The following is a 268,192-nucleotide window of genomic DNA, read 5'->3' on the forward strand; positions in this document are numbered from 1 at the left end:
CGAGACAACGGAGATCATGAGCGACACCAGAGCGGTGGGTCTGTGGAACGCTTTTGCCCACCCAAGGGTCCTTTAACGTGCGATGAAAGCTCATCACACGGCACCCCGTATTTAACGTCCCTCGCGGAAGACGGCGTGTCTAAGCAACTTGTACCCTGCCACCAAGTTGCTGGCGTCCTCGGCCGGGATCGAACCCGCGATCTCGGGATCAGAAGGCGGACACGCTACCGACTGAGCCAACGAGGCCGGTAACTGTTTAATTGACATTACATCTGAGTACATAAGAGCATAGATTGAGAAGTTACCGGTCAAAAAGAACTCGTTACAAGTTAAGTTACCGTGTGCAAAATGTAACTAAGTTAATAACGAAGTTCTTCAGCCTCAAATGTAACTCGCAATTACTGAGTTACTTAAAAAAAGGAACGAGTTACTTCCAAGTTACTTCGGACACAAAATAGCATTACGCAGGTGCAGCGCGCGTGAGCAGTTGAGTTAGACCTTGAGTTGCCTGCGGAGGAGTACAACACGGTTAGATTGTTTTCGTTTATGTCCAGCAATAGACCTCTCCCTGTTTGTAAACAAATGACGTCATAGTGTTCGGCAGTGCCACAAATTTGGTAGAATTGAACTACGCTCGAAGCTAGAGGTGAACAAGGTCCCGCCCGAAAGCCACGGTCTTGAGGGGATTACGATATGGTCCCTTAAAGGGACGCGACCCTTGGTCCTGCTTTTCTTTCAATGGGAGGTGCCCGTTCGTGGAACTGAGCCCTCTCCTTCCGATTTGTTTCGGTTTCAGTCTGTCTAACAGTGTCATGATGACGTTCCTCTGATAGAGGTCTATTCGAACGCTTTGCATCTTACTCCCTGTGGGCGCACAATGGTTCAGCTTCATTTCTATATGGCAGCGGTTCTTACTTCCTGTCACTGATTGAATATCACGTTTAATGGCAAAAAAATGCCATGAAGGAACCGGAGAGAAAGCAAGAAAATATGTGGACATGAACGAAAAGCGAGTTAAAACTAATTTGGAACTTAACTTAAGTTACTTTGGCAAAGTTACCTGAAAAAGGAACGAGTTCCTCTGAAAGTTACCACGGCACAAAAGTACCGAGTTAAGTTACAAATTACCAAAAAAAAAGGAACTTAGTTACAGTAACGAGTTACCTCGAACTCTGCATAAGAGCATATAATTTCCATTACCGGAGTCTGTGCGCGACTGCATGGCGCGTTGAGCGCGTGTGTTGCGCAATAGCACACAGTTGCCAAGGGCGATCCTTCATCTGCTGATATCAGCCGAACACGACATCTGTGAATAGAGATTGTATTCTAAGGTTGGAAATAAGCCTATGTGATTGGATGGAGACAAAAGCCTCAGTTCACACGAGGAACCGTCGGTCGATATTTTAAGTATACTCGAACGTTTTATGTTTATGTCTATTGTTGGTTTGCTTAAGTTGGAGTTGTTATACATTTATTGTTATGCCATATATATAGTAGAGGAGGCATCCAGCACTTTGCGTTTAATTGTCTTTTGGTTGTCTCGGGCTCTCGGTTTTTTGCTCAATAAAGTTTAACTTCACCAATATTGGAATTCCAGAGCTGCACGCGTAAAGCTCGAAAACGCCGGAATAGAGGAACAAAGTCCCTTCCACGAAGGTCTGTATATGTATATGCGGACGTATACATGTATACCCGTATGTATCGTATGGCAATCATTCTCGATTGCACGCCTTGACAACGCCTGTCACTGTCAACAAACTAAAAGGGTCCAATAATACGTCAGTATACAATGTTAAAACAGAGGGGGTACGTCGACAGGACACAGGCTTGCGTTGTTGGCCATACGCGAGTGGGCATTGTCACGACTCAACTCAAAGAAAGCCAATGAAGGGGTGAAGGTGATGTATGTACAGGGTGGGACCGAAAAGGGATGGAAGGTACTACGCTGGAGGGGTCTTTGCGCAAGGTCCGTTTCTTGGAGAAAACACACGAGGTTAGGAGTTTTTGTAGATCGTTCTGCAGAAAAACCTATCACTCTGCCGCGTACTAATGGAACAAGCTGGGGTATATGGAAATTTTGCAGGAGGACAGACGAAGACATCAGGGTGCACAATGTAAAACACCGAGACTACACTGTTAAAACAGAATTTCACCACATAGCACGCTCCTAACCAACCATCATATACCGAATGATATCATTCTGTGTCATGATTTGTTCAAAACAGGCGGGAGGCGCCTATCTGGGACAGATTATCTTGTCCCAGATAGGCGCCTCCCCCCTGTTTTGAACAAGCCATGACACAGAATGATATCGTTCGGTATGATGGTTGGTTAGGAGCGTGCTATGTGGTGAAGTTCTGTTTTAACAGTGTAGGGAATACGAAGGAACTGTCCCCATACACTCTAAAAACAGAACTTCACCGCATAGCACGCTGTGCTCCAACCATTGCCACGAATGATAGGGTTATCGCTTCTGATACGAAGAGAGAGGGGGCGTACGCCTTTTTGTGGCAATTTTTATATATCCAAATTGCCACAAAAAGGCGTACGCCTCCCCCCTCCTCTCTCTTCGAATCAGAAGCGATAACCCTATCATTCGTGGCAACGGTTGGCACACGGCGTGCTATGCGGTGAAGTGCTGTTTCTAGAGTGTATAACAACCCTGTTGTCGTCGTCCGTCCTGCTACGAAATTACGAAGCTTCACCGCATAGCATGCGCTGCGCCAACCATTGTCATGTACACTCTTAAAAATGAACTTCACCACATAGCACGCTCCTAGCCAACCATCATCCCGAATGACATCGTTCTCTCCCCTGATTTGTTCAAAACGGGAGGCGTACGCCTTTTTGTGACAATTAACATTTCTGCATAAGTGTCACAAAAAGGCGTACTCCTCCCGTTTTCAACAAATCAGGGGAGAGAACGATGTCACTCGGGCTGATGGTTGGCTAGGAGCGTGCTCTGTGGTGAAGTTCATTTTTAAGAGTGTACACTGTTAAAACAGAACTTCACCGCATAGCACGCTCCTAGCCAACCGTCATTCCGAATGATATCATTCTGTGCATTGATTTGTTGAAAATGAGAGGAGGCGCCTATCTGGGACAGATTATCTTGTCCCAGATAGGCGCCTCCCCCCTGTTTTGAACAAATCTTGACGCAGAATGATATCATTCGGTATGATGGTTGGTCAGGAGCGTGCTATGTGGTGAAGTTCTGTTTTAACAGTGTAGGATGTTCACTAGTCCTGGAGCGATGCAAGGTATACACTCTAAAAACAGAACAGAAGGTCAATCATTGCACAGAATGATCATTCCCGATTTGATTGCCGTCCTTCGACGGGCAATCATCATCCCGCTTTTCTACTCTATAGAGTAGAAAAGCTTCACCACATAGCACGCTGAAGGCCAACCATTGTACAGACTACAGAGTGATACCTCTATATCACTCTTGATTTGTGGAATGTGCGGGGCGTACGCCTTTTTGTGACAATTAACATTTCTGCATAAGTGTCACACAAAAAAGGCGTATACGCTTTCCGTTCTGAACAAATCAGGGGGGTAAACGATGTCATCCGGGATGGTGATTGGCTAAAAGCGTGCTATGCGTAGAGTGTATAGAGACTATCTTGCATATAGTTGCGAGTTGGTGAAGGGAGACCCTGTGCGTAACTTATATGAAGAAGCCTTTCATGAAAACAAAGGGTCGGTGACTTTGCATGACCATTGTCCCAGAGTGCTGTTCAATTAGCTGTTTACGGCCATTTGCCGCATGACGTCGGCGTCGTCCGGAACTGGTACAAGGAAGGGCTGCAGCTTTGGTGTGCTGATGATGCCAACTGGTCCCCTCTTTAGTTGCCTCTGATGCCGGCACACACACATAGGATGATGACGAGGTGGGCCATTCACTGCACATTGGGAACGGATGAATGGAGGGAGCACTTTCAGAGGGCCGTCACCAGACCAGTGGAGCACTTAAGTACTTCGCAAGACGACGAAGACCTTGTATCTGGTGGGCAGCGTTCGACCATGGTCCGAGGATCTTCGCCAAGTTGAACGGTCACTTGTCAATACGTTGCATAGCAACTTCCACCAGTGCACGCTCGTAGTGATATTGCCCACAAGCCAGGATGACGTGGCGGAGGTCGCCGTGCACTCCACAAGTGGCAGAGGGAAGACGATGTGGAGCCGAGACGGTGTTGAAAGACAGGTGTAAAGGCAACATTGAGCCTCATGCAGTGGAAGAGTGCAGTGATGCCGACATGAGACGGAATCTATGCTGGAAAGGAAGCTCTCCTCCTATGTGATTTTATGCTGGGAGCACACCATCTTCTGAGTTGTGCTGCCGCACATAAGGTTCATCACGTTACACAGGGCACTTATCGAGTCTGTAAGTAAAACCGCCTTAACTATTCCTCTCACTTGGACCTGTATAGCACTACACTCTTAGAAATAAACTTCATCGCATAGCACGCTCCTAGCCAACCATCATCTCGGATGATATCGTTATCTGCCCCGATTTGTTGAAAACGGAACGGGTACGCCTTTTTTGTGACAATTATGAACAGCATAAGTGTCACAGAAAAGGCGTACGCCTCCCGTTTTCAACAAATCAGGGCAGATAACGATATCATTCGAGATGATGGTTGGCTAGGTGCGTGCTATGCGGTGAAGTTCATTGTTAAGAGTGTTCACTCTTAAAAATGAGCTTCACCACGTAGCACGCTCCTATCCAACCATCACCTCGAGTGATACGTTATCTGCCTTGATTTGTTGAAAAGTGGAGGCGTATATATGCCTTTTTTGTGACACTTATGCTGTTCATAATTGTCACAAAAAAGGCGTACGCCCCCCTCGCTCATCGAATCAGAAGTGGTAACCCTATCATTCGTGGCAATGGTTGGCGGACAACGTACTATGCGATGAAGTTCTGTTTTTAGAGTGACGTTGCAGGTATAGAACTTTGCAACCTTTTTGGCACAACATATGCGACAACTATTTCCTCCTAAAAGGTGTAACTGCTGCCATGGGCGTTCCCAGGATTGTTTCCAGTGGGGGGGGGAGGGGGGCAAGTGTGCAAACCCCCACCCCGCCCTACGACATATTTTTCTGTAGGCGTACGTTGCGCACTCTGTGGGTGTTCAGAGGTTCCTATACCATGACATCTGAGAACAATCGTTACGACCTATCACTAAAGAGCGCACTATTTTCACAAGCGACCTTAGAGTTCCAGGGGGGCAGCCCCCCCCCCCCCCTTGCCCCCGTCTCGGTACGCCCATTACTGCTCCATCACTCTTTTTTTTTTCTAAGAGTGACAAATGTAGAGGAGGTATACTGTTCCTCTACATGTGTCCTATAACCGGCGATGATGAAATGTCCCAGCGGGCAGACGGACGTGGCCTCACGCTAGGACGGTGCCGGTAGAACTGGCTGGCAAGCGCAGGCTACAGCTGCAGTGCACTGTAGACGGACTGCAGCACTGTCTGTAAAACAGAGTTCAGCAGTGGAACGGGATATCGGGAATCGTGCTGACCATGCCTTGACAGGCCATGTTCATTGATGGAATTTAGTTAGCGCTTTAGGCACGGTCGTCAATTATGAGCCACCTGTGAAAATCGAAGTATGCGGGTGGTAGATGGCGGATATCAGGTTTTCTGTCGCCATTGTGGCCACCAGGGTCTGGACTCTTTCTTTTTCCGTAAGCCTGGGACGTGGTAACGGACGCCATGGCGGCGTATCTAGACTATAGGGTGCCGAGGTCCGCACCCAATGAGCTGGTGGCGAACAGACCAGCCAGACGGCCTATATGTGTGTGTCCTTTGTTTGAGGTTGGTGAAGAGGGAGCGCTTGCTTCTATAGACGTTGCAACGCGTTATCCAAGAACCGGAGTCCTCTGGGCCCCGAGTGGATACTGACGGGCCGCACAAACCTATCTGTTAAAACATAACTCGACCGCATAGCGTGCTCATATATAGCCAACCACCATTCCGAATGATATCATTGCGTATCCCGATTTGTTCAAAACAGGGGGAGGCGCACTTATCTGGGACATGCATAATGTGTCCCATATAGGCGCCCCTTGCATTTTCATTCGCAGACGCAAAAGAACCACCCCTTTTCGTCTAATCATTCGGAAACGGTGTGCTTGCTACAAAAGTCAATTCAAAAGTCATGTCAGCACATGGCTCAAGATAGCCTTTAGTTTCAAATATCCCGTTTAACTGATTCCCGCATCGGGTGTTGCTTTCACGGGAACTATACAGAGTTTGGAAGATCTAAAAGGAAGAAACCATCGAAGGAACTCTCTCATGTTTTGCCACATATACACAAAACGCATCTCGAGAAAACAACTGCAAAGTTTGGAGTTCCTGTCGTGTTCCTCAAAACCCATCCGCAGTACAAACTATACAGGAAGCCTTTTGTAGATTATGTAATAAACGAAGTATAATCTAACGAAGTCCCTCGTTCGCAACGTGGTATTTTGGACAATCATGCTGCTGTGTACTTTATGACCTCAGCAATTTAGCAGTTCATGTCAGTGAGTGCGGCTGCGAGAGATATGATTAGTGTGTCTGAAATCTCTTTGGTGGAGCCGCTGGACCGGTGGAGCCTGTGTACTCGATTCTCGTTTCAGGTGAACTCCGTCCATCCCACCCTTTTTGCTTTGCCGAGAAACGCTCACTTGCGCATCTTGCAAGGCCCTGCATGCAGGCCCATTGTTTCTAGGTTTTGTTGTGGATTGGGATGCTCGCTCCAACGACAACCTGAAAACAGGCCCATGACAGCTCTCGCTTCTCGCAGTCTCGCCTTCAAGTCGCCAGAAACAACCTTCTGTCCACCTAAAGCTCGGCTCGACATTCCTACATTTTCCGGGTCTGTTACAAACAACAATCTCCTCCTGGCGGGATAAACCTCCAATAGGCAGCTGAAGCTCGAAACGTTATCAAAGCCGCGGATTTGTTGGAGTGCATGTCTTCCGTCCCATCGCGAGGGATGACGCTCCGACATGACGGGTATACGCACTGCAGCCCCAATGATTTCTTTATCGCAGACGTCTTGTGCATCTAGACCCCATGTTCTACTCGTATAGAGGACTAATTACCATTATTAAGTATTGGAACCAGATAAAAGTGATAAGGAGAGCGTTCCTCGTCGACCATTAAAATTTATTGACGGTATCAGCACAGACACGATGACGCGACACGCGATGACATGATGATGATGTACAGCAAGAATTTGCCCCATTGACTGAGTTTTGCCAATTAAGCGGGTATGTTCGGCGCTCTTTGGCTTTACACGAGGCTATGAGTGCAGTTAGGTCAACTGTACTTTCCCACTTTTCATAAAAGTCGAGCGGGAGAGATGGCCCTGAGAGGGATCGATGGGTTCAGCAATGTCCGAAGCCTGGTGCACTTGAAAGCTAAACCGCAGTATGGTCCAGGGAGAACTCGTAGTGGAGTGTTCAGCAGGTTGAGGGGTTCTTCATCTCTACATGGAACGACGAACGCACACCAGCAGTCCCTTTTTCTTCTGTCCACCACAGTACGTCTAATAGGTCCAAGATCAGACTTGTTTCCTCAACGAAAGGCTCAACTTCAGAAGGCTGTAGTGCCCACATCGTGTGCTTAGGAATATAGGACAACGATGTGACGCAAGACAGAAAGCAGCGAGCAACAGAGTTCGAAGCAAGCGATATCGCTTGCTTCTAGCTCTGCCGCGACTTCGCTCTGCCGAGGAGCTTCGAGCGGCCAGCCGCGCGCACAGTGCACTCTTGCTGGATCCGGAGAGCGGGACTAGCTCCCGTGGCTTAGCTACGGTCATGGTGTTCCACGCCGAGACTGGGAAGTGACCCGGGTTCAAATCCGGGTCTCGGCGTTTTCCCTGGGTTTTCTTCAGACGCTTTATGACAAATACTGGCACAGTTACTTGTGAAGTTGGCTCAGGCTGCATGATCCCTCCGAGCAACATACCGGGCAGTCCCACTCGGAAATAGCACGCACCACCGGAATCGGCCACACAATTTAAAGCTTTAGGACATTCTCTGAAGTGACGGACCGATGAGTTCCTCATTGGAGAGGTCGCCCACCGGGATGAACGTGGTGCACCGTAAAACGGCGACACTCTTATTTGCACGACAGAGTCCGTTCTCAGGGGAACCTCGAGGAATCCGTTGGTAAGCTCAAGATATCGCCGCGTGAGTATAATCTCTCTCTCCTTTTATTTTAATGGTATATGCATGCTTCTCTGAACAATGGATTCTAGTGCAGCAGATATCCAAAGTTCCTCCGCGTGTCTGGGTGGTCTACACCGATTCACGGACTCCTGTGCAATGTGTGGCAACCATGGGGATGCGTGGGTCGCTAGCCTCCATCGTAGTAGACATTCTCCACCAAGTTCAGCGCCTACATGATGAAGGTCATCATATATCCCTTCAGTGTTCATCATATATTCCTGGTCACTGCGGTCTAAGAGGCAATAAGGAGGCTGACACAGTAGCAGCGTCTGCCCATGAGTCCCCGACAGCCGTGCCCATTGTGCTGTCGAGAGGTGACAGAAGGACGCTACTAACTGCGTGGTTTCAATCCTTGGCTCTGCAGCAATGGCGCCGGGACATCGCGGCTCAATCTCTCATGTATTCGGTAGACCCAAAGACTATTACGCCATTTTACCTCCCTCCCGCGTAGACTCCGTCTCAATGTGGCCGTCACCCTACAATTCAAATGCATGATCAGATGCTGTGACACAAGCCACTGTTCCACCTGCAGTGTCGTGGCGACCACCCAGCACACTCTACTGCACGCAAAGGCGGATACTGTGTGATGAGCTCGCCCGTATGAGCAAGAGGCCACTCAATTTGCTACACTTATTGACCCCTATTAAGATCCTGTGCTCCATCGTCGGGTTCTTCACCTGTTCATGGACTTCCTGTCGTCCACTGGATTGCTCCACACACTTTAGTTCTTTCTCGTATTTTCATCCTTCCTTCATCATCTTCACATAATGTTCCACGTGCAGTGGGGTAGGGTACCGCACCACCGCGGTGAAACACCCCATCTCATCGTCATCATTTATTGTTGTTGTTGTGCAGTCTAGTGAATATGGAAGACGGCGGACTGGCCGCTGCTTTCCCACACGGTGACACAGCCGCGAGGACTTTAAACAGGAGGGGATATGGAACTCATTTAGGAACTCCATAACACACTCCCGAATAATCTCTCCTAATTTGTTGAAAACGGGAGGAGGACGCCTTTTTGTGGCACTTATATGCAGCGGTGTAAATTGTCACAAAAGCGCTTTCCAAAAATCAGGAGTCATTCCCTCACTTTCAAAAAACGGTGACACTTCAGTGACACACGAAATTGGTGCGACATTGTTGGGCGAGTCCAAACTGGGATTTGACGAGTATCACACAGCGAACACAACAATTGGAAACGTGTTTATGGTTGTCAGCGAGGTGGTTCAAGCTCTGATTGCGCATGCCCGAGAGGGCCCGTGACACATTATATGGTTTGATATTTTCGCTGCTTCAACACTTCTAATCTCTACGCTTTCTCATTCGGCCACCAACAACTGGCAAGTTTTGGCCAGTTCAGGTGAGAATCGATAAAAGAGATAGGGCGCGGACCAACCGGTGCATGATGATGAAGGAAAGAACAACCGAGAGACAAGAGTTCAAGTCAAGAGACAAGCACAAGAGTTCTCAGTCTCAGGTGAGAAGGCGTTCGTGGTTTCTCGCATCCGGTGCTATCTGCTAAAGATGGCATATTTAACTCACTTTCAAGAATACCCAGACGTTGGTGTTGCTTCAACACGTCGAGGAATATGTATGTATGATTCATGCGATTGCCTGTCATATATCCCATGTGCCATGCAGGAGGGTGTATCATGTGTGGGCATCCTCTGGTGAGGCACGGACGTATCGGTAAGTTCTTTCGTTTTTTGTTTTTTTCGGTACGACCAATGCGATAAAATCGCGTAAACACAGGCAAGCTGGGTATCATATACACTTGAGGCAAGTGTGTCGTGTTGTTTGTTTGTCTCTGCCCCGCTGAAGAACGCGAGCACGCTTTCGGCAAACCACTTTGCTTTCGCGAAAGCATCAGAAAACACCGAACTTTATGCGAGGTAAATTGTTGCTAAGCAGACAATCACATCCGCGCAGGACGCGTATTATTCCGCGTCATGAGCATCCTTCACGTCTATACATTCTAATCTGTGCGCCATAATTCTTTGACATCCGGAATGACAAGGTACAGCGACAAAGAAAAACGAAAAGGTGTTGGAGTATCTCCCGAGGATGGAGTCCTTGCAGCCAGCGTGTGCGCAAACACATATATTTTCTTATTTCATTGCTACGTTCCTTTCGATTACGTTCAGCGTTCCGTTTGACAATTTGCGGTTCAGCCGGTTGACAATTTGAGCGTTCAAAAAGGAAGAAGAGCTCCAGAAACTTGAACTAATCGGTTTTTGAAGGCACACTACGTTGTTAGGAGTAAAAATAAGTAGGACTGCGAGACTACAACCTATTGTTGCCTTATATTATTTTCGGCGACTTGCAGACGACAGGAATTTGTAGGCAACATGAATTAGGCGACAGGCCCCGCTATTTCTGAGAAATAGCGAGCTCGCGCAAAACGCAAAACCAAGTTTGCGTTCTGCACGTGCGCAGTGGGGATAACGTTATTCCTTGCGTACGGAAAGCTCTTGAGCCCGCTATTCTAAAACACCCTATTTATTACGGACATCTTATTTATTGTATAACAAAGGGGAAATGCCCTTCTGATGCATGCCATATGTTTCTTTTTTGTCCTGGTCATATTTGCTTACCGCTCTTATATCTAATCTTCAGAAATGATGTCGTCAAATACGTATACTGGCGCTCAGGAAGTGCCCAGGAGGGTATTGATATATCTTTCTCCAATTTCTTTAATCGAATTTGATAAAGTTCTTGAACATGTTGCTCGCTATTTGGATTGTTCATCATAGTTATTTCAGACCACATTCTTCTAGGTAGGGCCTTCTCTATTATTGTCTTTAAAAAAATCAATCTATCTATTACTTTCAGATCGTCAAGGAGACTCTCAGACATACGTCAGTTCAGTCAGAGCAGAGGATAATGCCTCCCCATCAAGAAATACTTTGCAAGATCGGAGTACTCATCGGCACGCGCGTTCATGCCTTTCTCCAGCTGTCCTGGAAGACGAATTGTCACGCGAGAAGACACCGTACGTTTCTGGTATATTTTACAGCGTCCCAAGAGAGTCTTGAATGCTGAACTCATCATATACCGCTTATCTCGCATTGTGTCCGTTCTGAAATAAAATGGGCTTTTCTTTTCACGTATAACCATCTGAGCGTGCCTTCCACATACATCAGGGGTGTCAGTCGCAAGTACGTACACCCGAATACAAATGGAAATTACAGGATCCGTAAACATTCCAAGGGGCAGCCATTGACAAGTCGTACAGGACAGCTTGCCTCGGCTGATTCTTGTTATCTTCGTTGCCCGACTGTACGTGCATGGCAGACTATGGGAAGCAGTTGCATCACCACCACCACCTTCTCGTTGTCTTCTGCGCGTGTTGATCATCGAAGCCTCAGTCACGGGAATTTGTGACACTATATAACGCAGTGTACTGAATCCAGACCCTCAAGTATATACGAACTGACAGTTCCATTTTCTAACCATTTGTTATTCGCTCGAGGAGCTACAAGCGCGCGAAAATAAACGTGTTTCGAAGTTGATGCTGCGTATTTCACTGCGTGTCTTTACAGTTTTCGTATTGGGAGCCGTATGTGTATTGTGAGCCGAGATTATCTCTTTCCTTCGCACACTCATTCGCCGACCGACAAATCCTTATACGATTAAAATTGTCACGCGGATGTCTTCCGTGTACAAGGTCGATTTGTGCACTCAATTACTGCGTGAACGTTGTTGCCTTTAGCATCAAAATGAAGACGGTTCGAATGACGTTCACATAAAATCCCACGTGGGAGTAATAGTAGGTCCGGAAGCACGACAACGACACGATAAGAGGCGCTTCAAAGGCGGCTTAGCGGTGTTCGGAAGCGTCAACAGCATCCGATAAAACGGAGACACTCTTTCCTTCGACCACCCGTGCTGCATAATGTCTGGTTAGACGAGGTATTACGTCGCTTTCAGTTTGGCGACGTGCACCGAAATGTCAGTACACGGAAGGCGACATGTCAACCTTGTCACCAAAGTTACTGCTCAATACAATCCTCACGAGCGATGGGCTCGGTACACACCGCAAAAGGAGAAATTGAAAGATTGTACGATTTACGGATGTGGGGGTCATCTTTGGTGAAATAAGACTTCTTGGTAAGAACGGGCAGCCGAGCGCGAGTGATTGTGGCATAGCAGACGACAGTTGTGTCAGGCACGCATTGTTGTTGCGGTCTCCGTGAGAACTGGACCCGTTTTGAACGTTCATGGCCACTAAACATACACGACAACAATTTTGAAAGTCCGTCGTCTATATACACTCGCTCTATATGATATCAACTGGCTGAGCGTTTTACCAACCACAGCCTGTTTTTAACGTAGCGTACGATTTTTACTAACCCGACTAAACTTGAGCTTTAACGGCCTCCATACGGTTTTTGACACAAGTCAGAGATGCCGCATCGAGGAAACCGAAAACTTGACGAGCTGCAACAAATAGTGCGAACACGTGCGACAATGAATCGCTCCACAGCCGTACCTCGAAAGTATATAGGGTACCCGGGGTACTATTTCGAAGCACCTAATCCGAGGACGTCCGTTGCACCACCACACAATACGGACGAGAGATAAAACTTAATTTTCGTCCTTACCTTGAGTCCACTTGGATGGCGGATGACTCACGTTATCCAATGGATGTCCGCAACTAAAACAATCGGCGGCACTCAGACAACCAATGAGCCTCTATGGAGACGCCCACCTGAGTGCAACGCCATCTGTTGCGTTATCCATACTCGTCGGGAGGAGTTCATTCGGGAGAGGGATGCTTCTCTCCCTGCAAGATGCATGGGAAAGAGTTTTATACGCTCACTGGAAAAACATCGTAAGTGTTCGTCTTGCCTAAGTGGATACAATACCCGTTCAAACACTGGCTGAGTTCTTGTCTGTCGACTCGCGAAGTCGGCCCCATACTGTACGCCGCACATAGCAAGAGTTTCTTCGCGATGCGAACGTGAAATAACGTATTGGGCTGTGCTGAAGGCGAGTAGAAGACGTTGTTTTGGATGAAGGTTTTTGTCTGTGTTCATTTTGTTGTAGTGACTCCCATATTTCACGCCGTCAAAGAACTCGAGGAGTCGATTAGCAGTAACGTTATCTCGAGACAACATCCGCTACGAGGGATTGCCACTCCAAGGTCATGTTAACGACGCTGGGATCAAATCCCCTGTCCCCAGCAGGCTGTCCAGACCCCCCGAAGTCAGTAAAGGATGCGCATACCTCCTATCAGGAAAGCACACTTCAAATGAACTTCGACAGAAGGGTGCAGACTAAATGGTGCATAACGTAAAAGGAACGAAAATCGAGGGGCGACAAAGTTATCGGACACAGTAAAATCTTAACCGGAACAAGCAAGCCTAAAAACCCAAAAACTTCCGATAGGCTAGCCTACTAACGCAGTAACGCTCACATAAACTTCTTCGTGAAGAATACGTCATTTGTTGAACGAGTGAAAGTATTTGCTGAATTTCTCGCAGCACCAAACCTCTGTACACTGATGGAAAACGCCGTATTTTCCGCTCTATAACGCGCACCTTGAAATTTAGCGGAACTTAAAAAATGTTCAGTGCATAACGCCCATCATGTTGTAATTCGGACATAATTGTTCTGTCAATATTAGTCGAGTTTCTTTCTCTCTTTTATTTATTTATATATATATATATATATATATATATATATATTTTCGTTTCCATCAAGGATGGCTGCAGCCCTGGATAAAAAGCTGCTGTAGTGTAGCTTGACTTTGACTTCGTTTTGACTTCGCTTTCTTGCATGACAGCATCTGATAAGGAGCCAGGATTGGTGCGATCCATCAAAGATCAGTCACTCTCTCCTTATCTCTTCTCTTTTTCACTAATCAGGCAACACATTTATGACGTAAAATACCGCTAGACTTGATGCCGAAACACCTGCAGTGAAACACCTCATCTCATCGTCATTCATGTACCTAGTTGTTGTTGTCGTTGACTTGTGGCCCTAGATTAATTACGTATTTCATTATTTCGTAGGATTTGGGCTCCAGCATTCTTGTCAGTGCATAGATCATGGTCTATGCTGACAAGAAGATTGCAGGACAAATCCTACGAAATACCACCAACAGGCCCAACATGACTGTTTACAAAGTGTCACGTTGAGCATATTAGTATCCGATTATCAAAAATAAGGAGCCCTTCCCCGCGTATTGCGCAAAACATTTTTTTGGGTTTTGGGGACGCACAGTGACGATCCGATATTTGACTCCCGTCGTCTTTTTTCCTGTGCCTAGACTGAGGCGTTTTCAGTATGGAGCCCTCGGCAAGCTCCCCTGCCTGCATTCCCCCATGCCGCGCAACCTTGTTCAATATTTACCTGAGCCTGATTCGTCGTGCTGGCGTTATCGACAGTAGGTACAAAGGGTTTGACAGTGTTGAGATGTAAAAAGTTGCTTTGTCACCTATTATCCGCAATCAAATTGCCGCACTTCGCCACACTTAGCGCCTACTGACGCCTCGAGCGCCATCTTCCTTTCACGAAACGAAAATGTTGCTGAATGCGACGGCTTCCGCGTAAGGGCGCTGTCACACGTTTCGCGTAGAGGCACTACATAGAGAGGGTATGGCTCATTTTACGGAGTGGGGGCAATGAGAACAATTCACTGTTTTTATGCTTCGGTACTCAGCAGTTTAGATTTGTCACTGATAGGAAAATATTAGCAATACCAGTAAAAGCTCTGAGGGAGTTTGAAACCATTCCGCAAGCAGCCCTATATCGAAAGGCTGGCAATGTAAGCGAGGTCAAAATAAAGAGAGATTTTTGCCCAGAGTTTCAGATGAGCACCACCAGAATCGCAATGACAGTTTTCTTTTTCCCTTCTCTCTCTATCTCCTAGCGTCAGATACGAAAATATCAAGTTTTAGAATAGGGGCGAAATTCTAGCGTACCCAATAAACGGGTAGTACAACAGACGCAAACGAAGGTAACCCGAGAGACAAAAACTCAAAATGCAATCACCTTGCGCTTGTATCACCGGCATCTGGTAGCCACAGTGTATACGAAATTCATTCAGTTTGAAAAATACGACTTTCGTGGTCAAATTTATGTTACATGAAAACGATTGTGTGTCTCTTTTTTTCTTTTCTGTAGCGCAACGACTTGTGCCGCGCGAGGATGACGCATCTTCAGTTTGGGGCGAGTTTTCTTTGCCCACTTTCGAAAAATAGCGTAGCTCCCAAAACAGGTATTGGATTCTGGCACATGCGCAGTGTCGACCCTGACTTGATTGGGAGTTCAAAGCGCTTGGGTACCATATTATCAGGCTCTCCCGCGTAGCACAAAAGGTTGCTGGAACGTTGCCTCGACGTACACTGTGTTTGAAACGTTTCATACAAAGAAACAACGTACCTGCAACGTTTCTCAGAGAATGTTATGCGGACAACAAAGCGTAACGTCACCTAGGTGTTGCATCTGAATCGTTGCTGTAACATTTCCCCTGGCTATGCTCCGCATGTTCGTGCAAGGACACAACGTACATGCAACGTTTTTCAGATAACGTTATGCCATCATCATAGCATAATGTAACCTGCCCTAGTAGCACATATTGTAGCCTCGATGTTGGCGCAACGTTGTCCAACATGGAGCAACATTTGTCAACGTTGCTATAAGATTACAACTTTGTCGTAACATTATGTAAATATATATAGCAGAGCAACGTTGGAGGAACGCTGCGCTTCTACGTTTCCTGAACGTTGTTTATTGACTTTCCAGAAACCTAACCCGCAGAGTGAACACGCGTCTGTGTAACAGTTACCGTGTAGTGCTATGCTGGCCACACAGTAGATTCATTGTTTTCGCCAGCACTGCCTGCACCTCCTGAACTAGTTCAAGGAGTGCAACCCTCTTCCGTTCGTTTTGTCATAGACCTCGCGTGTGTTTAAGAACTGGTACAGCACGAATGCAGCACTTTTCTTTAGAAAAGAATGGACCTAGTGTCGCAGAGGTAAGGACGCATGCCTGTGGTGCACAAGTGACATTTTACTGGGCCGAGAAAATGACGAATTCCTCGCGATGAGAAATTGTGTTCCATAGTCAGGCTATGAACGAAGGTATCAATGAACATCTCTGCCGAAGGACAGGACGCCACGTTTGTTTGATTTGTGTTGAAACAGAGGTGAACTGTTCTTTTTGCAGTCTTCTTTTTCTATCCACATGGTCCCTCCTGACGTTGGCCCGAGGTGTTTTCTTAACAATAACTTAGAAAAAAAAAAAAAAAAAAGATCACGCGAAGCGTGTTCTCCCTGCCAAGCACGAACGTATTGCAGTGAAGCGCACTCTCAAGAGCGACGTTTCACGGGCATATCTGGCTTTTGTTATACCGTAGGTGTACTTGAAACGCAGGACGAAAACCGAAATGAGAGGGGTGGAAAGAATCAGTATGGGAAGGTTAGAGCATCGTAAAAACCTGTAAATGTCCGCATGACAGCGCCACGAGGACAAGTGTCGGATACGCGCGTTCACATCAGCTGATTTGAAGTGTGCCTTGGAGAAAAAGGGCTCACCGAAGTTAGTATTAATATGAAAATAAAATAATATTAACAATAAACAATAATAAGAAAGTATCTTTAAGAATAAACCAATATGAAATGGCGCGACGCCTTGGGCTCGCCATGCCTGGGGTGAATGAAGCACTGAAGGCTACACCTCCCCTCTCTCTTTTTTTTTTCTTTCTTATTATTATTATTATTTTTTTCTGGATCGCCTAGTACATCACGTGACTTTCTTCAGCTTGCTTCACAACCAAATACCTGTTTTGGAAATCTTTATTTTCCACGCGTCAACAAGCTGTTCACGGAGCGTTCGAACATGGCTCCAATGTCCATAAGGAAAGCATATCTGTACACTAGATGGAGTGGCTGTACCCACTGAGTCCGGTTCAACATCGATGAGATTCAACGCCTCCAACGCTGCGGACGTGCACAAACGATGTTACTCTTCGGCGTTGGAAGCACGTGTTATATACATAGCAGGGGAGGTATCCCTGCATCGGAACGTCGTCTGAAAATCACTCTGAAGACTGCGTAATGTTTGCGCAGGAAGGACTCCACGAGAGTCCACCCGAGAGAGCTTCAGGAACATAAAGGACAAGTGCTGTTGCCGACAAGAGTAAAGACATTGACAAATCTCTGCAAATTTGCCTGACTAATCTCAACATCATCGGTATTTTCTACATCTTTTTATTTATTTATTTTTCCAGCCGAGTTCTTCACCTTCTGTTCGTATACTTAGGATACTAATTTTTGGGCTTAAAGGAGTACAGAAGGCCATCCAAAAAAATTTCAGATTAAGACATCTGATGAAAGTGTGTGTGTCATTATACCGAATAGCGCGAAAGGTTTTGATGTGTGCAATTTGTTTCCCAGAAAAAAACTCACATAAACGTAGCTCCGCGCCTTCACCCTTAACTCGCCACTCCAGCTATAACGAGGATGAGGAGGTATGATGGCACGTCACCGATGACGGCATAAGGAGACGCGTTCTGGTTTGCCGGTCAGTCGGGGTCAGCGCATTGTCCGTTTGCCGCCGTAAACCTGTTTTGCCAGTTCTCCCGGAGAATTGGGGATAGAAGGAGCGGCCGAAGCATTACCGAGCAAGCAGAAAGGCTTTATCAGAACCCCGAACAGCCGAGTAGCAGACGACAGCGGAGTAGCAGACAACATTTCTCTAGGCCAATCAGCGAGCGTTCTCCTTATAGCGTCAGCGCGAGGTTCCAGGCAGATCACAGGCTGGTACTGCTCTTCACCACCGTTGCGCACGGTCGCTTTTTGCGGCGTATTTTAAATTCAATTTCTGCGAAAATTATGACTCTGTGGTGTAAATTACTTCGCATGGTGCATCTTACTGGCAAACTTAACAGTTTTATAGGAAGAAAACTGGGTGTTAAAAATGACTTCTGTGCTACTTTAAATGCGGGGAAATATTTCTCGTTTTTGGGACGGTCGCATCCGGAACCGATACCACTATGTTCGCCCACACTTGGCGAATTTTTTTCGTCCGAAAAGAAAGATATTAAATAAAGGAATTTTAAAGATGATCGCTGCTTCCGCAGCTGCAGAGACTCCGGCGACGTGACGTCACTCCTTAACCGGGGGAGTGAGAGGGCGGCACACAGAGGAGAAAGATGCCGTCCAGATGCCCATACGGCCAAGGCATTCCTTTTCTCAAGGTCGTGCTTGATTGGTGGTGTTGGGAATGACGTTTCCGCCTTTTTTTTTCCAGAGAGGGGATTCCGGCACAGTCTCAACATCCGGCGTCCGCTCTTGTCACGTATTCCATACGCCACTCTTTCGCGTCGGATTTTCGATACTGCGGTCAGTGGTCCACGAGGAATAAGATGTCACTGGAGTTTTGAAATGCACTGGAACGGATGCGACTGTCCCGTTAAGTGTAGTGAGATTCAATTCTGGGAGAGTTGTACACGGAACGTTTCAGGTGCTCGTAAGCTGCAGAAGGGGCCTTTGGTGCGCTGAATCTGTAAGGATATTTTTGTGAAAGAATCGAGCTTAATCCCACGTCGGTGTAAGCAGACTCGGAGGAGCAGACATTAGACGATATCGTAATTTACCCAAAAGAGTAGCCTACTTACCCAATTAACTGACAAGAAAGTGCTAGCTCTCATCCTCGGCAACGGGGTCATTTTTCGCGTTAACACCATTCGGTTCCCGTCAACTCCCTTTACAACCTTCCACACAAATCTTGTGGTGCGCTTCGGTATATGAGCTGTACACTGAGGAACTCAGCGATGAGCCCATAATTCTAAAACTGACTAGCCGCAGAACACACACATAATGAAATCTTGGCACCGGGTTCCTTAAGTACGACGAGAGGATCGTCGAGTCATGCGTTATAATCCCCAGCGCGAGACGCACTGGGCGAAATTTACGACCAATGACAAGACGACGCGGGTCTAGTAAACCTATACTGCGCGTACTTCGTTGATGGAGTCAGCTGGATGACTGAAGAATTGTTTTGCAGCTTTTCTCGAAGGAAACACAAAAGTATCTTGCAATGACGGTACACGCACTTTTCTGTGTGCGCAGACTGTGAGCGTATAGTAGTACTTGTTCACGAATTATTCAGCCGGGGGATCTTCGTGAAACACACGGTGTACGCACAAGCGGACACTCTGTCGAAGATAGTAAGCAACTAATCACTATTAGCTAAAATCCACTAACTTCTTCATTAAGTTTTTCGAGGAAATGTGGAGCAGCAGAATCGGAGCCAGTAAATTACCTTATTTATTTAAAAAAATATCGAAACGTACTTTGATGCATCCATCGCCAAATTTTGCTGCCCAAAAAACCGACACCAAAAGAAGTGTCTCGAGCACTGGGGGGAACAACGCCTACTCCGCGCACGAGGACCACGTGCTTTCTAGCGATGGAGCTGATCTGCTGGAGGTCATGACATTTCCTGCACTCCTCATGCGCTTGGTTTCTTAACCAAGTAAAAATGGGTAACGAACTAAAAAGAAAACACCCTGTATAGCGACCTTCTGCGACCACAATAAACTTAATTATGACGCGAGAAAGAGTGACGGGATATTGCGATCGCATGCGCTGCGCTACCTTGACCAGTTGTACCGACAGAGAAGATACGAATTGGGCTCCAGAGGGACGCATGTTGTCCAAGTCGTTCGAGTGCGCTCATGCGCACTCGTGGCTTTTCCTGTCATAATGGCGCAAGCCAAAGGGTTGTGGCATCGCGACAAGCGTGCCATGTACTACTCGGTAACTTAGCATGCTGGATTGCTCAGCTCTGGGCCGAGGACGGTAGCGTTCTGTTCCAGCACCATGCCTAGGATATTTCCGGAATTATCCGCAGTCCTATCTTGCGGCTGACTCACCCTATACGTGTATACCCTATACTCTTGCAGTGTTTTTGACACGTTTCCGGCAAGCTAATCCGACGACGAAATTGGTCTCGGTTTTCGCCCAGTGCGCCTGCGGATGCACGCCGGCTTGGAAGACTGTGACATTGCTGCTCTCAGAGTTCTGTACATAGAGTGCGTGTCAACCACTGCAGTCATCCCTCGGAGAGTCCAGGGGAGGACAAGGCACTCGGTGGAGGAATGACCAGCAGAGGGAGGGATGACTGCAGTTGCCGGGTGTCAATGGGTTGGTCTTGGATGTTAACTACCAACTGTCGCTTCTGCGGCGCTTCGCTACAGCTGAGTTCTGCGGCTTCTGTGCCGGGAACCCTCAGAGACCCGTCTCATAGCGGTTCTTTGGGATGTTGAGGTTGATTCCGCCAGCTTCCGATTCTGAGTCCCCGTTGTCCGGTTTGTTGTAGTAGACGGGATAACCGCCCTCGTCGTCGTCGTCGTCGTCTTGGTTTTCGCTCGGCAGAGCTAGTGGTACCTGAGAGTCCGTGTGTTTCGGACTGTGAGTTTCCATGCGATGGATCTGGAGTTTGGGACCCCAGTCGAGGGTCGGTTGCGCCAGGGTCTTGATTCTCTGGAATATAACAGACGTCTTCAATCGTATGTTTTCCCGTTCGGTGTTACATACCGCAGTCCTTTTAATGTTGGCACAGCGCCCAACTGGCGCAAGGTCGGGACGATCAATTGTGAAGGAAAGCAGACGAGGCCATCGAACCGACGCGAGAAGGCACCGGTTTGGGATCTGCTTCATATCTTGTTACGCATCTTTTTTTATTATTATTATAATAACGTACACTTCGCGTCCACCAAGTCCAGTGCACACGTCGACATTCTAGCTCCGATTAAAAATCCAATCCATAGCAAAAAAACAAAAAAAAGGTATATAGTATACCTATCTACAGCGAGAAATGATAGGTTCCCGCTTGGTTGGAGTACATTCAAAATATTTCCCCAAAGATCTTCGCGTGAACACGTTTCGAACCGTCGCCATACCCAGAAGTTGGGCACGTGCTTCCTAATCCATCTATCACCGCGACCTTTACCACGGTGCTTCTCGGAGCATGGAAGGGCATCAAATTCAAATTCCCTGGGGGCTTCCAGAGTGAGACATACCGTCATTATGGGTCCCTTGGCATGGTACACCTTGAAGATTGCAACAGCCGGTATGGCACTAGCAGAAGCGAAAGACAGCAGGAAACCCAGACCAGTCGCCCAAGACGGGTACACGTAAGAACCGTACTCTGTCGATGGCATGGCGATAAACGAGAACACCAGTATGAACTGCAAGATGATCCAGTTAGAGCACCAGAGGACGACACGCTGGACGACTTACAATAATCAGTAACGGGACCAGGTATTTCCAGACAAACCTCCAGTACATATGAGGGAACGGGTAGTGGTTGAGCATCACTTTCATATCATCCATAAAGCGGTCGATGCCTGTCGAAAAAAAAAAAAATCTGGAGCGATCTGCAGTCAGGGTGGTGAAGGGGGATCTTACCGTAGACCCAGGCTATGACGATGATTTCCGTCAATCCGATCATAAGTGCCGAGAAACTGGCGCAGTAGTTGTCCATCAGCTGCAGGATGTACATCCCACCCTGCAGAAAGAAGTGAATTGAGATCACTTTGCTGGCCCTGCCGTTTCGCAGCCAACGTTACATTTGTGCAGATGACGAGACCAGCGAGGAAAAGGACGATGCAGCAGCCGAGCAGCACCAGCGGCTTTCGGTGACGAAGTTTATCGGGCCACGTGTCTACGATGGTCGTCACGACGGTCTCGATGAGGGTAAACTGCGGAGAAACTAACGTTTCAATGATTTATCATCGCGAGGTTGTTGTTGTTGTTGTTTTGAGCCTTCGTGTTTGTGTTTGTTTACGTGTCTTGCCCATCGCTCAGGCTTGCCTATCATGGAATCGTCTTCTTTCAATCTCTCGCGCATGTCATGATGTAGCCCTCAAGTGCTAATAGTAATTACAGTATCTAATTGGCGTTGGCACTTTTCCCTACTTCAGCAGCACGGCCGGCACTATACCGTGTGGCATGAAACGTGACGTCCCATTAACTACCGCCTTGTGCGGCAGCTCATTTCGTGCGCTGTCAGAAGGAAGACAGAGGTTGGTTGCGTTTACGATTGCGCTCACGTGCTGCGTACGCTTACGGCGGATCGTTGTCATGGAAGCGGAGAGACTCTCTCCGCGAGGCCACTTCGCCGACGCACTGCAAGCAGTCGAGCCAACTTCAACTTTGTCGACGCAGGCAAAAGCCATCTTATCAATCGAATCCGTCAAATGCGAGTCCGACGGAGCTGGGCGTAACGACGCGCAGCGCACCGCCGCGTATCGCGAGCCATCGTTATACTCACTGTTATGTTTGTACTACTGTAATGCGGTTGGTACCCCCAAACGTGGGCAATTAAATGAATAAGAAAGTCGCGCGTCTTTCCAGCTGTTTTCCTTCTTTTGTTTGTCTCTATAGTCCATCCGTCGTGTATTGTATATAGGCACGGATGCTCAATGGGCGACGCCATGTTGGGAAATGCGAGTCCACCGGAGCCCACACCGTGCACAGCTCGCTGGCCACCGCCAGATGTAGAGCATTGCTCTATTCCTCCGACAGCGGCTTACGTAGTCGCGCGTTGCTGCCGCGCCGCGCTCCGTCGGACCCTAAACCAGCCTTTACACAAGCGACGCGCTGCTTCGAGCAGAGAGTTCAGTGGAGGAACTTAATAGCCAGAACGCAAAAATGTGAACGGACCGATGTGTGGGAAAACGTCAGCCCGTTCTGTGAAGAAACGAGCGTAAACGCAAACCTGCACGCAAGTGTGAACGTAGTAATGTGAACCAGCCTTTAGCCTGAGCACGTGGCCCCGCAAGAGTACCTGCGCTGCGTTGGATGCTGGGCTTGAACCGCTTGAACTATAGGTGAGAGCCTCTAGGGGGTTTGTCACATTAAGGTGGCACTACGCCCGCCAAGAACGTAAGAGCCCCATCTGCGACCGTCACAAGCGGCAGTCGATTTTCCATGTGTGTCACGATGTCTGCTGCCAAGGTCACTAGTGCCAGAATGAACTGGAGACACGCCTGGTTGTTCACGCATGCGCGTACATCGAACTCCTCTCCTCAACTGCTTTACTTTTACTTTTTAGCTGCCGAGCTCCTGCACAATAAGGACTACCTGTGTCCCGAGAGTTGAAAGAGGGGCGTGTTGGTATGGGTCCATGTTCCAAAAAAGGGGAGAGCACAAAAACAGCAGACGACACGGACAAGCTCAATGAGCTTGTCGTCCGCTGTTTCTTTCTTTCTTTCTTTTTTTTTTTTTTTTGTGCCCTCCCCTTTTTGGAATATGACCTCTGTTCCGCGCACCGTTCACTCTTTACTCCACTCTTGGAAGGGGTGTATACTGGAGAATGAAGGGGGATGACGTCACCAACGCTCTTGGCATGTGACCCGTGACGTAGACCGGAGCAGCTCAAGCATGTATAAAATAGCGCGTGAGCTGAGGAAGAAAGGCACGTTTTTGTATACGTGATTGCGCAGTGACAATACATGGCACAGGAAAATATTTTGCATGGCGACACCTTATCTTGACGAATGAGACATAAGGCCTGCGCGGTGGGTCCGTCAATGACTGCGACGATCGCCACCCTTTATAGAGGCCTGACCACCCTGGCCCCATTACACCGTCACGCGCACCAACGGCACTTGATGCCATCAAGGCTATTACGTAGGTGTCCACCCAATAAGACACACCCGACACCCCGCAGTTTAGTGTGCCAGCGTGACGTCCCCTACCTAGTAAAGTTTGTGTAAGTCAGTGCTAGTCTGCTACCTGAGTTCCCATCCCCAAAGTCATGAGCATGAAGAAGAAGAGGAAAGCCCAGAGCGGTGGTAGCGGTAAATGGGTGACGGCCTCCGGATACGCGACGAAAGCCAGACCGGCTCCCTGGGCAGCCACTTCGGACACGGGCACACCCAACTTGTGGGCCATGAAGCCGACGATGCTGAAAATGACGAAGCCAGCAAAGAAGCTTGTGCCGCAATTGCCGAAGCAGATAAACAGCGTGTCCCTGCGTAGAAGATAAACGGAAGACAACATGAAACTAAAGCTACGGAGTCCTCCAAAGTCAGGCTGTGAGGAAACTATAAAATAGCGCACTTAGTTTTACCACAGTCTGTTTCAAATGGCTAATTCGGGTGGTCATTTCATGGCAACGCAGCATAGCGCACGGAAATTACTAGGTCGGCGCCCGAGCTGGATCACGTGACCGGACTCACAGGAACCTAGCGGTTTTAGTCACTTAGATCTCGCTAGTTGTCATCGCGGTCGCCCGTCTTCGGGTCCCGTCGTCTGCTAAACCACGTGAACTTCGACGTGCGGGCCAATGAAGGCACTCCCCACCGTTGCAGTGCGGATGTGACGACACCGGATATAGTTGGGCAACCCGCTGCTCGGTGGTTACAAGAGCCGGCGAAGAAAGTGCTAGCTGGCAAATTTCGGGCGCTCGGAAAGGGCCACGCGAACATGCGAGATTGCTTCGCTTTTTTATCGAGCGAACACGACTGCTCGGGATCTGGCAAAAAATGTTGCTACAAAATGACCACCCGAATTCGCCAAAAGAGTCACCGAAGGCAGTCACGGCTCTCTTAATGCATCGGTTACTTGTGAGGCCACCTAGCGTTCGCCATAACAACGTACTGAAATTAACACCGGCAGAGACAGACAGGCCAGAAATAGGACAGGGTTTTGAAATATCAGGATAGTGAATGATATCGGACTAGAGAGCCGACCAAATTACAAACATCCATGATTGTTTCATGAAACTTATCGTCGACGCTAAATGCAAGGCGCCGTATATTCGCCGAACTGACTTACCTGTAGCAGTTGTTATGAAACCTATTGTAACTCGCAAGAGTGATGAGGCCTCCCCAGCACGGTGACAACGAAAAGAAGATCTGCATTGCAGCGTCTCCCCACACCTGCGCAGGCCAGGTGACACCTCCTTCACAAATCACAATGTAGGGCAAGGACAGTACAAAGGAAAGACAAGGTGGCCAATAATGGAGGTCACATGACTGCAGATAAGGGCACCTACCCTGGCTTCTCGCAACCGTTCCCACTGGGGAGTCAGGTAGAACATAATACCATCGTAGGAGCCTTCAAGAGTGCAGCTTCGAATCAGCAGAATGACGAGGACCACGTAAGGGAATAGAGCAGTGAAGTATACCACCTAGGAGACCAGGGAGACAAGTGGCACATAATCATATGTTACACTGTGGCTATGATACACTCGTACAATAGATGGCTAAAAAGTGATAAAGGTGGACATGAATCGCTAGCGACACTGCACTGCCTATAAAGAGATATCGGTTCCTTCTCCCTATTTTTTTTTCGACAACATCAACATCAGATATCTGTTCCAGTGGCACCTTATTCGTGAATATCGAAATTAATAACAAGACACACGCTCATATGCTAGCTGTGGGACAGCCGATGGGAGGCACTCACCTTTCCCATGGTCTTGACACCCCTGGAGAGGCAAAGGAAGACGACTACCCAACACACCAGTAAACAGACTACCAGTTGCCAACGAAGGCCTCCCAAGTCGTGCAATCCATCTGTCAAGTCCAGGACGTAGTTACTGCAGTAAACACGAAACAAATGGATTCGCAGAACAAGACAAATCTCCCGAGATGACCTACTGGAAGAATTCGTCGCTGGCCATTTTGGTGTTGTCTGTAGAGTTGGCCACCTGCTCCCAGACAGAAGGATCCACTTGGTCCTTAAAGACGCACGTACCATTTGCGAGATGCACTCCGCCGTGTGTCGTGCAGTTCTTGGTGTCAAACCTGCGACATGCTGATGGACGAAGGGACGTCAGTGTCATAGAACGCCATTTCTTGCGCTAACTGCTGGACGGATGTAAGAATGCATACCGTTCGTATTCCACCAGTTGTCGCAGGAGCTCCATGGTAGCTGCGTGGCCAGCGAAGAAACAAGATAGAAGAGAGACCACGCCAATATCATGTTGTAGTACACACCCACAAGTGTTGTCATGAGGAACATAGCGTAGCCAATTCCTGTCAACACCACAAAAGAGCTGTCAACCTCCGGTAGCAGCTTGACCGCAATACATGCTGTAGACGAGTACTCTACACTGAGGCTGGAGCCAAACATCGCACACGGGGAAGTTCAGCTAACGCCTTGTACAGATTAAAAGAATGCCTTTCGCTACGTCTGTAGCTACGAGGCCCATGTGGCTGATAGCGGTTATTTCTACGGTTGCGGACGCCGATTGGACTAACTTGGATTGCGTCACAATCGATTTGCGATCACGCCTTCCTTAATCCACATATGGTAATGTTAACCTAATGTGACAAAAGCGCTTAATTGTGCTAGAAAAGAGAGATCCTATCGAATTAAGTCTACCAAGAGGCATCCATATAGAGTTTGACGAGGGTTACCTTGAAAAAGCGGAGATATTTTCCAAATTGTGATGGGTCCTTCGCTGGCATACTGACCGAAGGACAGCTCCATCAAGAAGAGTGGGAGACCCACAAAGAAAAGCATGATAGAGTAAGGGATGAGGAAAGCTCCTCCTCCATTCCTATAGCACAGGTAGGGAAACCTCCATATATTGCCCAAGCCCACAGCATAACTGAGACAGGACAGTAGAAACTCCACACCGGACGTCCAATTGCCCCGTTCCTTGTTCTCGTCCACATCTTTACTGGCTGTGATGATCACTTCGGGCACTTCCCTCGGCGAAGGCATTGCGACTGAATGGTTCTCCTGAAACGACGACGACAACATCGTGGTTACCTGTACGGTCCTTTGTCTTGTCTTGTGACAACTCACACGAGAGACACTCCACAGAGCCTATAAGGTAAACAAAGCGATCGACACATCGTCCGGAAAAAGACGTCCTCATCAAAAGGCCTTCCGTGAAAAACCACTAATAGAAAGAGTGCTTCCTTGAGGAGGCATTTAGGTCGCTGGTAAAGTCTCGACGAACTTGACTTTCTTTCTCAAGAACCTGTTATTATGGCGGCGTCCATTAACTCATTTGAGAGGTTAATCGTCGCGATTAACACGCTCGTTATTGATAGGGATTTCGCGCCGCGCAGCAACTGTAGCTATGAGCAACTGGACAGATTAGAGAGATGGATAAAGGATAGTAGGAAGGACAGGGTGGTTAGTATGCATCCTGGGCAAACTTCAGGGAGAACTGCGTCCGCCGATATACGTGGTGTGCAGGGGCGGCGTCCTGAATTCAAGGGGGACCCCCAGATCCCAACCGGCGCTCCCTTCCATCCCCCACCGTCACCGCGAATTCATGCCCAGGTCCCAAAAATGCGAGGCAGTCTGAATGACAACAAGTGACTTTATTGTTTTCGTGCCGCCCACTCCCACGTCTCGGGTCGGAGGAATCTGGTCACACGATCAACCAATCACCAGCATCAGAAGAAGATCATGCACGTCACATAATCATCGAGATTTCATTGGCGTCTGTTTGAGAGGACAACTATAGCCTTGACACTATACATTAGCGTACCCGGATGTCCTTTGCGGTCGTAATACTAGTAGAGCCTGATAACGTGGCTCCCGGAGGACCCTGTCTACCGCACCCAATCAACAGATAAGATGCACGCTGCCATTGGTTCGGTAGGAACGGTATAGCTTCATGGTGACGTAAGACAGCAAAGTTGGGGTAGCTTTGACGTTCTGTGAGCTCGACAACGGCGAGTTCTTTCATCACTAAGTTGGTGTCGTCGGTAGGCATTCATGACTGGAGGGCTGCCACACACACGGAAAATCGGAGAGACGCTCAAGCTCAGCCCACACAAGATGAGCTGAGCCTGTGCCTAAATCTGTTTTTTCGTGCGCGTATTTAATGACTTTATGGTGATGTTATCAACGGTATACTGACACTCTCGCTGCTATCAACGGTCTATTGGACCAGCGCTACCTGTGTTTAACCCGAAAATTTTCTACGAGTGCCGATGGCTTCGTAATAATAATGAGTAGTCGAGGGGTGTGAGATGACATACAAGCCAAAGAGCATGTAGACTAACTTTATCTGCGAGTCAGTCACGAGATGTCGTCCTGGCAAATGTCCCAATCACTGACGCACTTGGAAGACAGAACCAACCCAAGGTCGCAAGGTGTCACAACCCAAAGTTTCCGATCTAACTTCCGTGGTGTACATCTCAGGAAGTGCGTATATCATCGCTTCCTCCATAGAGTTCTTTTTTACTACACTATCACCGTGTGTGTGGGTGAAAGGGACTGGCAAAACCGGTGCCTCGCAGCGGGTGTGCTCTACATTCGTCCACCTTACAGAATTCAACTGGTCGTCGTTCAGGAAAAAATGCTTTCTACTAGAATCCAACATTTCACTTTTCTGTCGTCTGCGAGTGGTGGCGACGCCGGGTGTGGTTTCGAGAGATTATGTGAGAGAAACCTCGTACTGTTCAAGTAAACTGAATACGTGTCGGCTGAAAGCGTGACTGCTGGTTTTAAAAAAAAGAAAATCCTTTTTTTCTTCGTTTGTTTTCTGTCTGTCCGCGAAGAGTAAGAAAGAGGAAGTTCCTCAGAAGATGTTTACGATAGAGCAGACGGTACCGTCGTCTGCCACGAAACGAGGTTCGAATTGGCTTGTCTTTTGCGATTGTCACTTATATAGGATGGAGAGGACCTGTTCTCAGGCCAGTGGCGGATCCAGGGGGCGGGAGGGGGGGGGGGGGTCGCCCCCACAAAACGTCAGTTTATACATTAAATTGCCCTTTCTCCCCTCCCCCACTGCGCGCTCCGACAGAGAAACCACCTTCCCAAACAAAAAAAATCTGGATTCGCTCCTGTCTGATGCCGAAACACACGGCATACGAGGCATACATGTTTCCAGCAGCGCGGCAGCGAAATACCTGTCGCTCACTTAACCGGGTGGGATATATACAATGTATAACGTCACGCGGTTCTGTAATCGCAACACACTGAATGGCATTGCGTCGTCTGCTTCGTGGGACACCTCTTCGTTTCCGAACTGTTCGTTTGTTTGCCCGTTTAGTTTCCAACAGAGGAATGGCAGTGCTGCAAACGATAACTTATTCACTCTACGCATCTGGCGCAGTTTGTTTTCACTTGGCAGACGAATTGACCGGCATCATGCAGAGAACATACTTCGAAGCTTCAATTGGAATTCGTGGAAACTCGTGAATTCTTAGATGACCTGGAACTGTGGCAAGTTAATTCGCTATTCCGTAGTTGTCTCACGGTCTCAGCAGTTGTTATCAAGATATCGACGGCGCCACATTACCATAGTGTTTCTCCAGGCTGTTGTCTGTTGAACAACGTATGGTATAGTATATATGCCCTGTCAAAAGAAGCAACTCATCTATATATCTAAGGTTTTCCTTTTCTGTTCGTTTCAAGTGCGTAATGCTGGGGTGAATAACGCTATATATTTATCAGCTGGCAGTGAAAGGATGTTCCTTGTTCGGAACAAATGAAACTGTCTTTGTGGTAAATCACGGAAATTCAAGCTGTTCCGGAAACGACGGACTGGCGCTTTTCTTTTCGTCCGATATAATAAATACTAGATAGTAATCTATAGATGGAATTTTATTAGCGGTCTATTTCGCATCGTCAGCCGCACAACAAGGATATTGGGAGAACACCCTCGTTGATAAGGAGACAAATATTGCGGAACAATTTAGCAGGAAAGACTAATACATAATTTTGATGACGACGCGCGGGGCAAGATATGTTCGTGTCCCGCACGTGGTGTAAATCTGCCCGATCACAGCCGCCTTCCAATAACACAAAAAGTAAATGGAGTTTAACTATGACTTTTACTCTCTTCCTATACTGTTTTCTGCTCCTCACAGGTGGGCAACGTCACGATTAACGGAATGTACGCCTTGGGCAGACTTCTAAAGGAACGGTGACAGAGTCTGAGGAAAGTCCACTAAAGAATAATCATGGCCAGCCTAATCGCCATATGTAATTTCTGCATTCAATTTAGAACGTATTCACGTGCAACGATCTTGACAGTGATGCCACGTTGCGCCCCCTCTCTTATTTTACATTTTTACACTGAAATCAGAATAACCTGTTTCGGATGGTACGCCTTTATCTGTGTAAACATACAACGCTGAGCCATCTGAATATGCGCATGCAACGGCTCTAGTTTATGCCTATATGTTTGTGTTGGCGAAAGTGGGTTATTCACCGAGGGACATTGTGAAAGGCAAACACTGGTAAGATGGGTCCCGTTCCTATAACTCGGCAAGCTTTATCTTGTATGGAAAAACGAAGGTCCACATTGACACTGACCATAAAACTGTTTATGGAACTGACCATAACACTTATTCCTCCAAAGATAAGGGTGCGGACAACTTTCCGTGCAACCAGGGTGCAATTTCACGTAACGGAAAGCTTTCGTTGCATTTGTTTATGCTGTGTTAGCGCCGCGAAGAAACTGTGGCTATGTGTGGACGTGGACGGATGTAGAGAGGACAGCAGGAAGGAGTGGGGGGGGGGCATTGTGCGTCTTGGACCAACTTCAGAGGGAACTGTGCCGTCTGGAAAGTCTGGCGGAAAACCTGAGACAGCACAACCGGTGGTATAGGATTGAAAACTTCGTAGCACACACACACACACATAGAGACACGATGATGAGATGGGGCTGATGCCGGCCAGTAGGCTGGGTGCTGCCCCAGTGCCACTTGTACGTGATGAGAGATGATGATGGAGATGATAAGGGGTCCGGTAATCAAAGCAGGGTGGAGAGGCCTGTTGATGACAGGAAGTCCCAAAGGTGACGCAGACATTGGCGTGTATGAGCGGGACTGGACCATGGGCCCAGCACCTTGCCTATGGTAAATGGGCGATGATCGATCGCATGCAGTTCGTGCTGCAAGATCTCACGCTCCCGCTGGTAGTCCGGACTTCGTAGCATTCTCTCGGGATGTCACGGTGTTTTATACGCATTTAGAGGGGTGTCCTAGTTGGTAGAGATACAAGTCACTGGCTCTATATACAAGCTCTGACGTCAAAGGAGAGAGCCATTCCTATTGGTTGTCGTTAGCGTCAGTGTTTGTTTCCATTTGTTCCAATTTTTCGGGGAAAAAACAACCGAAAAGAAACGTTTTTTTGTCGAGCGATTCAAAATTTCCGGAAATTTTTCATCTCTAGGCCGACTACGGGAAGCAGTCCAATTTCCTCTCTTTCACCTCCAGCCAAAGCTTCGCCATCTGCAGCAAGCCTGCAGCGTATGCCCAGAAGAGAAGACACAAACTCTCTCGGGAGCTTTCGGGACACAAACTGTGTGAGCTACGGCTCCCCCAATGACAACATCACACACATAGTCACGCAATGCCACAAGTTGCCAGGGCGTAATAGAAAAAGTCACCTATCCAAGGCCCTCGGCTTCACAGAGGAAACTCCGCTAGTAGCAATGAATGTGAAGACGAACTAGCCCAAACAACAACAACAACAACAACAAAAAAGATCTGACCACAGTTCCTCGCAATGCCCCAATTACTGTAACAACGAGCCCGAAACAACGGCGACGGGGAAAATGGAAACGCCGCCTGCTGGAATGGAAAAGGCGCAGAAAGTGAGACACCAACGAACACTATTTACATGAGAGAAACTGATGTTCTGAGGCTGGAACAACATAGAAGGGACAGATACATCTTTCATCTTTCACTATTTACATGTTATGTAATGTCTTATGGGCGCTATGCCTGTTCCTTCTTTCTGTACATATTTATCTTAGTCCCAGAGGTTATGTCAACGCCTCTACGGAGAAGTTGAGCTGAGCCCACCCAGTTACAAAAGGGAGAGGACCTGACTGCTACTACTTATAACTTACGCCATTAAATATTTCCTTCGAGCAGTGCGAATTACTTGACAAGAATGTGGCGACAATCGTTCCTTAGTTCCTCGCGTGTGGCGACGTCATGTCAGCGGAGGGACTTTTTAGTGGCTGCCAGCCTGCCGAGAGGCAAGATGGGCGGCGCAAAATACAACCGCAAAAAGGCCTCACAATTGGACAGAAGACATGACGTCACAGCCGAGGAAGGGAAGCAGCTTTTCTGAGCCAACCATTGCCACGAATGATATGGTTATCGCTTCAGGGATTCGAAGAGAGAGGGAGGCGCACGTCTTTTTGTGGCAATCCGTGGTATACGATAACTGACCCAGGATTTTTCTGAGAGGGGAGAGGGGGTCCTGCCTTGGACAGCATGCTATTACACTACCAACCTCAATTGAAACTCTATGTAACGACTGAAATTAAGGGAGGGGGGTTCAGAACATTCGTACCCCCCTACGCCCCCTTCTCTCTTGGAATCGGAAGCGATATCCCATTCTTCGTGGCAATAGTTGGCGTGCTATGCGTCAAGTTCGGTTGTTAGAGTGCAGGATTGCGCCCGCACTTTTTTCGACGAATATACAGGGTGCTTTTTTTTTTTTTTTTTCTTATCCGTTACAGATTTCCTTACGAAAAAAGGTGCCGTTTTTGCAGTTGAGTTCTACGGCCAGGCTGACATCCTGTCGAGGAAACTATGTAACTACAAGATGACTACTCGCCTATAAAACTCACTAATTAACTCTTTAGTTAGGGCATTTCGGGCAAAAGCGGGAGATCAGAATGAGAGACCACCATAGTTGAAAGCCATTCCACGTTTAAAAAATCCTGAACCACGAACGCGTTTGAAGATATCCACCCCCGAATTTTGCTATGCAAATGAGCCGAAACCGAAACCGCGGCGACCTGGAACGCACGGGGTACAGCCCTCATGCCACGTCAGAGGGCCACGTGATTTGGAGCGATGGAGATGATTGGAGTAGGTGCCGACGTGCCGGTCAGATAAACATAAGCCTCCGTCGGCGAAGTTGATGCGCTTCTCATGCGCGCCTTTTCGGCTCATTTACATATCAAAAATTCGGGGGTGGATATCTTAACGCGGTTGCGTGTTTCAGGTTTTTCTAAACGTGGAACGGCTTTCAACTAGGATACCCTCTCATTCTGCTACCCCGCTTTTGCCCGGTATCCCCTAATTAAACAGTTAATTAATGAATTTTAAGTAATTAATCATCTTATAGTTGCATACTTTTTTTCGAGAGGATGTCAGCCTGGCCGTAGAATTCAACTGCGGGGACGACATCTATGCTCCTCTCCTGTTTTTTTAAAATAAAAATTATGTAACGGATAAACAAAATCTGTATATATTTCTTATTTCTTTAACTTTTTTTAGAACAAATATTATTATTATTCCGCAAGTCATTGTGCATTGTGCGGGTCCTCGTGCATGGTGTATGTATGTCTACGAATGAATAATAATAGTAATAATACCAGGGCTTGTAAGCCTCCATTCTATACTCCTCCGATTTCTTACATGATCCTATAAGGCTGTACAAGTTCCAAAACTGAGTCTAGAAAATTATTCTGCCGTGCAGATAACGGCCGGTGGACAAACTCCATGGTATAAACAAGCCTGGGCGAACACGAAAGCACTTTCGTGTCGTGTTGTCTCTTCGTGTTCCCTCAAGATCAGGGGCTAGCTCAAGCTATGAAGTGAATTTGTATTCTTAAAGCGTGCAGATAGGGTCTTGAATCGGACGAAGTGGATTGTGAAGGACCGTATGAAATTCTTCTGTCTTGAAAGCTGAGCCCAGAGGGTTGTAATAATAGGTCCTCTACAGTATCTTCGTGTGGATCAACGTAGCTTTGATTGCACATTTAAGCTATCGCTCAATCTATGGTGACGATGACGCTTGGCCAATTCCCGAACATTTTATGTCCGGATTACCGAACGCAAGCCTCGAATTTCCGAACTGTTCGGGTGAAATCCGGACAGGTGGCAACCCTAGTCGTACGTGACAATGCCGGAACGCAGCAGCAAGGATCTGCTTCGTAACAATGCTTATAAATCGCGCGTGTCCGCGCCACTGTTGTATGTACTGTTGTTTGCCGTGGGTGACCATCTCGTAGCAGAACCAGAGAGCCGTGTCGTCTGCCGCGTAATACGGTTTATAATCGTGAGGGAGGCCATGAATGGAGGGTGTGTTCCGCCGACACCCCCCGTCTCGAAGGCCGGCTAGACGGGGGATCGATCAAAATGTGCGCATGCGCTAAAGCAGATGGTGGAAAATTCCGCGGCGCCGGAAAGCCGGCTCTGACGTCGTGCGTCTCCACCGGCGTCAAAGCAAAGGTTGGCGATGCTGACAATCCGTCCGTTCCTTAAAGTACTGCAATGCGAGTCAGGGTCATCGCCGCATACCTCTCGTATCCGCAGCCGGAACCAGTCAGAGAGAGAGACAGACGTGCTTCGAATCTCCTCGCTGATTGGCTGCTATAGATAAGGGAACGTGTTACACCTGCGCCATATATCCATCAATACGTCCAAGCTGATGTCCAGAAAATCACTCTTGCGAGGAAGTGGAAATTTGGAAAATTTATCCAACCAAAAAGAAACCAATGTCCGACTAATTCCGTAGCTTGTCCGAGTACACTATCTCTGGTACGCAATGGACGAATCCTGTTTGGACATCCGCCCGATTGGTTGATAGGAGATCGTCCAGTTATCAATGACACGTAAAGGAACGTGCACGTCAGCGATCCTCGTTAGAGGATTGGTTTTAAGAAAGTTATCCTTATCGAGCGCGCAGAATGATCGATGATTTGAAGTCAGGGCTGAATGGTATCATATAGCGGTGGTTGAAAGACCCCTCGTAACGGTCATAATCGTATCAAACATGTTGAGCTCGACAACAAACCCCACGTGATGCCCTCCATTCTAAAAATGGCCGTCTGCGGCCAAAATAGTTTGCGCCCCTTGGAAGTAATTTTGGCGATGGCGCCTCGAGTTGTGCGTCATGTCACACGCAGATGCCCCGCTTTTTTGTTGTGGATCTTAATTCTTCCCTTTACTCCGCTATGACTGGAGAAACTCATTGATACATGCTTTCTCTAACTGAAGTTATTGCAGAGGAAAGTTGCTCGAAACACTGCCCCTCAGCGAGTCTTTAATTCGATGCTCCTATTGTAACGTTCCAACAGGAACTTTTCGTGAATCCTCGCCATCCGATAACCGCGGGTTGTGGTAGATAAGCCATATTCCTTGGAAGTGGATGACATCGCGTTGCTGATTGATGTGACAGCTTCCCTTATGGTATCACGTTCGCAGAGCGCTTCCAATCTCCCCATCCTTACTGAACATTTCTTTAAAAATCTGCGCAAATCTTGGCTCCGGTGAACCGGCTGTTCCGACTGTTAACCGCATCGTCTAAAACTGAGGAAAAAAAAAGGGACATAATCTTGAAGCGCCAAACAACTAAATAGCAGATGCAATTGCTTTCGACAAGAAGAAAAAATCAAAAATAAAAAATGCGCAACGTGGGGTCTGCTTTGGCCTAACGTGGACGTCCCACCACACTGTGGCGCTGTATACATTGTATGTACACATGACGACACGTGACCGACACGTGTGCGCCAAGAAGAAATACGCCATCGAAAACTCACCTTGCGAAAACGCATATTTCGGACGGGTGAATAGTCCATATCCCGAGCACTTTTTTTCTCTCCAGAGCTCCCTCTTTCTTTTCCCGTTTTTTTTTCGTCTCTAACGAGGGAGCTCTATATACAGCCAGACACACTGCAAAGCATCCGGTGACCAACTGGGATGCGTTCGTTTCCCAACAGCTCACCCGCCGCAAAAACTCGACGTCAGCGCCACGTTGCGCGCGCTGTGGCGCAATAGTCCCGCCGTATTTGAAAAGGACGCAAGGTCGACCTTCGACCGACGTATCAATTACTAACATCTTAATTGCTCCGACAGTCTTTTTTACGGGCTGCAATTTGCACGTGCCACCTTCGCCCACAGCAATCATATACGTCGCCGAGCTGGCTGAGGTCATTTATATTTACCGAGAAAAAGTAGCCAGAAAAAGAAAGAAAAACTCCCGCTTTTACGAGTCTTTGACATCGAGGCCTCCTCTCTCATTTTCATGCTCTTGTTTGTCTGTGTCTGCGGATGTTGAACGCAGGGGCAAGTGAAAATGGAAACCCCAAACAATTAAAAAGAGAAAGGGCATAGGTGAGCACTGTGTACTATGTCCTCATCCCTCGCATCTTGCTCTAGAGGTGTAACCTGCATCCTCTGCTCATGATTTAGAATTCATTTGCTTTCCCCCTGTTGCGTATTCTACGACCTTTTGAGGTGTAAAATGGCCTATGTCACGCACACCATTACACGAGCTTCACATTCCACTACAGACTTATATCACCCCTTCGGCTGAACACTTTCCAGTATCCGACTTCTCGCACTAACTTTCGTTTCCACCCTGTCCTTTCTTCCGGTGGTCAAAGATACGGAGCCTCCTATACCTTTACACATACGCTTTAATCCCAACCCAACGTCAACGTCACTGGTACATAGATTTTCCCCGTTTGTCGCTAACACTTCCCCGCTAAGATCTTCCAGGTAATTGTTTTTCACGCGTATTTTGACATCCTGCACGCGACGGCCTGCCGCTATATTGGCCAACTTCTCCTAAAGCCCGTATACAAACAAACAAGTGTTTGTTTGTTTGTGTATCTGGACCGTTCTACAGGGCTTGTCCACTCAGTCCTGTTTTTTGTATGTATCTTGTATTGAAAAAAAAAAAAAAAACTCTCGACATCCTAAGCGTCAGTTCTAGCTAGCTGCTCTATAGCCGTTTTCACCAACTCGAGTTAAGACCTAAAAGGAGGTCAGACTTCCCTAAACTTGGTTTTAACCGTTCACCCTGTTTCAGCAATGTGGGGTCAAACAGGGTCACATAGAGCCGTTGGTAACACGGGGTTGACAATTAGCGCCAAGTTGAAATTTAAATTCGAGTTAAATAAAAGAAAACACTACTCTATCCGAAGAAAACTCGAGGTAGCTTGCCGTTGTTGGCTTAAAAATGAACTTTACCACATAGCACGCTCCTAGCCAACCATCATCCCGAATGACAACGTTCTCGCACTAGATTTGTTGAAAACGGGAGGCGGAGCCTATTTTGCGTTCATTATGCACGGCACAGAATGGGCTCCGCCTCCCGTTTTCAACAAATCAGGGACGAGAACGTTGTCATTCGGCATGATGGTTGGCTAGGAGCTTGCTACGTGGTGAAACTCATTTTGAAGAGTGTAGGCTACGAGGCAGACTAACCTTACTTGTAACATCACGGCATCATTATTCAACGCATGGCGGCGCTACGTTTCATTCATAATAATTACCGTACAGGACGCAGTCTGTCTCAGAGCTATTAAACAAATCTGGTCTTTCACTCCTGGCAGGTAGAAGGAAAGAGCATATAGGCTAAAGTTTTTACGTATGTTACATAATCGAAGGTCCGTCTTAGATCTCGAGGACTACATTACGCAGCGACAGAGTCGTCCTGTGCGGCAGTATCGTTCGCACGAGCCAACACCTTTTCAGTAGAAAACAGATGCGTTTAAACGATCTTTTTTCTCCAGAATCGGTTATGGAATGAAACGCGTTGTCGGATAATTATTTCCAGCATAATTTTTCAGCTTAAGTTTGTATCTTGCACGCACAAGTACCTGTATATTATGTATTGTGCCCTTTTTAGAAATATATCAGTAGCCTATTATTGTGTCCGAACCGATAATTATAGCTAAATATTCATTTATTGTCACTGATATGACTCCCGTTATTTGTGTGCTCATGTTCTCTAGTTCATTATTAGATCGCGTTTTTATTTTTATATTTATTTCTCGCGACATTTATGTTCACTCCTGCTTGTGGGCACATCGAGCCTGCAGTATCGATAAAAAAAATTTAAAAAGTTTAGGGAAGTCTAATCTCGGCTTAACCGGTAACCAGCGTTGGTGAAACCGGGCCCAGCGTCAGTTCTAGAAAGGCCGGAAACGACATCATCCTGAGAACCCCACTGGAAGTGCGTTGTGGTCAACCAAGTGACGGCATGGGAGGCTCAGTGGAAAGTTTTTCGTCCCACTTCCGGACTCCTCTGCGGAGAACATGATCTCGTGTGACAGGACTGACGGACGCGAGGGTATTCTCCGTTACACATGATCCTGTTGGGTGTCGTGCAGTAAAGAGAGAGACGGTCACATGACAGCTGGACGACACTCCTACGTGAAAAGGTACACGGCTAATGCCTTCGCTGCTTATTAATTGTTGGCCAAGTTACATAAAAAAGTAGTTAGCTCGCTAAAACAGTAATTGAGTTCTTTTTTTTTTTAAATCAGTTACGGTTTTAAATGTAATTCATTACAGCTACAGGAGCCAAGAAAATGTAGCTTAGCGTCTTCACCGTTGCCTTTAAGAGAAGAAAAGCAGCCCTAAAAAAAAAAAGTTTCGCTTAAGTACTACTTTCACAGTTGAAGGCCCTCCAACAGTAGCGCTTTCTAGGCATAACATTCTTTTTAAGCAACGACAAAACGGCATCTGCAAACTGGCATTACGTGCAGCAATACTTTCACCAAAAGTGGTTACATGTAAGACTGCCTGTATTACAGTTTGTGGTGCTGCCACAGTTGTTGTACTACTTTGTTTACGCTCTCCGTGAATTTGAAAACACAGAGAAACAGGAGGAAACTAGCAGAAAGATAAGTCAGAATCCTTTGTTGTATACTTGGATGATATGATACAAAGGCCACATAAAGACTAAATGGCACTCGAAATATGGTGGATAGTCCACACATATTCGTAAACGTACAGACGAGCGAAAGGCATATCACAGAAAGACGACGATGCCTGTGCTGTTTATTTACGCTGGGTTTACGGGAAGTCCCCCCGAGTGCAACAACTGGAACCTATACTGAACACTGAGAGTCAAAGAGTGTCAATGTCATGGTCACCAGCCACGGAAAAAGGGGCACTCAAAACGTCTAAATTTAAAATTCTCTCGACTCCCGGGACCTGCCGTATGGGACAAGGCACTCGGGGGCGGCTGCCCCTCTCGCCCTGCAATCTGCCCCCGTCGCTCTGTCTGTATGATGGGTCGTGAGCTCCTTCCTAGGGAAGAAACGATCGATAGTTTTCCCTAGGGTGACGGAGAAGGTGGTACTATTTTGGGCTTCCTCGTCACAACCGGCTCTCAAGCGTCGCAGGTACGTATAATATATTCTCTGAAAACCTCGTGATGGCTGTCGGTTACATGGCGCTCACGTGAGTGAGTGAGTGAGGCTATCGCTTTACGTCCAATGTTCGTCTGCTCCATTTCGCGCACCGTCCTCGTAATGTGAGATGCGACCGGAAGTGGCTTCTCAAATTCTCGCAGACGACCGAATTTTATCCCAGCGAGGATTCCGGCGGCGCCTGCGATGGAGATCTGCTTCCTTTACGATGCGGAAAGTTTCGAGAGGGATAACCACGGGAAGAATTGCACCGAGAGAAAAACGCGGGAGCTCATGGTTTGGAAACTAGTGTTGAGTATGGGGTTGAGGAAGAATTGCACATTGCGTGAATTATCGAAGAATGCACAACTGTGGCGAGGGTGTCGGGAAAGTAACGCGGCGCATGAATTTTGCTACATGCTCAGTGTTTTCCGACGTCGTTTAGGAGCAGCACTTGAGCAAAAGAATACGTCTGAGATCGCTAGATTGTCATTGAAATGCGATTGCATTTATGAGCTCATCGCGGGCACTCTCCCACTACACTCTAAAAACTGAACTTCACCGCATAGTATTCTCTTCGCCAACCGCTGCCACGAATGATAGGGTTATCGCTTTCTGATTCGAGGAGAGAGAAAGGCATACGCCTTTTTGTGTCAATTATCGTATATCCAAATTGCCACAAAAAGGCGTTCGCCCCTCTCTCTTCGAATCAGAAGCGATAACCCTATATCATTCGTGGCAATGGTTGGCGCAGAGCGTGATATGCGGTGAAGTTCAGTTTTTAATGTGTGTGGACAGCAGAGGCCTGCGGAGACAGAAGTACCCGACGTACTTGGCATCTTGTCTTGGCAAATACCTTCCTTATCCATATGGCCCTGATGGAGACAGAATCTATAGCACGTCCCGTGCGGGTTGTGGAAATTTTATCGCCGCCGCCTAGATGGTAGACAATTCCATGATGAAGTCCGCGAACCAGTTGTTCTGGGACCTCTCTCATATCCTTGTAGTCCACTTCTACGACGCATAGATGGGGTAACTTGGCCAATCATCCTGGCGATTACCGCGGACTACCAGTCATACTACTAGTCATACGTCGTAATGCTTATTCGCAGATGTCATAGTTAGGAACCTTTGAACACCCACACAGTGCGCAACGTCCGTCTCCAGAAAAGAAGATGTAGTAGGAGGTGGGGGTTTGCACTTTGTCCCCCTCCCCTTGGAACAAACCCTGGGAACGCCCATGATCTTCCCCAAACATCATACCCCATCTCTACGACGCATACGTCACGTGTACGGCAGCGGCTACGAGGTGTTCTACCTTGTCTACTTTGAGAGTGACTATCTTGATTGCTAAGGTAGTTTCGCCATTTCTCGAGTAGATCGCGTAACTGGGGACGGGAGAGGGGAAAACTAATGGTCACGACTATCGCAAGGGGGTTCCGTGCGTCCTGGGCCGACTTCACAGGGTACCGTGCCGACATTTGTCTCGAAGCTTCTGAGAAAAGCCCAGGAAAAGCTTCTGTAGCAGCACCGCCATCGGTTGCTCGCAGCACTGCGCGCGACCCGAGCTTTCGTTTTCGGTTCATCGCCATTAACCGTCATTAAAACCCATCAACCTCAGTAGAGCCTGGTCGCCTCCTTTTCTCGCTCTACAACTGGTGACCCGAACAAGCGTTCCATCGTTCCACCATCATGAACGGTGACCACCACTCCACCGCTTGAAGCTTCCGTGGCACCGCTCCGCCTTTCTCCATCTCAGACCCTTAGCTGTGGTTCGCGCAGGCGGAGGTTCTCTTCAACGGACGTCACATCACATCTCAGGCATCAAGGTTTGGCTACGACATCGCAAACCTTCCTCCCGAGGCTGCGGCGGAAGTCTGCGATCTAATCATCCATCCTCATGCCGAGTTGCCCTATGACACCTTAAGGGACGAGTTGATTCGCCGTACGTCTGCTTCTGAGAAGCGTCGTTTGCAGCTGCTTCTCAACAGTGAAGAGCTCGGCGATTGGCGGCGGACACAGCTACTACGCCGCATGCGCGACCTCGCTGGCAACTCTAATACGGACAATTCAATACTACGCGAACTTTTCTTACAACGTTTACCCCACAATGTACGCACGATCTTGGCAGCCAGCGAAAACTCCCGCGTGGATGACTTGGCGAAGATGGCGGACAGAATTCCGGATTTCACTGGCCTCCCACCGCCAGGTGCCGTTGCCGCTCCCCTCCACCTGTGGACGTTGGCAACGTTGCGTTGGCCAACAAGTCGAGCATATCAACTTACGGCCAACGCTCCGTCGCCCTTGACCTTGGCCTGCGCGGAGTATTTCGTTGGGTTTTTACCATCGCCGACTTCCTCCACCATTTCGACTTCTTGTGGACATTCGGCGCCAGCGCCTCGTCGACATAGCCTCCGCGCATAGCCCCCAGCGCATATAGCCTAGTCCCACCATACGGCTACCGCTGTGCACTGCTTTCTCCGACATTGTCAAGGAGTTCTCCGCTGTCCTGCACCAATCGTACGCCTCTTGCCCGCCTCGCCACAGCGTCACACACCACATCGTGACACGGGGCCCGCCTGTCTACGCTCGCCCGAGACGGCTGGCCCCCGAACGCCTTGTCATTGTGAAGAGGGAATTTGAGCACATGCTCGAACTGGGGATCATTCGACCTTCATCCAGCCCATGGTCTTCCGCTCTCCACATGGTGTCCAAAACACCTGGTGAATGGCGCTCATGTGGGGACTATCGTGCACTCAACATCGTCGCGGTACCGGGCAGATACCTGCTTCCCTATATCCGGTACTTCACGGCGAACCTTGACGGAGCGACCGTCTTCTCTAAGATAGACCTTATCAAAGCCTATCACCAGATTCCCGTGCATCCCCATGTCATCCCGAAGACGGCTATAACCACTCCTTTTGGCCTCTTCGAATACGTGCGGATGCCATTTGGTCAGCGTAATGCCGCGCAGATATTCCAACGATTTATCAACGAAGTGCTCCGCGGCCTGGACTTCACATTCGCATACATGGATGACATCCTCGTCGCAAGTCCATCTCCGGAAGCTCATCGCGCCCATCTGCGAGACTTGTTCTCGCGCCTTGAGGGACTACAGAGTCTCCGTCAATGCCGCGAAGTGCGAGTTTGGCGTTACCACCCTTACCTTCCTGGGACACACACCATCACCCCGGAAGGCATCCGGCCACTCGCATCTAAGGTCCAGGCCATCCGAGACTTTCCTACCCCTACCTCTCGCAAAGGGCTCCGTTCGTTCCTCGGCCTCGTGACCTTCTACCGACGTTTTGTGCCTCGGTATGCTGCCTTGCTCCAACCTCTCTACGCCGTTCTCGGCGCTGACCATCCCAAAGAGGTTCGTGCTGCCCCTCTGGAGTGGACACCAGCAGCAGAACGCGCGTTCGCAGAGGTCAAGCAGGCCTTGGCAGATGCTGTGTTGCTATCCTCGTCCTGACGCCGACACTGCGTTGTTCGTCGACGTCTCTATAGTGCTGCTGTCGGCGCCATCTTGCAGCAGCGTCAGGATGGCCACTGGAAACCTCTCGGTTTCTTTTCCCAACGCCTCTCGCCAGCAGAAACACTCTTCAGCACCTTCGGGCGTGAGCTCCTCGCAGCCTACCTGGCATGCAGACACTACCGCCATTTTCTCGAGGGCCGCCCGTTTGTGCTGTATACAGACCACAAGCCTCTCATGTTCGGCCTGCGATCGACGTTCGGCAACCACTCGCCTCGTGAAACCCGCCACATGTGCTACATCTTGGAATTCACGACAGATGTACGCCACGTCGCCGGCGAAGACAATGCCGCTCTCGACGCGCTCTCGCGGCCAGACGTTAATGCTCTCCATCCGCCCCCGGCGGTTGATTTGGACGGCATCGCCCAAGCGCAACAGGCTGATCAAGAGCTCGCCGATCTTCGTTCATCCCCCGCCTCATCCACCACTTTTCGCGAAACTTCGCACCTCACTCCTCGGTTCGACGGCGAGACTATGGTGCGACACATCTACTGGCACCCCGGGTCCTTTCGTTCCGCTGGACTTTCGCCGGCCTGTTTTCAACGCCCTCCACTCGCTGTCCCACCCTGGCGTGTGCGGAACGCAGAAGATCGTCGCTGAGCGCTACATATGGCCTCGAATGAATGCCGACGTCCGTGCCTGGGCGCGCGCCTGCCTTGCCTGCCGGCGGTCCAAAATCAACCGCTACACCATCTCGCCTCCATCGCGGTTCCTTCCGCCAGACGCTCGTTTCGACGAGGTACACATCGACCTGGTCAGCCCGCTTCCTCCGGCCAAGGGCTACCGCTACCTCCTCTCTTGCATCGACCGGTTTACCCGCTGGCCGGAGGTAACGCCGATTCCTGACATCACGGCAGAAACAGTGGCCCACGCATTCTTCTTCTCCTGGGTTTCACGATTCGGCGTCCCATCCACTGTCACCACGGACAGAGGACGCCAGTTTGAATGGGCCCTCTTCCGTCACTTGTGCTTCGCTCTCGGAACCCATCACATCCGAATCACGGCCCACCATCCGCCTGCCAACGGCCTGGTCGAGCGTCTTCATTGGCAGCTCAAGGCTTCCCTTCGCGCCACTGACCACAGCGACACAACATGGCCCGAGCGTCTTCCCTTCGTCCTGCTTGGCCTTCGCGCCGCGATCCGCCAGGACGGCTGCAGCGCGCCCCACAATGGTCTACGGCTGCAAGGAGCGTTCTTCACCCCCTCGGCCCCGCTCTCTCCCCGACCCCTCCTCGTACGTCGACCGTCTCCGCCAGCTCTTCCAGGACTTCAAGCCCACACCTACCCGCTCCGGTCCCGCAACAGGCGTGTTCGTGAGCCCCGCCCTTCCTCAATTCTTATACTGTGGTCAACGACAGGCTCAAGCCCGCATTGCTGGAGTCGGCACCGCCTGTATCACCCGCTCCGCCCTCCCTCCCTCCGCACTCAACTCCTGTCTCCGGCCTTTCTACCCCTTCACGTCGGGTACATTGGGCCCCGCCGCCTCGGGTCCACCTCCTGCCTTCCTTGACTCCAGCGCCCGAGCTTCACACTGCCCTCTTCGCCGGTTTTGTCATCCGCCACGGAGGGAGCCCTGTAGCAGCAGCGTCATCTTCATCACCAGCACCGCCATCCGTTGCGCGCATACTTTCGTTTTCGGTTCATCGCCATTAACCGTCATTAAAGCCATCAACCTCAGTAGAGCCTGGTCGCCCCTTTTCTCGCTCTACACTTCCATACAGCATAGCTGTCGCCCGGATTCGAACCCTGGCCACCTCCCAGTCTCGGCGTGTAACGCCATCATAGCTATATGGGAGCTCTCACGACCGTTTTGTAGCCGCGATTGAACACGTGATCTCCAAACAGCAGCCAATGAGTGCAGGGCTTACGCTGTGACATACTCAGCCTCAAGAAAACTTACCGGGGCGTCCATGCACTTTTCGCCTCCGGAGGGACAAGTGGGAAAAGTGCCCCCCCTCCCCCCATTACTCTTGCTTCCCGAAAGGTCTCTCATTTGCGACCGTTTAGGCGGGCCCAGGGGGGGGGGTGCCCCTCCCCCAGTAGACGCCGGCCCTCCCCGAAGGGATCGTTCATAAATGCTACTGCATTTAATGCGTGCATCTGTCTGCAAGCGAACGGTACAGCGTCACATGCACCTCAGTTTAGCGTGGAGTCCCTCGACAAAATCCAGGCCCGTACTCGCCATATCGTATTTATCCGATAAAGCTCCCCGTTTGCAGCTTGGCTTGGCACGGTGCTCCTCGGAAAGAAGTCGTCGTTCCCCATCTGAGATTTTCCGTCCGATAGCAGCTACATATTACATCACAACCACATTCGTTGGGACAGTGGGGTAGCTTCCTTTAGTAAAAGTACCCAACCTCTCATTGCCTCACCAGGTACCGTTCAAAAGTTTGCCGGGACACTACGATCCAATCTGCGCGTACTTATAGCCGTCCACCGGGGTCTTCTTGCATCTTAGTGGTCCTCAGTGTCTAGTATCACATACATTCACCCCACATGCACTACATGTCATTGTAGGGTTAAACACGGCAAAAACCCAGAAATGTAAGAACGCTAAAAATGGTAACTGGAAGGCTTCCAGTGTAGTTGATGAAGTGCATCCGTGCCAAATGGGCAATGAAAGCTTCCTCCAGAGTCAGATGACCGTCTTTGCTCATGGTTTGCCTTCAAGGAAGTCCATCAAGTGATGGAAGAAGAGGTGAACAGTCGTTTCCGGGCAGTCGACATGGCGGGTCGGACATTCGAACGTCTTCAGCAGTTCTGGCAACAGAACGAACTGTGCGACGTGCACGTTCGTGTAGGGGAGCGCGCTTGGCGCTGTCATCGGCTGGTGCTGGCTAGTTGTTCACCCTACTTCCACGCCATGTTCACAGCACCACTCATCGAGAGCCAACAACACGTAAGTCCATGATTTCAAAAAGTCTTCTCTCCACGGAGGTTCGAGTAGGTGAGCGTCCTTTGGATATATTTTCTCCTGGACGCCACCATACTGAAAGCGCAGCCCGTCTCGCCGGGGGAACATGTTGAAAACCTTGAAAACAGTTGACCGCACAAGCGAGAGAGAAGGAAAGCACACGGGCCGTGTGCTTTCCTCCTCCCTGGTTTGTGCTGGCTCCAAAAGCGCTGGGTGTGAGGCTGGCTGGAAAACGTTGTATAGAAACCTTAGTGAAAAGAAACGAAAGCTGGGCGGGGAAAACGAATTTATGATGACGTCGTATCCATGTTCAAATGGCACATTCGTCCAGCCGGCCGTTGGGTAAAATAAGGAGCGCATTTGACATGCATCCAGACGCAAGCCGTCTTTTCTCTACGGACTCACTTCGGATTTGTCAAGTGAGAACGGAACGAAGGTCACGTGCTAACGAGAACCAATAGGAATGCATTCCAATGTCGGAGCTCGACGTCCAAGTTTCCTCAAGGGCTTCAATCTCGGCTTCGCGCAGAAAAACTGCTTTGCCGCACATAATGCAATGGACCACGTCACTGGCCTAGCCAGAAGGGGGAGGGGTTCAAACCCCCGAAGTGGTACTCTGGTAGTGCATTTCGGAGAAGGAAACGAGATGAAATCCTCCTCTCCCACGTAAAGTCCCCATAGAACCCCTCCCGAAATATTTTCCTGGCCACGCCGCTGAACCACGTATATGAAGCTTTTTCGAAACAATACGGTGTGCTACGGTTAATTGCTTCAACAACACAAGATCCAGCGTATATATTGGCCTCTGCTTGAAATGAAGGTTCTTTTGTGCAGGAAGTGACCATTGGAGACATCGAGGAACATGCCATGGATCAAGTGATTCGATTCGCTTATACGGGCTCCGTTGACCTCTCGGTGGAGAACGTGCAGGCTCTGCTTCACGCTGCTTCCGTGCTTCAATTGGACACCCTGGCTGCGGCCACATCGGACTTCGTGCGAAGCCACTTGCTGCCCACAAATGCCTTAGCCGTTGCCCAGTTCTCAGAGTTGCATGGACTCTACGATTTGTCGGCGGACGCCGATAAGTTTGTGCGAAGGAACTTTCTTCAAGTGGCAAGCACGCAGGAGTTCTTGGCTGTAGATGCTGAACACCTGTCGAGGTTGTTGGACGCTCCCGACCTGAATGTCGTCTCAGAAGCTCAGGTGGGAACTTGTTTTCGTTATTCACAATAGGTTCAACCCATTATTTGGGCAGTATTCACGCTACTAGATTATATTCCGTGCTATCTCCCTCGTGACTAGGCAGTTGAAATTTGAAAGGCAAAAGCTGGCTGTGTACAGCTCCCATCAAAACATTTGCGCAAGCACGTCTCTAGTGCACAGACTGCACAAAAATCCTAATTGAACGAGGCGACACGTTGTAGCGAGCAAATAGTCACCTCTAGCTGGGGGAAGGCTGCACCTAACAACACTTTATCTCGGCCACTATAGACAGAGAGATGTTTCAGAGAATAGGGTGCTAACGACACGGTTCCTGGTGTTGCGCTTAATTTGTACTCGGCAGATCACCATAACGATGCTGAATTATCCTTTATACCAGTGGCGTAGCCAGGGGTGAGGGTTCACCTCCCCCCGAACTCGGTTGTGCATTTAGGGAAGGGAAAACTGGGGTGAAATCCTCTTCCCCGTGTAAAGTTCCCAAAGAACTCGTCCCAAAATACTTTTCTGGCTGTACGCGACAGCATTTGTAAAACGAATGTGGGCGACGTTTAGATCAATGCTGCCTGAGCTAAGAGCATTCAGGTGTGACGTTTATTATTATTATTCATCGTTTGGAAGCCGCCGACACTCTCTCAGGAAAATCATAAAAGTATACCCCTTCAACAAAACAGGTGTACGAAGCAGTGATGCGGTGGCTCAAGGCAGATCAGGTGACCCGATTGGCTCACTTGGCCTCGGTACTGGAACGCGTCCGTCTGACCCAACTGCCTCCTGCCCTTCTGCGGCGCCTTACACAGGCAGAAGAGAGTGTGCGAAATTCGCTTCGCTGCAGGGACCTACTAGACGAAGCACGTGACCAGCAGCTCTGGAAGGCTGCCCTACTGTCAGGACCAGCTCCCGCCAAGGGACCACGCACCAGGCCGCGATACAGCTACGCAGGTCTCAAACAGCTTTGAAATTGGTGTGCAAGGCCAGTGATCAATGAGGAGTGAACATATACACGGGCATGCTTGTGGCCAATTTACTGCTTCGTGTTGCAGGTGTGTTGTTTTGCGTGGGTGGCCGCGATCCAAGTGGAGATCCCTCGTCTTCCATCGAAGTGTACAATATTCTGGAGGACAGATGGTTCAAGGTTGCAGACATGATTACCAGGCGGAGGCACGTCGGTGCCGTGTCTGCAGGAGGTACTCTTTAGTGCCGCATATTATAGGCGTTACAAGTAGCCTTTTTAAACAGGAAAGGTGTACGCTGTCGGAGGCAGTGACGACAAGCACCACTTAGCCAGCGCAGAGGTGTACGACCCGACTGGCAACTTGTGGAAACCCTTGGCTTCCATGAGCATTCCCAGGTGAGCCCGTTATGTAAAGGCCGTCAGTACACCCATAGACGTTTCAATTTCGATGCAAATTTATTTCATCCTCACGTTGTCAGTCACATCTGCACAAAATGGAATATATTCGACGAAGAAAATTTTCAAAATGTGCCGATTTGCTTGTTGACACAAAAGAAGGAAACTTGGAGGAAGGGGGGGATCTGTAGGGTTTATTCGCACGACATCACCCCCTAGCTTTGAAAAGATGAGAACACTATCACAATGGAGACACGGCTAACTTTGATTTCGTTCGCTGCACTGTTTAGAAGACGTCGAAAATGACTCGGATGTTGCAAAAATAACATTCACGTGCTAGAAATGAAGGCTGAACGTTGAAAATGGACCCTTCCGAATTGTATAAACCCTTCCTTTCCATCGTACTTGGGCCAGGTTCGGTTTGCTGGGAGTGCAGACGAGTCATTTGACATTTTCCCGGATAGTAGTAGATCCCAAGGCGGCTCAGATCGAAGACAGGAGGATGCCGATTCCGAGTGGACGTATCGGGTCCCTGTCTCTAACCTCCGTCTGGACTACGTGTGCACCAACAACCGCTGCCTGGGTCGTCAATCATGTTCTACGATTCATACGCAGGAGAGGTTTGGGCCTCTGCCAGCTAGGAGGTCCCCTGTACGCCGTGGGAGGCATGGACGACGTCACCTTCTTCAACACCGTCGAACGATACGACATCAGCTCGGACACGTGGGCTGTGGTCGCACCCACTAGATCCCCGAGAGGAGGGGTGGCCGTCGCTGCGCTCAAGGTACCACTGTGGCCCAGTTCCTGTTCCCTAAATTACGAAAAGTTTCCAAAAAATATTTACGGAACAACCGCGTTGCAATGTCAGCGACTGACTAATGTCCTGTGCAGGGCTGTATCTACGCCGTCGGAGGGAACGTCGGTCAGATCACGCTCAACACGTGTGAGAAGTACGACCCGCACCTCAACAAGTGGACCTACGTCGCTTCTATGTCGCAACGTCGTGCTGGCGCTGGCGCTGCAGTCCTAGATGGATATATTTTTGTTGTCGGTAAAGTCACATCACTCCACTCGTTGCTTCGAGAATGCCGTTTTCCGTGGGATTTCTGGCAGCAGGGTTTCTACCCGAAAGTAATATTTCGCTCCGTTCTGGCACATAAAAGACTCAGCCTTTTTGTTTCCGTAGCAGAATTTCGTTCCAGGTTTAGTGCGAGCTATTTTCGATACCGGTTCCGGTGTGTGCCCCGCAGTTCATGCAGATTCGATTACGTTGAATTCGATTAAGTTGCGTGCTTGACTTAAAATGATCTACAACTAAAAAATATAAATAAAAATTTAGATTCGTGTCGCCCTCCCTCAATTTTCAGGGTTTCGAGTATGTATGACAGTATATATTTTGTTTCAAAAACTCTATACGAGACACACGCGTATAACCATGATCCTTGCTCCTCACCACACTTGTCCACTCCACCTGCACATACAGGGTGTCCCAGAAAACGTGTCATTGAATTATAATAAAAAAACTACGGCAACACCTAGAATCATGCGGTCAACAGCATTTGTTCTTATTAGGTTTTTGCCACCTCCTAATGTGAATGTCATGTACTCCAAGTTTAATTATGTAAACATTTGCGAACTGAACTCGGAAATTTGCCAAGTAAATGTCACTTTTTTACCCCACCAATATGAAGACCGTGCCGAATTCACTCAAATTCATGATAATTGACAGTGATATTCACGAGCTATCCCATCGGAAAAAATAGCCGAAAATCATGCTTTTCGGGGCACCGCACCATAAACGCGCGATGACTTCTTGAGCGCAATCGCTCTCAGTGCGACGAAAGGAGGTTCCGAAGCCAGCCCACAGAGTGATAGTAGAAAAAGTAACAGTTCCTAAAATTGGGAGAGGGAAAGCATTATCCCAGCGAAAGTCGGACGTGATAAGCCGTGCCTGTTTTATCTTTTTCTGCGATGTCGGGGAGGGCTGGGTTTCCAAACTCCTTTCGTCGGACTGACAAAGATTGCGCTGAAAAATTCATCGTGAGCTATTCTGTGCGACCTCCGTAGAGCATGATGTTCGGCTATTTTTTCCGATGGGATAGCTCCTGAATATCCCTGTCAATTATCATTAATTTGACTAAATTAGACACGTTCTTCACATTGGTGGGTAAAAAAGTGTCCTTTACCAGGCAAATTTCCGACTTAAGCTCGCAAAAATTTACATAATTAAACTTGCATTACACGACATTCACATGAGGAGGTGGCAAAAACCCTGTAAGAACAAATGCATTGAACGCATGACCCTAGGTGGTGTAGATTTTTTTATTATAATTCAATGACACGTTTTCTGGGACACCCTGTATACGCCTTACGTGTATTTTTCGCGGTCGCAGCAGCTTTCTGCTTGTTTTTCTCGTTATGCTGACTTGTGTGTGGTGTGTCTGGATAAGGTTAACCTACCACAAGTGCTAGTCACCAAAAATGTGACATGCACCAGCATCAATTCATTCTGGTAATGAAAACGAACATATTTTCGTTTCCCGCGTAATTAGGGTGGTTAACGCGTCTCACTTCTGTTAACAAACCATGGTTGGCAGCTCCAACAGAAGGCGGCCTCAGCCCTCAGATACAATTTATCTCATCACTGCAGCGACCACAAGTACGCCGTACCGTAAAAAGATACTAAGTTGAACGCTGCTCGTTGTCAACGATTAAAGGGACTGTGAAATTTCCTGGATACCCCATAAAATTTTGCAGTTCTTCGCGTGTAACTTGGCTTAAATTCTCTCATAAGAAAACACGCGCCGAACATAAACGTGGCGTTCGGGAATGTCTCTTCTGTCAGACAACAACGAGCAAAAAATGATGAGTTTCGGAAAAAAGCCCACTTTCATGATGTAGTGCTCTGAAACACACCGTGTGTTCACACGAGCGACATCCTCACGGAATATTCTAGTGGAAGAAAAAGCAAAAGCACTGCTTACAGAGACGAAGTTCCGCCGCGTGTCATGTGAGCATTCACACGGTGCGGAATATCGGGAGTGGCGAACTGCGCATTTAGCAGACGACATTTGGCAGACGACACCGTCAGTGTGTTTTTCTGTCGTCTGCTACGGAATATCTTATGGCTGTGTAGCAGGATATTCCCCACGGTTAGCAGTGTATACGTGAAGACACGACATTAAACACTCGCGCTCACGTGACAGCAGAAAGCTATGACGCTTTTCTCATCTTCCGCTTCTGGGGGAATGTCGCTCGTGTGAATACACGGACAATGTAGCCAACGAGACACACTTTCAGGTGGCTTTGACAGCAACCAGCCCCTCAACTCAGCAGAGCGATACGATCCAGAGTTGGACCACTGGGTTGCCATCAGGCCAATGAACATGTGCAGGGGTGGTGTCGGTGTGGCCACACTTGCCGGTTGCCTCTACGCCGTTGGGGGCCACAATGGAAGTCAGTACCTAGATTCGGTCGAGGTGTACTCTCCCGATACTGATAGGTACGATGTTGTTCTCAATTGAACCTTTTATCTCACATCGCTAAAAATAGAGAGCCTGAGCAAAAAGGCAAAAAGCAACTTTAGAGATACTTTATTGAAAAAAAATCTGTTGAAAGGTTACCAAAATTTCTCACGTTGCCCCGTGGCAGCGGCGTACCGTGGGTTCCCAGTGCCCGGGGCTAAACGGTATCCCAAACAGGAATGCACCATCATCCAGTAGGAAGAGCTTCACTTTGAAAATATGCACACAGTATACAGCCGAAGCACACAGGATGCAATTTTACACCGGCGTGCCTCGCTTCGAACCTCGCTTCAACCACCTCCGTCTTGGAGGCGCCCAGAAGATCGTTCCAATACTGCCCAATGTTAAAAAATGTATACTTTTTCGAGCGATAAACAGTTGCACCGTTTTTATTTCCAACTTTTTTTTCTCTCTGTCGATAATTTGCGCCCCAAAAGTCTTGCTCCCTGGGCGACCGTCCCTACGACCCCCTTCACGCTACGCCACTGCCCCATGGGGAAGGCAAAGTAGAAGATATTGAGGGGAAAGTGTGTACACTCTAGAGCAGTGCACGGGCCGTATTTTTAGGCCCAGCCTTCCTTTGATTTACCCGCCCGGGCAGGGCCCGACGGCTGCGTACCTAGCCCGGGCCCGGCCCAAGCCCGAAGGATTCTAAGTTTCTCGGCCCAAGCCCGGCCCGAGAAATTTATAGGCTACCCGGCCAGGTCCAGCCCGGACCACTGTATCAGGCTGTAAAATTTGACCGTGGCTAACTAAGAGAGGGGTAACACAGCCTCGAGTCCGACCTAGGCCCGGCAATGTACGAGCAGGCCCGGGCCCATAATGGTCAAACGCAAGTCCAGCCCAGGCCCGCAAAAAGAAAGTTTCCTAGGAAACCTTTTATGCCTCTTGCCACTCCATACATCATTCACGAAAATTCTCACGACTGTTTCCTGGATGTATTTTTTATTCGCGCAGTAGAGGAATTGTATGTATTCTTATGTTGGGAATAGCTGTACGTGTCATCTACAGCAATGCCATTAATCGATTCCAACTTTTTGCACGACACGTGCGTTGCAGGTGGGAATCCTGCGCCAGCATCGCAACGGGCAGAGCAGGACCCGGCGTAACCCACTGCACCAGCACAGCGGTAGAGCTCATTCTCCCTGGCTGAGGATGTTTTTCCACCTTGAAAGAATGACACTAACGGCAGCATGAAGCTACAATGCAATGCCTAAGCAAAGCGAAAGCGAGACACCTGGAAGCCTCGCTTCCTGTGTCTCGAGGTGTTTTCACGCGAAAGCATGTCCGAGTCGGGCATATTTGGTTGTCCAACGCGACATAGACGCGAATTCATCGTTATACAACCACGTCTTTAGTGCTGTGACTATGAAAGTGAGTTGGCTTCCCACTCCTAGCTGCAGTCGGCAATGAAGGTGTCATTGCGATGGCCTTGTGTCCACGTAGTGAGAAAGAGAGGATGCGTAAAGTAGGCCTTATCTAGTGCAGATGACGTTGTGTTGTATCTTGCAAAGCGTACACCAATCACGGGACTTATTCCCCTGTGGCCGAAGATGGCAGCACGGTCACTTCTGCCATGGAAGTAGGGGAAACGTCGGAAGATTGAGATCGTGAGTGGTTAACTAAGCTGTTACTCAATACTTGCATCGATAGATGGCAGCACAGGAGGAGTTTGCAGGTATATATTGAGTTATAGTTTCCTCCCAAATTTGCGCGTAACCGGGGCTATTTATTTATTTTCTGCCGTAACGGTTACGTAACTCTGCTTTTTTTAAAGGTACACGTTCGAGACACTCGCTGAAATACTTATCGAGCGACTTGCTGAGGAAATTGTAAATATGTTGTAGTTAAACCAAACGCGAGGTTTCGTAGCAGACCCACCATGTGCACATTTCACGGCTAGGACTGAATGCTACACCTTAAGGCACGGATTCGTCCTTTAAACATTGCTGCCCTCGAAAGCATCAAACTTTTATTTTCTTGTACGTGCTACATCGGGTAATGCGATAACATTAGTACACTCAGCTTGTATAGAAGTAGGAATACTCAGCCCTTATTATTATACGTCGTGAGATGCATTTTTAAGAGTTCTTCGCTTCATGCTGGAACACTCTGGCCGTTGCACGTATTTAACTTTCGAAAACTGTCCCGTTGCATTGCAACTGCTATCTGAGATCGATAAGGGGAGCTGAAACTCGAGGGTGTCAGTCGACGTGCCTTTGCAGCGTTCAAGAACGTCACACAGGATCTCGGTCGATCTCTACATGACAGCACTTGCCCACCAATGTGCTTCGCTCTTCAATGCTCACCTTCTCATTTACAATTTCTAGGGCTTCATGCTCTGTGCCTCTAAAGTCTTTCATTTCTTATCCATTTGGCCACACAGTCACACCAGTACCGATAAACTTGTCTCCACTTCGGCGAACCTGGGTTTGTTGGTCAGAGGCACACTTCATAACTGCCCTTCACGACTTACGCTTTCCTCCCGCACGGCGGGCACGAGTGCATGCAACCAGTAACTGCGTTTGTTTTGCGTTAGTTTACGTTTCCTGCCCCTGCCGTGCTCGCCGGTGGCTTATCGCAGTGACCGCTGCGCAAAATCGGAAGTAAGTCGCACTTGCAAGTGCTTGCGACGGTTTAACTGTGCACGTACATGTCACGCGGATGCAACTGCACTGATGAAGGTCACATGTTGTGACCTATGTCAGGCATTTACCCGGGGAAACAAGCAGAAACTTTCGACTTGCTCAGCAAGCCTGGATCGGCCACAGCGAGGTAGCGTCCATATCCAACTAGTGGTAGCCAAAAAGAAAAAATTGAAGCCTCTGCTTTGACTGTTTCACGCCGAGGTTGTCTGTAGCGTAGATGGCATTGCCAAGAACAGTCAACGTAAATGACTTTCGTGGATAAATCGGACCCGAAAATGGCTAATTTGGATTGGGGAGTAAATATCGGGTGTCTCTTAAAAAAGAAAAAAATGGGGCCCCAAGTGTACTTATGGTGGTTGAAGTCTGCTTATTATTACCATCCTTAAATAACCGTGATGGGAATCTTAGTTACTCAAGAGAGTGCTGCCAGCTGAGCAGAGCTTATGAATATCAGAGTTGTAACATCGTGCAACATCTCCTAGGAATGCCCGCACGGACATATGTTAACACGCGAGAGTTCCTTTTTGGCGGATAGTCCCGACGACACAAACCTAATCACTTGCAGGCTCTCTTGTGCTGGCAACAATGAGGTGCAAATATAGACACTCCAATTTTCTGAAGAGCCAAAAAGAACGTTTACTCAGAAAAATGGTGAAACGAGAAATGTGCCAAATTCCTAACCTTCAGTTCCACTTTTTATATTCCATACAATCTGGAGGTTTAACGGGAGTTGTCTTAGAAGACACTTCTTTCCAGTTGGTGCTGAGTACAGTTCCTCCAGATTCCATCTGGAAAAAATTGAAGTCATGAGTAGTGTCTGTGTGCTGTTCACTTTTGATACGCTATGTAGAAAATAAATATAAGAAGACAACAAAGTGTCTGAAATTGTTCATGGGGTAACCAGCCCTTTGTCATCATCATCTTTCCTCAGAATCTCAGCATTAATGACACTGGGATGGATAGTGCATTTTCTTGTGCACCGAATACAATAAAAATATAAAGATGTACGCGTACCACGTGATAACAAATGTGTCCTGGGCACGAACTATTACTGTACGGACACACGCAAAACTCCCAGCACCAACTTTATTGAGAGATGATGAATGGGGAGTTTCACTCCCAGCACCAAAGTAGTTAGCTCACTCAGGGATTTTGTGCTAGTTGGCACTATTCATCATCGCCTGATTTTCCAAAAATGATGAATGGCATAGCAGCAGACTAACGACTGCAGTCATGATGATGATGATGATAATGCGCACGTAATTTCTTCTCCCCCGATAACGTGAAGTAGTGCCCCTACTGGCCACTATTGAAATTAATCGTTAACCCGGCCCTCCCGTATATTCAACTTGTCAGTATTCCGCAGCAAGCTTTAAATGCATCACCTTGCCCCGTCACTAACTCCCGGTTTTCGTGTGACATAACATCCGGTGAATGCCAACCGAAAATGGTGCAGGTTATGACGCTGAACATTCGCAAAGTCAAATGCGCAAATAAATGAATAAAAATTGGGACAAAAATCAATTTTTCCAAACAATACGGCATTCCATACACGAGTGGATGGTGGTAAGTATTTCACGAGTCAGTTACTTTCAACAGCCTCATTCACAAGCTTCATTTAACCTGACCCGGGTCCCGTCTCCATTTGTGAACGTTCGCTACTCCTACAGTAAAATCACACCTGCACGAGCTCATGCAGGTTTCGCATATTTGGGTCATAAATTTGAGGCAGCACTCACAAAAGATTTGTTCATCGCCCTCTTGACATCGTCCGATCCTTCTGCGTAAATTTTCTGGAACAGGGCATTGAGGGCGGCGTCCCCTTCCTCTACGGAGTCCTCTTCCTGTTTACAGATACGATCCCAGTTCTTTGAGCCCGCAGCAGATGCTCCTTGGGACACTGCACCAACCACACTAGTCTTTGACTGTTCCCCTCAAGCGTTGGCTAACCCGTCTGACTCACCCGTTGCCATCCGTGCACACGGCACCGTGGAGCTCTTGGGGTCTTCTTCGAGGGTTGACCACCAGATGCACTCCTCTTTCTTGGCCTGGATCTCAACCTGAATGTTGGAGTTTGTGGCATTTTTACGAATTTATTTATTTATTTATTTATTTATTTATTTATTTTGGTACCCTCAGGGCATAAGCTTTACAGAGGGGAGTGGGACAAGAAACTAAAGAAGAAACGACAGGCACATACAAGGCAATTTCAATCATAACATAAAAATGCAAAAAAAGAAAAAGAAAACACGCAGACAAGGTGGCCTAGCAAAACTAATCACTGGCAGAGTAATGAATTGCTACTGATTTCTTGAAGAGTGTAATGTCAGTTATTGATGTTAATGATGATGGCAGTTGGTTCCACTGAAGCGATGTTCTAGGTATGAAGGACTCAGAAAACGTTGTAGTTGCACAGCGATGAATACCCACTTTCTGGCTATTATCGACGCGACGCGATATGTAATGAGGTGGGAGAATGAGCGATTCCTTCAACGAAGGGTTGTGGTGATAGATTTTATGAAAGAGGTATGACGTTATGAAAGAGGTACGAATGACACAAACGTGGGGTTGATGCTGTCTTATAGGGCAGAGGAGGGGGTGATTGTGTCTCAAGTTTAAAAGAGCAGTAAAAAATGGTTTCATTCATCAAGCAGTCTATCAGAAGCAAGGTGACAAAAATGCCTTCAGCAAGCAGCCCCTTATGGGTCCCACTCAAAATTCATCCTCCCATCATTCATTCACTTACGGGCCCTCTGGTGGCCTGTCATGGGCACTACAGGTAATCCTCCTTGCACAAAAGTGGACATTATTTATTGCACAAACAGCCAAAAACTACAAATTTATGATTTTCGCTGCACTTATAAGAACCCTCTGGATGCAGAAAAACACCATAATACAACGGTGCAGGTTCTGGGACAGAAACCAAACCGAAAACCGCTTGGAACCTAATTTTTTTTTTTTTTCAGGAACCAAATCCGTACCGTAACCGGAAATGTTTGTAGTTTATTAACCAAAGCCATAAACTGAACCATGAGACATGCTTTTGCTTTCCGGTTCGTTGCAACCTGTTCAAGTCTGGAAGCGAGGCGACCAGCGAAAATTACCCGCCCGGACCTCGAGATGGGAGAAGCTCCACGTGGCAGGACTGACATGGACAAGCTCTTATGTAACAAATATATCGTAAAAAATTGTAGAGTATGTACGGTTCATATGTGGCTGCACGTCTGATACAGTCCCAAACCAAGCATCGTGACCCACTGCCATCGGCCATGAACAACTGCTCCGATGAAAATTGGTTTCCATTAGCACGATGTAGGGCAAATTCATAATCATCAATCAAGCTCGCTCGCTTTGAGCATTTTCCTACTAGTATATTGAAAGGCTTTTGTCATACCTGGCCCTTATGCTGCGTAACGCATAAAAGAAATCAATCAATACCCGTTATTAGTGTACGCTGGGATACATACTTCCAAAATATATCCCAGAAGTTCCTGCAGTGTGTACAACAGTTTTTGAGAATAACACAACGTGATCGCATGTTCCCGTGCTGACTGTTCAGCGACCATTCAGTCTGAGGTACAGGTCCTTTGACTGAAACGGATACTCGTTCCGCTATATTGGTTGCTGGTAACCATAAATAATAAAAAGGGAAGATCTTTTGGGAAAAAACCCTTTGCAAAATCTGGGAGCTGAATCGTATATTTGTTTCTGTTTCGGTCCCTGTGCAAGATCATTCAAAATGTGCTTCCACTTGGGTTAATTACGCAATTTTTTCTCTATGGAAATAATAGAAATGTACATCTCTGGGTTCAGTCTGCGATTTATGTCACAGTGGTACTCATAGTGCCAACACATATTGATTATGTTTGTGCAAAGTAACAAATTAATTGCTCGTTGCTTTAGAAAAGTTGCGATACCCACTGCAGCGATAAATCGCTCGACCCAAGTGTTTGAGAACTCACTTTTGTGGCTAGGCATTTATACGTGGTCTCCTCCGGAACGATAGAATGTGCCAGCCTGAGTGACAATTGGTAAGGCCCTCCAGATGGAAGCTGCACAGTCATGTCTACCTGGGCAAATATCATGGCCGTCACTAAAAGTTTCCGCCGATAGACGCGGAGTTACACTCACGGTCCGGCTCGTATACTCAGCGTGGACATCCTGTGGTTTCAGGTTCTTCAGCAGGATGGCAATAATAACTCGGCTTTCCGTCTGGTACCAGTCGTGCCTGGATAAGGAACATCTCGGAATATTACGGAGGGCCTCGTGCAAAAACACCATAGTCCATATGCTAGTCTCATAGTCACTACATAGACACCCTGTCCTGTACAAGCGAGTTTATGCCTTAACACTTCTCTACCAGCACTGGACAGCTGTTTCAGCTGGGACCTCATCCATAGTGCAGTACATAAACGACGGACACAGCATCAGAAGGAATGTGATGTCTTCCCATCGGCTTCTCTGCCTCTCCAGTACACTTACACGCAGAAAGTACAAACAGATGATGAGATGATGAAAAAACAAAGAGATGATGTCCAGAGAACAACAGTTGTCTCACGAAGCAAAGCATCAAATTGTCATATTGATCATTATGGCTACGAATAACGTGAGCTTATATATCAGTTCTTGCACAGGTGAGTGTATTTAGCATTGGTGATGAGATATCTTGTGCCCTGGTAGGTTCACAACTCTCCACCCACTCCAAATTGTATTCAAAATATGACTGCAAAACATTCGTGCGTCAATAATTCAGGAATTTCACTGACATCCACAGCCAGGACCTGATCCACCCACCTTATCTTGGACACGGCTTTAGCGGCAGACACAATTTTCTCAAGTTCAGCGTCACACTTGCGGGTCCACTCATCAAATAGGGATCTGTCACCGCCAGCCGAGATACCATCGAGGAATGCCGCCCTTGCCTCGCTGAAATCAGCCAGTTCAAAAGCAGCTTCCCTGGAGGTAGGAAAATGTGCTCATTTTTTGTCAGGATAACAGTTTGGATGAGAGGGGATTGCCAACCCTTTCCGGAGGAATCCTTTGGCACTTCGGCAACCTCGTTCCAAAGCAGCATCCACATCTGCTATTGTTGCTGGAAATCGACAAGTGTAGCAATCTATTATGTACAGTCTGTCTGGATGGATGCTTCAACAGCACTCGTACTGATGCCACAAAAGCAGCGCTTGGGGGGGTATTTGCATGCATTTGACGAGATATTGAGTAATCTCACAAATTTTGAGGGGGTTTCCTCCAATTCTTTTTTTTTGGGGGGGGAGGGGGGATGTAGAGAGGGCCTGGGTGAATCACTGCGCTAAAGTTTGTTCAAGTTACCTTCATGGTTGTTCAACTTGGCATTTGCATGGGACCTCTTCAAGTACGCTTCTCCATTATCCGGATCATGCTCCAATGCCTTCGTGTAGTACTGGAAAGCAACGTCGAACTCTGAACGCCCGGAAAACTTTTGCCGTGCTAATAAAAGCGGAATACTCACGTGGAGTGCTTCAGCGTAATTTTCGTCGACAAAGGCACTGTTTCCTCTACTGTAAAGGCAATGTGTACGACGTTAGCGTGCGAGCCACGAAATAGACGCAATTTGTTCTCCCAACCTCATATTGTCTTCAAGACTCTCAGCCATTTTGTCAATTTGTGGTTGCGGATGATCTGCTTGCTCTACAAATGTACCACAAGGTAGCACGCTATTACCACCTTTCAACGTATTTCGAGAAGTTTCCTATTAATCACGGAGAACACAAGCCGCCTACATAAGCTGACAACGCCATATGGCCATACTACGGCTAGCGCTTGGCTTGGTCTCGGCTACTTCCTTTCTACTCAGTGATGCCGCTTCCTGTTGTCTGCACATGGCTGGCCGCTGGCCTTGCTCATGAGTGAGTCGTGAATGATTGAGGACGCTGTAATGAGGAGGATGTAATGGGCGCCAAAGGAGTAATTTTCTGGATCGATTGCCTAATCTATGGACCGAAGTTGCCCAGTGATAAGAAAAAAAGAAAGCATAATGGAAGTAAAAAAAAAAAAATAGAAGAAAGATAGTTTCACGAAATGGAAGAATTCGGCAACACACCACGTATGTATTTTGCTTTAAAGTGCACCATCATCTAATTAGAAGTACTTTTCGGCCCATTTCTGCCAGCGCCGGCCACTTGCACAAGCAGTTCTTGAACCCTGCGCATCGCGCTTGTCGTCTGCTCCGGTGCACACATTTGAGATGGGAGCGCGAAAAACTGGTGAGACCTCCAAGAGGGGAGGGGGGGACACGAAACCCTTCACGACCGTTCGTCACACTGGAGACTGGACTCCTCCATATACCGTCCTGATGGATTGGGGAGCCCACGCCTCAACGAAGTCGAACTTATAAGCTGTGGTGTCTGAGACCGTGAGACGAGGCCTGATAGTGCAAGGACAGCATATCCCGGTGGGGGGGGGGGGGGGGGGGGGGGGGGACGTGAGTGCAGTGGCAGATCTAGCATCCTAGCCGCTTTCACTTCAGCAACAGCTCGAAACTGCACAGGATTGTATCCCAGAAAACCAAAAGCCTTTGGGCTTTTGGCTTCGATAAAGCAGATCTTCTTGCAGGTCGGTCACACTACCAGGTGCCACAGTACTTTAGTTGGAAGTATACCCAGGAACAGGGGTGGATGCTTTCAACTATAGGGCTGGTCGGCTCTTTCTATATGGGCCTTTATGCCGAGTAAACCGTTGCCTTCGGGTGATGGGCTAGTCGAGGGTCACTCTCAACAATATCCCATCTCAACCATTGTACCTGTCGCTATAGCCAAGTCAATTCACATTTGTGGCCTTTCTGGCCGGTATATTTTTTGGGGAGTTGCAGGGGGTGCTGGAAAAATCACTGCTCCTGGCAAGGCACAGAGCTCGCATCCCCTGGTGGAGAAAATTGGAAGACGTCATGAATGCTACGAAGTGATACACTACGTGCAACGCCGAAACGAAGACACACCAAGAGGTTTCCATCAGACCACGGTGCATCAGACACAGTACAGCTTCTACCTTCTCCACCCGCAGATGTCCACGGCCTCAGAAAGACAGGGACCGACACCAACGGCAGCCCTCAAGACCAGGGAACGGTAACGGTAATGGTAACGGAAACATAAAGGGTATATTACCAAAATTGGAGATGGTAACGGAAACGCATACCACGGTCCTCCGTTGCCGGAAACAGAAACGGAAACGAAAATGATCGTCCGGTACTGAATTCGGGTAATGGCTATCCCTGTTGTGCGATGACATGAGTGATTTTTCGTTTAATTTTCGTAATTTTGTTGTCTCCATTCCCTGTTATAATGCTCTGAGTACTACACGGGAGCACGGAAAGCATGCTATTGGATCTCGAGGGTGCATCCATCGCTTACTCGTCCCAGTCCTCGTAACTCATGACGTCCGTCAACAACACATGCGACCTAACACAACGGACTCCGTGACATATAACACGAGGACGCAAGAACTTTTTTTTTCTTCTTTTTAGACCTCACCGGAGCTATGGCAGTATTGTTTACTAATGAGAGCGTCAGCCTATGTATGAAGGTATGCGACACTGGTCTGATCACGCCCATCTTGATTTGCTGGTTGTTGCGGTTTAAGCACGACACTTTGCGGGATGGAGACATGTCTCTAGAGATTTTTTTTTTTTTTTTTTCTGCAAGATGTACGCGTTCCACTGATGCGAAATGACTTGTGTACGCGTGACACCGAAGCAGAACTTGGGCAAAACGGTGTGGCTGTGCAAAACTGTGAACGGGTTGTAACAGCCATTCTATTTCCGGAAACAGTAACGGAAACGAAATTAAAAGGCTGGGATCAGAAACGGACAACGTAAACGAAAACACGTCCGTTACCCTCCCACTAGCACACAGATTCTAATGGTAACGTTTCACTGTGCACACCAAGCAGCCAAAAGTGCTGTCAGGAATACTGGAGGTGACATATCAGACTCCCTATTGTTGACGGTGCGTGAGTGCTACTCAAGTTCGCCCATGCTCAGTTCACCCAATTTGATGACAATTTGAGCTTGCTCATGCCCAGTTCAGTCGCCGCACTGAGCATGAATCAGCGTTCTCATGAGTGAGTTTTGCTCATGCTCATATCTCCTCGTTTGCTCACTCATCTCCTGCTCAGCTCCCCGTTTGCTCACTTTACGCTCATGAGTGAATTTTTCTCACGCTCATTTCCTCGTTTGCTCATTCGTGCTCACGAGTGAAGTTTGCGCATGATCGTATTTTCGTTTGCTCTTTCGCTCAGCTCCCCGTTTGCTCACTCACTCCCTGACCAGCTTTCTTTTTGATAACTCACGCTCACTCATCTCTTGCTCAGCTCTGCGTTTGCTCACTCATGCTCAGATCATTCGCCGCATATTGAGCATCAGTCAGCATGCTCATGAGTGAGTTTTGCCGAGGTATAGACGACCTGCGTCCCTACGTCATCGATTACGTTTCGCCGCCGCGCAAAGCATGCTGGTGGGCACCTATCAACCTTATCAGCCTTTTCGGCCTATCAGCAGACGCGTTTTTCCCGCTTCCTGCCCACCACAGCAAAATATAGCCTCGAACCCGTCTTCTCGTGACGTCACATGTTTCTAAACAGATAGTCCGATGCACGCATCAGAAAAGATTGGAAATTTATCGCTAGAAGATAGATTGAGTTTAGAAAAAGGAGAAATAGGGAACTAGAAACAAACAAAGGAAGAATCAATCCGAGAATAGGGTAGGTAAGATACAAGAGAAATAAACTTGGTTTCCAGTTCCTTTTTGTGTACCTTGCATATACTAGAGTTTTCGTCGATTTTAAAATGCTAATACCGTTTGCAGTACCGTTTCTAACCATTTTCATTGGCTTCAGGTTTCAGGTGCCCTCTTCTCTTTTTACATTTTATGCAATTTTATTAGCGAATTCGGGTGGTCATTTCGTAGCAAAACTGCTGAGCGCTCGGAAATTGCTAGGTCGGCGACCGAGCTGCATCACGTGACCGTTGCCACCCGAACATGATTGCTAGGAATCTAGCGGTTTTAGGTACTTGGATCACGCTAGGGGCGTCGCGGTCGCAAATCTTAGAGTTTTGTCGTCTGCTAAACCACGTGATTTCAACATGTGGGCCAATGAGAGCACTCGCCGCCGTTGCAGTGCGGATGTGACGACACCGGATACAGTTGAGCAATCTGCTGCTCGATCGTTTTGAGACCGTGCAAAAAAAGTGCTAGCTAGCAAATTCCGAGCGCTCGGAAAGCGCCACGCGAACATGCGAGATTTGCTTCATTTTGACCAAGCGAACATGACTGCTCGAGATCTGGCAAAAAAAGTTGCTCCGAAATGACCACCCGAATTTGCCATATGCCTGTAGCCCTTTTGCAACTCCATGCTTCCATGATGAGGAGCAAGCTCCCTTGTTTTGGAAGCGACCGCCGAGCGCTAGTTTCGCATCTGCTGCACTGTCTAACCTATTTCAGCTAGTGCACTCAAATCAATAATGTCAGCGATAAAAAATGATAAAGAGAAAGAGATTCGAAAGAAAAATGGGATTGGTACTTCATCGCTTAATATTCCTTTCACTTCCTTCCGATAGATGGGGTCCCATCCAGTCTGTCTGCTGCAATCCAATCCTGCCAAACCTCCGGCGACCTGATTCCAAACCCCAAAGAAATATGAGCCGTAGATGACAACTTGGCTGGTGTCCTGTTGTCGGGGTATTCGAAGAGCTATCAAGTGAGTTGGGATATTCCGGCAGAAGACGCCGAGAAATCGGTTCATCATTACCACTACAACTGAACATGAATCTATACATGAATCTCGCTTTCACTACGCGGCACGTGAAAATGAAACTGTTTTTCCCCAGCATAAACTACTTACAACAACCTTATCAATATGACTTCCGATGCTAAGTTTACATACATAAATGAAGCACGTAGAAACACACAAAGAGATCTAATGGAACGCTAGGGTAGTGCGCATGATACGTTCTCCTAATTTGATGATGGCCAATTCAGCTCTCAGGGTTTGCCAACGATGGAACGACCTTTAGCCACCGTTTTGTACGTGTCTCTGTAATTACATGTTATCTACACAAATGTATCGTTGCTTCCTTCTTGCGAATGATTCTCGCATTTTTTTTTTCTTTTACAAATCAATCAATCAATCTTGCACGCACAGTCTCAAACACGATTATATAAACATATTCCTGTCGCGAAAATATCGCCAATATTATTTATACTAGGCCCTCACTGACCCGAATAAATACATAATTTAAGCGTGGCTTTTTTTACGGTAACCTATAGGGACGATGCTGCTCAGGGGCGGATCCAGACCCGGCGGTTTGGGGGTGTTCTTTTCTGGGGGGGGGGGGGGGGGGGGGGGGGCTTCGGAGCGCGTAGTGGGGGAGGGGAGAGAAGGAAATCCAATGCGTAAACCAAAAAGTGTCGCGTATATAAATATGTGACGAAGGACACAACAGACGGGAGAGTCACTCGGAGAATACGTGTTTATTCTGTTGCACTCAACAAGCCACTTCCCCTCCGTTCTTGGGCTTCCCAGTCCCCCTTCGCGGTTATAGACGGCGTGCAGGAGGGGCCAGGGGCGGATTTAAGGGGCTGTCATGGGGGGGGGGCGGTCTTAAGGAAATTTCATACTCTGCGGCGCAGCATCGTCCAGGAGATAAAGTTTTTACATAGGAAACACGACCGTATGGGGGGGTCGCCCCCCCCCCCCCTCTTAAATTTGCCCCTGGGAGGGGCCACCCAGCACATTTGGACGGGAGCCTCAGGCGTTACATAAACGATCCGCCACTGGTGCTATACTATTCACAGCTGAACCCAGCTACTTGAGATAGTTCGCAGGAACAAGTGACAAAATGTTAAATATACCCTGCTCATCTTCTCTCACACGTTCGTGCGTAAAAAAAAATCGATACAATGTCGATGGCATCTATAACACTGACAAATGTGAAAAAAAAAAAATCGATACAATGTCGGTGGCATCTATAACACTGACAAATGTGAAAATGATGCACACGAAAATGCCTCGCAGACGACAGTTAGCGAAAAACACCAGCATATTGCGCACAACATCGACAGAAAACCAGGAAGTGAACAAGTAGACGAGATGGACAGCGACGCAAAAAAGTAGCTGACGTCACGTTAAGTGCGTGCTCGTGTACTGCTACTCGGGCGCCTCGAGTTTCGCGCTCCCGGCGCAGCTGAGTACTAAAGGTACTAAAACATTCGCGCTCCGAAGCAGCTTCAATTGACATTGACAGTGTATAGTGGCATGCTATCCAATACAGGACCCCCCTCAGAAAAATAATGAATCCGGCTCTGAATGTTACCTCTTCAACCTGGAGCAAGAGTCGTTATTCAGATACTGAGCCGATCACGTTTCGAGTCCTGTCGAGTTCTCTGTCTCTGCAAAACTGCATTGCTGCCAGTTTGTCTCTTCTATAGCGTCATTTCTTTTACGATAACGTCTGCGTGACACTGTTTTAGTACGCGGAGCGCAACTTTCTGTTTCGATGGCGAAAAAAGTCACGTGACCACACCCGACCGAGCCGCTTATGTGCGACGCAAAAAAAAGAAAAAAAAAAGAAAAGAAATGTTTACTATATCGCCTACTTCTTTCCTTCGCAATATGGTGGGTCGAGGGACGGAACAGCACCATACGTTTGCCTCGCCTATGAAACGCCAGAAAAAAAGCCTACGATGGAAGCGAGAGGTTGTGCGACGAAAAAAAAAAAAATATATATATATATATATAAAAGCCTGTTCGTCTGTCTGACTCGAATGACCGCGACAGAACGACCCCAAAAATCCCCACACAAAATCTCCCTCTCTACACCTATACTGATTTGGCAACATCCGCAGCGGAGCAACGCGAGTGTTGCGCTAGTTCGTGCCAGTCACGTGATCTAGCCTTCCTACTACTACGCTCTTCCTTCTGTAGCACCACTCGAAAGCAGTCTCCTTTCTCTCCCCCCTACACCGTCCAAAGACGAAACTTTCCAAGGGCCAAGGTCTGTCGTACGCCCAGGTCGTCCCGCGTTACAAAAAAAGATGTCATTTGTGGCGGATATCGGTCGTGGCGGACTTTGGTGCGGAGCATTTGTGGCGACCGTTGCAGCGACTTACTGTGTGGCACGTGTCCAAAGCATCACGTGTCCTCGTCTTTATGAGGGAAGGCCGCGACCGGTCGTCACAGTCGTCACACATCCCCATGAGCAGCACAAGACGCGTCGTAAGCCATCGGCGCCTGGCGCATTCGGCTATGCAGCTTCTGCTTCGCAGCGGAGGCAAGCCCACCGAGCTCGTCTGGGACAGTGTGAGGAACAAACCGTTGTTGTAAGCACATTTTGGGGATCACGAATGACGAGTTTTAATGGCGAGGGTAACGTTCTATTTACAGGATGGGAGCATCGGCCACCAAGATTCAGAACGAAGACCGCGCGGACGGTGACGTGGACCTGGGTGTCGGTACCTGGAGCAGGAATGCGTTGCTGGAGAGATGTCGTCGTGAAGTCGGATCCCTTCTGGCACCTCAGCTTCGTCGTTCTTTCATGGGGACGCCAACGCGTGGGCCGGATTCTATACGGGTCCTGCAGTGGAATCTTCTCTCGCAAGGTCTTCTGCATACTTTTCTACAAAACCTCATTCAAATTCAACCTAGTCCTCATTATCGCCACTTTGACCCATTTCTTTATCTCGAGCGGACATCAAAGGCTGTGTATTATCTTTAGTGGTCCTGAGATTGGAATTTGAGCGTCCTCTGACTAGAGTTCTTTAGTAGGACTCGAGCTCAGTTGGACGGTGCTTGTAACGGAGGGTGACATTAGGAATTTTTAGATCATTGTGCGCTATCCCCTTACGTACGCAAAGGCGATAGCGTACGATGCTCTAAAACTCTCTATTATCTCCAATAAAAGCAGTTTCGAGAAAGCGCGCTTTGGTTATCCTTAGCAGTGAGCGCCAGTAACAGTGATAGTCACTGCGCTTTTTGGAACAACGCTGCTTGAAATAGGTGTACGCGCAATTGAGTATATATGCAATAATTGCATCCGTATGCAATGAAAATATTACGTGACGACGCTACTGCTGAGCATAGAAACTATTTAGGAGTATTGTTTTACCCAATAGCAGCAATTAACTGTCTAGCAACGCAACATTTGGAAGACGGCATTTTGAATTGGCGCTCACAATTCCAGCAGCATCTTGGCAATGTCGGCATCAGACACTGCTAATGGATAATAACGCGATTTGAAAACGATTTTCATCGTCAAATGAAGATGTGAAACGGATCCGCGGACATAACCACTAGTTATCTTAGGGAATACGACTTTTACGAGCCGCAGCACTATAAAACCCATCTTTCTTGTTTTCGCTATAGGCGAGGTGTGACACCCGTATCAGGGGGCCATTGTCCCGCTCATTGATAATATCACATTTGTATCTTTACTTGGAAAATCCTCGCTGAAATGGTGCTTGAGAACAACCTTAAAACAAAGGTTTCTCAGTTTGTGAGAACACAAATAACCCGATCTCGCTTCGCTGAACAGTCTTGGGGGAAGGCTAACAAGCAACGTTGCTCGCAGCCCTGGCCGAGAAAGCCGACCGGTTTGTGTGCTGCCCCGATGCCGCCCTCAACTGGTACTGCCGTCGCTGGCGCATCCTAGAAGACATCGTCTTGTACGAGCCGGACATCATGTGCCTCCAAGAGGTGGACCACTACAACTTCCTCCGGTCCACTCTGGGTCGTATCGGCTTCGCCGGCGTCTTCTTTCCCAAGCCAGACTCCCCGTGCTGCTACGTGAAGGACAACAACGGGCCCGATGGCTGCGCCTTCTTCTACGACCAAGACAAGTTCGAACTGATCAGCTGCGAGAAACGCGTCTTGCAGGTCTTCACCTGCCCCTCAAATCAGGTGACATTACTGTGCATTCTCCGCCGAAAGTCGGACGGCGCCCAGCTGTGCGTTGTCACCACGCACCTCAAAGCACGCCAGGGAATGTTGCTGACGAGCCTACGACACGAGCAAGGAAAAGATCTGATGAAATTCGTTCGAACGCATCGCGGGGGACGCCCCACGATCATAACGGGCGACCTGAACGCGGAGCCCTGGGAACCGGTTTACAAGACTCTCCTCGGCCAGAAGGATCTCGGCCTAGAGAGCAGTTACGCCGTGGACGAGCAAGAACCGCCTTATACCACCTGGAAGATCCGCGAGGAAGGTGAAGTGAAGCACACGATCGACTATATCTTCTTCAGCCGTCGAGATTTCACGTTAGAAGCCCGTCTTCAGTTGCCATCCGAAGGGGACATCGGACCGGGACGTGTCCCTTCGCTGGCATACCCCTCCGACCATTTCTCCTTAGTGGTCGATCTTCGGTTACCTCTTCAACAAAATTTCCCATCGTAACGATGGCTGAAACATGTATTTGTAAATAATAATAATGACATTGTACATAGAGAATAAATGGATCACCAGATGCCAGCCCAGTCGGTCGTCTGAGCATGGACGTCCTTCGTTGCCACGCTGCGTATTGGGCCTCTGGAACAGGAAAAAAGAAACGTTATTTCTTGGGCAAATGGGACGTGCATTTCCCTGGTCATACCGATAACAATTTCATTCAACGCTGCTTTACTTTCTGGTTTAGTCCTGTTCTGGAAACCAAATAGTGTTCTCGCAGTTGTTTGAGATTTCTTGTTCCCTATTCCTCTTATCGCAAGACTTCAAACGTTCCATAGCTTGCCTACAATGCTTAATCCTTTGAGCTTTTTGAATCGTAGTACCCTAGAACGATACAACTAACCTTGTGTAGCTGATCCGCCTCCAGACACACCGCTATCGTAAAGTGCTACATATCGCTTGATCAGATCTGCTTTCTATCGATTTATCGGCAACACAATGCTAAGAAAACGCGAGGTTTTTTCAAAGTCTAGTGGGCAGAGTACATCCGTTCCTTGTGCAAGTCATAAATGCTTAGAGGTGGTGAGTTGTATCCCCCTCTCAAGTGGGCCCATCTGTCCTCATAGCTGTGATTCGTGGTGACAAAAAGGCCTTCTGTTGTGGGATCAAGGGTAACGTATGCCGAATCAATCATCTCAAAGTAGCAGTCGATGAAAAGTGGTCGTCCTCTGAATATGCCGGTACTAGATGCACTTTTCCTTGGGAGGAATGTCCGAGGGTGTATGCCACAGTGAAGAAAGATGGGAAAGGCTTAGGAGCATTTCGGAGGGAGAGACATATAATCTCGAGAACTGTCTCTCAAGTACCCGATTGCACACATCCTTTTCAGGCGCCCAGAAGCGCAGACAATCTGCCTGACTGATAAGGAAGGAGGCAATCTGCACGCGACTCGTTACGTACAACAAATGACTCATCCTATCCGCGATAACAGCTACAATGGTGCTATCAGACAGAGCCACCACGCATTTGACCTTCGTTCATACATGGGGTCTGTTCTCAAGTCCAGGGGGAGGGAGAAATACGTCTGGGCTCGTACATCGTACGCTATCGCCTTTGCGTACGCAAAGGATAGCGTTGATGGTTCTGCGCACGCCCATAACAGAAAGAGAGCTTCGCGCAGCGCGCAGAACACGAGCGCTATCTGATACGTACGCTATCTCGCCTTTGCGTTCGATGTACTAAAACTCTCTAATGACGTCACAACTACCGTTCCACGGTGGAAGGATCTTCCATTCCCGAACTCTTAAACACGAACTTCACCTCATAGTACACTTCTAGCCAACTACTATTCCGAATGATATCGCTCTGTCATCTGATTTGTCGAAAACAGGAGGAGGCGTCTAACTTGGACATGTGTCCAAGATAGGGGCCTCCTCCCATTTTCCGGAAACAGAACGATATCGTTCGGAATGGCTAGAATGTTCTGCGTAATTATGAAGGAAGACTTACAGCCGTCTATCTGGCCACCTGCGTAGAAAAGCGTTCAGACTGACGACATTATTGCGATGTGGTACAGAAGTGTAGTTTGTGCGGAAAAGTCGATTCCGAGGCGAAATGCGGCCGCGAGTTGGCTTCAGACCCTCCTTCTTGTTCCCGCTTCCAGTTGGATCCTTCATTCTGCCAGATATGTAGTTGAACATTGTGAGGACGTGCTCGAGAAACTCAAAGATGGTAATGGCAGAGACTCCAATGTAGAGGCCCAGGCAGCCGCCAAGATCGGCAAATAGTTGGGGCAGCTGAAAATAATTAGGCCCAGGTGGAAAATAAGTTTAGCCTTCAATCGAAATGGTTGTGCTTGACAGGATGTGTACGATTAGCATTCTGGAAAATCGTTTAACCTGAGTTCAGGAAGCAAGTTTTTAGTTTAATACGCAACGAATTGTAATAAACAGATGGATTTCATCGTTCTAGCAGTGGACAAGGAACATGCAAGTGAATGGTGTGGTGTGGCGATGGTAACTTACCGGATACGCGGGAAGGTCTTTTGCCGAGAGATAGTTCATTTCTTGGATGTAGATGTGCACGCGTATGAAATTCTTCCTGAAGAAAAATACGCGAGTGAGCTAGGCGTCTCCCTTCGTGGAACAAAGTGTGCCCTGCCTGAAATATCTAATTTCCTCCTGAAACTCCTGGTCGCTAGAAGCATTGATGACATCCTGCCAGCGGATGCCCGCCTCCTCGATTCTCTTGTTGAGGATGGGCCATCGCTTGACAGACCATGACTGCTGCTTTAAGTTGGGCCACTCAGACTGGGACGTCGTCAGATCGTAACGTACCTCCCTACGACCAGCAGACAACATTTCATATAGACATGTTGTCATCATGTCACATCACATGTTGCCTTAGTGTTGGCATCAATGGAGAAGACCAGTCACAACGACTGCTTCACATTTCACATGGACTGCACTATACAACTATAGCGGAGTACCAACCTCTGAATAAGGACTCAAAGTATGGAAAGGGCTATGTATGTGCTAATCATCGCAAAGCCAATACCACAGAAAACTGCCAAGTTCTACTGGAGACTGGAGGAGGGGACAAGACTGATCCCCCACTCCTCAGGAAAACACGCGCACACACACAACGAAACCTACACCTATATGGTCATAAGAACCTTCCCCGTAACGATTATGCTGTACGGTAAGTTTTCCGTCTTTCGGGGCAATAAATACGCCCGCTGCAATTATTTTTTGAAAGAGCCATAACTGCAGAATACATACACACATTCCGGCAAGCAGAGGGCCCTGCAGTGCTGGCCACCGCTGGAAGACGTGTAACTTCGGAGGTATCTCGTTCTGCAACGGGCTGCGACGGTTCAACGGCAAGTATGAGAGTTTACCGCAATGTGGATGTGAATACTGACCTTGCGTTACGTTGCAAGCGTCACAGGAAGCCCTGTCACGCGTCGACAGTTCATCGAGACAGCCACAGATGTTCAGAAGAGCGGCCTCCCGGCACAAAGTTTGGCAGTACTGAAAAGTTACTATGTAAGGTACAATGTGATGGACTACGTGGTTCACAGGAGAGCCCCTGAGAGGTTTGTCTTTCCGTCGCCGATTACATGAGTCTACAGTCGCTGTCAGATAAGCGGAACGCGCGCCGCATAGAGTTGGCCTGGGGCTTCCCTGTGTGGCACTAAAAGGGGTTCAAAAACTACTCGTATCAAAATTTGCTCTCCCGTGTGATTGTCAACTACGGGAAAAATCTGGTCGGAATATTCGGCTCGACCTAGTAAAAGGACTTACATCGAATGTGTAAAGTGACCGTTGGATCAAATCTGATAGCCCCATCTGTATTAGGTAGCCCGTCAACCTGCTGTCGTTGAAACTTTTGCTGCATCCTCGGTAAGGTTCAGGAAGGCGTTGGATTTTTCTCTGAAGAAAGAAGATGCGTGTGTAAAGTTGTTGGTCACATGTGGGTCATGCATTTTACCAAGCGGACACTGATGTACGTCTTTGTGCCAGGTGAGACGATGATTCCACCCCTCTCGAGTGTAGGGGCTGTACCAACAGGATGGATAAGCAGCCGAGCGCCGAACTCGGGACTCAAAATGTCCAGGTATTCACTACGCTCTATGTTGAGGGTCAGGCGAAGACCTGCACGTTAATTCATGTGGCTCTTCACGGGAAACTGACCCGTCGAAGGAAAATCCATTCGGGTTTCGCTTCTTCGACGTGGTGCTTAAAAACACGTAGATTAATACGTTTTCTACAATATGCTTAGGATGGAAATTCGTCAGGGAACCAGTTCTAAACCACAACAGGAATGGACACCCCGCCTCACATGAACAGTGTTCCATCTTTAAAGTGCAGACAACATGCCGCTTCTGATTTGAGGCGAAAGGAGATGCTTCTGGAGCGAGTTATGCCCTAATTTAGGGAGAGTTGTTCTTACCCAGAGTTGGGCCCGTCTTGCGTACTTTCTGCATAGATTCGTTGGCCAGCCGAATGGTTTGACAGAGGCCGTATCTCGGTGATGGGAAAGGGTCCACGCGAAGGATCGTGTGCCTGGGTGGGACACATTCATCCCGTTAGACGCACCGCAAAATACGTGGTATAAGTGGTGGAATATTGGAAATGTCAATGAATGCAATAGAGCTAGCTTAGGATTTGGGGGGCGGGAATGTTAGTGCGAGACAGGATAATGCCCGAATTAGCGAAGCTCCTTGGGACTGACTTGGTTTTCCAGCGTAAAAGCGTAAACTGTCTTACGTTTCATCAAAACAGTTCCTGGCATTATAAGTGCACTGCGTGACCAACTCGTCCCCCTGGTGGCCAAACTTGATAAGATGTTCCTTGGTGGCGATGAAGTTCATCCAGGTATCACTGAGGTCCATCGTCCTACTCTTCTTGAGAAATTCGTCCAGGGTTCGGTAGCATACATAGTCCTCGCCGTCTTCCTCGGCCATGGGACCACCAGCATGTTCTGCTATGTCCTTGAGGTAGTCCTCGAAGTAGGACTTCTTCATGATGTTTAAGTTGCAGACGGTGATGGACGGGAAGTGGAGTTCCTCGGCGTGGACTTCCTCCGTTGCAGTGACAACGGGATACGAGAAGTAGTTGCTGGTTAGAAAGCTGATGTGGTAGAGGAAGCCCCCCAGAGCGATCACTACGATCACCGTCCATAGTAGCTGGCGAAGACCTCGGGTAGTAGCGATCCTGGAAAAGCCGTGTGCGGTGCAGCGTTCTGCGAACCCGCGGTTCAGTTGGCCCAGGCCTATCAGCCGCATGATCTTCAATGGAACAGGGACGCTTGCTCAGAGTACTTAATCAACCTGATCTATCGCATGCGCGTATTCTGTTTGCATAAGAGTCATAAATGGTCCCCGTCGCGATGACCCGATGAGTTAACGGTGGAATAGCGTGATGGCCTCGTCATCGGCGATCTCGAATAGGATTCGCATGAAAGGGAAAGCCTAATGAGCATTCAGCGATGATGTTTGTAAGAAATACGTCTTTCTATATCTATAATCTTTCGGTCAAGGATTACCAGAGGTCAAAACAGGTGTGCAGGTCATTGGAAACGAAAAGAATTGTGATATATATATATCTGCGCTCATTTCAACGGTATCTTGATTTCGGTCACTGACTATCCAGCCTCATCTCCTCAAGACGAATTCCCTGTTTCTTGGAAATAAGACGCACTTGTCAAACAACTGACGCGTAGAGGTGAGCGCGTCACCTCGCACCCACTAAACTAACCACCCCAACTTACTCCTTTCCCTCTATTTTCATTGAGAAAAACACCCATAGAAATGAATATCATTTGACAGAGCACCTTCATCTTTTACTTATAAATAGCTGACAAGCTCGTCATGGAACATGCAGCGAAACGGACTGCGTGGAAATCCCTCTGTATCGTTTTCAACTCAACTCTATCCGGTAACACGCGAGCTGAACGCATAACAGAACTTGAACGCATCATACTCTCAGAACTAACCGTCATCATATAGTCTGTGATTCGTTTTGGTGTTTGCGAGTAGGAGCTCTGCGGGTTGCGGGTGCACCCGCATCACACACCGCGGGTACGAATTTACGTATTACCACTCAGCTGTACTTAAGGGGTCCATATTGGTTAGCGCAAACACGTCACCATTCACGTGACGGTAAGAACGAGCCAATGGCCACTTGGTTTGTTATGAAATCCGACGTTGGTGAACATGATGCGTAACGTGAGTCTTTATTGTAGAATACGTTATAAAAATAATGAATCTCGTATGGAAACAACAACCTAGATAGTTGGCACGATAAAAGGAGAAGCAGTCCGTCCAGGCATTGAGTATCATTCACACAAAGTCACTTGAGCACTTGCACGGGAATGTATGCCACTTTGGCTGTCGTCTTCTGCAAGGGAAAAAAAAAATACGCGCGTCAATCTTATCTGGACCGATACAATCGTATGAGAAGCGTGAAATGCTTCTTTAATACGAGTAGAATCCGTCCTGAAAGCAGTGTTCACGTAGCGGCTTCGTTTGCGTCTGTCAAGCGAGAAGCAAAGCTGCTGTCAGTAGTGGAGCCAGAAGCGTTTCGTCACTTTAGGGAACTTTAAATGAGGGGAAGGATTTCACATCCAATGCCCTTTTCCAAATGCCCCACCAAAGGTTCTAGGGCTGCTATCGTCCGCTTTTCAAACAAAGGGTGAACTCGTTGAACGCCATCTACACTAGACTTGCTCGATGCCTCCCATCTACTGTGTCATTTGCGTTTATGAACCGCCGCGGATTCACGTACAGTGCCTAGCTATGGCTATCGCTACTATCGGCGACTCAATTCCACAGCAATGGTCCCTGAAGGCGTGGTTCAGACGCGAGGGACACGTCACATCTTGCAGGCCGTACTTTAGACGTACTACACGGCGTAGGTCACGTTTCTGTGGCCCAGAAAAGGAAATCCGTGTGGGAATTGCTAAGACGCAGCCTTTCAACGGACAGAAAAGCGACGTTCTCTTTCGTAAATATATCGGCATTACGGGAAGCGAAAGCAGACGATTTTAAGGTGATCTACTTACAGATGCCTTGGGAGGCTGGCTACCGCGGCTTCTACGGCGGAAAAGTACTTTACGGTTGGGCGGCGGACTATACTTGGCGCCGGTACTTACCGGTCGTTTTGTGTACCGTATCGCGTACACGAGCGTCCCCAATAGGATAATGGCACCGAGGATGATGCTTCCGAAAGAAGCCGCCGTCACATATTGTGGCAGCTCTTCAGTGACAAGACGAAGCTGGGCCGTCGTGTCCTCGTCGGCGGAGGCCAACTGAAATTGTTCAAACTATAGCAACCGAGGCTCAACTATTCTCCAAGTGGACTTACGGTCTCAAACCAGAACATGGGATAGAACATGGGATCGGTAATATTATCAAATTGTCTGCAAAAGAAAAAAATCAGTGAGGCTAATAACAGTCAGAAGCACTGAGTTCTGGTACTCACGTGACCCCTTCTATTCTTTCCAGCCATAAGTTGACTTGAAATCGCGCGGCTACGTGTACTGGAATGCCCAATTTCTGAAAGGGATGGGTCACTGATTAGGCTAAGCACCCGTGTCCTTTTACTGGCCTCATTCTTTTTCTTTTCTTTTTATACGTTATTTATCCCTCGATGGCCAATCACTGTTTGGATAACCTCCGCCCTTAACTGTTTTCTATATAGTTACTCTTTTCCAGACCCGATAATGAAGCCCTCCAACAGTGGCTGTTCTGTACCACATTAAAATGTCCAGCTTCCTGTCGTTATCGGAACAATCCTTATGAATTCAATTGAAATGGCAATGTGAAAGATAAGGGAAACTAACGGGTTCTATGTCCATGTGAAAGATATGTTTCTGAGGGTCGGGCCTAAGTCCATCCATGGCAGCCTCGTAGGAAGGATCCGCGTACAGGAAATGCGGATAGGATATGACCAAAGGCGCTCCTGCACAGGGAGCACAACCACTCCTGTATGTAAAGCGGCAAGACTTTCAGCGGTCGGCCGTGGACTGCGTGTCCACGTACTCACCGTGTTGGCACGCAGAGACGTTCAGAACACCGCTAGGAAAGCACGAGTCGCCGCAGAAACAGCGGTTCTCGGGTAGGGAGTAGTTGAACAACTGGTTGTCTGCCCAATAGCGTCGGAGTCGGACGCCATGAGACAACACCTCTGTCAGATACCTCAGTCGGATCGACCTGCAGAATTCGGCGAGGAACAGTTCCACGGTTTCCGCGTCTTCCAGGGATTCTGGTGGCCACATATCGCCGGCTGCGCATCAGTCAGTCCAAACAGTTACTCTTTTCTCTGGGCTAACTTTCGGCCCCCAAACGTGTACCGTGAAATTCGTGAAGCGAAAATGGAGTCTTTTTCGTACTGTTCGTAACGGAACGCATGAATACAGGTTAAAGGCTAAAGGCATAAAGGTCCGGCTAGACGGCGCTGCGCTTTCAATATGGCGGCGTCCACGAGAAAACGGTGTTACAACTCACCACCGCTTCTTTAACAGTAAATGTAATGTAAATTTTAGCCTCATAATAGCGTCTCCGATAAACTCCAATAGAGCGCTAGGGCTTCGATCGCGCTTGTGCACACAATGTACGCAAATGTCTCATGGACGGCCTTCCATTTGGAAATGGAAGAAAGACATGACCTGACGTTATACCCCTTCACTTCACAACACTCATCATAACAGCTCATCGTGTCAACTGCAAATTCACAGGTGGCTTCACGATGCTGTTTCCGATGGTCACTTACTCGTTCCGCTGAGGGTGTTACAGTGTCCATGAAACGCTGTCATATTGCTGAAAATGAAACCGTGTTGATGAACATTAACGACGAAGCAGGCCGCTCACCTCATGCCATTAAAGTTGTCCACGAATCCATAGTCTTCCATTCCTTTGAGTCCCGAAAAAATGGAGTACTGGCCGTCATCGGAGCCGTTTTTCTGCACGAGGTAAAGAACGCTCAAAAACAGGTTGCGTATGTATGTAGTTCAAGGTGTTTTGGCGCAAGGGCTACTTAGGCCAAAGAGCGACGAGTCACTGATGAAGAAATTCAAATGGGTTGCGTGGCAGGAAATCTAGCGACGAGCAAAAGACCACATACGCCATACATCCAGCCGAATTTGTCCGCTGGAACATCCATGTCCATCTCTATGGCGGTCTCGATAAGAGGATCCTCGTAGCCTTCGAACAGAAGTTCTCGTACCAGCCTCTTGACAAAGAAAGTGCTGTCGGTGTCTTCGATGATCGAGGATATGGCATACTTGAAGAAGGATGTCTCCTCCTGGTACTTTGTCGCGTACGCAGCTGACTGGAGACCAAAAGGTGTCATATATTTTCTCCACGATGAGCGGCAAGTAATGAGCCTTCGCTGACGATGACTTACCACCATGGGTACATTGAGAGTGACGATGGCATCATCGAAGGAACCATGCGTTCTGTCTGGCTGAAAGTAGTACCTCTTCAACTGGCGGTAGGACAAGGTACCATTCTCGTGCCAGCTCACGTTCACTTTTTCTCGTGTTTCCCTGCGTTGCATGGGTGAGGACACTCCATAACTCGGCGACAATTTAAATTATTTTATGCGGTAAATTAACCACGGTTAAAAACTCGATACAATGAACGCATATGTTTGGTAGAATTGGCAACCAAGTGTAGGTTGCCTTCGTCAACGACAGAGACTCTAACCCATTTCAGGTTCTGTCCCCTATAGAGAAACGATATTTTCCGCTATCATACATTGTGATTTCGATGGAGAAAGGAATGACACATTACGCTTGGATACACAAGTCGTGACGTCGGCGAGTCACGTGCTGGAAACGCTCATTTTACGGAAAATGGCGAAGCGAGTTGGGACCTACCGGAATGTAAAAGGTCCAATCTCTTCGAGACGTGGTTTCTCTGTGCCCTGAAGAATTCCCTCTGGATTTGTCACATTGAAGAGGTAATAGGAAACGTAGATTGGGATGGGGACTTGCTCCCAACTGCTGAACACTTGGTTGCCTGGTTCTAACACCAGCCTCTGGGAACGGAGATTCATGTAAGCGCTTTACTGGTCAAGCTCATTTTTTACTGGACCTGCGAAACAGCTCGAAACAGAAAAAAATCACAAATTGCACTTGTGTTCTACTGGCCCTTGTGCTCTTTCGTAGCGTCATCGGTGACCGTCGTCACTAATTGGAGGACTATAAAATCAGGTCACCCTTTCCAAATAAAAGTGACCACTCGCACCATGTACTGAGTGAAAAAGGCGGTTAAACCGTAGAGTAGACATTAAAGATGAGGCGCTCGAAAAACAAAACCATTGTCCTTCTGATTTGAACAGACCGGTCTTTGTGGAAATTATGGATACAAACGAAACTAGCGTAGCTTTCGGCTGCATAGTTGAACTACACCGTGTGACGTCACACAAGGAAAGAACTAAGCTCGGAAGCAGGAGCACCGAGCAGCATTTTCTTGGAGCTATATGGAGGTTTTCGCAGGGACTGTGCCAACTGCATCTGTTGCGGTTAGTCACTAAATAAGCTTTAGTTGCGATCTATCTCGATCGTGTTCGACTCGTGAAATTCACCGAGACCCTGCATGAAAGACCCATTCTGCTACCGACGAAGAGGCTTCAGAAGGATTTCCATGAGAAGTCTGCCCTCGCAATTGCTCCAATGGGCGCCACTTGACCCACAAGAGGAACAACAGAGGGAACCAACTAGGAGCGCTGAGAGTTCCTTGAGTCTGAGGAAGCACAATAATAAGAGGTGCACGTTGCACTCAAGGACCTTCTCAGAAACTGGAGTGGTCCATGAATCCCATTCAGAAGGGCTGGTATTGAAAATGACGAAAACGTTCTTTACTCTGTGCATAAACAAGTGCCCTCTAACAGCAGAGTTGGCAGCTCCCAAAAAGGATTACGGGACTACAACTTACTCTTCTTTTGCACCCTGTTCCTAAGTTCCAACGAATTACGTGGAAACACTAGTTAACGTTAACCTCCTATAATATGATACCCTCCAACTTAACAGACTGATTGTTCACACGTTGGCTTTTTTTTTTCCTTCTTTTTTTAGAGTGCATCGGGCTACCCATATTCCACGACGGGAATTATCGCCGTTTTGTACGCAGTAAGTTTCGATTCACACGTACACACGGAGAGCGTGAAGCGTTCTACATTTTTTCAGCGCTTCCAGTGTGTCTTCTCTGTCTGTCCAGTTTTTTGCGCTGTTTTTTCCCATTCGTGATGTACCAACTTGACCACACTACTGCCTTAACTAAGTTCTTCTGAACTTTTTTTCTGTTCTGAATATACCACGAAAGATATGGCTACATGGCCACGAAAGATATGTCTCGAAAGGTCGGAACAATATTGGATGTCCGTCAATTGACATCATTCGTTCACTTTCAAGGCGATAGAACGTCACTCGCATGTCTTCTAGCACATACGAGCATACATCTCAATTCTGAGCAACTCGCTCCGATAAGTAACGGGGAAGATATGCTACTCCGAAGTTCGGCTGACGCTCAGTGTGGCCGGTCAAAAGACCATGCATGTATTCCGATTGGATTCCAGAAATGTCACGAGCTCGTTTACTAGCAGCAAATATCGTGTTTTTATCTTTAGAAGATTGGAATCTTCGCGCGGCTTAACGTGACGAGGGATAAACATCCTCTTCCACAAGGATAACAGCGTCTCTGAAATATCGGATCAAGTTTTTATCCACTGAGTGTGGTATACACGCTGACCCAAGCAGCACAATGCACTGGAAGTCGAGTGCAATAGGGGTGTACGGTATGTGTCTTATCAATGTTCTTTAGTTTCAAGAGTCTGTTCAAGGCCTTCCACCAACCCGTCCACCCCTATTGCACTCGACTTTCAGTACATTGTGCTGCTTGGGGAGGATATGATACGTGATTCTCGTAAAATCCAAACAATCCTCGTAAAAAAAGTTGCTTTTGCTTTATAATCTCATTCGGTATCTTATATGGCAATGAGAAGTACAAAGAAACAAAGGTGATGTTTGGAAGCAATCATTGGAAGATTGGAACCTGGGCGCGATTTAACACGATGAGGGATACCGTGTATTCACACGAGCGACATTCCTCCAGAGACGGAAGATGCGAAAAGCGTCATAGCTTTCTGCTGTCGCGTGAGCGCAAACGCTCAACATCGTGTCTTCACGTACACTGCTAACCGTGGGGAATATCCTGCTACACAGCAACAAGATGATGCATAATGTAAAAAACCCCGAGACTAGGGAACACGAAGGGACAGACACAAACACGAACCCTTCGTGTTCCCTAGTCTCGGGGTTTTTTACATTATGCATCATCTTCACCAGCTCGCTTGCTTCCTAGCCATTTTTTCATTAGCAACAAGATATTCTGTAGCAGACGACAGGAAAACACGCTGACGGTGTCGTCTGCTAAATGCGCAGTACGCCACTCCCGATATTCCGCACCGTGTGAATGCTCAACATAACACAGGACGGAACTCTGGCCCTGTGAGCAGTGTTTTCACTCTTTCTTCCACTAGAATATTCCGTGAGGATGTCGTTCGTGTGAATACGTACACGAATAACATCCTCCGTGAATAAATATCGGATCTACTAAGTGTCATACGCGGAAGAACTTTTTTTTTCTTATGTAAGTACATAGATCATTGGCAATTGTCTCTCTCTGTCTTGTATCGCTGAAAGAGCTCGCCGTTGTCGGCCTCACAGAGGTGGCCAATGTCACGACTATAACGCTCTAGGGGAATGTGCGTCCTGGGTCGACTTCAAAGGGAACTGTGCCGACATATTTATCTCTCTGTCTCTCATTGAGTAAGAACGGCCAACAGGTATAAGCCATCTTGTTTTTCTTGCCAGTGCGCGTAAATTAGTGAAATAAATAATTATTATTATCCTCTTTCACGGATAACACCGTCTTCGAAATGTACGCATAAAATCGTTCCAAATTACCCGGGAATTTACCTTTTCATTTCTCTAAAACGGTCATGTGCCCCCTACAAGGACTTTAGATATCATTACGCAGGACGATTAATGAGTGCCTCTTTAAGCGAGAGATTTTCACAAGGTGATCGAGATGTCGTTGGCTAAATGGCACGCAACTTTTTATTTCTTATTTAATGCTGTGCACAGCAATGCTTGGACAAAGCTTTCAACGCCAGCCAAACATACGAAGCGCTTCCAGGGAAAAGTTTTCCTCGTATGTTCAGTTGTGTGCTCGCGCATAGATACGTGCTTCTACGAAGGTCGAATCGGTGTACGATGTCGAAACCGCATTATTTTTACGCTTGTAGATTGCAACAATTTTGAGCCCTCGGGTTTTCTTTAACGTAGGATGGCGTCATACCGTGTGCACTTCGTCCAGGCACACAGGGTGTGGATGCTTAACTATAAAATCTTCCAAAGGCGTACAGCACTGTGCACACTTAACAGTAACACGACCTCCGTACAATCGGTGGTCCCAGTAGAAAGTGCGCAAGGGTTCGCCACAATGCGAGTAGTCAATATGTAAGTCGAAACCTGACCTTCATGTTTGCAACTCGCATTGTCGGGAACCATTGCGCACTTTCTACTGCGGCCACCGATTGTATGGAGGTCGTGTTACTGTTAAGTGTGCACACTGCTGTACCTGACAAATTTGGAAACCATCGCGGCTATTGAACGGGTCTCTAATTACGTTTATAGTTACGTGCAGGGGCGGTTTAGGGGGGGGGGGGGGGTCCGGATGTCCTCACTCCCGCCCCTTAATTTCAGTCGTTCCATTGAGTATCAATTGACCTTGGTAGTATAATATAGAACGCTTTCCAAGGCAGGAACCCCATCAGAAGCTCCTGGATCCGCCCCTTGGTTACGTGCGTTCTTAGAAATAATGTTAGCAGCCGTCGTGGTACGGTTGTCTGAAATCAACACCCTGTGGCTTATCACATCTCAAACCTTGAGGAGTTGCAAGGTCACTAAGTACGAGTAAGGAACACACGCGGTACGTGGTCCACCTTTAAATACATTATTGGAACAAAATGTTCGAATGGCATGAATGAAATCAGGGGTGCAGAACTACTGGCAGGCGATTTCAGACAACCGTGTCACGAGCAGTACATGACTGTATAAGGAACAACCGCCCCCAATGCGGGTTATGTTAGTATTTACCAGGGATGGGCAGTATTTAAACACATCGTACGTATTTAAAATACTATGTATGTATACTAGTACAGTGCTGGAGAAAAGTTTATGAAACACGCTCCGGCGCATTCCTTCCTCGGAGTGATCACGCTAGCAGAGAATGGAACAGCACGGACTTGCAAACATGTGACTGGGTTACTTTTACTTAAGAACATGTCTAAGTCAATACGGTCCCATCCGCTGGTAGCGTGTTACTCTGAGTATAAGGAATGCGCAGGAGCGTGTTCCAGCATTGTACGTGTATTTATATATTGTAGTTCGAGACGATCTAGAAGATGTATTTATATTTAAATACCACATGGATGGGCATAAATACATTTTTTGAGTATTTAAATACAAATACGAAATACTTCGACGAAAGGGGTATTTAAATACTCTTCATAAATACTTTACAGCGTGAGTATTTAAATACAAAATATAAATACAGTATTTAAATACCGTAACTACTACCATAAATACTGCGAGGAAAATGTCATCTGGAATTACAGAAATAACGAATGATCATAACAAATCAGCAACGAACAATAGCGTTTATTTGTTAGATTATCGTGGCGATTTTAATCTTCGAAGTCTCTCGAAGACTGCATCTTTTAAGCATCTTCTGTTCGGCCGAACAATCAGATTCGCAAAGGAGAACAGCATCTACGCAGGTGCCGATGAACGAGTGCTTGTATTAAATTTGACGAATATGCTTCGTACAACGAGGTAATTGGGTATTCGCGACCGTTGGCCAACAACAGTGAAAAACTTGCCATTTAAAATGGTTTCGCGCATGCGCATGCTAGTACAAACCCGGCATAACTGCACCCCAAACTCTCCCATCTTCCCGAAAGGTCAAATGCAGGGAAACTATAAGTCAGTATATAACTCTATTTAGGAGTATTTATAAACTATTAACCAGAATAAATACCCGGAAATTGGTATTTAAACTATAAATACATTTTTCGTGTCTGTATTTAAATACAAAATATAAATACGTGTGCTTATATTTTAAATAGTATTTTAATTACCATGTATTTAAATACTGCCCACCCCTGAAATACCGTTTCTGGGTATTCGTTTTTGTTTACTTAAATACTTCGTAGACACACCAAATTCGCACGTTTCCAAATTTCGCAGCTGCATTTACTGTCGCGAGTGAGACCTTGCTTAGAGGCTAGAAGTTATTCATTTAGTTTGAAGCATTTGTACACTATTCGAAGTTTCTTTCGGGAATACGTGGACATTGCGCACTTGTGTCAGCATTGTAGTGTCAACAGCGTGACTCATTTTTACCAATACCTCACTGAGTACCAAATATGAACTTTTTGAGGAAAGAAGGAAAACATCAAGTACAAGGATCTTACGTCAAAGAAAAGAGCTGACAAAAGACACCGTTGCTCGGTCAATAGACAGCAATACAGTTTTGGATGGAGCTTTCTGCACTGCCGTTGTGCAAGAGCACTGTCAATGGATTGTATGCAAGTTTCCAATATACGATGGTTGGGAGGCGACCTGGGTTCGAATCGTGGCATGAATCCCTGGATGTTTTCTCTTCTTCAGATTTTTTGAGATGTCGTCGACATAGCCTTCCCTGTGAAGTCAGCCCAGGACTTAAAATACCTCTGTGGTGGCGCTGGTGCATGGGAGCGCGGAAAAAGGACGAAGAGTAGCGGCGGCGGTTCCTTGCAGGTGCAGCTCGAGAGAGGGACTGGAAAAAGGAACTGGACGGAACTTGTGGCTCGAACCACAGACTTGCAGACACCGGCCCTTGGTGGACTTGAACCTCCACTGCACTTCCCGGTCTATCCCAGCTGCCGCCTCACTGTCACGTCGTACGAGGGTTCTCCATCAGTTCGGCCATTCAACCCACCCGGTTCCAGTTACCCTGGGCGGTACCCGACCGGGTCCGGCGACATCCCTGGCAGCCCATATCCCCGACGGAGTAAAATCACGTTCAAAACCCTCTTTTGTGTCTCGTTGTTTCCCACTATGCTCCCCACACCAGGTGTAGGCCAGCTCACCGTGAGGTGAACGGGCTCATTCACCACAACCTCACCCAGCAGCATCCTGCTGCGTGGCTGGCAGACAGATCGCCCGGTAATCACGTACGAAAGAGAGCGCGGAAAAATTCTTCGAGTGACCCAACCCACAGGATGAGGGTTCAATTCTCAGAGCGGTCCGTCCCACTCATCCTTCGAAATGAGGCGGATCATGAAAGAAACGACAGTCGTGAGAAAGACCACAAACGAGGACTAACGCCGTTCTGCCAGCACCGTGCCAGCAGAATATTCTAATAAAATCATTTCATCATTAAAATCACTATGATGATGAAATGATGTTGCTTTGCAACTGTCTGCTTGAATGCTCATATAAAATGTTATTCAGTCTTCGTTGATCCTAATCATTCGCTCATTTGAGGTATTTAAATACTGTATTTATATTTGGTATTTAAATACTGCACTTACAAAGTATTTATGCCGGACATATAAATACACATTCAAACAAAGCACTTTATGTGACATAGTAGCAGTCAATTATGTGAGTCAATTATAACGGATAGTGCCTTTTATTCGATTGAAGTAATTTATATATAAATACGTAACAAATTATTTAAGCCCATCCCTGGTACATACTAACGCCCACATGTATATAAATTAATGTTTTAGCAACGACCAGCAATGTCCAGAAATCGACCGGTGTGTGTGTGTGTGTGTGGGGGGGGGGGGGTACTGAGCTTCTAGGGGATCTATGTAAATGGTTACATGCATGTGGGTACTGTGCAATCTCATAAATTTCAGGGAGGGGGGGGGGGGGGTTGCAAAAAACCAAGGGTGTGGGTATAGAGACATTCCTGGCACCGATCGTGGAATGCATACATGATGATATAAGCAACAAGCACCACGATGTGGCCAACGTGTGCTATGTTAGCATCTACTTACGTGCACATTTATATATACAAAATAACGTTCACAACGATAGTGGAGGAAAGAGCACAAAGGGTGTCATTGCAAGTTTTCGCAGCTCCTCGCTCTCTTGAGGCGGCTATTTTGGACAGCCTATAGTGCAGCATTCACTCTAGGGCCATAAATACCTCGCCAAGAGACAACCGAGCCGAAAAACAAAGCGGACTCGCGTCGTTGCTCCGCGAACATCATTTCGCCAAAAAGCACGCGCTTCCAAGAAAGGCACGTGACCTCCCAGCTGAGTGTCGGGCGTGCCATTAGGGGACGGTACTCACAGCTTTCACCTGACTCTTGAGGACGGACGGAAAAACGGTGTAGGAGGCGAGGCCGGACAGGGCGATCAACAATCCCAAAGTGACCACGAGTCCCACCTTCAGGATTGCCCCATTCACCCCACAGCATGGTTGTCTGCTGCAGGCCATTGTCGGCGGCGCTTAGCCCTCCATCGCCCGCCGGCGGCATGCGAAGGTACACTCATGAACGCCTTCCTATTGGTCCCGAGATGGCCACGTGACGTGATGAATCACGTGCCACGCTTTGTTGTCATCCTTGAGATGTCTTCGCAGGAAATGGACTTCGGCTTGCGCGCCTTCCGTACGCTGGCTGGCTACAGGGCGGCTCCCAAAAGCAGCGCTTACTTTTCTTCGGAGTTTTTTCGGACTAAGCGTGGATGTTTTTGAGTATAAGTTGGAGACAGCGTTGTTCTATCAAAGTTGCTCCGCGTTTGTCTGTACTGCAAAGCAGAACACGCAAGAAACATATAACAAATAGTATTTCTGTCGTCGCTCGATGAGTTGTGATCTGTTGGTGTTTTGTTGTGATGTCTACCAGTGGACACGAGCGGGTTCTTTTTTGCTTGCCAAACATTCTGCCCCCCAAACTGCATAAAACAAATTATGCAAATCAGTACAGAAGCTACAGCGTCACACAGTAGGCGACTGCATGCCGGATCTTCCTGTGGCTCAACTTGACTAGTATAGGATTTAGCAGTGGCATGTGTTGGATTTCGTCGGCTAAATGTAGGGTAGGTTGGAAAGTTGGAAATATCGTGGTCTTGGACAGTTTTTACTCATAAAATCGACGTGCTCGTCAACTGCGATCACGCTGAACGAGAAACCGATGGAGACTCCGCTTTTCCCATCCCTTCAACCCAAAATTGCGGATCCTCATTGGTTCTGCGTCGATAGACCGTGCGACGATGAGGCAGAGCTGACTCAGCTCGAGAAAGAACATCAGAATGCTGTAAGTATAAACTTTACCGTTTGGGCGAAGACTGAGGTATGCCGTACATTTCAGCTAACGAGCATATCGCAGAAGCACAGCGAGCTTGTCCCCATCGGTAAAACAGCTGCCGAGGTAAGTACAATAACTGATGAGCCAGTATACCTCGGTATACATAGATGTATAAAGTTACAGGAGGAAGACGAAGAGGACGAGGAGGAAGACGACAACGACGACGAGGAGAGCGACAGCAATGAAGATGAAGATGACGAGTTGGATGCAGACGACATGAACTATGATCAGGATTCTCCGGTACGACCCATTGCCAGTGAATTCTACTTAAAGTAATGTACCTGACGTCACTATAGCTCTTGAAGTACAGTACAAAGTGCTAGGAATTGTACTTCAAAGTACTTGAGTGCATTTCAACTGAGTTAGGGCAGTAATCTAGGAAAGTTGGTACATTTTGAAGAGTGAAAACTTGCAATATATGCATAATGTAAAACCCCGAGACTAGGGAACACGAAAGGACAGACACAACCCGAAGTCTCAAACACAGCTGAAAATGTTACTTCACATACAAGACTTAATATACAACCAGAGGAAAGGGAACAACCCGTTGAGGACAAAAAGGGTCAGTTCGGGGGAACAAGAAGTCTGCTCAAGGCCGGACCAAGGATTACGGATGGGTTGCTGACACAACTCCCACAAGAGGTTATGCATAGGGTCTCTCTCAAAAGTCTTCTGTGGGGGTCCACTTCAGAAGCCTTTACAATTGTTTCATCCCATAGAAGGAAGCTGTTGTGCGGGCAGACACGGGAGCACTAGTAGGGTTTAGGGTTAGGGCGGCGCTTTTTTCGGACTTGGCTGGTGTGCAGGCGTACGGAGAGAAGATCTCAAAGCAGAAAACTTGTAAGAGAAGGCCAAATTGCATAGGGCGATCCACTGAGCAAACTCCACGGTTTGGCCCCAGAAGCAGTGCCCATAAGGTATCTGCCGATGAAACAAGGAACTTAAACTGCTCACTCACAACAGTTCTTCCTTTGCCAAGGTAGGTACAAATGGACGAAACCAAACGTCTTTTTCGGAGCTGGAGGCCCAGGAAGCAGAATTCAGCTTGGGTGGTAGCAATGCAATGTCCAAGTTTACAAAGCGTGAACAAGGCCTGGAGACGTAGAGTATGAAGACTAGAGGACGATCCCTAGTTTCGGGGTTTTACATTATGCATCATCTCGCTCGCTTCCTGGCCATTTTTTTCATTGCAATATATGTCCATGCAATCGAGGAATGTAGAAACTTTGTCAAGTGCGGTCAACACAAGTGATAAAAACACTGAAAATACTGTAGATTACTGTACAAGCTTTCTTGCAGTACTCTGCAAAAAATGGGACTAAGGAAGATTGCGTGTTGCAAATGTATTATTTTATGCGTTGTCACTTTATTGGAAGTATTTTTTCGCAAACTCTAGTTCTGAAGCCCAGCTAGTTAGTGCTTGCCGATGAATATGAACTGTAAGATTGCTTATTTTCCTTTCACAGCTGCTCAGGCAACCAGTTGTGCTTGTAAAGACTTTTTATTTCCAGATTTATTCGTACGTGCATCACTTACTTAGAAGTATAGTAGCAAAAATGGAGGACAGCTATCCATTTTCTTGTTCAAATATACTGCTTCCAGACACAAAACTTGCTCGATATTTTCCATTTTTTGTCTTTGCATTTGAATACCCAATACGAAACTACAAAGTACATAATTGGAAATGTACTTAAAGTAGTACTCGAGTGCCTGGTAGTACCGCCCATTGCGCACGGGATATTTCTAATTCAATAACGTTGACGGCAGCAGGATGCCAGTAGGTTAGTTTCATTTCTTTTGCTACGATTGGCATAACTGAGCACATAAATAACCCTCTAGGCAAGCGCAAATTGAACACTAACTGAAGTACCCTCTCTCGTAGACTTTCTACTCAATTACGGGGCTCTGCTAAAAAGTCACGTTTGCCTTTACAGATGTTCCACTGAAGATGGAAATCTAGCAACATTTATTAGCCGACAGTGTTGGCAGTGTCAATGCAACATGAACTGGCCCATGGACTGAGCATGTCCCAAGTGGCAGTCCAGAGACGCTCCTCTTCTGCATTTTGCTCTTCTGCGACAGTGTGGACTTGGCCGTATTCGACGTACGCCCCCTTGGCTCCTTCCAGTTGTTGGCCGAGAGCAGCGTGCACAACAGCAGCTGCACCTTCGTCTGCCGCCTGCATCAGCGTGCAGTGTTGGAATGACATTAGCTCAAACAAATTAATTCAGAGTTACGTATTTTAAGATGTTTTGTTCGATTGCACTGAATCCCTGTTTTACACAATGTTCACGCGGGATTATATCATTTCGCAAGCTTCTTGCTCGCAGTCATTTTGTAAGTATAAGTTTCGTTGTCACTTTCGAGCCTTTGTAAATAATAAAGCACTGCCGTCGGAGCACACCAGCACTGGATAGCGGTTTCGGCCTTAGTGCGCAATTGTAAGCAACGTTTGACTGGGCGGCGTCAGGAGGACACGTACAATGCGATGTCCTCCCGTAAGGGTATGAGGCCCACCACTGAGATCCCTGTGCAAAGCCAGTAAAGTATGGAGGGAAAGAAACCGTGCCTTTAGGGTTGCCTCCCTCGAAAAGCGCTCATTAAGAGGCACTTTCTCTTCTTTAACCATTTTTGGTGCAACAGGAAGATGCTGGTTGGACCATTTAAGAACGCTTCCCTAAAAGCCCTGTCCAGGTTGAAAGAACATGAACTACTGTTCCGATGTAGTTTCATTTTTGAGAGCTACAAAAAATGAAATTGTTATGCCAATGAAAGAATTGCTGAAGAGCAAGCGAGCTGGTGATTAGAATTAATATGAACTCTCTTCGCTTGAACTGACTCAGTAGGTGACAAAGACTTCTGTTTTCTTACTGTTGTTCTTCAAAATGGGGGAAGAAATCGTAATGGGTGCACAGTGGCGCAGGAAGTTCAACATTTTGGCTTTTTTGTAGCAGAATGTAGCAGGACCTCGCGTGAGCGCAAAACTGCGCAAGTGGCGCAGCAATCAGGGCCGGTGCTAGGGGTGTGCAGGGCCTAAGGCAGTCGCCTTACTCCCCCCCATCGCCGGCCCTGCAGCAATCACGTTCCTGTACATTGGCAAAAATATAATCACGAGCGTACCCCTTCGAAGTTCCCGTGCAACTCTACAATAACGATGGGTCAGAACGAAACAGGACCAGGAAAATGTGTTCACCTTGAAGAGAAGTCCCGAGGCCAGGGGTGCCCACCAGACGTGCCGGTACAGTGAGCTGTCCACAACACCAGGGTGGACGCATAAGACTGTCATCTTGTCACGCAGTCGCCTACCAAGTGCTGCAGTCCACAGTACTTGCGCACGCTTCGACTGGCAGTAACCATGGAAGCGAGAATAAGCCTGCCTGCAGGAATCTGTTTCATTCATTTACGTATGCGTACAACAACCGTGGGGCAAAAATTATGACGAGATTAAAGGACACCGAGTTGTGCACCACTAAGCTTGCACCCCGTGAATAGCCCGAAAGGGAAGACACGCCAACAGCATCATATGGAAGATTATTCCGCTGTGAGATACAAAACTGAAGGAAAAGAAAAAGCGAGGAAAATAATATCGTACATATCCTGCCTCGGCACAACTAATTCGATCGTGTGGATATGACGGCATCTTTTGGTAAAACACCAGAGAACACCAGAGTTGTTCACCTGCCGTGAAGATCTGCAAAGTTGATGCTGGTCGCCTTGTGTGCGCACGAAGTGACGTTGACAATGCGGGAACGGAGCCTCGGCATCAGGAGGCAGGTGAGCAGACAGTGTCCCAGGTAATTTACGCTCATGTGCATCTCAAAGCCATCTTCTGTGTCCTGCTGGGGCACAAACATGACACCCGCTGAAATTAATGTGTAGCTCGGTCTTTTGTCCTTACCTACCGTTGCAGATGAGTACGTCAATATCAGCTCCGCAGTCAAGTATTCGTTGAGAAAAGTCCCGAACAGACGTCATTGACCTTAGGTCCAGGTGAAACCAAGTTACTGAAACAAGATTAGTGTCCAAGCTTCGCAACCGGTAAAAGAGCGGGTATTCACCTTTCGAGCTGGAGAACTCCGTCGAAAGCTCCGCGAATTTGTGCTGATCTGGGGTTGGCGAACCTGCAACGATACTGTGACTAGAGTAACATGCTCGTCTCATACTTGGAACACAGTGTTAAGGAGATGACAACTGTCAATCGAACTAAAGCAGGTTTTGTCACAGATCAGACAGCCTGACCGGTGAATGAGAGAAGGCACAGTTGAGTTCCATCTTCTGGTAAAACAAATAAGAAACAATTTGTCAAAAAAATGTGGCCCATTTATGTTAACTCCTCCCGTGGCATTAACATTGTACAAACTGATCAATCTGCTTCCATAAGTCCTTCTGGCACATGTGTGTGTAGGCAATAATAACCACTCTTATTACTAGCGTAATTATTTTTTGTGCACTACATTTGAGCAGCACGCCATAACCGTTTGCTTTCAAAACTTGCGTCAAAATTAACTGTTGGACATACAGTGTCGTTTTCTCATTGTCTCTGAATGATAGAAGGCTATCACACTGTAGTGATACTTACCGATGACGACATTTACTCCGAGGGCCAGTAGCTGCCTTGTGGTCTCGAACCCTATTCCGTGTATTCCACCTGTTATGACTGCCATTTTTCCAGAGGCCTGATAGTCTAAAGTGAACAGGGATATGAAAATGGGATATCACACTATCATGTCATGGTAACACGAGAGTATCGGCTGAAACACGGAAGAATGAGGTCAAGACCTTAGCCAGCCCTCGCATTTGTGGAGCTGAATATTTGGACTAGAGTTGGTCAATATCACTGGGAAAAATGTAAAATAGGATGTGGGATTTTTTACTCGACATCTAAGAGTGCTACTTCGTTCACCCAAGCAAGCCTCTAAAATACGTAAACCATTGTCTGTGGTGCAGACTACCAACAAAATTGTGGATATCTGCAAGAGTGTAGCTGTAAGCTTTGACATGGAGTGCTCGAGATAAGTCTTAAAAGGCCATCTGTGGTCACTCGGAATGAGGCACAGGCATCAAATGCACTTCCAGAACGCCTGTCATCTGCTAGTGCCGTGCAAGGAAAGAAAAGCCAAGAGCATGTCGAGAAGTGATGCGTGAAGGCAGACAAAAAATTGTCGTATGGAAACATGATCCTTTCCTCGATAAGCTGGCGTCTGGATGAATTTGTGCAACTGACTGCTGAATACCAATGACAGATAACGACGCAATTTGGCTAATATAAATGCATTAACATCAGAAGGCTCGTGTCAAAGGAAAAGAGAAACGAGAAGGAAGGGGACACTATCACAGGAGCAGCTTGAACGAAAACAACGAAGACCGCTGGAAACAACACGCGAGTTATGTTATCTTTAGACTCAGACTTTAGATTCTCACAGGCTGAGATGGATCCCGATGTGCCCATCCAAATCAAGGGCTTCTTCTCCTACAGCACTGGAGCCAAACGTCCTGGAAAACGAAAGGCCGGAGTTGCCATCTACGCTAAGGATGGCATCAGTGTTACACCTAGAGAGATTCGCAGCAATGCTCACGAATACAGCGAGTCCTGTGCCACAGGTCTCAACGTCCTTACTGTGTACCTCCAGCCAGGGATTACACACAGCCAAGAGGCAACCACTGTAAACCGCATGATGGACTGCGTTGTGCTTACTCGGGGGTCGTTATTGTAAAAGAATTCAACCAAGACGATGTGAAAGACTTCCAGTTCACCTTAGACGCGTATTCTCTGTGCTTTGTCTGTTCTGCCATCCCCAAAGGTTCCATCTCCACTGACCGAGGAACGTGTGTGGACCATGTCTATGAAACGCTGCCTCCGGGTCGCTATTTCGGGTAGCACAAGCCTTCAAAGAAGTTTAGGAAGAACCATTCGTGGTTCCCTCGAAAATGTGTCAGCATAACCCTTTCAAAATGCCTTACGGTAACTCCTTTAAGTTAAATGCTAACACGAACCCTGAAATGACGCATTTCCGAAGGATCGACCAATGGATGTTCCTAGACTTTTTTTCATTTTTTTTTTTCAGGTATGTAGGTATTATGGTTTAAATTGTCTGGCAGGCCTAAACCGCACCAAATGACACCAGCACAAGCGCACGTGCGAAGGCTAAACATAGAAGTAGCATGCAAGCGAGCTGGTATCTACCTGACGTTAGCAACATGTCCCTCAGCTTTGTGGCGGAACCGCGGAGAGGTGCAGTACCCCCTCTTAAAAAAACAAAAGCACTGGCTTAAAGGGACAGTTCACATCCATTCCAGTCGATTTCAAAACTATAGCAGTTATAGCAGCAAAGCTATGTATAGGAGCGCATGACAAGAGCAGACGCCAGATGTTGACAGTACGCCGGAATTCCTTCTCTGCAAAAACGAGCAGAACGTCACTCCCTAAAAACCAATTAGAACACAGCCTTGAGAAAAGGAATGCCACGAGCGCACCTTTGGCCATTCTCCTTCGAGCACCGCCCTCTCACTCCTCCGGTTATGGAGTGACGTCACGCCCCTGTAGCTACTGCAGCTGAGAAAGCAGCGCTGATCGTTAAAATTCGTTTATTTAATATCTAAGCACTTCTCCGACGAAATAATTAGCCAAGTGGCTGTCGGCTGTTTCCAGATGCGACCGTCCTTTTAAACATCAGGTTTCCCTTCTCCCTCCCCAGGCTACACAACTGGAAAAAGAAACCCTATCCCACCTGGTCTGGATCTACCCATGCCTGAGCCCGGAAAAAAAAGACAAAGCACAAAACAAGGCTCTTTTTCAGCCGTGTCTTCTTCCCCAAGCTCACGGGCATGTTGTTCCTGTTTGTATATGTATGTTTCTGTTGGCCTGTCTGTATCCTCGGTCTTCGTTGGCTTTGCGGTGTTTCTCCATTTACAATGACGATATCCAACCAGGCCCAATTAAACACACTCGTGATATAACAAAAAATCACATACCCTCCTGGCAAGAATCCTTCGTCGACCACGCTTTAGACCGCAAGTAGAGCTCTCTGAAAAGCTGACGAGCGGCAACTAAATGCAACTTGAAGAATTGCAGTGCAAATTGCACGTAAACATGCAGTACCCGGTACAACATGACACGGCCGTTTTTTCCTAACGGGATCCTTTTATTTGCGCGCACACGTGCTTCGAAAACGAAAAAGAAAGGCCATTTCTAAGCGAATACGGCCAATACGGCTGTGTCTGGACGAGCTGCACCGCTGCATGGACGAACCCGACCACGAACCCGACCCCGACGAACCCCTCACAACGTCACCAACGAGCGATACGCGATACCGGCGAATACAGCGGAAAAGAAGCATGCATTGTGTTTGCTCCCAGGTGTCGCTAGGGGACTGACTGTTTTTAATCGCCTTTTGGATGTTTGGATAGGTCGTGGTCTGGATACTATCGTTTTGGTAGACACGGAACAGTACTTGAGTACCACAGTACTTTATGCCCTACGATGGGCCATAAACTCATTATCTCGGGTAACTCTGTACGTCTTTCATCATTTTGCTCTCAAGTGACATCGAACCATGCGCGAACCTGCATGAACGCGTCTCGAAAAAAAAGTTCAGTTCCAAAAAAAGTTTGCCACATCGCACAGACGGCTGCCTGTGTGATCTTACGCAATATGGAATCAAAAACAGTAAGGTGTGTGTATAAATAAAATTCAGTAATATAGTGCAAAACTTTCCACATCAGTCGCGTTGATTCTTGGGGTAGCGTTACAATGCGTTGGGTTGGCGTATAGATTCTAGATGATAACGACGCGGATGCGCAGCCCTGGCCGCTGCTATGTTAGTTTGGGGGCATGTTTGGGGGAGATAATCAGTTTCAAGGTTACATGGGCGTCTTCCCCCCCCATTGTTTGAAGTCGAGATTTGACGACGCTTTGTACTCCTAATCACTTCAATGCGCTTTCACTGTTTCTGCATTCGTCTTGCAATCTTTTATTGGTACTTTCCCATGTTCCCATGCGACGTGCCAGCCCAAAAGCCGTCGCCATGTTTATTTGGGGGTAAAATACGACGTTCAACATTCCGCCGCTAGGGGCAATGCGAACATGGAAATGGTCAGTGAAAATTTGTCACGAAATCCCAAGGTGGGTGGTGGTAGGGGGGTCGATCGTCCTGGACATATTTCACAGGGAAGTTGGCAACATTTGTCACAAAATCCCCTCCTTGACATTCTATGCTGCAGCTATGGTGGCTAGAATATGTACCTGGTGTGACGTTCGCGGGCGCCGGCGCGAGCTATCCCCGGAAGAAACCGACAGATGGCGCTGCACGGAGTAGCGATGCCAGTTCGCAGCAGCTTCGCTGTACATGAAAACCAGGGTGGGGTTTGGAATAAAACGAGAACACGGACTATAATGCGTTTGTACATCCCATTTTAAATGGCATAGTCTGTTTCGTGAATTATGTACTCCCACTGACTGAAATTAAGCATATTAGGATATCACGTTAGTTTCATTGCTCACAGTTTCAAAGCGCGGGTGTTCCTTTTCTTTTCAGTTTGTCGTCAAGCTATATTAGATGGCATTTTAGGTCTTTAGCCACCAAAAATTCACTAGAAAGACATTGTCATACTACAGGTACTTTTATTCTGAAAACGCTTCCACTTCGTCAGGCAAACCCATAAAAAAAGCATCACAGCTGAGCAAGAATGCTAACGTATGTACATGAATCTCGGGAAGTGTACCTTCACAAACTAAAATCCATGAAGAGCAAATACAAGTGAACATTGCAAAGCACTGGGCACAAAGAAGATAGCTTATAAAAGGCGGCTTTGTTTAGATAACCTCAGCCTTGCCCTCTTTTCCTTCCGCGTTTGATTTACACCTTTTGCATAGAAGTGCAGCCTCGTTATGATATAGAACTTCGTTATTTTCTGAGTTAGCGACACTTGATGAATCTCGCATCCCACTGCTGGAATGTGCCCCCTTATACAATTGAGCACATCCAGTACACTCTCGGAGTTCAGCTCATGCAAACTAAAGACATTAGTGAAAGCCCCTTCAAGATACTCGATGAGTTTGTAAAACCTTTCCGTAACATATAAAAGGCCTCCACGGTCAATGGCTTGCGTAAAGCTGGAAGGATGGAGGGGGTCCCTTACAGGAGAATCCCTCAAACAAGAAGCGGAACATTCCGCACAGTTAAGAGTGGCAAGAGATTTCCTTGCTGTATACCCTGCAACATAATATATCAAGCGCGAGTCACTCTTCTGTTGAACACAGGACATGTGGTCAGAGTCCATCCTTTGTTGCACACAGTCCAAGTCTCCGGCATCCATGAGAGCATCCAGGTCTCCAGTTGATGAAGCTCCTTCTGCGGTGCTTAGAAGGGATGACACAATCCCCTCTGAAACTGCACATCCAACAGGAGATTTTGCCAAGTTATAAAAACTGAAACAGTTTGTTGCTACTAAAAACTGTGTTGGTGTTGGATGATCATTCGGTCCAAATGTCTGTCTGATTATGCCAAAAACACGTTCCAAACTGTCCTGGCTGAGTCTTGCGGTCATCAGATAGCGATAGCCATGAGATGATAAGTATTCCAGAAGGCTTGTAGTGCTCTTGAGGGTGACTCTCAGTCCTTCCGCAGTACTCTTGCTCAGGAACCCGCCACTTTTTGCATGTTGCTCCCAGACGTTCAAGAAGCTCAGGAACTCCTCTATGTAAGCTGCCTCCGAAGAGCGGAATCTAAGAAAACAAGAAAACAAAGAGGGTTATTAGTATATTCTTGCTCCTATGGCAGTGAAAGCAAGTTGACAATAATAATAAAGAAAAAGATCCTGAATGCCAAGCCTTCTTGGGACATCTCATTTGCAATGGGAATTTACCTCAGAGCATCACTACTGCACCTTGACGTCATGACCTTGATGAGTCTGTTAACGCGCTTGATAAAATTCTCTGTGGCTTCACAGCTGCCATACTGTTTTTCAATAGTTTGCCTGTACAGAGCAAGGCCCCGCAGCACCTCTTCGCTGAACAAGCGAAAAGCCAAGTTTACCCGCATCTTTTCAAATGCATTTGGGAATAGCACTGAGTGTGAAACATGAGGCATTGCCCTCAGTGTCAGAACGTTGGAATCGGCCTTCCAGGCAGCCTGGATGTGCTCTTTAATTACCTGTGTGCAAGACCCAAGCGCCCAAAACAGAGAATGAAAACAATGCTTCACTCCATATGGCGACAAAGTAATAATGGTCGGGAGAACCCTAAGCTTTTGTGGAGACAGAAAAGAGCATACCCTTCCATGTGGTGTATCAAAACCACACTTGAGCAGCATGTTTCGCAGACACTTGAGCAGGTGTGGGAAATCCGACACAAAATAAAGGAACCTGTTCAAGTCGACGGGGTGAGGAGCGCAGCACTTGATGTCGCTGGATGTAGCCTGCGAGGAATTAACACCAGGTTAATTTCAGAGCCGCGCTAGAGTATCACGCAAACGTACCTTAATGCCGAATCGTTTCCACATGCTCCGATTCCAGGCTGCCCCGTCACAACAGAGATAGTCAACCTTCAGGCCTGCCTGCTCACACTGTAGGATAGCATCAATAATGATCTTCGATAGGATATTTTCCTTCACATTTCCTGATGATGCAAAGACTCCTGTAATAATGATTAGAAAGGGGGTGTGATCCCTTTTGGCTCAAATGTGTAAAACCATTATCAGGTGTCATCACTCACCGACTATCTGTGTCCACTTCCCTGAAAATGGTTGGAAAAGCAGTACTAAACCGTGGTCAGCTGGAACAGCTTTGTCCTTTTCAGTTGTGAACTGACCCAGGTCAACAAAACCATCCAGTTTTCCTGATGACGTCACAGTGATGTTCTCGGACAGCTTCATTTCATCCAAAACGATCCCACCATGGCATTCAAATTCCTGCATTGTGGCAGTCTTTTTTGCAAGGGCAGAGAATAAGTTTGGGTTGAACCCAAATCCACTTTTATAGTTTTTCAAGTAGCTACGCAGTGTTGTGGGGCTAGGAAGGCACAGGATTTTATGTCGTCGAAGGTGCTCGTATAATCTAGGACTCTTCATCCTGGAGCAAAAAATGAGAAATGAAAATGAAGATCGCTAATTCTTCTACTCCTGACGCTATTACAAAACATGGAAACGATGTGGTTGTTACCTCATGATAATACATTCAAGAACCCAGTCCTTTGTGTATGGCATCCCTTTGTTGGACTTCCGCTGAGCTGACTGAAAGCAGTGTTTGACTGCCAGTTGCTGCTTGGGAGGTAGGTCTTTAATCTGAAAAGAATTATGTGGGCTATGCTTACATGCTCTTTTTGCATGTCTAACTGCTTTGCACAATGTTACACAACACAATATTCACAGAGCTTTCAAGTGCACATTGCTTTCATGTTACTATTCATGCGAATGCTTTACCTTGCTCTCAAGCACCGAAACCTCAGTTGCAGCTGTGTTTGCATGCAGAACGGATATATCCTCTTTCAGCTGGCGTACTTTCTTGTCCCTACGCATAAGGCGCTGCCTCATCATCTTAAGAGTGACGCCTTCACGTGCAACTTTTCCTCTTGCTTTGCACCTTTGTGTGAACAGCAACTTTCTTGCATACTTGCAATGAAGACACGCACTTCCTGTAAGCAATAGCAACGTGTAATTTAACGTGCCTTACACGTGGCAGAGGAACAACTCAGTGGCAGGTGAATCTTACCTTTTTCTCCAACAATCCGACTGCATTTCTTGCTGATTGCTTGACCGTCTCTGACACTCACAATGGTTGAGTTGTTGACATTGACAGGGACAAACTCATCTACTGCACCGCATCCAATGCAAAGCGTTAGTTCATCTGTCGTGTTGAGAAGACTCTGCAGCTCTTCTATGGTCTGTATGTCACAATTGTCATGAAGCTTCCCTTTCATATACCTCGCGCACTGTATAGTCTTCTCAGGAGAGCTTGTTTTGATGATCAGGAGCTTCTCGGTTAGAAGATCGTTACCTGCTTTGTTCAACACGGAGGTGGAGAGCACAGTGGTTTCGCCAAAATTGTGTCGCATCCATACACCAGATGGAAGTTTTAATGCAGCTACGTCAACGTTCACTGACGTTCGGTTACTTGTTTCGTCAGGCACATCCGTTTCATCGTAGTTCTCTCTGTTCAAAAGCACTGAGGGCACAGCGGCGACGTCAACAGTGTTATCGGTGCGTTGCCTTTTGCAGGGCTGTTGTTTATCACAGCCCTCTGAGTTGCGTTCCTTACGCTTTTGTGGAAGCTTCTTAGAGAGGTAGAATGGACAATTTGGAAAAATCGTTGGCACGGCATCTGGTTTGAGCCGGAGACGTTCCCTCCCCATTTGCACAACTTCTCCGTTTATCACAACACGTCCTGCGTAATGCCTATCGATGAAACGCTCGTCAAAGTGTAGTTCACATACCACAGAATTGGCCTCCAGTTCCTTGTCTTTGCGAGGTATATTTCTCTGCCATTGGACAAATAGCCCACTGTCTTTTGGCACCGAAAACAACGCACGCTTTTCCTTTGCAGATCGGTATCCACTTGTGCAACCAGTCACAAAACAGTGCCTTGCTCGGTATTTCTTACTTGCTTCGTTCATGTCGAGCACCGTCTGCCCGCCTTAGGCGTCGAATGCACCGTCCTCGTCTTGCACAAGCACGAGTACGGCAAAGAGAAGCTAAAACAGTCGAGAAACCTGTCACGACAACAACGTATACAAATAGCAGCGTCGCTTTATCTTAGCATCGCTATGACTGTCAGCGCACCAAGCGGTCGTCTTCCAAGCGAGGCTCGCATGCTGTAATGGGAAATGGCGGTCGCTCTTCACACCAGGTACATATTCTAGCCACCATACTGCAGCTCCATTTTGGTGTCATGGCAGCGCCACATATAAAACAGCAACCAATTAAAAAAAACATACTCATGTTTGATTGACAGGTTAAGCCTCCTCTCAATGTCATTCACATTCGATTTCAGCCACCACGTGCATCTCAGAGTAACAAGTTTGTTTTTCAGCTAAACTAAAATAATGAAGGATGAAGCGCCACAAAAACATTCCTAATTTATTTCGAGTTCTACTATATTTTGTCTTGACGAAGCAACCGTCGCTATTAGCGGTGTACAACATGGAGGAGGATTCCTCCGAACCTACCCAGTCCACAGTTTATTAGAACAAAAAATACTTTATTGAGTCGTGTGGTTGTACAAGAAGTTTCAACAGAGAAAAGAGATGAATTGAGGTCACACAAAGACAGCGCTCACATTCCAATGATTTGTGTGTCATGAGCAGAAATGAGCCGTAACTGGTGATGACATACTAGCATGTACTTTGTTCAAGACTCCCGATTGTCCGAGAGGTGCGAGCTCCACTGCCAGAGTATATAAAAAAATACAAAGATCGTTAACTGTCACTCATTACACAACTCTTCACTATACGAAACACTTCTAGGTATCGCACCAGATAGGAAAAAAAAAACATGCCAAGTATGAACAACGTCAGATCTGTGCAAAAGTGTTTAAAAGCAACAAGTTTAGTCAACGGGACCTTGGGCTGCGTCGTTTAAGTACTGTCGGCGCCTCAAAGACAAAAACATGGACCAGTACGGTCGAGACTGCAGCACAAACAATGCCGAAGGACCACTTGAGCATTATCGTTCCCCCATTTTTTTTCTAGTGGCTCCACCTGTGAGTAGCATATGTAATGACTAGGCACAAACAAGTCTGGTGCGGTAATGAAAGGCGGTGTCGCGGAAGAAACGGACAACACCAACAAACACTCCGGTGGTTGATATGAGCACGGATACACGGAAACACGAACAAAACCACCAACAGTATAGGTAGACCAAAAAATGCAGTTGTGTGTTTTTGTACTACAAGTTCCTCCCATAACAAAGCGTGGAAGCCCCAGCACCTCCGCTATCATCAAACAAAGAGAAATCTTTGGGTCTTGCATAGTGTCCCGGTTTGATGCGCTATCGTTGACGATATGTCCGAGTGCAAACCAAAGAGTTAGAGCTCTCTCTCTAGAAGCACGAGAGACCATGTATTTTCCCAAACAACAAAAATGTCTTTTATTTTCCACACTTGTCAGAGCTGCCTCCACAAACAAAGGGTCAAAACAATACAAAAAATTCCCATTCACTTTCATAAATACCACAACAGAGACCCCCAGAGACAAATTATAAAACCCAAAGGAACAATGCTAAAACATCTAACCGTTCTTCTTGTAAACAAAGAAAAATTATTTAAAACCTCTAAAAACACAACTCAAAACCATAAATAAGGGGAGGGAGTGGGGGAGTATATAATGGAGAGGCGGGACCGCGCCAGCGGGGTCGCCAGCTCGGACGACAAAAACGGTATTGACTAGCTGTATACAAAGTCTACTTAAAAATACCTTAAAAACACCTCAGAAAAAGAAACTTAACAGTGACACACATACAAAAGGGGTATCGAGGGGTCGCCACCTCGGAAAAGCTCCATCCAGTGGGTACACGGCCAAACCATCCATGATGAGTTTTCATTTTTTGTTTTTATGTATATATAAATACCAAGCAGTAAAAACACTTTCTGCCAACAAACATCTGGCATCACAACTGCATACATACACACGCACACAGACTCTTTAAAAAAGGAGCAACGCCACTCTTTCTCTTTTTTTTTTTTCAATAAAAAGAAGACAACTTGGGCCCGGGCACGGAAAAATTGGACCCTTTCTCTCTTTGGCATTGAAAAACTCCCGAGTGGTGACAAAAACCTGTGACTAGGACCACAGAATGAGAGGGAGGGACACGCCCCTTCGCAAAGTCTGACAGGATTGGTCAGGTCCAGGCCGATACCCGGACAGCCGAAAACGTGGACTTGTGGACGATTTTGCGCTAACATTTACGCGCGACAGGAACAAAGCTTTATCATCCTCAAGATATTCAGCCTCTTTCCTGGGGGGGGTGAACAGACCTTGAACAGCTTAGTCATTGGTCAAAAACAGCACAGCCAATGCCAGCGCTCCCCAAGACGCTCGGATCCAGACAAGTTGAGTGTTTATAAGCCAGTTAATGAGCCACGATTGGTTCTAAGAGTTCCATTTGTAAGACTCCTACAGAATCCTGCGCTTTTTGCGAAGAAGCGATCCTCCCTACAGGCAGCTGCACAACACAAACCATATTATATCGTCTGGCTCCGGAAACAACGAGCCACAGGCGTAATAATGTGTATAAATAGGTATATTAAAAAACCAGCAACATGGGCAGGTGAATAACTTAAGTAGACCAAGTAAAAAAAAAAAAAAAAGAACTGGGAGGAGATCAGAGTGGCGGACCAGGCGGCAGCTGCACGTAGCGGTAGACGTAGAGGCGATAGTCCTTGCTGGCAAGCACAACGGAACCGTCGTCCATGAGTGCCACGTCAAAACACTGGGCATGCTTCACCTTGGACTCGAGGGCGTTCACCAGTTGGCCCTCCTGGGTGAAGACTGTGACGTTGAAGTTGTTGTGGTTGTCCGCCACCAGGATCTCCCCGCTCTGGTTCATGCACACGCCAATGGGGTAATTGGTGAGCCCCTCGCCCCCGATCTGTCGCAGGAAAAGCCCCTCGTAGTTGAACACTTTGACACAGTGTGCACGGTTGTCAGAGATGAAGATCTCCTGCCGGTCATTGACCACCACTCCGTTGGGGAACTCGAGGTGTTTGGAGCAGCCAAACTTGTGGAGGACGTTGCCCGCCTGGTCGAAGATTATCACGCGCATCACCTTGCACTCCACCACCACCACGCGACCCTTTGGGTCCACGGCGACACCACGTGGGTGCTGCAGGATCACTGCTCCAAACTTGCGCACAAACTGACCGTACTGGTTGTAGATCTGGATCTGGTGGGTGGGCGAGCGCTCCGTCACCACTATGTCGCCGGAGCTGCGCACGACGGCGACCCTGTTGGGGTAGAGGAGCTGGCCGTCCCGCTTCCCACACTCACCAAACTGGAATTTGAAGCGACCCTCCCGGTCAAAGATCTGGATGCGGTGATTGTTGGTGTCCGCAACCACGATGTCGTTTTGGGCGTTCACCGCCACTCCCGAGGGCTCGGTGAACTGACCTTCCATGACCCCAAACTCGCCAAATTTACAGTGATAGATCATCTTCTGGCGCTTGATCTGGGACTTGAGGGGGTACGGAAGAGGCGTCGTCACCGTTGGGCTGCTTCCGTACCGGCACGCGAGCTCGGTCAGGGTGTCCCCAGTGTCACTGCCATTCTGAAAGACGTCTCCTCCTCCGCTGGACCACTTCTCATATCCAGGTGGATCAGCAGCTGCTGGAGTGGCAGTGGTAAAAGGACCGAGGCTGTGGGCGGAGCCCAAACGCTTAGAGAGGGCACTTGACTCAAATGGATGGTGTCCGTTCTGGTGGACGATGCCGTTGGGGCGGGCAATGGGAGCCGGTCTCGGAACCGTGTCTGACGCCCCCTGGCGGATGTAGCCAAACGTATTGCGTACCCCAACCTGTAAAGAACCGGTTGTGTTTGGAGGGGTCGTGTATTAGGTGCAAAGCAAAACGGCAACTGGTGTAATGAAAGGCTACCTACCTGAATAGCTTGATAGTTTGAAACAAACTCGAGATCCATGTTGTGTAGGCTGGACTCTGGGCGAAATGTAAGGAATGCTTGGAGCTTGGCATCCAGTAGCTGCTTAAAGACGAGGGCCTCTGTACTGGTTGAGTAACGCGTCAGACGCTCCATGAAAGTGCACGCCTGCTGTAGCCGATCAATTGTCTCTTGCACCTTCTGTCCTAGCAGCCCCAATGACACCATCTTGGCATTGTAGACGTTCTCAAGCTCACGCAACGTCTCCTGTCGCCGTTCCTCTAACATAGATCGGTAGAACTGGAAAGTGTCTGCCACTTCTCCCTGCGCGCGATGGTAGTGTGCCTGCAGTCTTCCGGACACCTGCTCTAGCGTCTGCAGGGCGGCCCGCAGGTCATGGGAGCGGACGCGTCCCTCCTCCAGAAGTCGACCCAGTGCTTCCGCTTGCCTGGGAGCCGCGTCTCCCAGTGCCTCCAGCTCGTGGAGGGCTTTCGGATGGTCGAGCAATGTGCACTCCTTGCAGGCGGGTACGCTGCACGATCGACAGAAGTAGCGCAGGGCCTCGCCCCTGTGGCGGGGACATGCCACGGGCTTGTCCCGTATTCCCCCCCCATCACGGTTCTGTAGTTCTCCCAGAGTGAGCACACGGTGGCCCTCGAAACAGTGCATGAACTGGTGGGCCATCACACAGTTGGGGCAGAGGAAGTTTGCACAATCGAAGCAGCGTGCCACTGCGCTTGACTCCTTGCTCTTGCAACCTGTACAGCTGAGAGATGCACCTTCCAAGGCAGCAGCCTCCAGGACATTGGCCACTGCGTAGTCCGAGGGAAGACCCGCAGCGCCCTGTGCACCCAGGGGTGTGTCTTGGCCACACTGCACACAGCGCACTTTGTCTGCATTCTCCTGCTCCTTCTCTAGGCAAGGTTGGCAGAATGTGTGGAGACAGTGAAGAACCTGAGACACATGGACGACATTAGCAAGTAGGCATCACCACCACACTCCTTGTCTTGCAGGCCATGACCCTTAGAACAATCAGGGGCGTGGTCAACATCTGCTCAAATTCGTAACAGCTCAGGCCTTTCAAGTCCTATACAGTACTCTACCATCAGACAGAGAAATGTCCAAAGATCAAAGTGCCAAAGTGTGGGTGTGAAATTGAGTCACACGAGTCAGAGGACAGTCAATGTGTGTCAACTAGGGTTCCCGGTGTTTACATTCTCTAAGGTACCAAGAGACCCCGTTATTTCACTATGCCAGTTCAATCTTGTACTACTGTAATTTGGTTTGACATTCATGTTGGCCGCGTTTCGGCAGCTCTCAAAAATTATAAACGCCGAAAACCCTAGTGTCAACATAACTGCTTATGGACCCTCATATGACCTTGCTTGTTTACTCATCACAAATAGATGACTACATACATTTTGCACATCTCATGTGCCCTTCGAGAACCAGGATGCAGTGATGGGCAAAGTACCTCAAGTAAGGTACAGTAAACCCTCAATTTATGAACGGCGTCATGAGGAACCAAACCTTTTCCGCGTATTTACCCCTCGGGTTTATGAACCCGCGATATCCCAACCCTAAACGAATTTTCGGGGAACGCACCACAAAAACGCGCGTCCGGACCTCAATTTATGAACCGGGTTTTTGACGGGGAATACTGGGATCGCGTCAATAACGCCGAACAAAGAATGAAGGTCAAGCAGCTGTGCAGTGTCCCACAAGAATTACAGGAGGTGACTCATCTGTTTTGCGAGTGGAAAAATTTGTACTTCCCGGATGACCTGTGGCGGCTGAGCGGCCGTCAGTTTCAATCATGTATAGAACGTGGAAACACTTTATGGCTCCAACAGAAACTCTCTGGCTCTGGCAAGAGAGGCTCTATGGAGAAGAGAGAAAGCGATCAGCTCTAACAGCTGGTGACAAACAGGATATTTGCCATTGGAAACAGTCTCACCCCTCGGCTAACATGAATACCGTCCTAGATTAGATTCACCGAGAATGTGGAAATAAACGTAATCTATTGCGCTTCCTGTTGCGTTTCAGCCCATTTTTCTTCGGCGCACCTTGCACCTCAATTTACTTATTATTTTTCGAGAAACGAAGGGTGTTCATAAATCGAGGGTTCACTGTACTTTCAAAATATGTACTTGAAAAAGTAAATGCGGTAAAAAATCTTGCCGGCGCTAAATACTTGAAGTATAAAGTACAGTCGACACGCGTTCATATGACACTCGTTAGTAAGACATCATCGACACTTTTCTGGGGCACCGTTTGTTCCCAATGGAGGTCCTGTATAAAGGCCCCTCGATAATCCGACCATGATGAACAAACCGGGGAACGAACTGGGGAGAACACGTGTATTCTTCCCCTATTATTGTGACCGTCCACCACAGACATCCTCCTGACCCAAAAGTCCAGCGGCCCTGGGAAAGTGCACGCACAGTGAACGCTAAAGTCACGACCCCCGCTACTACCGATTCATCCTCCTCACCCACAACTCCAGTGGTCCAGGGATCACATATGCACAGTATGTATTTGCCATCACCCGTGCAATGGAGTCCGCGGAAAAGCTACCGTATGGAGTTTTTCTATGCAGACTGATTTCACTGACGATGCAACTGATTTCTTTCGTCTATAAATTGTAAACAAATTGTAAGGTTGTAAAGAATAAATTGTCGGTAAAATAAAATAAATACGTAAATAAATTTTTAAAAAACTAAAATACTGTGCCTGCAATATCTGCGTCTTCAATAAATGAGACAGACTTCCCTCATGAAGGGCTTACCTGGATCCGTGTTGCTCGTTAATATGACAATTCGTTTTATGACCAAAATCCCCGGGAACGGCCTCGGTCATATTTATGAGGGTTCATTGTAGTGAGAAATGTACCCGAACTGCTTATTACAAATACAACACAGTTTTCAAGTGGCACCTTTTACCTCTTCACGGAGACTAGTATGCACATAAATACGTTCAAATCACGACCTACTAGATTATAACGACCATGTCACAATCAGCAAACCCTATGAGGTGCCTGTCCGCACGATCCGCCAGGGGCGCAACTGACGCGCCCTGGCAGACTGGCGCACGATTGGACGACGGAAATAGCTCCTATGAAAACGCGTAGAATGATGATAATAATCAACCTCAGAATTAAACATCTGTGGAAGTCCACAGCTTGTACAGAAATACTAAGGTAAGCTGAAGTGCAAAGTATTGTAGAAGTTGAGGAAGCAATAACAAGGACGATCAGAAGCGCCACCGCTGCCTTCCAGAAATGCGGCGCATGGGAGGGGTGCGCCTAATGTGGTCGTTATAATCTAGTAGGTCGTGGTTCAAATACAACCTCTCAGGCAATCCACACAGAGAGCAAACAAACGTGGAAGATGACGCTTAGGCGTGCTAATTTATCGGCTCCGGTTGGATTGGGAATTGGCTAAGATGCACAGTGCTGCGAAGAGCACCGTTAACACTGTGGTGGAGGGTCGAATGTGGTGCCAACTGTCCTGCAGTGAGCTAGCAAGGCTTACAGAAGGACACCTCAACCGAAAGTACAGCAAAATGTAAAAGTAAAGTATTATTTGGCAGAGTTACTTAAGTAAAGTAAAAGCACCCCAAAAAAGTACTTGAAGTACTGCCCATCACTGCCTGTATGTTGCACCCCAACTAGAACATGATGTAAGACAAGTATTTTCCGTCTGCACAGCATTTCAGATGGTGCAAGATACAAAACCAATACTCAGACACTCGTTGTAATAACTTTTAAATTTAAGATTCAGCTCAAGACGCTGCCAGTGAGGAACACAAAGAGGAACAAATTGGTGGTTTCCAGTACCTTGGGTATGGTGAAAGTATCGTGGCAAATTGGGCACTGAGTACTGACGTTCGTCGTCGATGCATTGCTTGGCGGCGATGCCGAGTCGGCCGAGGGGCTGCCACCGCTGTCAGCCAACGAGCTGGGTGCGGTAAACGCATCTGCAGCTGCAGAAGACGCCGGTGATCCCATTCCGGACGCCGCCGTACTGCTCGTGGTCGGGCTACTGCCCAGGGACAGCTGCACCTACACGCCGAAAAAAGTCAAAACAAATACCCTAGCGTCTTCGTGTGTCAACGTACAAACTTGTCAAGTACGAAAAACTGTGCGGCCGGTCCAGCAGCAGCTCTGCGAAACATTGAAAAACTTTTGGCGTCCGGCGCACGAAAGCAGCAAGATCAACCGCTGCCGTTGGGCCACTGTTTGAACGGCCGCTCTTTGGCCGGTGCTCGAGCGCGCCTCTTCTTCTAGCGCGCGCCACATCTCGGACATCAAAACAACGCCGTCCCCTTTGCGCTGTTACACTCACGTTGAAATTCCTACGCAAAATCTGAAAAGCCGCAAACCCCCGAAACAAGGGGACAGCACACTGGCACTTACGACGCGTCCACGAAGCATACGACACAATCGCGCTACCCGGATGTGATGCGGCACGCCGTTCAGTCCAAAATCGTCTGCACCCGTATTTTGGCCATATGAAAGAGTTTCGTCACAGTTTCGATATGCTAACCCCACAGCTTCATAGACAAAGCTACATTTTACAAAGATTATGACGAGTTCTGTCGTGCTTGACGTGACACTACGGTGGCCTCAGCTTTTTAGAAGCAAAATAAAATTTCAACTAAAAAAAAAAACGAAAAACTTCACTGTGCAGCCGAAACTTCTGTGATGACCTAGAGGTGCATCTCGGGATACCTCCGTCGAATTTCCCAAATTTTGGCACTGCCTGTCGGCAAGGCACAAAAAAGGCTTTGCATTTCTCAGTCCATAATAAACAAGCCTCAACATGGGCGAACACGAAGAATACGCGATGCCCAGGCTTGTTTGCACTGCTTGGAGTTTGTCCACCAGCTGGCCTGCATTGTATCTATCATTTCTAAGTGTACAACAACAAGAACAACTTTATTTCAAGTTGTTGTTTAAGTGTACGTGCATATTTATAATTATTAGAGAAATACATAAGAGCACAGTCCTTTATCTGATTTTGTACTCCAGAAGCGTTCTGGCTGTTTTCTTTAATCGACACCCTTGCTGGCGTCCTGTTCCTGGAAACACTCACAGACAGGCTAGGGAAAGCGACTAGGGAGCGCTTTGTTGTGGTGCATGCCCAAGTTCAAGGGCAGAGTCGTCTGTGTGCGGTGAACGCTCGGCAGACGCCAACGATCGATGCGTGCCGACGACCTCTTGGCAGACCTCCTTTTCCGGTTCGGGGTCAGACGGCCGGTTTTCTTGCAAGCAGATATTTCGCCCACCATTATGCCTTTTGTTCGCCAGCCTGCTACTTTGGATACAGATCATAACCACGTCGGCCGAAGTGAAATCACGAATCGAGAGCTGCATATGGTAACTCGTTTACTTTTAAAACCCCGACAAGATGACACAACATGTCCCAAACAAACAGGCGTTCCGGCCAGACTGTCTCGGTTTAACAGCCGCTGTAGCAGCCAGTAGGAACAAAGCATGGGCGCGGGTTGACACATGATGCTCCTCCAAACGAGATAGTTTGGTCAAAATCTTGACCTATCAGCGCGCGTGACAGACGACAGAAAGGATCGACGGGCCCGACCTGCTTTAAACAGAAAGGGGGCTTACCATGAGTTCGGATTCCGCGATCATCCCGTTCTCGGGCGATCCGTCGCACAAAACGCACATGCGGCCTGTTTTCAGTGCGTGGGCCAGCTACCGAGGAACTGCCTCGCACCACTGTTTCCAAGACACGCATAAAATGTCCGTACAAACAAAACAGCCAACAACGCAGACAGACACAACTGTGCGCCGGTAACTCGCGGAGGCCGAGAAAGGGACGCGTCCGTCACGTGACTGGAAATGACGTCATCGCCTAGGGAAAGTCCTGGGGACGCGCGCTCCCCGGCGGGCACTGGAAAAGGTGGCAGACTTACAATTTCTCGAACTTCGAGCAGGGCTTCCATCCTTGAGATTATGTCCTCCTGGTCACGTCACATAGATACCTGGTAAAAAAAAATTCACGTAGAAAAATTACCGTCGACGTTTGTTGACGCTGGTTTGTTCGTGCAAGTTGTTTCTCAACCCCTCGCAACACTAAATTGAAATTTTGTTTGTGTTTGTCTGTTATTGTCCCTACCTCGTCTCGGGTTTTCAAGTCATGAAATTTTGTAGTCGAGGCGCGCAATTCGTTTACTCATACAGGAATATCTGCCTCTTTCTCTGGACAAACAACTTTTCAATCTGAAGGGGTGGTTACTGCCATCTGCTGCATTCGTTACTCGCAGATTTCAACGGACGGCTGCTCTTGACGAAGGTTGTGATAATCGAATAAAACAGCTCTGTCGCGATATTTGGCATTTGAAGGCCCAGCTGTCATTAACAGAGGGACGAGAAAGAGGAGGAGGCATCGTTGCAGACGACAAGGCTGTTACTTCGGTTACTTCCGCGGGGACGTCTGCAGTATTCAAATCGAAAGTAAGACATGCTTGCCCAGTCGTAAACGTGTTGAACGTGCGAATGTTCATGTCTAGTGTATTGGTCTACACAGTGAGTGTCGCGAATACCACCCCCCTAACGCATGGCCCATACGAATGACCATATGATCTTTTTTATTTATACACCCCAATCACTCGGGGTCTGGTGGGGGAGCTACAAAAGGAGACCACCTGGCTTTGGCCGTTGGACCGTTATGTTGCAGCTGCAAACCCTCTTCCTTTGTGATCACGATCATAGGAAGGGTCACGTTCGAGAACGCAGGTCAAATATCGCCAGTTATTCAGTATTTTCTGCTCCAGGAATAATGTGTTTTTCTCGCCACGAAATATTAGTCGTATTCGTTTTTGGTCTAAACGGGGAACGGTAACGGGCGTATGTTCGTTACCGTTTCTATTCACGTCACCGCAGTACTTTCGTTGCAGTTTTCCCCATTTCTGGTACCTGCCTGTCCCTTTACTGTTTCCGATAATGACTGTCAGCATCCCCGTTTTACCCGCGTTGCTCCGGGGTCACGCGGCACGAGTCGTTTCGCTTCCCGTAGATCCGTAAATTTATGAGGATTTAGAAAATTGTATACGAAACATGCGTTCATCCCGCAGAGCGCTCACCTGAAATTCCGAGTCCAGTGACTCAAAATGGGCTTAACAACGCATATGTCGTTATCGATAGCAAACGGTATTGCCATGAGATAAACTGATGTTCTGAGGCTGGAACAACATAGAAGGGACAGATACAAACAAAGCCTCAAATTGCCTAAGAAATCAACGATGAAAGATGAAAGTCACTGAAAAGGTGAGCCAGCTGTAGGGATCGAACCCACATCTTCAATCGAACCCACAATCGAACCCACCGCGGCAATCCAGAAGATGTGGGTTCGATCCCTACAGCTGGCTAACCTTTTCAGTGACTTTCATCTTTCATCGTCGATATTGCCATGCCGCGGTGAAACGAAAAATGGGTTGCGCGCATCCCTCGTGCCGTGTGTATCATGAAGAGTTATGCAAACTGGAACCAACGACGATGCATCCTGAAGGCCCCGTATTGCTCTCGTTTACTATTCAGGGCATATGTTACAGGGGATTGAGTCACAAGGAAAAAAATCACTCATCAAGGAACAGCAATAGCCATTACCCCAATTCAATACCAGTCCATCATTTTCGTTTATCTTTCCGGAAATGGAAGAACATGGTATGTGTTACCGTTATCATACACTGCTTCACTGATTCAGGCATCATCTAATATGCTTTCTCGTATTGCTTTTAAAGAACAAATTTTGTCGACATTATTTGATGGCGTTATAAACGGCCAGGATAAATGGTACAAATATGAAATGCACGGGGCTTATTTAGAGCGGGAAGAATGTTCTTCAGGAAGACCACTGTAAAGTCCTAGTTCCATTTCCATGATTTCCGAGTGCACCGATAGGGCATCTAGATAAAGCTTGCACACAGATTGGGAGAAATGAGCCGCTATCAGTAAATAAGTCCAGGATGGTTGTGGCAAGTACACCCTAAATGAACCCCAAAATAGATAGTGTTTCACAGAAGATAGGCTTCATGTCAAAGCTGTCTACATCATTTAAATCTGAATAAAAGCGCACCCCTTCTGGTTATTGTATTCAACTTTAGAAACCATTAGATGTTGGAAAACTATCTCTATGAAAGCTTTCTCTAGTTTTGTCTTTTTTTTTTCAGCCCATATCCCTAACTTCCCTCCCCACCTGAGTACACGAGCCTTTATTTTCTGTACCTGGCAGCCCTTTGGATTTTTGTTCACTAATTTTACCACAGGGAACTGCTTCAACGCTACATTGCATATGTGCACATGTCAATGTATGTGACAGAATAACCCCTCTGCTAAGAGCAATATGGTATTCCATATGTCACGTATATCTAAACACATTACAGGCTTTCTGCGCAAGTTATGCGATAGCTTTCTTCAAGAATAGTGTGTCGCGGATACTTCGGTGTACATCTGCCTGTCATCACCCGTGAAAGGTAGTGTCTTGGACAGGAAGAAGCTGCTGGAAGACACTAGAAACTCCTTGATGCAAACAGGGTGGAAAAAAAATAAAAAGCCTCAAATCAATCGGTACTAATGGCACGTGCACAATTCTGTGCCTAACTCTAATGTGTATGCCAGGAGTATCACTAAGGGTACGTTTAGTTGCATGAATTTTGTTTGCTGAGGGCAACTTTTCTTTAAGTAAGGAAAATCTATTAACGGAAAAAGTAAGGCCGGTTGGTAGAACTCCATTTCTTAGCGACAATAAATAGGGACACTCGGTTAGAACAGAATAGGAAAGACGAGGTCGCAAAGGTCGCTAGGTCCTATTCTGTTCTAACCGAGTGTCCCTATTTATTGTCGCTAAGAAATGAAAATCTATTACTTCATGTAAACATATTCATCGACACAGTCACTATATTTGTTTGCTACAAAACACGTTCATACCATATCTGCCATTCATGCACAGAGAAACACGAGCCATTACCTACATGTGCCATAAGAGAAACAAGTTCATCACATATCTGGTGTCATCCTGCACTGCACTGTGTGTAGTTTTATTATGCATACAAAATATCGTAATGCTCCAGTTCATCAAACTTCAGACGGACCTGCAATGTCTCCTACATTTAATGCGAATATGAGTGCTCAATTTTATGCCCTCCAACATCTGCTCAGCACAAAATAGCTTCAGCTGTACTGTATATGGAACTGTTTTGGTTCTTCGAAAATTGCCTTTGTTCCTTGTAATGACGGAACATGCAACTGTTTTAAGATAAAAAAATTTTAAATATCTTCCAATTTCCGATACTGGCGTGTATGTGACACGATGTCGGAAACCCTTTATCAAAATGTAAATCCCAAGCGGGTATATGCTTCTGAACCGTTTTCTCATAATCCAGCTGTCAAGAAACTTGCGATAGGACAGCTATAAGTCTGGCAGACGGTAACAACACAGGGAAAAGCAGCAAGCAACCGCTTTTGAAACAACGCTAACGCCAGAAACGTTACGGAGCATCGCTCTTTGTGTTATTGTGCGGGATATTCACCTTTGCGGCTGCTTCGGCCAGGATGACGTCACCATAGATTTCCCGCGTTCGAATCACACGAACATACAACAGAAACAATTTGAAACAAATGGCACGTGCGACGGCAGACGAGATTGACTCACTTGTCACTTTGACTGTTTTATCACGACGAGTGTTCCACGGGGACGCGTTGTGGAATCAGACTCCATATCGCCAAGTCGTCTCGTCGTGGGAACGGAATAAAGCTCGATTTCAAAGCAGACAACATATCTGTCAATACCGCGGACGATTTCAATAACATTACGCCATATTGAGAGGCGACGCACTGACAAAGGGCGTGCACGCCAACTGCAAGCTCGCACTCCGTCGGCCTTCGAAAGGTCGAAAGCTCGTGACAATAACCTCAGATAACAGCAGCCTTTCCAACAGGCTTCCAGCGATGCAGTGAAAGATGTACTCACCTGGTTAGGCGCCAACGAGACTTTGGTTACTGCATCTCGAGCCTACATGTGCGCTGCTACCTACCCGCCATTTTTGAGATGACAGTCTACAGGCAAAACAAGCAGAGCCGGCAGAGCACAGAGCCACCGGTTCGAGTAGAGGGCGCTGGCGCGGCTGACGGTACGCGGAGAGTTCAGAGACCGGTTCGTCTGTTCGTTGGCAGAGAGATATCCTTCTTTTCCTTCTTGTCACTTTTTATTCGCCTGCGGAAAGGGGCATGATTCTCACGTTTGCCGTTTTCGAAAGCGGAAATATCCCAGAACATGAATGAGAAGTCTGACCGTCCGCGGGGTATGCGAGGGTATGCGAGACATGGCAATGTACGAAATGTATGCAACTTGCCTTTAATGGGGACTTATACCCGTTATGTAAAATACACACGGTGAGAACATGTTTACGCGTGTTTGGGAGTGCCCATACATATTCTGAACAAGTCGATATATGTAAACAGCCATACACCCCACCACGACACACGCATTCATCCGACTTGACCAACGTCCGGCTACGGCTATTACCCATCTCACGCAGCGGAACAGATAGAATTGACGCTGAACACGTCCTAATTAGCTGGTACGTGTTCAGGAGCCCCTGTCCGTATAGGCACTCCTTTTTCCTTTCTCTTTAATGGCATAACTCTACTTGCGAGTTAATTCGGACGACAATTTGCGTACGATTACCCGCGAAAATCAAGAAAATCCGAGAGCAATCTTGGACGTCACATACCGTGTTGTTGTTTGGCTTACAGCCTCGCATTCATCTGCACGCAACGACTCGAAATTGGCTTTCAGTAAAAACTCGTAGAATAGGAGTATGCCGTCGTGTGTCGGGGAAAAACCACTATTGCATCAAAATTGACCCAAGCCCCACTAGATATACTCCGTGGAAATATAAACACGATGACTCACAATCGGGATTTGGTGTTATAACAGCGGAGTGAGGTCTGTTCACATTCTATTGGAAGATTTTAGTTTTGTCACCCGTCTCTTTGTGCTCGAAAAATATGGGAAACGAAAGCATTTGAGTTACATTGTGTTTGTGTTGCAGCGTGTATTTCTCGCTTTTTTCTTACGATTGCAATGTGTTTATGTTCCGGATTCCGCTTTACTTCGTATGTATATGGTATATATATTGAGAGGCAACAAGTAAAACGGATGTTTCATCTGAGCACGCCCATAGCAAATTCAGGTTATGGACGACCCTATATTCTCCTTATATGCGCAATTTTTTATACTCTGCAAGCACAAAAGCTGCTTTCCTGCCCTCTACCATACGGAGAAAGCAGATACGCGCTGACAAACACGACCTTTCTCCTGTAAAGGGAATTTTTCCTGCCTATGAGTCATAAGGAGGTGAAGCGGACTTCCAGGAGCCGGATCGCATGCTTTCACGCGGGCGGGCGCGACCAAGCATTTAGCGTTATCTGACAACTTTCAAAGCAATATCCGTCGTTCGCGCAATTAAATAAAGCTAATTATATCGTCGCGCGACACATTTCACATTTGGGCGTTTTCGTGCGAATATTTGACACTGTTCAATTCTTCTGCGCTTCCAGAAGTAATTAAATCAGTGGGTGATGCGGGGAAATCATCATCCAAGGTACAGCATGTTCCATCGATTTTTCCTATTGACCGACAAAACGGGGGATCTCCCGAGCAGTCAACGCAGTGACTCGTCTGTGTGTTTTCATGGGAGGACGTGTCAGTGTGCTAAAAGTAGAATGTACTGGCCACAGTTTTAGTGCACTGAAACGCCGAGTACATTCAAATAAAACAATCCAGAAACATCCTGTCAAAGGATTTCCAGAGGCCAACACCGCCACGTGCACCAAATATGTGATTCCAATTATTACAGCAAAATGGGACCAGATTCCAGATTTGTGCACCGTTCCAATATATTGGAACATTCGCCGACAGGAAAAAAAAAAAAAGAAGAGAGAGTGAGAGAAAGAAAAGAAAACGAAGAAAGATTAGGGCGCAAAAGCTTGCAGAAAGAGGAATTGAAGCGGTGGCGGCAGCAACAAAATGGGGCCCGTTCTCCTCACCCACCTTTGTCTGGCATTGATCGGTTCCCAGCCACCCCAGGATGGTACTTAGTATATGGTCCCCACGTGGGGTTCAAATTGCCGTTCAAATCGCGTGCGTCTGGCGTTCCACGAATCCTTGACACGAACTGCACCAGTCTAGAAGAGCTTTTCCTTCTGTTCTAGTTTCTACTACGGTTTGGTGTTGTCACCACGGAACAACTGGTACCACAAATTACTGCCCTGTAATTCTGCGTCTTGTAACACTTCCTGCACCACAGAGTCTGAAAATGTACCTGGCTGAGAGGGCTTTTTCTTGTCTTGCAGCCCTAGCATTCAGTTAGGAGCCAAGAGCAGCAAGTGGTGCACAAACTTGAGCAACTTTTTCGTTACATTTCCAAGTTTCTGAGCTATGGAAAAGAGAATAGACAAACATTTTATTGGCTGCAATCAGCCTAAACTTGCTCTGTGGTGCATTGTGGAGAGTTTCAGATAGTCTGGTACCCATAGTGGCACTGAAATCTCAGTAGGAACAGACTCTGCTCTGTGTTCATCGAGTTTATTTTTTTTCTTCACAGTATATTCAACGACTTCGGCATCCCGAAGAGACATTTTGGCATCATTTCGGTGTGAAAAGTTCACCCATGATGCATAAACCTTGCTTCTAGAGCAAGCACTTCTCGTAAGGCTCGCCGAACCTTTTTGTCTGTCCACAGTCCTTCTCGCAACATTCTTAAATAAAATTTCTTTCGCATGCATATAATCGGATATATTAGTGTGTAAAGGAACTAAATCCAGAGGAGTATAAACACAACACGATTCCACTGTAAATGCAGCAGATGGGATCCTTTTTGGAGCATCTCTAGTTGAAGAGGACAGACTCGGGATCTTCATTGGCAAGTAACTTGATGTGCCGCAGCACGTCCTTCTTCGTTATAATCCCGAGGATTTTTCTGGAAAAAGATAAACAGAAAATGTATAAGTTCCAACCTGCATGGTGGAAGAGCAACTGACCCGTTGTGAGTGACCAGAGTTTGTCGAAGTCCCAGCTTGCGAAACATGTCGATTACAGTCTCCATCGGGGTCTGGTCGGTTACCGTGATGGGAGCCTAAGAGTTTGGGGAAAAGACGGTTGAAGTGTATGGTGTCAAGGTGTATACACTCGGTCTATCATTTTAAATCGAGTACCCCTCGCAAATTCCAGGCGATACAAATCGGGTGCTGTCCATTTAGAGTGCACGAGGGATATATTCTATGCACGAAATTTCAGAAATTATGGACGCTAGAATTCGGGGCCAGGCCCGGTCCCGAATTCTACCTCCTGGCATTCTGGCCCCCGGGGTCTCACCTTTTCCCAGAGATGGAATTCTGACATACTCTCAGCATCCAGGGTCTAAGTGTCATCCAGGAACACACGGTGTCATGTATTCCGTCGAATAACAGTCAAACTACGCCACTATTTCGCGTGGGATTTCCTATACCGTGGTTAACGAGGAATAAAATGACACCATAGTTTTGAAATAGACTGGGAAAGGATGCAAGCGTCTGTTTAGGAAAGAAAAATATTCCAAAATGTCTAAAAAATTATGGCAAAAATGCGCTAAAAAAGTTTTACTGATCAGCTGTCAACTATCTTGCGCGCAATTATTTCCAAAAAGGGCGCACGTACCAGATCTAAAAATCGCCGCAGCTTCACCGGGGGAGGGCCACTCCAAGGTGTGGGTACGTGACTGACGAAGAGAACGCGAGAGTTGCCTACCACCCCTTCCTGAGTCTTTCTTGCAGTTCCTGTACCGAGTGAAAGAGGCGTTCCTCTCATTTTAGTAAGACTGATTACCCGGTAGGCTTAGGGTAGGCCTCACCCAGTGCCAGGCCCAAGTCCTTTCGGTTGATGAAGCCTACCAGGTACTGGGATTCCGCAGAGACAATCACGGGAAAGCCATGGTGGTCGGTTGTCTTGAGCAAGCACTCTGTTTATGACACAGAACCTCCAATGTGGTGAAAATGTACAGCTCTGAGTGTAGCGATAGCACAGTGTGTAACACAGTGATAACACATAGTGTAGCACAGTGTGGCGATAAGGATAGTAACTGAGCTGCCATGATAAGATGGCCCAACATGCTAAGAAGGTTATCTAAATGTTTTTCCAAATAAATAAATAAATGTTAATGCGCTCGCTCTGTACGCCCCTCTTTATGGGGAGCCGTACATAGCACATTGTGATAGCTGACAATGCAAATACAACAGATACAATGGATTATGCACTAACAATGTTAAGCCAGAGCACCACACAGTACTAGATGCGTCTACTCGACCAAACGTCACAAATTCTAGCCCAAACCAGACCTGGGTACCAAGCGGTCAGCCCAGCGCCTGCCATAACCTTGTGGGTCAGTTCACGCTCTGGCCTTCGGGCCACCTTGGGCCCGTGGAGTGCTCTGTGCCAAACGTTGTTACTTTATTGAGCTGTGTTAACTTATTTTTTCGGAAGAGGAGGTCTTATGTGGCAGCTTGTGAACTGTAGATGTTGAAAAAGGACCTCCTTACAAATCATTCACTTTCAATCCCAGCCTATCTCTTTACAATTGCTGTGCCTCAACCGGTAAATAGAGAGTTTTAGCAGACCGTTGATAACGTGGCTTGCGTCGAACCGTATCAACCGGAACCAATCAGTGGATAAGATTCTGAGTCACGCACCACTGCGATTGGTTCCGGTAGGCACAATTACCTTATCAACGGTGTACTAAAACTCACTAATATCCACATACAAGCGATGAGTATTTGATATAAGCAGTGCTGTGTAAAAGCTGCACAATAACCAAAACATAACCAATCGCAGAAATGAAAGACAACAAGTCCGTTGCTTTGGAGCAAAAGATCTGTCCTCAGCCAGGACATACAGCCGAGGCCCAGTGCGATAGAAAAATAAATATAAAATTCTACCTAGTTTGAGTGGGTACATATCGATGAATGGTTGCCTGCAGACCAAGCAGACAACACATTATTTACCCCACCACACCGGTATGCTCACATTCTCAAGATAATGCTGATGATCTACGTATTAAGATGTTCTGAAGACAGCTAACATAATCAGCAGAATGACCTACCCACTTCATCCACAGTCATACTGTCTTGGGTGACACAGCAGAGGCTCCCATCCCCTCTTCTGCGAGTACAACATAAATGTCACGTAAATTGTGCAGGCTCAATCTTGACACGAATGAATATGACAAACAACATTTTGAGCCTCAATGACGTCCAAGCAATGATCTCATAGACGGCAAGCTGGATCGAAGAGGCACTCGTAATTTTTTTTCAAACGCAACATCTAAGGTATGATTGCTGGCGCTTTTCGCCAAGTCGTAAGCCATCCTCACCTCGGCTGCATGACGTCAGCAGCCAGGGTGGTGTGGGCAAATTCTTCTTTGTTGTCCAAGAATGGGTAGCCATTAAGGTGGATGTGGGCATCGTATCTGAGTGACCAAGGCTCAGGAAAGATGTATCAAGAAAAGGGCATGCCTCCGCTTCTAGCATGTACATTTCACGACTGTGCCACAGGCAGCATTTTCTCACGCACCTCACTGTCCATCATTCAAACTCTGCCCGTCATCGTAACCCATCAAAAAGACAGTCTACCGTGAGTTATGACATGCGCAAAAATCGTCATCCCGTTTCATTTTTACTGCAGACACGAGTAACTGCACCTTGGTAGATGAAACGAGGGCGCGTGACTGAGATATGGGATCATTGAAGATTGTTTTCAGATATCGTAAAACGTAAACAGGAATGTTTTTCTGGAATTGGCGGCTCAACTTCTTCGCAACAGCGATGTCGCGTGGTGAAAATGTAATTAGTGTCAAGTGTAAAAATTAGTAACAATTAGGCGCAAACTTAATGGAAATATTTTGTACGGTGATCGTAAGAAAGCATGTGGCGCGCTTTTCAGGCTCGGTTGGAATCGCGACAGTTACCCTTCAAGGTCGCATCATTTCCCTTCACTCTGGGCCATTTCACGCAACGCATCTTTCTTGCTCGCGAGTCAAGCTGCCCACAACCTCGTGTATATCACCCAATGAATGCAGCCTCATAAGATACACAAAGGAGGGCGTGCAGATGGTGAATTAACTAATCAGGCATGTCTTTGCGCTTCCCTAGTTGCTGCAGCAGCCCCTAACACGGCGGCAAGCTTGAAGAATGGCACTCCAACAACGTATTCGAGCATGCACAGCACTAATATAAGTTTATGATACATACTTTCTAAGGGTAACCTTGCCGTGCTTAAGGGTACTTGCCTGCACTGACACCATGTTTTCCTCACGCATTTTCGCCGGCTACTTTTTCCACCATTTTTGTTGACAAATTTGTCTACGCACTCCTCCTCAAGGTCACGTGGGTGCAACGTGTGCCGTCATCGGACAAACTTCGCTGACGTGCGTCAATGATTGACAGGATGCTTGCTGGAGATGGCATGAAAACAGCGCAAGAAGTGATTCCCAATCAAAGATGCTCGTTTCACCATTCCACATGCGCATCTGTTTCATGTCATGTAACAAAAGAGATGAAACATTCCTCAGATTCGCATCATTACTATACATCCAAACTCACACTCCTTCATTCAAGCTCTTTCTGACTACCATATAACTCGTCGTGACCCCCCTAAAGGATACATGCCCTCTTTCCCCAGTGCATCCCCCACCCATTTGCTGGCCATTACTGCTGCCATGAGAGGCTCGATGTAGCGCACTGATCCAGTCAGTTCGAACATGATGACCACCAGGGACACAGTCATGCGTGTGACCCCTCCGAGACACGCGGCTGCCCCCACCATGGCGTAGAGGCCAGGCGTAATGCAGTTCTCGCCCGTGTTGCACGCTCCTTGGAATATCCACAGCGTTGGGTAGTGGCTGCAGGAAAGTACATAAGGTCAGGTGCCGTGGAAAGAGGAAATGAAGGCAACTTACTATGCCAGCTGTTCCACAGCAATGCCGATCATCCTTCCCATGATAGCACCGAATGCCATGCTCGGGATGAAGATACCGGCGGGAACCTGCCATTTATTTATTTTTATTTATTTCTCTCTCTCCGTGACATACATGGTACGTACATCTAAGCTTTGTACAAAAAACTGCATGTAACAGCCTGACAAGTCCCGTCCTCCATACAACCAGGCAACATCAGGGTACAGACAGCAAAATAACGATATTTATTATGAGCACGTTAAGTGGCACAGAACGTAAACGTAACTCTGGAACACGTGATGCAAATTGCCACAAAAGATTTCTAGGCCTTGAAGCTCACAGTATAAAAAGATAGTAAATGTCGCGTGCCTTTGCAGGTGTGTGCCAGAGTATATAAACCACGCATTTGTGGGTGAAAATAGAGTCAAATGTTGTCCCTCGTCCCACCATTCTTTTCTTAGATTCTAACGCGCACGTTTTGCACTATCTGGACGTCCGCATACTTTAGCTACCTTAGAGGTTGCTTATCCAGACCTGGCCTCGAATTTCAAGCTACTTCATCGTATATGGATTAGTGGATGATGACTGTTCACCTTGATTCCAAACGTGAAGATAGTAATGAGGAGCTTGAAGACGAGGGCCAGGCTGAGTTGCCATAGAGACGTGTACACCCCGGGCCCGGCTTCTGCAATGTCGATGTGGTTGTTGACATTGGTGAAGTTCCGTTTGTAGTCACACAGAGGCGTTACATCTGTGATGCCGCACTGGCTGAACAGCACCTGAATCATATATTTTTTTTCCCTCTCAATACCATCAGATATCGATCCAATCTACATTACAAGGCCTAGACACACATGTAGCTCACGGTGTAGTCACTGGTTTAACTGTCTCGACCAAATCTATTTTAGCGGGCAATTTACTGGTGTTGATGGTAAATTGGCTGCATTGATTTGACAATCTGACTGTGTGGTGGGGAACTTAAACTCCTCTTGAGGATATGTCAACTATTGGTGAAGAATTAATGGGAACAACTAACACAAGCAAAGAAATCAGGAGCATTATAAGTAGAGCCTGAAGTTTTAGGGTTTTACCCGATTCTTCCCCGAATTTGCACCCCAAATTGAAGGTTCTCTCTTTAGGGTGAAACCCGATTTTTACCTGGCAAATTGCCCTCACTGGGATGTCTGTAGGAATGCAATAATTTACATGTTTGGCAGAAAAATTCAGTTAGATTACCGTTTGTACCAAACCACTACAGTTAGTTTGAGCAACTGAGCCCGATTTCACCCCGAATTTAGCATACTGAAAGTTTTTTCACCCGAATTCGCATGAATTTAGTGCACATGTTTATTTACCCGATTTTGAGCCCCCGAATTTAGAAAAAAATATTTCCCAAAAATCTTCAGGGTCTAATTATAAGGTGTGGCAAAAGACTTGGCTTGGTTCGGTTTGGCTTGAATCCACACTTAAATACATCCAGGAGTAGTGTGGACAGTGATAAGCTACAACAGTTTGTCGCACATTACAGAAGGTAAAGCTTAGAGGGACCGTGTGACAAAATGTCTGTTCACTCACAAGGTAGCAATAACACAGACTAGCATGGCATGACCTAACCTTACTTGGGACCAATAGGGAAAACTTGCATTGCATATTGAGACCCTGGATGTACCAATGCAAGGCCACATACCTTGATCAGATCACTTGTATTCATCCGAGTGTACTCATTAGGAAAGCTTAGCACGGCTGTGATCACTGTGATGGCCAACACCTGGAAACAGATTAGAACAAAGATAGATAATCATCCTAACGATTGTAAAAGAGCATGTGCGCAAAACATGGCCAGAGACATTTCTTCTCGTGTGAAAAACATTTTACTGGTGTTACTGGTCAAGGAAGTGCCTTTTTGTCCAATCTGTATGGAAAGACCTCCACTCAACGGAAATGTCATGCGCAGGATTCAAGGGATTCAAGGGATGGAAGCAAAAAGAAGCGGCGCGTATGTACTTTCATTTACAGACAGAGAGAAACATGTTATGAGTGCTCCTTCATCTTGTAGTGCTGTTTCGTGTTTACGGATGTGCGTATTTTTACAACAGGGACACGCACTACAATGTGTCTTCCTATGATTGTTCGCGAGTACACATTAATTTTGCAGTATCGCTTTTACCCTCTTGACATATAAACCTATTCCACAACGTATGCAACAGAACAATGAATGTAATACAGTCAAGCCTCGATATAACGAAATGCTATACAACAAAATTCGCAGTACAGCAAAATAATTTGTATTCCCTGCCGCAGCCATATTTGGTCAGGCTCGATACAGCAAAATATTTGGTAGAACGAAAGAAATCGTGTTCCCCGTGAGTTTTGATGTATCGAGTTTCGTTAGTACAATCGTGTTTAGACCATTTTTGTAATCCTTACCTCAGAGATGGGGTACTGTCCCAGACGAGACTCCTTGCGGTACCTGCACCAGCGGATGTTGCACTTAATGAAAATGGTGGCCACCACTCCACCGAGGATGCCCAGCAGGACGAAGGGCACCAGCTCAAAGAAGAGCCAAGGCAGATCGTATTCCACATAAAACATGACCAGGTGGTCGTTGCCGAAAGGGTTGATAGAGCGTAACACCGAAGCTGCCACCAGGGCACAGAAGAAGGAGCGCCACAGTGTCTTGAGCGGAAAGTAGTAGCTCACTTCCTCCAGGCTGAAAAGCACTCCTCCGATGGGAGCCCCAAAGGCCACAGAAACACCTGCTGCAGCTGCAGCTGACAGGATCTGCAGGTCAAAGGATTCACGTTTAATGGCACCAAAGCAACCTGTGAGGGAAGGGTGCCAAGAGTGGTGCGCCAACTCATGCCCTATCAAGGGTTTCTCACATCTTAATGGAGTATAGAAGGCACATGTAGAATTCGTTGTTCTACAATATGATGAACATACTACCTTCAGGAATTGTCGTGCAAAATATTTTGTTTGGAAAGCGCAAATTTCCCCAAGATAATTAGTTTACAAGAATGCGCGCAGCGGCATTGATCTTGCCAATGCTGGTCCTCGTGTGCGGTGACATCAAATTCATCGGCACTTTTTATTGGCTGCCGAGAATCGTCTGCTAGCGAAAGTGACCAGTTGAGATGCGGGATGGGCAGAGCGAAATTCAACTGCCAAAAAAGAAAGAAAGAAAAAAAAAAAGAAAAGAATTTGACGCTATTGGGTGACTGACTTGACACGCCAACTGGCAGATGACAGAAGGAGCATTTCAGACCCGCGGCTGAAAATTCTTTTGCGCTGCTGTCATAAATTTTGTGCGAATACAAGTTTATCGCAGCAGCGCTTTCTACTGCTCCTGACATAACGTTTCGAGGCCTTTCATGCGCCTTTAATTGAAACTGTATTACATATTTTCGAGCCTGTTCGTAGCACTTGTCATTCTGTACGCGACTTAGCAATCTTTAGCACGCACCAGAGCACTTCGTCTCGGCAGTGCTGTCTTTTCTGACCATCTCACCACGTACCTCCCTCTTTTTGGCCTCATTCTTGCCGTACTTTGGAAAGAGATATGAGAAGATGTTCCCGATGCAGCAGGCGACGTGCACCAGGGGACCTTCTTTACCCAGGCTGAGTCCAGCACCGACGGCTAATACTAGGCACACAGACTTTATGGTCAGCGTCCACTTGCCTAGGTAGCTGCGAATGATGAACCCGCTCAAAATGGTTTTGATCTGCAAAAAGATGGGGGGAATCATTTAGCTGGGCTCATTATGAACTAGAGAAATGAGCCACTTCATAGCTTTCTGGCTTTGAGATTGTCTGACAGACTGTCAATGTTCGATTAACTGCTTAATTAAAGAGCTCTATTTGCAGTAATTACGTGGTTGTTGCAGTGGGTAGGATTGAAAGAAGCTCATCTAGTAAGTGAGAACGCTAGACAACGAGACAATAACACTCTTTTTTTTTTTTTTTTCTGGCTCAGAAAGTGAGCAATAAAGGCCACTTACTTCGGGTATTCCAGATCCACAGGCGTAAGGAGCAAACGTTCGCACTAACATGACAGCCAGTGTGGCAAACAGTACGCTCCACATTACATATACCAGATAAGATAGCAGATAAAATCCTGCACCTTCTTTGTTGAGCTCGCTGCTGAACATTTCGGGCCACCTGCGAGCAATGAGCTAAATGATATCTCCTTTTCGAGCTTTTCACGGTGAACCCTTCCATGAGGCCTACCTGTACCACTGCTTGCAGTCATCACCCTTGAAGAATGTGTCATTCGATGCCCAGCAGCACTGTTCTTTATTGAGCCAGAAAGCCTGTGGACAGATGCCCTCTCTGAGGTCTTTCATCCAGAGGGCGCCTATGTCTATGACTGCCGCAATGGCCCCTGCGGCCAGGCCTACGAGCAAGACGCAAAGCCACCCTGACCAGGCGTCGTGGAAAGCGGCCAGCATGTCCCACACCCCTCCCTGCGTCCTGCGCTTCTGCAGGAGCCGGTGCCGCATACGGTCCCGTGCCAAGTCCCGCTGCCAGTCGATCGTGTGGAAGTCATCGTAATGGGAGCCTCCACCAAGCTGTTCTTCCAGTTCAACTGCTTGGCTCGTTCCTCCTGAGGGCACGCCATTCAGTTTGACATTTATCTAATCTGTAGGCCTTTTCTTTGAACATTAACAGTTTATTGTAGACATTGCTGTGACATCCACACTGCTATGGTAAGGGACACACTGTTCGGCGCAACAAAGGAATAACAGTCCAACTATCTGAGTGGCACCACCATGGAGTATTGTGGAAGGTCAGTGTTTCATAATGTCACCCCTACCACCCTCTATACACAATTCCGCGTCAGAACCACAGCTGACATCCAAAACAAAGCAAACTTCGCTTAGAAACCTCCCCCAGAGGCATCCCTAGTGGACGGTCACCGCAACTACGCACAGGACGAGCGCGTGCGATCCCAAATATTTCGTCTCACCTGGTTCATCGTGCAAACGCAACGTTTTCTCGTAGATCGCTTCTAGTTCTTCGTCGAACTGAATCATCGCTCAATTCCCCACGCAGCAACTGCCTTTGACCACGCTGCGTCATTGTACGTGTGCACGTCGTAGTCACAGTGGCCCCTTATCGCACAGTTCATTGTTTCATCGAGAGATAACGTCCCCAACGCGGTTATAAGGCTCGATAAACGACGGCAGAAACGGGAGGAGATCGAGTTTTACCACATCGTAAGCTATTGCCTATGCGCACGTAAAGGATAGCGTTTGTGGTTCTGCGCACTGCGCGAAGCTCTCTTTCACCTATGGGTGCGCGCAGAGCCATCAACGCTATATCCCTTACGTACGCGAAGGAGACAGCATAAAACTCAGTAGATACGTGCGTTTGGTGGATCTGAGCACGCGCAGTACCACCAACGCTATCCCTAGCGTGCGCAAAGTCGGTAGCGTAGTCTGCGGCTTCTCGGAGTTCTCATTTGAGTGAAAGACTGCAGCCCTCGAAAAAGTCCGATAGCGGCAGGAATATCTTATGATTCAGCTTCCGCAATTTTCCTCTTTTTGTCCCCCCGCACTTGGTATTTTAAACAAAACCTCCAACTTCTTGAAACGGCGCCGCGCGTCCTCCCAGGGCGTTTCCAACCGCTTTTCGAGAACCGCCACGTGCTCATTAGTGCTGCAGGCAGCTCTCGAGCGCGGATCCGCAAACGCTTTTCATTCAGCCAATCGGAGTACTCGCTTCCTTTGGCGCAAGCGGGCCTCCGGTCTTTTGTGCGTGTTTGATGAGACCGTAAGTAAATTTATTCGTGTCATCAAAGTTGTTGTCTAAGCTGTCAAAGACGAGCTATTAATTTACGTGAACCACGGAATCAACGAAAATAAATACGACTCGAGTGTGGTCATGTGGGTTGGAAGCCGGCAGATAAACGTGTGTGTGTCTCGTTTTTCTTCTGTTGTTCCTTCTCTGCATCTATTATATTGTGTTTCCGACCGCATCCGGGAATGCTTCACAATGTAACTTTCCAAGAAGAGTCGATACAATCTCGAGTTATGAATTTGTTATGAAGTCATGAATATCGCTGGAGGTACGAAAACAACTGAACAAACACACGCCAACAAACAAACACGAAAACAGACAACGCCATCAACAAACATCCAGATCCCCCTACCGGAATGTTATTTGCCCTCGACAGATGAATAGGTAGCTCGGCAAAGTCACAAATCATTTCTCCCGATAACGGAACCAGGATTGGTTCCGAAACGTCAAATATTTTACCGTTGCCGGCTCGGCTACGTGTGACCGACTTCTTCCGGCCGCGTCATGGACTGAGGCAGCGCAGTTTTTTGAAACGCATGTGGGAATGCGTGTCACCCTTTTTTGGCGAGACTCATTCGTACCAACTGGCACGGCAGCCGCAAGTTCGTCTGACCATTCAAACCACCCTTCAGAAATAGGTGTGTACACACACCGACTTGAATAGACGTTAAAAATAAAAAGCCTTTCTGAATTGATAATAACGAGCAAAATCACTGGCGACTGTTTACCGGATCGTCCTGAACCGACGGAAATCTTGTCAGATGGTACCTTACCTTTGCTTGCTGAAACCACTTGGCCCTCTTGCAGAACGACATTGCCTTGATCGCCCAAATGACCGAGGGCGGCCTCACTGCTGCATGGCCGCATGGCCGAGGCCGCCTCGAGCTTACAACAACACGCTTTGTCGTCCTCTTTCTCCGTTCGCAAAATAAGCGCGTCATGAAGCAGACGACAATGCGCGCATCCAAAGGTTTCGGTTTCGAAATCGAACGAGTACCGAGGACGCGACAGTAATATCTCCAGAATCGACCTCTGAGGGGTGCTTGCTAGGGTTGGGGTATATGCTTATGTATAGCCAAGCTGTATTTGGTAATGTTGCAAAAAAAAAAAAAAAAAAAAGCAGGGGTAGAAATCCCTGGGACGCGATACGCGCAGGAGCTGTAATGAAGCGCGAACTGAATTGCTACGCTGGTAAACACGTGTGATGGATTTCCCCCCCATCCCGACTTTTTCAGTGAAGCCGCCGTCTGTAGCCAGCTGGACCCTCTGATGCCATATTCGGTCTACATCTCGATAACATTCACTGCACATTCCTAATCAGGATCACCAGACTACTGTAACCTGTCAGTGATCTAGTAACGTTGATTGGGCACATGCAGGCACTGGCAGTTGATTGGTTGTAGCGAGCATGCACCCTATGCTGCATAGCGTCCGTAAAATGTCAGATAGAGAAGCTTCGCGAATGAACGATACAGCGTAGATGCAGCGCTTTTAGGTTGCATGGGAGAAAGAGCCCTGTTCCACTCACTTTAGCATAGGGCAGAGCATAGGCCAGAGCACAGCCCAGAGCATAGGTAGACACACGCAGCTATTTTCGGCTGTAATTTGCTCTCACAGGATAAAAATCCTTTGACCACTTCACAGACAAGGAAACAATCAGCTGAAACTCTGCAAGAAACCCTTTCGTGTCTTTCACCTCCAACGACAATCATCATCTCCAACAATTTTTGTTCCATATCTGTGCTGTCATATACTCTCCCGAGTGAGGAAATGGTTGTTATTTGCAGTCACAAGAAAAGGAAACATGCAAATGCGCATCATGCAGTTAAGGGTGCATAGGGGAAGAGCTCTTTTCCTAGCCTAAGTGCAAGTAGCATTACCTGTGAGGTGCGAGCATTCTGCTTCCAGTGACTCAAAACTCGAGTCCCCAAAGGCCTGGGCATACAGCGGGTTAGTGAACTTGCTGGCACTTTCTTCTCCTGCAATGGAGCGGCAACTGTGGTTTTCTTGCACCCAAAGACTAAAGCACGTCTGTGCAGCATGACCAATTACTACATGGACACTGTTGTGACCTTCATCCAGACTTCACGGGGCCTGCAATTATGTGGCCTTTGCCAACGTAAGCAAGGATTTCTTTGGGCGTACCAGACACAGGTCTGGATACAAGGTGCCATATTTAGTCAAATACTAAGAAAAAAAAAGTGGTGTTGTTTTCAGCAGAGTTCCCAAGCTATAGGACAGAAAGTGGCTCCTTTCCAAGACATCCACGGCACTTTTGTGAGGGAAGGGTGCTTCATTGATTTCCACAAGGTGCAAAGGGGATGATTCTTTTTCTTTTTTTTGGTATCAAAACCCAGAGAAGGAAAGCTGTGGCTAGAGCACTGCAGTACCCGTGCAAGAAAAGCCATCTACAATATTCTATAGACATTTATGCATTGCACCATGAGCATCCCATCTCTGAAAGAGGAGTTAGCCAGCAAGCGGGTCAAGCTTGACATTTCTCAATGTGTTTCTTGTTAGTATCTTTTCGGAACTCTAGAAAGGGCTTGAAGCCAGGTATTTTCTGTTAGTGACTAGGCCTCACCTAAGCATGTGCTGTCTCCTGCGGCTGCAAGCTGATCCCGAGGCATGAGGTCAATCATGTCCTCGTCGCTGCTGCTGCCACTGGCGGCTTCTTTCCCTATTGGCTGTCCCGACAGCAAGGCCTGGTAAGCGAGAGCATGGCTCTGCTGCCCCACCAGGCGCTCAGTCTCCATTCTCATCCTGATCGTCAACAGCTTTCTATTAACGCTCTTCATAACACCACCCACTTAGTCGTGTTAATGTCATTTTGGACACACATATTACTGTATTTTGTCAACATATACTACTGTTACGATCAACATATAGCCTAGTTTTGATTAGACTGGGTCAGGTATGATTACACTGCATGTGACAAAGATGCATACACTCACTTTGACACTCATGTAGACGATATGGCTCTATCTGTACTGCTTATAACTACACGTTTCTTATATAAAACTCTGCTAGCCCAAGGAGGCAGATGAGTTGGCTATGGTAAATGGTAGTGGTTGTGTCAGGCAAAGCCAAGATATATATAATATAGTTGTACGCCGATTATAAAATACACCGAGAGCAGATAACAGCAGCAATTTACAACGCTATCACCACCTTCGACAAGTGATGTATGCTTTACAGTTAAAATGGCATAGATACAAGCAAGCTAGTGGATAAGCTCCATGATAAGAAAAGGCTGTGCTTGGACAACAAAACATAAAAAAGACGAACGGCACTGAAACAGTTCAAACCATTCTCATCATGGAGTAGGCTTAGTAGACGGGTCGAAGTTAACTGCGTTGCTTTACGGCCATACGAATCTTCTGTTGCAAAAAGACTGGCTTACCATGCTCCGTTGATAGGTCATCGATGCTTTTTACTGATTCGTATAGTGAAAATGTCAACACGTTTGCACAGATTACACTCTTCCAAACGGTAAGTGACAGGTGACCAGTACGCTACAGAACGTATCGTTTCACTTGTGAGTATTCTTGGTAATCAATGATCAGATCTGTGCCTCTTCCAGTGTTGACTAGAATAGTTATTCTGTTGAAATTGTGTGTCCAGTCACATCATATACCACGAATAGCTGCATTAAGCACCACAGTATGCCGACTTCGATAAATAAACACACAAACCGACAACAGTGGCTATCATTTGGGCTCTATTTGGCTAGGTAGCCACCAGATCGTGAGTCCGCAGCAAGAGCGGACAGTCGTGAGAAGTTCAAACATAAAATTTCATAAATAAATATGACAAGAAATAAATCATGTTACATGAAAAAATATTTCTAGGTTACCGTCCATGTCGTTTCAAAGTTGCAGAAATCTTTGGTGAGTAGTGAAAGCAGACGACAAACAAATGCGCGGCTGCGTAGCCGAGTGGTAAAGCGTTCCTGCGGCTTTCGCGGTTTTGTGAGATGACCAACCTTTCTTATACCTTGTGTATCATATCGATGAATTCTAATTGTACATAAAACCAAATATGAGTCATACGTCTTGCTTTTACTTGTTTCGTAAGTTCGGAACCGCTACATTGTCTCGGTGTCTCTCAACCAAGCCTCAAGGGTAATACTCCTGCCCACTACATATACAGCCACAAATATAATACTGTATGTCATCTGTAGGGAGCCTCGTAAATGGGAAAGTGTAGTTGGCCTCGAAGTTCACGTCCAGATTGCCTCGGACACCAAACTTTTTTCATCTTCACCATACAGTTTCGGTTGGGCACCGAATAGTCAAGTGTCAGCATTCGACGCTTCGACCCCTGGAACCTTACCCGTGGGTACTTAGGTGCACGCAGCACCTTTAAACCGACAGACTTAACTGATGACCGTTTTCCAAACAGGTGCTAAACAAGCGCTGTGTCGAAGCTGCTGTGCTGACTGCTTTGGCGCTGAATAGCACCATTCACAGGGTTTCCTGTTTCGATAGGAAGCATTACTTCTATGCCGATATGCCGGTAACAACTGTTTCTATACGAAAATGGGGACTGATAGTGGGCCTTTTCCAGGCAGGTTACCAAATAACCCAGCAGCGCCGACCACTGGCTACCGGGGGGTACCTGAACTTCCCGGTGTTCATACCCGGAAGCCAAGAGACATACTATCGACGTGCACCTCTGAAGCAGCTGCAACTGGAACAGGACAGTGGAAAGAGCTTGCATGACAGTGGCCGAGGTCTCATTGACCTCAACAGGGCTGGAGTCGGACTCATGGAGCTGGTCTTTGATCCATGCTTGAGAGACGGAGAAGAGGCAGCTTCATTGACAAAGGAGCTGCTGTTGCTCTTGCGTGCCATAGGAGCATGCACAGGGAAAATGGAAGGTAGGCGCATGCAAAGTGCGGAGTCATCGTCAGACTACTATAGCTTGTTCCTTTCACCACGTTGTAGAGGGAGCCTTACGAGTGGATGCCAATGTGTCTGTCAACAGGCCGGGCGAGCCCCTGGGAGTCCGTACAGAAGTCAAAAACCTCAACAGCGTCCGAGCCGTCGCGTCAGCTGTTGGTGCGCACCTAATTATGCTGTCTGCTTCGAAACTGCTTGAATACGTTACAAATATTTCATTGCAGAGTACGAAATTGGGAGACAGGTACAAGAGTTGTCTCAAGGTAGACCCATCCAGAACTGGACCATGGCCTTTGACTCAGATACACGGTGTGACCCTAAGTGAAACCTCAATTGAACTACGAGTGTTTCTGCAATTTTGCAATTCCACGTATTGCAGGAGGACCATCCCAATGAGGGACAAGGAGGTGGTGCAGGACTATAGGTTTATGCCCGAGCCAAACCTACCCCCGCTGGTGTTGGATGGTGAGGAAGTGAGGAAGTTGCCAACGTTGCCTTCGGAACATCGTCAGCGGCTCGTAGATGAGTACTGCCTTCCATTGCATCAGGCACAGACCATTGTGGTTAGTTGGTGCCTCACGGATAAAAAACAAATCCTGTTATAGAAGAATGTCCTTCTGAAAAAACTTTACAGAGTGAAGACAGTCTGTTGCTGTTCTTTGAGGAGGTCATGAAACAAGGTCAGCAGGATGCAAGGCGTGTAGCCCACTGGCTGCTCTCGGAGCTTGTGGGGCGTACGCCCGAGGGGATCTTGGACTGGTACTTACATCTCCTAGCCTCATTCCTGTTGGAATAACATAATTTTTGGTTCTTGTAGCTACGTGGACAGTGCAAGGTTTGGTCAGCTTCTCACACTATTGGGCCGAGGAACGATTTCTCATGGAACTGCTCAAAATGTCCTCCAGTTGATGGTGGAAGGAGACCCTAGAACACCTGCAGTTGTGAGAGATAGTTTCGTTTATACTCTTCTCTTTCTCTTTTTTTGTATGTACAAGCGATAATATTCCCACAGATTGTTGACCACATGTCGTGGCAGCAGATAGAGGAACAAGAGCAATTAAAAGGGCTCTGTCTCAGAGCAATGGAACAACATCCAGATTCTGTAAGTTTCAACAGCAATGTGGTGGTAATGGGGGGGCAGTGAGCTCAGGCTGGGGGGTCTCGGGGGTTCCTTTCGTGCATGGATATCGGACAGGTTGTTTGCTATTTCATTTTATATGGCACATTTTTGCAGGATTATTAACTCGCATGAATTTTGCTTACCGCGGGTAATGTTTTTTCATTTTTTGGGGGAAGGATATCAACATGATTATTTGGAACAACACAAAGCAAATAAACATTTCCTAATTACCTAGCTGAATGCCATAAATGGAAGCGGCTGTAGCATATATTTTGAGTCATTGTGTATACTGCATATAGCATGTGTCATTCTATTACACTTAATTCTGTAGAGAGAAAGTTCTTACTGTACCACTTCTTTTAACTTGCGCTCATCTCCCTGTGGTGAGGCGCTCCAAACTCCCCTGTGTGGAGCATTTAAAAATAGATTATTTGCACGAAAATGTTATTATTACTAGGTGAAGAAGGCACGAGCAGGAAAGAAGAGGGCCTTAAACCCGCTGATGGCTGCCGTCCGAGTCCTATCCGAGAATCGTGCGGATATGGCTGCTGCAAAAGCTATTATGCTCAAGTTAATAGAAGAGACGTAATAAATGTTAGAAAATTGTTAAATTGTTTCTTTCGCAATTTCTCCGTGAATTCTCGTTTTTCTCATTGAAAGACGAGTGAATATAATGTCGACAAAAAAGGTTGTCAGAGAAAGCAGAAACAAAAGAAGATAAAAGTCTTCCACAAACAACATTTCTTGCGATGCAAATATGCTGTGAGAACAAAGATTTAGAAGAGGTATTTGAGGGCAAACCACCTTACAGGTATACGTAATATGCAGCAAAGTAATGCTTCTCAACTAGGGATTATCTTGCACACTAACTCATGTAACATAAGAATCAAGCAGTCGCTTCAAGACGTTAGCGTTTTCTAGCTCTTCAGGTATGTGGAGGATTTCCTGGTATTCTATAAAAATGTGTAAGGAGGTCTGTTTGTGTGTGAACAAGATATTCTAGAGGAGTTCGGGAGCAAAAGGACTGCCCTTCACATTCGAACTACCGGTAGACGGAGCTTTTCAATTTCTCAATCTACGCACGGAGGATTCAGTCCACCACAGATTTTGGGCGAATACAACACTAGATCTAAGAAGAGAGTATTGACGTTTAGTTGAAAAAATGCGCAGGGGACAAAATGTACTAGAGTCGTACAGTTGGATGCTACGCATGTTAATTGGTGGCGGTAGCGTGGTTAAAAAGGAAAAAGGGTCCGCATTTGAGGGTATGTCCTTGTCTTCTGGGGAGGCCTGTCAACATCCTGAATCTGCTCTGAGTGTCCCAAAACTTGTAGAATGTTGCGGGCAGGCATGATGTTCCTGTTTAAGCTGTATTGACTGTACACTCAGGTTAATCGTCCAAAAGAAGAAAAATGATGTCCAGGTTCAACCAATCAATTAAAATAGTTTATTTAATATAATGAACTACACCAAGGTGGGTCCGCGAGGACGGGCCTGTGATGCAGTTCCAAATAAATACATGGTTCCAGAACAGGAGCAGGTTCACTTGTTTGAGTGTCCATGTGTGGAGTATAAAATTCAGCTGGAGTGTGGGAGTTTTGTTGAACAGACAGGGTTAACATGTTTTTTTTTTTCTTTTTTGTATAATCTGGAACTATCACTATCATCAAAAGCTTCCGCTTGTGCAAATCACATCAAATGGGCCGGTGTGCTGCTAATGTTTTGCAAAGCAATCGGTGCTTGTGGGAATCTTGCATCGAGTACCCACGGCGCTTTGAGAGAATGGGGGCATTCTTCTAGCAACTTCTGTTGCTCTGTTTCCTGCGTAGAGGCGCGGTGCCCCTGAGGTACTGAGAGGTAACAGCCTATGTATACTAGCAGACGACGTGAACGACGTGTTGCTGTCGTCTGCTGTTAACTTGGGCGCATGCGCGGTGAAGTAGGTTTCTCTTCTAAACTATTTTTGAATGTACAACAGTATAAATTGTATAAGTCTGAAGCCGTTTCAAGAAGTTGCCTCGTTCACTTCCAATTGCATCTTTAGTTCTCGAAATATTTCGAATTTGTATTGGTTGGTATTGCCATCTGTCGTTCGAGTTTTAAATTTCGGAGGACTGACTGCCATTTCCATCCTGGTGCTCACGTGGATGCCTAGAAACCACGATTGCCCTACGCTAACTGTTTGGTGAGATGCAAAAGTGTTCAAGGTGTGCTTTCGAGGGATACGTAATAGACGAATGAACTCCATTGAGATGGTGCTGATTTTCTGTCAAAATTATAGCTGCTAAGCGATCGTTTTCCGCCGTCTTCTTGTCCAATCTGTTGTCATCTAGGTCTGTTTGGGACATCGAACCGGCGGTTGGGAAAAAGTTGCCTTATATGTCTGCTTGCTGTAATACCATATTGTTGAACCATAATTGTGACAAAAGACAGTCTGCGACTCATTAAAAGGCAAAGTTATCGCCCATCCTCCGTGTTACAACACCCTGCTATGAAGCAATTGTCACTTCAAGCACCCATCCTGAACACAAAAACCGCAATGAAAGCGCGGTGTTGCAGTCAGAAAGAAAAAAAAAAGAAAAGAAAGAAGGCTGCCAAAGATGTATTGAGGAACTGTACGTACACAGCTAGATGCCACGCAAAATAAAATGGGTTATGCGATATTATTTCCGTAATATGCCATTGAAACCATATCACATGTCAGGCAGTCTAATTGCTCTACATAGGTGGTGTTCACTGCTCGGTAATTGTATGATATAATTATAAGCAACCGCACAGTGATGCAACAACTCCAACGGGCTAAAACTACGATCTCGCCGACTTTATAGTTTAGGATTCAAATTCAAGTGCGTGTATGCTAATTAATAGTGTCACACTTCATTCTGCAAGGACCGTGTGTCGTCTTATTAAAATCGTGTCGTCTGCTTCTCTCTAGGGTAACTTAAAGGGACCGCATTATGAGCACTCAGGAAAAACTCACACGTATCGCTATTGTTAACACAGACAAGTGTAAGCCCAAGCGATGCAAGCAGGAGTGTAAGAGGTCGTGCCCCGTAGTACGGCTAGGTAAGCCTGTGTTGCTCAATCCTTGTTCAATCCTGTACTGTCCTTCTGTACGTGAGTGCTTTTCAGGAAAACTATGTATTGAAGTGACGCCTAATGACAAGATAGCAGCCATCTCAGAGAACCTCTGTATTGGATGCGGTATTTGTGTAAAGGTAAGTCGTGGCGCTCTTACTTTTCAGGCGACCCTTCACAAATATTGGGGTAACATATGGGCCTTTTAATCTACAGTTCAGGGTGAAACTGGGCATTACGTGTGCATTGTGGTCTTATCGGATCAAAGTAAAAAGGATTTTTTTGTGTACATCAGACGCAAATCCGCGTATCTTTTCCGTTCAAGTTCAGTCCAGCAACTCACCGTATATATGAGTGTAACGGCTGCAGCTTCTTTTCAAACAAGATTCTTAAAATTTCTTAAAGATATTACCCGTTTAATAAACGTACTATGAAAAATGAAAAGTCGGGACACTCTACACAAAAAGCGCCAACTGTTAAGCATGGTCGAGTGTTAAGATGAAAAAGGTGTCCGTGTTCTACCGTGCAGAAATGTCCTTTCGAAGCAGTCTCCATCATCAACCTTCCCAGCAATCTAGAGAAAGATACGACGCATCGTTACAGCCAAAACTCATTCAAGCTGCACAGGTAAGATCACAGACGTCACAGAGACTAAGTGCTAATGGTGGCACGCGACTATCATGCAAGGTTGCCAACGCCTCGGCCTGGAGAAGTCCTGGGTTTGGTGGGAACCAACGGTATTGGCAAGTCGACCGCCCTCAAGATTCTGGCGGGAAAACTGAAACCCAACCTCGGCAGATATGGGGTAAGACCATTTTTGTGCCTGCCCCAGATGTCACGAAACCTCGAGTGGTCAGTAAAATTAACTGTCTTCACGTTTCAACTACATTTTTGCAGGACCCACCTGACTGGACAGAAATCTTGCAGTATTTTCGAGGCTCTGAGCTGCAGAACTACTTCACAAAGATCCTGGAGGACGACCTGAAAGCCATCATCAAGCCTCAATACGTGGACCAGATTCCCAAGGCTGTCAAGGTGGATGCAGAAGAACTGCTCGATTCAAGACCAAATTTGACCGACAGATCCTAGATGCGGCATTTTTCTTTTCATTTCTAGGGTTCAGTTCAGCAACTGATAGACAAGAAAGATGAGCTGAAGCAGCAAGACCACGTGTGCAATATTCTCGGTGAGAAAGTAAAAAAGAAGCCGAAGCTCTTTGGCTGCATGTAGGGTATGAGTTTATAGCTAGGGCCTTGTGTTTTACGTGTGAACCCAGTAAAACCCGTTTTCACCCCCTGGATTTGTACCGCCGTCACTTTGGGCAAACCCAGTGGTGCAATTGCGTGTGCATTCCCCTGTGTGTTAAACCCTATATCTTCAGGCTTTATTTATAACCCGAACGTGCCACAGGACACGCCTTATTGGGCCATCTTATTGGCCCAATTGGCCTTATCGGGCCATCCTCAGCAGGTATGCAACAACATTTGAGCAGGTGGTGTCAGGAGTAGAACGTGCGTTAGGGCAAGAGCCTCACCAACTGAAAGCCCGGTGCAAAGCCAGTGAGAGATTGTCAGAATGGACATTCATGAGGTGTACAAATGAATGACTACTCATTCCATTGATGGCTTCCAACCGAGCATTTCCTTATATTCTCACATGGCACTACGCTTTTGTGGTGATAGTCAAGTACAGCCAGGGCCGGCGATAAGGGGGATGCATAGGCCCTGCGCACGAAGCCCTCAAGCCCTTTTTTTTAAAATACCAAGTATGCGCTTAATCGTGTAAAACAGGCCCCGTGATGTACCTTTGCCTCGGGCCCTGCACACTCCTAGCACCGGCGCTGAGTACGGTTGCTGTCACCCTTAATTGTAATGCGCAAGCACGAGGACGCCAGCACAGTGGAGTGTTGGTCGCCATGTTTGAGATAAATATAGGTGGCCCGGTGCATGCTCTTCAACTTGTTTGTTTGAAACTGTGCAAACACTATGGTGAAACATGCGCTTTTGTTAGACCTGAACAGTGTACGAAATCGGAACGTAGAAGACCTCTCTGGTGGAGAACTGCAACGGTTTGCCTGCGCTATGGTGTGCATTCAGAAGGCAGACATGTGAGTCACTTCCTGCTCAACCTCCTCCCTAAATGACCCGCTGACGTTATCGCCTCGACGCAGATTCATGTTTGACGAGCCCTCCAGTTACCTGGATGTGAAGCAGCGTCTGAAAGCTGCGCAGGCCATCCGCTCACTCATCCATCCGCAGAAGTAGGTGGAGTGCTCCACGGGTCGTCCTCTCACTCTTTCATTTTCAGGTACATCATTGTGGTGGAGCACGACCTGTCCGTGCTCGATTATTTATCCGACTTTATCTGTTGCCTGTACGGAGTTCCTGGCTGTTACGGCGTTGTCACCATGCCTTTCTCGGTGCGAGAAGGTACCCACTTTTTATTCTCGCTCAGACCTTAGTCAAAGTGAAAGATACTCATTGTGGAACAATTGAGGAATCCAAAAAGCACGGTTCTCTGTAGTGCATTAGACTCACAATAGTTTTGGGCACTCCTCCTCTATCGCAGGAATAAACATTTTCCTGGACGGCTTCGTTCCGACAGAGAACCTTCGTTTCCGAGACACCTCCCTGGTGTTCAAGGTGGCCGAGACGGCGACAGAAGAAGAGATCAAGCGCATGTGCCGCTATGAGTACCCTTCGATGCGCAAAGTCCTCGGTGAGGAATGACGATGCCCGTCCGAGTACCCGGCAAATTGACGATTATGATTTTGGCTCTCAGGTGACTTTGAGATGAATGTCGATGCGGGAACATTCACGGACTCCGAGATCATCGTTATGCTGGGAGAGAACGGCACAGGGAAAACTACCTTCATCCGCATGATGGCGGGCCGACTAAAACCCGAGGAAGGGGGTGAGCCATTTAAGTTCGGTTCCCAAGCAGCGCAGTATCTTGGCCCAATATCGGCTGGACCAATATTTCCGATACCCAGCCAATATTGCCCAATATTGTTGCGCTGTTTGGGTTAGAGCTTTTAACTAGGGCTGTCTGAATAGCACGGTTCCACACTTCGTTGATGTAATATTAAAACAATGAGAACGTGCAGAATCACCTGCAAATACTGTTTAAATAGGATTACTTACTCAATTCGGACTCAAAGTTTAAAATATTTGTGCAGCTCTACTTATAACTCGTGGTTCCACAAACTTTCAAATTTCCAATTACATTTGGCCAGGTTCGAAACGGTCACAAACATGACCTTACTAATCGAGAGCCTTTATAATTTATAAAAAGTGAGTTTAAAATCTAATACGTATGACGTGCGGGAGAATAAAAAATGCTGCGTTTGCCAAGCGCAAGCCCAAATACTTAATGTACTAGATAACGCAACTAATCTTATTACTTACAACTACATAATAATAATTATAATACAATACATACAAATAATTACAATACATAATCATCCTACAACTTATCAACTTGTCGACGGGTTCATGACATTACTAGTTGCGAGACGTAACATTAGAGATAAGCGTTTTACTAATAAAAGAGCGCGTTAAATTAAATACGGTAAGATTTCGTGTATCCCCCAGCGGAGAAATCTTTAGGCCCAATTTCTTCTTCCTTTGCAGTGGAGATCCCGCCACTGAACATCAGCTACAAGCCGCAGAAAATTTCGCCCAAGTCTCAGGGCACTGTGCGACAGCTTCTGCACGACAAGATCCGGGACGCGTATACGCATCCGCAGTTCATAGCGGACGTTATGAAGCCCCTTCTCATCGACAACATCATCGACCAAGAAGTAAGTTGTCGTCTCGGCAGCTTTCACTGGAGTGGATAAGAAGGCGGGTTAATGTGCCGTAGGTCCAGAACCTGTCTGGAGGCGAATTGCAGCGAGTGGCTCTGGCACTGTGCCTGGGGAAACCCGCAGATGTGTACCTCATAGACGAACCCTCGGCTTACTTGGACTCCGAGCAGCGTCTTGTGGCAGCCAAGGTCATCAAACGCTTTATTCTCCACGCCAAGAAGACGGGATTTGTTGTGGAGCACGATTTCATCATGGCCACCTATCTGGCTGACCGTGTCATAGTCTTTGAAGGACAGCCCTCGGTTCGCACCACTGCAAACACGTGAGTTTCATTTCAGTCAACCGGGTCTTTATCTGCGAAAATGGATCGGGGTGACTTCTGCCCCTTGTGGCAGATTCAACGTGTTACTTCATGGTTTCATAGCAGCTTTTCGCACAAATCAGTTGGGCCGACCCGATAAACGTGTGCCGACGAGATACATGTTCTTTCATGTAATAAGTTGTGGTCAAGGAATTCGCTTGAAATGGTCAGCGAAAACCTGGAAAAGTCAGGGAATTTGAAGGCTGCAGTTTGGTAGACACCCTGTGAGTTCAGTATTGCTGGAATTTGTTTTTTATCCATCGCGTAGACCACAAACCCTGCTGGCCGGCATGAACAAGTTCTTGGAGCTGCTCAACATCACGTTCCGAAGAGACCCCAACAACTTCCGGCCGCGAATCAACAAGCTCAACTCCGTCAAAGTGAGTGCCACCCGTTTGCTGTTGCTATACCACGTTGTTGATGTAAACTTTTCCTCGCAGGACACGGAACAAAAGAAGGGTGGAAACTTCTTCTTCCTAGAAGACTGAAATGGTGGATGTTGTGGGCTTTTTGTTGTCAGTGGCTCATTAAAAAAAAAAAAAAGAAAAGAAGAAGCAGTGATTCCGCTATGAGTTGGATTCGATAAGAATAGATCTTGGTAGCTTTGTGGGTAATGGAAGGGTAAGGGTCGGTAAGCAATGGGAAATGCCGGGAAGATGTGTGAGTTATGGTTCCATAGTGTCTGTATGTTTTTATTTTTCTACTAGGAGGCGATGGTATTATTCTATCTTGTGCTTTCAAGAATTGTCCTGCAAGAAAGCCTTTCCCATATTCAGGTAAATTGTGTAGGATAGGATGGGCCAGTGGGGAATATGGCCACCACTGAGGCCGCGAGTTTGAATCTGGCCGAGGATGCCAGCAACTTGGTGGCAGGTTTGCCGGTGTTGCCTGTGACACGGTGTGGCTCATGATCATTGTTGTCTTGCAACCATGAATTACTGTGTGAGGCATCACTTGTGAGGTCTGTGTAAGGACAAATTAGGATTTTAAAGCAAATGGAAATTTTCTGCCTCACTGTGTCCATGTGACCTATGTTGCTATAAATGGCACGGGGCAGGATGGGTGTGGTAAACTAGATGCCTTGAATGAGGATGTTACTCTGCAAAATTCGAGTGGAAGCATTTCGACGATCATTGACCTTCACTAGAATAATTGAAATAAAACTAGCAAATGCAGAACATTCTTTTCAAGAATTTGCGTAGTCGATTCGTATTTAAATAGGGCTGTTTGCACAACACTTGATTCGGTACCGAGGAATTATCGGCGTGTAGTGGGGCGGTTCGACATATCTTTGGTAGTGATCACTGCCAAAGATAGAAATATATGTTAAGATGCTAGCGAACTCCCTTCTCCATCGGTACGTTAATTATAACGAATCAAGTGTTGAGCGAACAGCCCTATTTAAATTTCGCATACGTTTCGTTACTGCCATGTTGAGCGTGTCCATCGTTACCATGACAACGGCCGCGCAGGCGCATTCGCCAAGCTTTTTTTTTTCTTTTTTAATAGTTACGTTCAGGTACAAGGTATTTTGCCCATATCGTTGTTTCTCAGACTGTGAAGAGTTTTGCTTGTGGTACGGACGGCTGTTGAGCTATCGCGGCAGCAGCAATACCAAAACCGCCAGAACGCAACGTCTTGGACGTTTCAGCGCTCTTCCGACGTCATGAAAATGCGGTTTCGCATTTGGCCGTCTGACCGAGTTTCCTTTTCATTTCGTAACCTGTATAATAACACCTGGAAGGATTACAAGGTCGCTGTTGCGCAATCGCACAGCGAACAAACGCTGCTGCGACCGACATAACTTTCGCGACTAGGATGCAGACGACATCGCCAACGATGCTGTCGCACGCATCCGAGAAAGTGCTCTCTGCCCTGGTAAGGCTTCTTTTATTACACATGTGCTTTGAAACTTTGTACTGCTGTCTCAAAAGAGATGATTTATCTGTTTTACAAACATGTTGGTTCCGCATGTTTTTTGCCGCAGCGCTTAGCTGTCAAACGGCACACTCGTTGTGTGGTTTCTGTGTTTGCCAGTATGACAATTCTCTCAGCTTGAGGTCCGCAACGAAATTCTCTTCTGCGGGGCCTCTGCGGTCGTCCTGGCTTGGCTGCAGTTGGGACAAGGCTTGGCGGAGCTCTTAGGAAGGGTGCTAATTGGAGTCATTTTACCTGCCCTGGGACTCGGATGGGTTTTATGCCGTGTCCTGAGGAGCCGGACACTTGTTCTGCCGCACAAGAAGGCTGTGCTCATAACGGGTATGATGCAGTCCCTTGAGGAAACTTATTTCACTCTTCAATATTTCCTCGAGTGGAGATTAGGAAATATTAGCGGTGACGAAGTAGTTTTCAACGAAAGACAAGTGAAAGCTTAATTCTCGCAGCAGAATTAGAACCTTGTGTTGCCCCAATCATCATCATAAAATAAGGTTGTTGTTTGTTGCATAATTCTCGTCTAGTGTAACATACAGCAGATAGCAACAGAAATTTTTGGAAATGGAATCGTGGAAAGTTATGTAGCATTCATTGGTTAGCTAATTGGCAACAGGGCAAGGCCGCAGGCGAGCTGGTGCATGTTTATATACGGAAAAACCCGAGAGACAGGGAAAGAAGACATCGTCTACATTACCTCTCTCTTGGGTTTTTCCGTATATCTCTCACACACACACACACGTGTGCTTGCAAGCATGATGAGCCAATAACGCACAAAGAATCTGCCAATTTAAGGTTGTGACCGTGGATTCGGCAACCGGCTGGCCAGGCGCCTTGACAGCCTAGGCTTCCAGGTGTTTGCGGGATGCTTAAATGCCAAGAGTGAAGATGCCCAACATCTCAAGCAGCAGACGTCTCCGAGGACCCATGTCTTTCAGCTGGATGTCACTCGGGATGAGGACATCAGGGCAGCTGTCGACATGGTCAAGGAACAACTTGGTGACAATTGTGAGCCATATTTTTCACCACTGCGATGATGATGATTTTTATACACAGCAACCAGTGGCGTAGCCAGACCTCCAAGGTACATCGCACCTTGTCATAATCGAAATTCAAACCCCTAACAGATTTGTAACATCACAGAACAGCGCAGCATTTAACGAATGAGAAAGCACGTTAAAGTGAAGACATTTAAAATCTTGCATATTCCCGGGGAAAAAGTGCAGGCTATATTCTTTTTGTACCCTTTGCAGGTTTTTTTATACAGGCGCTACGAGAGCAGCACAGAGGTCTCTATTGAAAAACGCATTCGTTTTAGGGTTTTTAAAAGATAGAATTGCTTTCAATGAGGATTGCCTCCCATTCTGTTACCTCACTTTTACCCGAAATTCCTTAATTAAACAGTTAATTCATTTCAGGTAAGTAGTCATCTCGTAGTTATGTATGTACATATTCTCTTTGAGAGGATGTCCGCCCAGCCCTCTAACTAAACTATAAAAATGGCATCTATATGCCGCTCTCGTAGCTTTCTAATAAAAAATTCTCTGAAGGATAAAAAAAAAGACCCCGTTCAACGAGCAACTTTCAAAGTCGCATTTGAGACAACTGGGGACGTACCAGCTAGGGAAGTTCGATGTGTAAATGTGCAGGTGCGCTGTCCTTGAAATCTGATATCGGTACGAAGTGCGAAGATTGTAATTTCCTAACGATTTATCGGAACGTCCTCGGATCCATAAACAGAACGCATTTTGTCTATTATTTGCAGCCCTATGGGGCGTCGTGACAAACGCCGGAATCAACGTCTTTCTGGAACTGGAGTGGCTCCGACAGGAAGACGTGAAAAATATGTTTGACGTCAACGTCCACGGCACCTTGTCTGTCGTTCGGGCTTTCCTTCCCATGTTGCGGCGATTCAAAGGTTCCAGGATAGTGTTGGTGGCTAGCCAAGCAGGTGAGGCAACCACTCTCTTAGTTTGTTTGGGAACAACCCTTATTCCTTCCTGCAGGACGAATCGTACCATTGTGGATCGTGCCGTATGCCATGACCAAAGCTGCCGTCATAGCCCTAGCAGACGGATTAAGGCGTGAACTATGCAAGTGGAACGTGCATGTCTCTACCATCGAGCCCTACTATTACCTGTGAGTGGAATAGCTTCTCCAAAGCCACTGACATTCTAGCTCACTGGATTAGCTGTTCATTGAGAGCACGAGGAAAGTTTTATGGGCTTTCTTTGGAGCTCGGGAAAAAAACAACCACATCGGAAGTACTTGAATGGAAACAACTTAGTCAAAGTATTCTCAACACATTTTCGCATAGACGCTTCGGTTCCAATTATGGATATTTCAGAAAATATGAAAATGCTCCACCTATGCTGTATCTGTTTTATTTTGAAGCACCATTCGAGTGTCCCATATTCTCCCCCCCCCCCCAGCAATCCCCACAAAATTCGAGGAACAATTTGTGACACAGCAGCGTATATTCTAACAGTTGTTTGGAACCACTTTCTAGCTATCGTAAGGCTACGAAAGTAGCAGTTTAACCACACGTAGTTTACTACCACGCATTACTCGTTCCAGCACGGACATCAACCCCAAGAGCGAAGAAGAAATGCTCCGGCGGCACGCTGCCGTGGCCGAACCCGTCCGTGCCGCCTATGGCAGCCATTATCCGCAAGAAGCCGCCCGAAGCATGGTGCGCTTCCTGCAGTGGGCATCCAGGACAGACATAGGTGAAGTGACGCGTGCCATGGAGCAAGCTCTGATGCAGGTTCAGCCAGAGCGCTACTACCGCTGCGATGGAACTCTCACTTGGATATTGCACCTGCTCCTCTTCAACCTGCCCAGCTTCTTCGCCGACGTCGCGGTGTCAACCATGTTTACGGGTAGTTATGCTCCGGATAAAGATGGAGTTCTTCAACGGAGACATTTGCGCAAAACTGACAACTGTCACTCTTGGTGATGCTGACAAGGCTCACCATATCACCAATATCATTGTGGACTGATGCGTGCACCGTGTTGATTATGAAATGAGGAAGTGACAGAGAGGATGAGCCCAGCAGAGCATGAGCAAAGGTTACCCAGGGCAGCTCTCTTTATACGGGATAAAGATTGCATGGTGAGATTGATCACTGTGTATCAGCTGTGGAAGCTCGTATCAGTGGGGATCTTCTGCTGCTGCTGTTCTGTGGTGAACCTCAACCGTGTACCCACATGAATGCAGTTCATTGCAGGTCAGGGACATTGAATATGGGATACTCATTTTTATGCATTCTGTACAAACTTGTATGACTCACTGTGTGACTCGATGTGCAAAACTGTGATACACGCACAAGTAAAATCATGCTGAAACACAAAACGCAGTTTGTGACTGGGGATGAAAACTGACTCAACCAATGGGATCCCAAGAGCAAGCAAGAGCATGGCCTCTAAGCACGAGAATTCTCCTCCGCCCGTAAAATTCGAGACAGCCTCTATGGGAAAGATCATGACAAGATTTTTTGGGGGATGAGGAGTTTGCTCTGCAGATTGATTACCTACAACCAAAAACTAGGACAACAGGGGCCTATCATTCCCGTGCTGGTTCGGATGAGGCCATTTAAAGAAAAGTGCCACGGAAAATTGGGCAAACAAATTTTGATGCTGCATGACAATGGCCACCCTGGTAATCGCTTACTGCATAAGAAGCTCTACAGAAATGACTGTTCCAAGTTGCTAAACCACCCAGCCTATTCTCTGGTGACTTCTTCCTGTTTTGACATTGAACCTTTGAGGACAATTTCTCGATGAAGAGGCAGGCAATTGAACACTATTTCCAGGGGTAGTTTATTCTCTTTAGGAGTCTGAGAACTTGGAAAGCCATGTGTGAAGCTTGGGAAGGAGGGGGGGGGGGGGGGGGGGGGGGTGCTGGGTCAAAAAATAAAAAACGTGTTCGTGAAAAAACGTGAAAAACGTGTTCTCGCTTCTATGTTAGCTCGTACTGTCTGCTTTTTTTTTAAGCATCCCCAATACCTCCTGACTACCTCTGAGAAAACAAGCTTTACTCGACGTTCAGTTGAATCTCTAGCCTTCCATCTTGACAAGAGGCAGATACTGTAGCATATTGTCCTTGCAGGACACTAATCCTTTTTGGTAAGACAACGGCCGCTTGAAGTAGATGGCATCCTTGGCCATAGTTTCTGTTTACTCGACTGCTGGGATAATGTGCCTCGAACCAGTACGGGCAGGCAGAGATGAAGCCTGACTGCGTTATCTCTACTCTCTGTTCCGCAGTTATTGTTCCCTGTACGCGGGACAAGTCCACGTCAAACAGTTGGAATGGTGAACACAGAACACGGTGAGGTATGGTTGACAGACAGATGTCCTGGTGGCTGGAAACCTGCAAAGTCATTCAAAAGATTCCAATACAGTTGCCGACCGGTATTTCAGACTCCAAAATTCAAAATTTCCAATTTTTCGGACGAAGCTCTCGGCACCATCAAACGCCCCATAGAGCCGATGTATTTCCGCTTCCAATATTTCGGACAGTGTTTCGGGCAGACAGCCCAGTTTTTCGTACTCATCTTGCTCTGAGCATGCCTATTTCTTTGGACTTTTCGTCTTCCAAGAGCCAAAACGGATGCACTACGGTACGTTTTGGGACTCTATATTTTGGACCGCGCAACGAAGGAAAGCGCAGTAAGTGGAGCTTAGTGGGGATTAGCAGCATGTATGTTGCCTCTCCGTGTGAACAAGAAAATGCTGTAAAAATCTAAACAATGACCAGTGCATGAGAAAGAGTTGAGGCAACTTGGGCTCAGAGCCCAGGGGTGTACCTTCTGACACCCCTATGTGTTGAACGTGCTGTTGTCTGAGAGCAATTAAAGTACCTGACCTGTGCCCAGTCATTGAGACAGCTGGCCACTTGCCAGCCCGAGGTGTGCTCGTCCGATACCACACGAGATTCAGCTTCTAGGGTCTGGCTCTCCACCAGGACTGCCTGAACATTGCACGTTGTCGGCAGCATGACGCCGTTGGTCTTGAGTGCTCCCGATCTATTACGAGATAATTGTGCCGTTACACTATTTGTGCAATGCTTTCACGAAGCTCCAGATATCTCTGAGGCCATGTGCATATTATGTCAGAATACAATGCCGCAGCTTTTCATTTTGACTCGGACGCAGGGAAGCCATTCTAGAAGTTGGCATAAGTTACTCTAGTCCCTGAAACCAGGCTACTGTGTTACTATAACTTGGTTACTTTAATATAGTAAACCAAGTTGTAGTTACAGCCACTCTGAGAATGCATTCTTCTTTATTAGGCGTAAGCTTTTATGTAGAAGGCTACATTCCCTCGGGTGAGAAAAAAATAATGGTCGATCAATCGTTGGATCTGACGGAAATGCGTTAGCATTAAAACTTGAAAACCCTTGGGGAACTCCCCTTCAACGGCCCTTCACAAACGCTACACAGCTCTTCACGCGACCCTATACAACGCCAATGCAAGACAGCATTCACAGCCCAACGCGCCTTTTGGGGCTGACTCCGATTCAGCTTGGCAGCGCAGTTTCGCAGCCTTCTTTTGCCACTGCAGGACTGGTCTTGATCCTCTATTGCTACCCACGTTAGTTTGTTTTGGCACGTCCCGAGGGTGGTTTGCTGCAGAGCCGTGAGGATACGACGCCAATGCGAAAAATGTCCGTCCCCTCTAAAGCGCAGCCATCTAGTGAGACAGTTCATCGTAAGACACTGCTACCAGAGCGCAGCACTTGCACCAGTGAATCTTCCCAACAGCGAAAGACACATTATGCATTTAGGGTCCCCTACCTGAGAGCTGCGACATATTCAAAGAGCGACGTCCGCAGGTTCCCGGAGGCGTCCCACACGTCCGTCACCAAGACATCGAACGTGGGCAGCTTCGAGTCCAATAACGAGTCCAAGGAAGCAAATTTGTTACGGTTCCTCAGGTTGTGCCTTTTGAGAAAAGCGTCCACGAGGGGTGAAGTGCCTCCAACAATGGTGGTCAGTTGGGATGTATCGTCCTTCTTAAGAAACAGGAGGCCTAGGATAGGAACCGTAGAGATATCTAAGATACGAGCGCCTCGAGGCAGGTCTGTGACTTCTGCGACCTCAGAAAATGGGGTGAAGGACTCATTGAGGATGGAAATAATGTCTTCTTGGAGCTCCAACCGAATTCTGTCGGTCGCTAAGGGACTGGCTTCTGCTATGCTTATGTGATCGCTGCATTTGATGTCTAGATGTACCGGTTCTCCTTTCCTCAGCAGCCTACCGGAAACTGCAAGGAACAAACATCAAGAGCGTGGAAGTATTTTAATTAAATGAAGGGTAAAGAATCGTTACTTCCTCGTAGACAATTTCGAAGACATCCGCAAGTGTGACGCAGAAATAGCGTCGTAAATGCGGTAGAAAATTAAGGCACAGTTAGATGCCACTTCCAAGATATTTTGAGAATTCATGTAGAGTACTTCATCTTTGCACACCAAAACAAGTCCAAGTTATCTTCACAAGATAAAGGTCGACCCCCGTTTATCCAGCACAGGCTGTTTCCAGGCAAAGTAAGCGGTGGGTATAAATGAAAGTCAAGAGTACTGGAGCTATCTGTTATCAACAGAGCCCGCATTTATTTAGGAGGAAAGCGTCCATCGTAATAGGCGTTCAGCTCCAACCCTTACTGATGACACCAACCTCCGATGCCTTGGGCATGTACAGCTGAGGAGACTTACGAAAGCTACCCAATGACCTTTACATATGGCATCTTCATGTAACTTACAGTGGAATACAACTCTAATCTCAAAATCGGTCAACTTGTCTTCGTGATGGTTTGTCCATACTACCTACGTGGACTGCGCATTTCAACCCTTTCGTCGCGAGTATGAGTGCGTGGGCTTTCGGTGGCGGAGAATTGGAGAAACTAAAATAGACGCCTTTTACAGCAGACGACTAGAATGCAAGACGAAATTGAGAGATCCAATATGAAGCCCTAGCTAGGCCCCTGAAAAGCAGAGGAGACGATATGTGCCTTTATTCCTCCCCCATGAGAAGAGCGCATACATGTAGAGGTCAGCGTGGGTAACATTAAATCGTAGGTCAAAAAGTGTACTAATACAGTGGTCCTATCCCCTACCTGGGTAAATGGCCTGTTCCCAGCAGGTGTCCCCATGCAAGGTGTCCAGCCACGTGTCTCCCACTCGGAGTCGGAACCAGAGGCCCAAGCAGTCAAGTCTTCCCACCTCGGTACATTCCACGGTCTCCTTCCAGGTTTTGCCGAGAAGGTTTCGCATTGCCTGGATGAGAACGGGGACAAGAATCGTGCAGAAGGAGTACCACAAGCTAGTTAAGATAGTAAGTGGTGTTAGAGCAAATGATGCTCTCGCAACACCACATTTTACGCTATTTGTTGAACATGGACAGACAGACTGACATGTTCGTGTGTTGTACCAAAGTTTTATATCTCTGTAACGTCGTGTGTACAAACAGCGTCGTGGTATTACATTATCACCTATTATGTAGCTCTTCCAAAACTGCAAAGGCAGCAGACCTGGTGACAGGAGCCAGCAAAATGCTGGCCAATCTTCCATTTCTTGTTTTCCTGCAATCACTTCTTTTCTTTTTTTCATCCCAGCCCACCAACGCTCTGGCCTAGAAGCATTTCTAACATTTTTGGACAATGTAGGGCGTGGGTCCTCACTGTGAGGTGACTCATGTGTATTCCATTTCACCACATTACCGCCAGCAATGGGGTACAGTATCGCCCCCTGGTGATGAAACTCCCCATTCAACATCATTAAAATAAAGTTGTTGTCGTTTGTTTTTCTGTGACCTCGCTCTTGATGGAGAAGGTGTCCCAGGCTAGTTGACACCTTATGACCTTTGTTATCAAAGGCTCGAAAAACAAAGAAAAACAGAGAGCCCCATAAAACCAATCAATCTTTACAAGACACATGCCATATCAACATCTGTACAAGTCTTATTGTAATCTTTGCAACGATTAACAGGAAAGCTGCGTAATTTCCCATTCAATTTCCCTAGGCATCTTGATCCTGAAACAGCCCCCACTGAACTGCGAGAGATAAAGGCGCTGCTCAACAGTACTTGCTTACCTCTGGATCGTTGAAGTCTACAGAGAGCAGGCGAAGGGGCTTCGAGAGCATGCGGTAGCCTTGTGGAGCCCTCTGCAGACAAAGTGTCGTATAAGGCACACAAGGGCATCGCATCTCAAACTGTCCCATTCCCAGCGCTTCTAGGACTGTGTCTTTTACGCTGCGATGCATATCAGGAATAAATGCCGAGGGAGAAAGTGACCCGAAGAAAACATTTACCTGGTGTGAAACCTTATGTGCTCGCACTCCAGAAGACACAGAAAGACCTCGGCTGCTTCCGGAATTACCTTCGGCCCCGATCTGCAGTATCACATCCAATAGCATTTATACTTTTTCAACTCTACTCAGTTCGCTCCGATTGCTTTTGTTGCACCAATCAAAAGTTTTTCTCTAAAGGAGAAAGAAGCACGCTTTGCTCGCGCTGAGACACGTTAGGGAAGAGCATAAGCCTATCAGCTGTGTGCTCCGTGCCGGGCCGTCAAAATACGCCACCACCGTGGGCTGGGCCGACAAACATGTTTCCAAGAGTCAGGCTCGGCCGGGTCACGCAGCTAATTCCACACAACGGAGGACTATTAGTTCATATCACCACGTGCTCGCATTATTCCTGCGCATATATTTGCAAAAACAAGCAAAGAACACTGCATTATGCGTATGATTTCACCCTCTAGAACATTCTCAAAGCCACTTCACATTGCTCCTCACGTATTTCACAATCACATTGGCAAAGCTTGGTGAGAGGGCTAGGGATTGGAGAAGGATTTTGTCGACAGCACCCTCTACCTCCGCAAAAACTTGACAGTGTAACAATAACGCCCATGCCCGCATGCATTCTGAATTTTATTTGGTCTCGTGCTGTTACGATGTTAAACCGCCATCACTTGTACGTTTGTGGCCTTGTCTTCTCTTCTTATACATTTTTTTTGTAAGCGCCAGAAACATGTACGTCACGGCTGGAAATACTAGGCCGGGATCTACTTGTCGAGTCACCGGGCCGGGCTCTATTCGCTTAGACACTAGGCGGGGCTCTACTCACTGGGCCACCGGGCTGAGCCGCATAAAAATAAGAAGGTCCGGGCCGAGCCATTTTTTGATGCGCCCGGGCCGGGTCGGGCCCGGAAAAGTCGGCCCGTGCAGGGCTCTAGCCTATAGTTCTGACTAGAATAAATCATCCCAAGAGGAACCCATCCAGCAGAAAAAAAAAAAAAAAAAAGTTCATAATTGCGTTAAAAACTGACGTACCACTCTTGGATATCTCACACATAAAACTTAATACCGATTCCCTTTCCAAGAAAAATAGTGCTTCTTTAGACAACACGTAGCTACGGGTAACTGACGTAACGCGTGTGTCGGAAAAACAAAATGTACCATATTTAGTGTACGTAATGTTAAAACTATCAATAAAGCATATTAATCAATTTCGCGAGCCAATGTATAAAGGAAGAATTACGGATGCTGCGGGTCGAGAAGATTCTCCCACGCGTGCAGCAGGTTGGGCAAGACATGCTCTCCAAAGAGCCCAGCATCGAATGTCTCCGTCACCACCAGAGAGACCCTAGAATGTGAAGACAAAATAAATAAGTCGTGAAAGATGGGCGGGATGGAAATACTTTTGCTCAATATCCTCAGGAATGTTGAGGAGGGTGGAGTGCTTGTTGATGATCTTGGCTCGGGTTCCATTGAGCTCAAATACGGCCCTGGCCACGTCGCAGGCCACAGATGACACCTCGCATGCGTACACCTCCTTGGCACCTGCACCTAGTGCAAATAGGCTGGAGAGGCACAATTCATCGGGTAACGTGGAGCAGATTCTCTTTCGCATCATTCGTTAATCTTCAACATCATTCTCTATGGGCGAGGCCAGAATTCCCCGCTCCCAGGTCGGGACAGGGTTGGGTACGACAGTGGGTTCCCAAACTGTGGGTCGCGACCCACAAATTCAAATAAATGCCACGCTGTGATCGCTATTGTGCGTTACCAAGGAGCCCCGGGCAGCAGACCCGGAACATTCTCATAAGTACGCACGCATGCGGGGTACGCGACGCATTTCGATGGATCACACAGCCTCGCTTCCATGGCTCTTTTCATTGTGCACGAGGGCCAAAATCTATGTTGTGTGGTCCACCCACTGCAATGCACTAAAGGCCACAGCGTCTGCGTCTATCGCGGCATACGCGGACGCCCAGCCTTCACGGTGCACAGCGCAGTGGTGTCTTCTTGTATTAGAGCGCACGCCAAAAACCTAAGAAAACCATTTCGCGTGCGTTGCCAGAGAGCGAAGCATGCAGTAAAGCGGGGCTCTTATATCTTGCAAGTCATTTGTTGACTCGATCTTCTATAGATGCTGACCCCTGCCGAGGTTAACATATTTCAGCTTATCTAAATGGCAGACATAAAAGTAATGCAAACGTAATTTTCCTATCACAGACTGTCAAGAAGGCCAGGAGAGAATGCTTACCTCAAAAGTCCCGTCCCAGCACCGATGTCCAAGACACGTTGATGATGACCGTGCGCAACAGCTTCGTTGATGGCTTCCTGGAAGGCTTTATTTCGGCTGCGGTCATTCAGCATAGGGAAGTGCCAGCGTTCCATCAGCGTAGTCTTTATCCCGTCTATACTGGCACGAGCTGCTCCATACTTGGGGTTCAGGTCCAAGGCCTTGCGAATGCTCAACACTGCTTCCGGAACTCTGTCCAACCTGTGGATGCCTACGCATAAGCACACTTTACACGCGATGCATGTGCAGATAGCCTGTCATACCGAAACAGCAGGGTACCCAGCCAGTGGTGCAGTTCTTCACATTCATCATTTGCATTCAGTAGCTCTTGATAACAGTCAAAGAGTTCCTTCCATGCCTGTTTGGATTCTAGATATGCCGTGTGCTTCGCTGGAATGTTAACCATCGGGAGAAAATCATTTGGGCATATTTGCAATCCTACCGTACACACAAAAAGAAAAATCTAGACAAGTGTCTCAACACCTCGCAACATATTCGCATTACCTGCATCTTTATTGCGCACTTGAAAAAACGGATTAACTACGGCAACGACACTTCAACGGAGCAGTCTGATAGCAGCACTGCCTAGAGTGCTAATCGCGAGTTCAACTCATGCCATACCAGTGAGACAAGCTGCACGAACGTAACCTAAACGGCCTTCACTAAACTGACCTGGGCTAGCTTGATCTAACCCGATATAAATGTAAGAGTTGCAAAAGTGACCAAAGGGATGTCAGGGGCCTCGCACGACTTGCAGGTGCCCATGCAGTACTTTGCAGGTTAGTGAACGAAAATTACGTAAGTGTGCAAGTATGTCTTGCACCACACCAGTGGCGTAGAAAGAAAAATATTTCGGGAGGGGTTCTACCGGGACTTTACATGAGGGAGGAGGAATCCGGGGGAGGGGGAGGATTTCGGGGGGTGGGGGAGGTTGAACCCCCGAATGCCCCCCTTCTGGCTACGCCGTTCTCTTGCACCATCAGTGCTTTTCATGCTACATTTAATGCGCTACAATAACTTACGGTGTTCATTATTCTTTGTTGTAATAATAATAATAACAGTAGTAATACCAGCTGCCAGCAGAAACTCGTCTTTCATCCGGCGCTTAAGCGTTGGATCCAGATTAAACGCTACGCAGAAATGTGCCAGGCTTCTGGCATACTCTTCGCTTCGCAAGCATGTTGTAATTTGTTGAAGCGAATATTCCAACAATCGGTCCCTATTCGTTGTGCACCGAGACATGCTTGAGGAAGTATGTGGAAGTTATCAATACTGAACGTGTTCATTTAGTCGATTTGTTTGCATCCCTCAGCACTCTACTTCGAGCCACTTCGAGCACATCACACATCTTCACGAAAACTTTGTTGTATCTCGCGCGTGCACGTGCATGTCGGGTGGACGGTGGCGACGACAGGCTCAACGCTCAACCAGCTCAGCTCAGCCACATAGAGTCGATATTGACGGGAATAAACATTATGTAAAAAATTATAATTTATAAATTCTGAATGAGAGTGTGGAATGCTTCACAAATGTATGTACATCACAGCGAAATGAAATAAACTAACAAAACGAAGAACATTTGCACGACGACTAGGGTACTAGCACGTATGTAAGAAAAATGAACCTCGTGGGTAGCGTGGCCGAGTGGTCTAAGGCGCTGGTTTTAGGCACCAGTCTCTAAGGAGGCGTGGGTTCGAATCCCACCGCTGCCATGCGAGATTTTATGCGAAAACATTAGTCAGGTTACTGTGTTGTGGATTTCGATTCTCCTACCCGGCATTACTGTTTTGTGTCTTTCCCTGACTTTTTTTTCGCTCGCAAATTCCTGTCCCGCTTTGCTGTCTTCAGCGTGGTTCAAGGTTCAAAGCTCCCTTCACCTATTGGTCTACTCCACCCTAGGCGTTCCCAAAGCAACGTCAAGGCGGAGTCATTTGTTGCCATGGCAGCTCCCAATCCCATCGAGGGTCGGCCCGTCGGCCATTGAGACTTCGGCAACTTCGGCCTGACTGATCTCGAGTTTGTCTTGGACATGTGTCATGTATCAACGTGCTTCTGTGTGCAATATGTGTGTGCAAGTGCCAGAACCGTGTCGTGCATAGAAACGAAATCGTGCCATCTTTTAACGCCAACAAAGAGAAATGACGAGTGTCTCAACAACATTCTGAAGGAACGACATTTGAATAACGAAACTCTAGACGCTTTTGGTCCGCGAGTTATGAACCTGTCTCGATGTTTGATATAATAAGTTGAAGACACGGTGACGTTTTCAACGCCAGATTTTACAAGTAAAGAAAGTCTGAGCGTTATGTTTCACGTGAATGAACGTAATATCCATCTGCACAGTGGAATGTACAGAATATCGATCGGCGTCGATGTCACAGAAACAACGCTTACCTCTGTCTCTTCTTCAATAATTGAGTGTACCAAGAACTCCAATATGCAGGATGACTTTTGTTCGAGGGTACATCGAGATTTTGCTCGATAGGAACATGTTGGGAATCATCTTGCGGAATAAGCAAACATTAAGCATCATGATTCTCCCAGAACAGAGAAGAGGTGCAATGCTGTGTTTTGGGTCGTCACTTTATTCGTACCTCTCAGGTGAGACAGTATTCGAACAATTGAGATGTGGCAGGCGTCGAAGGCATGTGTTGCGTTAGTTTATTGCTAATGCAAACTTTTACATGACCCTAGGGTCCCTCCTGGCAACGAGGACGTCCAATAGGAGGACCAGGACAAGCTAACAGTATGGCCGTTTCCTGCAAGTTTCTCTGGCTACTAGGCTTTATCTTGCTGCCCTTATCATCCAGTTAGTCAAGTTTTTGCGTATCATGCACCTGCATGTTCCTGCAGCTTCCTGCCAGCACTGGGTTGTTATGTTAATCAGGGTTTGTGGTTTTGTTTCAGTTTTCCTGGCATGATGAGCGTTCTGAGCTTGAACTACTCTCTTTCTGCACGTTTTTCACCCTCTTCCCATTATGAGTTTGTTTTCTACTTTTTTCTGCTCTCATATTTGTTTCATAAAAATAAAGTATTAAATTATGCACTATCCGTGTATTCACACGAGAGTCATTCCCAACCGAAGCAGAAGACGCGCTTTTAGCTTTCTGAGCGCGAGCGCTTAATGTCCAGTGTTCACGTAGACTGCTAACCGTGTGGAACATCCTGCAACACAGTCACAAGATATTCTGTAGCAGACGACAGGAAAGACTCTGAGGGTGTAGTCTGCGAAGTGTCGTCTGCTAAGTGCGCAGTACACCACTCACGGTATTCCGCACCGTTGTGAATGCTCAACATAGCACAGGACGGAACTTTGTCTTCTGTGATCAGTGTTTTTGCTTTTCCTTCCACTGGAATATTCCGCGAGGATGTCATTCGTGTGAATACACAGTATCTGCACCGATTACTCCCGGTATTTGCGGTATTCCACTAAGCATTATTGTCCCTCGCTTTCTCACAGCCTCTCCACAGACTCCGTGGGTGCGTGGCCCTGCTGAGTACATTGCCCTTTCAGGAGACCTACTCATTGACTACGAGGTTGCCTCCAATACCACTTCTGGAGCAGTGATCAGAGTGGTTGACTCTCAGGGAATACCACTATCAAAGACGGATGTCAGAAGCAACCTCGGTCATGTCATCTTCCCGTGTGGGATTGTACACAAGGCAGGGGACTATCACTTCGAGATTGCGCAAGGCGTAAGTCCTTATATACGTGTACAACGAAACACCTTGTGGCTCGCAAATGAGAGTCCAACTGACAGACTGTTTGAGTACCTTCTTGAAATGGTTACATATATCTTGTATGCCTTTCTGACAAATGGAAAGGCCTTTATTTATGTAACAAAACATAATTTGTCACATTACATAACGAAATATATTTATGATTTACAACTCCCTATGCCGACAGAACTGGTGGCTTTAAGCCAGCACCAACTCGCCAGACGAGAACTGTTTCTTACACGTTCATCTCGGATAACAGCCAACAAAACACGAGGACAAGCAGAAGGACAGCTGTAAGGCCCGCTTGCACTAGCTTGGTGGCTGTTAATCCATGATTAAGGCCCTCTGTTTTCTGCTGCGGCAAATTCAAAATTCCACGGCACTGACTCGTAAATTCTGCGATTTTCCGCGGCGAGCAGTCAACAGCTGCTTGAAATGGGAGACACTTTCTTTTCTTGGATAATGTGGGAACAAAAAATATGTTATAAAATTACAGATTCAAAGCACTGTTGTGGCTCAGCATTACATACATGATATCTTGTGTTCTCATCTGATGCGGTCTGTCGCCTGAAATCATTTTATACCTGCTGAAAGGTCTTTCAGCATCTACAGAGTTCATAGGAACTTTATAGGAAGGAGTTTACAATACATGCCCTGGGGAAGTTACATCTTTAGTACACCCCTTTTTATTCTTGGGCTGTAGCCATTATTTAAAAGTCTTAACTTCTTGAAGGCAACCTCCCAGATATCAAATCAAAATCCCCCACTACTACCGCTAAACTGCATACGGGAGGGATGCTGCCCATTCCTGAAGTGAAGTATACACAATAAACTTGGGCTAATGTTATCCTAAGCTAAACTACAATCTGTCTGTTTTGTCCTGCAGCATAGACAATTTCGTAAAGCTTCAATTTTGTAGGGGCGGCTTCACCTCATGCAGAGATGCGTCAGGTGAAGCCCACTTTCGGGAGGTGTCGTTCGTATTCGACGAATAGTTATCCGGAAACCCGAATATTGGGTATTTAGATTCGCGAATCGTATACTTCGAGTGATTGATATTCGATTCGAATTTGAGAACTCTAATATCCACACACCCTTAAAAATAAAGGATTCCATGAAACTCCGTGTCAAATGAAGGATTCCGCGATTAATTCAGAATTCCGCGGAATCGCGGAAAACGAAGGGCCTTATCCATGATGACCCATTTACACGCGTTTCTTTTACACCTGTGGCTGACACGAGAAAGAAATTGTTTGCGTAGCTGTGCAGGCTTTGAAGTGTAAGCCTTACATTACACAATGGGAGTAACTTTCTATTATTGGTCTCTGCTCTTCGGACCAGTTAGTGAGCCACATCCCAAAAGTGTCGAGTTGTGGCCGGGCCGATAAACCTGGGCCTATGCGGTGAAAGCCTCAAGGTGTCCTCAATGAATGCAGGACACAGTAATGGCTCGCTCCCCGGAAGTAACGAAGACACGGTGGCCAGCGAGTGAGACCCACGTGCCATTGCTGCTAGAATCGTACAGCTCGGACGCTGTGGTGGCCTTGGAGTTTCCGTCCGTCAAGTGTTCTCCCCTGCAGCAGGACGACTATGGCTTCGACGTCACACTCGTATACCAGGGATCCTCTCATCCGGGCCTTTGGAAGCCGGAGGTGTTGGCCCAAGAGAGGCTCGGCAACTGGAAGGCTCTCTGGTCGCAACACATCACCTTCGACTGTCAACTGTTCGACCGGCCTGGCTTTTACCAGGTTAGTGAACAACAGCAGCGCCCCCTCAATCACACCCTGAACCAAATTTCATTCGGTTGTCTACCATTACTTTTAACATTCGCAGGACCACGGTCACTTATATATTCAGGGTCTAACTTTTTTATTATTCCTTCCCGAGTCAGTTTAGGACCACTTCTGGATAAAACCAGATTCCTCCCCGAATCCTAAACCACGTATGGGGTTGTACCCAGTATCACTTGCGCTATTTAGTAGTAATTTGGATGCATATCTGACGTAAATATTATTGGAGTGAAGCAATAAAGTACGCGAAGCACATTTGATGTTACAACATGTGGTGCTCGCTGTGTATCTGCAGTATGTTTGAGCAACACATGCACTTGAACTGCGGGCAATGCATCCAAGGGCACATTCTTTGCTGAAGATAGAAAAGAAAGAGGCTGCTGTTCCTTCCTTGCCCTGATGCCTGAATGACAACGTGCAAACAGCCTTTTTTTGTACCTTACAAACATGATTTCAGCTTGTGCTGTACAACCATTTGGCACAAACTAGACTGCTCAGTAGTAGATCCAGGAGGGGAGCGGTTGAGCGAATGAAAGCTGTCTAACAATTATGTAGAGGGGTACCAGGATTCTGACGTGTTTACGTTGCCACGTGCATAGATGTCATTTTCTGCAAGTACCGGAGCGTCACAGGGAGTGTTCTGGAGAGTTTGCATCTCTTTTTTTTTGTTGTTGTTGTTGCGAATATGTCATTTCACAGCTGTGTTTTTTCTCCTCTAAACTTTGGATATTAACGAAGATACGATAAGTAAAAGACGAAAAACTCTAAATTCTCGGAACACAATAAACTCCGAAGGACACCCTCCAAATATGCAAAAAATAAACTCAGAAAACCCGGAACCTTAGCTATATATTAGGTTTTCCCCTCCCCCAAAGGGAAGGTCTGGAACCTCCCTTGACTGTGCTTGAAGTCTTTCCAAAACTTGAGGGTTCTTACCCTTGGAAGATATTTCATGAAATTCCATGCTCATTTCAAGATCCTGGTGGCCAGAGCTACTTTGCACACTTGTGGTGTCACATTTGTTACCGCAAAATAAACTCTGGAACTAACTGTGGTCTCAGTAAGATGCAACAATGGCTCGTTACGTATTTTGGAGCACATGATCAAATTATAATCTGGGTTTGAACCTGTCTAGGTGCAGGTGCTGTGTGCCGATGACCAGAGCTTACCAGCTGTGAGCGAGAGTGTTCTCATCACAGTCCTCAAGAGCCCCCAGTACGCCATCAACATTGTACAAAACCCCATCTCTAGCTGCCACAGTGGAATTAACGTCGTCTACAGGTATCCAACAACTTGTGGCAAGTGAGTCTTTGCATTATTGCTCTATTAGCTCTATATGTACTTTTATTACGCAGCTTTATGAAGCAGTATAACTAATGAGACCTGACCGTCTGAACGGTGTGTGCAGCATTTTAAATCCACATTGGGGGTCGAGGTAGATACGTAAAAACAGTAAAAACGTATTTTTGACGAGAAATGCAACAAAAACTGCTTTTTTACGCAACAAGAGGCTCTCCTATTTGTTGCAGAAGGACGTGCTGCTGTCTCTCGTTGCAACTTTAGATCCGTAAAACATGGACCGGGGATTTCCATTTGAATATGAGATGTTGTAAGGTCGCTGTACAGCCTGCCTAAAGAATTCCTCCATCTTCCCCCAGGGGCCGTGATAAGGTTCGTGTGTACGGTCGTCGCTCTGGACAGCTGGAGTACCTTTTTGAACAACGGCTCCCCATGAATAAGCATGCCATTACACTGGGATGCCACCTTTTCCCCGATGGATACGAGGAATTCTGCTTCATGTATGTCGGTGTGGCACGTAACGGTGCTGTATTTGAGCTGGCAAAAGTGTGCAGGCCGGCCGACATCCAACCAGGTGAGCTCTTTTTTACTTCGCCCAGTGAGGATGACACACTTTTGACATGTTGTATGTGGTTTTGGGTGGGCTGCCTGCACATTGCACATTTCATTGTGCAATTTTGTACAGATTCGAAGCACTCTGACTGGGGTGCTTGGAGCGAGTGGAGTCCATGTACTGGTTCGTGCGGAAAAGGCACTCAAGTTCGGTATCGCCTATGCTCCTCACACGCTGCCTACTGTTCCGGAAATGCCTATGATTCCAGGACCTGCATTCTGGAGCCATGCCCCGGTATGTGTCTTGGAATGTGTCACATTTTACGAGACAAGCCGCTCATGCGATGTGCAATCGAGCGAATAATTTTGCAGCTGCGGTGGAAATAAATTGTTACGAAGAAGTTTGAAAATCCGAGTCGAAACTTGCGTTAGGGGAGGAGCCTCAGGACGAGAGCCAAACTTGGCTCAAACTGAGTCTCCTTAGTCTGAGAGACGCAGTTGACGAAAAACGTTCATCAACTGCCATCTTTCAGATCATTACTTGGACGTCGGTGAAGCTTTAATGTCGTATTAGTTACCTTGTGGGTATCTCCATTGAAATTGTAAGCTCTATGGGCTCAGTGGTGGTTGGTCCCTGTTGCTGTTTTCTTATAGGGCCTCTCTGGACTACAAGAATGGGGATAATGTGTTTGTATTATAAATCAGTGTCGCGACTCGATATGCAAACTATAAACACTGTCGGTGGATGGGGCGTTACAAGCCGTAGGTAGACCCATCTCCGGCACCAAAGCTTTGTTCCCCAGTCAAGATTCGTAGTTCAGCGAAATTCCATACAAAACCCCAAATTCCGCAATACATCCTAAATTCCGCACGTTTTCGCGGATTCGCGGAAAACCCTGGGCCTTGGGCGTCGTACATTTTTCTCAGACATTCCCACTAGCTACCATGTCACAGCTGCATCTATTTTGCTCTAAAACTTGGAATGCAGGTTCGCATTGATAAAATCCAGTAACAGTAAGTAAGCAAATAGTGTCCAGCACAACCTGGGGGCACGTTGTCACGATCCCCGTAACGTTTTGTGCCGCAGCAACGACGACGACAAGCACGCTGCCAACTCCCGGCTACTGTTCCTGCGGCTGCACTTTCGTGGTGTTCCGGTCGGAAAGCGTGCAATTCCGCGGTTCACTGTGCGGTAACGGGCCCGTGACGTGGATCCTTCGGCCGCTGCTCGAACCCGGCGTCACCGTGCACTTCTTGGACGTGCAGCTGGAGCCGTATCGGCAACGGCTGATCGTTCGAGGGGGAGAGTCTCCCGTGGCGACCCTGCTGGCTGTCATCTCGGGGAGCGATTCTCTCTCTGTCACCTCGGACAGGGGACCAATCAGGGTTGACTTTATGGATAGCAATGCCACGGCTTCTCAGGACGACGGCACGGGATTCAATATGACCTTCTGGGGAAGCGGTAAGATTGTTTTCTTCGCGTGGGAACCTTGCAGGGCGCCCCACGGAACATGCTACAACAGTTACATTTTAAAAATGAAATTTATACCGTGGTGCATTCGTAGCTGTAAAATCGGGCTATGTGAGGATACCAGGTGTTTCACAAAGATCCCCCAGCTGAATACTTTGTAAACGGGTGGCGCTGTCGAAAAGCTTTCTTTTCAGTGGGCATCCCTGATATATTGGCCAAGAACTCAGCAGTAAGCGGCTTATTTGCGTACGCTCGTTAATTAAATAGAACTACTAACTTTTAAATTTTACTTCGGACGGTTTCGGAACCCCTTTTTTACCGACTGGATCCTTCAACGAAAAATGTTCCAGGAAAAACCCCGCGTCGACTAATCGGTTTCGGTTTACATAATCCTTGCGTGGAGCAGCGTACCAATGCGATGTTTCGCTCAGCTATTCGGCCGACAATTGCGTGTGACCCCGGATGCGACTCAATGTAGCTTTTACAGCTCAGTCACGTTGCCGACTGAGACAAGTTGACTCTCCTATATGCTGTCTTTGCGGTGATCTGGAAGATCTAGGGCATATTCTTCTTCATTGCCGTGCAGGTACCAACCTTCCCGAACCACACTTTCAGGGTCTCTTTTGGACCACTGGCAATGGGATAGAGTATCACCCCCATGGATGAAACTCCCCAATCATGATCACAAAATAAAGGTGGTGTTGTTACGCTAAAACACAATGCATGCACGATGGGAGAATAAAAATTCGAATTCGTACGAGCTTTTCAGATATCATTCCCATAATTGGACCTGCCTCAATGTTTTAATTAACACGATTCAATTTGTACTAATTTACCAATAAAATAAACCGACATTTTAACGAACAAGCTACTAATCTGTGTAAACTTTTAGTTGGGCAGTTACTTGGAATTCCAAGATTTCTGCCGTTGGTTTTTGTGTGTGAAGCGCGCAAAGATTAAACGTTGAGTAACAAGGTGGGCTGCCCTGTATAACTCTGCCAGTAAATGTATTATTTCCTGACTGCTCGATCGATTCCAGGTACACACGAAGAGGCGACATTCCTCGCATCCAGACACACGATCCTTTCACCTATCCACGTTACATTAACCGTCCTCGCAACTGCCGTCTTCTCAGCCCTCTTCATCTTCCTCATAATCTACCGCAAATGCCGACAGCAGCCGAGTGAATCCCTCTGCTCCGTCGACGAAGGTGACGAAACCACGAAGCTTCTGCGCTGCGAGACGTTGACATCAGAAGTCTCGGCGTTGTGTCCCACCAGAGCCTCAAAGGCTATCGGACAGAGCCCAGAAGACTACATGGAAGGCAGCAACTTGTTTGAACAGTCCGAGCCATCTAAGAAAGTCGGAGCAATTAAAAAGAGTGTAGTGTCCCTCGTCTCGTCGGATCACAAGGCGGCCTCGTCCTTCTCGGAGCTGAGCGTCGCAGGTACGGAGGACGGATTAGAGCTGGACTATTACGACTACGGGTGTCACGACTTGCCAGGGTCTTACTTTTCCGCTCTGCCGGAACAATGGCCACCTTTTATTCCCTCTCCCAACATGGGCGAGGATGAAGATGCTCTCGAACTGCAGCTGCAGAAGTACACATTGCCTCCCCCGGAGACGGACTTATACTCGATGGACGGGAGAAGTTCTGGGACAGCTGGGAGTACAATGACTGCAGACGCATAGCAGTAATAGTTGCGAGGAGTAATCACAACTTTTCGTAAGTCTAGAAAGTGTTGTGCCCCACATTTTGAAAAGTGCGTGCCGTAAAATCGGAACCCTATAAATACGGAATTTCAGTCGGAGGTATGTCCTTCGCAAATAATTTTTAGTGGATACACCCGGTATATCGCCCGGTAAATTGCACGTGCTTCGAATTCCCGACAGTTCTCAGTGCCTTGACATGTTAGGGCTTCGGTTGATGTGCAGAATCTTCGGTTGATGTGCAGAATAGGGAATTACTATTCATTCTATGATACTATAAGAAATAGAGAAAGCATTGGCTGCTGATTAATCTACCTAGGCAGCTGTTCCACGAGGCTGATGAGTGCCTGTTTGTGTGTTGCTTTTTGCCCAACGCAGTTCTGTGCCGTTACGTGCTATGTGAACACAATGTGCGCTTACTAGGTGTGTCCATGAGTACATTGTCCCATAAAGGAACGCAAAAGGTGTTGTTTGCACGCTTTGTACAGTGGTGCCATCTGTTCTCGAGTACCTGCATACTTTAAGTGTAGACCGTAAAGTGTAGACCATCCACATCATCCATGAGGGGCACTACCTTTCGGCATCTCCCTCATGATTAGTCAGCTAAAGTTTGAATTTTGAACGGAGAAGCGGGCACATTGACATAGCAGACAACGGCAATGATACAGCTACTATCGAAGTGTATGGAATGACTCATCAATTTATAGATTTTGGAAGAACACATATCCTGCTTGTACAAAAATCCTAAGGTAAGCTTAAGTACAACGTATCATAGCAATGGAAGAAGCAATAGACGGTCCGATGACCAGCGTAGGGGGTGACATGGTCGCTGTGGGGGTGATAGCCACTGTCTTTCTCCATGGGAAAGGTAGAGCTTAACATATACATACATTAGAGGTTGCTGCATATTGTCACATAATAAGTGTCGACGTTGACTGCTCATTGACAGTATGGTTTTTTTAATGCCGTTGTCTCCAACTCGGCCTACAGAATGTAACAAACTCTTGTCACGCAGTTTAACTGCAAAGTGTTGCGTTGACTTTTGTCTCTACTTGTTGTGTACTCCACAAGATGTCCTAACTGCAATGTTGTGACTACACTAGTCCATACCTTTTCTAGTCACTCGTTCATTTTTGCTTTTTTTTAAGACTATGTGAATAATAAATAGTTTTTGAAAACTTTTGTAAAAAACGTGCTCATGTTCTTTTGTTCTCTTGCTCTTGTTGTTCTGGGGGGAGGGGATTTTTTAAGCATGCACGATTAATGCACAAAAAACAGAAGTAACTCCATCTATTATTTGCAGTGTAGAATGAGGACATTGGATATGTTAAACCAATGGTTCTAGACCTTTGTTATTCGAAGGAACCCGTCATTGGGCCAGCAAAACTCGAGGAACCTTCTACCATACAATTGCAACTCTGTGGGTCAGGCAATGTCGTATAAGTTGCAAATTATTGGTTTTGATTTACTTATTATTATATTGTTTGTCATGAAATCCAAGTAGTCTAAAATATCGTGCAACTATATTAATCACTAACTCTACTCGTCTTACACAGATATCTGTCTACTAAATCACAGAAATCCCCTGCTCTTTCACAATGTATGTATCTTCAGTTTTCTGATTCATATCCAGCATCACCACAATGTGTTTCACCAGGAAAAAAAAAATACTTCGTGAAAATGTACTCGCAAGTATTAATTATTATGACATCCTGCACGAGGCGATGAAGGAAAAAATACACAGTCCAGTCTGGTTGTAGTGGGAACACAATAAGTCCAGGTAATGCATCACTCTTTGGAATAAAATTTTAATATCCACAAGCTTTCGTGCATGTTCTGCATGAAAGCTTGTGAATATTAAAGTTTTATTCCATATCATTACCAGGACTTATTTTCCCATTCTGTACGGTTTAAATTTGCCGCGCTCTGATGCCCTGATGCCTTTGTTTTTTCCTTTTTCTTTTGGTTGCGCCAAAATAATCGAAGTAATTAATCGTGGTTAATGCAACATCTTGCTTTTTTTCTGATTTAAAGCTAACGAATTCTAATAATAATAATAGAGTGCGCGACTTTTCCCTACATTAATATTAGAGGAGCGGATGAGTTGCAGTGGCTGATTCGATATGGATAGCGGTAGAATTATGCGCAACCTTTGCAGCGGGGTAGCCGCTAGCAGGAGCACGTTTTTGTAGTTGCGAACTCTTTAGTATGAACTCGTGAAGATGTATGCTGTAGTACGCGCTACTGTACAGTTATCTCGCTGTTGTGTAGCGTGTACTCACCTGAAGAAAAGTCTCTTACAGTCAATCGAAAGTGGTAAGTTGAAGTAACAAGCTCACGATTGGATCCTCACTGAGACTGGGCTTTCAGGTCGTGAGCACTGCATTCAGCATCACGGTGCACGAAGTATACACACATCACATAGTCTTTTCAAAAGAGACTATTACGAAGTATTAGGCGTGTCTCGGAATGCTAGCCAGAAGGACATCAAAAAGGCGTACTACCAGGTAAGGCTTTCTATGAGTGCTGACGCAATGTTGATAAGTCAGTCATTTGATGAACTTACAAAATCAAGTTGTGAAACTATTTCCGTCCCCTTTTTTCAGCTCGCGAAGAAGTACCATCCAGACACAAGTAAAGGAGACCCAGAGGCCGCTAAGAAATTCCAGGAGGTGTCTGAAGCCTACGAGGTGTCTTCCGAGGATTTGTTGTTCTTGTTACACACTTTCTCATTCACCACTCGCCAGGAAAACGGACGAGTCTCCACCATCGAGTTTATCATATTTTGCGTTGAACTATGTAATCTTTAGCACCTAATAAGAGTTCTAAGTTAAAAAAAAGTTGGCAATGTGTCCCTGAGCTTGGGGAAAAGACAAACGGTTAGAGCACAAAACTAGGCTCAAATCCGCAATGAAAGCTTTAATATAGCGGGTAGCAATACGTTATGTAAAGAGACAAAAGAAGGTATGCCATCAGACACTGTGAAGTAGACTTGAGAGCTGTTGATGTACAGTAACATAAACCATACAAACACACGATTTTTTCAAAGTAGCGGGCACAACATATTTTGAAAATGCTTGCGGGACATTCTCATTCCACAACAACAACAACAACCCCTACCAACATATCTGTCTAGTTATCATCCCTTTCTTCCATGTTATCTCCCTAGGAAAGTCTGGCTACTGCTTATGTTATACGCATCGCCTACACAATACCTTACAAGCTCTCAAATCAAACTCTGTTTATCCTCCCCTCTTCTGACAACAATTGCAGCCTGCACCACAAATCCCCATTCGTGAATTGTGTTGTATACTCAATTCAATTACAGTGTGCAGCATTCTTAATTGGCCAAACTATGAGATGTATTAATAACCACTTAAGAGAACACAAAAGCAATGTTTCACCAACTTATGAGCTTTCCTAGCATGTAGACAATTGAAAATGTAGCAGCAGGCACCAAGTTCCCCTTTGTTTTGGTTAGGGAATTCAATTGAAATAGTGAGTGAAAACGTGGAAAAGGCAGGGAATTTGAAGGCTGCAATTTGCTAGACAACCTGATTGCCCCTTGCCTTCAGAATCTCGTCACGCCCCCCACATAGACTCTTCCACGTTGGTAGTTCCGTTCCATATCATGAAGATTTCTCTCGTGCATTAGTTAGCCTTCTTGTCTGCTTAAAGCTTTCAGTTCTAAAAATTAAAAAAATGTACAAGAAGAAAACAAATAAATACAAAGATTTCAGCCCCAATGGACTCCTCTAAGAGCTCCATGCTCGAGTTTCTTCGAGGGTTCCTTTGTATATGTTGGGTATAATATTCTTACGCTAAATTATATATGTAGGTCCTGAGTGACGACACCAAGCGGCAACAGTTTGACCAATGGGGTTCAACTGGTCCAGAGATGCCTGGTGGTGGAGGTGGTGGGTGGGGAGGACCCACCGGTGGCTTCCATGCCAGCATTGATCCTGAGGAGCTGTTCCGGAGGATTTTTGGAGACCTCGGAGCCCGCACCGGATTCTCAGACTTTGACTTTTCGGAATCTCAGTTTGGCTTCGGGGGAGCTCAAGAGGTGGGAATCTCGAATTAATCTTATCTATCGTCGTTTATCTGCACAGTAGTAGGAACCTAAAGGCATATAGAAAAATATGTGTTGAGGAGGTTTTTGTGTGATTGTCAACTCAAAAATGAACCGCGTCGTGCAGGTTATCCTGCAGTTGACATTTCAGCAGGCTGCACGAGGCATCAACAAAGACGTTTCCGTCAACGTTGTGGACACCTGTCCGCGATGTAGTGGGTCAAGGTGCGAACCAGGTTCCAAGGCTGCACGCTGTCCTTATTGTAATGGCAGTGGTATGGTAAGTGGTCGTGGCATTTGCCTGTTACCTCAAGTAAATGTTTTACGGCAAAAGAGGTACCGTATTTTCTCGAATCTAAGACTGCCCTTTTTCCGAAATCCTGCGTTTCAAAGTAGGGGTCTGCTTAGATTCGAATATCCGCTCCCCAACGAGGTCATGGGAGAGGCGGGAGCGGGTGACAGGATCGAGCCAATAACGCGGTGCAACTGATACCACGTGTTGTGGTTGTCAGTGCCAGTTGCCTAACGCTTTGAACAGAACTGAACACAATGAACTGTGGCCAGATAGCGCCAAAGAAGGTGGTGATGAATAAATGGTATTGTGCATCGTTTCCAACCCACCCCAATACTGCCGCCCAATCTCTGTTTACTTTTTTCCAAAATCGTGTATCCTGTACTCCAGGGTCATCTTAGATTCGAGAAAATGTGGTAACAGATGTGGAGAAGGACATTGCTCTGGCTGTGGTATAATGACAACAAATGGGAAGAATGATTTTGGCTGGACATGCAAGTTCAAGGGTTTATATCTTGCAACCTAATGGCAAATTCGTATGGTCAAAATGTGGCAACATGTCCTGTGCCAGGTCACCGATTGTTGCCTGAACATGGATACCCAGAAGCTAGCAGTTTTAGTTGCTCGAATCACAGTAGAGGCATCGCAGTCGTTCGTCTTCCAGTTCTGTCGTCTGCTAACCCTTGTGACGAAATAGTAAGAGGAGGCATTAAGCGGGCTTTGTGCATCTAGGCAGCGTTAGCCGTAGCATCCCGAGCAGCTTTTAAATCAAAGTGATTATTATTATTATTATTTGCGTCAAATGATAATCCACATACTTGTGTTGTAATAACATCGCGGCAGGGTTTGGCAGCGTTACAAAGTTTTTCGAGATACCCGTAATGTCATTTTCTTGTTTCTTTAAGCGTCCAGAAACGTTGTTGATTGTTCCTTTATAGGAAACAGTAAGCACAGGTCCGTTTGTGATGCGAAGCACCTGTCGTCACTGCCACGGGACTCGGATGCACATCCGCTACCCATGTACAGAGTGTAACGGGAAAGGTACCACGGTCCAGCGAAAGATGGTTACTGTGCCAGTACCAGCAGGTGTGTTGCGATCACTTGCAATGATGCGGTTTGTGAATCGTGTGTCTCAAGCTTCTACACTGGCTAACATTGTTCGAATAATGTGCCGTACAAAAAGGAATGTGTGAGGAAATTTCGTTCGAGACGCTGCCATTGATTGCTGTGACCATCGTCAAATTTCTAGCCATTGTATTTGGGTCTAAGTTACGTGTCAAGGAATCAGCCTCGACGCACGATTCGGTCATTTGCCTGATGAGTGATCTCCATGATTGTGGATCCATATGTGGCAAAAAACCCCAGCAAGTTGGTGGACAGGTTGCTAAGACACATTGCCCTTCACGAGGGACTTAGTAAAACATGCATGCTGACAATCTGGCGCATCCTCGTCATCTAACGTAGAACACTTGAAACTTTTGCAAGTGTAAGGATGTAGAAGCTGCAAATACGTACATCATTTGTTTAATGCGTAGCAAATTCGTTTTTCGAGACTTTTTAACGAGGGCAACGAGAAAGTTCTGTATTACGGAACAAGTTGGAATACGTGCCACGAAAATGTGAGACAAAAATGAAAATATTTAACTCATTTCTTTTGACTCGTTCACATTGTAACAACCTCGTATTCCTCTCTTTGTTCGCGAGTCTCCAAATTTAAAGTGGAACTCGTCTTTGAGTGTCGCTTTGATGCAGAAACACACGCACAGCCTCAAAAGAAAAGCTGCTTCTACAGTGCAAATGCCGTAGGATGTGAAACCGCAATTTAAATTTGGGCCTTCTTCCTCGTCATGAACAACCTGTGAACTGACATGTTAAGGGAAGTGCCTCGGGACAAGATATTGTGAAAAGAGACTGTTCTTCTTCTGTGCATCATTGGCATGGCATTTAAAGTGTTAGGGATGATGTGGTAAGGGTTCGTGGGTATTATCCTTAACGCGTCATCCCTAACCCTTCAAATACCGTACCAATGATAAGGAGAGTGCCAAGAAGAACTGACGATGACCATAGCATTCTGTTACAATGGTTAGTCTCTCTCTAGATGAGTATGAGTGAATATCTTTGTGCAAAGTAACATAGCTTCCCTTCCAAACATGTTACCCTCAATAAGGATTATTCGTACGAGTGATTGTGCAAATCCTGTAGAAATGTGCTTCATAAGATGGAATGCCAGAAGGACTGGGAGGCTCAGGGTTGACCTCTCAGAGACCAATTATACTTAGGGAGTGACTTTTTCGGGTTAGACCCGATTCTGTCCGGTTATTCCTCCCCCAAACTGACCTCCGACCAATTTGGGTTAAACCCGATTTCTCCCCGAATTCCAGTCACTATGAAATCCTTGAGTGACGTTTCCACTGAAGATGAACAAAGGTCGCCAAGTGTTACACATGTAAGAATGGATCACTTAATTTTCTAGCAATACACCCAGGTGTGTCGACACTGGGTGTAACCTTCAGGGATTGCTGCTGGAAGGTCACGATCTCGCAAAAACAGCAATAAAAGAACAAAGAGAGATTAGGAAAGAGAGATTAGGAAAGGAAGATTAGGAAAGGAAGATTAGGAAAGGAAGATTAGGAAAGGAAGATTAGGAAAGGAAGATTAGGAAAGGAAGATTAGGAAAGGAAGATTAGGAAAGGAAGATTAGGAAAGGAAGATTAGGAAACGACTTAATAGACAAGAGGAGAAAAAAAACACCTGATAACACCTGAAGGCACAATTATCGCCCGATTTCTCCCCGAATTACAGATTTAAAAATAGTGCCCGATTTTTACCCCCGAATCTGAGAAAGGCATTTAACCCGAGAAAGACGCTCCCTAATTATATTTGGGGAAAATAAAACTCCTTGGTCCAACTTGTCACTGTGTTCCGTCGTTCAAAAGTATGCACACCAACTGGTTGTCATCATCTGAGCTGATAGTGGCATTGAATGGCAGGTTTCTGTTTCAGTATTTTCTTTTGTTCCCCGTGGATCAATGTCACGCTCTTGAACACAGTTTTGCAAAGAGAGGAGTTGCCTTTTAACGTCCTCCATTTACTTTGGTCTGCAGGTGTAGAGGACGGCCAGACTGTACGCATGCAAGTTGGCAAGAAGGAACTCTTTGTTACGTTCAAGGTACGTAGTTTGCTTTTCACAGCAAAGAAATACTGTTTTTTTTAAATTAAAATTTGCGTGGCTATTGTGTGACGTGATTACATTAAACGCGATATTTGATGTTTTTAAAATTATGACCCATTGCTTGACTTTTGTTTTCATTTGAATACTGCACAAAATAATAATTGGAAGTTACAATAGCAGGAGTATACTGGGTGTTTCGCGAATTATTTAGCCCGGGGATTTAACTCAAACACCCGGTGTATATAGTACGTTTAAAAAAAATGGCTCATTGCTAAATGCGTGTCTTTTACTGCTTTTAATTACGAATGATCACCAAGAAGCCGAAATGGTGATGCTTATTAGACAGCAGTGCTTTGTGGGATCTGGATTTGCCACCCACATTGACTGTGCACTGAAGCCAGCGTTGCCGTGCAGGTATCGCGTAGCGACTACTTCAAGCGGGACGGAGCTGACATTCACACGGAGGCCGCAGTCAGTCTCTCTCAAGCCGTGCTGGGGGGGACGGTTCGAGTGCAGGGTATCTACGAGGACATCATGCTCCAGGTGAGTGGACATCTTCTTCTGGACATCGTCTGGATATTGAACTGAAAGCTTTTACAGATTCCAGCCAATACGTCGTCCCATACAAAGATCCGGCTAGCTGGGAAGGGCATCAAGCGGCTCCAGAGTTCCGGTTACGGTGACCACTATGTCACGGTTAAAGTTGTAATACCCAAGTGAGTGGTTTTGTGTCTGTCTGCTCGACCAATCACGATCGCAGTCCTATCATCCCCCCACATCCGGCAAGACCGCAAAGAATGAATGATACTTGACTTTCTCTCGGGAAAGTTCAGAAAAAGTGGCGGTGCACAGGCTGCCGTTGAAACTAAATTGTAACCGCTGTCTTCTTCCGACGAGGGAATGTTCCTCGTGGCTGACGTTAATTAAGATGTACTCTGTAATAGGCACACGTTTTGGTACATGTTTGGTATATGGTATGATCCGTCAGATTGCAACACGGCCGGACATGGCGCTGCAGGCGATATCAAACGTTGCCGTTGGATAAGCTTTCATGCGATGTGACACAAAGCTGCTTCAATCTAGCGCTGGCGCGTGTCGTCATAGTAGCGTGTCATCGTCATCCACAGTTCACCACACACATTGTAGGTGTCGTCTGCTACGATGTTGACCAAAAGCATATTTTTAATGAATGTGCCTAATTTCACGTCCAATTATAGGTAAATTAGCATCGATTCTTAGGCCACAAACTTGTGAAGGGCACCTAACCCAAAATGTTGGACTTTTGAATTGCCAGTAGCAACTATGAACTGTGTGCTGCTGAATGTCGCAGCTGTTCAAAAGTACATAGTTGCATGTCATGGCATGCGTGATTGGTTGACAGAGAAATGCCAGAAAATAGTACTGTTTCATTAAACTAGGTTTAAGCATGCTGCTTAGGTGACCCTGCACCTAAACCGTGCTTTTGCTGGGAGATGAACCTCTCTTACCCATCGTACGTGTTTTTAAATTTTTTAAGGACATCGGTCAACTGCAGAATCTGTAATCCATCCTGTTTCTCTCACTGTGCCTTTATTATTACTGTCTGGTTTTAATATAATCATTAAAATTTTAGTCTAAGTACATGCTCAACATCTGTCTTGGCGCATTATGGCCTAAGCTGCCCTTGCGCCATTAAACTCTGAATCATTATCATCATCATCACCTAAACCATGCTGGTTTGCATGTTTCACAATGTTCAGCAGCTTGGTAGTGCCATCTGTTGGAAGGATTAGGGCAAACACTGATCAATGAAATTCTGCAGATTGCCATCTCCTTGCATTACCTTTCAGGAAGATGTCGCCCAAGCAGAAAGCACTCATTCAGGCTTACGCTGAACTGGAAGAGGACACAGCAGGAACGATAGATGGCATCGTTAACACTAGGGATGGTAAGCTCATTCTGCCATGCTTAAAGGGATGGTCTGGAGTTGTCAACTTGAAGTTACTTTTTGTCCTGGAGGGTGTCGTAGTTCTTTACTATTATCGTCGTCATAATCAGATGTTCTATACCAGACGTTATATCAATAGGGCCTGACTTTTCAGGGTTATATCCGATTACGCCCGATATTTACCCCAGATTCAAATCAGCAAAAACAGGGTTTAACCCGATATTTCCCCGAAAACTGCCGGACCAGGGGGATCCGAAGTCATCACAACTAACACATAACTTTGGAACCTGTTGTAAATGCATAAATATGCTCATACAAACTGTCAATCCAGAAACTCTGCTGCCTCTTACATGCATGGACTCTGTGCCTACTGGAGTGTTGTGTGTACTATGCCAAATAAGCCGAAGACTTACGCCTGATTCTACCCGATTCAACAAGAATTGGGCTGAATCAGGTTCAGTTCAACCCGATTACACCCGAGTTATTGAAGCAAAACATATCCCGATATTTACCCCCCTGATTCTGCTGAAAAATGAAACCCGAAAAAATCGGGCCCTATATATCGATACCATTATCACGAGCAGATGTCGTGGAAGCAGTAAATTTTTCCTACGTCAAAGTAGATGGTGAAGTTTCACAAAATCAAAAACAGCTTTCATTTTGCGTAGGATCTACGAGAACTTTTTTTCAACTGCCGCTCGTACGTTTCCACACTAACACAGTTGCCGGACGTCCCATTTGGCACTTGGAAGTGTCCTCTTAGTGTAGGGCCATTCCTCATGCAGGGAACAAGAACACTTACGCTGGCCGGGAAGAACCGGAACAAGAAGAAAATACTGGCCTTTTGAGCAAGATTAAGAAGGTGATTTTCGGATGAGCTCACAGAGGAAATCCGTTCTTCTTCTAGGCCGCACCGTGATGCATGACGAGCGGGGCTTCGTAGGACAGATACGTGCCGCTCTAGACCAGGACATAGACATTGAGCACAAGAAGGACAACAACAAGGCATAGAGCAACTTCCCCATGTTGTAAGAAATTAAAATTATCTGTTTAGAAAAGGTGTCTTTGCTTTTCTTCTTGTACACCCATATGCTTCCCTCTCATATGCTGCATAGCAGAGAGTGCACCCAGACACTGTTCTGAGACTGACCCTAGGTGTTTCGGGGATTTTTCAGGCAGTCTGATATCAGATTAGAGGAATAGTTCACGTTCTTGAGGGATAAGATAGTGTATTTTTTTACTTTGGTATATTTTACTGAGGCTCTGCATTAGTTTATGGGAAGTTGTAACTTATAATTTCATATCTGCATCGTGAAGCACTGGAATCCGCACGATTTGAAATTCACAGAGACGTATGCACGACTTCATGAGACAACACTGTAGGTGCATTTTTGTCATAAAAAAAGGTGCTTCCCCATTTCACCTTTTTCACCAAGGGTGTAACAGAGATGATGGAAAGGTTTCTGACTGGTGCCTGCACTCCTCAGCCTAAAAAGAACAGAAGAGTGCAAGTTGATGTCTGCTGCGTCGTCTGCCATTGAGTGCGATTGGACTGCAGTTCATGAGTTGTTTGTACGCTATTTGCGGTCGCTATGACGATGTATACCGCAGTTGTCGTGCTTCGACTACAGATTCAGAGGACGCAGCAACGGCAGTTTTAGCGCTTGCCAAACGGTTCCGCTACATATTACGAAAGCACCACACCGTACTTCTCTAACTGAATACGAGTGCATGTTTAGTTTGACACCTTGCTTGCTTAATCTGGTTCATCGCAGCAATGTTTAAATATTCACTATTTTATCCCAAGACAGTGAAATTGCACTAACTACCAGGATGACACGAAGAAGATGAATGGTACATACTTGTCATCCTCAACAACGGCTTTTCCATTTTCATGAAGACGTTGAATATGCGTGCACTTTCCACCTCCATATTGCTATGTGTATTATTCTTCCCTGTACCCTTACACCTACTCTACTGACTGTGCAGAAATGGAGCAATTTGCACCATGAAATGAATGTGAAAGTGCAGGGGTAAGAGTTGCACTCTCCAAAAATAATGCAGAGATGATGCCGGAGATCTTTTTGCAGCAGCCCCGAAATGCTGACAAGAAAGGCAAAAATGCCACAGCAGCAGCAGATATGGGTGCCACACACCCAGGGATTTTCGCAACACCCCTCCCCAAAAATCTTGCAACACCCCCAAAAAATACCGTCCAGAAAATCCAAAAAACACCACAAAAGCAGCAGATATGGGTGTCACACACCCAGGGATTTCCCCATGCCCCACCCCCCCAAAAAAGAAAAAAGTACTGGTCAGAAAATCCGAAAACGCCACAACGGCAGCAGATATGGGCATCCCCCCACCCCGAAATGAAAATCCTGGGACTGGGTGCTGCCCGGGTGCAAGGAGGCGAACAGTAAATTATAGCAAACCAATGAACCTTGTGAGGGCATTCCTACCCATCATCTGGCGCGATCAGGCAGGCAGGCACCGCACCGTCCTCCTGCACACACTGCGCTCCCACGTGCATTCGCCACTTTCGCTTTGGCGCTGGCGATTGCGAAACGCGAAACTGCGAGCAAGTAAGCAAGCCAAGAAGAGCCAAAGCGAAAGCTGACCGTGACGTCAGTGGTTCAAGCAGACGATCGACTGCAAAGCAAAAGATCGTTTTCTCCGAAAGTATAGGGAATTCGTCCAAACAATTTTGGAGGTATATTCAGTAGGCACTAGCATTTGTGCCTGCTCGTTTTTGTTGTCATCTGTCACAATAAATTTTACCCGGAGCCAGGGCCGGCGATAGGGGTAGGCGAGTAAGGCGACCTCCTTAGGCCCCGCGCACGAAGTCCTCAACCAGGGATTACTTTTTTTTTTAAATATCAAGTATGCACTTAATCGCACGCAAATGAGAGAAGAATGCGTTATGTGCCATTCCGTCATGTGATGAGAAAAAGTCCCACTTTTAAGAAAAATCCGCCAACCCTTCTCTCCTACTGCCATTTCCCGTACTGAATCTCCCACTGCGAAAATCTTATTTCTTATCTTTTCATTGCTGCTGGTGTGAAACAGGCCCCGCGATGTGCCTTTGCCTCAGGCCCCGCACACCCCTAGCACCGGCCCTTCCCGGAGCTGTCACGCAGGAAAAAGCAAACTTTTTCACGACCTTGATCCACAATTTTCGAGAAGCGCAATGCCTTAGTTTCATCTTTCAATATATTCACGTACAACAGCTTTGTCGAAACATTTTTGCTCAGGGTATGTAAGGGGGAATCACCAAAATCACCTATGATCTATTTACTTCGAATTTGCAGTTTTTAGTCTAGCAGGAAAGCTATGATTTGTTAATTCTTGCAGGGCGTGCTACATTTGCGTCTGCTGCGGCCTGTTTTATCGGTTGTAAGCGTGAAGTCTGACGACCCTTGCATCGATTTCATAACGATATCAGTTGAAATTTTCTTTTCAAAAGAAATGGGAGAACCATTCACTTTTTTTTCTTTTTTTTTCTTTCTTTGCCTTTCTTCTTTTTTTGTCGGGGCACGGAACCCTAGATATGACTCGGAGATTATGCTGGCCTTCTTGCAGAATGGCCCCCGATTGCTTCTCAACATGGAGATGAGAAGAGAATGGTATTCGAGTGAAAAGAGAAGCACGACGCAGGCAGGTGATGCGGACAGCACGAATGTATCACGCTGTCCAATATCTTGCCCTGAAGTGAAAAATGCTGTGGGAAGGACTTTATGGGAACTTTACATGGGGGAGGAGGAGCTTCTGTTGAGTCCCACCCCTAGTAGCACATATTGTGGCCTCGACGTTGCAGCAATGTTGCGAATGTTGTCCAATGTGGGGCAACGTTTATCAACATTTCGCAACGTTCCTGCAACATTATCAAAAGTGGACCAACGTTACTTGACATTCAGCAATGTTCAAGCAACATGAAAGGTCAACATTTGAGCAACGTTGCGGCCGAACGTTCCTGCAGCATTGTCAGAAGTGGACCAACGTTACTTGACATTCACCAATGTTCATGCAACATTGCAGAGCAACGTTGGAGGAATATTGCGGCTCTACGTTTCCTGAACGTTGTTTATTGACTTTCCAGCAACATAACACTGCGTAACACCCTTACCCACAGAGGAAACCTGCCGGTTTTACAGCTCCAAACAGTAGGTAATTACATTAGAGACGAAAGCTTGAATTAAAAACACAGTACATGACAGGGAGGGATGTCAAAAATGTTGTTGAGTGCACTTGACTCTTGCAGATGCAAGGGCTAGCTACAAGAACGCATCCTGGTCACCGTTGCAAACATTGTACGCACTGCTACACTTAATGAGCATGCCCCCAACACTTCGCATTTTAGTATATGCCTCATCCTGTTCGCAAATAGAGCCTACTGCTTGATGACAGTATCTCTATATCCAAACGGGATACCTACAGGGATACCCAAGCGGTCTCCCCTAGCCCCACTCCAGTATAAGTGAAGCGGAGATTTGCAGAGCTCAAGTCGGCTAACAGTGGCGTGTAAGTGCTTGCAGTCAGTATGCATCTCTGATCAGACGCAAAAAAAGAAAAAAGAAAAGTAAGAAATAATAGCGCACAAATACCTCCGCCAACCTCTTGCCAATATTACCTAAATGTTGTCTTAACGTTGCCCTTATGTGGAATGTTGCAGTTGTCATGTTGCCGCAATGTTGTATAACATTTCCTAGCAACGTTGCTACACTCTAAAAAAAAAAGGAGTCGTACCGACTCCTTTACGGGAGTAAATCGTCCTAACTCCGGGGTGCAAAATAACACCCCTTTTGAAGAGTACCTGCAACTCCGGGAACTACGGAGTAAAGTTTACTCCTATGGTACAGAGTAAAAGTTACTCCCATACAGCTCCCTATTTACTCCAGCATATCGGGTGTAAAAGTAACTCCGTTCATGAGGCTAGCGTAACTCCACTGGGGAGTTCTTGTTATGCTACATAAGGCATAAAAGTTATGCCCTTCACCTGGAGTGCACATTACTCCAGTCGTCTCCTCACCTTGAAGATCATGCAAATAAGTGTTGCAAAACAGTATCTCTAAATGAGAAACATTTATTGTGTCTCTGGTACAAACTGGCAAGAACAGAAAAAGGAAGCTTTCAGTGCTTAATATGATCCTATGAAAACAACTGGTAAGATGCCACAGGTACAAGTACATTCTTGCAGTATAAGGTTGCCACACACCCAATGCAACTATCACCTGGCATATACTTCCAACTCCTACAAACAGGAAACAAAACAGTTATTCGAAGTTCATCTGTCACTATACATTAACATATCAGTGCATAGGAATTTGGCATATCGGCACCCACTTTTCTGCTTTTTCATGAGAAAGCAGGGGAGACGCGCCTTTTGAAGTGCATCTGGCTGAAGCATCAAGTGCAGTACATGTACTTTAGATTTTTCTTTTTTCTTGGCAGAAGGGTAGTTGCCTTATATGAGAAAATGCTGTCATATGCAATTCACAGTTTGGAGCTACAAGAATATCTTGCCTAAAATAGATATGTGTATACACTTCCCAATATATCTATTGTAAAACGCCTGTAATAAGATGAGCACTTACACAAGTGAAAAGGTCAGATGCACGTCCTTCAGCAGATGAGCAAGGGCATGAATTACTCATGCTGGGTAATAATCTGCAACATAAATATAGGTAATGGAGTCCGAGCAGTGGCGATATGTTACGTTATCATAAGTCAAATACTTTCATAACTAACAATTTCTTGTGCCAAACAAACTATGCTAGGAAAATGAATGGTTTGAATCATGTCTGTGCGTGCAAAAAGTGATTGGTGCTATGTCGGTTACTTACTATCTTGTTCATCAATAATATTCTCATTTATGAGCTGATCATTACTCTAACTAGTCCCTTTCTCTTCCTCGCAATGTGCATCCATTCTTTGTGGAGGTGGAGCAGCACTTTCTTTTCTCTGTCTGCCCAATGTGCCGTGCAAACAACTCGTAAATCTGAAACAGTAACAACAGCATTAGAACTCAACACTGATGCAGTGGCGGATCCGAGGGGAGGGACGGTTGGGCGATCCCCCCCCCCCCCCCAGCTCAAAACAGTAGGTTTAGCAGAGGTGTCCCCCACTCCCGTACCCACTTAGGGGCTTCGACAAACAAACCGCCCCTCCCCAAAACAACAACAACAAAAGCGACACGGACTGGATCCGCCCATGCACTGACACCACTTGTCGTCGGCAGGATACACGTGAATGATAATACAGAACGGCGGTAATACCTACCCCATTGAAACTTACCAGTGCAGGGTACCTCCTTACCACAACCTGCACAGTTGACTTCTCATTCCAGAGCCATGCCGAGTGATGCTAGCCTTTAGGTAACTTGCCACCTTCGTCATCTGCAGTGCGTTTATCAAAGCCAGACTATTCTGCAATGCTGTTAACATTAATTAACAAAACGTCCTATCCAAAATACTATTTCACTTATCGTCAATTTGAAGTTCCTCTTCTTCAAAGAAGTTAGACTTCTTTGAATACAAAGGTCCACTTACGAACAGAAACTCTCTTGAAGAAGCATAACTGTGAACAGCTACCACATTTTCATAATTCGTTTACGTAACACAGGACGCATACTTACCTGAAGTACATACAGGACGACACTCAGACACATGATGTGTAGTTGTGGCATTCATTGCATTTCAGCACGCCGACGTTGTTCTTCGAATATAATCTTATTTAGCTTTGAGAACATCGCTAATAGATACATTTTCAAGTTCCCGCACGACAACCACCAACCGCTAAACGACCGCGCGATGTCAGTGTTGCTAGACTGCGCAATGAAAAGAACGAAAACGGTCCAAGAATATGAAGACGCCTCGCGCTCAACTCTTACCACGGAGTAAAACGCTGGTCGAATGGAGTTATTAGAGCATGAAAACATAGAAACGCAGAAACAGGGAGTTGCAATGGTGTTTGGTGAGAATTAAACTGCATCAAGGGGTGTAAAATCGCCTAATACTCTCGTTCGACTCCTTTTTTTCTCAGAGTGTAGAACGTGGCCTGAAGAGGACATTAGCGACGTCTATGCAACGTTTGAAGAAAACATTGGGGCAAAGTTTCGGCAAGCTAACTTCACCTGAGATGGCCAATGAGGGGGCGCTAAGCCGCATGATACTTTGCGGGACATTGTGACGGGTAAAATCGAAACCGGAAAACTAGCAGTGATTTCACGTGACTCCTCCCAATTCACGACCAAGACCCAACGCGCCTGTTTTCTCTCTTCCATGTGAGAAAGAATAATGAGACCCATTTGGCCATAGCAATGAAGAGAAATGACTTCATTTCTCTGTACCATCAGCAAATTAAGGCACGGACTTCAGGCATTGGACTCCAGAGCTGAAAGGCTTGACACCCGTTCCACTCTGGAAAAGTCGCACGATTGAGATGCCATTTTATCATTGTCCTCGCTTTTTCTAGGCACCTTAATCGTCGGAGTCTGCTTTCGATGTCTACGTGTTCCCTTCAAGCAAAGGAGAACATCAGACGTTCTCTTCGCAATGTCCTCTTCAGCCATGAGGATCTGACGCGGTTCAAGGTGCGGTAGTCGCCACAAGGGCGCCAATCCCCAATCTTCTTTGGCACCATGTGCAGTGGAGAGGCCCAGTTGCTGGAGGAGGGCCGTATGATGCCGAGCTCGAGCATGTGCTCAAATTCGGCCTTGGCAACGCCGTATTTCACTGACGACGTGAACGGAAGTGGATGGGACCTCCGTTACGGCATCTGCAAGACCAGCTAGCTCTTCCGCGGAGAGGTAGCAGTGGCAAAAACCATTTGTACATGTCGGGGAAGGCGTCGCAGACAGGGTTCCCGGAGGAAACTGTCGCTTGCTGGAAGACGCAGAAGTGACGCCAAGAAGCTGCATCATGCGGCGTAACAGATTTCAGTATAGGGCGCCGTTCTCCGAGTTCCTCGGCTGAGAGAAGTTGTTGACGCTGAGAGCGGTCGGAACGGGTCGTGCGTTTGAGTAGAGCGGACTTGAGCTTGTCATAAGGTAGATCGGAAGGAGGGTTAGCGATAACGCCATAAACTTTTTCAGCTGCAGATGGCGATAGTGTCGATATGACGTGGTAGAATTTGGTCTGCTGGAAGGTAATGCCGGAAAGATGGAATCGAGCCTCGACTTGGATGAACCAGGTGGCAGGGTTCCTGTCCCAGAACGGCGGTAACTTGACCGCAATGGCCGTGAGACGGCTGCAGCAGAAGGTCGGTCCGAGGGAGTCGGGTGTCGCCCATAGACACGGTGTAAATGGAACGTCCGGGTCACCAGGATGTGGCTAACGGGTAAGCGAATGACACAGACAACCGTTGACCGTGACAGCCAATGCAAACTGAAAAATGGCTTGCGCCACACTGTTTACTCTCCGCGTTGACGAGGATGGTACTTCTACACCTCCATCGCTCCAAAGCACGTGCTTCTCTCACCGGGATTGCCTGTCGCTCTTTCTGCGCTCGAGTGGTGCGTACTTCTGGTTTCGGCTTATTTGTATAGCGAAATTTGGCAATTTATATTTCCAAGTACGTTCGCTTCTCAGGATGTAATTAAGGACGATGTGACAAAGGGTGTGAGAAAGGGTGACACCGAGAGTGGGAGAGGAGAAAGCGGCCGCAAAGCTCGCGCAACGCTAAACAAATTGTGCATTTTCGCATATTTTTTACTAGAGCACATAAAAGCGCTGCGGTTTTCATTCTAGCGGATTAGGCTGCTCAGGGTAGTGCTCTACAACTTTGCAATCACGAGGTGAACCTATTTTCTCAAATTATTAAGATTAATTACGAAAGTTAATTAACGGCTGCTCTAATTACTGATACACCACTATCTTTGAGTAGGCCCTATCGGGAATAGATATATTCAACGGCTTTTGGAAAACAAAAATAAATCGCGAATTTAAGAAAATTCTGGTCAGTCTTACGTGACGCACCCTGTACATATGAGACAGAGGAATAGAATGTTTCTTGAATGGTCCTCCCTGGTTATACAGATTCACGTGAGCAAAAAATGGATAACCATGATTACAAAAAAATGGGTACTACAGCTACTAGAATAACACAAACGATAGTACTACACAAAATAAAAACTAAACAACAAACTACAAACGATAGTACAAACTAAAAGAAAACGCGTAATTTTTGTTTTGAACAAGGGTGAATTCACACAGTTTTTTAACTCTGGTGGTATAGAAGATTCCAATCTGAAACGTTACGAAAAAGAAACGACAAATTTCTTCCGAACTTTAGTTTTAGTGAGGGGTAAATTAAGTATGCCCACTGTTCCTCCTCGAGTAAATCTAGTATAGTCCTATGTTTAGAGTAATTCAGCACCGGTGAGATGATACGATGACATACGATGATCGACGACGACGCGTCTATTCACAAGATGGGTAACGTCCTGGAGTGAAGTCCACGTGCTGAGAAGCTCCCCAGCACATCCGGGACATTCTATCATCGACTGTCAGGAAGGGAGAACATCTTCTCTACAATATATGACAGTCTGTGCCTTTATCACCTCCTTTGCTGTAAAACTTCGGGTTGTAGGAATTCGTGTTCACATCCATGCAAATAACGTGTCATCTAAATGTATCCCGAATAACTTAATTAACGAACGACACCCATGTCATCCTAGGGTTTATTTTAGAATATTGCCTACCGTGCAGCCGTTTCAAGTCTCGACCATTGTGGTCGGAAGGCAGCAGGATGTCGAAAAAAAAAAAAAGAAGAAGAAGGGAATACAGAAAGCAAGTGTTGAGAAACAAACAGCAACAACTTGCATGAAGCAACGGAGATGTCCACTAACTAACGTCCAAGCCGGAAGGGCTGCAGGAAGCGGACAAAAGTGTTAGAACTGAAAGGCTGTTATAATGAAACTGGAAAGCCAGCATTGGAGCTAAGATACTTTTTGAGAGAAGTTGAATACGTCGATTCTGTCCCGTTGCCTTCAGAAGCTGGACCAGATTGTTTCGTCCAAATAAATTGAAACCGTGCAGTGACCAAGGGCACAAGAATTCCATAGCCATCTTTCATTGCATTTTTGTCTTATATACAGACACCTATCTAGACATATCTTCTGAACCTATAAACTCTACCAGCTCACAAATTGTCTGTCAGGTGTAGACATCACGGCTCATTCTGCATGCCCACATTCTCTCTCTCTCTGATTTTCCAGTTCAAGCACACACAGAAGAACAAACCGAGGCACGCTTTAGTTCTTGACCTTTATGTTCTTCTACGGGGTGGCATTTGATGGTTTCGATTTCGTAATAAAATTATTCAACCTAACACAGTGCAGGCATCGGAATTTTAGGTCCTACGGGTTGTTTCCTCTGCGCATAGTTCGTAGAACCACGCCAAGTGTGGCATCTAATCTTGCTACACTGCGGCCATTATACAGCGAGTTCTTTTTTTCCCGGATCCAAAGACTAACTTTCGGGTTTGCAGAAAATCGACGCGGGACCTGTCGCAGACGCGCGAGGAGTCAATGTCAAGACAAAATGTCAAAATGCCAATGAGAATTGTGACTGGTCTTGGTTCGATAACAAGACGCTCGAGAGCGCTGTGATCTGGCGCTCCTGGCGCGTCTGCGAAAGATCCTGCATCGGTTTTTTGCACACCCGCCGAAAGTTAGTCTCTGGAGCTGGGAAAATAGGATCCTTTAGAGGTACAAAGTTTCAATCAACGGGTTTCGTGTCGTTGCATCGCGCGCTACAACTTTCTTATTCACATTTTGTCTCTAATCATTATAATTAAAAACCGATTAATTAATTTAACTTCATCGATTCATTAATTACAAAACGAAAAAAGTCTGAGTATCCTCACACCACCGGTAACACTATGCAGTCCATATTTTTGGTGTGCGATGAACCAATTTTTTTTTTAATACTTTGGCTCATTTTTTGTGAGGCTCCCTTTATAATAGCTTCCCAATTAAAATAGATGATTCTCAGAAGACAGCACAGCAACGTTCATGCTTCCAAGTGTTGACCTTTCATGTCGAGTTTTTCGTTTCCAATCCTTTTGATGGACGCATACAATGTAGAGTAATATGTGTAGCACATACCTCTTCTTGTTTCTCGAACGTCTCAGCGGATCCATGAAGCCGCATCCATCCACTGTGAAACAATCTTCCTCCGTGGAAGATCGATGGCGTTCCTCTCCAGGTGTTCGCCTTTTTTCTCGGCCTGGCCCAGATTATTGATCGTTCCTCTCGTTCAGCAGAATGACGGAAACGTTTATTCTCTTTGCTATGCAGGTCAGTGCCTGGTAAACACGCGGAGGCCCTGTTTGCTTCCCTGCTAGGAGCGCCGAGCAAACGGGTCTATGAGCGGTGGACAGACAGGGGAGTAGTCATTGGCCCACTTAGGGGGCAACAACAATCAGACAACGCAGCCGGTGGTACGATTGGAACCTCCGGGCCTTTAGCATCAACCGCTGTGGAGCGGCTGGTAGTTTGCCGAGGTCATAGGCGCCGACTGCAGGGGGCTTGGGGGCCTGAGCACCCCCGAAACTTTCCCGGGGGGGGGGGGGGAGACCCCCTCCGTGAAGTCTACCAAGCTGGCACTCAAGACGAAAGTTTCGAGGGACCTAAGAATTATGTGTTTCATGTGAGTGATCATGAAAATCCTGTAAAAATTTACCTCACAACGTCGCAACATGGAATTGCTGACACCCTGCCCGACCTCTGTGCATGAAGGGGAGGGGGGGGGGGGGGACGTTGTGCCCCGGCCCCCTCCGGCAGATTGAAAACTCTCCGCCTATGGCCGAGCTCATGCTTGAAACTAATTTCTTTTTGTCCACATTTCTATTTTATATTTTAATAAGCTATAGGCTGAGCGACATAAAGAAAGCGACTTATCAAATGGCCCCATCAACTACTCCTTGCTGGTCGCATTCCCTGTTCTTGCCGTCAGCTTTCATTAATGTCATTAACGTGACCAAATGAACGCCATCTCTCTCTGACTAGAAGCTAGAGCGGAGAATTTCTTCCTTCTCTTCACAGTGATTGAGCCAAACGGACGGTGCCGCCACAACTGAATCCAGTCTCTATCTTTTTAGCTGATGGTCACAAAACAGGTGAAGCGGTTCTGACCACGTGCATAACTATCTTCCTTATGGGCGCCATTAGGGATCCGCATGAAATGGTTTATGCCAATAACGTCCCTGCGGTCGTATGAGACCGCATTTTCGGTACTCGAGTAATTTGTAGCTTCTGGTAACTGGTCTAAACGCGACTTCTTGTTTCCTTATTGGCAGATCCCCAGACAAGCACCTTTCCAACCCTAAAACAAGCAGCGGAGTGGATGCACCTTCAAGGTCATGCTGAATCCCGGCCCGGCTGTTTTCCGCCACGCTTTCCAGGCTTTCCTCCTTTCTTGCTCTACAGCTATCCACGTCGCTGCACACCGCTCACAGTCACAACTGTGATGCTGACACTCAGAGCCGTTCCGAGAGCCCATAAGGCTGGGAGAACTTTCATTGCGGCCCGTATGCTGAAGCCACTGCTGGAGGCACCTACACTAGCATTACGAGCGACTGAGTCACGCTTCTGGCACATGAAACTCTCCTTGGTCCGCTCAGTCTTTCCCCTTTGGCGCCGCCGAGACAACCTGTTACACCAGTACAAGTTCCTGGTCTCAAGTTCATCTCACGTGAAGACGCTTGTTACGAAAGCCTCCAGCCAGGTCAATGTCCTCAAACGTATCGCATGTGCGTCCTGGGGCCCGTGTTGCCAGGACCTCCATCGGGTTCATAAGGCTCTTGTTTTGGGCACACTGCGATACAGCCTCCGGATCCTTCATGCCCTCAGCTGCACCCAAGAGCAGGAGCTCCTGAACTTCCAAGCCCGCAGTCGCCGTGTTTGTCTTGGTGTCCCTCGAACAACGGAGACATATTCCGTACTCGACGAAGCTCGGGAGCAGCCTATACCCATTCTGCGGGACTCAGCCACCCTCCGCGTCTACGCCCGCTGTCTGACGCAACCCTCTCATCCCCTTCGCCGCATTGCTGTGAGCTGCCCTGCATCCGCTTTTGCCAATGCAGTTGCCCGCTTACGAGACTATCTCCCGTCCTCGACACCTGTCACTACCTTTGTGCCAGCAATGTGGACCTTAAAACGGCCTCGCATTCACGCCACTATACCGGACCTTCCCCGAAAACAGGCAATCGGCCCTGTGGTAGCCCAACAACTCGCTTTGGCCCACCTCACCTCTACTCATCCCCACTGCCGACAAATCTTCACCGATGCCTCCGTAATGCCCGATACAGACCATGAACAGGCCCACAAACAGGCCTACAAACTGCGCTACCCCAAGTCGTCCACCGAGGCTGAACTGTTCGCCATTCTTACCGCCCTGGAATACATTACTGACTTGCTACCTGGGAAATGGGTCGTCCTCACCGACAGCAAGGCGTCCCTCCTCCGCTTGATGTCGCCCCGCCCCAACCTCATACAGGATATACCCAGCATGATCATTCAGATATACAACAGACTCCGTGCCAATGGTCATGCTTTGACCCTTCAATGGGTGCCCGGTCATGTGGGCCTGACCGGTAACACACGCGCTGACGCGGCTGCAAGACGAGCCGCCACAGCTGCTACTCCTGCCACTGCACGTCCACCACTTACACTTTCGGCTTGCCATTTAGCTATTCGCCGCAGGTGTGCAGCCCGTGCCCAAGCATTTAGATTTCAGGCCGCCGCCTACAACAGTCACGTACAGTTCATCGACCCCTCGGTTACCTTTTTCATTGCGTGTCGTTGCAGTCGTCAGGAGTAATCACTGCTGCACCGCCTCCGTCTCAACGTTGCCCGCACCTCATTGCTTCTTTACAAAATGGGCCAATCCAGCTCCCCCTTGTGTTCCAGCTGTGGCGAGGTGGCCGACATTCCTCATTGTCTTCTGCACTGCCAGCAGCACATTCCCCAACGGCAAGCCCTCCATCGCCGTCTAACACATTGTCCATGGCCACCCTCCTTAGTCCCATCCCTCGGCCTACTCAGTGGGCCATCACCACAGCCCTGCTCCGCTTCTTGAAAGACTCGGGCCTTGCGTCTGCCCTCTGACTGGACATTCTTGGGACTTTCGTTCGTGCCTGTACTAGCTGCACTGCACTGGGCGCCTGTTCTTTCATTTTTTCTTCTTCTTTCTTTCTTTTTGTTTATTTTTCAGTTTCTTTTTCGGAATAGCAAGCTGGCAATAGCCTGGCTGACATTTCCTTTTTTCTTTCACCTTATTAAACATATCCCCCCTCCCCCTGGTCTCAAATCAACTGCACACTATTCCGACACGCAACATACATTCACAGATCATACACGCGTCGTCAACGCTTGTCATTCCGTCAGGACGTCATCAACTATTACTGAGCTCTATGTATTCGAGGAGGCATCAATCTCTATCGTCATGGCACACGTCAAGGCACTGCAAGGTGCGACGCGACCAGTCTAGCAGCAGTCGTGACCAACATCCTGCACGGCGTTCAACTCAGGACATAAAGTCGTGCTCCAGCGCATACCGGAACATAGTGGCATCCGTTAAGGCCGTTAGTATAGGCCGTCCAGGCGCCCGACATACGCAATAGAAAGTGCATCGTAAAACCTACTTGACGAATTCCGACGCACAGTATACACGCTGAGGTCAGTTCGAGACCGGCTTGCTCAGACCATGTGGCGGAGTGAAGACGTGCAATACTAGTTCCTTGCACAAATCAACCCCAAGTGCGCCTCCCCTCTAAGACGTCCTAAGATTTCTCAATGAAAAAGATATGGGTCACTGGAACGCCGAAGCGACAAACTTGTGGAGCACCAACAGGCGCTTCACATCTCTAAAGGGTAGCATGACATGCTTACGTGTCATCTTCTGAGCAGCCGCGTAGCCTGGGGTTCCAGAGGTTTCAGCCCCCTCGAAATCATACATTTGGTAGTCTTTTCTTATTCCGTCTTAGCGCCGCGAAGCAACTGTGGCTACGAGCGGCGTACAGATGTGGACAGCAGGAAGTATGTGTCCTGAGTCAACTTCAGGGGGAACTGTGCAGACATTCATCTGGAAAGTCTTCAAAAGACCCAGGGAATATGCTAGGATTCGAAGCCACCACGTTCCAGTCTTGAGCACGACCTTGTGGCTACCACCAACGGCCAGGTCGCATTTGCGAGAGGGAAAACGAAGGTGCATGAAGCTCTCTTGAACAAGTAAAGTTCCCGTAGAACCCCTCCGCTACTGCTTCTGAAGGCTCTTCATCCATCGAGTGCTTTAGAGCGTCTTAATTTCTTTCTTCTGTACCGCTCTTTATTGTAGAATTTAGAACGGAGATTTTCAAATTCATTCCACTTTTTTCGGTTAGACTTTTTCGGCGGAGCTTCCAAGTGGATGGCTCTGCAAAAAGGTTCTCACACGGCGAACATTCGAAAGCATCACGAACCACGAGAAAGTCCAAATAAAAAAATAAAATAAATTTAATTCACGTATAGGAGGACACGCGAAAAAAGAATTTGTATCGTCGTGAAGGCTTGCCTCGGAAACGTGCAGCGAAGTCACAATAACATCTAATACCTTTTACCCAGACGATACTACGAAGAGAGAAAGACGAAGACGTTATTATTTTCTTTCCTACACAACGGAGAAAGACCTGGGACAAAAATCGATGCCTACTTTTCCCCCATCTCCAATAAGAGGAAAAAGAGAGAGATTTTTTCCTCTTTTATAGAAAGGGAAAAATATGGGAGGACGGTCACGTCCTTGGACCGATTTTAATATCGGCGATGGGGGATCTAATGAAATATGGATCATCCAGGATCTACAAATAGATATTTAAAACAAAAAAACACGTTGTGGTCCTTTTTTTATATATTTCGTGTTAGCGCCGCGAAGCAACTGTGACTATGAGCGGTGTACAGACGTAGGCAGATGCAGAGAGGACAGCAGGAAGGAGTGGGGGACAGGGGGGTTAGTATGCGTCCTGGGCCGACTTCAGGGGGAACCACGTTGTGCTTGTACCGCTCTGCTGAAAGGTACGTCTTTCTTTGGAGTCGTGCAAAGCGCAGGAAGTGGTCAACGTTCAATTTAAAGGTTTAAAACGTAGCCGAGCCGTCATCCACCAAAAGCTACGACGGGCGGGGTTACCTGAATAGTTTGGAATCCACCTATACGAGTGGCTTTCGTACAATGCAAAAACCGGTAAGGTGCACTGTGCCATTTGTGTCACTGCCAGGAACAAAACATTTCCGCTACCATGCACATCACGAGACAAGCATCCACACATTGCATTTGTTGAAAGTGGTTTCCAGAACTGGAAAGAAGCACTGCAACGCTTTAGAAGTCACGAAAATTCAGCGCCTCATCGTGCAGTTTCCACAGTGCTGAGGGCTACAAGCACATGACTTAACGTATGGACGGACTTACGCTATAGAGCCCGCGCTCTCACACTCAAAACTTCACCAAATGAAGGACAGTCGCCAAGCTCTGTTGGCAGTATTGTCGTCTGTTCGCTTTTTGGCATCCTGAGGTCTCGCGGTCACGATGAGGACGAGGGTAATTTGAGGCAACTTTTAATGTTACGCGAAGCCGTTGTACCCACGTCTAGGGACATGGTTCAACAAAACAGGGTAAAGTGGATTTCCCAGGGAGTGCAGAACGAAATGCTAGAGACCCACAGCATGCTTCACTCCCTAATCAGAGATGTACAGGATGCAGTGTTTTATGCGGTGATTGCTGACGAGACTTCCACCATAAACACGCTAGAACACCTATCCTTTTGCCTCAGGTATGTTAAACAACCGAAAGTGGAGGAGGTGTTTGTTGTATTTTATGTGACCGCGGTGGAGCTTGATCGCCAGGGGCGATACTCTACCCTGGTGGGGATGTGGATAATGAAACAATGAGCCCCTGGAACGTGCAAATTCTGCTCTTCAGAAGAAGAGCTTACAGTTTAGCCATGCAGAGCTGATAGTGAAGTCCGTTAAATAGTGCTTTGCTGAACTCCGAGACGAATTCTCTCGCTTTTGGACCGACCTGTTAGCTAAGCCTGGACAGGTAAATGCTGCGAGTTGAAGCATTCCGAAAAGGCAGCGGCAAGTACCGCGTCGTTATAACAAAGGATCGCAAGCACACGAGTTTAGATCCCCGGAAGATATCTATCGGCAGCGGTTCTATATATGGTTATCGACACAGTGAGTTCATCCCTGTGCACTCGGTTTCCTCCCAGAATGTGGGATCACGCGAGTCGAAGAGTTCTTGACGGGCGAGGTTGACAGCACTTACCCCTGCGAGTCAGACCTTGATGCGGGTCTCCTTCAACTTCACCGAGACATGCTAATGGACATTGCAAAGCAGCGTGTCACAACCCTCACTTAATTTCAGGACGTGAAAGAGTTTCTGTCGGGAAAGGAAGGCGAACCACTAAGGACGTTACTTCCAGAAGTTGTGAAACTTCTTCGAATTGCTCTCACAGGACCTGTGACCTTCTGCACGCCAGAAAGGTCTTCCTCGTGCCTCCGACGGGTCACAACCTACTTACGCTTTACAATGAGGCATAGGCCAGACTATACCATATCGCCGTACTTCATTGCCACAAAAAGCTTGCTCGCGAAGTGGACCCAAATGCTGCGGCGAACGAGTTTATCAAACGAACAACTCTTAGGGAGAACACGTTTCAGATTGTAGGTTAGGACGACTTTTTTACGTACCTTCTCGAGAGTATACTGGGTGTTTATTTTATTTTATTTATTTTTTGCCTTCACACAATTTTTATAAAAAAGCTACGAGAGCAGCGTACATGTTGTTTTTGCAGTTGAATTCAACGGCCAGGCGGACATCCTCTGGAAGAGAGTGTGTACCTACAAGATGACTAATTACCCGAAATTCATTAATTAACTCTCTAGTTAGGGAATTTCGGGCGAGATAGCATATTGAGAGACAATCCTCGTTGAACGCCACTCCACGCTAAAACAATCCTGAAACACATACGTGTGTTAAAATATCGATCCCCAAATTTTGCTACGCTGCAAATGAGCCTGGACGGAAAAAGCGCGCCTGAGGAGCGCGTCGCCCTCGCCGACAGAGACTTATCCGACAGAGACTTTCAGGATTTGTTAAACGCTAAATGGCTCGCAACTAGGATAGTCTCTCAATCTGCTATCTCACTTTGGTCCGAAATCCACTGATTAAAAAGTTAATTAACGAATTTCAAGTAATTATAGACATCTTGTAGATGCACACTTTCTTCGAAAGGACGTCCGCCTGGCCGTAGAACTCAATTGCAAAAACGACGACGATGATGATGATTATGGTGATGGTGGTGGACAGGAGGACGACATCTATGCTTCCCACGTAGCTTTTTTATAAGAATTCTGTAAAGGCTATAAAAAAAGCACCTTGTATTCTATAAGGGTGTACTGGTTTCTGCATCTGCTTTCTTTGTCACGTGTGTACCAACCAAAAGTATACCAACAATGCGGAAAAACATGGAAATGCCCGTGGCTCAAGCAGGTATACTAGTTTCGTTTCTGTCTCATTTTTCACTCACTATGGAACGGTTACACGTCCATCTTGGATGCGTTACAGCTTTATCACCAATCCCCCTCCTCCCCCACCCGGGAAAATGGAGGCGCTAGTCCTCTGCATCTTGCACACACTTTGCGGAACAGTAAGTGCTCGTGAATGATTGTCTCCACATTGCCTACACTAATGCTGGGCTGCAATGTCCCACCGGTTCTCGAGGATGGCTTGCTCAACGCCTGCGATATATTCACTGGCGTGACTGCAGTCGTACGAATCTTGTCCATGTGGTTCATTCGTCACCATATCCCGTCCTTCGCCAAACTGTCTGTATCATTCGTACACTCTTCCTCCTGACATCGTTCCCCATACTTTGCCCGTAATGTTTGCAAAATCTCAGCTGGTTTGAAATTCTCCTTGACAAGGAACTTGATTATGCGTCGCTGTTCCATTGCTTGTCGCCACGATAGCTGCTGCTGACTTGAGAAGGATTGCACTTGGTCATCCAAAAGTTTTATTCAATCGCATTTATTCTGATTTTTCTCGAGCAAACGTATCGGACAACCTTGAACGATCCTTGCTTGCTCGGTTAGGTTTGTAATAGAACAACCTGTCCGAGCTAGTGCATCTATAATGGAGCTTCACATGTACTCTTTTTCTGAGGTTGTTTCTAAGGCAACGGATGAAGGCCCTCTCTTTTCCCGCTCTATCTTCCATACGAGCATGGAAACGAGTTTTTCTGTTCGGAAGACGAGCAGGAACAAGATTTTCCCATTGGGACATCCTGTGCGGCTCGTCTGTCATAAAAATAATCGAGTCCAATTAATAGTGCCGTTGCGAACCCTTCTTTTCGTGTCTGCGTACTATCACTCGACTCGCAATGTTCCACACTGACACTTCAGAGCGTTCCTCAGTAAGCTTTCGTAAGTCAAGCTAAGAATTCTTAGACACACTAACGTCGTCGTCACATACTGTAAAGCCAATTTTCTCGCATCCGACTATTTTTTCGGGTGTCATCCCAAAAATCGCGAATTCAGGTCTCAGCGAATATGTCCTTTCACAGGACAAATAAGTACTGTTTCCCAGCAGCTTAACCAGAAAAATATTTGGGGAGGGGTTCTATGGGGACTTAACATGGGGAGGAGGATTCACCCTCGTTTTCCCTCTCCCAAATGCACTAGCAAGGGTAGGATTTTGGGGAATTTGAAACCCCTAAACCCCCCTGGCTCCGCCATCGCTGTTTCCCATCTACAGTATGATCTATGATGCTATGCTTAGTACGTTGCAGGAAGTCTTTTCCACAGAACATAATAATAATAATAATTGGGGGTTTTACGTCGCGAGACAACTGAGATCATGAGCGACGCCACAGCGGTCGGTCTGTGGATTGCTTTTGCCCACCTGAGGGTTCTTTAACGTGCGATGAAAGCTCATCACACGGCACCCCGTATTTAACGTCCCTCGCGGAAGACGGCGTGTCTAAGCAACTTCTTTTCCACAGAACAGAATTAACAACAAGGTGCAGATGCTGAATTAGACCCCTGCAATGAACAGCGCTTGCCACGTCCTTAGGGAATTCAAGTTCCCGCTTATCACATTTCGAAACGGCCCTTCCGAAAAGCGCGAAAATATTTAAAGAAAAAACAAACTGTGCAGCAGTTTATGATAGGCAGCACAAGAAGGGCTAGATGGACTCTCGAGCACTCGAACTCTGATTGAAGGTGCGAACGCCACTGATGCGAGATACGCCGTTCAATATGCATGAGTGAACGACTTCACAGCTAAGGCCGAAATAAAGTAGAAGAAGAAGTAGAAGAAGAAAAAGCCTACGTACGGCAAAGATGGGAAAAAGAGGCACGTTTGTCGGTATAGAGCCGAGCGCGGAATAATGAATTAGGAGCCCGGGTTCTTTGCTTGCGTCAACGAGGGAGTGTCTGAACGATCGTGTCGAAGCGTGGGAATGACATACCGTCTTGTGCAAGCTGTCCCCAGAAGAAAGGTCGCCAGGGGGAGAATTTATTTTATTTGCGTTTATTTATTTACACCTACATCGCCATCAGGCATTACAGTATGAGGTATTAACAAAATATAAAAGAACACAACTAACTAAACACAACAACAACAACAACAGATAAATTAACGATGATGAATTGGGAAGTTCGCCCACTACCCCAAGGCACAATGGAGAGAATGAGATGTGTCCTGATGACGAGACGATGAAGGACGCTGAATAGGAGTCAACAGTTAGTGGAGTCAGGGAGACAACATCAACAGGACGCTAGGCAAAAACACAACACACAAAAGCACACACACAGCACATAGGTATACGCAGGCACGTTATAGGGTTGAGAGGAGACCGGTGTCCCGGAAGAAAATCTGGAACTACTCCAGAGCTTGACGATGGTCGATCTGGTTAGACCAAGGGCCGAGGATGGTTGCCAATGTGAATGGTGCGGCCGCGATCGATTGCAGGCGACGCTGCAGAGCTGCTCTTTGGAAGGTGCAAAGATGGCCGTCGAGAAGCATGCCATGCTTGGTAACCGCCAAAACAGCACAGCGAAAACAGAGCATGGAGTCGGGTCGGATGATCAGATGCTTGAAATGGGGGGTGAACGCAACCCCAAGACGACAACAACGACAATACACTGATGATGATGAACGGGGAAATTCGCCACCTGGGTTGTGGTCCACAACCCCGGTGCCGGCGGGACTGCATAACCCCCAAGACGAAGCCTATATGTATCAGCGATGCAAAATGGCGAGGCACACGAGAGGGCATGGTGAAGCAAAAGTCAGGGTCCACTTCACGCATCTGAACTCTCGATGGAATGTCACGCGACCATTGTGCATGTGCGAGTGGCCTCACCCACATCATTGAGGAAGGTTCGCCCGTCGCCTTTGGGGAAGGTAATCTGCACGCTTGATCGGGAATGGTACGCAGCAACAGCAGCCCCGTCAGCCTCTTCAGTGCCATAGACGCCGCAGTGTGCAGGAATTCACTGGAAGTAGACAGAGAGCCCGCTCATCTCTGGCACCAGTGATGCACGAATACCCATGTTCGCTATTGCACTGCAGAGATGCCTTGGAGTCACAGTATATCACACAGCTGCTGCTTTTTTATTTTTTCGCCACAACATCAACATCAACATCGGCGGATGGAATGTGCTTGAGAGAGAACAAAACGGCATGCAACTCTGCAGACGTGGATGAGGTGGCTGCTAGAGACGGTATGCGTGGTACGATGACGCAGTCGGAATTGTAAAGGCAGCAGTGTAAGTTGGTCGACCAATCTGTGAATACTGCAGTGTGCGTAGGGTAGCTGCATTGCATCGTGTGCGCAAGTTATTTCAACACAGGTGCTGCAACGTGATCCTTCTTGTTCTTGAGCTCAGGAATGGTAGTAGAGATTGTAGGTATCGAAAAGACCCACGGATGGGACCTGGGGACGGTTGATCTGCCAACAAACACCTGTAGCAACGGATTTACAGCAGAGATCAAGCGAGAAAGGTTGCTCTGCCTCCGCCTTTTTAGCTTCGAGACCAACGGGTGATGGCGGTGTTCCTCGACGAGGCGTAGATATGATGGCGCACAGTTTCTCTGAGACGTAAGACCTCTACTGGCACCACGATTTTGATTTGATTTGATTTGGTTTTATCGTGCCCATTAACAGCCGATGACACACACCGAACACCCAGCCGAACAGAGCGTTTCTGCGGCGCGGGGTACACCGATGCAGATCCTCAATCTTCCGGCCAGCATGCACCGAAGTCTCTGTTCAGAAGTTGCTGAGATGCCGTGTAAGACCGGTAGGCTGTATAGAGAATGGTTCCCCGAACCAATGCCCCACGAATCGATAGGAGCGCTTCCTGATCAATCCCCCATGCAGCGCCAACGAAGTGGGAAATGACGCTGGTCCAGCGTTGAACTTTCGTTTCCAGGGACCTGATATGGGCGCTCCACGAGAGATTCGCATCCAAGATAACGCCAATTAATTTATGGCACTTAATTCACTTGGCTGAGTGTATTGTTGCCGAGGGAAAGGGGGAAGACGCTCGTGCGTTTCCGCGTGAATGGGAGCACAACTGTCTTCTGAGCCGAGATGTCCATGCCGGCATTCGTGAAGTAATGCCGAACCGCATCCAACGAGTTTTGAAGGCAGTGTTGAATCACCGGTCTTGATTTACCGGCGGTCCAAACGTACACAAACGTTTGCATATACAGAGAGCTGAACTTTGCGATGAACGCAACGCTTGAGAACCGCCATGTCCAAATTGAAGAGTATTGGACTTAATACACTTCCTCGAGGGACGCCTCGGGTAATAACAGTTTTTTTTTTTTTTTTTTTTTTTTTGCGTGTCGCGCACCGTCGAGTGCAGACGAATATTGTTCTGTTGGACAAGAAGTCTGCGAGATACTCTAGCCCGGAGGAAGGTGTGCAAAACATAAATATGTCTGACCGTAGTTTGAAGCAAAAGGCTGATGCAACAGAGAACGGTCTTCTCCTTGGCATGCGCCATCGCCCACTTCGCCTTCCTTCTTCCCGAACGTTACCTTCCTCTCTGAAATGCGACCGTCCCAGTTAAATCCTTTAATGGTCCGCCGATAAGAAGTACTCCATCGACAGCGTCTTATCTCAAAGAGAAAGTGCCACACATTCTTTCAGGTAATCTATGGGAGAATTTTCCCATCAGAAAGTGTAAATGGCAAGCTCGGCTGGAACTTTCATTTGCAGCATAATGAATCAGCATTAATCTCGAAACCGTAACGATAAAGAGTTTCGTGCATATTTTTCTTCCTCTTAGGTTCTCAATTTTCACTCGCAGGGTGGGTCAGATCAGAGGTGGGGAAACTACTTTTATTTTGTAATGCATTACCATTACTCATTACTTTTTAAGAATTAATACATTACGTTGTGGTTAGTAATGCAGTACTAACGCCGTTACTTTCATCAAGTAATGTCATAACGCTGGCATTACATTCTCCCAGAAGCGTCTATAAGGCCCTGCTTTATATAGGTATCAGTCACACGAATATTCCCCAAATCGGTGCAAGTGAGTTTGTGCATATATGCATAAAGTATATATAAAATTTATTGCAGCGCAGACTACTTCCATAATAGGATTTATTGCTGTATAGTTGGTGTTCAGTACAAGACAAAAAGAACCAATCACTTGATACTTGTTTCATGGTACAAGTGTACAGGCTTTTTTTCCTTTCTCATTTGACCGAAAAGCGTTAGATGATGATGATGATGATTGGAGTCTTACTAGCGCACGGACAACCAAGGCCGGAAAAGCGATAGAGGAGAAAAAAGGGTGATTACACCATCTGGACACCTACCGGAGAATTTGGGAAGGCTTCGATATTCCTGGTTTCAAAATTCCCGATATCGAACGAATGGTATTCAACAGGCTCGATCAGCTGGTACCTAGAAAATACCGGCTTTTTCCCGGCCACAATGATGGGGTTTCTCCCAGGCCGGCCGTCACTTGATAGTGTCCTTACCCTCGTCAGTGAAGTGCAACAGGCTCGTGCGGATGACTTCCTGTCCGCCGCTGTTTTCCTAGACGTTAAGAAGGCGTATGACAGTGTGCAACATAATGAAAGTTTGTGAACACTCCAAGATGCCAACGTAGGAGTGCGCTTCCCGCCATGGCTCCGAGACTTCCTCACAGATCGTTCGCATTTTATACGCACTACGGAGGGGGGATACTGCTTCGCATCACGTCCAAAGAGGTGTCCCACAGGGCAGCGTACTCAGCCCCCTATTGTTTAATATCGTCATGGCCTCCCTGCCAGCTGTCAAATCACACTCACGTTACACTCTATGCGGACGATATTCGTATTTGGACATCTGCTCTTCGTCATGATGCGATCCAACGTCGTCTGCAAGGCTCCTTGGACACAATATGTCATTATCTCGCCGACCGAGGCCTACCGATCTCACCTGGCAAGACTGTAGCCATGGGCTTTTCAGGGAAGTCATTTCACAAGTACCCACTATCCCTTGCTGGATCGCCCATCACATTTGTCTCAACTTGCCGTCACTTGGGTTTTACCGTTGACCGAGGCTTGACATGGTCTCCTCACGTGAAGACACTTGTTGCCAAAGCTTCAAGCCTGCTTAACGTCCTTAAGCGTGTAGCAGGTACGTCCTGGGGCCCCTCCTGCCGTTACCTCAACCGAGTCCATACGCCTCTTCTCTTGGGCACGCTACGGTATAGCCTCCCTATCCTCCATGGAATCAAACCTACCCAAGACCCAGAGCTTCTCTACCTTCAAGACCGCAGCCTCCGTGTCTGCCTAGGGGTCCCTCGGACAACGGAGACCTACTCAGTCGTCGCAGAAGCTAGAGAGCACCCTGTTCCTACTCTACGGGACTCAACCACCCTGCGCGTATACGCCCGCTGTCTGACCCACCCTTCCCATCCCCTTCGTCAGATTGCAGAAAGCTGCCCTACTTCCACCTTCAGTACTGCCATTGCCCGCCTAAGGGATTGTCTCCCACCCACGACACCTCCTCCCTCCTTTGCGCCAGCTATGTGGACCCTTGAGCGTCCCATCACTCTGCAATCCCGGACCTTCCTCGAAAACACGAGGCTCCTCCATTAGTAGCCCATCAGTTCTCCTTGGCACATAACTCTTGCGACCTTGCTGCTCGTACCTGACTGACCATTAGGCCCTCACATATGCCTTCCGCTCTTCCAGTAGTCGCTACTCCCCCAGGGAAATTCGGCAAATGGCCTTCCTTGCGGAGATGTGTGCCGACATCCAACACGTTAAGGGCACCATGAACAGCCCGGCCGATGCTCTCAGCCGTTTCCCTTCCCTATCTGCAATCGCCCAACCCGTGTCTCACGCTGCCCTCGCGGTAGCCCTACCTGTCCCCGGCGAGACGCTTACCATCTGCTGCGACCTGTCAACCGCACACCCAAGACATTTTGTTCCTGCTGCACAACGGCGTCCCATCTTCGCCTCCACACGCACGATCTGGCGCACCCCGGGATACGCGCAACCCAGCGTCTTATCGCAGAACGCTTCGTGTGGCGATCAATGAACAGCGACGTCCGCGATTGGGTCCGCGCTTGCCATCCCGGCCAGCGCTTAAAGATCCATCGACATGCTATCACCCCCATCGGCAAGTTCTACCGACCCTACATCCGCTTTGATCGTGTTCACCTGGGCATCGTCGGCCCCCTGCCTCCATCTCCCGGGTACCGTTACCTACTCACTGTTGTGGACAGGTGCACCAGGTGGCCTGAAGCTACGCCCATGACGGACATGTCTGCCGAAACGATGGCTTCGACTTTCCTATCATCCTGAGTGTCCCGTTTCGGTGTTCCGTCCCAGATCACCACTGACAGGGGGGTCAGTTTGAGAGCAGCCTTTTCAACGCCTTCACAAGGCTGCTCGGCACCACCAGGCTTCGCACCGCTTCATACCATCCTGCATCAAACGGCCTCGTCGAGCGCCTTCACTGTCACCTGAAGACCGCGCTCATTGCTCACGAGGACCGTGACCATGGGGCAGGCTACTTACCTCTGGTGCTCCTGGGCACAGCCGTCCTGAAGCCCGACCTAGGCTGCAGCTCCGCAGAACTAGTTTACGGGTCTGCTCTTCGGCTCCCTGCAGATTTCTTCGTCCCTCCACAACACCCGCACGACCCCGCGTAGTACCTCCAACGCCTTCAACGTTCCTTTTCCTCCCCTCGCCCGGCCCCCACCCGCACGGACTCCTTCCGCAAGGTCCACGTCCCGCAGGAGCTCGCAACAGCGACGCACGACTTCACACAGACGCCGTCCACAGGGCGCTCACCTCTCCGTATTCCGGACCACACACCTTCCTTGCGACTTGAACAGAACAACGGCTTGGTACGAAGATGAAGACGAAGTCCTCGTCTGTCACGTGAAATGTCACGTGAAATAACAAGCAAGCCTACACGTTGCCCTATCCTTTGTCCTCCACTGAGGCGGAACTGTATGCCATCCTCGCAGCCCTAGAATACGTTGCTCGTCTGCCACCTGAGAAGTACTGGGTTGTCCTCACTGACAGCAGGACGTCCCTCCTTCTTTTGCTGTCTTCCCACACCGCCATCATATGTGACCTGCCCAGCATGATCATCCTGCCATGATCATGGCTGCCTCATATAACAGTCACCTGCAATCAATCGACCCCTCAGTGAACTTCTTTATTACGTGTCGCTGCACTCGTCACGAGGAATCGCTCCTTCACCGCCTCCGTCTAAACGTCGTCCGCACACTGTTCAAAATGGGTCACTCTAGCACTCACCTCTGCACTAACTGTGGCGTGGTGGGTGATATTCCCCACTGCATCCTACACTGCCGGCAACACCTTCTGCACCGTGACGCCCTCTGTCGTCGTCTATCCCAACTTGGCTACGGACACTGGCTACCTTACTGGGTCCCGTTCTTCAGCCGACCCAGTGGGCCGTCACCACTGCGCTCCTCCGCATTCTCGACGCTTCGAACCTTGTCAAAGCCTTCTGACTGCGTGAAAATATAAACCGCACAAGGGCACCTCCTGTAGGGTGCTACGTGTCAAGTCGATTGTCTTGTCGAACGCTTGTTCCGTGTATGTTCTGTCCGCGTGTTTCTTATCGTTCGTTCAGCATATTTTCTTTTTGTTCTTTCGTCCGGGCAGGAGCTAATCTGTTGAGTTTGTATTGCCATCTGTATAGGGTGGGACAAGCGCAATGCTTCCCCACATCGCGTTGCAAAAATAGTAGTGCCCTCGCCCTAAAAAACGAACAGCAGGCACTCACTGCTTTGTCTCCCTCCCCGGCGAACATTATATAGAACGCGGACATGAAGCATTGTACTGCATCGTACTATATCCTTCTGGTGGCCATACATACAGAGCACCTAGCAGACAAACAGAGGCGCCAACGCATGTTTACCAGCCCTTGGAGGCATGTCCCTATAGACGGAAGCCGTCTGGTTCTCAGTAGTGACTCTAGTTCACAGCAGGTCGTAGGAAGGGTGCTCAAATTTAAAAATCGCAGGTTTTTGGCTTCATGTTCTATAGAACGACATCACTCACGCAGACGACTCAATTTCAGCGCTCGCTTGACCTACTACTACTATACCACTACTGACTTATGTACTGTATCGCGTCGCGTTGTATTGTTTCGTATGGCGTCGCGCATCCAATTGCAGTCGTCTGTATCAACCGTAGTTGCCCAATATTGTCGTAATACTGTGGCGTCCTGTTCTGTCTTCTTGACATTGCGTGCAACAACAACAACAACTACATGCATGACGATGAGATGAGGTGATTCACCTTGTGCAGTACTCTATTCACCCATGCTATTCCGTACAGTAGTATACTTGCAACGTTGTAAATTGCCGTATAGTATTTCGTCTCGAAGCGAGCATCCTCCGAAAATATACCTGGCGCAGACGACTGTGTTCTCCTATCGACTCAATCGATAAACATGTCCGTCCAAGTCATCCTTGAAGGCAATCAGTGTTTCAAATTTCACCAACTGAGCAGCAATCTTCTAAGCGACCTCTTAGGATCCACCATATCTGTATTTCTCAGCCACGTTTCGATTTCTCCTCAGGTTCGATTTCTCCCGCTTGATGACAATACATATCTATCTCAATATGTCTTGTTTGATGACAATACATCTAATCCGAGATTTATAATTCCTCGGCGGCGTACGTGGCAAACGTGGAATTACAACGAACGAATTTCCCCGTGATGAAATTGATTGGGGCCAATTCCCGACGGGAGAATATTGCAGCTCCCGTTAAAGCCTCGTTAGGAAGGTCCGTGCGTATATAGGCTGGTAAATTCGAAATATTCATTACGGCGAATATAAATTCGTGATACACGATGGGACGAACAATGTAAAATAAAAGTAAAGTAAAGCAGTGTAATGTATTTTGTAACTACGTATACGACACGACCGTAGTGCAATTCTATACGACGAAGAAATGTTTACGATAAAACTATACTTAAATAGGGAAACAACTTGCAGCATTTTCGTACGCCAGCAGTCACGCAGTACCAGAGGAGATACGTTGAAAAATATTTAAAATAGTGTATGAATTTTGAAAAATAAATAAACTCTGAAAAGACACATTTAACGTACCGTGACTATACATACGTATTTGAAAAGTTTGATCTTTTTAAATATAAATGAATCGCTAGTAACTTATGTTAGGTAACATTGCATTTTTATTTTGAAATCTTCCAATTTGCGCCTTTTTATTCCCACGCAACTCGTTCGCGTTTGGGATGAAAAGCACACATAGTGACATTCAACGAAGCAACATATTCGCCGTCAATGCAGTTCAAAGTGCGCAGTCAAGCAAGGACGTATCCACGGATTATATTTTCGGTACAGAAAATGTATTTAACGCGCACTGTGAACAAAAATCAATCGAAATACCACGCAGAAAAAGTGATGGATTTTAGAAAAAAATCTTGCCGGGAACAGCACCGCAAAGGATGCTGCCCCGACGAGCGCTTCATAGGCCGCGCATTCATGCTGGATAAGATGTAATTCACACGAGCAATCCTTACTGGATCGATATTTGTGCCTATGTGATCCCGCAGTTGTCGGCTGAAGGATGTGCAAGACTGTCACACCGCACGTCCGCGGCAGCGGCGGGGAAAGGAACTGCACGCAATTTGTATGGCGCTTTTATTCATTGCGTCCTCTCCATCCCCAGCTCCATCTACACCGACTCCAAAGCAAGTCATTCTCTACTCCACGCTTCCAACATTGTCAACGTCCTGTGATTGTGAGACCGTGAGTTTTCCTTTTCTTTCCCCTTTTCTTCTCTTCTTCGTCTTCCCATTTTCTTTCCTTCCCTCTTTTCTATTTTTTTCTTCTCCCTTTTCCTTTTCTTCCCCCATTTTCCATTTTTTGAATAGCAACTTAGCAAGCCGACCTCCGTCTGGCTGACCATTCCTTTCTTTTTTCTTAATAAACATACTCCCCCCCCCTACCCCGCCCCCCAGGATCTACCACTCTCCCGGATCTATCTGTCTGTCGGAAAACTCAAGGAAAAACGCTGCGGACTGAAGGGGTCATTTTGTAAATAATTAAACAAGATCTGAGCTCCCCGTTGGTGCTGCCGGGGTTCTTGTAGACACCCGGCGTGCCAGACCAATCACGCGAACGCCTGGCATGTGTGTTCTGGCCTCCCGATATATGTACTCTGTTAGCTCGGCTCTCGGAGGCAAGTCTGGACTGGGGTTTCGAAGGAAGCGGACGCTGCAATAAACGCAATTCATAATGTAAAGAAGTGTCTCTCTTCTGTGACTCCAAATTCTTCGTCCTACAACTGGTGACCCTCTGCAATACGCCACGACGTCATATTTTACTAGTCGAGTCAACTTATTAATAATCTATCCTCACGGACGCGGTAAAACTTATTCTTGTCTCCGCTGAGATCCCACTTTGTCAAACAATACATATCATTTTTCAGCGATCCACAAAGGCTTGGAAAGCGTATACAGAGCCCGTAAGGCAGTCCTGTAATGGAGATCTTCCTCCTCCAAGTAGAAGAGATGATGACGTTGATATAAACCATTTGAAAATAAAACGTCGAAAAATAAATCTCTTAAAAATTCAACTGTCAAACTAAACTTTTACAAATAAATAGCGTAAATATAAATGTTGTTAAAATTAACTGCTAAAAATGAACTTTGAAAAATCGAAATAAATCTTTCAAAATCCATCCTGTCGAATTGGTGGAAGCCGAAACTTTCTACGTCCGCTATTCACTCTTGGAATGAATAGGTATTCATCTTAGAACGACGATTTCAAGCTACTGGAAGTGGATTGTGAAGAAAAAGCCAACGCTGGTAAATCTTGAGCGAGTTTCAGTCCATCGGAAGAACTCTACGGAAGGATAAAGAGAGTTGCTAATTTCTGAAAGCAACAACTCTTTCTTTCCGTCACGGCTTCTGAAAGCAGGGTCATTCCACGCCAGGGGTGCTGCTCGACCATCGCCGACTTTTAGAGGGGAATCAGAGTGCATTGTGGTGGCGGAAGCATATCAAACATCTAATATTAGGAGGAAGTCACATTTTCTCGAGTTTGAGGAACACACAAAACGATTTGTGTGTTTCTCAAACTCAAGAAAACGCTACCTATTCCTACGGTACACTAGCTCGCTTGCACCATTCTAATTTGCTCTCCTAATTGCGAGAAATTGTTTCAAGTCGGCCGACGTAGTCTGTGAAAATAGCCCCGTTGACCGGTGCACGGCGTTCCTTCCCTTCCCGTTTCGGGGGTCTCCAAAATGCTGCGTCCTTGGGACGAGTGTATATGTTGTAAAATAAACAGATCGTGGACGGCGACGTTCTACGAAGTACGAAATCTATCCTGGTTACTGTGCCCTTTTACTCCGACGCACGGGGGCATCCCCGCCCAAGTTTATTTCCTCAAATAGCGGAGCAAAAACCATGTTCGGTTCGATAACGTGCCGTGGTCGTTCTACTGCACCGTATAATCTTTTTTAGTAGAAAGCACTCCTTGTCACCTCTTCACATGCAACACTTGGTTTAGCCCGCAGTAGCTTTATAAAAAATGTCAAAGTCAAATGTCAAAATGTCAAAAATGTCAAAGACCCGATCATAAAAATATGTGAAGCTCATGCAATAGAGGTCTCCAATTTGAACTTAGTGGGTGTTGTAGAACTGCCACTTTTGCCACGAGCGCCTGCCGAGGGCTAGTTTTGGAGCTCTCTAGCGCCGAAACGCATAAAAACAGATTGGATAAACCGAATAGACTCCAAATTCAGCAAGGGGACCAGTCGCCATAAAACAAACACTGCCAGAGAATGGAATCAACAAAGAAATGAAGAAAACTGAGAACAAATACTGGAGACAACGCGTAAGAAACAAACAGAGCATGAACCTCTCCGCCACATACAGGGACAAGCCCATCCCATACGACCACTACAGAGGAGACCTGTATTTCCAAGCCATGCAGAACGGGGGCCCTCCTGACGCGAGAGAGACTGTCTCAGCTCTTTATCCCATAACGGCGACGTATGTATCCTATGTGGTGCGGAGAAAGACGACTTAGACCGTGTCCTGTCGAGGTGCCAATCCACCAAGGCGACTCGCCCAGCAAACCTTGACATCGCAACAATGCTAGGACTGACAACTCCACCTGAATCAGCAAACCCCAGCGACATCGCCCAAAGATGTAAACAACACCTCGTGAGCTGGGATAGACTTACTAAAAGCGCCTTAAGGAACGACCTGAAATCCAAGGCAGGATCCAAGCCGAGCACACCTTCGCCGTCGAGAGCACCTGACACAGCGACACCAGCCACGGCCATCGGAGCCAAGCCAAGGCAAACGAGCCTACCCAGTGCGCCGGAAGGACCTGAAGCGGCAACTGCAACGACAATACTGGAACCAACGCACCGCTTCAATCTTCTTTTTTTTTCTCTCTCTCTCTTTTCTTTTTCTTGCCTGCGGTGCCCTCACGTCACCTGCCCTGACTCAAAAGGGATTAGGCGAACCTAAACCTTAAAAAAAATCAGATTAATATTAGATATTTGATATTCCTCCTCCACTACGCAGCATTATTCTCCGTAAAAATTCGGCGATGATGGAGCAGCACTCGTCGATTACTTGGCGCCGAATGACCCAGCTTCATTGACGGGCCAAGAAAGAGCATTTCCGGGACATCTGAAGCGTCTGAAGGGACGATCGAAAGTCTCCAAGGACATGCGCTTCGAGAATTTATATTTCCCGACGTGCACTTTTAACAGAAAAAGTTCCAGCCCAAAATGTCGGCTCGAAGAAACGACCTTTCTGAAAAGCCCCGGAATCATTTTCCCAAATAAACAGAAATGGTTTAGTTGACCCGCCTCTGGGCGAGAAAAGCAACGAAAAGACAGATTACCCACGAGCTCTGCCAGGAAACATCGTAACAAGGATGAAAGGAACGTTGGCGACAGCGAAAGAGAAGTGGTCGCCCTCTGCTTCATTACAGATCTTCGCTGCAGGACTATATCATCGAACAACGCCTTCCCCATTACACGAGAGAAAGAAAGATAAGCGATAGTGGAAACATTACTCCACGCCCTTTCCTCTATCTATCTTGTTCGGCAAGCTCCTACATCAATGGATTTTTGTATGTTGGCTCCGTGCCGAGAGGAAGCGTTGATGGGTCAACAGCAACAATGTCAGAGATATGGGAAAAGAAACGAACTTGAACTGGGATGGCAACCCGAATGGGAACTGGGTCCGGGAAACGATATAAGTGTAATTAATTGCCATCTTTGGTGGAGTAACAACTGCTACCGAAGTAGTGCAGCATATTTCTACAAATTTGTCTCGAAAAGAGGTTTTACCGTCACGCGAAAAGGAAAGCTCTCCCGTTGAGGAGTACTTTCTATTAAGGGAGGGATCTCTTTCGACTCAATCGATGCAATACGCTGTTCGTGCGCGTCCGCTTTGCGTTGCTTCGACAAGAACAACATCTTGTGTAACGAGCAGGCTAAAGTAAAGTATTTCACGTATACTCGACTGTAGCTGTTACATTTCCGAAGAATAATTATGCTTTTTACTAATAACGACTAATCTAATCTACTAATACCCACGACTACAAATAACGTTTCCCCGTCTTATTGATTGCGCACGGTCGACACACAATTAAGAGACTGGAAGTCGGCGTTAATGATGGCCAGTTGTTGCGAAAAGATTGATTGGATCTTCCCCGGGCTCAGAGAGACTTTGTCGCTCGGAGGAAAAAGACACAGTAAAAAGAAAACCAAAGATACTGAGTAGATTAGTTTTGCGGGTGAACCCCGAAAATTCGGCCTTCAAAAGGTCGCCCGCCTTATCATCATCATGTGTATGTATATATGTATATATATGGCAGAAGATGAAAAATCAAACAGCCGCGACGTGGAATATAAGCGAAAGGGAAGGGGACACAGCGATGGATTTGAGGTGTTAGTAGAATACAAACAAAGGTTTATTTTACATAACTAAAACATTATTTAGGAAATGGGGAAGAGTGGTCGTTTCGGAGGGAAGCTCCTCCTCCTTAGGGACAGAAGAGGCAACAAGACTGTCCACGGCCTTTATGGATTCACCTTGCTGACGTAATGTATATATATATATATATATAATGAGGGAAAAAAAGAATATATATATATATATATATGTGTGTGTGTGTGTGTGTGCGTGTGCGTGTGTGCGTGTCAGTCTTCAAGACCATCAAGGGGTTCAGTGTTAGACTAGACCGAAAAAATAAGAAAAAGACAGAGAGAGAGACAGAGAGAGAGAGAGAGAGAGAGGTCAGTCTAAACATGGTCGGTCAGTATGCTTGTGGCATGGGACACAATACGTTGGATGATGATGATGATGATGATAGGGGCGATTCACCACCGTTGCGACGGTACATTTTGCGGGAATGAATGCGGGTGATGGAAGGGGTACCTTTAGAGATCTGTCGCCAATCCGGTGGAGCGCAAGAACAAGAAGACATTGCATTCGGTGGGTAGCGTTCGACCACGGTTCCAGAATCTTGGCGTGATCGAACGGCCGGTGGTCGATACGTCGCAGGCCAGTTTCCATGTTGGCGATGCTGCCCACACAAGCCAGGATGGTATGGTTCAGACCACAGGTGGGACAGAGATAAGACGAGGTGGAGCAGAGATGCTGTTTCATGTATCGTGGCCATCGGAGAATATACTTGAACAGCGGAAAAAGAAAACGAACAGAGAGCCTCGTCCAAAAAAAAAAAGAAATAAAGAAATAAAAAGAACTAAGCAAAACAGACAGACAAAAGCAGAGTGTAATGTCCCTTTGGATTTTCATTTTGTTTGTTACTTTTTACTCGCTGTCTGGAGGACAAGGCCTTGGGCTTGTCAAGCTACGTCAGTAGCTTTTTTCCCATTGCTCCGGGTTCATTTATTGGACCGAATAAAGTTGAAGTTGAAGAATCAAAGACGAATAAATGTAGGGGCTGAAACCTTAAAAAAAAAAGAGGAAAATATAATCTAAATAACGACACAGTCTGTGGAGTTGATGAATACGGACATAGAAAGATCGATGCAAGATCGGTCAATCGGGTACGGACAATTCCCACCCTGAAATTAGGCATAAACCTTTCAAGGATTACTTTATTACTTTTTGTTGCTCTACCATAATCTTTGTTTCTTCGTGAGAAATAAAAACAAATTGAAAAAAAAAAAAGCTTCGAGACTCGATGAAACCCTCTCGAATATGGAGTCTTCTTCCTGGACTTTCTTCTTCGTGAGTAAAGTCAGAGACCCTCATAACTGAATACTATGGCGAAAGCGAGCTCTCATTCGCAAAAAACGACTACGCCGATATTTCTTCCTTTTGTTCCGTGCGCGGAGAGACTCTTCGAACTGAAGGACGTTACGAAATGAAAAGATATTTCGCGCTGGAACATCGAATGGAAGGAAGAGAAATGTCTATGATCTAAAAATTTGCATCTTTTTCTCGTCACTCCCCCCTTTTGGGGCTTTTTGAGCCCATAATATTTGTTCTCCCCACCTATTTAGCGGGGTATCTGTCCCATTACTTCCAAAGAAAAAGGAAACACGATGAGTTGAGTTGATAAGAAAAGAAAAAAAAAATTGAGAAACAGGCACTCATTACGAGAGCCGGCTACTATTCTGATCACCTGGGAAAACACAAATGGCTATTTACAATAAAATCAACGAGTGACAAAGACACTCAGTCAGTCACTCACACACACTGTCACCATTCATTTGATGTTGTTAAGCGAACACGATAATGATGTTGATTGGCACAGAAGTTTTGACTTTCTCGAAAAGCATTCGCATAGGATCCCCAAATGAGAGTGACTCACTCAGCATTTTTGTTATGCACATATTTCAGCGGGACAATAATTCCTTACATACATTTTAATACTTTTGCTTACGTCACGGTACAAATGGAACCCCCGTTTGTTTACATGACCGTCACTTAAGAAATTTTGTTTTGGCCTTACCGTGTGGTCGTGAGCCAAAAAAATGTGCCTGGTAACCTTGGACGGCTCGCAAGGTTCTGAAATAGGTGCACAACACAATAGGTGACAACACAATTTCTCGTTAGAAATTGTGTTGTGTCAGTCCATTGTGTCCGTCCATTGTGTGTGTCCGTTGTGTGTGTCCGTTGTGTCCGTCCTCTTGTGACCCGCGTCTCCGAGTCCCCCTTCGGTCAACTATGTACCAGCTAGCCCTCCTGTCATTAACACAGTCGCATAATAAGGAAGGAAAATTCTACGCCCAAAACCTCGGTGGTCGTCTCCTACTTACCTCCATTTTTATTTATTTTTTCAACTTAAAAAGAGGACAATTTTCTCCACGAGGAGTAAACACTCTAGACATATTTTGGCAGAGGAAACATGACCTTCAATCTGAGCACAACGACCAGACAGGTTGTCAAGATTACACCTATTTAATTGCATCCTGCTACTGACTTGAAGAGAAATATTTTCTATTGTCGCGCTAGGATAAGCGTAAAGCTTGGCTGTTGGTTTCCATGATACCACTGGTGCACTGTTCTTGCTGACTTTCAAGACGTCCTCAGGAAGAGTGGACCGCGTACTGTAGGCCGCCTCAAAACCGCTAACATAAAAACCCGTATAGGTTACAAGGTTTTCTTTTACGAGGCTTCCTTGGAAGCGGTAATCGAATTTAGATGAAGCGTATTTTCCAATTTCGCTGACCAGCACCTAAGGGTCGATAGAAGAGCAACTCCGTCCAACAAGTGGCTCATATAGAGAGGTCGTTAAACGTTCCTTTCTTGTAACGGAAGAGAGTAGGGAATGCACGTGGAATTGATGAGCCACTTTCTTTTAAGAACAGCACCAAGTTTATCGATAGACCATTTGAGTTAGTTACGACGGCTCCTCATTCTCCATTTATTTGTTGCCTGCAGGTACGTATTTTTACGGACGGCCCATCCACCAGAACCAGCTCCCCCTATGGTGTTCCCTCCGAAGCCATTTCTCGAATCCGACGTCTTCAACGTGTGCTGAGCTCCCTGCTTTGCTTTTTGCGATGCGCAAGATGGAGCAGTGTTTGGTTCGACCATGGGTCTTCTGGACAAACTTCAAGGCTGCACATCCACTATCTGGCAACAATGGGCATCCGCCGCCCTCTAGTGTTCATTGTTGTTGACGTGCCGGAATTGTAAAAGAAGCTGTTGGACACGGGCCGTTGCGTAGTGTTCCAGAGGGTATCTGGTCATGTGAGCATGCCCGGCAATGAACAGGCAGACCAGGCTAATGACTGATGGACTAATGACTGAATGGCTAATGACCGAATCGGCTCGCCGTTGTTTGCCGCACAGAAGTGGACATCGTCGCGAGTATATAAAAAAAAAAGAAAAAGAGGAACAAAACCGGAGCTTCACCACATAGCACGCTCCTAGCCTTACCATCATCATGCATGACAGCGTTCTCTCCCTTTATCTGATGAAAACGGGGGCGTACGCCATTTTTGTGGCAATTGTGAACTGCATAATGCAACAAAAATGGCGTACGCCCCACATTTTTAGCAATTCAGGGGGAAGAACGATGTAAATCGGGATGACGGTTGGCTAGGAGCGTGCTATGTGGCGAAGTTCATTTTTAAGAGTGTCGAGGGCTCAAGGCTGGGAGATGGTGAGTTCGAACCTTATCACGGTTTTAGGCTTTCCCTTGGTTTTCCCCTGAAGTTGACCCAGGACGCATGTGTCCTTTCTGTTGCCCTTCGTTTGTACGCCGTCCATTACCACGGCGGTGCTAACCGGCATTAGAGAGAATCTCAAAACAGGAATACGTCTAGAGCGACACACACACACACATCACGTCTACACAATACAGCGAAGGAAGACAATGAATGTAGAAGGTTGCCGCATAAAGTCTTCAAAATAGAGCAGTTCACTTGGTTCTAACAACACTTGAGATGATCATCGCTTTCGCCTCATGGACCATCCAGGTAATACCTTGGCTCGCTTATCTTATCTTATCTCACGTTACTCACAGTGATTACGGGTGGCCTTTTTCTTTTTTTCGCTCAAAAGGAGTTCGATGAGTGTCTCCATGAGGAAGGAAAGAGTATCAGGGTACACGGTTAGTTATGAAAGAAAAGAAAAACACAAAGGTAGAAAATGGTTAGCAGCATTTCATTGAGACTTGAGTATTTCTCCTCTGTATTCAGTACCATGGATTTTCCCAGCCCCTCAACCCCCGCATTATCTTTTTTTCTTTATTTTTATTTTATTTATCTATTCCTACTTTATTTTTATTTATTTATTTTTGAATAGCGAGCCGACCTTTGTCTAGCTGATCTTTCCTTTTTTATGTAATAAACTCCAAAAGAATATTGCAACACCACCCCAAAATATCGAGCAGAAATGCAGATATGGGACACCAATCCACGGCCCGGGATGAAAATCCTCCCTTTTCAGTCAACCTTTGGAAAGCGCATCTGAAACGCAGCCCGACGCGGTGCGCTGCGGTCGAGTGCACGGAGCGCCCCTTGCGTGGAACATGGGCGTCGCTGGCGCAGACGGGAGCCGGCTGTTCGTCCGATGCGGCACGCCGTGTCACCGATCGAAGGGACTCGCCCGAAGAAGCCACCTGTTCCACGTCTTTGAAAAGGATACTTTTGGATACGGGAATGTGTTTTGCTTCGCGTCACCGAAGATTCACCGGTAAGTCAGCTTTCATTCAATTGGAGCAGGTGGTGGAGGTAAGATAGGAAAGTGAAACGTTCATTGCGAAACACACAAAAAACATTTTGTTTTTTCAACCTCTTAACGGTGCAAACGCAAATATTCAACCAACAGTGGCTTGCATTATTTTGAAATGCCAATACTAAAAGTATCAGTATGAACGTTTGTATTATTAATAAAATACTACGAAGGTTTAATGGAATATCTTGCGTTACTTGGAATACTGGAGAATATGCGAATAAACAATGGAGATAACAACGCGCCACGCACAGAGCGAGCGAGCGAAACGAGACAACCAAGTGCTAAACCAGTTTTCTACCGTAATATGTGAAGAGCGCTTCGGGCGGATATTTATGCCAAAGAGACCAATTTTTCGCGTCACATCGATTCAGACCCCAGCAAATGGGAATAATGTTCTCCAAACTACGGAGCAATGTTATAGACAATGAGAATCCCATGGAACCTAACAACGGTCAACCAATGTGAGATAATACCGAGCTTGCCATTAGATTAGACGCGTGCGACAACACCTCATGCACATGTTTCGCCAATACTCCGCGTTAGACACCTGTTCGGAACGGATGGGTGGCCATCCTTTCTCAACGCAAGTACGAGTGATTATAAAATAGTTACGCTTTCGAAGGCTGCTCTCTCATTGGCTGAAGGATCCACGCGAGGGACACCAATGGAATATTAATGTAACGCTGGCGGCCGCAACAACTTTGCAATTCGCGGCCAAAAGGCAGATACCGGCGGTTGCCCTAAATATGTATTAGGCTTAAATAATAATACGACGCCGGCACGAAATCGCTTTATTCTCGAAGGGTACAGCTCAGTGGATTCCTAACTTAGTCATTGCAGTAACTATGTTACTATCGTTGCCAATTACGATATTAAAGTTGCGTCTAATTGTCAGGAATATAGTTATCTCGAGACGTAAAGTCACAAAATTATCTAATTGTCAGTTAGGTGCTATATGAAAAACTTTATACACTAAAACATTGCAGCTTTTGAGAAAATAAATAAATGGCGCGTTTTTCCAATGACATAGACTACCGTCTTGGCCGTCAAACAGAGAGTATACACGGACGAGAAAAATACTGGCGTGAAAGTCGTCCCCGCAAGTAAAATCCCACGTATTGTTGGAAAGCTATATTACGAGGTCGATGTGGTAAGTATAACGGTGTATAAACACAACAATTTTTTTGATTGCGTGTTAGCGCCGCGAAGCAACTGTGGCTATGAGCGGCGTATAGATGTGGACGGATGGAGAGAGGACAGCAGGAAGGAGTGGGAGACAAAGGAGGAGGAGGAAGGAGTGGGAGTGGGCAGGGAAAGTACAAGAATGGTAAAATAATCGAAAGAGAGGGATTTTTAAGCGATTACACATATTGTACTTGGTCTTGAAGCATTTGGGGCATCGGAAAAATGCAATCGCCGATTGACTCTTAATATGTAGAACATATAAGGATATAATATAATATAACGAGCGAGCTGGTTCAAGTTAGGTGTGTCACGACATGCGCAAAGTGGACAGGACGAATACGTTCAGTGTTGGCACCTCCTAACGTTGTGTTTCTTAAATATTTCTAAGATGTTCATCCGGCATTGAAATGTGCCTGCTCGGTAGTCGCGACAGCAATTGTGGCTATGTGCAGACCACGACCTAGTAGATTATAACGACAATGTCATAGACACCCCTTTCCAGCGCCGCATTTTTGGAAGGTAGCGGTGGCGCTACTCATCGTCCCAGTTATTGCTTCCTCAACTTCTACGATACTTTGTATACTTCAGCTTACCTTAGTATTTCTTTGCAAGCGGTGGATATTCCACAGATGTTTCATTCTGAGTTTGATTATCTAAGCGTTTTCATAGGACCTATTCCTGTCGTCTGCTACGGTAGTCGTACATACGCTTCTGCGCGTTCAGAATTCAAATTTCCATCGTCCAATCGTGATGCGGATCTCGCGTGCCGATGAGTAGCGCCCCTAGCGGATCGTGCGGACGGGCTCCTCATAGGGGTTGCTGATTATGACATGGTCGTTATAATCTAGTAGGTGGTGGTGCAGACATCGACATCTGAGGCGAGGCCTATACGAGTAGACGCCTGTAGCTCCCACTGGGAGGTTCCAATCTGAACGGTCGTCGTAAGTACGACACAGTTGCTTCGCGGTGCCATAACGCGGAATAAAAAGGCCGACGAGGGCAGTAACAGATATGATCGCAAATAAATAGTTTCATCTGAGAACATCTTATCCTAGAACGCAAGTTTATCGTGAAAGTATGGCTGCAAAGTAAAGCAAGGTTTTCTCGCCAGTGACGACCCCTTAGAGAAAGCATTACAGTAGTGCATGCAAGAAAGGAGTTCCTTGTGAGGTTACTTCTTTTGGAATGCATCGTCCGGAATTATCAAATTGACGCTTTCCATCTCCGAGTGTTAATAGACTCCTTCGGTGGTTTCAGACATGTTTAGTGATCACCATACACCTTATCAATCGTCAGCTTATCGGGAAAATGACCGATTTTTCGAAGATCGATGTCAGTGGTGAAAGATGAAAGCCACTGAAAAGGTTAGCCAGCTGTAGGAGTCGAACTCACATCTTCTGGATTGCCGATCCAGGGCTCTACCAATTGAGCTAAGCTAACACGCCTTCTCAGCGACTTCCAGGGTGCGTCATCTGAAGGGATTCTCTCTCACTCATCCTCCTTTCACTCTTGCATTTTTGCTCACTCATACACACATTCATACGACGGGATCGACGCAGGCGGCAACTGTTGAACATGAGAGAACTGATTCTTCTCTCATGGTCAGTGGTGAGTTTCAGTGCACCATACGCTATCGCCTTTACATACCTAAGAGATAGCGTTGGTGGTTCCGCGCACGCGCAATATATAAAGAAAGCTTCGCGCATGCGCAGAACCACAACGCTATCCCTTACGCACGCAAAGGCGATATGGTACGATGCACTACAACCCCCTATCGACAATGGGAGCTCAGTGGAAAAAAATTAAGTTGCTGCTTCGCGGGGGACTCTACACTGAAACACCCGCTACAATAACTTTAGTTGAGAAATACGCTGAGGGAAAGAAAATCCAGTAAACTTACAGATAAAGAACGGTGAAACGAGGGAAATATAGTAAAACAATAAATAATACATCGTAAAAATAGCGGAAGTGGTAGAAATACTGCGAATCAACAAGTAAAAACAAACGAAAGAAAAGTCCCAAAAGAAAGAAAGTTCCGAAAGGGAACGGCCCATTTTTCCTCCATCCGTGAGCCGGGATACTATCTTGAAATATCTCCTCATTTTCTTCTACACGTGGATGAAGGATACGCCATGGAAAAGACCATCTCGAATAGTGTTCGTGCGCTGTTCAAGTAACGTCCTCGAATCGGGTAGTGACTCATACTTTGTTATAATACTTTTCACAAATCCATTAATTAAAAATTGGCCTGGCGAAATGAAAAGAAAAACTAGTTGCCACTAATAGCCAAAGTACTGGCACACAAATCACCCTCCCATCTGGTACTGTCACCAAATCGATGAGCCATAAACCAGGACCCTGCTCGGAATCATTCTGTCTCATTACCGAACCTCTTTAGTTGTGGTTTTCGTATCGAACATCGCCTCCTGAATTGCGCGGAGAAAAAAAACGAACATGTGAGCCCCGTTAGTGAAAGCCCTATCCGTAAGTCTTTTATTTGGGTTGTGTCTCCTAAGCGGATTTTTTTCGTCTAAAATAAGAAAGGTAATAGAGAGAGAGACGAAGTTTCATTTAGCGAGAGTGGCTGGACGGCGATACCTGACGGATTCTTAGAACGAAACTGAAATGGGTGGATTTAATGAATCTTCTGAGAATGCTCCGAAAGGGAAAGTTATTTGCAATATGCGGTTCAATAGGGGATCCGACAAAAAAAAAGTGCTTTCCCAATACATTGTTATGCACGTAGGTGTGTAATATAGGATGTATATTCCCGGCTGACTTTTCATCAGCTTCCATCCTTTGCCCTCGCCCACTAACCCTTTTTCCGGAATAGTTTGTAAGGATAATAGCTTATGAATGTATAAGCCCATAGCGGAAGAGAAGAATTTAATAATTGGGACGTTAAAGCCATTAATTTCTGTACTATGTTTGCCAACGCGGCCCAAGTTGATTGATGAGCTTGTTTTCCTTCATTACAAAACCGATTCGTCATCCCAGTCAATATCCCTAATAGCCTGCGGTGTATACCTAGAGCGGGTTCTGTCGGGTGAAATATCTCATCAAAAATAAATAAAAAGAGATGAAATCTGGCGCTACTTATTAGTCTTGCGTGTATCTTACGTGCTCGTTTCCAGATGCTGTAGTTTAAATATTTGGTTTTATACTTTAGTATCTTCCTCAGTATTTCTGTGAAAAGCATTTGTACCCTAGTTCAAATATTTTTCTCGATCTTTTCCATTCGATCACCTTTTGTAATGCACTGCGGAAAAGGACAACAGCTTATGTACGCAAACGCAGGATAGGGATCCATCCCCGGGGATTAAACCACTAAATTCGGGTAGACTAAACATGCAACAACAACATGCAAGTAATGTCAGCAACGAGCGAAAAATGGAAATTCTACGTGCGGACGTTTTTATAATCAGAGAGTGTCTTATTGGTGACCTCAAGAACAGCCTCAAGGGCCTTAGTATTGGCGCACACGACACATCAGACAGACCAATATCATACACAGACAACAGCGTACAACAAAGTACGAGAAATTAATAAAACGAAAGGTATTAACAATAAAGAGGAAAATTCACACAAAACATGTTAAAATATAACAAATATATATGAAAAAATACATAAGAGCTGCGGTTGTTAAGATAGACACACGGTTATGCGCATTTTATGCGTGCGTTAGCAAAGCCAGTTTCCTAAGGTCGCCACGTCAGACATTATATTGTTCACAAAGTTCAACAAAAGCCTTAGACGAGAAGGACGCTTCTCTAATGCTTTCCAAGGAAGAGTATACTCTATTATATCGTTCATCCTTTGGAGCAACAGCGATTATTCATGCAAAACACGCTCTTAAGTAACGTCGTTTTTGACGCAACGAAAATAAACGCACAATGTTCGCGAGATTTCTCTTGCAGTTTCCGTGACATAAGCTTGAAATTTTGCGCGAGAGAGTTTTGTAGCGTGCTTCTCCCGTGTGCATGTTTATTATGCAGACAAAGCACGCTTTACAGGGACGCGCTTCTGTACAGTTTTGTAGCAGGTTGAAAGGCGCCAATTACTATTCATGTTCGTAGCCCTTCGTGCAGCCGATGAATGCAGAAGATGTCAAAGTTTAAGCCGTACACCGAAACGTACTAAAGGGCGACAGAAAAACGTGCCTTATGTTTCTGGGAATGTGACCGTTTCTCCCGAAGTGGGAACTCACCCTATATCCAAGGACGATACAACTCAATAAGCTGCCGGGGTAGTCGTGTTAAGTTCATTTGTGCTTGGGCGCCACTTACCATGTCCTCTCTCCGGAGCTTGTTTTCGAAGCAGACGTCGTCTGCACAAAAATACTCGTTCGCGAATTGCAGCTGTAAAGTTTCCATCTGGAAGGCTCGCTGAGATCGCCAACAAAGATATACCACGTGACCGCTCGTCACGTCCTGTCGTCACAAGGTTTGCAAATTAAATTTTCGTTGTATTTGTGACGTCGTTCGCGATTCTTGTCGCGATTAGAGGACGGAATATAAGGCGATATCGCGGGTCAGGAGAGTAATGATGATCACATAGTGATGTGATATGAACGCAGTAGCGTGTGAATGTCTTACATGACGGGGTGGGAGGATTGCAGTACGGACGCCGTTATCTCTTACATAATCTACGGTTCTGGCAGAATATCTGGCTTTTATGATACTTTACTCGCTGGGAATATATGGAACGTACGTATATTAGGGGGAAAAAAACAGAATTGGGCCAACATCTCCATTTTTTTTTTAACCAACCAACCAACTCAGTTTTGTGATGTATACCGTGCTTCCAGCAGAATCAATGTGAGAATTATGAATGTCTTAGGATGTCCAGAAGACGCCCTTTATGCTTACGACGGTATTCCAATCAGGGGCAAAACAAAAAGGAGAGTGTCGGTTAAAAGTGAACATACGTAACGAACGCTGAGAAACACACGGGACAACCGCAACAAACATTTAATGGTAACCCAACTCCCCAGACAGGAAGGCGACTTCAAACGGGCTTATAGAGACCTATTGCTGATATTGTTTGTAGATCTTTCGATGTAATACGACTCCGTGACTTCCCTGCCGTTTTCGTTGGAGAGGTGAGCAGTTGGCGCAAGACAGATTCTGTTCTTTCACCGGGGGAGAGGAATCTTTAGACTCGAATTTGCTGCGGTGCTGAAGTACGTAGTCTTCGATTCAAACATTGCCCTGTCTGTCCAGTGTACTGTCGCCCTCACGAGAGCGGAACGGTCACGTTGGGCAAAGGAGGTTGGTTTTGCAGGCAGGACACAAATTCCTGGGGTTGTTTACGCGGGACATCATCTGGGAAAGCTTGGATTGGCAACTTGGAGGATTCTTTTCTCATTCGGTGCGAGACGCCGTGAATACATGGGATGACGACTGTTTTGCGGTGCACTTTGGGTTGATTCGGGCGCTGAGGTCGTAGCAACATGCGGTCCTCGCAATTAGATCCCAAGGGTAGTCAGCAGCTAAAACTCGGCTCAGTTGGAAAGTGACGCCGGACACGGTGAAGTGTGGGCAAGACTTGCTTAGGGAGTATGGTGAATGGTAGAACGCTAAGATTGACGATTTTTTAAACGCATGTTCTAGTTCGCCACCGCACCCGTCTCGGCAGGGAAGTCACGGAGTCTGATTACATCGAGAGAGCTACAAACAATATTAGCCTCTAAGCCCGTTTGAATTTGCCTTCCTGTCTGGTGAATTGGATAACTAGCCTCCCGGAAGTCCCGGCGGGGTTCCCATTAAATGTTTGTTGCAGTAACACGTGTTTTTAGCGTTCGTTACCGTCGGCACTGGGGTAGTGGGCCACAACCCAGGTGGCAAATTTCCCCATTCATCATCATCAGTGTATCTGTTACTAGCGTTCGTTCAGTACGTTTATTCCAATCAATCCACAATGTGGATACTAAAGGAACGACAACATATACTAAAGCGACGGAAGGAACCGATTCTAGATTAGCGAAAGGGTGCTCCTTCCTATCTAAATGGAAGTAGTACGTATATCGCCGCGGGTAATGCTCAGTGCTAATGTAATAAAAGAGAAACAACGATAAATCTCTTTCGAAATATATAATTTCTTCCGTATTTCAGCCATTGTCGCTTCGCCCGTCGATTTGTCGTTCTGTCTTTGCCACATTTAAAAATTGATACCAAGAACAAAGGGGAGAGGAGGAGAAGTCCCAAGGGATTCTGCCCCTACAACCTCCGTAGCCAGGGACTCCTGACAAAAGTCACGCTTCGGCGATTTTGAAACCCTTTATTTGCGGTCCTCGATGTCCGTAGGAGTTGGCCTACGTCAGTTCAATATCGGATGTATACGTCCTGTTTACGCCGAAAACAACGACGCTTTTATGAGTAAAATGTTGTACCGCTCCGCAATAACGGGCCAGCAACCAAGAAAAGCACGAAACTAATCGCACCGTGTTTTCCAGTGTATAATGTGAAATCTCTAAGGGACGTTAACTCCAAGCCATGGCTCTGCCATTCTCACAACAACGGAGTCAAATTTTCCAGGATCTCTGTCGCCTCCTCCTCGCCTTCTATTCTGGAGTGATCAACGCCTACGTCCAGCGCTGGTTATACTATTGACCAATGACGGTTTGGAAGAAGGAACTTCATTGGCACCACTCGGACGCCATTACGTTCGTGGTTACGACGCCACAAAAGTTAATTATTTCCTCTCGTCTAAATATAGACTGTCCAGGAAAGTCTAGAGAAATGGATTCCTGCGGTCGACCTCTTATTTCTACTCGGCTGGACTTTTTCGAGTTAAATGATTCGGGGAACGGGGGTATAAAAATCGGCCGTCGAATTTCCATCTTTCAATCGGGGACAAATCTATAGCGCTACTTACGTTCAGTCGTGGGATAATCTGATCAGTAACTTTCCTCCTATCGGACCACACTTACAATACGCGTACGGTACAAGTTGTTTTTGTATTTTTGCGCGTAAATATTGTCACATTTCTAGGCGGGATTGTGTTTCTAGGCGAGATTCGCGGGAAGATACTTATATATTATGTATATATACGGACTCTGTATTTTTGTTTAATATATGTGCTGTCTCGACATATGATTATTACAAATGCAATGTATTTTCCTTTAGTTTTTCCACTCCTGCTTGGGCCAGGAGCTTCAGTATTCATAAAAAAATAAAAAAAATAAAGAAAATATATTTTTATCGGTTTCACGAGTGGCAACAACAACAACAAAAAAAACTTTCTATTTAGGGTGTATGAGAACCGTATAAATATGTGCGGTGGGATGGATGTTCTTCTGTTGCAACGACTGAAGGCTACTAGCGTACTATAGATCGAAAGCAACGCTCATCTTCAGTACTTAACGTGTTACGTGTCCTGTCAACGGACCTATGTATTCTTCCCCTTTTATCGGGTTGAACACGATACAGAGGAACACTCATTTGGGATGTAAATAACAAGCGGAGTCTGGTAAGACAGAGTGCATAAAAAGCAGATCGTGTTTCCCCAATAACGTAGTTTTGCACTTAGTTTGGTCGAAGGAGCGTGGGTGAAGGACCAATCAATAAGGGGAGAGGATCATTTCCACCAAAATGAATTCATAGAAGAAAGTTCAAGGGAGGGGTACCAGAAGCTACTTCTCAACGCGTGCTTTAGCTAAGGAACGATAAACCGACTTGAGGAGGAATTGTGCTACATTCCCGATAAACCTCAGACGGCAGAGCCAGGATTCCTCGGCGTGACCAACCAGCGGATGATTAAGGTGGAACTCTCAAACGGCACAATAATATCCCTAGATGGAGTACCGGATCTCTTGCGCAGTTAAAAAGAAATGAACTTTCCTCAGCGCCCCTTGGTGTTCGGCCTACAAACTGGCTGTTGTGAAAAGCGGGAGAAACGGTCACTACTTTCGCGGTAATTCTTTGGGAAGTAAAAAGAAAATCGTTTCGTGGGCCTGTTTAAGAGGGCCGGCTGCCGGGGAAGATGTTAAGTACTGTAGATGTCCTTTTCCTCGTGTTAATAATAATAATAATTTATTTCACGAATGAATACACACGTCTACAAGGGGATGGCCTATGCCTCATGACATGTGAGCCGTCCTTACCACCGGCAGACAGTAGCAATGTTGCCATGAATCTATATACTTACATAGAGAATAAACAAAACAGAAAAAAAATGCAGTACACACCACGTGGACTAAACACAACAAGGTGAAGAAGCATACTAAAACACATTGAAGCATACTAAACACATTGTCATACGGAAGATGTGCCTAGAAATACAACAGTTACATTATGCACGATCATTATTTGTACAGCAGCCATTTCTTACTTTATGTATTTGCGCTGCGTTTTGAGGTTTCGTGGAGCAAGTGTCCAGGGGTAGCATTGAAAACTATTGGAATATAGCATTCCCTTCGAGAATTACCATAAATTGTCCTAACTCGCATTACATTGTATCGTGGAAGACTGGCACGTGCCGATCGAATTCGGTCTACCTTTGTCCCGAATTGTTGATTAAAATTATATTTCGAAATAACTCCGTACTCGAACGGGCTTTTAAATGACAAAATCTTGTATCTCGTTATATCCCTTTGTTTTTGTACATCATCAATGATTTTGTCTATCCATCCAGCTTGGTCTTGCGAGCATCGTAGAAAATGGTTTCGTGGTTTCGAGTACAATTTATCCCTAGAGTGATTGACGGGAACACAAATTCGCGAAACAGGTTTATCCTATAGGCGCCAGATTTAAGAGAACCACGCGACGTTATTTTCGCGTAAGAAAACGACCTCGCTGCTCGAAGAACGGGAAATTTTTGTTTTTCGTCCTTAGGCGAAGGGATGCTTTGTCATCTGAGGAACGTACTTGCTCTTTCTTTGCGTGGGATATTCGTCAAGATAAATGCGACAGGTTCCTTCCTGTGTCTTTCTACGATGCAGGTTTCTGGTCGTGATAAATACGTTTGAGGTAAAAGGAGGACGAAGAGGTCACTCCTGGAACATTTATCGCCAAACCTCCAATGCGTCGCTGACTCTCGCATACTATAAAAAATGTGCTGGTCTTAAAATTGAAATCTTCATTCATCTCTAAAAGCGCCAAGAAGAACGAGACGAACACAAATATTACTTACACTCCTTTGAGTTTGAGTTTGAATATAGAAAAAAAGAACGGAAGATATTGAATTCGTCACCTAACGAATTCTGCTACTCCCAGAAATGAAATGAAATGAATGAAAGGAGAAAGAAAACTGAAAAGATGAAAAGGTAAAAATAGAAAGACATTACCCCTCCTAGTCAGCGAAGTGAACGTGCACATGCGTAGCTACATCCCCTAGAAGTAAACTGAATTGCAAGAAACTAACAGGAACGGGGAACTCGACGACACATGCCTAGAATGCGGTCCTAAAATACAGATTCCACATCATTGCTCACTATGAAGTTGACAACCGCTGATAACGCCGCGTCTCTCTTCTCGGGTTCCCATACAGCCAGCACCTTGACTATATCGAACGTTCTATTGTCCAAGCTGGCTAGAGCAGACTTCCGTGTAGCTCTTTGGGATGCGTATCTTGTGCAGTGCATAACGATGTGTTCTGGGTTCAAAGAGGTAGGAGGACAGCTATGATCATGAGCAACGCCACAGCTGTCGATCTGCGTATTAATTTTGCCCACTTGAGGGTCGTCGAAAGCTCAGCACTCAGTTAACGTCCCTCGCGAAAGACTTGTACCATGCCACCAAGGTGCTGCCGTACTCGAACCCGTTACCTTGAGACCAGTGTAGAGGTAGGAAGAATAATATTGCTTATACTGCGTGTTTCAGAAGAAGGAAAAGATTGTGTGGAATGAATGTTCACAGGGACCAAGATTCCAGGCGCAAGGAATAGAACAGGGAAGACGCTCGTTTTCTCCGCATGCACGACTCAAGAGCTGGTTCCTCGAAAATCTCTGTTCGGGTAGTGCTAAGGGCTTACGGACAAAGAAAGAAGTTTTGTTCCGGGCCTCCATAATGTGAAAACGTTGCCATCGTGTCTTTTGATACTCTAAATATAGCGCGTTCGGCATAAAACGCTCCGAGAGATAATGCAACCATCTTTTACGTTCCCGTCCAGAAGCGTAGCGCTTCGTCGTGCGTTTTCCAACAAATGGACAAATGGAGTGGCTGAGTCTCTTCAAAGCGCTCGTTGTTTCCGAGCACTTGAAAGCCAGGGATTGAGAGAGACTGCCGTTTGCTGCCTTTGTAGACCCTCGAATTACGATTACAACCTACATGCTCGTAAGAGTAATCTAATTACAAAATAAGAATTGTACGTAGCTCAATTACGACTAGTTACTCCGAAAAATAATCGAGTTTTTTGGCGAATTACGTTCATTCCAACATACTCGTACATCCGTTAATATGGACACTCTTATCCCCGACAAAAAAGAATAAATAAATAAAATAAGAATAATAATTAATAAAACGAGCCGTCCATATTATCGAATATTAAGAAGAAAAGAAATTTATGGAGGAAGGATAACGGTTTCCTAGAGGACAAAGCCCCTGCAAGGTGGCTCGTGGTTATCGTCAGCGCCTGCGGAGGGAGCCATGCATGACAGCCACCAACGCTTGTCAACACCAAAAGCATTTGTTTCGCTCAGCATCTCGTAAGCGCTCTTAGGGCCTTGCAATAGGTCCCAGTGGTCATCTTCGCGATCAACGTATCAGGCGGTAGAATCCCAACGTAGTGCCCCCAGCAGTTCGTAATGCTTGCTAGACTCGTTGCCAGAGGTGGGTATCTTCGCGAGGGCAGATTGGGACGAGATCATCCTCACCCTCATCCTGTGAGAGAAACTTGCACAAAAAAAGATTCAGGTGAGGAAGATGTTCAGGAAAGAGTTTGAGGTAAGGGCGTTTGCCCACTCTCGGTGCCCCGAAGCTCCATCGAATATCGAGGTTTTTGCGCCAGAGTAGCCCAGCAGTTGGCGACTGTAAATGCGCCCAGGGAAAATAGAAGAACGGCATTCATGTTGAGGTGCACCGAATGTAATTTAATTGTCAATTCTTTAGAGGAACTCATCTCCGGATTGCGGCTAAAATATATCGGTACCTCTGGTGGTAGTGGTGGTGATGAAACCGGCTATATCCTCGTTGTCGCTGTGTTGCTCAATGGTGGGCCAACTTTACCCGCATGCCGATGCTGTCCATAATAACGGGACACAAATGCGCAGCTTTGGTGTCCATTGTCCGCGAGTCTTCGTATTAACGAGGCGTAAATATACTGGAAACGTTTGGTCCTCACAAACCCCCCCCCCCCCCCGGTCTGATAGCTGTAGGTGGGTGTATGATGTTATTGCGGCACACCACGTATAACTTGTATTTTGGGCCAATAAGACTCGACCGTCATATGTCAGTCTTTCATAACTACCAGTTAAAACACCTGCAGATACCCTGCAGCTCATTTTAGTCCCCATCGGCGCCCTGTCCGCGAAATACAATGGACCATTTCTGACAACGCGTATGCGCATGCCCAGCCCTTGAGTCCGCCATCTTTGAGTGGAAAACATCGCTATGGACCCGGGATACTGTCATGTTCATTGTGGGGAGATAATCGGTTTCAAGGTTACGCGGACGTTTGAGGTCTGGTAATGAGTACAATGCGCTTTCACTCTTTCAGCATTCTTTTTCCAATCTTCTCTTACTACTTTCCTACGCAACGTGCCAGACCGAAAAGCGTCACCATGTTTGGGGGGAAAGACACGACGTTCGACATTCCACCGCCAGGGGCGACGCGAATATGGAAATGGTCCTTTTTTTGTGACCTCCGTAATGGCCCTGACCCTACTCGGGTTCCTACTCCGAAGACGCTCAAAGCCAACGAGCCGGATACTTCACTCCCTCATCTCCTCATCATCATTGAATTATCATATACAGCTACAGTCGTGATGATGCCCACAGCTGTGAGGCCAACAACGGCAAGCTGTTTCCACCATCACCGACCGAATAATTATTTGCGGTATTACCCCCCCTTGCTTCACATCGATCAATGCAAATAACCGTGTCTTTACGCATTACGTAGTTTTTCTAACAAGTTTCTGCGACGTCACAGAGCACCCTTCTCTCTTACGTACGTGCCTAAAAAATGGCGAAAGAGTTTGAGAAGACGCTGTTGCAACTGTATTCCGTCAAGGCGCCTACTCCGATATGCTGCCTCCAAACATTTCGTGTGTGATACTAATTTCCACATAAAATATGCACCCCGTGTTTCACTTTCCTTATGGGAGGAAATTAGTACAGAATGCGCCACACAAAAGAGGGCGAATACATACGGTAAGAAAGAATAACGCCAATGACAGGCGGTACGAGCAGTTCTAAAACATTTCCACGACATGCAGGCTTGACGGACTACTGGAAGCAGACTTTCCAGTGGAGGGAACCCACTTCCTTCTCCTCTGTCGTTTCTTCCCCGGAACGTTGACGCACACATTTGAGAAACTGCCACAGTCTCCATTTTAGTTGGCATCTATTCTACTGTGGATGCGTGATTTTTTTATTATTAATTCCGCGTTGGTACCGCGAAGAAACTGTGACTGTGAGCTATACGGACAGTTTGAGAGAAGACGGGGGGGATAGAGAGAGGAGGACAAATCAATAAGACTGCTTCTGGTAACATCCAACTTTCTCAGAGAAATGCTGCTGCGTTTTTGTCTTACCGATGCCGCTGCTTCACTAGCACGCCCGATCCAGTTCAATTTAATTGATCTTATTACCCGTTAGCAACGCGAAGCAAGTGCGGCTGTGAACGGTGAACAGATATAGATAGAATTCTTAAGATATGTCAGGGTTCCGGGTTTTCGGATTTATCCGAAAAAAATCCGAAAAACGTACTCCGGTAAAATTTTAAGCAATTCGGATTAATCCGAAAAACTCCGCTTGGCAGATGTTTTCCCTGATAACCGGGTTATTGTTCTTGGCCTCCTTTTGTGTCCTGGAGGAAGGAGTTGCCTCAGGACAGAAGCCGGGTGTCCTGGGTTTCTTCTGACCTCGGATACTGACCCCACCGCAACATAACAATGGTTTCTGTGACCTAGCGATTCTTTCGACGGTTATCTCGACCACTTGAGGATTCACCGGCCGGGTTTTTCCCTATAGCCTGTTTTCCGATTTCCTTATCCTACGTGTGACATAAGCACTAAAATAAGCATCGAACCGTGGTCATACAGAGTGGTCTTTTTGAAATTGCGACTAGTTACAGTGCTGACAAGATGGGACGCAAGCGAAAGCTGCCATGCGACTACGTCAAGTAGTACCCTGATTTCGAGGAGTTCACATCCTCCCTCGATCGCGATGCTTTGGACAATAGGGAATGGAAGGGAGCCTTATGGGTAACAATGAACCCGAATCTTTCCCCGACTTAGCGTTCAAATTTGATCTCATCGTGATGAGGGAGACACACGAAAGTGACACACAAAAAGTGACATCGCACGAAATAAGACGGAGCCGCCGAGAAATGCGAAAGAAACGTCGCCAATAAACTTGAAACTCTTATAGGCTAATAAAATTCCCACGCCAAGGCGAACCCAATGTTGCCTAAAATCTCAGTAGAGAGACATATAAATGCGGGACAATTTTGTAGGAGAAGCTTTGTGTGGCGCCCAACAGATACGGTCGCTGTTGGCAGTTAAAGAGTGGCCTTCCTACAGGATAATGAGTTGACGCGTTATCTTGGAAATCAACTGCAATCATTTTGCCTAATCCCAGTTGACGTGAATAAAGAAGGCGGTTCCTCGGCACACAGCCAACATTGTACGACACGTGTGTTCGCCCAGGCACAACAGCCAGTAAATAATGGAGGCAGGACAAATTCGTGCAGCTTGTTTCAGACACATATATCTGCCTCATTCTACTTGCCAGTTGCCTAACTCTATCCGTATATTCACGAAACCAGAAATACAAACAGGAACACTATAAGCACAGCGTGTCATATATCGTGTCTTAAAAATCAGGGAAATAATTGTTTATGAAATGGTATAATGAGTACAGGCTATAAAGATTGTTTTGCAAAGATGTATTAAATGTGCTACAGCATACAGCAATGGCGTAGGCCGAATTGGGACCTCCGCACGAGTCGTGGGGTGAGGGGGCGAAAAAAAAAGGGGGGCAAATAAAAGAATTGGCTGATCAATGTCAACGTGCACAACGCGCGCGCGTTGATTAGGAGAGTGCCTGCGCCGAAATTATCGTCTCGAACTGAGTGCGCATTTTGAAAAGCGACAGCTCCAGTAACAACAACGGAAGCGAATCAACTGAACCCGGGAGGCTGCTATCAACTGCAGAATGGTTAAACGCTTCCCATGATGGAAAGTACGTAACTGTTCTGAGGCTGGAACACAAACAAGCGAACACGGCAGAAGCTTCAAGGTGCATAAGAATATGAATAAGTCGTCGAAAAAGTCATACCCACGCACTTTCCCATTAGTTAGTTGGGGGGAAAAAGAAAGAAAGGAAGAAAACCCAGTAGTAGTAGTAGTAGTAGTAGTACGTAGTATGTAGTCGTAGTAGGTTCCATTCCGTACCCGGTCTATATAAAGGAACCAATCCTTTTTATTACACGTCCATTCATTCATCAATCACTAGAAACGTCTTATTCGCAAATAATCGACTCCTATCAGTACGCTTTGATAATGATGTTAAGTGCCCTTGTTTAGGGTTACGTGAGGTGTCCACCCATGAGCATTCCTCGCATTACCTCAATTACTAATGGTGCGGGACGGACTTGCTGGCGTTTCGTCTATCGTCGGTCACCTATCCCACGTCTTTAACCCGATACCCTGGGCCGACTTCTGTCCGAATATAATTTCATTCAGTCCTTAGCCAACCAACAACAACAAAAAAAAGTTCTCTACGCGGATCGGGTATTTTTCATTGTGTGTAATTTGTTAATTAGATAAGATTTATCTATTCACTGTTTATTTATTCATTTATTCGTTCACTTATTGATTTATACTGCGGGACGATGCTTTAATTGGCCCAAGCAGGAGAGGCTTAACATAACTCACTATACAACAGAAACGAGTATGTTTATAACACTGTACAATAGTAACAATCACACAACAGCAACAAGTTAACACAATACCCTGAACACAGAATGCTTAAATAGAAAAATCTCTACAAATTATAATAATAATAATAATAATAATAATTGGGTGTTTACGTCGCGAGACAACTGAGATCCTCTACAAATTAACTGGATTGAAAGACACTACTGGGTAATGAATTCCAACAACAACAATACATGCTGACGATGAGATTGGGCGTTTCACCAAATCCTCTACTGTACGTAGGAAGAAGAATAACAACAACAAATAAGTAATGATGATGCAGTGGGATGTTTCGCCGCTGAGGCGGTACCCTATCCCATTGCCTGAGGGGAAGAAGATGGTGAATGATTGATGATGAATGTTCAGAGTTCACGCAGTGTTCGTGTAGTCGCTTGTAAAGTTGCAGTATGTCAGTAGCGATGGAAGCCAAGGAGCCTCGAATGCCCCTGCTTGCAATACACTGTAGGGCTGCTTTGGAATCAGTATAGATAACCCAGGAGTGGGGAGTGACACTCCAATAGCTTCTTCGTGAAAAAGAGTATAGCGTAGAGCTCCGCACAGGTGGATGACGTGCGGAGCGAAAGCTTATACAGAGACTCCTCTGGAACGACGAAAGCGGAGGATGAACCTTCTTGAGTGGAGGACCCATTGGTGAAGACAGCAGAGTGAGCTGTGTATACCGCCGTCCATCGTTTCTATAGTGTCGCCTGCCTTAAAACAGAAACTGGGAGTTGATCCCGGGGACAGAGGTCGCGATTGCCGGTTTTGGGAGTGTCCAGCGTAGTTTATAGAGTGACTATAGTTCCGCCACCTCTTGCGACAGCCTGGGGTGATAGTAATCAAGTTCAGAGTACACACTTCGGAAATAGTTATTTAAATTCTCAGCAATCATACCCGGCTCAGTTACAGTCACGTTATTGTTGTTGTTCCTTGTATATCATTCGATAAAAGAATGCCAGTTGACAAAAGGTAAGTTAAAATCAACGGTTAAAACAGACAGATTTATTATGGCCGATTCATAGCTGGTTCGTGAACCTCCGTCCTTATTTGTTACCTTCCTCAGATTCAAGGAAATGTTGTTCGTTCCATGACACCATCGTTCATAATGTAATTGTTGTTGTTGTCCTTTCCACGATGCCTTTTTCTCGCTTCCTTCCTCGGCTATTATGACATTTTTATGACGTAGCCAATGCCACACACGATGGCAAAATTTCATCGTCACGAATCTCATCATTTCAGTACTAACACAGTAATAACACAAATGTGTGGATCATGTAACAACAGAAATGCCAAGCTCTGATAGAGCTTTTTGTCTCTGGCTCCGCCAAGTTTGTGGAAATAAATATATTATTATTATTATTATAGAAGTGTCTTAAGCTTATCTATTTTGTTGGAAATGCTCGCCGTATTCAGGGAGACTAAACGTAGTTTGTGCAATTTTGAGCGCTAACTGAGTTTGTGACGACTTCCCTTTCCCCAAAGAAACGTTTTCCCCTCGCTCTTTCTAATTTCGCACTGCCCCAAGTCTGTGAATCCGTGCAACAGATGAACAAGAAACGCCCACACTCTAAAAAAAGATGTTAAGGAAGATGATTGTGAGCAGCTGGGATCACGCGCGTGTTGCTTCATTCTTTGCTTGGACTTCCATCATTACTTCACCATAGTTATCCGTCCCTCTCGCGCTTCCTCTAGAAACAACACATCTTTACCGCATAGCACGCTCCTAGCCAACCATAATTCCGAATGACAACGTTCTCTTCCTTGACCTGATGAAAACCGGGGCCTACGCCATTTTTGTGGCAATTGTGAACTGCTTAATGCCACAGAATAGAATAGAATAGAAGTAGAAAGAAAAAAATGAAAACGTAGATCGCACTGGTGCGACCAGCTGCCATAATGCCACAAACATGCCGTACGGCCCCAGTTTTCAGAAAATGAGAGGAAAGGACGACGTCATTGGGGATGAATGATTGGCTAGGAGTGTCCTAACTCTAAAAACTCAACTTCACCGCATAGCACGTTGGGCGCCAACCATTGTCACAAATCATAAAATCATCGCGTCCGATTCGAAGAGAAGGGGCGTAGCCTTTTTCTTACAATTTAGATACATCATTGCCACAAAAAGGCGTACGCCTCCCTCTCTCCTCGAATCAGAAGCGGCGCTATCATTCCTGACAATGGTTGGCGCACAACGTGCTATGCCGTAGAGTTATGTTCTTAGAGTGTGCGGTTTGTCCTGAAACACTTGTCTGATGACCCAATTGCGTTTTTGTTTTTTTCTTTTTTATGAGTGTCTGGAATGGCAAATATTATCAATTTGAAACTATTATCACTGCATACAAAGTAAATGTGACTCAAAAGAAGAAAAGTTCCTACACACTCTCCGTGAACACTTAAGATGCCTGGATGCGGCTCCGCCTTGCAAGTAGACGATGTCACGAACTCGTAAGTTGATAATAAAACCGCGGTGCGTTGACGATCACAACATCACACGTCGCTGCCCTTGATCACACGGGTATCACTCGAGACTTCCGATGCCGGCGAGCGACGCTCTCCAGCCACACCGAAGGAGCAAAGTCTGTACAAAGATATAGTTTCGACACTAGATAGCCGTTAAAATATCAATTTGTGGTATATACATACACGATAGAGTTAAGTCATGGTATACGGAAAGAAAACGTTCGTTGTATCTTCCAATGTTGAATTCCAATGGCAGATTCGGAGCGCCTCCGGAGCAAGTTCTGTTGCTCCGCTGAGAGCAAGTCTGTTCGACTGACAGATTGGGAACAGTTCTGGAGTCTTCCAATGGGAGCTTCGGAGCGGCATTCGAGCCAAGGTCGCTCCAGGGAGCAACCCAGACTGCTCCGCCAAAATAGGCAGATTCAACCGGAACTCTATGTGACGTGTCACTTGTGCTTCCTATTTCCTGTCTCTGCTTCGCCAACATGGCCGCTTCGCAACGTGTCATCGCTGTGACTAGTCTTTCGCGTCGTACGTTGGCGATTTTGCTTCATGAAGGAAGCGATAAGTCAGACATTACCGGGGCAACGTTAGGAAATTAGAAGGGCCTTGATGTTGCAAAACATGGCGTTGTAATGGAACATGAGTACCACCTTCTTCTTCTTCCTCCGTCTCTAGCCGTCATCCACCAAGGCATTGGCCAGAGCTGAACTCCAAGTTGAGCGCAAGTGTTCCATTCGCAGATTCGGATCACTTGCTCTAGGCCAGATCAAGCCGCTCCATTGCCGAGTCTGCCACTTGCTCCGACTCTGCCATTGGAATTCAACACAAGTGACGCTGTTCTGTGTGAGAGTTTTCCGTCAGACACGGTTGCCCCCGGCGCTCATAGCCCCAGTTGCTCCGCGGTGCAGAAGGAGGAAAAACCAGGCGTCGGCAATGCAATTCTCTCTTTGAGAAAGGCAATCGATTGGATCGATGGGAGCAATGCACATGAATCTTTTCGTATAGGGCGTCAGTCGGGCTACTCAAATATAAGCGTTAGAAACGGTTTTATATTCTAGTGTGAACGTCTTGCACGCTTCCTCCGCCTAACCGTTACTTGGAGAGAAAAAAAAATATGACTTTTCCTGCCAAAAGCGCTTCGGAGAGGTGAGGGCCTTTATGATGGTCTCCCTTTGGATTTAGCTAACACGTGTTGTTTGTTCCGCTTGTCTAGCGGCCAACAGAGGATGTTTGCGCTCCATTACAGAGTCTGCCTAGGCGGACGAGCCAAGGATTCACTTTCCAAACGGATCCATGCCGGTTGCGAGTGTTCAGCGACAAATAAAAGAAGAAGAGTATATTTGCATCTTTCAAAATGTGATCCGCGAACAGATGAAAATGTCAGCGGAAAATATAATAACGCAGAGAGGTCAAAGTTACGCCCTCATTAGTCTTGGATCAACTGAGCAGCGCAAGACTTACGCTAACCGACAATATCATCCGGTTTCAGGTTTCAGGTTTCAGGTTTATTTGGTAATGTGCACGCGCAAAAGGGACACAGTCCCCGACATGGCGAGAGCACAGCCAATACAATCAAACAAACAAGACAGTGAAGACGATAATCTATTAGTATAAAGCAGTAGTAAAATAATAAAGTAATAAAAGCAAAACAAATCTTACAACGATACGTATTCATCGATCAATGCTCCGAAGAGCTACAAGAGAACACCTGCTAATTCTTTTCTGAAAGTTCGAACAGAGTCGCATTTCACCATTAAATCATAAAGGTTAAAGAACGACAGCTCACGAATTGTGTGAGGTTAGACTAGATAGAGAAAGAAAAGCATTGGGATTGGCTACTCTCAAAAAGCCAGGGAAGATATGCACGAACAAAATGACCGAAGAGTAGCGAGCCAAATATTGACTGACCTCTCTCAACACTTAAAAACAACAACAACAACAAAATGGCCGTGCTATCTGTGACGGTTCAAGTGACTGACTTATTTTGTAGCTGGAACGCCCGATGTCGACGTCATACGTTAGCGCTAGCGACCTTCTTCTGTCTCACTGACATAGCAGTGGTGGGTGGGAGAAGGAAACGAGGGGAATCCTCCTTTCCTATGTAAAGTCCCCATAGTACCCCTCCCGAAATATTTTTCGAGGTACGCCTCTGCTGTCTCTATAGGGTCTGGAATGTCCTGTCCTTCGATCTTAGTTGTACTTTAGCGTGATGTACGATTGTCAGAAAAGTTCGCACTATTTCCTATATAATTTTCAAATGCGAAATTGCTGTACGGTTAGAGCTCGTCAAGACTGTTGAGCGACGTACTGAAGCCGTTGGACGGTTGAACATATAGAGTAACGAGCCTGCGCAGCAGAAAAAACTCACGAGCTGTAAATAACTACTGCAACAAATAAGTGATGACGATGTAGTATGGGATGTCATGGGATAACTACACTTCTAGTTGACCACAGCCGGAAGCCATTAAGTGCTCAACCTCAGCGGCGATACATCTCACTACATCATCATCACTTATTTGTTGTTGTTGTTCACTCTCTGCATTTTCTAGTCAACTGGACGATGTCCTCGGGCCAATGGACATATTTAATTCGGGTATCGAGGAATAAGGGAAAGAAATTCATTTGGAAAAAGGATCTAAGGCACACATAACGGGATCCGTGATTATGTGCTCAGTGATCCGTTATGTGATTCGTTTCCAGCGAAAATTTCTGAATATAGAAAAAAATAAATTAAAGACGCGAGCCCAGCCGCCAACTTTGAGAAACTGTCTACTCACAGCAGCTATTTGTTTACTTTACCCTCATGACTTAAAAGCGTTGCAGAGGGGAATGGGACGAAAGCAGAACAGGACAAAAGAAGGCATGATTACCCATGGGTAGACCGTAGAAAATTGATTATCAAGCACATAACATAAGCACACGTACTAATAAAACACGCTAACTGAAACTAAAGTTGGACGAGGTAGTGTTCATATACAGCGTTTCCTGAAATTATTAGAATAATTAATTGCTGTAATAGAGCCAGGAAGGTCATTCCAATGTACGGATGTAGCACGTGGGATAAATGATGGGTAGAAGGACAACTACGAATGCCCACTCGTTATGCTGATGGTCAATGCGTGAGGATACACATTATGGTAGATTTTATGGAAGAGGACATGGCTCTACTTCGGAAATCGAGACAAGTGATATTTTCCAGGGAGGTTTTTGGAAATTTTCGTCCGGAAGAGTTGATCCCTTTCGTTCCTTTTTCGGACGTATAGGATACGAGCACTCGAATACTTGTAATCAAGTAAAAATAACTGTATAAAATAGTTAACAAAACGAGAATACTAAAAATATTCATACAAGACTAAGTATTAGGCTCTGACTAGATTAGGTGTACAAAGGAAAATGTTGAGATATTGTGAGTGGTATTGTGACAAGTAAGTGCTAGTTTTTATTACATTATTAAAATTTATTGCAAGCTATCGCGTGGTCCACCACGCGAAATCACGAAATAAAATTTTAGGAAGCTTCATTGCCATTTTTCAATGTCTGCTCTAGTATTCGCTCTATTCTGCTCTAGTATATATTTCTGCAAAGGGATCCATGAAGCAGTTCCTGTGCATTATTTCTTGCAACTATCCCATACAGTCCCGGAATTAAAAACATTCCCAGCAAACGACAAGTCTGACGACCGGAATAATGAGATTCACGAAAGAAATTAGAAAGCGATAAAAATCACCACATGAACAGAACGGTTCAGGTTAGAATACGTACGTACGAGGGGTGTTCAAGTTAAACCGGGACTTTCTGTCTCCTGGGTGTACAAATGGCTCGCGCTACTTCTTTTCGTCATTTTTCACACGCGACAGGCCTCCGCGTTCACTACGTGGTGGTCCAAAGTTTGTGCAAAACAGAAGCTGCTGTACTGGACAAAACCGCCGACAACGATGTGAGCGCGCGCACATCGAACAGCGAATTATCATGAAGTTTCTCGTGAATGAAGGCGTAAAGTCATCTGTGAATTCACAGAAGACTTCAGGCTCAGTATGACGACGATACACTTAGCCGCAGCAAAAGCGTTTGAGTGGTGCAAACGGTTCCGAGACGGCCGTACATCAGTGCAGGACGATCCCGGCCGGGGCGGTTCAGAGCCCAGTGTCAGAGTTCCTGAGAACATCCAACTTGTGGAGCGCCTGATCCTCAAGGACCGAGGGATAACATGTCTCGAACTGTCTCGAAAGACGGACCTTTCTGTGGGAACGTTGAACACTATCATTCATGAACACCTCCAGTTTCGGAAAGTTAGTGCCAGTTGGGTCCCGAGGCAGCTCTCCGTGTTTGACCGGCAGAGAAGACTGGAAATCCCCCAAGAGCTAAGGTACCGTTTCGACACTGAAGGACAGCCGTTCCTTGATCGGATCATCACGAGCGATGAAACGTGGGTGCACCATTTCACTTCTGAGTCTCAACGCGCATCAAAACAATGGAAGCGTCCGGGCTCACGAGCTCCCACGAAGTTCCGAAGCACCCCGTCTGCGGGTAAGGTCATGGCCACGGTTTTCTGGGACAAGGCTGGCGTTGTCCACGTTGATTTTCTGCCCAGTGGTACCACCATCAATAGTGCATATTACTGCCAGGTTCTCAGGGATGTGGATAAGGCGCTGAAGCAAAAGGGCCTCATCACCAAAGGAGTCCTCCTCCTACAGGACAATGCACGCCCGCATACCGCGCATCTCACGACACGCACCTTACAGGAACTTGGCTGGGAGTTGCTGCCACATTCCCTTTACAGTCCAGACCTCGCCCCCAGCGTTTTCCATCTCTTCGGATCACTGAAGGCGTTCCATGGGGGCCGCAGCGGGAGATTACGTTTCATTTTACTTTGAACACCCCTCGTAGATATTTTTACAACGGCGAGCCCTTTCATCACCACATTGCCTCTACATTATCATTGGTGCTTTACTCGTATCACTTGCCGAACTATGATAGACAAAATGGACATATGCGAGTTGGAATACTACCGGTTCTGCCAATTATCGAATGATCACTACTGCGTTAAACGGACAGATAAAAGCAGATGCTCTAGAATGTCGTCACGTGAGCAGTAATCGACCTACCAGCGATGAGGTGGCGTGACACGGCCGGATCGATCGTACTTTTTACATTAGCCAACTAGATCGGAACCAAGACAAAGTCATTCACTCTATGTTCCCCGACAACATCGTGCATGTTACAGCGCAAAAAACTTAGTGACGCGCAAACCACTGCGCACAATGGAGAATAAAACGTAATCACCACCCGGCGCCATACTGGTGACGTCAGCAGAGTGGACCTGTGGAGCGCTGATCAAAACGTCACCTCTCAGGTTGTCCATAGAGGGCAAAAATTTTTTTTTTTCAATACTGCTCTTACGACAATAAACCGTCTAAAACGTTTCCGTCCACTTTGTGAAAGCAATTACAATCTCAAATATGGGCCGGCAGGCAACTGTGACGTACACGCCGTTCATTACATTGTGCACGCCAACCACAGTATATTGAGGGGATTGTTTCGCGTGCAATGGGCTCTAGCGGTGAATCGCCCCATGTGACAGTCACGATTTATTTGTTGTTGAGGGGACTCGCGTGCCAAGCACTCACGTCAGAGGAGCCTCTCATTGGGCGTCGTAAGCACCTCCCTCGCACTGCTGTTTCGATTTCTCTCTACTCGCCTACTACCAGTGTTATTACGCTGTACATCTTTTAACTTGTGTAACTTAGTTAGAGCAGTAAACTTTCAACATGCGAGGGCGCGCTGAAAACCCGATCCAGTTTCAGATATAAGAACGCTCGTCATCGTAGGGCGAGACGAATAAGAGAGGTTTGTAGCGCGAAGCGTTCATTTTTGCTCGGACTATCAACAGAACAGTGAAATTTTACTTCGGGCTGTCACGAAGGTCCTGTTCATGCAGAAGACGGAAGAACTCAAAAGAAATCTGTGAGTGCATGATGCAAACATTAAGTGATAAGTGTTCGTCATAAACATCCGTGAAGTGGTGGAGATTTTGACACCGAAGACGCCGGAAGATCAGAGAGACCGCCGACGGTTTGATTGTCAAAGTACCAGGGAAAATACTTCAAGTAACGTAGTAAGTACAGTAGAACGTCCTGCCGGTGCTAAATACTTTAAGTAAAGTATAAAGTTGTGAGAAACGTACTTAAGTACCCACAAATACAACATACTGTTTTCATGTCACGCCTTTTAGCCCTTTTCGGAGACTAATATGCACATCCATACGTTCAAATGCAACCACTGCACCCCCTCAGACAAACCACAGCTCAGTACTAAAATCTCAATTTTTTTTTTCTTTTACAAATCAATCAATCAACCACACGCGCACGCTATATGCATGAGGAAACAATGCGGAAGAGCATGTTGAGATGTGTTGAGACGTGCCAATTTATCAGCTCCGATAGGATTACGAACTGGCTGAAATAGGCCGTGGTGCAGTGCTGTGAACACCGCGTGCAGCAAGCTAGCAAGGCCCACAGAAGGATACTTGAAGTACTTCAACGGAAAGTACAGCAAAATGTACTTGAAGTAAAGTAGGAGGTATTATTCAGCAGAATTATTTGAACTAAAGTAAAAGTATCCCAAAAAGTACTTTAAGTACTACTTAAGTACAGAGTACTTGAAGAACTGCCCATCACTCGGTGTCAACACCCGAAATTGTAAATTGTGTCGATGACCTCGGCGAATCTCTGCTGCAACAACTCCGGAGACCTTAGGCATACCGAGAGAACACATTGGGTTGGTAATTCATGAAGAGTTGGGTACGCAGAAGCCAAGTAAGTGCCAAAATGTTTGAATGCGGATGAGAAACAACCAAGTTGATTTTATCGTTCTAGTGACACCTGTTTTGAGCGACTTGTTACAGCTGGTGAAAAATTGTTGCCCCCCGGATTTTTTATCTCCGAATTTTTATCTCCGGATTTATCCTATCTTCGAGCGAGGTCTCTCTTTGAGTCCACACACAAGTTTTCTCACACGACCGTTTTCTCGTATTCTTTTTCTGTTTCACGGACTCCATCGAATTCGATTGTTGAGCGAGTTGGGAAAGCGGGTAAGATGACACAGTGATCACCTTAAAAGACTCAGTTGACTTGTGCGGTCAGTTTCTGTGCAAACTTGTGACTTTTCCTTCCTATTTTCCTCCCTACCGAGAGGCAATATATGATGCATGTAGCATTTCTTGGGCCATTTTCATAGTGAACTAGTGGGCAATATTATAGACTTTTCCTATACAGCGCTTTGGTTGAATATATCCAAATTAGGAGTCATAAATTTGTCTACAAGACAACTGACGACAGAAGCCCATTTTCTGAGAGAGAAAAAAAGAACTAGCCAGCCTAATTTCCTGTTCAAGTCGTTATTGCGCTTCCTGCGAACTAGGGTCGATAGAAAATTTCGGCCCGAAACGAGCGAGATGGATGCAGTTAAAATTCTCCTGGATAAATGAAGAAGTGAAGTCTCCTGTTGCCAAGGGAACTCAGTAGGTGCGATTATGCACGACGATGGCAAGCTGCTTATGTGATACAGGATCTAGCTTTATTCTTCCTTTTTATTATTATCTTCGTCTCGCTATTGTATTACAAGTGGAAGGTAAAAAAACAGCGGTAAAACACGGACGAGAGACGAAAGCGTGGTGGTGTCTTTCGTCTCTCGTCCGTGTTTTGCAGCTGTTTTTTTTTATCTTCCATATGATGTACCAGCAGGCGAAACTATGTACCATTCTCAGCTATTAGAAGTGGTCGGAATGTTGTATCTGGTGGGCTAACCGGGTTGGTAAGTTACTCGTCATGGACAGGCGTATATTAAAGAGCTTCTCAAAAATCAATACGATATCTACGGAACATGTACAGGACAAGCTATCTCGAAGAAAATTCAGCAGCACTTTGGGGGGCTCGTTGCGACGCGTGATTTCTACTCGATTTCTGCAGCGGGCGCATTTAAAAACCAAATGGTGCACCTAATATTTATTCGGCAATTATCGTATTAAAAATCGATAAAGCCCTCAGCGAGGGGACATAGACAAAGGACAAGACAAAGGACATAGAGAAAAGGAGAGTTCGGGAGAGCTAATTCCCCGGTGTATTTATGCATGCCCAGTTGCACGAATTAAAATTCTTTCGTTGGTAGTTCAGTGCAGTTGTCGTCGTCTTTTGTGTGTGTGTGTGTGTGTGTGTGTTCGTCCTTTGTCTATGGCCCTGCATGCACTCAGGGGGGGGGGATACATTTATTAAGAGAAATAAAAAGAAAGGAAAGGGGGTTTTATTGGTGAAATATGAGTTTTATCCCTTTGGCAATCGTCATTCGTGCAATTAAGGCGGGTCAATGCCATTGTTTCGGTATACGTTCCCATAAAAAGCGAATTTTGCCTATCTATGACAATCCAGGAATTTCTCAGCTTATGGTGCCCGGCGGATGCAGAGATTCTAAACATCGGAAGCTATTTTAGGATAGCGTTTATTTTCCCGGGGATATTGTTTTCACGGCCCCCGCTTCACAGAATTATTCCCGGCGCTTCCGTTCCTCCAAACGCCGTTCCGAGCATCCGGGCATAAATACGGGACGTGGCGTAACGTGGGCGTCACAGTATATAGCGAGATGTAGAAATACTGTCATAAACGTAGCTTAGACTATTGGTTATTTGAAGTTGGTAGCTCAAGTTTTCTCGTGCCCGCTACAGTGTTTTTACGATGCCCAGCACGGTGAAAGACCTCCCAAATGGCGTAACACTTCAAAGGAAGATTATGTGTACTGATCACGTGGCGCAGCTGTTGGCGGGAATGGACTTTTTGTTGATCCGTGAACCTGAGACCTCTTCCAATGGGTGGTTTTCAAGTTGAGAAGTGGCGCTACGCATGCTGGGTCTTCGAACTTCCGGTCCGAAATTGCGCTCAATTGGAGCAAAGCAAAACTTATACCATCTGGCTTAAAAGACAACCAAGATGAGTTTTCCTGGGAATGCCTGCACCCCAGAGAAGTAAGGTACTGTAACAAATACTTCGCACGTACTTTCTTGATCGTATCTTTTCTTCTTCTGTTACAATGCGGTCAATTTGACGCTTCAAATAACAAAGATAACAGACAGCATTTCAGATGTGGCACAACAAAATGTGCAGGCAGTATTTTACGCTGCAATCTTCGGCACTCTGACGATAGTACGCGTGTAATCGTTTTCTTTTAGTCTGGGAAGAAGCTGTGGCTTTAGTAATATTCTATTCACATTATGAGTTGATAATCTTATCACAGCCACGCACAATTCAACGTGATAAGTACACAGCACGGCATTTGGTGACAAGTGCCTACACCCCTTAGTTCAATTTTCGTTTACGTTGACAACATTTTTCCAAAGGCGCAGGATCCAAGGGTATGCGATACATTATATGTCCCTTTTCCGCAGAATTAGTGCATTTACGCCCGGAACATTAGGTTGAAAATCGCACTTACTCTATAAGACTCCAGCAGAACTTCGGACCGGAAGCGTAAATCCACGTGACATTGCAACTTCCCTTACGTCATTTTGACAGGAAGTTGCAAACCACCCATTTACTCGTATAGTTTCATCATCATCATTCATCATATCTGCTGCCAGCGCACATCGTGAGAATGCTGCTAGGGCGCCATAGAGGAAATGGGAATTTTCGAGGATGTGCCGATGTCAGAGGGGGAAGAAATTACGGCCATTCGGTAGACATTTTACGACGGACGTCGCGAACACAGAACCTTGATTTACGATACAGTTGGGGCATTCGGGTGTATACAAAGTATATACATAAAATACGTAACTTAACGTTTGAACTAGCCGTGTCAAAGAAAAAAGCGTCAAGCGAGCGATTTCCATACTGACCCACGTGCGCACTCGGTTCACGAAATCGGCTTGCCGTTGTTCACCTCACTCATGTCACGACTGTAGCCGAGATGATATATAGAGATGATGGCGGTCTCTACCTGTCACGGCCGCTCACTGCTAGGCTTGGTCAGGGCAAAAGAAGCTCTATCCACGGTTTTTGGGCGAGTCCAGATTCCTGAAGGAAGCAGACTAGGCTGCGAGTTTAGTGGTGTCTTTCCGTGAAATAGCCTCTGGGATGAAGGACATCATCCAGCGTGCAATTACTGCAATGCCCGAGGTATATTTATCCCGCACCACACCATATGCACTGCAATGAAGCAGGATGTGGCTTCGGTTTGCCGACAGTGTCTGCAATTTGCGTTATCCAGAAAGTCGAAGCGCTTCCTGTTCACAACCCGAAGAGCAGGACTTGTGTATGGTGGGAAAGTCATACGACTACGTGACAAGCAAGATAGACAGAGTCGAAGCCAACCGCAGAGCGATGCTTTCTCGTTCAATCTATTACTGACGAACATGGAGGATGTCGTAATACAATAAATCTTCCATACTAGCCGGGAAAGAAAACGAAAGAAAACACGAACAGGGAGATGCGATGATGAAAAAGGAAAACGTGAAAGAAGTAACCATTTTTCCTGCGAGGTTTCAATCGCAGAAAGGAACTATTGGCTTTTTCTTTCTTTCTTTCTTTTTTTTTTTTTGCACGTAGAAAAAGGACAAAAAAAGAAGAGACGATGGTTTAGACAGTGGGACGGGTGCTCAAGTGACAAGTTAGATTTCCCTTTTACCGTTTTTCCTTTATTGCGAAAAATGCGGAAGTATGGAATTTTCATAACAAAGTTATTTACTCGAGACCGGTTATCATGACGCGTGTTGTGTCCGTTCTTGTCTGCTTCCGTAGTCTCAAGAGCGTTACTAGGGAAAAAGTGCGTGCATGGCTTGACTTGGCTTGCCTTGCCTGAGGAGTGTGTATCTGGTGGATGTACCTCTGACAGGAAATGTGGGTTCCAATCTTTTTTTTTTCTTCATTAACCGACGTTTTTTAATCGAAATGTTGTAATTGCATGATCTGTAGGTTAAGTGTTCTCTGCTTCATTCACTAGTACACAGTTACACTATTTGTAACTGTGGCACTGTCTTTGTCACGACGAAGTCTGACGAAGACAGTGTCACTGTCGAAACGTCGACCATTTTGTTAAAGTACCATGCTGTAGTTTTCGTGTTAATTTCTCCACTAAATAAACTAGTTTTTGTTAACTACTCTATAGTCAGTTGTCGACGTCTTATTATTTTACTTTTGTTCAACTTCGCACCAGTCGGATATCTCAACCTCTAACACACACGCACACTACTGACAGCCGCCAGGTGGCGGGGCTCTCCTGATTCTGACGTCATTCTAGAAGTCATTCAAGTGCAAAAGCTCCAAGCAATCACTGTCACCCCTTAGTCCTGACGAAGGCGGAGCTTCCGCCTCAACGTCGAAGCGCCCCCTTAACTTTCCACCTGTAAATAAATAACTTCCTCCTTTTTCCTTACTTCCTACACCATCGTTGTCTGCCTCTAATTTTTTTCAACTACCTATCTAATTTCGTGGTCGTCCGAACACATTCCTTTCAGCATATATATATATATATATATATATATATATATATATATACACCGGGTGATTCAGTTAAATCCCCGGGCTAAATAATTCGCGAACGGGTGCACCAATCAACGAATTTTCTGCTTTACAAGTGTCTGTCCGATACCACCTACAAGCTGCACACCGTACGAATGAGTGGGATGCGCTCATCATTTAAATAAAATTCAAATGTGTTTCGTAAAAAAAAACGTACCTTCTAATTCTAAAGCAGGGCGCCGTCGGCATTAAAATGGGTACTACACCTTTTGCGACCTTCAGTGTACACCTTTTAGAGAAAAATCTGCCACCGAAGCGGGTCATTTTTTGCTGTAATTAATTGGTTTCGGTTTACATAACTTTGTCGCGGCTGGTCGCAGTGAAGCGCAAAAGGACGCTCTTGCACTCCCTTGTCCACCAACGAATTTTGTCCTTAAGCCAATGAATTACGTTCTGAATTAAGAAACACCCGGTATACAGGATGTCTTTTTTTAGGCGATACAGATTTTTCATTAAAAAGACTATAAGGGCTATAGACATGCTGTTTTCACTTCTATCTCTGGGCCGGCGGACGTTCTTGGCCATATGTTGCTCGACCGTCAAATGACTAATTACTTAAAATCGTTAATTAACTTTTTAATTATAAAAGCTACGAAGTTCTTCCAATGAGAACATATGTTCCTTTCGGTGACCTGATATCGTAGCAGTTTTCAGAACAAAAATCCGTTCGGTAGATCGTCCGCAAAAAATTCGTGAAGGAACCCCCTTTTTTTTTCTCTCTCTCTCTTTATTTTCTTCATTGCGGATCTCCGGGAGGATCTCTCCGGTGGATCTCACGGAGGGCAGCAAATACAGCAAATGACTCAGTTTGCGTGGGTACACTAATTGCGAGAAAAAGATGCTAGTTTATGAACATAGCCCTGAGCGCAACTTGTGACGAGTAGTCAATTCCGATTCCTTTTCTGTAGTATTGATTAAGAAGGACGGCGGTATTATAAGCTATGGACTGATCACCGTAATTTGTACGAGACTGTTTGTTAGGCGCTCTGTCTGCCGCGTTGAGCGTGAATTATATTGATAGGATTAAGCTGTTATTATGTTTTACGGCGCGAATGTAAGTCTCGAGAAGTATATAAGGATAAATTTTTTCAATCAATCAGTCGGAACTTTTGGTAACGGTTGATTTTGACTTTGAAAACGAGTTTGAAAACTGAAAAAAATAAACAAACTGAAAACTGAGTTTGAAAACTCTCCACGTGTGAGACTCCGACAAGTTGTCTGTAGGTAATTGACAACTTGCGGCTTTATATCGTGAGACAAGTTTTTTTGGGGTAAGGCACGATTGTACTCGAGAATTATCTCTTTCGTGGATTTTTTTCTTTATGGCCGACATTTTACAGGATCATATAAGTGGTAGTTTCGAGTGAGAAGAGAAGATACCGTTCGTAATCCATATCTTCTTCGCCATCTAGGTATTATGAGAGCTGTATATGGTGTCCGCTTTTGCCGTTCAAAATCTAATTATCAAATGTTCAATCCGATGTTCAAGGCCGATGTCATGCGGACGGGACCCTAAATGGCAGTTGCATACTATATGCCGTGGCACCATTGAGATAATGAGGACGGTGGGCATACTCTATGAGCCTTCTGTGGCCCTTCAAAGGAGCGCATGTATTAGCAATGCAAAGCAGCTGCGCCCAGGGTTCCACCCGGCGTACACGGCTCATTAATTGGCTGCCAGCGGTTAACAAGCCTCGATGCCCACTTAAAGGAAGCCGAGAAACAGGACTCACTCTTGTGCGCGTCTCGTTCGCATAAACTCAAGACAACTTCCCAATTGTAAGGTGTCTGTTACTCTCGTATCTTACAAGTAGCTACTGTGAAAGAGAATATTATGTAGTATACTAGAATGTACTGCAAAAGTAACCATTCCATCGCCAATAATACTGTAGGCACCCTAAAATTATGTGCAGGAAGAGTATCTAATTGAGGCAACCTGGTGTCGGTAGTTTTTCTCTGCGCTCTTCGGTGTAGTGCAGGCAAAGCACGCTTTACAGGAGGCAGAAGCAGAGGGCGAAAGTGCTCATGGCAAACAAACGGTGAAACCCTTTCCCTGTTTCGGGTTTTACCCATTTGGAATATGTGCCAGTTTGCCCTTTTACCACTAATGGCACTGGAATCCTAAAAAGTACCGAAAGGTGCGCTGGACAGGTGTAAGCGGATATGCACAGAATACTTACGGGTCCAGATAAAGTATGAAGAGTTCTGGCTCTATACGGATCAGTTTCGACCCGATCTAATGCGGATAAACCAGCAACGATCAATCTTGGTACCCTCTTTCTGCGTAGCACATAGCCAGTTTCGAGCAAAACGAAAATAATTCCACGTAAAATAAGTGTGCGTAATATGCGGTCGGCATACGCTTCTGGACAGGAAGCGGAACTACTAGGTCAAGTACTTTGCGGGTGGGATTTTCTCTGTCCAGGTTACATGTGCCAAATCATTCGTTTAAAGGCTCATGGCTCACGCTAAAGATTATTATCACATTTTTAACGATCTGTTTGGTTGAACACTCATGTTGTTCCGATTGGTGTCTTCCTGTAACACGTGCCTTGTCGTTCCATCTTAAATTAGGTGACCGCCCTCACGGTAATGAAACTAGATTTCACCTACTTTTATAGTACGTATCATTCGCACCCATGTTCATCTAAATACGTGCAAAATATACTAACTTATTATTAAATGTGCATCAGTCTATCCTGATTTGCTTCTATTTTGTATGTCTGTTTCTGAACGTGTCGGACAAGTGGTTGATTCATGCATATTGGACACCCATTAGGAGACCATGCCCGAGATTGGTTAGACTCATGGGGTACCACAGGGGAGCGTCTTAAAGGGGTTGCGACAGATCATCCCGGGTTACGCCAGCTTGTTTGTACCGGTGTGAACCCGCATTGAAAGTTTCACAGAGAGGGGGGGCGCGATAGAGCGGAGAAAAGAAGCACCGCGAATACCGAAAGTCACGGGACTCTGACGTCACAGCCCTCACCGCCGCCAGTGAGGCAACGCACGAGAAGTCACGTGCTTACGGCTGCCAATAGAAATGGACGCCACTCTGCGCTGCACTCGGTAGTGCGTTCGAGGGCTTGTTTCTCGCTCACTATGACACGTAGAAGAATAATCCCTTTTTCCTCAATATTCTGGCACAGTGCAGCACAATGCGCCCGAGATATGATGAAACCCATCTATGAAAGTCAATCTCGCATTAGCCCAAGAGTGAAAATTTCCATCTATGCCAATAACGTTCGCATTTGGACTGTTGGGAAATCGAGGCCAGCGATACGCCGTCGTCATCAGCTCTCGCTGGACAGGATTTGGCGGTATCTTACTGAAGCAGGCATGGATATCTCAGATAAGCCGCGCTGACCTTTACTATATGACGAATATGCGCCAGTGTCAGCTTGCATCGGTAATACGTCGCTCAGACAAGTTCCATATCGCTAGATTTCTGTGTCACCTTCGATTTCAACTTGTCCTGGAATAAGCGCGGAGCTAACTGTGTGACCCTCCAAAAAAAAAAGCTTTGTCCCGCACAGCGTCTTCCAGACTCAAGAACAGCGACTTGGTTTTCTGTTGGCGTTCCGAGAGCCAAAGACCGCGAGTTACCGATTGAAATCCTACGGAGGAGGACATTACATGCGCCTCAGAGCGCATCGCCGTCGTCAATCACTTATAGCAAAAGTTTATAGGCGAAAGCCTCGTGGATGGGAGGTCCAAGCTTCCTCAGTTCATAGTCCACCCAAATCTTTGGTCTCGTTTTTATTGCATCATGACACAGGAGTACAGCTTGGGACAAAAGTTTACGGAGCACTCAAGTGTCGCATTTCTACATTAGAGCGACACCTCAGAAGCAAACAGGAGCGTTCACACATACTACGAGAAATGGATAGAACAGCCCGTTTCTTATTCCATTTCTTCCTGACCGATGAAGAAATACGCAGGTGCCGTGTTCCGTAAACTTTTGCCCTAAGCTGTACAGAGAGGTAACACGTGTTCCCTCCTTAGCGCTCCCTATATCTGTCCGTGGCCTCAAGGTTGCAGCTTTAGTTCCCCAAAAGCTGGCACCTCAGATATTTCGACCACACTGCGGTCTTCACTGATGGATCTACCACGCAGGGGTGCTCGCCGTGCGTTTTTGTTATCCCATCTCATGCAGCTTCTCACATCGTATACGTCACCATCGTCGGCAGATAGCTGTATGCCATTCTATGGGCGGTCTGCACTGATTCAAGGGCTGCTCTGCAATGCGTAGCAAACATCCTCTTTTTTTTCTTCTTCTTCTTCTTTATCACATCACCATCCCCATCAGCGTAGTAAACATGAGAATTCGTGGAACGTTAACCCCTGTCGTAGTAGACATTCTTCACCAAGTGTATCTTGTGCATGACGAAGGTCACCGTATGTCCCTGTTGTGAGTTCCCGTCACTGTGGTTTAATGAATAATGAGGGGGTCGATTCCCACAGGTTGTTATCTGTGTGGTTTCAGCCTCTCTCGTGTATTCGGTAGATTCCATCCCTCCTACGTAGACTCCGCCTTAATGTGGCTTTCACGCCACATCCTCTGCTCCACGTGCGGTGTTGTGGCCAACACTAAGCATATTTTCGTGGACACACACACACATATGAAGAGACGATTATGAGATGGGGCTGATGTGCAGGCGTGGAATGTCAACTCTACGCGGCACGGAAAGGCGGACATGTTGCGGCTCGTATCAGCAAGAAGCCATTCAACTTGGGTCCCATTGGCCCCTATGAACACCCTGTTCATGGACTTCCTGTCGTCCAGCAGGTTGTTCCAGAAGCTTTAGTCTACGTATTTTTTGCTACTTTTTCTCTCTCATGTAATGTCCTACGTGTAATGTGTCACGTGTTGCTGTTGCAAAGCATGCGAGCGCATGGCTAACAATATGCACAGTACACGCGCAATCGCGCGGCGTTGAATGCAACATCGTCGCCCGACTCTACAATCTGAGAGCACCACTGCTGTTCTTGCCTGTATAGGCGACAAGATGTCTTTATGGGATAGCAGTTGATATTCAACGATAGAAGCTACCATTTTTCCCAAAGAGCTCCCTATATAGCCTATATGTAAAGGCTATCATTGCTGGCGGTAATACGAATGGTTTCGCCAGGCCATATTCGTTGTATCACGTGATATAGATAAATAGGTACGAGTTCCGGCCTGTTAGACTCACCATGAAAAAGGCGGACTGAACGAGACTCGGGACTAAAAATCGCAGTTTTGCGGCACCGAATCCAGGATGACGGAATTGACGGAAAAAGCGCATTCAAACAGGTCCGTTAGCAATTATCGACCGGGTTAAATATAGCTGCGCTCACCTGACGTTGCTTGAGAAAAAGGTCCCACAGAAGACACTGAGATCTTCAACGCGAAGACATTCGCTATTGGAATACGTGCCTCTTTATAATAATTTGCAACCTGTCTTCTTCAGATACGCCATGGAAAACTTGTCTCGGTAGTGAACTAGTAAGCAAAACGAGGGAAGCCAACATTTCCTTGACAATGCGGTGGTCGGTATCTCTCTTGTATAGCACATTTTTGAAAATATCATACATGGAAATGTACACGGACAGCAACGCAAAAACACGCATTTTCAGCGGAGGTCAATAGCATCCTCGTCAGAATCCACAGCGATAAAAATAAGCTGTACGTCGACAACTTGTCTGTCACTGACTCAATGTCCACGAAAAAGAGCCCCCTGTCTGTCTCAAATGGCCATCTACCGCTTTTAGTGTGTATTCGCCATCCAATTTCCCCACTTTTGACGACCAAGACGCAAAAATAGAGGATTGACGACAGCAACGGCCGGAAAGATGTGCAACGCGCGCAGGTGGATAACGAGCATTTGCCATGTATAACGCACCCATTACGTACCGAGACATACGGCCATGGACTGAAACCGGTTACGGAATTCCACGTTTTAATATTTGCGGTTTCCGATAACCAAACAGTTGAACAGGCTCTCTCTCTTTTCTTTTTTTCGGTTTTCTCTAGAAGGTATCTGCAGGCTGCGTGGATGTCGTAAAGTGAGCTACAACCTGCAAACGGGTAAAAATGAACATATTTATCTGTTGCACTCCGAAAGGGTGGTGCAGTGCAATCTGCAGGGCCTGCGACGCACTTTGGCCGTTTGATACATTCCCCGTAAAATAGGTGAGAGTTTGAGTTTGAATATATGTAAAAAAAAAAAAGGACGAAATTGAATTCGTCACCCGATGCGTGCGGTATAGCTGCTATATCATCTGCAGCTTCATTACCCCGTATGCCAAATATGTCCCCGTAAAATAATTTGTTGCGGTCTCTATTATCTCTCGCACATTCATTTCGCTCGTGCTGTAACAAGCTACGAGGCAAAAAAAAAAAAAACTGCGTGGGTTCAGCGGTTAAGCAAACAGATGTGGAAACAAACAACGTGCAACGCTTGGTATCTTCAATGATCACAATAATACAGTTCATAACTCATATAAGGCCCGCACGCAATACATGTCATACGATGCGTATGTCACCCGTCCAAGCGCATAAGATGGTATGTTGCCTACAAAATTTCTGAATGAAAAACACATGACGAAGAGATCTACTTTAACAGAAGCAGGTACTACATCACTAATCAAAGTTGTAAAGCTATAGAAATATCGCAGCCAAAGTTGTTCGTGCTTATATAAACCGGTAACAGAGATCACATTTTTCGGTTCAGGTTACGGTTTCGGTTAACTACCGATTGTGAATTGCGGTTACGCTCCCGTTACGGTTCTTGAAAAAAAATGGTGGTCACACACCTGTAAATCCCGTGGCAGGCCCAGCTCAGCGTCTCTTCGCTCTAGAAATAAACCTACCGAGTAACGTCCCCTGCATCGACTTAAGCCTAAGCAACGAGGCCATTTTCGAAAGACTGAGAGCTAGGATTCTTTACTTTCACGTGTTTCAATAGCGTCCAACACCACACAGTGGGAAAGTGTTCTTTTCTTTAATACCTCGTTAACCCCGCGAAGCAGCAGTATAGCGCAGTGAACAGATGGGAGCTCAGGAAGGGTTAGTACGGGGTTGACTTCATGGGCAACCGTGCGCGAATCCTTCAGAAAGCTGGCGGGGAAAAGCCAGCGCAGTCGAAGCACAAATTATTCGGGAAACTATCGTAAGTGGTTTTTGATTTTACGATTGGTGCTTGGGAGTGATTCAAAATTACGCAGTGAGCTTCCCATAGGATTCAGCAGACTCCTAAAGCCGTCCAGAAGCGGAAGTGAATTACGCTAGCAACAAAAGGAAGTCTGCAGTGCTTGCCACGGTGCTTTGCGGGGGGATTAAGTCCTTTAAATTAAGGCAGCGCTCTTCTTGTTCACCCTAAGGTACATATGGTTTATTTTTAATATTGATTAAATGCGAGATGTGTTGTCGGGAATAGACCCGCAATATGAAATGTTTTGTTGAGTTTCTGCCCGTGAAGGCCCGTGACGCCATTGGGCAATCGAGGAAGCGACCTTGGCTGGTTCCAGCACAAGCCATGTATAGGGACTCAACCTGACCTAAAACTTCCCGCAGGACACATGGTGGAAACGTTCCAGTTTTGCGAGGGCCAAGTCTCAGAGATAACCCTTTTCGAAGCTTTGCCTTTCTCGATGGGCGAGTCGCAACATCGGTAGGAAGTACACTCAACAGTGATGACGTCAGTTTGAGACAGCCATATTTGGAATAACTGGGCTTGGTTGTCCCGTCATGAAATGAAAATCATTGTCTGTCTCTTGTCAAGAATGCGTGGGAGGGAAACAATTAAGACGCAGTCGTGTCGTGAGTGGAAGTTGTCATCAATTGTGTTAATGTTCTTCGCAGACCCTGCTGGGAGCGACCGATGGACGAGGACGACCTCAACGTGACGAGCCCATGGCGGCTGTACGGTCGCATCCTGTTCACCACCTCAACCATGACACCGGAAGCTGCCCGTGCCCATTATTACGCCCAGTACGATCCCATGACGGGAATGCGCATCGCTGCCACCCTCGGCGCTATCATCACACTCTTCACGCTTTTCCTTATCTACAAGAGCAAGTGCCGCCCTGCTAAACCAAACGAGGACAACTTGCCGCCGCAAGAAGGTGTATAGACTCGTAGCCATGTCGCAAGTGGCATTAGGCGACCGCCTAAACTTGTATTATTGTCTGCCTTTTGTGTCCTACGCAGAATGGGTGAGTTAGCGTCCACACATGCGTGTTCAACAGCACCGCTCCCGGTACCTCAGAAACCCGACATTGCTGTTCGTGACGTCAAAAAAGTGTGCACTTTTCCGTGTTATCGAGAAGCACAGCCCGCGAACACGTTGTCATTCTATAGTCCGCCGAAGATAGGATGTTATCGTTTGAGAAACGCAGCCTAGTCCGCGTTCATTATCTTTTTCAATTTTCCTGACGGTGCCCGTAAACAAATTGATACGGAGAACGGATTGCGTTGTCAGGTAGAGATTGGCATGACGAGAAAAGTGAGCCGAGCTGTCTCTGAATAGAAGCACATTGTTGAATTTCTTCATTGAGTGCGGCCAATGAAATCTCTTTCCATCCTCGACGAAATCCCTCCTTGGGCTCTAAGACACGATAAAAATGTACATTCACTATCAAAAGTGCAGCGAGTCTTCTCCATGGAAATCGGTAGAACGGGTATTAGTAGACGTGTTTCCAACGAGTATTGGACGTACGAATATCTGAGCGACTTTTTCTCTAGGCTGTTTGGGTTGAAGTTAGGAAGGGGACAAAAATACGTACGAGAGACGTTTGTAAAAGAGCGAGAAGAAACGTTTACCCTCCCGTAGGAAGCGAGAAAAATAAATAAATTTACGCGATGCAAGAAGACATTTCCGCCCTGTATAGCTTAGCATCTCTTTCTACATTTTGTACTTCCAGTGCCGGGCTCTATGACACTGTACATACGGGAAGCCCGGTATAATGCAATTCTATGTATAGCGTTAGGCTACATTTTGAATAACCGAGTGTAGTTTTCAGAGAGAAGGCTTCTTTGACGGGATTTCCCTCTGTGGTTGAAAAGACGCCCAAAAGCCATGTCGAATCAATGTGAACCTACATTCCAAGTTCTACAACGGGTAGTGTGCGATGGGATAAGGTGGGCTAATCACAAACAATCTATAATGCCGAAGCATGACCGAACATCGTGCAATTTTTTTCCTTCGGCACACCAGCTGTGGTATGTTTTTTAACGGACACAAAATGGCGCCACCAGCGATGAAAGTGATCCATTGAGAGCTTATGCATTCGTAGTCAAACATGGAGCGGGTCTACGACGGTGTTCAAAGGCAGGCAGCGTTTATTGAACAGTCGAATGGGGATCTGTTGTTATGCAAAGCCATTCTATCTGGACACTGCCAGCCCGCTCGTATAACGGCGCTTTCTCCCTTATCAGATACGTGGACGTATCGTCACAACGGTTTGTGCTGTTTATATCGGAGCATATATAGCGCACTGCGCCTTTGTTAAACGCGTTCTAGTTTAGTGGCGCGAAACCGAAATACAGCGACTGATTGAAATAGCTATCGCTTTGACAAACGAGATGTTTTCTTTTAATTTGCAAGTTCCCCCCAGCGAAGAGTCTCGTTTTCTGTGCAGGAATCAATTCGGCGCCGGGAGAATCGGCAGCTGCGCATGTTTCGGCGGTTTCCGTTGGACTGTTTCGTTGCATCTGCGCGTATAACAATGTGGTTCAGAGTTGGACGTATTCTCCGATAACTCGGGAGCATCGTCTTTTCCAGCATATAATGCGCTCGTTCCAAAGGAGATGTCGTGCACTGACGTACGGTGAACAGCGTACGTCATAGATGATGGACTCAATTTTCCTGTCGTTGTTGAGGAGGACTGCTGTTACATAAATGCGCCAATGGTGGACTGTTTTGTGTGCATTTACCGGTAACCGCAGCATAACAGAAACAAAGTCAACGAGACGGCGCTTTTGCCACGATGCGTCTACAGCCCAGTCAAGACAGAGACTTGATAAGAAATATGTACTTTTTATATCGGTAGTACTTCCAAATTTATCTCAGTAGCAGCATCTTATTTGCTCAGCCGCTTGGATTAGGGTTCCGCTCCATGGTTGTGCAATAGAGCCGCGATTGAGAGGCTAATCTTAGTAGATTGAGAGAAGCAAATAAAGCGTGTATCCAAAGTGAAGTAGAAAGAGGCTCATACGAGTGAGCTCGGAAGATGGCATCGTTGTTGTCACCAGAGGTGTACCCCCATTTGGGAGAAGGAAAACGGGGCTGAAATCCTCCTCTCCATGTAACCGCTATGCTTCCGGATGCAAAATCGTGGCTCTCATTGGCAGACATTTATTTCACTGTGCCCAGGTTCGCATTTCGTATTTATTTAATTGAAGGAGTAAAGAAACCCATTTCCTCCTATGACACTTAGTAGAGAAGGGACCGAAACCAGCTCACAAACCTAGGAAGGAAAGTATGGCATGAACAGTTGCAGATGTCCCGTTTTATTGCTCGGTCGTTGTTCCAGGCAATATGTGAAAGTTTATTTGCTCGTAAAGCACAACACTCGTAAAGGAGGCGTCGGCTAATAACGGACGGCTTCGTGCATTATTCCCAAGGCGGCAGCTTTTGGGTTCACGTAGGGAATGTCTCCATGTTTTCCGAATTACCAGAGTGTACCGCGATGAATTATGTTACGTAATTGGACGAAAGGGTTATTTCTCCTCGGTCGCAGTTATCTCGCGACGTAAAGCCACGAATTGTGAATTATATTAATTTTTCATCGCCGTTAATTCGACAAAGAACCTAATGCGAGACACACGCACAAAGAAATCATGGAATGGGTCTGATGTCGGCCAGCAGGCTGGGCGTTGGCCCAGTGCCAATTGCAGATAATGAATGATGATGATGATGCGAGACTTTGTTCAGTGTGGCGACCAATTTGTGTTTATTAGTATGGTGCAGAGGTGTTCCCTCAGGACCTTTGTCTTCGCCTCAATTTTGCCAGCAGAGGTTTCTTTCTAAGAATTTTCTTGACCTCACTGTCCTAACACTTTCCCTCACCTCACCTCAATGCCTTTTTCTGAAAAAAAAAATCGCTCATCTCAACCTCTCGGCTGAAAAATTTCCTCACTTCACCTTAACCTTTTTTCCCTCCCCCCACCTCAACTTCCGTCACCCTCATCCGCCCTCGTGAGGATGCCCACCTCAGTTTTTTTTTGTTTTTTTTTCGTAATGAATAGGTGCAGTATAAACCAAATTTTTGTAGATATGACTCCCACACAACGACAGGTGCTGCAAGAGTGAACGACTTTATGTGTTGAAAAATAAACGTTACGCATTATTGCACGACGGAGTCAATTTTCCTGTCGTCACTGAATCCCTTTGTGGCCTCCTAGCGGATACTTCTGACTGTACGAAATAAATAGATGCATTAAAGTGCTGGATTGACATCATCGAGTGAAAGTCCGCCTTGCACAAAAAGTGAACGTTTTGCACTACCCTATATGCAGAACGACGTACAGAGAGAGGACATTGATGGTGTTTCTTACTTGAGTTGCGTGGTGGTCAAATTAATCGTAATTTGTAGCGAGCTTCTTGAACGAAATTCAAGTTGCTGGCGGCCACAACCTTGAGAGGCGGACCTATCATAGTTTTGCTATCCCAGGACGAGACCTAGGACGCATAAGCAGTTGAACGCTTGTCCTGTGTGTGTCCTGTCTGTGTTCCTTGGCGTTCATTCAGTATGTTTAAAAATGTCTTATGTACTTATTTGGCCTCACTTGCAAGCTTTTTTTTTTTTTCATACTACGCTCGATTCCATATAGAAAAAAAATTGCTGGCTTTCCAAAATGACGCTTTTGTAGAATGTGGGAAAATATTAAGCGTCTGTGAACACAGTGTTGAAAATCATCCGTGCACAATGTGCTTTGGATATAGTGGACATTGCCGAGACATCTGTACGACAGTGTCGGTCAAACTCTGTGGAAAACTCAACTCCATCTACGTAACTGGACAACTACTATCCTCTCTCTGTGCATCCTTCTGTCTCTCTCTATGTACCTGACAATGACACAGTTTTCGTTTCGTCAAGAACTGTGTCCAACGGTCCCCAGTGTTCGTAGCAGATCATCTATCTTGTGAAGCCGCATCTGAAAGCTACGTATTTTTCTATGTGTAGCCCAAAAAATGCAACAAATGAGCGGGAACAACCTGTATTTTGTGACCTTTTGTAAACGTCGTTGTAATATTGTTGTTTGTATAAATACGTCTAATTAAACGGAGGAGGCAAAATAAATGGTTGAGACATTACGTGCTGAATGACTGAGTCGGAACCCAGTACTACATGAAAAGGCCGTTCTGAGGATACCACCCTTATATGTCCAGTCTCATTGGATGGCGTCAACTATCTATAGACGAATCGCTTTCTTGGCGCTCGGACGCAGTTACGCATAGGACTGGAAATGAGACGAGGCTTATACCCCTGCAAGATGGAAATTGAATGAAATTTCCAGCGAATCATATACACCGAAACGCCACACAGGAACGTTTCACCTAACGTGTAAAAAAAATCGTGCTAAACGTAAATGTCCGAAAATTATGTGGCCGACCCTATTTATCACGGAGGAACTCCGAACAAAACTCCAACTCCAAAATGTGCCACTTCAAATCCAAGTATTTTTATTTATTTATTTATTTGCTTTTTAGCAAACAACAAATAAGTAATGATGATGTAGTGGGATGTCTCGACGCTGAGGCGGCTCCCTAATCCCCATATTGCTTGAGGAGGAGATGATGAATGATGATGAATGTTCAGACCACGCAGGAGTGCTGCTAAAAACGTGATGAGGGCTTGGAGAGCTCGCAGCCGATGCGCTGGATTGGCCAGAGGCCCAAGCAGTTGAGGAAGGGCAAGTGAGGGTGTCCCAGTAGCTTCAAGTTGGCGCTGAAGGTACTTCTGACAGTCGATGAGAATGCGCCGGACGGTACTTGGAGTATTACAGCAAGGGCATAGCATTGTGTTACTATAACCCAGCTTGTAACGAAAGTATGGGGGTGAATGCGACGTTTAATCGAAGACGATAGACGTAAGGCTCAGACGAAGGCTAGACGGCATTATGTAGGACAGTGTGGGATCTACTGAGTGGAGGAGGAATCCTTCCGGGATGTCTCGATGCCATTGATGGGCGGCCTTTGCTGATACAAGCGCTCACAGGTAAGATTGTCTATCCCCTTTTGGCATTATGATAGGGATCAAAGTATCGCATTACCTCAGTAACTTTAACTACGTGGTAATTATAGTTACATTTGCAGAAAAGGAACTAGTTACTAAAAAAACTAAGTTACTTCTCCGATGCTGGACTGCAGAAAGAAGCACAGGACTAAGACACAATGACAGTTGTCTCCTTTAGTCGTGTGTGTTTCCTTTCCACTCTTCTTTCAGGTAACTTCATGTGTTGTATGCTGGCGTTATCCGCAGAAGGAATGGAAGGGTTCCTCGCATCGCTTCTTTCGGAGATGTGAGCGCGGTTGACAGTTCGTGTGCCTCGAAACGACTGCTGTTTTTTTTTTTTTTTTAGCTATTACCATTGCAGTAGGGAATGTATTTTGCAATAAAATGGGGTGAATCGACGCTATGGGTTTCACAGTGTAGTTCTCTCCTTACCTCTGTGGACACTCCCAACGTCTCGACCTCCGTCCCCGGAATCAAGAAAAAGAAAAACCAACTCCCAGTTTATGTTTTGAGGCAGGCGACACACGAAATGACGGACGCGGTATACTCAACTCACACTGCTTTCGTCACCAATGGGTCTTCCACTCAAGAAGGTTCATCCTCCGCTGAGGAGTCCCTGTCATGCGGGTTTAAGATCTCCCACCACACGTCATCCACCTGTGCGGAGCTCTACGCTCTACTCTTTTTCATGAAAAAGCTATTGGAGTGTCACTTTCAACCCCACTCCTGGGTGATCTATACTGATCCTAAAGCAGCCCTACAGTGTATATTGCAAGCAGGGGCATTCGAGGCTCCTTGGCATCAGTCGCTACTGACATACTGCAACTTTACAAGCGACTACACGAACAGCGACACAGTCTGGTTTTACAGTGGATCCCGGGCCACATCGGTGCACGTGGTAACGAAGACGCGGACTTAATAGCTGCGGAAGCCCACCGCCGTCGACATACGGTGGCCATTTGTGATATGATATGGTGTGGTCTGTCCAAGCGACCATCACTGAAGGTTGGTACGAGGTCCTAAACGTGACAAGACCAGGAACTGCGACACAAAGAATTCGTGAGACACCAGTGAGTGGTGAAAGATGTCAATGTAGACGAACCTGGGCCAAGCGGACCCCGAGCATTGCGGAGATACTTAGAAACCAGGATGAACAGCAAGACTTGAAATGGTGGCGGTTGAAACGACGCCTGGAAAATATACTGAAGCAGTCAGGAAAGGTCTGCAGCGAGTGGTGTTAAAGATGTCCTGTGGTAGCAGTCGGTCCGGTCCAAGATCCCTCACGTCTGCCCTAGAATGTATTGAAGAGGATTCGCTCCGTTCTCTGCAGACACCAACTCGTGACACCATATTAGCGTATAGACAACGAAAATAGACGCGGACTACCTTAGTACCGCAAGGAATACAGTACGTAAGTTCCTTTTTCCAATTTTATTCGCATGATGCAATAGTTAGATCGTTCCAGGAGACAATGCCAGCTGTTGTGTTCAAACGTATTGAAGGACTTATTGCTTAGCTCAATGACACGCAAAGAGGCAAGAGCAAAAACGCTGATGAGTCAAATTATTAATTCGAAACATCTAATTAAAGGAGACCAACAGGCGACGCGAAAGTTCGCTTCTCTTGAGTTGCTAAGTGAACAAACAATGAGACCGAAGGAGTACCTTGCATTCATCGACCCTGAAAGCAGACAGCATAATTCCAAATGGAACTGAACGATCAGTCAAAACAGCTATACTATACATCGCACACGACTTGAAGCCCTGTACACAGAAACTATAAGGCACCAGCTAAGGCTCTCAGACTCAAAACTTTGCAAACGATGCAGAGTCCCAGAGGATACACACCACATAATCATGCACTGTACAAACTTCAACTCCAACAGACTTTAGCGGCACTGGGCAACGGGTCTTTCTCCTTTTGCAAGATTGCCGCAAAGCAACAACAATCCAAAGCACGCATTGAAAGCGCTCTGCGCTTTCTTTATTAAAAGATAGGCGTTTAAAAGGCCTTCTAAATTCCATTCCTCCCAATTATCACATCCTAACGCGTCCGGAGCTGCAGGCGCACTTAGGGTAGCCACCTAGCTCCAATACACCACGAGCCAATTAAACTTATTATCATTATATTACTCGCGTAATGAAATGCAGGCATAATTTCCACGAATTAAATTGTATATTGTCTGGTCATATCAATCAAGGATTAGCCGCATATGCGGTGAACGCCCGTTTTCGGGCAATTAACGCAGTCCCTGGGGAAGATTTTAAATCTCTTTAGGAACGTTTACGAATTTAGACAAATGTTTTGCAGACACCGCGGAAGAGCAAATGAAAAAGGAGTGTGGGGGACAACTAGAGAAAGTTACAAGAACCCACTGGGGAGGTGATCTACCGTCTAGGGTCAAAGATAGAAGCGGTGTCTGCAAAACAACTTTCCAGAACGTGGACAACAGTTACAATTTGGAGCGAGAGGGTCGGGTAAGCAAAGCCTGTGCAACAACAACAACTACAACTTTATTAGGAGATGGTGAATGGGGAGTTTCATCGGCAGAGCAGACAGTTATACAATTCCGAAATTACAGTATATCCACGTTTCTTGGGGCACCTGCCTAGATTATACGATGCTAGGACGGCGGCGGCGGAAACTGCTCTAATGGATCCGATAAATCCTAGTGGCCCGACTTGTCGTCGCATAAGGTACCAGCAGCCTAGGTAGAGAGCAATTAATTCATGTTCGGCAATTGGAAAATAGGCGGACTTTAAGGACCTGGTACTGCGTTACAAGAGTCGTGCGTGGGTACGGAATACAGGGGCGCCTAGGTATACAACTTCCATGTTGTTAGACGAATTATAACTTGTATACTATATAGCATAAATAATTCGGTATAGGATCATTGATTCAGAACTGGGAATCGAAAGCTCCATGAGGTACCTGCTTGTTTTTTACATCGAACTTTTTGTTTTAGTACATCGAACGCAAAGGAGATTACGTACGTATGGGACATCGTTGGTGGCTCTGCGTCTCTTTCTGTTATGGGCATGCGCAGAACCATCAACGCTATCCCTTATGTACGAAAAGGCGATAGCGTACGAAGTACTAAAACCCTCTAATGTAATCAACTTTGAATGAGAGTGAACCTGGGGTTGCTCCGGGAGCTCAGTGCACCCGTATTTAGCATCCCTTGACGACGTGAACGGAACTTTGTTAGAATTGGAACGTGTCTAACACACTATATCTCGCTGTTAGCAGAGCTTCTGTCTAGGTCAGATTAATCGACGGATCGCTCATGATCCTAGTTGTCTCGCGATGTAATACCTCGAATTACGTCATATAATTAGTCCTACGTTACTCGGGGAAGGAAGACCTCACTGGGTTGTGTCTGAAGGACTCCACGAAGGCCTTCTACTTCCGTAGGACAAGCGGCCAGGACAGCACGCAGAAATCTGGAAGCCTTATGGGGGCTTCGTATTTGAGAACGCGTTGAGAGGGAGTTGAAAACCAAGGACTCTGCACAAATCCCACAATGCAATGCTACAAGTGCACAATAATCGGATGACGGTTGTATGGGAGGGGAGTTCTGTCAGGGTTATCCTCTACATTCACATCATTCCTATTCATCGTCAGAAAATAAAGTTGTTTTGTACCACGCAGATGAAAATGCATGGCCTTCTATCGCAACGCGCGGCGCCAATCTTCGAAGGATTATTCAGCAATGCCAGGTAAAATGGTGTTTTGGTGCTTTATGGCACAAGAGCGACTAAGGCCAGGTAAGGACAGGAACACTAACATCACTCGACAGAGTGATGTTACACTGAGTAGCGGATGATAGTAGATCAGGGGAGTCCCCATTTCCTCTTCAGGTGTTCCATTAGCAATTCATTGAAACCAAAATAGCCTTTATGTGAACTACAATACAGAGCTGTACCTAACGCGTTACAAGGAATTTGTATTTTTGGTATTGGCTATTTTTGGCAATAAGTAACGACTTAGTTACTTTCTAAGAAAATTTAACTAATAACGTACTTGATTACAAAAGTTGATAACGCTTTACTGCAAGTTACTCGTTCCTTTTTTTTCTCACTGTCACCTACCACGTGTCTACCTCCAGTTGTGGTTTTTCCCGCGCACATGGCGGCATTCGACGAGGCAGAAGCACGTGGAAAAATCCACAACGAAGAGCAAAGGATACCGGAGAGCAACGGATACCGGAGAGCAACGCTTTCTCATTGCTCTAGTGTCCACAATGTTCCAGAAAACTTATTGTGTTCTTTGTGTTCCTCCTTTCATGGATTCACTGCGCTTAGGGCGTTTAGTGCTTTGTCTCTCTGTCCCTTACTTGGGAACTCATGTCAGCCAGCTTTGAGTAACAGTTGCTACTGAAGTGCAACTCATCATGGATGAGCTGAAAAAAATAAAATAAAATAAAGAAATAAAGGACCTGATGCTTTCGTATTTCTGCTGTCTTGTTTGCAAATGTAACGTATAGAAGTTCTAACTCGTTACCTCCAAGTAACGAGAACGCGTTTCTTTTATTTGTTGGTAACGGGTAACGTACTTAGTTACTATTTTTTCGAAGGAGCGAGTAACGTATTTAGTTCCTTTTTAGTACCTTGCCAACTTGAACACCTGAGACAAAATTTGGTTAAGGGATAACGCCGACAAGTTAAGACCAAGAAACTTGGCTAGCATACGAATTCAGGTCGTGGGCTACTATGAATGCGCAATTCCTATCCTGGTATCCTACGAAATAAAAACTAATTAAGCCCTCAACTACAAAAAGATATCAAATGCTTTACATCCTAGGCTTTCTACGGTACAGGCGCGCTAGTTAGACAAAATACTGGGACAACTCTACTAGTGGGTCACTTAGATGACATGACAGAGTCGTAATTACGACGTTACGAAGTGACTTACCAGATTCCCCTACCCTTTGCACGCTGGAGACAAATCACACTTCGTCCCTTTAAAGTTCCTCGACAAAGCCGAAAGTCACACACACACACACATTATTCTTCAGGCCACGACGGAATTGAGTCAGCTTCAATGAGCTACAGTTGATGAGAGGTTGCGAGGAACCAGGCAGTTTGAGTAAAAAGAAACTAGCGCCGTCTGACCGTGAACGGGCGATCCAACGCGGTTGACTGTCTGCGTACAATGTAACCCAGGTAGTTCCCCCGTTGCACCCACACACGCACCTCCAGCAACGATTCCAAGGAGGGCACACACGTAAATACAGATTCCTGAAGAGCGCAAAAGTCATTCCTCTCACTATTTGGACCACGTGAAAACAGAACACGGCAAATGGAAGTTCCGATAACTTGAACCCCAATGCGAGAGGGTGTTTATCTACGCAGTTACCTTTATCGCTTCCAGACAAGGTAGCATCGGGGGTGACAACCACGTGCATCCGCGAACTGAAGAACAACGCTGATAAGGCACGTGGCTGCCAGGTGCCTTATCAGTGCTGTTCGTCATTTTGTTAACAGATTTAAACTCCCAAGCCCGAACACATATCAAAGACGTGATATTCTTAGTTTCGTCTTATTCCGTGTCAGCCAGAGGCAGATACAGGGCTTTTCTGATGAGGATCCCGCCTTGGACCATGCTATACACCATCAAGGTCAATTGAAACTCTATGTAACGACTGACATTTAGGAGGGGAGGGGGGGTCAGGACATCCGGACCCCCTTATATCCGCCCCGGGTGTGAGCACCGCTGAGCATTTAACCATGGCCATGACGGCGTACAGATGGAGAGAGGGTTGCAAGAAAGTAGCGGGAGACGGACGTCCTAGCCTAGGCCGTGTTATGTATCTACCGTGGTCGTCGTTTGCCTGGGCCAGGGAGACAACGAAGAAAGGGCACGAGTAAAAGCGAATTACGTTTTTCGTTTTTTTTCTTTTTTTTTTTTTAATGACTAAACTGGCTTGGTCTTATCTTGACGCTTGGTCATTGGGTCCTGGAACACAGGCGCGTCACTAAGCAACAGCCGACATCTACAATCAATTTCCCGGTCTGAAGGTGGCACCACGTGTCGATATCCTGCAGGCGCTTCCAAGTCTTCCATTATTCGCCACTTGACAGGGAGAAAGCAACGAAAAAGAAAAGAAGAAAGCCGGACAGGCGCTGACCTCGATAAAAGCGCGGTCGCCCATTTGAACCGTAATGACATCACTGATGACGTTTTCTCCTACTTCTCGTTTGAACTAGAGTCACTAAATAAAGCTTATTTAGTGACTCTAGTTTGAACCTGTGGAGCGGGTCGAGCGGGAACGCGCCGCGATGTTCGAGTGTGTGTTTTCTCTTCTCTTTTTTTATAAAAAAATATCGCGTACAGCGAAAATTTGTGTCTTAATCGTCAAGTTAAGTTACCTGCTTTCGCAACGTGTTCGGAACTGAAATTTTATTAGATAGCCTTCAACGTCTGTACTTGGCGAATAGGAGAGGTGCAAATAACATCGAAGTAAGTTTTCGTATTGAACTCTGTGTGAACAGTTTGTCTACGACAAAAAAAAAAGAATACTCCAGTGCATGGTAAAAATAATCCACACGTCTCGATCAACACATTGATGCGTAAAGAAAAGACAAATACGTGTTTCTGGAGAGGAAGTAATAACCCGACAACATGTTTAATAAGTCTATATGGTCTCGATCTATGGTATGGTCTATGGTCTCTAGCTTCCTTCCCAGTAGAGTAGAGTGTAGTGATGCAGGGCAGACTCCCGTGCGGAGTCATAGGTGCGGAGTAAAACAAAATAAAATACAGCACTATAGGTCACGTCGTATCCTCAGGATCTTTCAGTTATTTTTTTCTTCTTCCCGCTTTACCGCTTCGTCCGCGACAGCCATTCTCTGGAGTCGGCCGTTTGTTGTTTCGTTTTCGGTTTCCAATATAACCTATCGATGATGTCGTTTTGGGTCTCCCGCTGTTGTATTCGACTCATGTGCTGGCAAGGCGTCACATTCAGTCAGGATGTGGCTCAGGGTCTCTAATGTAACTGGCAGGTGGGTCTATCTGGCCAATGATGTTTCGTTCGTCCGAGCAATAGTCACCCAGTGTTGTACGTAGCGCCGCTACGAGTAACGGCGCTACCGTATCCGTTACTTTTTTCGGTAGCGGAGTAGAGATCGCGCTATTTTTTTAAACTGGTAACGAAAGAAGTACTTCCGCTACAAATTTGCGGTAGCGCAATCTTTGAGTGTTACCGCTACTTTCCGAGCTGGGGTTCTCGACAACTCGACTTCGACCTATCATCAAACCCTCACTCTGCCTGCCTTCGATCAAGCTGCCCGATATCACAACTCATTCTGGGAAGACCGGGCAAATAGCCGAAAGGAGGGCACAGAGGCCGTTATCTTACAAAGAGGATGTGTCCTCCACGTGTTCCCTATTTGGGATGAATCATCTTGAAGATTTGGTGCGCTGTCGGAGTTGTCTGACGTCACTCCATTCTGGAGCCGTCCTCGCTAGCTATGAGTCATGACATTCCACATGACATTGCACCACGTACGCTCAGGTGCTTGACAGTTGCCATTTCTTGTCCGCTGCAATGGAGGGACCATGGCCTGCTACAGTACAAAACAGTAGCGTGGTGTTCAGATGTCTACTATGCGCCTCGGTGGGAAAGCTTTATCTGTGCGTCAAGGAAGTCAACGACCAATTTGAAACGCACACCATGGTATGTTTACTAACTTCTCGTTCCGGGCAATCCGGGTTCTTTTTGTGACAAAGCTGCTGAGCCTTTTATCGGCAGACTTGCTTTGTGCTTTATTTGCTTTAGAGGAAGAGAAAAAGATATGCAGGATACCGAGTAGGCTTTAGTAAATCTGTAAAAAACGGTTTTCAAAATTTTAGCCTTCAGGCAACCTACGTGTAACCTCCATTGGACGTCGATTTATTATTTTGAGATATTGTTTTATTTTATTATATTAAAACGTTTGAAGTACGTTATCAACGATACTGTTTGTTTCTTTCCTAAAAAGTAGCGCATGAAGTATCGCGTTACTTTTTACGGGTAACGGTAGCGGTATTCCGCTACTTTTAGGTACGTGTAGCGATATCGGGATTTCGTTACTTTTTGCTCAGGTAGCGCGTATCGGTATTGCGCTACCTTTTTCGGGTAGCGGGTACAACACTGCAAACAGCTGGTTCGTGCTTCCTCTATTTCCTGTGTACTCGGGACATAAGTTTGATTTTTCCCCGTGCGTACTGTAGTATCTGAGGCTCTGTTTTTTCTTTACGTTTCGTTTCCACTTTCTGCTCTGGTGATCTCTCCAGTAGTGATTTCTGTCCATTTACTTTGTGTCTTCTCGTTCCCCCGCTGTACTTGTTGTGGTAGTGATTCATTTCCTTGATCCAGCCAGTTTTTAGTCCGAGATATCAAATGTGGTGAAAACTTTTCTTTGCTATTGAAGTTGCTGGTAGGTGAATTAGTCGTCCAAGCCAATAGTTTTAGATCGTGCGTCTCGTGCCGAAAATGTTGGCCAGCCAATTTCTCCTCGGATAGCTGCATTCGCTGTCGTGAAATTCCTCCCGAGGATTCATTTTCCCAGTTCTCGCTGGTGACGGTCTAGGGATCTCAGCGTGTCTGCCGAGAAAATGAGAACATCGTTCGTAGCGGCGTAGCCGGAAAAAATATCTCGAGAGGGGATCTAAGGGGACATTACGTGGGAGAAGAGAATTTCCCCTAGTTTTCCTCTGGTCAAATGCACTATCAAAGGTACCATTTCGGGGGCGTTTGAACCCCCCTTCTGGTTACGCCAGTGATCGTTCGCATAAGTGGGGGCTGTCGATTTCTAAAAGCAATCTTCACACTGTACGTTGATGATACGAGTGTTTCACTAAATTCCATACGTACACTTCCAGTCGGTTTGATTTTTTGAAAACGTTGAGTTCACGTTTTTCCAGCTATTGTTGTTTGCTGAGAATAGTGTTAGTTAGTGACTGTAGTTACACCCAAGTACTTATGTTCGTTGGTACGAGCTATGTGGTGTCCATGAAGTTGCTCACACGGTTGCTCGCCGTTAAATTTACTCCCGTCCTTTTCAGCTTCTTCTCAACATATGTCTAGCATGCGTTGCAGGATTTGTTCAGATGGAGCAATGAGAACGATGTTATCCGCGAACGCGGAAGCCTGTTGTTAGTGTTTGCAGGGCTGATCCCTCTCGACACTTCCTCCATGCAGTGGAAGGAGTCAGTTATTAGTTATAAGCAAGGTCGAGGAGAAGGAGCAGCCTCCTCTTAATCCAACTTTGATTGGAACCGGGTTCGACTTTTGTCGTCCGAGTTCGTAGATTGTTTCCATGCCATGATTGCCTTCATAGAGTTTATCCAGAAGAATGATCTCTTTCTGTAGTTCCCGCTCTTGTTATAGCTTTCCAGTCATAATTTGATGGTCGACGGCATCGTATAGGCTTTCTCTAGGTCAAGAAAGGGTTTGGGGCTCGGGCGCTTATCAAGTGAACTAGTCTCCCCCATTTCTCCACAAGTGGAAATAAAGATTTATATAGATAAACATTTATAGATAAAGCCCCAGAAGCAACTTTTCCTTTCTTCTGTTTCGAAATTCAGTAATTTGAGTTTGGGTAAAAATATCGCCGCTCGCGCGCCGATTTCTTCCGAAGACGTTTTGTATTTCAGAAATTATACTATGGTGCTCACAACAGCTTCGCAGACGAGTATTCAGGGTGGAAGCGAACAGTTTATAGTTCGTATTGCGATGGGACGATAGGAGTAAACTTGGACGCTTGGTTTTTCGGGCTTGCACCGTGAGCTCTGTTCTCGAGATTTTGCAGCCCTTCGGGATAGATTTCGAACAAATGATATCATTGAATAGCGCCGTCTATAAGCGCTTAGCAACATTTTGTCACTTGGAACGCGTATCTAATGGGTGAAAAGAAATGGAAGGAATAATTGACGTCATAGCCTTATTTTACGGATAATATAGTATATCGTGAAATGACGTTATTTCAATGCAATGATCCTCACCTGAGGTATCATCGGTATACTGCCCCAAAACACATACATTTCTCAACTCACTATGCACAGCCGTGTATGTGTTGGGGACAATTTGCAGTATATTTTCAACATTTCACTATTCAAAAAAAGCGGTGGTTTTTCCTGATTATTTGCGACTCCTGTTTATGTACGTGTATTAGCCGAGGTAAAACTCTCTCAACAGTTGGATATGATATACTGTCCAGATTATACACGCGCGCACTTCCTCGTTTGGATCTTCTTTCCCTGTGGACGTTCATTCTCGTTTGGATATTTTTTCCTTCCGTCACGTGACCCCGCTGGATCTTTCTTCCACCAGCGACTTTGAAGCCAACGAGCCGATTGGCTGTCAGTCTTTACTATCGAGGTTATTGTCTGGTTTTAGCGTTTTTACCCTCAGTATCCTCGCAAGGCTTGAAGGATGCTTCGCATTTTACGGAAGCCTCGCCGGCGATATTAAAATCGTTCCAGGAACGTTTTGAGATACCCACGCGGATATCCTCGATTTTGGTTCCTCGTATGAACCGCGAAAGACGTTGTTTCCGCTCTGCGTCAGCCGGACATTATCTCCATTGTTGGTGGAATATTGCTGGGTGTGCATCTTTACATTTCGTACATTTTACAAACTTGAAGTATAGTTACTTCGGACACTCTAGAAGTTGCAAATATATTTATTGGCAGGACCTCCGATAATGTAAGCGCAGAAATCACGTGTGTATTGAGCACAACTACCCGTACGAGTTGTCAGGCGGAAAAACTAGTCTTTGTAGTTCTTTCTACATGTGGCCTCATTAAAGGAGAGGGCTACCCAAAATATTTTCAGTTAAAGACATCTGATCAAAGTATATGGGTCAGTTTGCCGAAGAGTACGAAAGAATTTGATGCATGCGGTTTTCTTTTTTTTCTTTTTTGTAGAAGCAAAACGTACACAAACACAGCCGTGTTCGTTCTCGCCACCCGGAGTGTAACAAGGAGGAGAGGGACGACCTATGACGTCATAACGTCTGCGCGTTCAGCTCAGTTGAGGTCAGCGCCTGTCTTTTTCTTTTTGCGTGTGAGGGACGTTATGACTTTGTAGTCGGTAAACCTGTGGGGGATTAGTAATTTGAAGGGTGACCGTGGACATGAAGGTGTTCATATTGTCCCGCGGGAGTTTCCCTGTGGGCAATACTTCTTCAGACAGAGCTCTGAACAGCTGAATAGCGGACGATACTCTGAATTAACCAGCGAGAAGAAGCAAGCTGGTACTGCTCTCCAGCAACGTTGCGCACGTCGGATAGGGACCAAATCCGTAAAGAACACCGAGCAAATATAGTTGAGGTCCTGCTGGAGGACCAACTGGTCAGAAGGAGGGCGTAAGGTCGATAGAGGACATAGTCGTCTGCAAAGAGCGTGCTAGAAGATGTTAAAGAACTATAGGGAGATCGTTAATGAAGATAGGGAAAAGCGGAGGTCCGAGAACGGAACACCGGAAGAAACAGGATCGGTCGGAGAGGAAACTCTGGATCCAACGTAGGACATCGAGATAAATATTAAGCAGAGAGAGTTTATGAAGAAGGCAAGCATGAGATACGGAATCGAATGCTTTACTGAGGTCCAGAAAAATTGCGTCAGTTTGGATAGAATGATCCATGTCAGATGTCCCAGTAAACCAGAAATATCCTAGGTACGTCCCATAAAGGTCGCACACGTCGCACATATCCGCCACGTCTATGCGATGTTACCTGTACGTCCACAATGTGACTTCGAAAAGTGTCTTACTTTGTATATCCCTGGGACATCTGGTAGATGTAAAAAGAAGGGAGGAATCGCGCGTTATTTTTCCCGAGACATCTACGACACGTGACCGTTAGTGGCATGACGTAAGCAAATGGGAAAATTTTGGGGTTTACTACGTTATTTACCAAGTAATCACACTATAGGCGGTAGCTTGAGTTAAAAACACGATAGCTGCTAGGATGGGGTGTCAGGAACGTTCGCAGGTATAAGCTGACATGGTATGCAGACTCACAAATTAACTGTAAAGACGTTGTCACCGTTGCAAATGTGATACGCTACGCTACACTTGACGAACGTACTCCAACAATTTGTATTTCAGTATATGCTCGCTCTGGTATCTCTTGAAATCCGCGTACGCGGTGGAGGGGCCAAAAAGGGAGCCTGCGTCTGATATGGTGAAAGGCGGGAGCACATTTATTAACCTGTGGTCTGCATTGGTCTTTGATTATGGCCGAAAGGTCGCTGTGCACCCTCCACAAGCGGGGTGTGCTGCCAAAAAATAGCATAAATTTTAAAATATCCCCGGAACATCCAAATATCCAAAATCGATGTCTATGCGACTGTTCTGGGATGTGAACACAGTAGGAATCTGGCAGTCGCATGGATGTACTTTCTACGTAAACGGGCTCTCTGTGAAGCTCCTATGGATATCCTAACATCCAATTTGCGATATCGCAAGGATGTACCTGGGATATATATGGTTTACTGGGGTGATATCGAAGATAAACGATGCTGATTGAGTTTCGCAGGAGAGCCCCTTTGCGAAAGTTGGGCTGATAACGGAACAAGTTATTAGTTTCCGAATGATTAGAAAGAGCCGAATAAATGATGTGTTCAAGAATCTTACAGCATATGCTGGTTAAAGAGATCGCCTTCACCTTCGCCTGAATATGCTTTTCGTTGGAGTTACGGCCGAATCCGAGCTTTCTCGACGGGACAAGGAGCACTCCGTCGCGGTGCGAGATGATATCTGAACCGACCAGTGAAACGCGCTTTTCCGCCGCGTAGCCGACAAAGCCACTCCAAATGGACCAGTACGCCCCCGCTTTCGGTTTACCACGTCGCATCCGCATGACGCAGTTGATGCCGAGATGGACGCGTCGCACAGCCGTCCGAAACGCAATGACGATAACGATCGAGCGGATTACGTTTCGAGTCGGCATAAAATCCAACGTACGCGTCTCTTCCACAGTGCTGACCTGAAAGTGAACATGAAAGAACTGATGTTCTGAGGCTGGAACAACATAGAAGGGACAAATACATACAAAGCCTCAATATGTGTGTATGAGTGAGCAAAAATGTAAGAGTGAAAGGAGGGTGAGTGAGAGAGAGTGGCTGGTTTGTCCCTTCAGATGACGCACCCTGGAAGTCGCTGAGAAGGCGTGTTAGCTTAGCTCAATTGGTAGAGCCCTGCACCGGCAATCCAGAAGATGTGGGTTCGAGTCCTACAGCTGGCTAACCTTTTCAGTGACTTCCATATTTCATCTGAAAGTGCGCTCGAACGAAGCTGATACACTATAAGGTCCAGAAATATTCGAAGGCTGCGAATACTGTTCGAATAGCATTAACTGGAAAAATTGAAACGTCCCAGACAGAACACTATCTCCTGCGGACGTCCGAAATAGACCCCAAAGTCCATATCCTGGAATGGATGTCAGGTGGACATCCCTGGGAGCGATGTGGAAGGACGTCTCTAGCCGTACATCCGCAGGATATGTCGTAACGGCCGTTTGAACAATTATCCGAATAGGGTCCCTGACGGGATGTTAAATGGAGCATTATCGCAGGAGAGGGAGAAACGTGGCAAGATGTGTCGCGGCGTGAGTTCGACTCTTGATCAAACAACTGAATGGCTCACACCAAAAGCAGTAAGAAACGGAGATTTTACGTAATAGTGAGTTAATACGCCAAGCAGTTCACTGTTACAAGTATACGCAATCGCATTAAACTTAATCACCTCACCCAGTTTGACTCGCAGGCAGACTGGACTCTCGAATTTGTGGAAGGTCGAGAGACACTGTTTTCGCTTTGAAAGGTATGTTGCCTTTCTAAGTGACCTTCATGGTTCAATGGCAGAGCCTCAAACAAAATGTCGAAAGCAAACGCCTACAGCCCTCGTAAGAATCTGTCCACTTACGCAGTAACTCAATAAAACAGTATCAATAATAATGAGAAAATGCAGGGCCCTGAGCACGTACGCAAACGTCCGTGCAACGTCCGGGAATCTCCGTATAACTTTCTGTGAGGACAAACGACGGATATTTGTGGGAAGTCCAAACCGTGGCCACTCGGAGATGTGGGGGACGTCCGTCGGAAAAATGTCTGTCTCCCAGGGAGATCCGTATTTCCGGGGAAGGATATCCCCAGGAACACCACAGGAAGTCGTCGCTCTTAGGCACCTTGAGGATCGTGTTGTGCGTTTCTGACTCATAACAGTTACATTCAGTCGTAGCATTAATACCATTCGATTCCAAATCCAAGTTTCGAACATTCGCGCCGCTCTAATGATTATGGAACGACCAATGGCAATTTTTTTTATAAGTATAAGAGATAACACTAACGAAGCTTATCATGCCAGTTTAGCTTGTGGCGTCGGATAATTTCGAACATAATCTCTCCTTTC

General features: G+C 46.6%; 17 protein-coding genes, 1 long non-coding RNA gene and 1 other non-coding gene across 36 annotated transcripts; 10 read left to right on the top strand and 9 right to left on the bottom strand.

Moving 5' to 3' along the window:
- Positions 1-17,016: 17,016 nt before the first annotated feature.
- LOC135395040 (sodium- and chloride-dependent glycine transporter 1-like) lies at positions 17,017-35,863 on the bottom strand. Its single transcript, XM_064626215.1, has 13 exons — positions 35,687-35,863; positions 26,619-26,946; positions 26,091-26,234; positions 25,857-26,013; positions 25,663-25,795; positions 25,250-25,384; positions 25,030-25,133; positions 23,986-24,223; positions 21,816-21,947; positions 21,655-21,754; positions 21,487-21,593; positions 21,267-21,434; positions 17,017-20,727 (listed from the first exon to the last, which is right to left on the bottom strand). The coding sequence occupies exons 1-13, from the start codon at positions 35,723-35,725 to the stop codon at positions 20,473-20,475; spliced, it is 2,040 nt and encodes a 679-aa protein (XP_064482285.1). The 5' UTR covers positions 35,726-35,863; the 3' UTR covers positions 17,017-20,472.
- A 3,349-nt stretch (positions 35,864-39,212) lies between these two features.
- On the top strand, positions 39,213-53,315 carry LOC135395041 (kelch-like protein 8). Of its 2 annotated transcripts, XM_064626217.1 has the most exons (10): positions 39,213-39,286; positions 45,496-45,723; positions 46,573-46,941; positions 47,631-47,898; positions 48,000-48,143; positions 48,196-48,307; positions 48,923-49,091; positions 49,199-49,358; positions 51,608-51,809; positions 52,891-53,315. In XM_064626217.1, the coding sequence occupies exons 2-10, from the start codon at positions 45,511-45,513 to the stop codon at positions 52,982-52,984; spliced, it is 1,731 nt and encodes a 576-aa protein (XP_064482287.1). In that variant the 5' UTR covers positions 39,213-39,286; positions 45,496-45,510; the 3' UTR covers positions 52,985-53,315. The 2 variants fall into 2 exon arrangements, with proteins under 2 accessions (XP_064482287.1, XP_064482286.1); XM_064626216.1 differs by lacking the exon at positions 39,213-39,286 and having other exon boundaries at positions 45,471-45,723.
- LOC135395964 (uncharacterized protein K02A2.6-like) lies at positions 43,111-44,334 on the top strand. The gene has a single exon (XM_064627048.1). The coding sequence runs from the start codon at positions 43,111-43,113 to the stop codon at positions 44,332-44,334; it is 1,224 nt and encodes a 407-aa protein (XP_064483118.1).
- A 1,841-nt stretch (positions 53,316-55,156) lies between the features above and the next one.
- LOC135395043 (protein SGT1 homolog) lies at positions 55,157-60,282 on the bottom strand. The gene is made up of 10 exons (XM_064626218.1): positions 60,086-60,282; positions 59,971-60,019; positions 59,811-59,901; positions 59,502-59,571; positions 59,274-59,435; positions 58,611-58,707; positions 58,442-58,549; positions 56,443-56,539; positions 56,219-56,379; positions 55,157-55,267 (listed from the first exon to the last, which is right to left on the bottom strand). Exons 1-10 carry the CDS (start codon positions 60,112-60,114, stop codon positions 55,163-55,165), a joined length of 969 nt encoding a protein of 322 aa, XP_064482288.1. The 5' UTR covers positions 60,115-60,282; the 3' UTR covers positions 55,157-55,162.
- A 3,813-nt stretch (positions 60,283-64,095) lies between these two features.
- On the top strand, positions 64,096-68,983 carry LOC135395045 (nocturnin-like). Of its 3 annotated transcripts, none has more exons than XM_064626221.1 (3): positions 64,096-64,211; positions 66,897-67,111; positions 68,080-68,983. In XM_064626221.1, exons 1-3 carry the CDS (start codon positions 64,162-64,164, stop codon positions 68,901-68,903), a joined length of 1,089 nt encoding a protein of 362 aa, XP_064482291.1. In that variant the 5' UTR covers positions 64,096-64,161; the 3' UTR covers positions 68,904-68,983. The 3 variants fall into 3 exon arrangements, with proteins under 3 accessions (XP_064482291.1, XP_064482290.1, XP_064482293.1); XM_064626220.1 differs by lacking the exon at positions 64,096-64,211 and adding an exon at positions 66,332-66,832; XM_064626223.1 differs by lacking the exon at positions 64,096-64,211 and adding an exon at positions 66,715-66,812.
- On the bottom strand, positions 67,665-74,432 carry LOC135395044 (acid-sensing ion channel 4-A-like). Its single transcript, XM_064626219.1, has 10 exons — positions 73,166-74,432; positions 72,849-72,961; positions 72,387-72,550; positions 72,200-72,328; positions 71,818-71,926; positions 71,675-71,759; positions 71,055-71,234; positions 70,919-70,994; positions 70,404-70,690; positions 67,665-69,035 (listed from the first exon to the last, which is right to left on the bottom strand). Exons 1-10 carry the CDS (start codon positions 73,681-73,683, stop codon positions 68,966-68,968), a joined length of 1,731 nt encoding a protein of 576 aa, XP_064482289.1. The 5' UTR covers positions 73,684-74,432; the 3' UTR covers positions 67,665-68,965.
- A 182-nt stretch (positions 74,433-74,614) lies between these two features.
- On the bottom strand, positions 74,615-94,150 carry LOC135395046 (scavenger receptor class B member 1-like). 5 transcript variants are annotated; one of them, XM_064626225.1, is made up of 18 exons: positions 93,806-94,148; positions 91,413-91,517; positions 90,892-90,954; positions 90,736-90,837; positions 90,512-90,695; positions 90,027-90,210; positions 78,279-78,439; positions 77,804-77,945; positions 77,522-77,728; positions 77,269-77,360; positions 77,171-77,217; positions 76,445-76,684; positions 76,242-76,360; positions 75,881-75,954; positions 75,764-75,818; positions 75,552-75,707; positions 75,462-75,492; positions 74,615-74,797 (listed from the first exon to the last, which is right to left on the bottom strand). In XM_064626225.1, the coding sequence occupies exons 1-17, from the start codon at positions 93,942-93,944 to the stop codon at positions 75,481-75,483; spliced, it is 2,082 nt and encodes a 693-aa protein (XP_064482295.1). In that variant the 5' UTR covers positions 93,945-94,148; the 3' UTR covers positions 74,615-74,797; positions 75,462-75,480. The 5 variants fall into 5 exon arrangements, 4 of the variants coding, with proteins under 4 accessions (XP_064482295.1, XP_064482294.1, XP_064482296.1 ...); XM_064626224.1 differs by lacking the exon at positions 75,462-75,492; XM_064626226.1 differs by lacking the exons at positions 75,462-75,492; positions 93,806-94,148 and having other exon boundaries at positions 90,736-90,812; positions 91,413-91,432.
- LOC135395047 (anaphase-promoting complex subunit 15B-like) lies at positions 85,832-89,247 on the top strand. 2 transcript variants are annotated; one of them, XM_064626229.1, is made up of 4 exons: positions 85,832-86,782; positions 86,837-86,896; positions 86,957-87,073; positions 88,768-89,247. In XM_064626229.1, the coding sequence occupies exons 1-4, from the start codon at positions 86,660-86,662 to the stop codon at positions 88,777-88,779; spliced, it is 312 nt and encodes a 103-aa protein (XP_064482299.1). In that variant the 5' UTR covers positions 85,832-86,659; the 3' UTR covers positions 88,780-89,247. The 2 variants fall into 2 exon arrangements, with proteins under 2 accessions (XP_064482299.1, XP_064482298.1); XM_064626228.1 differs by having other exon boundaries at positions 85,839-86,782; positions 86,951-87,073.
- Positions 94,151-95,439: 1,289 nt separating the features above from the next.
- LOC135396265 (uncharacterized) lies at positions 95,440-99,563 on the bottom strand. The gene is made up of 7 exons (XM_064627286.1): positions 98,540-99,563; positions 98,251-98,462; positions 97,991-98,112; positions 97,545-97,900; positions 97,309-97,466; positions 97,105-97,248; positions 95,440-96,557 (listed from the first exon to the last, which is right to left on the bottom strand). The coding sequence occupies exons 1-7, from the start codon at positions 99,438-99,440 to the stop codon at positions 96,306-96,308; spliced, it is 2,145 nt and encodes a 714-aa protein (XP_064483356.1). The 5' UTR covers positions 99,441-99,563; the 3' UTR covers positions 95,440-96,305.
- Positions 99,564-100,886: 1,323 nt separating this feature from the next.
- Positions 100,887-113,506, bottom strand: LOC135395048 (brain tumor protein-like). 4 transcript variants are annotated; one of them, XM_064626232.1, is made up of 5 exons: positions 113,405-113,506; positions 109,350-109,418; positions 107,251-107,475; positions 103,416-104,366; positions 100,887-103,332 (listed from the first exon to the last, which is right to left on the bottom strand). In XM_064626232.1, the coding sequence occupies exons 2-5, from the start codon at positions 109,377-109,379 to the stop codon at positions 102,145-102,147; spliced, it is 2,394 nt and encodes a 797-aa protein (XP_064482302.1). In that variant the 5' UTR covers positions 109,380-109,418; positions 113,405-113,506; the 3' UTR covers positions 100,887-102,144. The 4 variants fall into 4 exon arrangements, with proteins under 4 accessions (XP_064482302.1, XP_064482303.1, XP_064482300.1 ...); XM_064626233.1 differs by lacking the exon at positions 113,405-113,506 and adding an exon at positions 113,087-113,113; XM_064626230.1 differs by lacking the exons at positions 109,350-109,418; positions 113,405-113,506 and adding an exon at positions 109,042-109,302.
- Positions 113,507-116,007: 2,501 nt separating this feature from the next.
- On the bottom strand, positions 116,008-129,944 carry LOC135395050 (H(+)/Cl(-) exchange transporter 4-like). Of its 4 annotated transcripts, XM_064626234.1 has the most exons (17): positions 129,625-129,944; positions 128,806-128,984; positions 128,102-128,200; positions 124,650-125,025; positions 124,421-124,580; positions 123,938-124,144; positions 122,850-123,203; positions 122,110-122,190; positions 121,016-121,201; positions 120,426-120,511; positions 120,132-120,368; positions 118,842-118,937; positions 118,572-118,630; positions 117,327-117,434; positions 117,134-117,252; positions 116,479-116,573; positions 116,008-116,417 (listed from the first exon to the last, which is right to left on the bottom strand). In XM_064626234.1, exons 2-17 carry the CDS (start codon positions 128,981-128,983, stop codon positions 116,327-116,329), a joined length of 2,532 nt encoding a protein of 843 aa, XP_064482304.1. In that variant the 5' UTR covers position 128,984; positions 129,625-129,944; the 3' UTR covers positions 116,008-116,326. The 4 variants fall into 4 exon arrangements, with proteins under 4 accessions (XP_064482304.1, XP_064482306.1, XP_064482307.1 ...); XM_064626236.1 differs by lacking the exon at positions 128,102-128,200; XM_064626237.1 differs by lacking the exons at positions 128,102-128,200; positions 128,806-128,984; positions 129,625-129,944 and adding an exon at positions 126,995-127,249.
- A 182-nt stretch (positions 129,945-130,126) lies between these two features.
- LOC135395051 (glutamyl-tRNA(Gln) amidotransferase subunit B, mitochondrial-like) lies at positions 130,127-132,856 on the top strand. The gene is made up of 11 exons (XM_064626239.1): positions 130,127-130,345; positions 130,405-130,558; positions 130,626-130,739; positions 130,791-131,103; positions 131,171-131,284; positions 131,350-131,434; positions 131,505-131,688; positions 131,760-131,884; positions 131,943-132,066; positions 132,138-132,227; positions 132,703-132,856. Exons 1-11 carry the CDS (start codon positions 130,263-130,265, stop codon positions 132,832-132,834), a joined length of 1,518 nt encoding a protein of 505 aa, XP_064482309.1. The 5' UTR covers positions 130,127-130,262; the 3' UTR covers positions 132,835-132,856.
- A 1,475-nt stretch (positions 132,857-134,331) lies between these two features.
- On the top strand, positions 134,332-140,040 carry LOC135395052 (ATP-binding cassette sub-family E member 1-like). Of its 2 annotated transcripts, none has more exons than XM_064626240.1 (16): positions 134,332-134,430; positions 135,181-135,311; positions 135,378-135,463; positions 135,853-135,950; positions 136,011-136,128; positions 136,221-136,358; positions 136,440-136,509; positions 137,334-137,430; positions 137,494-137,583; positions 137,631-137,752; positions 137,892-138,041; positions 138,105-138,236; positions 138,956-139,125; positions 139,188-139,453; positions 139,761-139,872; positions 139,933-140,040. In XM_064626240.1, exons 2-16 carry the CDS (start codon positions 135,203-135,205, stop codon positions 139,978-139,980), a joined length of 1,806 nt encoding a protein of 601 aa, XP_064482310.1. In that variant the 5' UTR covers positions 134,332-134,430; positions 135,181-135,202; the 3' UTR covers positions 139,981-140,040. The 2 variants fall into 2 exon arrangements, with proteins under 2 accessions (XP_064482310.1, XP_064482311.1); XM_064626241.1 differs by having other exon boundaries at positions 134,347-134,452.
- Positions 140,041-141,010: 970 nt separating this feature from the next.
- Positions 141,011-145,328, top strand: LOC135395056 (retinol dehydrogenase 7-like). Its single transcript, XM_064626247.1, has 6 exons — positions 141,011-141,370; positions 141,547-141,751; positions 142,220-142,432; positions 143,190-143,375; positions 143,431-143,563; positions 144,002-145,328. Exons 1-6 carry the CDS (start codon positions 141,311-141,313, stop codon positions 144,381-144,383), a joined length of 1,179 nt encoding a protein of 392 aa, XP_064482317.1. The 5' UTR covers positions 141,011-141,310; the 3' UTR covers positions 144,384-145,328.
- Positions 144,670-153,415, bottom strand: LOC135395055 (protein arginine N-methyltransferase 9-like). The gene is made up of 11 exons (XM_064626246.1): positions 153,087-153,415; positions 152,280-152,406; positions 151,978-152,217; positions 151,130-151,291; positions 150,970-151,074; positions 149,739-149,819; positions 149,520-149,679; positions 148,544-148,703; positions 147,226-147,694; positions 146,295-146,454; positions 144,670-145,799 (listed from the first exon to the last, which is right to left on the bottom strand). Exons 1-11 carry the CDS (start codon positions 153,256-153,258, stop codon positions 145,461-145,463), a joined length of 2,175 nt encoding a protein of 724 aa, XP_064482316.1. The 5' UTR covers positions 153,259-153,415; the 3' UTR covers positions 144,670-145,460.
- A 231-nt stretch (positions 153,416-153,646) lies between these two features.
- On the top strand, positions 153,647-153,728 carry Trnal-uag (transfer RNA leucine (anticodon UAG)). Its single transcript has one exon. It is a non-coding gene; the product is annotated as a tRNA-Leu (tRNA).
- Positions 153,729-153,994: 266 nt separating this feature from the next.
- LOC135395053 (uncharacterized) lies at positions 153,995-163,743 on the top strand. The gene is made up of 9 exons (XM_064626242.1): positions 153,995-154,617; positions 154,711-154,825; positions 155,477-155,712; positions 157,173-157,484; positions 158,662-158,828; positions 159,185-159,399; positions 159,511-159,672; positions 160,465-160,839; positions 161,888-163,743. The coding sequence occupies exons 2-9, from the start codon at positions 154,765-154,767 to the stop codon at positions 162,538-162,540; spliced, it is 2,181 nt and encodes a 726-aa protein (XP_064482312.1). The 5' UTR covers positions 153,995-154,617; positions 154,711-154,764; the 3' UTR covers positions 162,541-163,743.
- Positions 163,744-164,691: 948 nt separating this feature from the next.
- On the top strand, positions 164,692-173,079 carry LOC135395054 (protein tumorous imaginal discs, mitochondrial-like). 3 transcript variants are annotated; one of them, XM_064626243.1, is made up of 11 exons: positions 164,692-164,874; positions 164,929-165,065; positions 165,165-165,248; positions 166,397-166,624; positions 166,758-166,910; positions 167,861-168,008; positions 170,027-170,091; positions 170,509-170,637; positions 170,695-170,810; positions 171,924-172,021; positions 172,929-173,079. In XM_064626243.1, the coding sequence occupies exons 1-11, from the start codon at positions 164,781-164,783 to the stop codon at positions 173,030-173,032; spliced, it is 1,356 nt and encodes a 451-aa protein (XP_064482313.1). In that variant the 5' UTR covers positions 164,692-164,780; the 3' UTR covers positions 173,033-173,079. The 3 variants fall into 3 exon arrangements, with proteins under 3 accessions (XP_064482313.1, XP_064482314.1, XP_064482315.1); XM_064626244.1 differs by having other exon boundaries at positions 164,692-164,871; XM_064626245.1 differs by having other exon boundaries at positions 164,693-164,874; positions 172,807-173,079.
- Positions 173,080-177,088: 4,009 nt separating this feature from the next.
- On the bottom strand, positions 177,089-178,823 carry LOC135396266 (uncharacterized). The gene is made up of 2 exons (XR_010423361.1): positions 177,865-178,823; positions 177,089-177,688 (listed from the first exon to the last, which is right to left on the bottom strand). It is a non-coding gene; the product is annotated as an uncharacterized LOC135396266 (long non-coding RNA).
- Positions 178,824-268,192: the final 89,369 nt, after the last annotated feature.

This window comes from Ornithodoros turicata, chromosome 5 (assembly GCF_037126465.1).
Source record: "Ornithodoros turicata isolate Travis chromosome 5, ASM3712646v1, whole genome shotgun sequence".
Lineage (NCBI taxonomy): Eukaryota > Metazoa > Arthropoda > Arachnida > Ixodida > Argasidae > Ornithodoros > Ornithodoros turicata.

What these genes read in the sequence shown, in the direction of transcription:
- LOC135395041 (XM_064626217.1), top strand. Translation starts at nt 45,511, where the DNA reads ATGGAAGAAGAGGTGAACAGTCGTTTCCGGGCAGTCGACATGGCGGGT. An exon ending in CGGTGCCGTGTCTGCAGGAG is followed by an intron (nt 48,144 to 48,195) that starts GTACTCTTTAGT and finishes CTTTTTAAACAG; the next exon opens with GAAAGGTGTACGCTGTCGGA. An exon ending in TACTCTCCCGATACTGATAG is followed by an intron (nt 51,810 to 52,890) that starts GTACGATGTTGT and finishes CGTGCGTTGCAG; the next exon opens with GTGGGAATCCTGCGCCAGCA.
- LOC135395043 (XM_064626218.1), bottom strand. Translation starts at nt 60,114, where the DNA reads ATGGCTGAGAGTCTTGAAGACAATATGAG. An exon ending in AGTCTTGAAGACAATATGAG is followed by an intron (nt 60,020 to 60,085) that starts GTTGGGAGAACA and finishes TTGCCTTTACAG; the next exon opens with TAGAGGAAACAGTGCCTTTG. An exon ending in AAAGCCGTGTCCAAGATAAG is followed by an intron (nt 58,708 to 59,273) that starts GTGGGTGGATCA and finishes TTCCTTATCCAG; the next exon opens with GCACGACTGGTACCAGACGG.
- LOC135395053 (XM_064626242.1), top strand. Translation starts at nt 154,765, where the DNA reads ATGGCCGTTTCCTGCAAGTTTCTCTGGCTACTAGGCTTTATCTTGCTG. An exon ending in TATCCAACAACTTGTGGCAA is followed by an intron (nt 158,829 to 159,184) that starts GTGAGTCTTTGC and finishes ATCTTCCCCCAG; the next exon opens with GGGCCGTGATAAGGTTCGTG. An exon ending in TATGACCTTCTGGGGAAGCG is followed by an intron (nt 160,840 to 161,887) that starts GTAAGATTGTTT and finishes GATCGATTCCAG; the next exon opens with GTACACACGAAGAGGCGACA.
- LOC135395047 (XM_064626228.1), top strand. Translation starts at nt 86,660, where the DNA reads ATGGAGACTCCGCTTTTCCCATCCCTTCAACCCAAAATTGCGGATCCT. An exon ending in AGAAAGAACATCAGAATGCT is followed by an intron (nt 86,783 to 86,836) that starts GTAAGTATAAAC and finishes CGTACATTTCAG; the next exon opens with CTAACGAGCATATCGCAGAA. An exon ending in TCGGTAAAACAGCTGCCGAG is followed by an intron (nt 86,897 to 86,950) that starts GTAAGTACAATA and finishes AGATGTATAAAG; the next exon opens with TTACAGGAGGAAGACGAAGA.
- LOC135395051 (XM_064626239.1), top strand. Translation starts at nt 130,263, where the DNA reads ATGAGTCATACGTCTTGCTTTTACTTGTTTCGTAAGTTCGGAACCGCT. An exon ending in CTCTCAACCAAGCCTCAAGG is followed by an intron (nt 130,346 to 130,404) that starts GTAATACTCCTG and finishes TGTCATCTGTAG; the next exon opens with GGAGCCTCGTAAATGGGAAA. An exon ending in ATGCACAGGGAAAATGGAAG is followed by an intron (nt 131,104 to 131,170) that starts GTAGGCGCATGC and finishes ACCACGTTGTAG; the next exon opens with AGGGAGCCTTACGAGTGGAT.
- LOC135395054 (XM_064626243.1), top strand. Translation starts at nt 164,781, where the DNA reads ATGTATGCTGTAGTACGCGCTACTGTACAGTTATCTCGCTGTTGTGTA. An exon ending in TACTGTGCCAGTACCAGCAG is followed by an intron (nt 168,009 to 170,026) that starts GTGTGTTGCGAT and finishes TTTGGTCTGCAG; the next exon opens with GTGTAGAGGACGGCCAGACT. An exon ending in AACTCTTTGTTACGTTCAAG is followed by an intron (nt 170,092 to 170,508) that starts GTACGTAGTTTG and finishes GTTGCCGTGCAG; the next exon opens with GTATCGCGTAGCGACTACTT.
- LOC135395055 (XM_064626246.1), bottom strand. Translation starts at nt 153,258, where the DNA reads ATGTCTCGGTGCACAACGAATAGGGACCGATTGTTGGAATATTCGCTT. An exon ending in CTGGGTACCCTGCTGTTTCG is followed by an intron (nt 152,218 to 152,279) that starts GTATGACAGGCT and finishes AGGCATCCACAG; the next exon opens with GTTGGACAGAGTTCCGGAAG. An exon ending in GGAACAGGCCATTTACCCAG is followed by an intron (nt 147,695 to 148,543) that starts GTAGGGGATAGG and finishes TGTTCCTTGCAG; the next exon opens with TTTCCGGTAGGCTGCTGAGG.
- LOC135395046 (XM_064626224.1), bottom strand. Translation starts at nt 93,944, where the DNA reads ATGTTGTACCGGGTACTGCATGTTTACGTGCAATTTGCACTGCAATTC. An exon ending in CGTCTCTGCGTGCCAACACG is followed by an intron (nt 76,361 to 76,444) that starts GTGAGTACGTGG and finishes CTCCCTGTGCAG; the next exon opens with GAGCGCCTTTGGTCATATCC. An exon ending in TTCACATGGACATAGAACCC is followed by an intron (nt 75,955 to 76,241) that starts GTTAGTTTCCCT and finishes CATCCCTTTCAG; the next exon opens with AAATTGGGCATTCCAGTACA.
- LOC135395964 (XM_064627048.1), top strand. Translation starts at nt 43,111, where the DNA reads ATGCCGCTCTCGACGCGCTCTCGCGGCCAGACGTTAATGCTCTCCATC.
- LOC135395056 (XM_064626247.1), top strand. Translation starts at nt 141,311, where the DNA reads ATGCAGACGACATCGCCAACGATGCTGTCGCACGCATCCGAGAAAGTG. An exon ending in AGAAAGTGCTCTCTGCCCTG is followed by an intron (nt 141,371 to 141,546) that starts GTAAGGCTTCTT and finishes CAATTCTCTCAG; the next exon opens with CTTGAGGTCCGCAACGAAAT. An exon ending in ATCGAGCCCTACTATTACCT is followed by an intron (nt 143,564 to 144,001) that starts GTGAGTGGAATA and finishes TACTCGTTCCAG; the next exon opens with CACGGACATCAACCCCAAGA.
- LOC135395050 (XM_064626234.1), bottom strand. Translation starts at nt 128,983, where the DNA reads ATGAGAATGGAGACTGAGCGCCTGGTGGGGCAGCAGAGCCATGCTCTC. An exon ending in AGAATGCTCGCACCTCACAG is followed by an intron (nt 125,026 to 128,101) that starts GTAATGCTACTT and finishes GCGTGCCCTCAG; the next exon opens with GAGGAACGAGCCAAGCAGTT. An exon ending in GACAGTACCCCATCTCTGAG is followed by an intron (nt 122,191 to 122,849) that starts GTAAGGATTACA and finishes ATCTGTTTCCAG; the next exon opens with GTGTTGGCCATCACAGTGAT.
- LOC135396265 (XM_064627286.1), bottom strand. Translation starts at nt 99,440, where the DNA reads ATGAACGAAGCAAGTAAGAAATACCGAGCAAGGCACTGTTTTGTGACT. An exon ending in GAAGTGGACACAGATAGTCG is followed by an intron (nt 97,467 to 97,544) that starts GTGAGTGATGAC and finishes TCATTATTACAG; the next exon opens with GAGTCTTTGCATCATCAGGA. An exon ending in TTGATACACCACATGGAAGG is followed by an intron (nt 96,558 to 97,104) that starts GTATGCTCTTTT and finishes TTGTTTTCTTAG; the next exon opens with ATTCCGCTCTTCGGAGGCAG.
- LOC135395044 (XM_064626219.1), bottom strand. Translation starts at nt 73,683, where the DNA reads ATGCGGCTGATAGGCCTGGGCCAACTGAACCGCGGGTTCGCAGAACGC. An exon ending in AGGAACTGTTTTGATGAAAC is followed by an intron (nt 72,962 to 73,165) that starts GTAAGACAGTTT and finishes TGTCCCACCCAG; the next exon opens with GCACACGATCCTTCGCGTGG. An exon ending in AAGACCTTCCCGCGTATCCG is followed by an intron (nt 70,691 to 70,918) that starts GTAAGTTACCAT and finishes AATTATTTTCAG; the next exon opens with CTGCCCCAACTATTTGCCGA.
- LOC135395048 (XM_064626230.1), bottom strand. Translation starts at nt 109,101, where the DNA reads ATGTGCGTTTTGTGCGACGGATCGCCCGAGAACGGGATGATCGCGGAA. An exon ending in TCGCGGAATCCGAACTCATG is followed by an intron (nt 107,476 to 109,041) that starts GTAAGCCCCCTT and finishes TTCGGCGTGTAG; the next exon opens with GTGCAGCTGTCCCTGGGCAG. An exon ending in ATACTTTCACCATACCCAAG is followed by an intron (nt 104,367 to 107,250) that starts GTACTGGAAACC and finishes CATGTGTCTCAG; the next exon opens with GTTCTTCACTGTCTCCACAC.
- LOC135395045 (XM_064626220.1), top strand. Translation starts at nt 66,663, where the DNA reads ATGAGGGAAGGCCGCGACCGGTCGTCACAGTCGTCACACATCCCCATG. An exon ending in GTGAGGAACAAACCGTTGTT is followed by an intron (nt 66,833 to 66,896) that starts GTAAGCACATTT and finishes TTCTATTTACAG; the next exon opens with GATGGGAGCATCGGCCACCA. An exon ending in GTGGAATCTTCTCTCGCAAG is followed by an intron (nt 67,112 to 68,079) that starts GTCTTCTGCATA and finishes CGTTGCTCGCAG; the next exon opens with CCCTGGCCGAGAAAGCCGAC.
- LOC135395040 (XM_064626215.1), bottom strand. Translation starts at nt 35,725, where the DNA reads ATGGACTATTCACCCGTCCGAAATATGCGTTTTCGCAAG. An exon ending in CAACTGGTGGAATACGAACG is followed by an intron (nt 26,014 to 26,090) that starts GTATGCATTCTT and finishes TTCGTCCATCAG; the next exon opens with CATGTCGCAGGTTTGACACC. An exon ending in CGTCATAGCCTGGGTCTACG is followed by an intron (nt 21,594 to 21,654) that starts GTAAGATCCCCC and finishes TTTTTTCGACAG; the next exon opens with GCATCGACCGCTTTATGGAT.
- LOC135395052 (XM_064626240.1), top strand. Translation starts at nt 135,203, where the DNA reads ATGAGCACTCAGGAAAAACTCACACGTATCGCTATTGTTAACACAGAC. An exon ending in TCACTCATCCATCCGCAGAA is followed by an intron (nt 137,584 to 137,630) that starts GTAGGTGGAGTG and finishes TTTCATTTTCAG; the next exon opens with GTACATCATTGTGGTGGAGC. An exon ending in GTTCGCACCACTGCAAACAC is followed by an intron (nt 139,454 to 139,760) that starts GTGAGTTTCATT and finishes TCCATCGCGTAG; the next exon opens with ACCACAAACCCTGCTGGCCG.